General features: G+C 46.3%; 3 protein-coding genes and 1 long non-coding RNA gene across 4 annotated transcripts; 2 read left to right on the top strand and 2 right to left on the bottom strand.

The window, feature by feature from the left end:
- Window positions 1-9,683: 9,683 nt before the first annotated feature.
- Window positions 9,684-11,835, bottom strand: LOC137425209 (uncharacterized). The gene is made up of 3 exons (XM_068113440.2): window positions 10,788-11,835; window positions 10,411-10,634; window positions 9,684-10,247 (listed from the first exon to the last, which is right to left on the bottom strand). Exons 1-3 carry the CDS (start codon window positions 11,811-11,813, stop codon window positions 9,713-9,715), a joined length of 1,785 nt encoding a protein of 594 aa, XP_067969541.2. The 5' UTR covers window positions 11,814-11,835; the 3' UTR covers window positions 9,684-9,712.
- A 42,664-nt stretch (window positions 11,836-54,499) lies between these two features.
- LOC137426162 (rho GTPase-activating protein 6) lies at window positions 54,500-280,737 on the bottom strand. Its single transcript, XM_068114854.2, has 13 exons — window positions 280,709-280,737; window positions 237,397-237,466; window positions 153,440-153,593; window positions 146,483-146,545; window positions 141,394-141,617; window positions 112,714-112,927; window positions 107,977-108,032; window positions 104,622-104,772; window positions 102,483-102,619; window positions 81,160-81,324; window positions 77,542-77,630; window positions 72,464-72,705; window positions 54,500-59,071 (listed from the first exon to the last, which is right to left on the bottom strand). The coding sequence occupies exons 2-13, from the start codon at window positions 237,460-237,462 to the stop codon at window positions 58,899-58,901; spliced, it is 1,734 nt and encodes a 577-aa protein (XP_067970955.1). The 5' UTR covers window positions 237,463-237,466; window positions 280,709-280,737; the 3' UTR covers window positions 54,500-58,898.
- LOC144889736 (uncharacterized) lies at window positions 147,988-148,686 on the top strand. Its single transcript, XR_013622036.1, has 3 exons — window positions 147,988-148,121; window positions 148,220-148,474; window positions 148,649-148,686. It is a non-coding gene; the product is annotated as an uncharacterized LOC144889736 (long non-coding RNA).
- On the top strand, window positions 177,540-179,884 carry LOC144891342 (uncharacterized). Its single transcript, XM_078774306.1, has 2 exons — window positions 177,540-178,878; window positions 179,022-179,884. The coding sequence occupies exons 1-2, from the start codon at window positions 178,666-178,668 to the stop codon at window positions 179,760-179,762; spliced, it is 954 nt and encodes a 317-aa protein (XP_078630432.1). The 5' UTR covers window positions 177,540-178,665; the 3' UTR covers window positions 179,763-179,884.
- Window positions 280,738-288,358: the final 7,621 nt, after the last annotated feature.

Below are 288,358 nucleotides of genomic sequence, written 5' to 3'. Positions count from 1 at the left end.
CATGGAATAAATCATTATTAAGCATCCATAAATTATTCATTTTGATTTATTTCTATTGCTTGGGTATTGCTAACAACGTTTTAGCATGATTCATTGCCCTAAACCTTGGTTTGCGGGACAAAATGGCCATATTTTTCTTAAATTTAGCCAAAAATCGCTTTCAGTTTAAAAGTAGCCCAAAGTTTGATGGTTTCTCATTCACCCAATATTGTAAGTAAAGCTATCAAATTTGGCCAAAGGTTCCTCATTAAGTGCTCTGAGCAATCCAATTTTCATATTGATACATCAGGGTCCTGTATGATGCCCATGGGGCCCACTGTAACCCAATGTCAACCCTACCCCCTAAATAGCCGCTTCTAAGGCATTTTGTCAAATGACCATATCTCCAAAAGTAAATGCCATAGAAAGTTGATCTCTGTGTCTATGTATAGGTTTTCGACCTCGCGGTATTGATTGGCACCATTATTATAATTTTTGGAGTAGTCCTAATTAGCATAATTCCATGAAACCCATCAAAATGGCTGCACAAATAGAAAAATACAAGAACATTTAAGGTGACTCTGTAAAAGAGTCATGTAAACAAGCTCCCCCCCCCCCCCCCCCCCATGTTTAACTGCACTTATGAGATGGAGTAACAGTATGCTATTTCTTTTTCAGGGTTGTGAAGACTTTTGTGGGTGCGGAGCCATAGACTGATCTACTGCCTTAATACCAAAAATCGGTTTTCAATGATGGAGTCTGTAACACTCTTAAAGTCATCCCAAGACATTTCTTTTGATGTGACGAAATGTATCATCTGTCAGAAAGCAAGAGATGATAAAGTTGTAAGCACAAGCAATGGCTGTAAAAGGAGACGAGAAGCCAGTGACATACACAATGACAGTGTTTCCAAAAGACTGAAGCTCGTTGAAGGAGATCGCTTTTTTATCATGTCACGAATGAATGTTATAAAGCGTACACTATGAAATCTGTTCTAGAGAGAATAACTAAAAAGAATCTCGATCAAGTCCAAGACTCATCTTTTTCCCAGCAGAACAAAACACATGACAGAAGCACTCGTTCCCAGGCTGTCCGCCACCCGCCTAATGCAGATACAACAGCAACAGCATTGCGAGACGTGAACTGTATTATCTGTGATAACAAACCATGCAAACAACTGTACACCAAATATCGCATTTCTGAATCCAACGTATATGTATAAGTATATGTATATATATATATACGTATATATATATACATGTGGGGGTTCAGACCTCCCCCCCCCCCCCCCCCCCGTTGTGTTCTATTATTGCCTGACCAATTACCAAAAAATAACTAATTTGTATGTGTTGCTTTGCAAACTTTATCCATTACTAGACGACCCATGACCCGTTGGGTCAATGTCAGTTTGAATAGATATGAGAATAGAACTAAAGCGAACGCTGGACATCATCAGGGAGATTATTTGGGCCAGCAAGCCATAAGGCTCACCTCTCCAGCGTTCTAAATCACTTACCTGTGACACGTGATTTCGGCCCTTATCTCCGATCACGTTTTTTTTTAGTTTTTTTTTTTAGAAAAAACACGCGACCCGTGGACTACCACGATTTTGTTGTCAGAGGACACTTCTGATGACGATGTTCTTTGTCGACGATCCTCCATTTACATAAACTCGCACGTTCTCTTTCCTCTTCCCTCGACTGAGCGCCACATACAGCTGACCATGCTGGAAGACCGGTTTCTCCAGGTAGACCAGCACATTCTTCATAGTTTGCCCTTGCGCCTTATGGATCGTCATTGCGAAGCAGGATTGTATGGGGGAACTGGCAGCGCTGCAAAGGGATATCCTCAGCTTCCGACAGATTTAGTCGGATCCGAGGGAGCATTACAGTTTCGCCTTCAAACGTTGAACTTATGATCCTCGCAACTATAATATTTCGAAGCATGTCCTCAACATTCATGCGCGTCCCGTTGCAAAGTTTCGGAGGGTCCAAGTTCCGCATCAAAATGATAGGGGATCATTTTTTGAGCTCGAGGTTGTGCGGCGGCAATCCCGAGACTTCAACGGAATCTAGGAATTCCGTTGGGAAGTGCGTCGCATCAGTACCCTCAGTCACACTGTTGAACGCAGCATACTCCTTGCTAGCACCAGGGAACCTTGTGATGCATCTTGAATTGATGTTTCGCATCATATCGTTGAGGGGCACTAATATAGACCTTGCTGAAAAAACCTCCATCGGATTGGCGAATGATGGATATATGGTATCGATGCACTCATCGAGCCCACTCGCTGTCACCAGTATATCCTCTGGCAAACTATCTCATCATCCGCATTTTTCTCGATTCTATCCTCGCCGATGTCGAGCAAAAATCTTGAAAACTGCAAACTTCCGTCGGTCAGTCGCATATTAGTTCTCAAGTGAAACATTCCAAAGCTCTGCCATAAGTAGGACTTCTTTATGCACGCATTCTCAACGTCAGCATCACACCCTCTTTTCACCATGGGCAGAAGTTGACGGAAATCATCACAGCATATCGTCAAGATCCCTCCAGAAGGCTCGTCTTTGTCACATACATCACGCAACGTGCGATCCACAGCCTCGAAACTCTCTCTCCTGATCATAGGACACTCATCCCACACGATGCGTTTTGTACTTCGAAAGAGGTCTGCGATAGTGGAATTTTTATCGATGTTGCATACGCCATCTTCCCTCGGTGTCAGAGGGATTTGGAACCTTGAGTGCGCTGTTCTTCCACCAGGCATGAGGGTAGCAGCTATGCCAGATGAGGCCACCGCAAGGGGCAACTTCTCCACTCGCTCTCACTTTAGAGAGAATCAGGTTCATAAGAAACGTCTTCCCTGTGCCTCCAGGCACGTCAATGAAAATCATTGATGACTGATTCATGCGGATGTTGCTATTCGCGTCCATAGACGTGAGGTGTGATTCGTTGTCCGCGTCCGTAGCGCCGTCGGAGGGTTGATACGACATTCTTCCTGCAAATAGTATTGTGTTTGTGCTATCGTTTTGCCGATCATCAAATGACAAATAAATTACATTGTGAAAATTAAAGATTTCAAATAAACCTATTTAAAGTGTATGCGCATATAAATAATAAAAAAAATCGAAGAAATATCTCTCGGTAATTTCCTGAAATATATTTTACTTCCGGGTAATAATGTTGAATGAAATAACGAAGATATATACTGTATGCCTGTTATTTTAGGTGGTATATTTTCGTCTATCAACGTGGCGCGATTTTTAAAATATATCTCTGCAATTTCCCGTGTGTGCGTGAATGTTCTCAATTATTTCTTTTACCGAGTAAAACCATCGATAAAAATGAAATCAGATGGCGAGTTAGATTGAAGATAAAGGCGTGAGACAGACTCAATGGCCTTGAAGATACAAGCCTTTCAGAATTCATTTCGTTCTATAAACGGAAACTTTCATCGGATTTTCTTCCCGTTTTTTTTCAACCGAGTCTAAAACTATGTTAGTGACTGTGAAAAATGAAATGATATATCGAATTTGATTTGAAATAAAACTGAGAGAGAGAGCAAGACACCATGGGCCTACAAAACAGGCCTCAAAGCTATGTGAGTTAATAAAATGGTGGATATTACTTCTCTCTCAAAAGGGTAAGCCACGCCCCCGGACCGATCGAATGTTACACACAAACACGCAAGATTTAAATTTTATAATTATATAGATATTTCCTGTTAAAGAGTTAAGTTACTGTGATGGCATGTTCTCTTACTGTCGAAATATTCCTTTGGAAGCTTGTTATAAGAAGTTATATGTTTTGTAAATCCAGGCCCTGATGATATAATCCCTCACTCTGTGAAGACCAACCTATCTTTTCCAGTCCCCGTTGAAAACTGTGTTAGATCACTTTCATGCTTGACATTTTTACGACTTGCTGAACTTTCCCCCAAAAATCAGGTTTCTCGAAAGTAGTCAACATGTTGTTTGACCCTTGAATGACCTTGGAGACTACTCTGTCTTTCCTTTGTCTCGAGAGCTAAAACCACACCCCAATATTCCCTTTATAAAATGAAAGCTTGACCGAATTATTTCAGAGCATCTTGTTGGAACGTTGGTCATTGATGTGGGCTTCTGTCCGACGTGTTTTGCTCTCCACCAAGCTTGTGTGTTTGACGAATCAAATAAATATATCAGTTGTTCCTTTTCTCTGTCATGAGTCTTGAGTCCTAAGTCAACGGATCTGTCAAATGGCGAGCCAGGCAGGAGTCAGCACGGGCAGACTCGGGACGCGGCTCCAGGCGTGAGTGAGTGGGAAAAAACACCAGCTGGTTTGATCGGTCTGGGTGAGGTGAGCCTTGGGTTTATTTTGTTATAGACTGGGATTTTAGACTAAATTGGAACTCACTCTGTCGCTCGGTGCCGTTTGCCCGTTCCCTGCTCGAGCCTGATCCTCAAACAAAATTTAAGAACGAGCCGTTTTGGGGCTCCGGAGCAACTGGCTGTTTATGGATTTGTCAGGGTAACGTTACGGGACGGGAGTAAGGTGCCTCAAGAGGGCGCCAAGGATAAGGAATAGATTGGTTTTGTAAAGTAAGGTTAGAAGCGTCATCAGGACGCCGGACAGGTAAGATACGGTTAGCACACGGAAAGCTGTGAGGCGGGTGAACCTCTCAGGAGTTAGGCTAGAAAGCTAGGAGTTAGGCCAGAAGTTAGGCTAGAACACGGAGCACACGGAGAGTTAGCACATGGAGAGTGAGATTAGGCGGCCATAGCTCGAGCAGGCGGGTGATCCTCTCGGGACTAAGGCAACGTCGATAAACCAAATTCTCAGGAGTTAGGTTAGAATCTGTGAAGGCAGTGTGAGCCTCTCAGAAATATCCCAGCATTTTATGTTTAAAAGGCATGGCTATGCCGCTGTGAGACCAAGAGAAGGCCAGTGAGCCTCTCGGCTCTCGATGGCCTGAGGAAGCAGGCAAACTAATTGCAGGTGCAGAATAAGGCGGGAATGAGGAGTAAGGAATAAGATAGATACGCAAGCCAACGCGCGACTAATGCCGGTCGTTGAAGATCAAGACCCCATGGAAGGGTTAGGTAGATCGATCCCCTACCCTCCAAGCCCTAACCTCTGTCCCGGGGCTTCAGGCAACACCCCCCCTGCGCAGCGAGCCCCCCCCCTCCAACTCCCCCCTGCCTCACCCTTCTCACCCCAACTCACCCCGTCCCAAAATCCCCTTTCTCCCATTTTCCCCAAATCCCCTTTTCCTTTGAATGAAGTGAGACATATAAATGAATGTGGATTGTTGCACAAGATGCTCTGAATGTACGTAGTTAGTGTCAAGTTGGTCGGATATAAGGAAATGCATGAAATGCGAGCCGGTTTGTCAGTCACGTGGTATGATTCAAATACGTTGCATCGGGAGGCATGGGAGTTTTGCCTGGGAGTTTCAGTTGGGAGGTGCATGGTTGGAGTCGATCCGGTGTTCGCGCGACGTCTGGGAGACTCACACACTGGTATATGAATGATGAATGAGTAGATGTATTTGCGGATGTGTGTCCTTAACGTGTGTATTTGGCCAACTTATGTCTGAATGAAATATGCAAGGTAGATGGGTTTCGGTGTGATGTTTTGCAACTCGGTTGCTTGCGGTGCGGGAATCCAGACCGGGAATGCCGATTCTGGCATCCATCCGAGGATCCTGGTGATGTTCGTTTAATTAAAGTCTGGATTTATATTGGGAGTCTGGATTTTTATTTGTTTGGGACGAGAGGCGAACGGATGGTCTGGCGGTTCTATTGTCGGTTTGGTTGTGGTGTTCAGCGGCCGGTATTGGTTGCGGCCGGTGCCGGGTGAATAATAATAATAATAATGCATTTATTTTATATAGCGCTTCTCAGGAAGCCCAAAGACGCTTGTATGGTGTGCGAGCGGGCACATTGAAGTGTGTGAGGGGAGGTATTTTGGTAACTTACTTCCGTGATTTCCGTTTCATTGGATGGGAAATAAGAGCCCTGTCGGTTTGGAGTTTGTTGAATTGGGTTCGGAGCATGGGATTTGCTCAGAGAGCCGGCGATAACTTGCCTACTCTCAAAGGGGATGTGTCCCGCACAGGGGGAGAATCCTGCTATGAGGTTGCTCGGAGGATGTGTGCCCAAATGCATTATGGGCCATTTGCGACTTTGCTGGATGTCGGACGTTCGGGTCAGACGTTCGTGTGTGTTTCATGTGGTGTGCTGGACGCCATGTCAGAATGGTGGGCGCCTGCGACATGCCATGCATTGTCATAAGGAATACGTGGTTTAAGATGGATTTATATAAGGGGAATGCTGAATAAACAATGATAGTACGCGAAGTATATAAAATGAGGTGATTGTCGTGGTCGAATGAAGGATTTCAAGACAGAGTAATGAATTTCCGGTGCCAACAGAAAGTCTTGTTCATACAGTAAATGAGGTACAGTGTGAATGGTGAGATTCAGAGAGATCTCTGAATGAGGGAAATAAGGTTGTTTAGAGCGGATGAAATAGGGGGTGGCAGTTGCGGGATCGAGGTGCGGATGTGATGCGGAGTGGCGGCTGGAAGATGCATCGATGCATTTGTGTTGATCGATGCGCCGGATGAAGACCTTTTGGCTTTGCATTTGAGCGATGGTGGTAAGATTTAGTTATGAAAATGCATGTGGTTCTGAGGGCAGATTATGCGGGACAAGCTGCCTCACAGGCGGGTGGAGGAAACATTGGAGACGTGGTGGTTTGGAAAATATAATATGGTAGAACGCTCATCCATGGAAGGAGAACGGTCGGGGTTTGATGTGGTTCACGCCGGGCGAATGACGGGTGTTTCGTTTTGTGAAGGGGTGCGTAATGCATCTTGGGGATGTGTCGGGGCGAAGAGACAGGGAAGGAGGTGAGAGTGACACGGAGTACGAGTTGGTTGTCGGAGGTTGAGGTTTTTGGTCATGTGAAAGGTGGGGCTGAATTAAAGGAATGTGCTGAGCGAGCACACGTGCGAAAGGTGTGCACCAGGTAGGGAGGGTGCTGCATGGCAGAGCACGCCTCCCAAGAGAGGCTGTGGGATTTTCGCGGGAGTTCTTGCAGAGGCAAGATGCACCTTTCTTCGTTTGAAATTTGACCTTTTTGAAGTTCATTTGACCTTTGTTTGAGATACGCATGGGAATGATTTGGAATGGGATTGAGGTCAGAGTGAATTCGCTAACCTTGGGAGGACGACAGGCTGAGTTAATCTACTGGGTGTTAATTTAACGAATTGATATAGAAGTTAAATCGGAAAAAGGAACAATATATTGTTGGTTAAAACTGAAATTATGTACGTAATTAGTGAACAGAGAATATTGAGTTCTGAAATTTGTTGTTGTCGTTGTGGTTGATGACTTATTAGGTGTTGCGGGGGACTCAGGAAATAAACAGACTTCCGGTGCTGAGCGGAAGCGTCCGGTACAGTATGCCGGGAACTTAATTTAATCGTGCTGAGTGAGTACAGTGATGAGTTTGATCGAGCTCTGGGGATAGTCATGTTAAATGGAGGACATTTCGGAGGATGCAAGGAGATGCAAGTAGCATGGTCCAAGTCGTGGTATCAAAAGGGTTGGTACCTTCTTGAAGAGGGTGTGTGCCCAGGTGCATTGTGGGTTATCATAACTTGCCGATTATGGGGGCGCGCACCAAGTAGAGATCGGGCTGCATGGTGGAGCATGCAAGGTGGAGAGATTATGTCCTTTGCTGGGGCTTGTGATACGCCTGTGTTATCGGTCTGTCGGTCTGTCTGTCTGTCCATCTGTCTGGATGCGGAGCTCTTGGAGAGACAGGATGGGCTGGGGTTGACCAAGCAAGCGTTGGGTTTAAGGGATGGAGACGTCTGTTAGGCGGGCTAGAGGATTCTTTTGATGGGTGACCTGCCAAGAATGACATGTGGTGCTGGGGGTCATGATCTCACCACAGAGGAGGAATAGGGGGTTATGGGTTCACTCCTGTGACCATCTGGAGGTGTCTGTTATGGACCTGTGGTGTCTGCGGTGTTAGGACGTTGGGGGTACGTTTATCTGTCTGTCTGTCTGTCTGTGAGTTACAGTGTGTCTGGAGAGGAGGTCAGTCAGGTAGGATGGGGCCAGGTTATGGAGGGCTTTGTCGGTCAAGAGGAGGATTTTGTACTGGATTCTCTGGGGAATGGGGAGCCAGTGAAGATTATAATGACGGGGGTGATGTGGTCACGGGTCCGGGAATGGGTGAGTAGACAGGCAGCGGAGTTCTGACCGTATTGGATTATTGAGGTTTGGTGAGTATTGATGATTATTGAGGGTGAACAAGAGAGGCTGTTTAGTAAGGGCATTTTATGAGATATTTCACAAATCTGTTAACTAAATTGTTACCAAAATATTTCTTCACCAATATGTTTGTAAAGGTGTGTAATAACATGTGTTAAAATGTTGAAGTTCAACTCCCGTGGGAAACCCAGAAAAAAAGCTGTTGAATTCGGGTACCGAAAAATTATTTTCGAGAATTTTTATTTTTTTTAATCGGCCCTTAAGTAACTTATGAGGGGTCAAATAAGGGTTTTTCATGATTCTGAGTTGATTGTTAACATTTATATTTTCACTTTTACATTTACACACAAAGTAGCTTTTATTTCACATACATATATTAAACAAGAATGTATCAATTGAATGCAGGTTTATTAGCAACAACGATGAACAATCAATCTGCAAGACAAAGAAAGCGATGGTAAATATTAGAATAAGATAATAGACACAGAATATGCAAATAACAATGCACAGTATTACACAAGATGAGAACGCAATAGAGAACAGCACCATACAAGAGTTGTCTATCTCCCTTTCCCAAAAACGTTCAATTGTGACACAGAATAGAACGAAAACTGGAGACCGAGAAAAAGGATCACATGAGTTTATAATTGATATTCTTCTGAATTGAATCGGGCTGGTGGTTTGATAATTCGCTTCGGGCGGCCCGTCACCACCCGATCAATCGTCGGAGTCCTCTGAGGGCAGTTCGTAATTTCCTGGTCCATTGTGGGAGTCTCAGGTGGGTGGTATCGGACATGGTGTGATGAACGTTGTCAGGTGGCGGTCACATTCTCTGATTGGAACGCTGTGATAGCCATTCCAGGCGTCTGTTACCGTCTTTTTGGTGTTATGTGGCACCGCCATTGCTTGATGGAAGGGTGACTGGGTGTGGTGGGTCTCACGTGTGCAGTGCGCATTCAGTGGTTGCAGATCAACTGTCCTCCGTGGGGTCCCATCCTTCTTTGGACAGACGACCATTCTGCTGCACCATGTCACTGGTTCACCAATTGGCACCGGTTCCAGAACCCCTAACCTGATGTCGCGATCGATACCAGCCTTGACTTCTGCCTGCCAGTGTAAGGGGACAGGCACTGGGGTGTGCACCGCTTTTGGTGTTGCCTCGGGGTCAACCATCAGTGTGAGAGGCGGACCTTCCATGTGGGGTAGTGGTTGGTGTTCGCAGACATTGATTGTTCATAAACAAGAATGTATCAATTGAATGCAGGTTTATTAGCAACAACGATGAACAATCAATCTGCATGACAAAGAAAGCGATGGTAAATATTAGAATAAGATAATAGACACAGAATATGCAAATAACAATGCGCAGTATTACACAAGATGAGAACGCAATAGAGAACAGCACCATACAAGAGTTGTCTATATATAATACTCAAGAGTTATTTCTCATTCACAATGTCAGAAGTTTCAACAGTCATTGTCTATGTCTTCTTCAGACTCAACAACATCATGACTGCAGTTTCTGCATTTAATGCCATTACAGACTCCACAGGCCGAGATGCACGTGACCCCATTCTTCTTGCAGCTGCATCGCCGGTTGCTGCAATCTCCATGACAATTACAGCTCGTGAACTGCAATAGCTCCTCAGGAGCCGTGGGGTCCAGTGTTGGAACTGGCTCATACCCATGCACACCTATTGTCCATCCATAGTCACTGGGGTTCAGAGACATGCTCTGTAGAAGGATCCAGTCCCGGGTCTGCAGGTAGGCACGGAGTGAATGTTGTGCAGCTGCACCCTCTGTTGGAGGTAGAGTCTCTGGTTTGATCACTCCTACCGCTGCCTTCCTTGAGAACATGTTGTACCGAATTTCACCCAATGTAGTATCTCGTCCATGGTAAATGTACTTGAAAATCGCAGTACTAGCCTGAATCACTGTTTCCTTGGTGGCTTCTGTGTCAAGGAAGATGTCGATGTACTCAGCCGCGTCCTCTTCGCAAAACCTAAAAAAAAGCACCAGGTCTATGTCAAGTAAAGTATAATGTAAAACAGAAATAAAATAATTATTATTTTTAACATTTATACTATGATGACAATGATTATAATTATTATTATTATTAGTATTAGTATTATTTGCCGACGTAATAGTAGTATTATCATTATTACCTGGCAAATAGAGTTGTTTTCCCATGACCAGCGATTGCAGAAACCGTATCACACCCCGTGAAGGCATGACAGAAGAGCAGGTAGCTCTTCTGTGTTTCGGAGAGAGATTCTTTGATCTTTCGGACGTCATAAGAGCCGTTTGATGTGGTTAAGAAGAGTGGATGGTGGCTGTCTGAGCTATGGTGCACCAGCATTACCAGCACGTCTGCATCTTCTGCCCGCACCTGAAAATATAACAACATGTACAAAGCATAATGAACCGTTCAAGAACAGATTTAACTTTTCAACAGTGTGAATTCTCTTATTTTTAAATTACCCCATCTCCCCCCGGGCTCCATCCAATAGTTATACTAACTGAAGACACAAATGGTACTGACCTCAACAGAGCCATCTGAAGCAGCAGCCAATGCCTCTCTCACAATTGAAGTGTCAGCATCATTGTCACACTGCTCCACAGTGATGTGATGTTTTCGGAAGGTTGAAGAGAGAAGGTGGATGAGCTCACTCTTGTTATGAGTGTTGTCCAGAAACTTTGCTCTTAGGGTCCAGTTGGACATATCCGGTCGAATCTGGAGATTACAGCAGGAATTCTTGGTACGCCGGATGTGGTCGTGATCTTTTGGTGATCTGCTGTAGCCATCAAAGACCACAATGATCTTCTGGGAGCAGCGGCCCAGATACTGCACGTAGCTCAGGTAACTGTTGGCGATCTCCTGCCAGGTCTGACGTTGTTCCCACTTCACCATGTAGACAAGCCATCCGCCATCAATTACGAGGGTGCAGCAGGGTTGGTTAGTCAAGTCAAGTGGATCAGTTAACGCCTTCAGGCTTGTATTTGAAAAGTCTGCCTTGTTTGCCTTGTTCATCTTCTGATCTTTGTTGCTGAACAGGGACAATGGGAAGGGAGTCAGCTCATACTGTAAGCTTGTCTCAACTGTCATATCCCGCTGGGCGAAAATGATCAGTCGGTTGAACAACTTTAGTGAATCAAGGTGAATCTTTTTCTCGTTGACCAAGGGAAATTTTCTTAGTGATGACAGGGCTTTTATCTTTGACTTGACATCCATGGTCGACGTCACTGACTGTCCATCCAGCTTGATCTGCATCTCCATCCCAACTTCAGCTGCTCTCTCAGCATTGACTGCGTCATCTCCAGTGCTTGTGAATCCTGTTGAGAAAGACACGAGCAACTCCTTGTCTCTATCGTTGTCGAATGGCTTGATCTCCTCAAACCATTTTAGGACAAGTTCAACTGCCTCTTCATCTCGCTTCATCTGTGTCTTGGCAAGGTCTCTGTGGACTGGAACATGTTTACTGACGTCCTCCTCCATCCGCCGGTTGACATCAGACAGGTGACTGAGGGTGAGCACCCAGCATTTGTGGCCAGAAAAACTGTTTCTCATTCTTCCTCTGCTCAGTCCACCTTGTGACTTGGCTGCCTTCATTAATGTCTGCTCAATACAAATGTCACACCATGTGCCGGACCACTCATGACTTGAGTAACGGACAACGTGGTTCCCGTGGGCAGTGAGACGTTCTAAGGTGTCTTTGTAAGCAGGCAAAGTTTCTAGTTCCTTCATGAGTTGACAGTACAGCCATGCGCCCTTGGCATACTGATGATGGCCTGCAGCGGCAAAGATGTGAAGCATCTTGGTAACAATGCAGGACAGATGCCCATTGTGGTCTGCAAGTCGCTCGGTTCTGATAAAGACCTTGATCACATCTACCATGTGGTGGTACTCCACCCAGAGTGCAGGTGTTCTTCCTCCTTTTGCGAGTCGTTTGAAGGTTTCTTCAAACCTTTGCTTAAACACTGGCACTACTGGGTCTGAGTGTCTGGCTCCCATCTTCCCATCAGCCACCTTCTCCATGAAGGTCTTCATGTCACCACGCTCCTCCTCAGTGAAGGCAAGTTTCATGATGTGTTGATAGATGGCTGCATCGATGAGGAGGTGAACACGGATTGCCTTGTCAAAACATCCTCCATCCATGATGTGGTTGGCTGTCGTACTTCCAGGATAGATCAACTGGATCACATCTAGTAGTCCAGAATCTTCCATGATGTTACCCATTGATCCAAGATAAGACTTCAGCAGGTGAAAACCACCCAACCTTGGAATGACGGGTAGATTTGCCTGCTTTATTATATTCACAGCCTTCAGCCAAATCGGAAGATCAAAGGTCACTATAGCGACCCCAGCGCGCCGTATGCACTCTTTCAGAGTGGTGAAGATGGTGTTGAGGTCATTAGGGTCTCCTTCAATAACTGGGAGGAACTCGATCTGTGTGCTCTGCTTTGCATCATTAGCATGGATTCTCTTCATCCAGCCATTCCAGTTGGAGTGTGGGAACTCAGGATCGTTGGCTTTGATCACCCACCCCGCTGCCCAGAGTGTGTCACCTGGAGTGAGGAGTGGCTGATCATGAGCCAGGGAGGAGGAAAGCTCAGCGAGGGGGAGAAACATGATCGCGTTCGTTCCTATCTGTTTCCTGTTCGTAAATGGAATAATCTTTACTTCAGTTCCTCTCAGGATCTTAGCTTTGTCGAGTGCCTTCAACTTCACCCGGGGGAAAGCTGCTGTTGTCTGTGGATCTGGCAAAGGTGGTGCCGGAGAGGTGACTTCGATCCAACCCATTGAGTGAAAGGGAGTGTTTCCGTGAATAGAGACAATGTTTAAATCTATATTGTCTCCAACAAACTGAGTGACTGCATTGTTTGTTTCCCCAACCTCCATAAAGACCACCTGATCATTACTTGACAATTCACTTTCACTGGCTGGCACTTTGGCTGTCATCACTGATTGATCCTCAAGCGCAGCATCAACCGCAACCTCATCATTGATCTGTTCATCGGTTTCCTCCACAATGGTGTCAAGAGTGCCAGAAGTATCTGGAACATCATCTCCACTCCTACTATTAAGGAAGCAGTATTTGTAGTTTTGTGTCTCCGTGTAAGACTCAGTGTATCCCAGCCGGTGGAACTTGTTGAGCATCCATTTTGACCCAAATCTATGATCAAGTTGTATGGCAAGCCCCATTTGGTGTGGCAATACTCCAGACCGAGGTCGACAGGCCTTAATAAAATTCTGCCCCCAAACGGCAACTCTTTCGTCTGTCTTGACAATCGGTCTCAAGAACATCTGAAGGCTTGCAGGAACAAGTGTCAGCTGACTATCGATGTCAGTCATACTGTGTGTGGTGGGGTATGACTTTGGACCTAAATCAATCAAGGCAATATCATTGGATATGAACTTGAGTGCCGTCTTTATGATCTGAGTCTTCTCATCTCCATGGTCAAGATTAGCATGATGCGCTCGCAGAATATTGTCGGTGCCATCTTTGAGACAGAGTACATCTGCCCTTCTTTCCTGTGTTGTGAAATACAAGGTGTCTTCGTATTTCTCTAGAAGTTTTATCTTTAGCCAATGCTTTGAATAAGAAAGGCTCTTCTCAGGTGACTGATCAAACTCCTGCAGCTATTCATGGACTTGGTCCATGTTCATTACCCCATGCTCTAATTCTGAGTCTAACCATTCGCAGAATTCAATAAAAACTGCCTCTCGCTCCTCATCAATACTCCTCTGTCCTCTCTTCCTTTTTCCTTCCTCATCAGTCTTGGACAAACTGTCACCTCTCGCAAACATAAGTTTGCATCGCAAATGGTACAGTGTTTCTTCTGCTACCAAGTCGTTGATCCCTTCCAGGCGTCCAGTGACTTCAGTGCCCCAGTCATCCCCGTGACTCCGTGCTGTCTTCAGCAAGCTTGCCTTCAGTGTATCTGCAGTCAAATTATCTAGCACTCTGTATTTCTTTCTAGCTTGTGCTGGATTATTTTTGTAGAGCTGGGCTGGTTGGTTGCAAAGAATGCATACATCCTTATACAGGAGGTCAACTGACTGTGATCTTCTAGAACTGCAGCCAGTTGATGAACTGAACTCACAAGTAGTGCGTCTTCTCTTCAACTTTGATGACTCTTTCTCTGCCTTTGATGCTTGAGCTGACTTCTTGGTGGTTGCAACAAAGTTGTTGTACAGATCATTTTTACACTTCTGGTGGTACCTCAGTTTTCCTTCCTTTTGAGCCTCCTTCATACGTTCCACAACAGTAACATTTTCGACAGTTTCTGCTTGTTTCAATAAAGTTGAGTATCCCTTTGGAGTTGCCTGTATGAGCCTTTCAGCTGGTGTATCCGAGCGTGCACAGATGAAGCAATTGAGCACAGGTGGAGTAACGTCTTCATCCATATTGCTAGACTCCATGTCCTGCAAAGTAGAAAATGAGATATATATAGAAATTATTTTTCCACAAAGGAGTGTCTGTGGTGAAATATAAATGTTAACAATCAACTCAGAATCATGAAAAACCCTTATTTGACCCCTCATAAGTTACTTAAGGGCCGATTTAAAAAAATAAAAATTCTCGAAAATAATTTTTCGGTACCCGAATTCAACAGCTTTTTTTCTGGGTTTCCCACCGGAGTTGACCTTCAACATTTTAACACATGTTATTACACACCTTTACAAACATATTGGTGAAGAAATTTTTTGGTAACAATTTAGTTAACAGATTTTCATATGTTTCCCTTACTAGTTGCAGTAGTCCAGATGGGCGATGTTTTTCAGGTGAAAAGAAGGCTGTCTTTGTGATCTGTTTAGTGTATTTGTCAGGAGATGGATTTGGTGGATATGGATTTGGTGGAGATGAAAAGCTGGATGTCATCGGTGAAGCAGTGGAATTGGAGACCATGGTGCATTGGCCATGGTGCACGACGGATTAAGTGACCGAGGGGGGATAGGTACAGGAGGAAGAGGAGGGGGCCAAGAACTGAACCTTGGGGGACACCTTGAGGGGGAGCAACTTGTGGTGATTAGGTTGTTGTAGATGTTGTCAATTTTGCTTTGGAAGAATGAAAGGAAGGAGATGCAGTTTTCTACTGTGAATGACTGGGTGGTGGTATCCAGGGCGCTAAGGAGTTTGTTTATTGTAGAGAAGAGTGCTTTTGGGATTCCGGAGCCAGAGTGGATAATTTGAGAGTAGTAGGCGGAGTAGAGGGCATCTTTGTAGTGCTGTAGGTGGTCCTTGTAGGCTTGGGAGTGAACTGATTTGGGTTTTTTATAGGCGCAAGCTGGTCAAGGATGGTGTGATCGATGGTGTCAAAGGTGGCGCTGAGGTGAGGAGGATGAGAATGTTGAGGTTGCCAGCGTCAGAGGAGAGAGAAGGTCGTTGGTGATTTTGAGGAGAGCAGTTTCAGTACTGTGGTTGGAGCGGAATCCGGATTGGAATGTTTCATACAGGTTATTGGCAGAGAGGTGATGTTTGAGTTGAGTGGCCACAGTGCGTTCCAAAACTTTTGACAGAAAGGGTAGGTTGGAGATGGGTCTGAAGTTATTTAGGGTGTCAGGATTGAGTCCAGGGTTTTTTCCAGAATGGGGGTGAAGTTTCATGAGTTTTTTTGGGGGGGAAATCGGTATGTGAAGCTGGATTAAGTTTGAGTGGTTATTACATATGCTCTGGGTCCATGTGGTTAATGTGATGTGACTTAAAAAATGAATTGGACTTGCTGTAAACAGTGTAGATGAAAAAAAGAGATAGACAGGGACACAATGAGCTGCTTGGTGAGCCATGGAGATGGATTGGATGTTTTGTTGTTGGTTGTCTGGTAGTTCGGTTGTTGCATTGCCAAAGGTTTCTGTGTGGTGGACACACCTGTTGTCTTGTTGTCTGTTGTCTTGTGTGACGCGGGTGGAGATGTATGTGGCTGTGTGTGGCTGCCTGGAGTCGGGAAGGCGGCTTCAGTGGTTGATATTGGTTGTGGGTTGTTCGGGGTACTTTGATACAGGTTGTGTGTATCTTAGAGGTTTCTGAGGTTTATGGACAAATCATAGAGGTATCTTAGAGAGTTTTTGAGTGAGTCACAGTGGGTGAGAGAAAAAATTGACCAGACGGTAAGACATATGAGAACTATTGTATTATTTTTATTTTTTATTTTTCTATTTTTATTATTCTCTTTTTATTTTCAATATTTATTTCCACTATTTTTATAAATAGACCAGGTTATTTTTATTATTTGTTTATTTACGAAAATAAATAAATAATAGGGGGAGGTTAATGGTGGTGTGTTGGCGGAAAAAGTCGTTGTCGTTGAAAGTCAAGTTAAAACAATTTATATTGGGATATTGGGATTCATATTGGGATTTATATTGTAGATATTGGACAGCCATTGGGCCAGAGGCTGAAACAACCTTGTAGGGAATTCTTGTAGGGAATTTGGAAAATGCGAGGTGTCCTCACATCCGCAGGTTCGGTGATAAAAAAAATTTGAAGAATTTGGAGAGATAAATAGATAAATAGATAAAGAGATAAAGAATTTGGAGTCCACCAAAGGGCGTACACTGACGTTGCTCGGGGCAATGCAAGGGCGGACAGGAAGGGCCGCCAACCAAAGGATAGGACGCACAGATTGTCAACATATACCGCCAAATTTAGGGCAGGAATAGGGAGTTGGTTGAGAATGCCGGCGATAACTCACCGATGTGTGTCCCTGTGTCTGTCTGGTCGTCTAGCAGGCCATGGAGTTATATTTCTGAAACATGGATTTCAAAGAGGCAGGTGTGTGCCCTGAGAAAATTGTGGGTTGTGGAGTGGGCACTTTTGATGGGCACTGGGGGCTGCTGTTGTGTGGACTGGGGAATGAGGGTGGCGTAGGTGACGTGAGGGGAATGCCACGCACTGCGACCGTCTACCCCCAAGACCGAGGTTGTCGGGGACATGAGTGGGATGTTGATTACAGTGATGTGGGATGTCGATCACAACCTGATGATGTTGTTCGTGGTGGAGGTCTTGTGTTAAAGTTGGGACGCGTTGCTAGGGATCTGGGTGGCTGGCACCTCGTGTGGTTGAAGGTTACAGTTTCACAGAAGGAGGTTGGAATCCAGTATTATGTTAGGAGCACGCAAGGCTGAGCAGAATGGATTGCCATTGGGACGTGTTCTCAAATGATTTTTATCAAAATGATGGCTCCTGAGTAAGGGGAGGGAGCAGGGAAATATATTCACTGTAACAGGGGCCTGCACTGGAAAGAGTGTGACAACGAATGGAAAGTTGCGGCTTTTATTTAACAAAATGGTGCTAGGTTGCTACAACACAGGTTGGGGCTGGTGCAGATTGGATCACGGCTCTGCAGACCAGGTGAGCAGAACTCCACCAGGTACGCTGGAATCACATCAGTTGAATTATTGCTCAGAAAGGAAGGTATTTTCAGAAATTGGTGAAAGTAAAAATAACATTTGAATTTCCAGACATGACGCAGGAAATGCAGCTATGAATAGAGATGAGGTAACTAAATGCCAATTGGTGGGCAGGGGGGCTAGGAATACTAATCAAGGATTTAGTCCTTGCATGTGTGAGTAAATGTTCCACAGGATGGACCCAAATGAACCTCCGGCTGTCGACGTGACTGCGGACTGCGGACCCTGGAACGACGACCCGAACGAGTCACTGAGCAGCAATGATGAGATCTCCGCGTCTGAAGAATGTTCTTCCATTTTTAATGTTGCCAATAACGATTTTGAAAATGATTTTGATTATACTGAAAAATTGAATTTGGATCCGGATGTGGACTTGCTTTGGTCTTCACGGACCCAGTCTAGTAATTCTCTTGTCACTTATGTCTCACGAGCTCACAGCAGTTCAACCCTTGCTGTCCCAGCCCTGGATTTTGGCTCGGCTCCGGACCCAGATGCATTGCTGGGCCCGCCTGCCAGGAAACCGATCATCCTGGATCCCTACATGTCGCATGCAGACGCAAACGACTACCTAAAGGAAGTCTCTCTCTTTTTCCTGAAGTGTAAGGCTTTGACTGCTGACCGTCCAGGCCGCAAGTTTAAATCTCCCGACACTGATGTTGTTATGTATTCCCTGGCAGAACGACTGCACATTCAAGGTCTTATGAACATGGAGATCGTTTGAGCGCCGAAGATCTATAAGGACTACGCCTGGCAATGCTTGGACGAGCTCTCGCTAGAGGAGGGTCCCGGCTGCACCTCCGTGGCCAAAGGGTGGGTCGGGAGACCTTCTCGAGTGTGGACCCCGGCGGAACCAGACGCCTTCGTTGTGGATCCGACGCGCCATTGGATAGTCATGTCTCTATGGCCAGCACACACACACACACACACACACACACACACACACACACACACACACACACACACACACACACACACACACACGCGAATCGTCCTGCTGGGTGCGATGCGAGGTGCTATGGGTGCGGGGCATGCCCACTGAGGCCGCATTCGCGTGGTCTTTCGGTTCGGTTTCGGTTTTTCATTGACTGTCTTCCTAATAAAGGCCTTCGATTGGCTCATAGATAAACGTTGTATCTTAGATCCAAAAGGGTGGTATGTGGGGGTTCAGACCCCCCCCCCCATTGTGTTCTATTATTGCCTGACCAATTACCAAAAAATAACTAATTTGTATGTGTTGCTTTGCAAACTTTATCCATTATATTTCCTGTTAAAGAGTTAAGTTACTGTGATGGCATGTTCACTTACTGTCGAAATATTCCTTTGGAAGCTTGTTATAAGAAGTTATATGTTTTGTAAATCCAGGCCCTGATGATATAATCCCTCACTCTGTGAAGACCAACCTATCTTTTCCAGTCCCCATTGAAAACTGTGTTAGATCACTTTCATGTTTGATATTTTTACGACTTTCTGAACTTTCCCCCAAAAATCAGGTTTCTAGAAAGTAGTCAACATGTTGTTTGACCCTTGAATGACCTTTGAGACTACTCTGTCTTTCCTTTGTCTCGAGAGCTAAAACCACACCCCAATATTCTCTTTATAAAATGAAAGCTTGACCGAATTATTTCAGAGCATCTTGTTGGAACGTTGGTCATTGATGTGGGCTTCTGTCCGACGTGTTTTGCTCTCCACCAAGCTTGTGTGTTTGACGAATCAAATAAATATATCAGTTGTTCCTTTTCTCTGTCATGAGTCTTGAGTCCTAAGTCAACGGATCCGTCATACATATACTTATGTATATACAACATATGTATATACAATCCAATGTATTGCAATGTATATACAATCCAATGTATATGTATAAGTATGAGTCTTCATCTTTTCTTGCTGCAACTAACTTCTTTCAAGATGCGGTCTACAACCGAACTTGTGACCTTCAAGATCCACATTGTGTGTTTGGAGCAGATCTATATTACCACAATGAGTGCATGATTAAGTATATGTATAAGTATGAGTCTCGCTCCACGGACATGGTTCCGAAATTGTCTGCCGAACAGCTTGCATGGAGTCAGGTTGTGACAGAGTTGGAGCAAGGCCTGAAAAATGGCAAGGGCTATGAGCTTAGTGCTATCCGAAACTACTTGAATGGTATTGTTACGGTTTTCGCGCGACCCTCCTTCCCTTCCCAAGCGGAGATTAAGCCCCTTGTTCTTTTTGCGTCGTCGCAACCGCGAGATTTGAATCGCCACTCCCGGGCAGACGCAGGGCAGGGTTTCGGGACAATTCTCGCACGTACCTAAGTACCTACGCCGCCGCGGAAGCGGGGATCAAGTCTCGCACGAACCACGCGTAATTTGAGCACGTCCGAGCGGATGGCGTACCACATGGTCTGTGCAGTTACCTTATGATTGGAACCCGATTGGACCGATAATTCGTCCAATTATCGCTTCTGCAGTATGTGGTTAATTGCTTTGATCAGAACACAGGTCAATGGTGCTGCACGGCTCCACCTCCAAAATGGTCCTGGGGTGGGGGGAGAGACAAAGCATGACCAGCAAAGCGGTAAAGGGCGCAACGGTACACAGCAAAACTAGGTAATGCAATGCGAGGGGTGCGGAAGAGCGAGCCGTCCGTCCCAGCCGTCCGTACCCCCCACCGTCGGCTTTACACTACCCTAACCCCCCTTGTATTTACAATTCGTCTCTACGTCTTGTCTCCCATATCCCCCTCTAATCCAAATTCGTCTCCCAATCCCTCCCAGGAAGGAAGGAATGGAAGAAACGCAATGTCTCATTACGTCATGATGCGTCTTACAACTCAAACGGTTTCACAGGGCCCTGGTGTGGAGTTCCGTCCTCCATGGTGATTGGCTGTGGATGGTGCAAAGGGATTTCTCATCTCCTAACTACTCTACTGACATTTTAGTTTTAACCTACCCGGGGTCGTACCCTGCCAATCGGCCTCTTTAAACTATGTGGTTCTAAAAACCCGAATTCACATTGCCCACCTGGTGTCCTCCAAAAATCATACCTTATGATTGGAACCCGATTGGACCGATAATTCGTACCACGCTTAGTCAATAGGTGGAAATGACGGGAACGATCAAATGGAAGGAAGAACACAGGTTTATCTACAACTGTACAAGGCGAAGAGACACAGAGCAGGCACTTAAACAGTCTTAGCCAAAACCCAGACAACGGGCCCGTTCACACTCACTGGGGGAATGAAAGAAGGATGGTTCATGCGCTGAACGCACCGGCTCCGTTGTTCAGGAACAGCTCGCCCGGCGTGGCCCTCCGCAATCACAGCACGTCCCTCGACGAAGGCAGGCAGGCGGGAGGGATCCTTGCGGCATGTATCTCGAACAAAGGCAGGCAGGCGAATATGCGCGTCTCTTGCCCGGCTCGGCGGTTCCTCACAGGGCGATTAATCAACGGCGCGCTTTCACCCTCATAACTCAACAGAGGATCTGCCTCAAGCTCAACCGAGCATTTAACTTGTAACTCAATTCAACACCGCGCACTCTCAGAACTGTTCAACAGAGGACCCCGGCTCATAACTTGGTTCAGCGCTTTGAACTGATAACTCAAGCTCATCACTCAGCGCATGTCCTTCTTGCATGGGCTTGCCTCATAACTGAGGTGGGGGCTTTGCGCAAAAGGGTTATATTGCCACGCCCTTAGACCGCATCGAATGTTCCAAACCACGCCTTTTGACGCAGTGCTAAGCCACTCCCTTCGAGCCCTGATTGGTGGCTCATGCTTACCAGTCACTCCCACTTCTCATGTCCTGCCTTCCTTCGGCTTGCCTCGACTTGTCAGGCCAGCCTCGTGGTAGTTTGCGCCAAAAACCAAAGCATTGAGGCGGCATAAAGCTTTGGAAGGAGACCTAACTCTCATTATTCTACACAACGCAAAACTACACATAGGAAAGGTCTACACTTACATTTACTAAGAAATAACTGATCTTAAACGAGGCTACATGTTGTAGTGTGACTAACTATGAGGGGGAAATTAACCTTTTATTGCAAAAACACAAAACCGCAACACTACCCCTCTCCCTCGTCAGACTCGTCCCCGAGTCGAAACCAACAAATGAAACGACCGGTTTTGAGAATGACATGCAAAATTAACCTTACTTTTACATGTGACATACAGGTGTGGTTCCCCCTAACTCATATTTACTCTAACCCGTGTATGCGACAGTTTTAAAACACTAAATATGTCCCCCCTATTGCGTTGAGTAGCTATCTAACAGAATCATGCCCACAACTAACCGAAATCCGGAATTTGTCAAACTAAACACGTAGCCGGTGGGCAGCATTTTTACATTTACAAGCACAGAAAACTTAATTTATTTACAATTCTATGACCCAGGACCTGTCCTTTTTGAAGAGAAGATTGGAGGGGAGAGAAAGCAAAGCAAAAACACAAACACACTCAAAATCCATGACATTTGCTGCTTGCTTCTTGCATCTTGCATCTTGCTTCTTCTGTGTGCCTATCAAACCGGCTAGCCCCCGGACCAGCATACAGGCCATTTTTTGATCTTCAAGGCTATCTAACTTACAAATCTTCTCATCCCTAGCACACCATGATAAAAATGCACAACAAATGCTTTTATTTTTGTATACAGAGTCGAGGCTCGTGAAAGAGCTAACATTTATCAAACAAACAAATCAAACAAACAAGTAAACAAAGTATATAAAAATGGGAGCGGCCGACAAGATGGGGAGAGAAGGGGAGGAAGCACACAAACACAACATTTGAGGGCAGGGACATCAGGAGATGTGTGGGAGGCAGACGGCCTGGGGGGAGGCAGGATAGGTATAAACACCCCCACCAAAGACACCAAGGACTTCCAGGAAAGAAGACAAAAGTCACTTTAAAAAAGTGGATTTGGGGTGAAAATAGCGGGGGTAGAAAAGATCAAGGTTTTGGATTGGGGAAGATAAGAGATGGTGGTGAACAGCCGTTTTAAAGACCTGGAGGGAGGAGTGGGATTGAAGAGAGTGAGGGAGTTTGTTCCAGAGGCGGGAGAAAAGAGGAATGAAGGAGTGAAGGTGAGCAGAGAGTCTTGATTTTGGCAGTTTAACCAAAGAGGGTTGCAGGCAGATCTTGTGTGACCTGCAGGAATATTTGGGGGACAGAGCCCAGAGAGAGCTGGGGGAGCAAGGCCGGAGAGGAGTCGGTAGAAGACGGAAAGACCACCAACCTGCCTGCGGTGAATAAGTGAAAGGCCCTCGGAGATAGCGTCATCGCGGGAGATTCCAATGATTCTGAATGCTTTGGTTTCAACAGCGTGAAGACGAGCTAGGTGTGAGGCAGGAGCACCAGCCCAGAGGGGAGAGCAGTATTCCATTGAGCTGCGGATGAAAGCCTTGTATGTGGTGAGGAGCTCAGGTGTGCCAAGGAAGGACTTCGCACGACGGAGGATGCCCAGTCGGCGACTGGCTTTGGAGGCCAGCTTGGAAATGTGGTTTTCCCAGGAAAGATCGTGGCAGATAGTGAGACCCAAAAGCTTGAGTGACAGAACTTCTTGGAGAGGATTATTCAGAAAGTAGATGGGAGGGTTGTCCAGTCGGCCTTTTCGGAGAGACATCGTAAGAGTGTGAGATTTGTCAGGATTGAAAGACATGTTCCACTTGTTTGCCCAGTCTGAGATTTTGTCCAGGTCTGCAGAGAGTGAGGAGGCTGCACACTGCCGATCTGAGGGATGAGGAATGGAGCGGCAGAGAGTGGAGTCATCAGCAAAGAGACAGAGAGGATTTTCAAGAGAGTCAGAGAGATCATTGATGAAGACCAGAAAAAGCACAGGGCCCAGAACACTGCCTTGGGGAACTCCAGCCTGAACAGGAAGAGGAGATGAGAGAAACCCATTCAGGGCCACACATCGACTATGACGAGAGAGGAAGTCCACCAGCCATGTGTGGAGATTTCCATGGATACCAAAGGAGGAGGGTTTGGTGAGCAGAGCGGGGTGCCAGACCGTATCGAAGGCATGTGATATGTCAAGGGAGACAGCTCTAATTTCCTGTTTGGCATTGAGGACCTCCATCCATTGTTGAGACAGCAGAAGCAGCATGTCCAGAGTAGAGTGACCTGGTCTGAAACCAAATTGATGATCAGAGATCAAGCCATTGAAGAAGAGGAAAGATTTCAGCCTGTCCGAAGCAATGATGGATTCCATGACTTTGCTGATAATTGGGAGAAGGCTGATTGGTCTGTAGTTGCTAGGATCTGTTTTTGCACCTTTTTGTGCAAAGCGGTGATGTTGGCTGATTTCCAAGCAGATGGCAGTTGACCTTGAGCAAAAGAGAGGGTGAAGAGAACAGAGAGATGGAGTGAAAGAGCGGAAGAACAGGATTTTAGGACCCGTGGGCTGATGCCATCAGGTCCAGTTGCAGAATCAGAGTCGAGGGTTGACAGAAACTTTTCCACCTTGTCACAAGGAAAGGACACGGAGTCCAGGAGCAGCTGGGTACGACTGGGTACGGTGGGTACAGAGAGGGATGGGTTTGGGACACAAGATTTAGAGGCAAACACAGAGTTGAGGCATTCAGCTTTTTCACGTGCAGAGTCAGCTGTGTAGCCGTTTGAGGTAAGGGAGGGGATGGAGGGGGAACAAACACCAGAAACAGATTTGACCAGACGCCACCAGGATTTGGAAGAGGGAGAAAGATAAGAGAGTTCGGTCTTGAGAATGGAGAGATATTGTTTCCTGGCTCTCCTGAGGGTGGACACACACTTGTTTCGGGCTTTGTGAAAAGAAATGAGATTTCCTTCCATTGGATTTGCTTTCCAGGAGACGAAGGCAAGTTGTTTCTGGGCAACAGCCTCACCACAAGATTCCGTGTACCATGGATGGGAGGAAGGGTATGACAACTCAATTTCATTCCTTTGCCAATCAGGGCCAACCCTATGTAGTCCAACTGCGTGACATTCATGCCACTCAAAACAAGTGGTCCGAAGTGCAAGATGGTTTTGCAGCAAGGTGCTGCACAGCAGAGGTGCAAGGCCACAAGACTTGTGGTCCATAAATGTAATAATGTGCAGCAAAGTGTTTGTGGCAGCAAAGTGCTGCACAGGTGCAGCAAAGTTACAACAAAAGGATATGGCAGCAAAGTGCTGCGCAGTTTGGCTGCACAGATGTAGCAAAGTGCAGCAGGAATGCTGCACAGGTCAATGGTGCTGCACAGCTCCACCTCCAAAATGGTCCTGGGGTGGGGGGAGAGACAAAGCATGACCAGCAAAGCGGTAAAGGGCGCAACGGTACACAGCAAAACAAGGTAATGCAATGCGAGGGGTGCGGAAGAGCGAGCCGTCCGTCCCAGCCGTCCGTACCCCCCACCGTCGGCTTTACACTACCCTAACCCCCCTTGTATTTACAATTCGTCTCTACGTCTTGTCTCCCATATCCCCCTCTAATCCAAATTCGTCTCCCAATCCCTCCCAGGAAGGAAGGAATGGAAGAAACACAATGTCTCATTACATCATGATGCGTCTTACAACTCAAACGGTTTCACAGGGCCCTGGTGTGGAGTTCCGTCCTCCATGGTGATTGGCTGTGGATGGTGCAAAGGGATTTCTCATCTCCTAACTACTCTACTGACATTTTAGTTTTAACCTACCCGGGGTCGTACCCTGCCAATCGGCCTCTTTAAACTATGTGGTTCTAAAAACCCGAATTCACATTGCCCACCTGGTGTCCTCCAAAATTTGGGTCTCACTCCCACAAATTTTCAGTCTGTGCCCTTGCACAATTTCGGGGCTGGGTCGTGTGGCTCCACTAGCAGGTCTACCTACCTGCACACCTCCGCCACTGAAGTCGCCACCCGAGCTTACCTGCTCCTGCGACTACCTAAACTGGGGAAGGCCCCTCCTGGCACTTTACCCCCTGATGCCCACCTTGGCATTGGGCAACCCGGGTCCTCTCCTGGGATCCTCCGGCCCCACTCGACAACTCACAACTACCCTAACTGGGGAAGGCCCCTCCTGGCACTTTACCCCTTGATGCCCACCTTGGCATTGGGCAACCCTGGTCCTCTCCTTGGATCCTCGGGCCCCACTCAACAACTCACAACTACTCTAACTGGTTCCCAGAGCCTATCTGCGGCCTCACCTGGCCGACAAACTACCAGTGGCGGAGTGCCCCAATAACCATATGCACCAATTAAACCACACGCCCAGCCATTCCACAGTCTCATGCACCCAACCAAGCACTACTTGCTACTGCCCGCACCACAGGTGTCAATATCCATACAAATTTTGCCTATGCCCTCTACCTGGCTTTACACTACCCACCCCGGGCATCCATGAATGGGTTCCATCTCCCCCTATTCACTCCTTCGCACCATGCATTCCACACCTTTCATTCCACACCAAGCATTCCACACCACTTATTCGCACACCATTTATCTCTCACACCACTTGCCTCGCACAGCTTTTGTATTGCACACCTTTCCATACACCTCAACACAATTCCACTTATTTTCCACACACCACTCCGTTTATCTCAACACACAATTTCTCACACACACAGCATCATCGAGCTGACTACTTCCCCTACTCTCGTCCTTCCCCGTCGTCCCGTTACACTATGCACTCCCTTCGTCATTATCATCCAGCTAAGCTACCTATGTCCCCTCTACAGTACAAATGTCACTACTTAAATCTCTGTCTTCTACAGTCTGCTAATTCCCAAACATTATCCTAGCCCTCCCTCGGCTAGCTTCGGTGCCCCACGGAGGTAACCATTGCTGGCACCTCCATGTGCCTATCACTGCCATCCCCCTAAACTAATGCTCATGGGCCCTGACGAGGAATGGTGATACAACCATTCCCCCACTTGCGTACCATTCCCCAACACTACTCTCCCCAGTCCTCTGCACTATGAGCCCCCATCATTAGAGGTACTGGGTCCTGCCTCGGCCTCTAAGGCCAAGGCGATCCATGAGGGCGCCTGTTCGCCCGTGTAGGGTCTCACTCGGTCGGCATGGACGATCCGAGGGAGGGCTCGTGGTCGCATCTTGTTCTTAATGACCACGTCACAAATTTGCGCCAGGACGACCCCCGGGCCTTGCCAAGGCGAGGTGAGTTTGGGGCACCTGCCCTTCCACCTCCAGGGATTGAAGAACCAAATCTTCATCCCCGGAGAATACTGACTCCCCTCGCTCCGGTGATCGTACCTGTGCTTCATCTTGGCACGCGCCAGCTGAAGCTGGCGGCGTGCGAAGGCATGGACCCTCTCCATGCCTTCCTCCAGGTGACGTGCATAGCCCTCCCCCAGCGGTCTATCAGGGGTTTCTGGCACGGGACCGCATAGCAGATCGGTGGGAGCCTGCAACTCCCGCCCATACATAAGCAGGGCTGGACTACATGCGGTGGCCCCGTGCTGGCTGGTTCGGTAGGCCATTAACAAATACGGGAGATGTTCGTCCCAGTCGTCCTGACGGGTGGTGGTAAATAGTGCCAATTGTTGAACCAGGGTTTGATTGAACCTTTCCACCATCCCGTCAGATTGAGGTCTTAAGGGCGTTGTCCTTGTCTTCCTAATTGACAGGAGCTTGCACACATCTTTTAATAATTGGCTTTCAAATTTTCGACCCTGGTCGGTGTGCAGCTCCTCCGGAATCCCATGCCAACATACAAATCCTTCCACGAAGGCCTGTGCTACCACCCCGGCTTCTTGGTTGGGGAGGGCATAGGCCTCCGGCCACTTGGTGAAATAGTCCATAACTACTAGGATGTATTTATTTCCTTGGTGTGGGGTAGTGGTCCTAGTATGTCCATAGCCACCCGCTCAAGGGGGCCCCCACCAGGTGTAATTGAAGGGGGGCCCTCATCCTTCGTGCTGGTCCCTTTTTAGCAGTACAGGTATCGCATCTCCGACACCAGTCCTGTATATCGCGCCCCATATTCACCCAATAGAACCTCCGGCGGACCCGAGATGTGGTCTTTGTTCTGCCCAAATGGCCGCCGGAGCGGGTACCATGCACCTGCTGCAAAATGGTGGTCTTAAATTGCTCTGGGACTATCACCAACCAGGAAGTTTTCTCAGAGGGAATCTCTACCCACTTACGGTATAAGATGTTATTTTTCAATTCCAGGGTTTGCCATTGAGCCCAATATGCCTTTGTTGGCGCCCCGAGAGGAGTGACCTCTTCCCCACTAGGGCTTCTCCCTAATCGAACCCATTCGTGCACAGGTCCCAGTACGGGATCCTCCCGCTGGGCCGTGCTCCAAGCCAAAGTTCCAAATTCCTCATCGGCAGTTAGTGGCAAGATTGGCCCTCTCACCCGGGTTGCACAGACTACGAGGGTAGGGGTGGGGTCTGCCAATTGTTCCCTGTCCTCGTGCCTCGCACAAAATTTAAAATTTACCCCCAAACAGGGACGTCGAGAGAGTGCGTCGGCATTCCCATGGGCCCTTCTGGCCCTATGGGTCACACTGAAATCGTACTGCTGCAACTTTTCCAACCACCTTGCAATTTGGCCCTCCGGCTCCTTGAACCGGAGGAACTATTGCAGGGAGGAATGGTCAGTTCAAACCAAAAATTTCCGCCCGTACAAGTACGAGTGGAAATGGCTCATGGCAGCCAGCATAGCCAATAACTCTTTACGAGTGACGCAATAATTCCGCTCGGGCCTACTCATGGCCCGACTATAATACGCGATCACTCTCTCCACACCTCCCTGTGTCTGGGACAAAACCGTGCCCAATCCCTCCTGGCTTGCATCCGTGTCCAGGGTAAATGTCCCATCACTGGTGGGGTACGCTAGAATGGGTGCAGATGTCAAACACCCCTTCAATGCTAGGAAGGCCTCCTGGCACTCCCTTGTCCAATTAAACCTCGTCCCCTTCTCCGTAAGCCGGTGAAGGGGACGGGCCATCTCTGCAAATTTTGCCACAAAGCGCCTGTAGTAGGAGCAAAAACACAAAAACGCAACAGTATTGATGATCAATATCCTCCAGGAAAATGCATGTCATCATCTGTTAAATACTTCTCCATATCAGCAATCAATTCGCTCTTGTTAGGTTTGCAGGGGAGGTCACCTTCAAATATTGTCAAAATGGAGAGGATATCATGGCCATAGATCGAGTTTAGTGCCATTCCCCGCTCTTTCACAGGCTCATTAACCCCATGACTTGGACAGAATTTAATTATATTGCCATAATAATCTGTGAGAAATCTCTTAACATCTCAATTATAAACCTCCACACTGTCATTAAGGTTCATCATCATCTCTCTTATTTCTGTCATTGTAAATCCATACCCAGCCTGAATGAGTGGATCTAGACGAGATATGACCTTAATTAATACATCAGTCTTAAGGCTAGTTTTGGGTTCACATGTAGGTTCTGTCTGCATTGACTTTGACACATATTGTTTGAAACAAGACACATGACAACATAAATCTGCGGCATATACATCTTCAGGACTGCCTAAGTCTGCACATCTGACATACACATCATCTTTATGATAGTGTATTGCATCCAAAAACTTCTGTGAACTTTCGACCTTACAGAGTCTGAACTTTTCCCGCCCCTGTTTCCCCTTTTGTTTGACCCAGACCCTATCACATGCACATATGACACAGTCTATATAATTTGAGTCAACAGAAGTGCTGGGTCCAGGACGAGGTATGGTGGAGCTCCGTGTGGATGGCTTGTGAGCAGTCAAGTCAGATAGTACTTCAGGTACCCCATCTGCAGCAGGTTCTTCAGAAATGGTTGGAAGGTTTCGTACATCAGTGTATTTCTTATAGCAAGAATATGTATTGTGGTATTTGAATTCAAAATCAGGTCCAAGAGTTTTCAACCGTTTGCTAACATCATCATCTTTCACCTCCGCAACATCACGGACACGTTTTCTACCTGCCCCCCCCCCCCCCCCCCCACCATGGAGCGGTTCTGTTTTCTTGCCTTTCTTCTGGCAAATAATACATCTTTCAGGGTGAAGAGGAGCGGCAACAGGCGTTGAAATAAGGAGGTTAAGTCCTTCTGGTGTGGTACTGTCTGCCATGTTTCAAACCTTTCAGAATTGAATCACCTGAAAAAGAATGAGAGAAAATTAGGAGAGGATATCAATTAGAAACAAATTTGGTGTTTATTATGGGGTTTTCATCTAAAATGTTTATTGGCAGCACCATTGTGTCAGGCCCACCTGAAAATCTCATAATAGACACCAAAATCATTCATCTACTAGGTTTTTGTCAAAAGTTAGATGAGTTTTCATGATTGACGGACTTCGGGTGGTGACCATCTTGGATTTCGGTAACTACGCAACGTCTAAAATATTTTTGACACCACCACTGTGTTTGGCATACCTGAAAACCCCATAATATACACCAAAATCATCCATATACTACGTTCCTATCAAAACTTATAGGCATTTCTTGTTTGGCACTGGCCCCGTGGTGGCCATTTTCCAGCTTAAGTTACTATAATTCACCAAATCTCCGTCCGTCTGTTCGAAGGTACCGCAAAAACGGCTCAACTGATCGAAACGATATTTTGTGTGGGTAATCCTGGGATTTCCAGGAGTAAAATAGGCGATTTAGTTTTCCCAATTTCAGCTTTGGTCTCCAGTATTCTCAGGTTTGGACTTCCGCATAACATTCGTGTTCGCATGACGTCCATTGTGACGATGTTCTCATTGTGACGATGTATGTGTTCACGGTCGTGTTTGACGTGACGGTGTGAACGTAATTTCGTAATGTTTTTCGTTTCGTAATCCTTTAATGAACGTATAATTTGTTTAATGAATGAATAATGAATAATAATGAATAATGAATAATTTGTTTAATAATGTTTAATGAAATGAACGTTTAATGTTTAATGAACGTTTAATGCCCTTCGATGTCCGGGGCCGCACGCGCGCTACACTGGACGGGCCAGTGTGTGCCTTTCCCTTCGCCGTCAGGCTCGGGTAAACCACTGAGCCCCATCCGTGAGGGGACTGGGGCTTGAGACATTGTCCTTCATTAAAAGTATATTAAAGGCTGTCTCCATCGATCTTGCAAAGGCCGTAACAGCCGTAACGTTTAATCTCTACAAGAGAGAATTCCACATAGCTATTTGGGCGGTGAATGCGCGAACAGATCGCTGTCTCCATCGATCTTGCAAAGGCCGTAACAGCCGTAACGTTTAATCTCTACAAGAGAGAATTCCACATAGCTATTTGGGCGGTGAATACGCGAACAGATCGCTGTCTCAATCGATCTTGCCAAGGCCGTAACAGCCGTAACGTTTAATCTCTACAAGAGAGAATTCCACATAGCTATTTGGGCGGTGAATACGCGAACAGATCGCTGTCTCCATCGATCTTGCCAAGGCCGTAACAGCTATCGGCTCAAAATCCTTTTAACTGTTGATTTGGTACAGTTACACGTATTGGGAATTTGGTACACGTATCGGGAGTACATACGACATAGCGATTGTGAACACTATTATCAATCACTATCATCACGATCATAGTGTATCGATCACGATTTGAAACACGATGGAATAATATTTACCGATATGAACAGCGATGAGGCTTTTATTGAAATTCTAAAGATACTGTTTAGATTTTGATGATTTGCGTGTGATATGATTCAACGGATGTTTATATGAATCGTTTAAAATATAAAAACCTTCAATTTCTGATATTTTGCCTTTTCATTTGGGCCTCCCAATTGGAGCCCCGTCCATAGGGCGGGTACCGTTGCCAGTGCTACAAATTCAGGAATCCAACCGAGTAGATTCTTGAAGCTAGGGGTATCCCATACTCAAATCAACAGTCAAAGTCTCTGCCTTCTGAGATGTATACGGGTTTCTATGCCAGGGCCTGGACTAAAACAGACGGACTCAAATGCAATACCCTCTCCTCTGGCGAGGGTAAATATTCGAATCCTGACCATTCTTATCGGTTAACAGGGGATGTGAGTGTGTGCCAATCCGACAACAGATTTCTTCAGTCTCCACCACTGATTTCTATTGTTCGGACGGTGCCAGCATTACAGTGTTCAGTTGCCTGTATTACAGAGATCATGTGTCGGTATGACAGAGATCAGGTGCCTGTATTACAGAGATCATGTGCCGGTATGACAGAGATCAGGTGCCAGTATTACAGAGATCAGGTGCCAGTATGACAGAGCTCAGGTGCCAGTATTACAGAAATCAGGTGCCGGTATGAGACCCCTCAGATCCTCAAGACACAAAAGACCCTTAAAGACCCAGAGGATCCCAAGTCCCTGAGGACCCAAAATACTAAAATGACCCAAAAGTCCTCAAAGACCCAAAAGACCCAGATGACCCAAAAGCCCTTGAGGACCTGAAAGACTCAGATTATACAAAAGACCCTGAGAACCCAAAATATTCAGTAGACGCAAAATTTCCTGAAGACCCATAAATCCCCAGGGACCCAAATTACCCAAAAGTCCCTGAGGACCCAAAATACCGCAAGGATCAAAAAGATCCAGCAGACGCAAAAATCCCCAAGGACAAAAATACCCAAAAGTCCCCGAGGACCCAAAAGTCCCCGACGATCGAAAAGACCCAGAGAACTCAAAAGACCCCCACCCTCGTATGAAAACAAACAGTTCCACAAGGGTGGGAACCTTTCACCATAACAGACAAGGAGGTCGTGACCGGTGTAATAGAATTTCTTTATTCTATCACTGAAACCTCAAGAAACTCGTTTTAACAAAATAACATGTTTTATTGACTTTTGAGAGTTTTGCTGTATAAATAAACATACTAATTCTAGATCTTAATGACGTCGTTCTGCCGGTCTTTGTTGAAGCTCGTTCTGTAGGTCTTCAGAACTTCACTCCTCTCCAGTCGCTCTCCCAGTTCTCACTCTCCCCAATTGCAACTTTCTCTTGGTTATAAGGGAAAAACTCCTTTGATGTTACCAGCATGCTGGGTCAACCCAGGGGTTAATACCCCTGGGACATGAGAGCTTGCAAGCGTCTCTGCTTCTCATCCAAAAGCCTTATTTGGCTCTTTTGGTTAGCTTTCTATGTTGGGAGACTGAGAGCACTACATTCTTTCTGTTCAAGAGGTCAATTTCCTATGACCTGCTAAGGGGGAATTTGCCCAGCGCTTGGGGTTGTCAAAGATGACAAAAACTATACTATAGATAGCACACTTCTGTTCTGACTCCATAAATGGAACAGAGGCTATTCTGACAGGCACACATGCTGTTTTTAATTATATTGCTCTAGTCCCAGGGCTTTCGGCTCATTTGTAAAGTAAAACATATTCCATTTTACACAAGATCACATTAAGATATATTTTATCAATATTGTCAATAAGAATATTTATTCCACACCGGTCACTACCCAGATGAAGTGGTTGAATTGCACGCTTTATATGCCGGAAAGGCGGACCTCGTGGAGGACAGGCCCTTCTGATCCATCCCACAGTTTGTGCTTTCTTTGCAAATCTGTACCGTCGCCATCCCTCCGTTCAACGTCACATCGAGCTCACACGAGTTTCCCTCATTGCGGGTTTCTTTGAGCAATTCTCCAAAAGGAAATATTTGACTAACTTTCCTTGATTCATCTTCAAACAAGCTCAAAATCTGTAAAAATCACAACTTAAATAAGCAATTTAATATTTTGAAGGTATTCTGACCTCGTTCCTTCCCCTCGATCAAAGCACCACCGCTTACATATGATATTTGCGCCTTTTAAAGGACGACACAAATCACAGTGAAGCAATTAGACGATTATAAGTTACACCATTTCATCAATTTCGAATCATTAAAAACACAACTGAGTGAAGGGCGTGGCTTAAGAATTTCCACCCAGGCAACGCAATGTGAGGGGCATGGCTTAGCAGTTTCCAGGCAGTGTTTGCTGAGTGAGGGGCGTGGCTTAGTGGTTTCGAGGCAGTATATGCGCCCTTAACGACAACAAGGCTTTGCAACATAATGTATTTGCCATTAGCAATCAGCTTACTATCGCTTGCCAAACCTGACATTCCTTATCAAAGTTTATTTGGAGTGCTTGCTTGAGTGTTTAAAATCAGGCGAGCACTCTACAAGTTTATTAATAACGGAACACACCTGCATACCTGTGGGAGGGTCACTGAGCGTTTCCAAATTTTTAATCTATAAATTGTTATAGATTGCGGTTTTGGTCATTGATTGCAATGGTAACTGCTGCAAATCGAAACAAGAAAAAGAGCAGGGGATTGCAAACCCTCACCAGGATGTATTTTCAGTGGTTTTTAAGGCTTTTGTATTAAAACAAATATGGCGGCCAAAACACGTGACCGATGACGTCATGATTATTTTTTTTCTAAACCAATTTATTCCTAGATTATGCTCAATAAATTTCATCTTGATTGATGAAGTTTTGTACTTGTCGAATTATGACGTCATAATGGAGGCACCTATGACATCATCATTAACATATTCTATTCCCCATGGAGAGTTCTTTACATTGAGCCGTGTCTCAATTTCTCTCTATTCAGCACTTTCGGAGATATAAGCCGCTGTCACACCTTGACGTTTTAGCCAGCGTATGCCGACGTATGAAAAATTTGGCTACGTTAAGAGCACGCTGAAGCACGCTGGCATACGTCGTAGTACGCCGAGCTCGTCGACAAATTTTGTGCATGCACAAAATTTGTCGACGTATGCCAGCGTATGACTCACACCAGCACTCAATTTTGATACGTCGGCATACGCTGGCTAAATCGTCATGGTGTGACAGGGGCTATAGAGGTGCAAAGTTTTTTCGTTTTTTCCAAGATGGCGGCAGAAACACGTGACCGATGACCGCGTCATTATTTTTTTTTCTCCTCCAATTAATGCCGACATGGCGCTCAATAAATTTCATCTTGATCGGATGAAGTTTTGTACTTGTCGAATTATGACGTCATAATGGAGGCACCTATGACATCACCATTAACATATTTTATTCCCCATGGAGAGTTCTTTACAATGAACCATGTCTCAATTTTTTCTATTCAGTGTTTTCCGAGATAATTACAGAGGTGCAAAGTTTTTCGATATTTCCAAGATGGCGGCGAACCACGTCACATATGACGTCATAATTATCATTAAAAAAAATTATAAAGGTGGAGTTGCACCTGTGGTGAAAATTTCCTGTCAATCGGACCAACGGTTGCAGAGAAAATCATCTTTATTCTGTGCGGACAAACAAACAAACAGACAAACAGACGGACTCAAATGCAATACCCTCTCCTCTGGTGAGGGTAAATATTCGAATCCTGTCCATTCTTATCAGTTAACAGGGGGTGCGAGTGTGCGCCAATCCGACAACAGATTTCTTCAGTCTCCACCACTGATCTCTATTGTCCGGGCGGTGCCAGCATGACAGAGATCAGGTGCCGGTATTACAGAGATCAGGTGCCGGTATTACAGAGATCACGTGCCGGTATTACAGAGATCAGGTGCCGGTATTACAGAGATCAGGTGCCGGTATAAGTCCCCTAAGATCCTTAAAGACCCAGAGTATCCCAAGTCCCTGAGGACCCAAAATACCAAAATGACCCAAAAGTCCTCAAAGACCCAAAATGCCCAGATGCCCCAAAAGCCCTTGAAAGACCCAGATTACACAAAAATCCCCGAGAACCCAAAAGATCCAGTAGACGTAAAATTTCCTGAAGACCCATAAATCTCCAGGGACCCAAATTACCCAAAAGTCCCTGAGGACCCAAATGACCCCAAGGATCAAAAAGACCCAGCAGACTCAAAAATCCCCGAGGACCAAAAATACCCAAAAGTCCCCGAGGACCCAAAAGTCCCTGACGATCGAAAAGACCCAGAGAACTCAAAAGACCCCCTCCCTCACATGAAAACAAACAGTTCCACAAGGGTGGGAACGTTTCACCACAACAGACAACGAGGTCGTGACCAGTCACTGCCCAGATCAAGTGGTTGAATTGCGTGCTTTATATGCCGGAAAGGCGGACCTCGTGGAGGACAGGCCCTTGTGATCCATCCCACCGTTTGTGCTTTCTTTCCATCTCTGTACCCTCGCCATCCCTCCGTTCAACGTCACATCGAGCTCACACGAGATTCCCTCATTGCGGATTTCTTTGAGCAATTCTCCAAATGGAAATATTCGAATAACTTTCCTTAATTCATCTTCAAACAAGCTCAAAATCTGTAAAAAATCACGACTTAAATAAGCAATTTAATACTTTGAAGGTATTCTGACCTCGTTCCTTCCCCTCGATCAAAGCACCACCGCTTACATATGATATTTGCGCCTTTTAAAGGACGACACAAATCACAGTGAAGCAATTAGACGATTATAAGTTACACCATTTCATCAATTTCGAATCATTAAAAACACAACTGAGTGAAGGGCGTGGCTTAACGATTTCCACCCAGGCAACGCAGCATGAGGGGCGTGGCTTAGCAGTTTCCATGCAGTGTTTTCTCAGCGAGAGGCGTGGCTTAGCGGTTTCCAGGCAGTCTGTGCGCCCTTAACGACAAACAGGCTTTGCAACATCATGTATTTTCCATGAGAAATCAGCTTGCTATCGCTTGCCAAACCTGCCGTTCCTTATCAACAGTTTATTTGGAGTGCTTGCTTGAGTGTTCAAAATCAGGTGGGCACTCTTCAAGTTTATTAAAAATAGAACACACCTGCATACCTGTGGGAGGGTCGCAGAGCGTTTCCAAATTTTGAATCTATAAATTATTATACATTGCGGTTTTGGTCATTGATTGCGATGGTAACTGCTGCAATTCTACATGATTTAATATATTATCACATAGTTACAACTCTAATCACACATTTCATAGTATGATAATGCACTAAATCATGCACATCTTACCTTAAATATAACATGTCCAGCAACCAGCACGACCACCCCACTTACCTCTGAATCAAACTGACTTACACTTCCCTCATCGTCAATATTTAGTGTATCAGCTGTAAAGGATTGGAAAGCCTTCACGGCTTTTGTCAAAGACCTGTAGTAGTTCAAGGATTACACGGAAAACAATGGAAACAGGAAAACTCAAAGATCAAATGGCCCCCTGGTCTGATGCCATTATTAAACTGGTGGTAACTGGCATCAGCACATGTCAGTGCATTGTAATTACATTCACATTAATACATTACTACCTGCTACTTCTGCTGTCCCAACAATGGTTGGAGGCCCTCAATCTCAGACATGAGATCAGAGCCGTATTTCTGGACATATCTCGAGCATTTGATGTAGTCTGGCACTGCACCTTGCTCTCCACACAGCCTATGGCATCCAAGCCCCCCTCCACACGTGCTTATAGACCTTTGTCATAGGCAATGCTTGGCTCTCAACTGTATCCTCTTCATCTGTTTGCTGATGACTCCACCCTCTGCTATGGCATCTCTCATCCACTCGATAGGCAGGCAGCAGTCTCCTCCATCTCTGCAGACCTTGATATAATCAAGAGATAGTCCGATACTTGGAAGATGGCGTTCAATCCTGACAAATGTCACACTTTCACTCTCTGTCTCTGTAAAGACCATCTGACAAACTTCCTTAACAAAACTTCCTTCCCATGATCTACCTCCTTAATAAAACTCTTGAATAAGTGACTCAAACATTTGGGCCTCAATATCAGGCATGGTCTTTCTTGGGCAAACCACATGTCGAAGTTGGCCAGTCTATCTCTGGAAAGCCAGTTGCCCACTGGACATCAATATCCAAAGTAATGCACCTACTGGACATCCTCTGTCATGCGAAGTCTTTCCATTATGGCACACCTGAACCTTTTTCTACTTACAAGGACTTTCAAAATCATTGGCATAATCCAATGATGAAGTTGACACCTGTCTCTTTCATGTCGAAGACAGGTGGGAAGTCTCTCTTGTATTCTACTACCTCATTTATCATCTTGTATCCTCTGTCCCCACCCACCCCCACCCCCCCCCCCCTCACCCACCCAGGTCTCTACAGGACACACGGTCCACCTACAACCTACTTCTAATGAAACTACCTAAAACCTGGATCACTGCTCACCTCCACTCATTCGTTCCTCTTTCTCCCCCACATGTGGAACCAACTCCCTCAGTCTCTTCAATCTCATTCTTCCTTCCAGCTCTTCAAGACAACTGTTCACCACCATCTCAGATCATCCCCCATCCACAACCATGTTCTGAAAAATCCTCTTCATCTCTTTGCTGATGACTCCACCCGCTGCTACACCCTCTGATTTTTTCTACACCCATTAACCCTGCCCATGCCCATATCTTTCCGAGTTTCCAGTTGTTCCTTCCACTTCTGTGATTGAGAGGTTTAATTACACACCCAAGTCTCTCTCTATTTTGTCCCACAACTCCCCTATTGGTGTGTCCTTCTTCCTCTTCCTCCTGTTCTTTTCGTTCTGTTACATCCTGGTCCATTCTGTGTTCTTGGTCCTCCACGAGCCTCAACATGGAATACCAAAAAGCTTTAAAAAACGACGGTAAATCGTAAATTGTCTCTATCGGTAAATTGTATCATGCCTGAAATACCAAGAGGATATCTTGCCACCTCGCCATGCGATTTGGACTGCTGACTGTGTTGTCCAGAAATAAAATCGTATACTTTCTTCAAACGAGCTCAAGCAGCACCAGCTCTCAGCAGAATGAAAATATTTAAAATAATCTCATTTGCAGATTCCCCCTTCACAGAGTAATAAGCGCCATTAATCAAATTGCACTCACAGCAGCAACAGTCGTTTCTTGGCATCACTTCCAGAAATCGTTTTTGCCACTAATGTGGACATTTGTCAAAGGAGGCAGTTTTCCTCTAAAGCGTTGCCAGGAAGATCACAGACGATACCTCCAAACGGATCCCCAAGATGAAATTAAAAAGGTCGCAGGGTGCAAGTCAAATTCAGAAGGGGACACTTGGGAGCAGGACAGGGCATTAAACACGAGGTTTTTGGGGATTGAGTAGGAGTATGGGAGGGAGGGGAGCAAATTGTTCCAGATATGCATAAAGTATTTATTTCTCTATGATATGTGCCATGCTCTGCCTCTCCACAACTTGCAGTCCTCTGGCTCTAAACTTTCTAGCCTTGGTTCGAATCTCGGCCTCTTCTGGCTCTAAGCTTTCTAGTCTGGGTTCGAATCTCGGCCTCCTCTGGCTCTAAGCTTTCTAGTCTGGGTTCGAATCTCGGCCTCCTCTGGATCTAAGCTTTCTAGTCTGGGTTCGAATCTCGGCCTCTTCTGGCTCTAAGCTTTCTAGCCTTGGTTCGAATCTCGGCCTCCTCTGGCTCTAAACTTTTTAGCCTTGGTTCGAATCTCGGCCTCCTCTGGCTCTAAGCTTTCTAGCCTTGGTTCGAATCTCGGCCTCTTCTGGCTCTAAGCTTTCTAGTCTGGGTTCGAATCTCGGCCTCCTCTGGCTCTAAGCTTTCTAGCCTCGGTTCGAATCTCGGCCTCTTCTGGCTCTAAGCTTTCTAGCCTTGGTTCGAATCTCGGCCTCCTCTGGCTCTAAGCTTTCTAGCCTTGGTTCGAATCTCGGCCTCCTCTGGCTCTAAGCTTTCTAGCCTCGGTTCGAATCTCGGCCTCCTCTGGCTCTAAGCTTTCTAGCCTTGGTTCGAATCTCGGCCTCCTCTGGCTCTAAGCTTTTTAGCCTTGGTTCGAATCTCGGCCTCCTCTGGCTCTAAGCTTTTTAGCCTTGGTTCGAATCTCGGCCTCCTCTGGCTCTAAGCTTTCTAGCCTCGGTTCGAATCTCGGCCTCCTCTGGCTCTAAGCTTTCTAGCTTTGGTTCGAATCTCGGCCTCCTCTGGCTCTAAGCTTTCTAGCCTTGGTTCGAATCTCGGCCTCCTCTGGCTCTAAGCTTTCTAGCCTTGGTTCGAATCTCGGCCTCCTCTGGCTCCAAGCTTTCTAGCCTTGGTTCGAATCTCGGCCTCCTCTGGATCTAAGCTTTCTAGCCTTGGTTCGAATCTCGGCCTCCTCTGGATCTAAGCTTTCTAGCCTTGGTTCGAATCTCGGCCTCCTCTGGCTCTAAGCTTTCTAGCCTTGGTTCGAATCTCGGCCTCCTCTGGCTCTAAGCTTCCTAGCCTTGGTTCGAATCTCGGCCTCCTCTGGATCTAAGCTTTCTAGCCTTGGTTCGAATCTCGGCCTCCTCTGGCTCTAAGCTTTCTAGCCTTGGTTCGAATCTCGGCCTCCTCTGGCTCTAAGCTTCCTAGCCTTGGTTCGAATCTCGGCCTCCTTTGGCTCTAAGCTTCCTAGCCTTGGTTCGAATCTCGGCCTCCTTTGGCTCTAAGCTTTCTAGCCTTGGTTCGAATCTCGGCCTCCTCTGGCTCTAAGCTTTCTCGCCTTGGTTCGAATCTCGGCCTCCTCTGTCTCCAAGCTTTCTAGCCTTGGTTCGAATCTCGGCCTCCTCTGGCTCTAAGCTTTCTAGCCTTGGTTCGAATCTCGGCCTCCTTTGGCTCGAAGCTTTCTAGCCTTGGTTCGAATCTCGGCCGCCTCTGGCTCTAAGCTTTCTAGCCTTGGTTCGAATCTCGGCCTCCTCTGGCTCTAAGCTTTCTAGCCTCGGTTCGAATCTCGGCCTCTTCTGGCTCTAAGCTTTCTAGTCTGGGTTCGAATCTCGGCCTCTTCTGGCTCTAAGCTCTAAGCTTTCTAGCCTTGGTTCGAATCTCGGCCTCTTCTGGCTCCAAGCTTTCTAGCCTTGGTTTGAATCTCGGCCTCTTTTGGCTCTAAGCTTTCTAGCCTTGGTTCGAATCTCGGCCTCTTCTGGCTCTCAGCTTTCTAGCCTTGGTTCGAATCTCGGCCTCTTCTGGCTCTAAGCTTTCTAGCCTTGGTTCGAATCTCGGCCTCTTCTGGCTCTAAGCTTTCTAGCCTTGGTTCGAATCTCGGCCTCTTCTGGCTCGAAGCTTTCTAGCCTTGGTTCGAATCTCGACCTCCTTTGGCTCGAAGCTTCCTAGCCTTGGTTCGAATCTCGGCCTCCTTTGGCTCTAAGCTTTCTAGCCTTGGTTCGAATCTCGGCCTCCTCTGGCTCTAAGCTTTCTAGCCTTGGTTCGAATCTCGGCCTCCTCTGGCTCTAAGCTTTCTAGCCTTGGTTCGAATCTCGGCCTCCTCTGGCTCTAAGCTTTCTAGCCTTGGTTCGAATCTCGGCCTCTTCTGGCTCTCAGCTTTCTAGCCTTGGTTCGAATCTCGGCCTCCTCTGGCTCTAAGCTTTCTAGCCTTGGTTCGAATCTCGGCCTCTTCTGGCTCTAAGCTTTCTAGCCTTGGTTCGAATCTCGGCCTCCTCTGGCTCTAAGCTTTCTAGCCTTGGTTCGAATCTCGGCCTCCTTTGGCTCTAAGCTTTCTAGCCTTGGTTCGAATCTCGGCCTCCTCTGGATCTAAGCTTTCTAGCCTTGGTTCGAATCTCGGCCTCTTCTGGCTCTAAGCTTTCTAGCCTTGGTTTGATTCTCGGCCTCTTCTGGCTCTAAGCTTTCTAGCCTTGGTTTGATTCTCGGCCTCTTCTGGCTCTAAGCTTTCTAGCCTTGGTTCGAATCTCGGCCTCTTCTGGCTCTAAGCTTTCTAGCCTTGGTTCGAATCTCGGCCTCTTATGGCTCTAAGCTTTCTAGCCTTGGTTCGATTCTCGGCCTCTTCTGGCTCTAAGCTTTCTAGCCTTGGTTCGAATCTCGGCCTCCTTTGGCTCTAAGCTTTCTAGCCTTGGTTCGAATCTCGGCCTCTTCTGGCTCTAAGCTTTCTAGCCTTGGTTCGAATCTCGGCCTCCTTTGGCTCTAAGCTTTCTAGCCTTGGATCGAATCTCGGCCTCTTCTGGCTCTAAGCTTTCTAGCCTTGGTTCGAATCTCGGCCTCCTTTGGCTCTAAGCTTCCTAGCCTTGGTTCGAATCTCGGCCTCCTTTGGCTCTAAGCTTTCTAGCCTTGGTTCGAATCTCGGCCTCTTCTGGCTCTAAGCTTTCTAGCCTTGGTTCGAATCTCGGCCTCCTTTGGCTCTAAGCTTCCTAGCCTTGGTTCGAATCTCGGCCTCCTTTGGCTCTAAGCTTTCTAGCCGTGGTTCGAATCTCGGCCTCCTCTGGATCTAAGCTTTCTAGCCTTGGTTCGAATCTCGGCCTCCTTTGGCTCGAAGCTTTCTAGCCTTGGTTCGAATCTCGGCCTCTTCTGGCTCGAAGCTTTCTAGCCTTGGTTCGAATCTCGGCCTCATTTGACTCGAAGCTTTCTAGCCTTGGTTCGAATCTCGGCCTCTTCTGGCTCTAAGCTTTCTAGCCTTGGTTCGAATCTCGGCCTCCTCTGGCTCTAAGCTTTCTAGCCTTGGTTCGAATCTCGGCCTCCTCTGGCTCTAAGCTTTCTAGCCTTGGTTCGAATCTCGGCCTCCTTTGGCTCTAAGCTTTCTAGCCTTGGTTCGAATCTTGGCCTCCTCTGGCTCTAAGCTTTCTAGCCTTGGTTCGAATCTCGGCCTCCTTTGGCTCTAAGCTTTCTAGCCTTGGTTCGAATCTTGGCCTCCTCTGGCTCTAAGCTTTCTAGCCTTGGTTCGAATCTCGGCCTCCTTTGGCTCTAAGCTTTCTAGCCTTGGTTCGAATCTTGGCCTCCTCTGGCTCTAAGCTTTCTAGCCTTGGTTCGAATCTCGGCCTCCTTTGGCTCTAAGCTTTCTAGCCTTGGTTCGAATCTCGGCCTCCTCTGGCTCTAAGCTTTCTAGCCTTGGTTCGAATCTCGGCCTCCTCTGGCTCTAAGCTTTTTAGCCTTGGTTCGAATCTCGGCCTCTTCTGGCTCTAAGTTTTCTAGCCTTGGTTCGAATCTCGGCCTCCTTTGGCTCTAAGCTTTCTCGCCTTGGTTCGAATCTCGGCCTCTTCTGGCTCTAAGCTTTCTAGCCTTGGTTCGAATCTCGGCCTCCTTTGGCTCTAAGCTTTCTAGCCTTGGTTCGAATCTCGGCCTCCTCTGTCTCCAAGCTTTTTAGCCTGGGTTCGAATCTCGGCCTCCTTTGGCTCTAAGCTTTCTAGCCTTGGTTCGAATCTCGGCCTCTTCTGGCTCCAAGCTTTCTAGCCTTGGTTTGAATCTCGGCCTCTTTTGGCTCTAAGCTTTCTAGCCTTGGTTCGAATCTCGGCCTCTTCTGGCTCTCAGCTTTCTAGCCTTGGTTCGAATCTCGGCCTCTTCTGGCTCTAAGCTTTCTAGCCTTGGTTCGAATCTCGGCCTCTTCTGGCTCTAAGCTTTCTAGCCTTGGTTCGAATCTCGGTCTCTTCTGGCTCGAAGCTTTCTAGCCTTGGTTCGAATCTCGGCCTCTTCTGGCTCTAAGCTTTCTAGCCTTGGTTCGAATCTCGACCTCCTTTGGCTCTAAGCTTCCTAGCCTTGGTTCGAATCTCGGCCTCCTTTGGCTCTAAGCTTTCTAGCCTTGGTTCGAATCTCGGCCTCCTCTGGCTCTAAGCTTTCTAGCCTTGGTTCGAATCTCGGCCTCCTCTGGCTCTAAGCTTTCTAGCCTTGGTTCGAATCTCGGCCTCCTCTGGCTCTAAGCTTTCTAGCCTTGGTTCGAATCTCGGCCTCTTCTGGCTCTCAGCTTTCTAGCCTTGGTTCGAATCTCGGCCTCCTCTGGCTCTAAGCTTTCTAGCCTTGGTTCGAATCTCGGCCTCTTCTGGCTCTAAGCTTTCTAGCCTTGGTTCGAATCTCGGCCTCCTCTGGCTCTAAGCTTTCTAGCCTTGGTTCGAATCTCGGCCTCCTTTGGCTCTAAGCTTTCTAGCCTTGGTTCGAATCTCGGCCTCCTCTGGATCTAAGCTTTCTAGCCTTGGTTCGAATCTCGGCCTCTTCTGGCTCTAAGCTTTCTAGCCTTGGTTCGAATCTCGGCCTCCTTTGGCTCTAAGCTTTCTAGCCTTGGTTTGATTCTCGGCCTCTTCTGGCTCTAAGCTTTCTAGCCTTGGTTCGAATCTCGGCCTCTTCTGGCTCTAAGCTTTCTAGCCTTGGTTCGAATCTCGGCCTCTTATGGCTCTAAGCTTTCTAGCCTTGGTTCGATTCTCGGCCTCTTCTGGCTCTAAGCTTTCTAGCCTTGGTTCGAATCTCGGCCTCCTTTGGCTCTAAGCTTTCTAGCCTTGGTTCGAATCTCGGCCTCTTCTGGCTCTAAGCTTTCTAGCCTTGGTTCGAATCTCGGCCTCCTTTGACTCTAAGCTTTCTTGCCTTGGTTCGAATCTCGGCCTCTTCTGGCTCTAAGCTTTCTAGCCTTGGTTCGAATCTCGGCCTCCTTTGGCTCTAAGCTTCCTAGCCTTGGTTCGAATCTCGGCCTCCTTTGGCTCTAAGCTTTCTAGCCTTGGTTCGAATCTCGGCCTCTTCTGGCTCTAAGCTTTCTAGCCTTGGTTCGAATCTCGGCCTCCTTTGGCTCTAAGCTTCCTAGCCTTGGTTCGAATCTCGGCCTCCTTTGGCTCTAAGCTTTCTAGCCGTGGTTCGAATCTCGGCCTCCTCTGGATCTAAGCTTTCTAGCCTTGGTTCGAATCTCGGCCTCCTTTGGCTCGAAGCTTTCTAGCCTTGGTTCGAATCTCGGCCTCTTCTGGCTCGAAGCTTTCTCGCCTTGGTTCGAATCTCGGCCTCCTTTGACTCGAAGCTTTCTAGCCTTGGTTCGAATCTCGGCCTCTTCTGGCTCTAAGCTTTCTAGCCTTGGTTCGAATCTCGGCCTCCTCTGGCTCTAAGCTTTCTAGCCTTGGTTCGAATCTCGGCCTCCTCTGGCTCTAAGCTTTCTAGCCTTGGTTCGAATCTCGGCCTCCTTTGGCTCTAAGCTTTCTAGCCTTGGTTCGAATCTTGGCCTCCTCTGGCTCTAAGCTTTCTAGCCTTGGTTCGAATCTCGGCCTCCTTTGGCTCTAAGCTTTCTAGCCTTGGTTCGAATCTTGGCCTCCTCTGGCTCTAAGCTTTCTAGCCTTGGTTCGAATCTCGGCCTCCTTTGGCTCTAAGCTTTGTAGCCTTGGTTCGAATCTTGGCCTCCTCTGGCTCTAAGCTTTCTAGCCTTGGTTCGAATCTCGGCCTCCTTTGGCTCTAAGCTTTCTAGCCTTGGTTTGATTCTCGGCCTCTTCTGGCTCTAAGCTTTCTAGCCTTGGTTCGAATCTCGGCCTCTTCTGGCTCTAAGCTTTCTAGCCTTGGTTCGAATCTCGGCCTCTTATGGCTCTAAGCTTTCTAGCCTTCGTTCGATTCTCGGCCTCTTCTGGCTCTAAGCTTTCTAGCCTTGGTTCGAATCTCGGCCTCCTTTGGCTCTAAGCTTTCTAGCCTTGGTTCGAATCTCGGCCTCTTCTGGCTCTAAGCTTTCTAGCCTTGGTTCGAATCTCGGCCTCCTTTGGCTCTAAGCTTTCTAGCCTTGGTTCGAATCTCGGCCTCTTCTGGCTCTAAGCTTTCTAGCCTTGGTTCGAATCTCGGCCTCCTTTGGCTCTAAGCTTCCTAGCCTTGGTTCGAATCTCGGCCTCCTTTGGCTCTAAGCTTTCTAGCCTTGGTTCGAATCTCGGCCTCTTCTGGCTCTAAGCTTTCTAGCCTTGGTTCGAATCTCGGCCTCCTTTGGCTCTAAGCTTCCTAGCCTTGGTTCGAATCTCGGCCTCCTTTGGCTCTAAGCTTTCTAGCCGTGGTTCGAATCTCGGCCTCCTCTGGATCTAAGCTTTCTAGCCTTGGTTCGAATCTCGGCCTCCTTTGGCTCGAAGCTTTCTAGCCTTGGTTCGAATCTCGGCCTCTTCTGGCTCGAAGCTTTCTAGCCTTGGTTCGAATCTCGGCCTCCTTTGACTCGAAGCTTTCTAGCCTTGGTTCGAATCTCGGCCTCTTCTGGCTCTAAGCTTTCTAGCCTTGGTTCGAATCTCGGCCTCCTCTGGCTCTAAGCTTTCTAGCCTTGGTTCGAATCTCGGCCTCCTCTGGCTCTAAGCTTTCTCGCCTTGGTTCGAATCTCGGCCTCCTTTGGCTCTAAGCTTTCTAGCCTTTGTTCGAATCTTGGCCTCCTCTGGCTCTAAGCTTTCTAGCCTTGGTTCGAATCTCGGCCTCCTTTGGCTCTAAGCTTTCTAGCCTTGGTTCGAATCTTGGCCTCCTCTGGCTCTAAGCTTTCTAGCCTTGGTTCGAATCTCGGCCTCCTTTGGCTCTAAGCTTTCTAGCCTTGGTTCGAATCTTGGCCTCCTCTGGCTCTAAGCTTTCTAGCCTTGGTTCGAATCTCGGCCTCCTTTGGCTCTAAGCTTTCTAGCCTTGGTTCGAATCTCGGCCTCCTCTGGCTCTAAGCTTTCTAGCCTTGGTTCGAATCTCGGCCTCCTTTGGCTCTAAGCTTTCTCGCCTTGGTTCGAATCTCGGCCTCTTCTGGCTCTAAGCTTTCTAGCCTTGGTTCGAATCTCGGCCTCCTTTGGCTCTAAGCTTTCTAGCCTTGGTTCGAATCTCGGCCTCCTCTGTCTCCAAGCTTTTTAGCCTGGGTTCGAATCTCGGCCTCCTTTGGCTCTAAGCTTTCTAGCCTTGGTTCGAATCTCGGCCTCTTCTGGCTCCAAGCTTTCTAGCTTTGGTTTGAATCTCGGCCTCTTTTGGCTCTAAGCTTTCTAGCCTTGGTTCGAATCTCGGCCTCTTCTGGCTCTCAGCTTTCTAGCCTTGGTTCGAATCTCGGCCTCTTCTGGCTCTAAGCTTTCTAGCCTTGGTTCGAATCTCGGCCTCTTTTGGCTCTAAGCTTTCTAGCCTTGGTTCGAATCTCGGCCTCTTCTGGCTCTCAGCTTTCTCGCCTTGGTTCGAATCTCGGCCTCTTCTGGCTCTAAGCTTTCTAGCCTTGGTTCGAATCTCGGCCTCTTCTGGCTCTAAGCTTTCTAGCCTTGGTTCGAATCTCGGCCTCTTCTGGCTCGAAGCTTTCTAGCCTTGGTTCGAATCTCGGCCTCTTCTGGCTCTAAGCTTTCTAGCCTTGGTTCGAATCTCGACCTCCTTTGGCTCTAAGCTTCCTAGCCTTGGTTCGAATCTCGGCCTCCTTTGGCTCTAAGCTTTCTAGCCTTGGTTCGAATCTCGGCCTCCTCTGGCTCTAAGCTTTCTAGCCTTGGTTCGAATCTCGGCCACCTCTGGCTCTAAGCTTTCTAGCCTTGGTTCGAATCTCGGCCTCTTCTGGCTCTCAGCTTTCTAGCCTTGGTTCGAATCTCGGCCTCCTCTGGCTCTAAGCTTTCTAGCCTTGGTTCGAATCTCGGCCTCTTCTGGCTCTAAGCTTTCTAGCCTTGGTTCGAATCTCGGCCTCCTCTGGCTCTAAGCTTTCTAGCCTTGGTTCGAATCTCGGCCTCCTTTGGCTCTAAGCTTTCTAGCCTTGGTTCGAATCTCGGCCTCCTCTGGATCTAAGCTTTCTAGCCTTGGTTCGAATCTCGGCCTCTTCTGGCTCTAAGCTTTCTAGCCTTGGTTCGAATCTCGGCCTCCTTTGGCTATAAGCTTTCTAGCCTTGGTTTGATTCTCGGCCTCTTCTGGCTCTAAGCTTTCTAGCCTTGGTTCGAATCTCGGCCTCTTCTGGCTCGAAGCTTTCTAGCCTTGGTTCGAATCTCGGCCTCTTATGGCTCTAAGCTTTCTAGCCTTGGTTCGATTCTCGGCCTCTTCTGGCTCTAAGCTTTCTAGCCTTGGTTCGAATCTCGGCCTCCTTTGGCTCTAAGCTTTCTAGCCTTGGTTCGAATCTCGGCCTCTTCTGGCTCTAAGCTTTCTAGCCTTGGTTCGAATCTCGGCCTCCTTTGGCTCTAAGCTTCCTAGCCTTGGTTCGAATCTCGGCCTCCTTTGGCTCTAAGCTTTCTAGCCTTGGTTGGAATCTCGGCCTCTTCTGGCTCTAAGCTTTCTAGCCTTGGTTCGAATCTCGGCCTCCTTTGGCTCTAAGCTTTCTAGCCTTGGTTCGAATCTCGGCCTCCTTTGGCTCTAAGCTTTCTAGCCGTGGTTCGAATCTCGGCCTCCTCTGGCTCTAAGCTTTCTAGCCTTGGTTCGAATCTCGGCCTCCTCTGGATCTAAGCTTTCTAGCCTTGGTTCGAATCTCGGCCTCCTTTGGCTCGAAGCTTTCTAGCCTTGGTTCGATTCTCGGCCTCTTCTGGCTCGAAGCTTTCTAGCCTTGGTTCGAATCTCGGCCTCCTTTGACTCGAAGCTTTCTAGCCTTGGTTCGAATCTCGGCCTCTTCTGGCTCTAAGCTTTCTAGCCTTGGTTCGAATCTCGGCCTCCTCTGGCTCTAAGCTTTCTCGCCTTGGTTCGAATCTCGGCCTCCTCTGGCTCTAAGCTTTCTCGCCTTGGTTCGAATCTCGGCCTCTTCTGGCTCTAAGCTTTCTAGCCTTGGTTGGAATCTCGGCCTCCTTTGGCTCTAAGCTTTCTAGCCTTGGTTCGAATCTCGGCCTCCTCTGTCTCCAAGCTTTTTAGCCTGGGTTCGAATCTCGGCCTCCTTTGGCTCTAAGCTTTCTAGCCTTGGTTCGAATCTCGGCCTCCTCTGTCTCCAAGCTTTTTAGCCTGGGTTCGAATCTCGGCCTCTTCTGGCTCTAAGCTTTCTAGCCTTGGTTCGAATCTCGGCCTCCTTTGGCTCTAAGCTTTCTAGCCTTGGTTCGAATCTCGGCCTCCTCTGTCTCCAAGCTTTTTAGCCTGGGTTCGAATCTCGGCCTCTTCTGGGTCTAAGCTTTCTGGCCTTGGTTCGAATCTCGGCCTCCTCTGTCTCCAAGCTTTCTAGCCTTGGTTCGAATCTCGGCCTCCTCTGTCTCCAAGCTTTTTAGCCTGGGTTCGAATCTCGGCCTCCTTTGGCTCTAAGCTTTCTAGCCTTGGTTCGAATCTCGGCCTCCTCTGTCTCCAAGCTTTTTAGCCTTGGTTCGAATCTCGGCCTCCTCTGTCTCCAAGCTTTTTAGCCTGGGTTCGAATCTCGGCCTCCTCTGTCTCCAAGCTTTCTAGCCTTGGTTCGAATCTCGGCCTCCTCTGTCTCCAAGCTTTTTAGCCTGGGTTCGAATCTCGGCCTCTTCTGGGTCTAAGCTTTCTGGCCTTGGTTCGAATCTCGGCCTCCTCTGTCTCCAAGCTTTCTAGCCTTGGTTCGAATCTCGGCCAGCTCTAAACTGTCATCCTGGTGTTTCACTTGAACCGATGTGTGTGCTTGCCTCAAAAGGGCAATAAACTGGGTGACACTTCTGCCGCTGGTAGTCGATGGACATTGAAGATCTTTATTTTTTCTTTGTGAAGACGATACGGGATCCCTCGCCAAGAAACTGCTTCGGCAGCACCGACACTCTGTATGGTTCATCAGATTCAGAATTGGGACCGGTATAAAATCCACCCCAAAACTGGGGCCGGTGGCTATTTTTTTAAGAAAAGGCTGCCAGGTCAGAGATCACACACGGAAGTGCTGTAAGTGACAGCAACAGCAACAAAAACGAGTCCCGTTTCTATTTTAACATTACTGTCGTTCGTCATATTGACAGTAATCCAAACAGTGGCATGGATTTCTCGGACCCTGTTGGTGTTCTGGAATATGTCGACAACCCCCTTTCCTTTTTGAAGTCAATTTGACGTTTCCAGCATTTGGAAGTGTGCAGCACATGTAAAGCTCATGCAAACATATATGAAACATCTAAACGAGAAAGTCGTCAAGTAGATTCACAGTGCAAATTACTTTTTATTCCAAATGTAATGTTTACTAATTTAATGTTTCATTTTTGCTCGTGTATATGTTTCCATACACAAGGTGGTGCTCTCACACTATTATAAAATGTACATGTTCTTCCTCTGCGTGCAGCACATGGCTGGAGGTGGCACCATTGGGAGGTGGAAGCTGGGAGTTTTGGTAATAAACTTGGTGGAACTTTGACAAAATTCACCTGTTGGACAAAGACATTGGTCGGTGGATATGTGTCTTTTTACATGAATTACAAGAGCTTCAGTAAACAATGGACAAACATGTATGTGCCTTTGGTATAACATGGAATGTGAATCTGGGTTTCACAAATCAAGAGGCAAGGGTTGAGATAAGAACACAAATAGGAAAACCCAGTAACCGAAGGGTCATGCCATCTGTCATGAGTTAATTTACACATATAGAGGTGTTTTGCAAGTTCTGTGCAGAGATAATAATAATAATAATAATTCATTTATTTTGTATAGCGCTTTTCAAGAAGCCCAAAGGCGCTTTGACAGAGTGCAAAACATAATGCATAACAATACATGAAAACAACAATTGCAAAAAGACAAGAATCAATAGGGAAATATTTAAAGCAAAAGGAGGGAGAAGGAGAAGAGATAGTCAGGGGTTAAATGCTGTGGGTTGAATGTTGAATGCAGTGTTGAACAGGTGGGTCTTTAGTGATGTTTTGAATGTGGTGAGTGAGGAGGAGTCTCTGATGGTGTGAGGTAGTGAGTTCCAGAGGGTGGGAGCAGCGATGGAGAAGGCCCTGTCCCCCCAGGATCTGAATTTGGTCCGGATGGGGGGGGGGGTCAGGAGGTTGGTACCAGCAGAGCGGAAGTTGCGGGTGGGAGTGTGTCTGGAGAGGAGGTCAGCCAGGTAGGATGGGGCCAGGTTATGGAGGGCTTTGTAGGTCAAGAGGAGGATTTTGTACTGGATTCTCTGGGAGATAGGGAGCCAGTGAAACTTATAAAGGACGGGGGTGATGTGGTCACGGGTCCGGGAATGGGTGAGTAGACGGGCAGCGTAGTTCTGAATGTATTGGAGTTTATTGGTGATTGTTGAGGGTGAACCATAGAGGAGGCTATTGCAGTAGTCCAGATGGGAGGTGATGAAGGCGTGGATGAGGGTTTCTGCAGCCGTGGAGGAGAGGGATGAGCGGAGACGGGCGATGTTTTTCAGGTGAAAGAAGACTGACTTTGTGATCTGTTTAGTGTATTTGTCGAAGGAGAGGGTTTGGTCAAAGATGACACCAAGATTCCGGATGTGAGGGGAGGTGGATACTGGGATACCGTCGATGTTGAGGGCAAAGTTATGGGTGGATTTTGTGAGTGTTTTTGGGCCAATGATGATTATTTCAGATTTATCACAGTTAAGTTTGAGGAAGTTGATTTGAAGCCAGGATTTTATTTCAGTGATGCAGTTTGTCAGGATAGAGTGGGTGTCGGTGGAGACGGACTTGGTGGAGATGAAAAGCTGGATGTCATCGGCGAAGCAGTGGAATTGGAGACCATGACGGCGGATTAAGTGACCGAGGGGGGACAGGTAAAGGATGAAGAGGATGGGGCCAAGAACTGAACCTTGGGGGACACCTTGGGGGAGGGGAGCAGTGGGGGATTTGCAGTTATTGATGGAGATGAACTGGCGTCTGTCAGAGAGGTATGATTTAATCCAAGAGAGGGCAGTGCCGGTAACGTTAAAGGTGGATTCAAGTCGGGTGAGGAGGATGGTGTGATCGATGGTGTCAAAGGCAGCGCTGAGGTCGAGGAGGACGAGAATGTTGAGGTTGCCAGCGTCAGAGGAGAGGAGAAGGTCGTTGGTGATTTTGAGGAGAGCAGTTTCAGTACTGTGGTTGGAGCGGAATCCGGATTGGAATGTTTCATACAGGTTATTGGCAGAGAGGTGATGTTTGAGTTGAGTGGCTACAGCACGTTCCAAAACTTTTGACAGAAAGGGTAGGTTGGAGATGGGTCTGAAGTTGTTTAGGGTGTCAGGGTTGAGTCCAGGTTTTTTTAGAATGGGGGTAACAGCAGCAATTTTGAGGGAAGGTGGGACGATGCCTGTAGACAGGGAGGAGTTTATTGTTGCAATGATAAGTGGAGAGAGAGCAGGGAGGGAGGCCTTGACAAAGGATGGTGGATCTGACAAGATAGTGCAGACAGGCAGTGCACCTCTGCACTATTTCACATGGGTTTGACCTTTGGGAAGAGCATCAGAGTAGGAAAAGTTGCAGCCTAAGTCCTAACCTTCAATAACATGTGGCAGTGGCGATTTCAAGGAAAGAGAGGAGGAGTTCGGAGGTGAGAGACCACTGTGGGCTCGACATGGTGAGACAGCTTAGTGTTGCCACTCCACACTTGCTGTGTACCTGTTGGAACTCTTCATGACCGATCCCAATGATATAGCAGTAAAACAGTTTCACATTGCTGCCAAATTCCTGCCAACTTCGTTGCACACTTCGAAGCAACGCAAAAAGGTATGAATGGATTTGGACGAAATTTGGTGGAGAGGATGGGTGTGTGATGAGAACAAAATCATTCGATTTTGGTGAAGATCCGGATCCATATACGATAATTACCCCTCGCCAGAGGAAAGGGTATTGCATTTGTGTCCGTTTGTTTGTCTGTTTGTCTGTTTGTTCGTACAGAATAAATATGATTTTCTCTGCAACCGTTTGTCCGATTGACAGGAAATTTTCACCATAGGTGCAACTCCACCTGTATATATATTTAATGATAGTCATGACGTCATCGGTCACGTGGTTCGGCCGCCATATTGGAAAAATCGAAAATTTTTGCACCTCTATATCTCGGAAAGCGCTCAATAGAAAAAATTGAGACATGGCTCATTGTAAAGAACTCTCCATGTGGAATAAAATATGTTAATGATGATGTCATAGGTGCCTCCATTATGACATCATAATTCGACAAGTACAAAACTTAATCCTTAAAGATAAAATTTCTTGAGCGCCATGTCGGCATAAACTGGCGGAGAATTTTTTTATTATGACGTCATCGGTCACGTGGTTCAGCCGCCATCTTGGAAAAACCGAAAAACTTTGCACCTCTATATCTCCGAAAGCGCTGAATAGAGAAAATTGAGACATGGATCATTGTAAAGAACTCTCCATGGGAAATAAAATATGTTAATGATGATGTCATAGGTGCCTCCATTATGATGTCATAATTCGACAAGTACAAAACTTCATCCAATCAAGATGAAATTTCTTGAGCATAATCTAGGAATAAATTAGTTTAGAAAAGAATTATGATGACGTCATCGGTCACATGGTTCGGCCGCCTTATTTGTTTTAACACAAAAGCCTTAAAACCCACTGAAAATACATCCTGGCGAGGGTTTGCAATCTCTGATTGCTCTTTTTCTTGTTTATTATGTGATTCCTCAACATTGAGAGATAGGGCCAAAAAACGATATATCGATATATAGCACGATATCTCAAAAAGTTATGGATGGACTCAGATGAAACTTTGTGGACAGGCCGGGTGTATGACAAGGAAGAATTCATTGGATTTTGGTTAAGATCTAAATACAGATACGATTTCTTTTAAATTTCTTAAGTGATTCTTCATCATTGAGTGATAGGACCAAAAACGATATATTATAACGTGATATTTCAAAATGTTGTGGATGGATTTTGACAAAACTAGGTCGGGTGGGTGACAATAACAAACCGATAGGATTTTGGTTCAGGTCTGGTCCAGATCTAGCTGCCTATTAATGGTATTCTGGAGCATGTATTCTCTCTACCGAGTGGCGTTCTAATTAGTTATGTCTTTCTCCACTGAACTGTTTTTTTGTCTGCTTTTCGTCGACCCCATCAAAACCATACGAGAGCACAGGAGGCGGCCATTTAGGCCCATCAAGTCTGAATAATGGCTGTTTGTCTATTCTATTTAAATGCTAAACATCAAGCAAATAAGCAGCACTTACCTTTTAAGGTCTTTGGTTTGACTCCACCAGGAATCAAATCACCGACCTCCCAGACTCACAGCGGATGCCCACCTAACTATTCCGCCAACTAGTCTAGTTAAATGCACACGTCCTTCCAGTAAAATTTCCAAAATCCATGCTGACTGCACTCAACTCCTTTGATCCTTCCTTCTTCCATCTATTGAACCGCATTCAGGCCGCTCTTTCTCACTAGTTTCCTCCAGGATTTCAAGCAAGTAGTGCGCACCGCCACCTCGTGTCATCCCCCCATGTAGGGCTTCTTCTTCTTCCTGAACGTCATCATACTTGACTCAGAAACGCGATGAATGGCACATTCACCAGCATATATTCAACGAAAAGGTAAAATGATGATTTGACATTTGTGATGGATTCTGATTTGGATGTAATTGCTTTTCCATTATATTTGCCCTCATTTCAAATACTAGGGCATGCCCGTACTATATATATGCCCGTACTATATATCTATCTAAAATTATATCCCCCCCCCCCCCTCTATTTACATGAAATGGTTTGGTCCATTCGCAACGCCAAAGCGAACGGCGAACGGCTTGCGAGTACAGTGACAATCCCCCCCCTCTATTTACATGAAATGGTTTCGTCCATTCGCAACGACCACAGAACCCCCCCCCTCTATTTACATGGAATGGTTTGGTCCATTCGCAACGCCGGCACACGCGATCGTTCGCTGCTCTCTGATTGGTTGAATCGTTTTTTGGACATAGCTCGGTAAGTAATTGTCCGATTAATATGAAACCTTGAAAAGGCACATCCTCGGGTCCCCAGCAATATACCTGGCAAGTTAAAAGTATATCGGACCCGTGGTTGTCGAGAAACAGCGGTCACAGACAGACAAACGTACAAACGTACAAACGTACAGAGATTACTGGAATTATAGATAGATGTTAATGTTCATTTTTGCTTGAACAACGATGGGTACTCCAGCTATAAACACTTTTATACTTTACTCGGGGTACAAATACAAATATAACTTTGTCTGGGGGTAGCATATATTTGGCCGCGGCCTCGTTCGGAGGAGTGGGGGACCGGGAGAGAATAGGCGTAAATCCTCTATGTAAACGTGCACCGTGTAGTGCCACCTGGTGAAGGTGGCAGAGGGTATTTCAAACTCCTGCTTCCCCATCCTTGCCCCCCCCCCCCACCCCCGGCAACAGGTACTCCTGCTAGTGTTCAAATACACTGATGTCTTTGCTCTCTGCATGTAATTTATGAACAGGCCCCTCTGTGAGCCTCGTTTCCAAAATTGATAATTTTGGGAGAAACCCGAAACGGAAGTTGTTGCTGTTTGACATGTTTCTGGGACTGCATGCGGTGGGATCTGATTTGGAATTGTTCGGCAGAGGGATCTGTCGATTGTAGGCTTGGTATGATAGAATCACACGTAATCATGGTAGTCATGAACATTTCCTCTGTTTTATTTTCAAAAGGTTGTCATCTCAACATGAAGAGTGAACTACACATTTCATTCTTCTGTGGCTTCTTTTTTATTTGGTGTTGAGGGATCATTCATAAAAAAATCCATTCCTTTACACTCAGAAAATCCAAATATACTCATCCAATACTTACAGCAAATGCAACCCATACAGCCGCTCTTAACAATAAGACTTAACTTAACAATTTCACGCTCTTAACTTAACAATTTCACGAGCCTCGATCTTGTATACAAAAAAAGAAAAAACAAAAAAAAAGACGTCTCTGTCAAAAATAATTACAGCCCTAATATATTCAGTCAACATTTAAGTGCATGGAAACAAGAGATGGTAAAATTACTACATTGATCAGTATGTCTGTGGCCCAATGTGAAAAAGTCATGGACATTGACAGAGCTTTGTCATATTTTCAGATAATTCCATGTTTAACCATTCTTCTATGTGGAGAATTTCCATCGTAATATTAACTTTTTAAAGTGAAACTTTTGTTTTCCCACTTTTACAGTTGACTTCAAAAAGTATTCACACCCTTGGGTTTTTCGCATTTTGTTGTGTTCCAGTCTGAATTTAAAATGGGTTAAATTGAGATTTTTTGTCACAGATCTTCACATAATTTATACTATAAGAGAGACGTTTGTCTGTCTGTCTGTCTGTCCATGTGTGTGTGTATGTTTGTCGCCATTTTTCTCAGAGATGGCTGAACGGATCTCCGTCAAACTTTCAGAGGTTCATTAGTGAGTGCTGGGACTATTTTGGGCAAAAATAAATAAATTTGCTTTATCATGAAATAAATAAATAATCTTATTTTTTGGATTAAAAAAAACGCTTTATCATGCTTGAACCTTTGTAGCCATGCGAAAGGTAATCTTGTGTGTATGTGTAATATCATATTCAGTGTATAATTTTTCCTTGTTGGGTGTAGGTAGGGGAGTTTTTAGGCACAAATAAAAAATAGAAAAATTAAAAAAATTGATTTCTTCAAAATGCCATAAGGATTAGAACATCACCGGCAATGCCGAGTACTCCTGCTAATACACCATAATCTCAAAGTAGAAAAAAAAAATCGAAATTTTTATACAAGTCTGGTGCTTGCTGCTTGAATGTGCTTGGTGTGCTGCACATGTACACATACAAGGTACATGTCATCATTGACCGAACCGTCCACGCCAAAGACTGAAAATTATTTAGCATTTCTTTTAAACCCCATTTTAATTAAATGTTCATTCAACAATTATTTTCTGAGCATTATCAACTAGTCATTGTAAACTCAAGTCGCAGGTAAGTCCCAAGTCCCAAGTCCCCAGACACCAAGTCCGAGTCTTAAGTCAAATTTCGTTGTTGAAAAATCGAGTACGAGTCACCAACTCTGGTATAATCAGAGGTGAACATGCGAGTCAAAATTACGTGTGATAAATTGCAGTATTGTAATGAAAACAAACTTTATCATGGAAAACAACCAAAGTAGTATAAAGTTTTACCTTCAATAAACAATTGAAAAACAATATATTTACAATAAATACTCTACACATTAAGTATTTGAGCAATTTGTGAAGTAACAGGACAAATATTAAGTGAAAGGTGTGAAAGTGAATTATGATCGTAATTATGTCAGAGTTACCTGAAAATGTACAAGGAAATTTTAGGAAGATTAAAAAACTTGAATTGATATTTTCTCAAGACCATCATCATCCTCACTCTTTACAGAGCATTGGCAGGTGTGCTGGGTAATTTGCCATCGCCTTCCCAGAAATCATGGTGGGAATTTGTTCAGGGTGCCGGAGATAACTCGCCTACTCGTCGCAAAACACAAAACGCAACCCCACTCCTCCACCAAAATAAGAAGTGTTTACTTTTAAGGTGATGCTTTTGCAACAACTGGACCTAACAGGGGCAGAGTTCAAATTGGTCCGATTGGTCAATGCTAATTTAAATCCCAAATTACATTTGCCATGATTTCTCCTCCATGGGAAAGAAATATTTGCGGCTCAGAAAGGATCAAAAGATGTTTGGATCAAAATTCAACTCATATTTTCTGGCATGTTCGCCAGCACAGACCAACAGTGAAATATTCGTTCAATTACTGCTTGAATTATTGGTCCCTTGTTAAATAATAAAGGCAGGCACACTAATGCTGTGCTAAATTAAAGATGGCGAGGGAAACATTTTCATTTCATTTAAAACTTTAGTGCAGGAGAAACTACGTTTGCGTAAAATGACAACGGAATACACCGAAACGTGCCATAAGTGAGCACACATTTTAATGAAAAAAAATCACTGCATTAAGACATGTCATGGCCACCCATACCAGGTCAGCTGTAATGTTCATTTCATGAATATATATTACAACCTTTCATATTGTGTGGTCACTTTAGGCATAAGACAGGTTTTCCATCCTTTGGCAAAAAAATGGAAATTTGTACTTGCAATATATATTTGGGCTTTTGCATGCAAGGGATTTGTACTTGCAATATATTGTTATGAATTAGGGATAGAGGAATATCTAGATCCAGGTACATCTGCATAGGTAGGTACTCAACTGTCGTGATAGGGAATCTACCTGTAATAAGTTCTATGTTTAGCCGGATGTCAGAATAAGTTGTATCTGTGTTCCCGCCACGAGGGGGCTGGGCGTGGTAATTAGTACAGGGATTATGGGTAAAATTCCCTCGTATGTCGTTCCCTCTGTGAGAAACCCAGTGTCCCTTATGGCAATACATCCTATAGACACTTAGATAGATCCATTAGTGCACACATTAATTAATTCCCCTCCACCACAATGACTTTGGAAGAGCAACAGGCAGCAGCCACGTAGTACGCCACCATGGGCATCAAACATCGTGCCAGGCAGGCTGGAACCACGTCCTGGGAACGTGCAATTGGTTGGGGTGCGAAGCTGGCCACTGATTGGTGAAAGGAAGGTGGAAGGAAGTGGCACATTGATTGGCCACCGACCGTGGACACTTCGGCCAATCAGTGCGGAAGGCGCGAACACTAGGCCAATCAGTGCAGAAGGCGCAAAACCACGACTTAGAAGCAGGTCGCTGATTGGAGGGGAAGGGCTGGTGACGTGAGAAGGCGGGAAAAACCACGAAGAAGCGAGGGACTGATTGGTAACGCGAGAGAGCTGACGTCAGACCATGGGGGACAAAACGACTCGCTCGGGGCAATCTGGGTTCTTTTTCCCTGCGTTCTTCCCTGCGTTCTTCCCTGGTGGTCGTCGTCGTATTCCCTGCGCTTTTTTCCATCGTCTTCCCTGGGTTATTTGTGTGCCCTTGATCTTGGTGCTCTTGGTGCTTGGAGTGGTACTTGGTGCTTGGAGCAGTGCTTGGTGCTTGGAGCGATTCTTGGTGCTTGGAGCGAGGCTTGTGGCTACGAGCAAACGGGACCTCGCGTATGACTGATGAGCGGGCGGGTGAGGCGTGCCGCTGAGCGGGTGGCTCGTGGCCTTGCGGAGCGTGAACGAGGCGGACGGAGGCCTGCTTCGCACCAACATTGGAGCTGGACGATTCCTGACAACGCTACACTGCCAGACAGATAAGCTCGCACCCACCAACGCGCACACAATGGTTTCTTTATTTAATTCATTCCTCTGTGCTGTTGTTGAAGTGAGGTGTGCGGGATCCCAGTTTAGGAACCATAGTTATTTGGCGGCGCGTTTCATTGTTCTCTGGTTCCGCATAATAAATCGTTTATTTTTGTACATTTTACTCCTGTGTTCGTTTGAGTTCATTCCCTACAGGATCGAGGGCTGCTGTCGGAGCATCAGGTAAGAGCTCGCCGCTTATTCCTCCCATGCTAGCACAGCCAAATCCGTAATTGATCGTCGCCTCTATTTAAGTCCGTTTGGCCATCCGCGAGCCCACGGTATTAACCGGAGGGATTCGCGCGACAATATATTTGGGCTTTTGCATGCAAGGGATTTGTACTTGCTCTTTATACTTAATTTTGTTTAAGAAGGAGTGGCTTTAAACGATCAAAAATTTTATATCTTGCTCCATCGCTTAAGGCTTTCAGGGTTCATATACATATTACATTACACGTGGAAATATATTGGGGGGAGGATCAATAAATCTGCCATTTTGCATGCATAATGTGTAGATGGCCCCAATGTAGCTCTTCATGCACGACGAAGCTAAAACTGTCAATATAATGATATGCTTGTGTCCCTTATTTAATAAGTAGGTAACTAGCCACAATTACATTGCAGGTGAAGAGGTTATCTGCAGGCATTCTGATTCAACAACACCAGCAAAACACATATCAAGAATTAAAACATTTTCCATTTAATGAAAGATTTTAAACCACATGTGAATAAGACATGAACGTTAATTTGTTGAGTAAGACGTGATTGTTAATTTGTCGTTATACAAATGTTTCTAGCATGGTATCCTCATTGTCAGTGTTCGAAGATTCCGAGGCAGGACTGCTTTCTGGCCCTCTTTCTGTCAAGTGCTTCTCAGAAGCGGAAAGCAGCCACTCTGCCATGTGTCTGTGCCTCTGTGGTAAAACAACTCCCGTTTTACGTGAAGCAGACCCTGCAGGAAAATAACGTAAATTTTTTTTAAAACACATCCAGAACAATTGGTTCATCTGGAAATGCATTTGCATATACAGCTGTGGCCAAAATTAATGGCACCCTTGCACTTTTTTCAAATAATCAACCATTCCTTCCAGAAAATTGTTGAAATAAAAAATATATTTTGGTATCCACATAAGCATTTCTTTTGTTTGCAGTGGAACAAAACAAAAAAGCTGAAAAAAATTAATAAATCGTAGCTTATTCCACACAGAAATATTAAAATGGCACGGACAATATCATTGGCACCTTTTAGAAGTTGTTAGAAACAATTAGATTTCAAGCAGGTGTTTCTCCTTTACTTTGGATTTGAATTCACCTGTGGTGAGTTGCAGGTGCCTGCAATATAAAAATCACTCATTCAACCAGTTTGAATAAAGAAAAAAACTCATTCTGCTGATTTGTGTCACTGTGTGTACCATAATGAGCATGGAGAACATAAAGAAACCCAGAGAATTGTCTGAAGAGGTCAGACACAAGATTGTAGCCAAGCATGGCCAATCTCAAGGCTACAAGTCCATCTCCATTGACCTTGATGTTCCTGTGTCCACCGTATGCAATGTTATCAGGAAGTTTAAGGCCCATGGTACTGCAGCCAACCTCCCTGGATGTGGCCGCAAGAGAAAACTCGATTGAATATTGCAGCGACAGATTGTTCGAATGGTGGAGAAAGCACCTCGATCAACTGCCAAACAGATTCAAGCTGACCTTCAGACACAGGGTACGACAGTTTCAACCTGCACCATCCGTCGCCAACTCAATGAAAGGGGGGATCTATGGTAGGAGACCCAGGAGGACCCCACTGCTGAGAAAGCCCAACTGGAGTTTTCCAAAACACACCTGAACAAGCCAAATCCTTGTGGGAGAATGTATTGTGGACAGATGAGACCAAATTAGAGCTTTTTGGTAGAGCACATCTTCTCTATGTTTACAGAAAACAAAATGAAGCCTTCAAAGAAAGTAATACCTTCCCTACAGTCAAACATGGAGGAGGTTCAGTGATGTTTTGGGGTTGCTGTGTTGCCTCTGGCACTGGGCACTTTGAATGTGTGCATGACATCATTAAATCAGGAGATTACCAACGCATTTTGGAGTGCAATGTTGAACCCAGTGTCAGAAAGCTGGGTATCCGTCGAAGGGCATGGGTCTTGCAGCAGGACAATGACCCCCAAACACACTTCAAAAAGCACCCAGGAATGGTTCAAGAGAAAACACTGGACTGTTCTGAAGTGGCCAGCAACGAGTCCAGATCTAAATCCCATTGAACACCTGTGGGGAGATCTGAAAACAGCAGTTGGGAGAAGGCACCCTTAAAATCCTGGAGAACTGGAGCAGTTTGCACAAGAAGAGTGGGTCAAACTGCCAGTGGAGAGGTGTAGGAAGCTCATTCATGGCTATAGGAAGCGCTTGACTGCAGTTATTTTGTCCAAAGGCCGTTCTACGCAATATTAAGTCTCGGGTGTCAATAATTTTTTCAATGCCATTTCTTTTTATTTTCTGATTTAAAAGGATATGTTGAGTTTTAAATCAACAACAAAGGTTCTGTAATATTAACAGTGAAATAAAGAATTGTGGAGACCAAATACTTTCGTCAATTTCAACGTATTGTCACGCAACCGCGATTAACACCACAGTTGCGGAAGCCAATTGCGAGGCTTTTAACTCCCGAGGCGCAAACTCAATAGCGGATTCCAATCGGGCACAAACGCGCGGAATGGCGGACACAGCAAAGCTCCGCAGCCTTACGTATTCAAATCCAACAGGAAACTGCGTTCAGATATATTCAGAAAATAATATAAGGATTTATTAACGGTTCCGAGAACAAAGAAATATGATGCTCTAAACCCCCTATATGGAGTACTCCCACTCAACAGAGTTATTAAACAAACCACAGGGCAGACGACGAAATGAACAAAGAGGGTGTGTGTGTGTGGTGCGTTCTTAGCTTTGCTCGCTCGGGAGCGTGGCGTGGAGATAGTGCAGGCCTCGGATGGCTAGGCCCTGACACGTGGGCGGGAGTGGTCTCCCCGACGCGACTCGCTCGCCGGCCCCAGTCCTCTCGCCCCGCAACTCTCAAACGCTCGCCCCGTCCGAAGGACCACGGTTCCTGGGGCTGTCGTCCCTGCCCGGCGCTTTGGAGATCGTAAGTGGTTGGCGATGGTATGCAAGAGGCCACGAATATGGCCAACAATGGGGCGAACCTCGGCATGACAGCCGCCCACGCGATCCAATCACAGGGAAGATGGAGGGAACAAAGGCAGGAAAGAACGAGAGGGGAGAAATGTCCAGTGCACTCTTATCACGACTGAATCCTCTCAGCTCCCCCAAATGGCGTCTGCTCTGCCTCGTATCCAACTCCGAACTCCTCTTCTTCTCCTTCGTGTCGTCACTTCCCTCACGCCCCGTCACGCCCTCTCGTGACGTCCATTCGTCCGCCCTTCCCCATGACGTCAAAAGATCCACCCCCTTCTCATCGTGTCTCAGCAGGGTGCGTTTTGGTCGGTGTTGTTTCATTGATGTGAAAGGGAAGGGAATTAATTAATGTAGGTGCGCTAGGGGCATGAATTCCTACTGTCTAGGTGCGGTGCCAAAAGGGACATTGGATTGACCACAGGGGTGGGAAAACACACAAAGTTACCCTTATCGCCCTAACTACTTAGCACTTCCTGTCCCCGTACAGGAAATATATACGCAATTATCCCGGCATACGCCTACACATACTAACTTAAAGGTACATAATGGGTTCTAGCTATCGCGACATCCCGGAGCATTTTACCTACTCAGATCTACTCTGCTCTACATATTGCTCTAGAGCAATATAAGTAGATACCAAATTCATAACACAGCCCCCCCCCCCCCCCCCTGGAACCGTAGCTCCTGCAAGGTTCACCGCAGGCGCTACCATTCCAGCCTTAACACTTACTGTCACACACTTAATTAACCTATGAAATAAATCAGGAAGGGCTGTAGGAAGTGAGTCGGACTACCTACCTACACTTCCTTAACATGCTAAACCCCTTAACCATCATGCAAGTATGTACATTTTCTTCATTGTTCCTGTGGAGGGAGGAAACAAACAACACACCAAAACTCCTACCTTATCCACAAACTTAACCATCTTTCCAAAAACTCAAAACTCTAACCTTTGTACATACCCCGGTCTACAGACCGCGTCCCCCCGGTGGATGCCACAAGACACAACCTTACCTGTGGGGCCATCCTAATGCACCCCCCTAAATTTCCATGGGCCCTGTCCAGATGTTGCAGGTGAGTGGCATGGCTCGGTGGATTTCGCCCACATTCATGCAACACAGACCCCTTAACCACTCATCCTCATTCCAAAACTCATCATTACATTCCAAAAATCATCAAGGCATTTCGAAAGTCAACAAAGCACTTATTCCAATACACCCCCCTGCAGGACCATGGCATTGATGTCATTCGCGTGTGTGTGCATTCCTCAACTAGGCAGCGGGGAGGTACCGCACAAAAAGATGGTGGGGGCGCATCAGGCTGTGGTGCCCGCAATCCCAAAACCAAGTCAACCGACTTACAAGTTCATTGCCCCCCCCCCCCTTTACCTCTTGGCCCCGTGACAGCCCAACAGCCCCTTTCCGCCGTTACCTCGCCGGTGAGGGTCTCCACACACCAGGCTCCCTTGCCTCCTGCTTCCGCGCAGCAACATGGTTCACCGGGGGACTTCCTCACCCCGCGGCGCCCAACCAGACCCTCCACCGACGAGCTCCAATTTCCAGTTACCACCGGCTGCCAGGGGTAATTGCCGCAGAGGGGGGCCCGCAGGCATCGCTCCTCAGAGCTTGCTCTGTACCTGCGGACACACACACCTTCCCCACCCACAAGACCCCAAAACACACTTCCTCCCCCGCTGCCATTCAATTCTCCACACAACTCAGCACAATTCCATAGATGATGGTAGTACAAAAGGTGTTTCAAAGTTTGCCATGGCCTGCTACATGTGAAATCCCATTCACAGTTCAGATCATTGAATCATTACACATTTCCATTTCCAAAACACATTTCAAAACTCAATAATCACCACTCGCTCATATTTTTCCAACCTCACGACCACATCAAAACACATAACCACAACACAAAAACATACACCACCCACTAGACACTGTGTGGCCCCCATTCCATCCCCTCACCGGCCATGTCATCACTCTCACCCACCTCCCAACTCCAAATTACATGTCCCCAATTTCCAAAGCAAGTCCTGAAGCCTGGGACAGTACTCCTCAAAACACTCACCTCAAGTGCAGGTAGTTGCAGGTTGGTCGGGTCCAAGAGTGTCATCCACCCTCAAAATCCCAAAATTTCACACTGGGCCTACCAAATACTCCCAAATTTCTCTTTTGTCCCCACTACACTGGCAGGTATGTGGATCCGCATCCGACGGTGATCATCACTACACAACTACCTGTGGCCACGACAGCTCTGCACCTCTCTACCGTGCAAGGGTCATCGGGACAAGGTGAGCAGTCAAAACGCCAACATGGTCCATGAGTGTCCATAAGGGTGCGACCCACCATCCATCCTTTGGCCCCTCTGCGAGGAACACAGCTGCACCAGCCCCAGCTGGCCAATGTGGTGAGCACTTGCTGCCACAACACACACTACCGCACACACAACCTCGGCCCTGGGGGGCACGGTCGCAATGCGTGGCATCCCTACAGCCATGTCCCCTGCACCTCCCCATCATCCCCCAGTCCGACTACAGAACTGCAGCCCCCCCAGTGCTCACCCACACTTGACCATACCAAGGTCCAGTCAACAGCCATGCTCCACCAGGAGACCCACCCAGAAGACATGGTTCACACACCTCGGACACGCACAGCACCACGTTGACCCAAAGACCACACAACTGCATCCCCATCATCCCGCGTCCCAAATATCAGCACAGTTGCCCCCGCAACCAGTTGAAAGCTGTGTCTTGCTACCCTATTAATTTCATCACAGCCTCCAACACTTTGGTCTGCACACCTGGATCAATAATGGCATCACTGTACAGTGTCCACCATTTCTCTTCACAAAATTCACCCTTAAATTTACATCTAACCCACAGATTACCCATGCCAAACATTTTTCACATTTCACTAACCTCACCAATGAAAGATGCTTTGCCATACACATGCCAGCCAAGCATGGCCCATATGCTCGGCTCGTTCTAGTTTGCCGCACACTCTATTGCTATTGGCCCAGGCCGAGGTGGTGGTCCTCTGTCTGGCACCTGTGGACCTACTGGGGGCCCCCTCCTTTCTGGGCTGCGAAGCCTGTCAGGAGGTGGGGGCCCATATGGTTGCCGACAATTCCTCTGACTGTGCCCTCTTCTCCCACATCTAAAACAAATCCCCAAGAACGGACCCCACCAGTAGCCAGGCGGAGCGCCCCTTTCTCCCGGCCCAGCCAGTTAAAAATCAGGCCGTCCCGATGGCAAACCTGGACCAAACTGTCGTGACTCGCTCCCTGCAAATTTGCCCCCGGTCAAATTTGTCAGCTGGCGGCTGATTCCCCTTAACATTCGCCCTATGTCATCCTCTGGCTTTTCCTGATCCCGCACCTCGGCCTGCCGTACCGTCACAGGTGCCCTCTCCGAGGCGCGGTTCGACCTTCTCAAAAAGGTCAGTCTCGCCACGCATTCCACCGCCCAGTGCACCGTGGGTGGGTCCTGTAACTCCACCACCGTCCGGACCTCGGGATCAGGAAGAGCCGCCATAAATTTTTCTATCGCCAGCTTGTCCCACGCCTGTGCTGGTAGGTCCCTGTATGCTATCCTCACAGATTGGTATATATCCTGGGCCAGCTCATGCAACGTCTCGTTAGGCTTTTGCCTGCGATGCAGCAGCTGTGCCCTGACCAGGTCGCACCTTGCGCCTGTCCCGTACCTGTGATTCAAGGCCTCACAGATGGCCTTGCTGGTCAATATTCCCTCTGGGACTACGTTTAACACGTCTGCGGCTGACCCACGCAGTGTCGCCACCAGATTCCCCATGCGCTCCCGCTCTCCCCAACCATTGAGCTGAGACACGCACTCAAATTGTGTCAGGAAAGCCTCGAGGCTCCCTGATCCGTCAAAATGTATGAGGGGGATTGTTTTTCCAGAGACTCTATTCCCCGATTCCTCTCTGTCCAAATCCAGTCTGGGGCCAAAACACCCCCCCCCCCCCCAACTGGGTATTCCGTTTCGGAGCCTCTGGTGTCCAAATGTGGCTCGTGGTGAGGGTCTCCTGGGTCATCTTAATCTGATCCTGAAGATGTTTAACCGACCTACTCACCTCTTCCCTCAGGCTCTCTTGAACCCGACCAACCTCCTCCTTGATGGTATTGTCCCAGGTCTCCAGTCGCTCCTGCATAAAATCACTCACCCTTTCATTATCCATTTGCGGCCCCCACAGGCCTTTCTCAATTAACCCTTGCTCCTGCTCTTTTATGCAGGTTTCCAACCCTTTCACCTCCTCGGCCAATTTGCCCCCCTGTTGGTTGAGCAGTCCCCATTCCTCACTCTGCCGTAGCATTCTGGCATCCACCCGGCCCCGATAGCTTTCCAGGTCCCCATTTGCTTTATCAATTCGACCCTCCAACGCTTCCCCCTTTCGGACAGCCTGGGTCACGCCCTCCTCTATTTTTGACATTAATTCTGTCCGTATCGATTCACTTGCCACCCCTATGGCTTTTTCCATCGCCCCCCTTCTCGTTTCTACTTTATCCTCCAATTCCCCCAGTCTGCCCGTAATTTGGTTTTGCACACTCCCTTCGATGCCATCAATTCGTTTCCCCAGCTGTTGTGCCATTTCCCCAATTTTTCCTTCCAATTTTTCATTCCTTTCCTTCATTTGTTCATTCATTCGTTCATTCACTTTTCCCTCCAATCCCTCAATTTTGCTGTCCATCCCTTCGATCTGTTCTTTCAAACCCTCCTTTAATCTATCCATTTGCCCCTCCATGTTATTGGTTTGGGCATTAATTTTGTTCTCCAATTGCTCGTTCTGAGCATTCATTTCCCCTTTTAATCCATTAATTTGGTCGCTCATATCCTTCATTCCTTCCCTCCATTCATTCCCCTGGGACTCCATTTTGTTTTTCATTTCTCCCATCTCCTTACTCATTCCCTCCATTTTATTTTCCAACCCACTTTTCATTTCTCCCATCTCATTACTCATTTTATTTTCCAGCCCATCAATTTTGTCATTTATTCCCCAAATTTCTGCAAGGTTTCGCTCACTGTTCTTTTCCATCCCTTCCATTTTCCTAAGCAATTGACCCAACATCTGGTCGGTTGTCGGGGCCGCTCCTACTGCTCCCGACTCCCCGATAGGGGAGGGGAGTAGGTTGGTACTCGGGACGGGGGAGGTTCCAAGGCTCACCTCTACATCTAAATCCCCTATTTCCGGCTCACTCCCGACGCTGACGGAGGCCTCGCTGTGTACCTCCATTTCGTCAATCTCCGACATCCGCCTTCCGGAGGATCGTTTCCCGCGCGCGTATTTATTTTAATACTTCCAGTAACACAATTTAAATTTGACGAAGACGCGATATCGTGCTCCGTATGTCCAATTGACTATACAAATTTCTCCGCCTCGCTTATAAAAATTTTGCGTTCGAATATCGGGCGCAATGTACGCCCGACCGTGTCGATGTCTCGCCGTGGACAAAAAAAATTTATCCGACGGGTTCGAATCCTACACTCCTGACACCACTTGTCACGCAACCGCGATTAACACCACAGTTGCGGAGGCCAATTGCGAGGCTTTAACTCCCGAGGCGCAAACTCAATAGCGGATTCCAATCGGGCACAAACGCGCGGAATGGCGGACACAGCAAAGCTCCGCAGCCTTACCTATTCAAATCCAACAGGAAACTGCGTTCAAATATATTCAGAAAATAATATAAGGATTTATTAACGGTTCCGAGAACAAAGAAATATGATGCTCTAACCCCCCTATATGGAGGTCTCCCACTCAACAGAGTTATTAAGCAAACCACAGGGCAGACGACGAAATGAACAAAGAGGGTGTGTGTGTGTGGTGCGTTCTTAGCTTTGCTCGCTCGGGAGCATGGCGTGGAGATAGTGCAGGCCTCGGATGGCTAGGCCCTGACACGTGGGCGGGAGTGGTCTCCCCGACGCAACTCGCTCACCGGCCCCAGTCCTCTCGCCCCGCAACTCTCAAATGCTCGCCCCGTCCGAAGGACCACGGTTCCTGGGGCTGTCGTCCCTGCCCGGCGCTTTGGAGATCGTGAGTGGTTGGCGATGGTATGCAAGAGGCCACGAATACGGCCACCAACGGGGCGAACCTCGGCACGACAGCCGCCCACGCGATCCAATCGCAGGGAAGATGGAGGGAACAAAGGCAGGAAAGAACGAGAGGGGAAAAATGTCCAGTGCACTCTTATCACGACTGAATCCTCTCAGCTCCCCCAAATGGCGTCTGCTCTGCCTCGTGTCCAACTCCGAACTCCTCTTCTTCTCCTTCGTGTCGTCACTTCCCTCATGCCCCGTCACGCCCTCTCGTGACGTCCATTCGTCCGCCCTTCCCCATGGCGTCAAAAGATCCACCCCCTTCTCATCGTGTCTCAGCAGGGTGCGTTTTGGTCGGTGTTGTTTCATTGATGTGAAAGGGAAGGGAATTAATTAATGTAGGTGCGCTAGGGGCATGAATTCCTACTGTCTAGGTGCGGTGCCAAAAGGGACATTGGATTGACCACAGGGGTGGGAAAACACACAAAGTTACCCTTATCGCCCTAACTACTTAGCACTTACTGTCCCCGTACAGGAAATATATACGCAATTATCCCGGCATACGCCTACACATACTAACTTGAAGGTACATCGTGGGTTCTAGCTATCGCGACATCCCGGAGCATTTTACCTACTCAGATCTACTCTGCTCTACATATTGCTCTACCAAATTCATAACAGTATTGTTAGAGAAAATTGTGAGTTATTTGAAAAAAGTGCAAGGGTGCCAATATTTTTGGCCACGACTATGTATGCTATTAAATATTAAAATATCTGGTCCGATTACAATTATATCTCCATAAATAAAAATAACAACACAATATGACTTCCTAATTTACAAGCACTCATGTAATTTTTATTTTTATATGACCACTCATGTTCGATTAGGGAAGTTTATCATCATTAGTATTAAAGGTAAGTTTTATGATCTTAATAACTCTTGACAACAAATATTCTTTCAGGACGCACAAGATCTGCCAGCAACCCCCTTCTGGTGACAATTCCAAAATCAAGACTCTCTGTTCACCTTCACTCTTTCATTCCTCTTTTCTCACGCTTTTGGAACAAATTCCCACACTCTTTTCAATCCCTCTCCTCCCTCCAGGACTTCAAAACAGCTGTTCACCACCATCTCTTGTCTTCCCCCTTCCAAAACCATGATCTTTTCTACCTTCGTTAATACACCCCAAATCAACTTCCTTCAGATTCCTTCTTTCCCGAAATTCCTAGTGGTGTCCATCTTGTTTATCCCATGTACCCAACCCCAGCCTTCTCCCTTTCACAGATCTCCCGATGTCCCTGTTCCCTACTGTTGTTGTGCTTCCCTCTCTCTCCCCCTCTTGTCTCCCGCTCCCTTTATGACATGTTCCATGATGAGTCATTATACAAATGTTGTCGTTATACAAATGTTTCTAGCATGGTGTCCTCATTGTCAGTGTTCGAAGATTCCGAGGCAGGACTGCTTTCTGGCCCTCTTGTGAGCTATTACACGAGTCTCGACTTCCTGTACAAAAAAAAACTCAAAAAAATTAACGTTATTTTATGTTCTTCATACAGGAAAGTAAGCCTGGTGTTTGGCTTAATTGTTAAGATGGCTGGCTTAAAATCTTGAGTTCTTAGGGTCCCTGTCATGCCGTTAAATAAAACCAGGTGGGTCTACTCGGTCTGTCACCCTTTTGAGGTCGGCAAAATAAGTTCCAGCTCTGGGGAAAATGAGCCATTTGAGTTTCTTGCGTCAGTGGTGACCCATCCAGGGTTGTGCTCCCCCAGCTAATTAAACTGCCTCGGCAGCCATATGCACTTGATGGCACGAAAAACAACAACAGGCATTTTAAGGCCATTTTCCCTGCAAGAGCGGGGGTTAGCCTTGCGGTCCCCATGACAATCTTCTCCATTTTGCCCTATTTTCTGGATCTCCCCTTGTTAACCCCCTTGCCCACATTTCTTCTTCGACCATCTTTAGCCAAGTCTTTCTCGGTCGTCCCCGTCCTCTACTTCCTTCTACATTCATTTCCATCACTCTTCTCAACCAGTCACTTTCATCCTTCCTCAACACATGACGAAACCATCTCAAACTGTTTCTCTTCACAGCATCCATCACAGGCTCTATTCCCATCATCTTTCGCAATTCATCATTTGGCTTCCTCTCTCTCAACGATACTCCACACATCCACCGAACCATTCACATTTCCACCCTTTCCAGCCTTCGTTGCTGCTCTACGTTCATTACCCAAGTCTCGCTCCCATAAATCATAACACTTCTCACACATGCAGCATACACTTTTCCCTTCAGCTTCAACGACACTCCCCTCCTCGTCAGCACGCCACTCAGTTCCCGAAACTTCTTCCATGCACATCTCACTCCAGCAACCATTGCCGATTCTGATCCACCTTCTCCATTCAGCATGTCTCCAAGGTAACAAAATGTTTTCACACCTTCCAGCTTCACGCCGTCTCCAAGATCCAACTCAACATTTCCTCCATCTGCAGCTCCCTCTTTGCACACCTTACACTTGAATGTAGCTGCCACACTGGTTAATGACCCTCTCAGACCACTATATTTTTGATGAACCCACTCAGCGCACATTGTACATTGAATGGAGTTCACTCCGACACCCTTCCTGCACACAGCACACGGCCACTTCCCAGTTCTTTCCACCTCACCACATGCTTTACCACTTGCCATCACCTTCGTTTTTCCAACATTCACCTTCAGACCTTTTGTCTCCATACATTCCTAACACTTTTCCATATTCTCCTTCAGTCCATCCATACTTTCTGCAATCAACACCAGATCATCTGCATACACAACTCCCACGGTAAATCCTCCTTTACGTTCCGAGCCAGCACCTCCATCACAGCTACAAATAGTAGTGGACTTAGTACCGACCCCTGATGCACTCCCACCTTCACCTCAAACTCACCACTGTTCCCGTCCTTCGTCCTTACAGCTGTTCGTGCTCTTTTGTACATTGCCATCACTACTCTGTTCAACCATTCCTCCACTCCTAACTTCCTCAATGCCCATGTCACTACTTCACGTGGAACCCTATCGAATGCTTTCTCCAGATCAACAAACCCAAGAAACAACTTCTTCCTCTTCTCCATGTACTTCTCCTGCAACTGCCTCACAATAAAAAGCGCGTCTGTCGTTCCTCTTCCTGGCATAAATCCAAACTGCATTTCGTCGATCTTCACTTTCTTCCTTATCCTGCTCTCCAACACCCTTTCCAATACCTTCATTCCATGCTACAATTACTTTATCGCTCGATACGAGCCACAGTCCAGAGGGTCACCTTTCCCCTTGTATAGAGGGACGAGGGTACTCAGTTCCCAATCCACTGGAATGCGGCCTTCTTTCACCAGATTACAGATCTCTGTCATTCTCTTCACACCCCAACTTCCTGCTGCCTTCACCATATCTCCCACAACTCCCATCGGCCCTCCCGCTTTTCTACTCTTCATTGCTTTTATCGCTTCCTCAACTTCCTGCTCGGTTATCTTCTCTTGTCGGCACGAAAGGAATCGTTATTTTTGTAATCATGCTTCACTTCGAACGGAATCATGCACTGTGACTTTTAGAAGCAAAGTCGATGTCAGGTTTGAGCCACCCTTGTGATTTGTGTGGGTGGGGGGTGTAGGAGTGGTAGTAGTGAGTAGGAGGGGGTTTAGTGGAGGGTGGACAAGATTAATAAAGAACATAATCAGTTCCAGAGTAGACCCAGATACCATTCATCTCCTGAGGAAGATATTGCTGCTCGAGCAGATTATTCAGCATTGGATTACATTCGGGATTTGCCATTGCTTTTCCAGAAAGGGCAAGATTTGAACCAGCAATTGTCATTGACAATATAAAATCTCAGCCAGTTGATCCACCAGTTGGTCATCAAAGATAATCAAGTAATATAAACAACCATGCAACCAGCACGCTTAATAAACACAAATACACTCATTATATGCCCATTACATCGTCTGCCCACCCAGAGCTTGTCGGCCTATGTGGTGATAGCAGGATGAAGTGGCCATTTCCACATACATTGTACATATGTGACCCTTAGTCGCAATACATTGATGTATCTATATTACTAGTACTAATAAAATCAGTGATTCCACATGCCATCTTAGAGAGGAGAGGCACAGAGCTTGGATTGCGCAAATGCGTTTGCCTGAAATTTTCTCCTGCTCCACCCCATTTTCTTGAGTAAAAGGGTGGAGCTCACATCTATCAAGCAAGCAATCAAACTCGGTTTTATATATATTGCAATCAAACTCGTTTGGAACTAAGGTAGGAGACGTGCTTCTGGACATCAATAGGAGAGTAAGTGGTTGGGCCACAGTTTGTTGGAGGTGCCTTCCCTATATAACCCCACCTTTCCTCTCTATTAATTTCCTAGATCCAGCCATGACCAGCAAGACAACATTTTTTGCATTCGAACCATGGTCTTCAATAAATGGCATGCCAATTATTTAAATATTTTGACAGATATGCTAAGGAACCATTATGCCAAAACTAGCCTTCGGCAATACCTTTTAAACCTTTATACCATTCATCGTATGACAATTTTTTATTCCATAGTATCTAATGATAATGTAATACAGGATGGCCTAGAGGTATGCACACTCACCTCTAAGCTGTCTAGCCTGGGTTCGAATCCCGACCCACCTATAAACTGTGGTTCGGTGTTTCACAGGCAGGGCGATTCATCAATGTGTGTGCCGTACCTCAGATGGACGTTAAACCGTGGGTCCCGTCTGCCAGCATGGGTTGGTGGACGTTAAAGATCCCATGGTGTCCTTCGCAAAGAGTAGGCGAGTATCGCCAGCACCGTGGCCAAAATTCCAAATTCCTGCCCTGCCCAGGCGAATGTCAGTCCTGCCCAGGCCATATCGTGAAAAACTTGGGCCAAGCTTCTCTGGCCAACCCCACAAAGTGATATAATAGTGGCCAGTAAAGAGCAACAACTAATTATAATATAATGACATAGTATTATCTAATGATAATTCATATTACCCAATGGCAATCTTTCAGAGCATGACAATCAAACTAACACAAAAAAACAACAGGTATTAAAAAGATGAAATATTGATATGTCATACCTGGTTGGCTTTGTGCATGGCAAAGCCTACTGGAGGCCGCATTCCTCCTGTGTTCTCCCAAAATTGGTGAGTTATTGTCATACGGAGAGTTCTCTCCATCGCTCACTTGTTCACTTGTCCTCTCTCCCTCTTCTCCAGGTGGAGAGTCATCAGAAGGACAAACGGCACCATTTTTGCTCAAGAAACGAGGTGCATCAACTGAGTCTTCCCATTCTGTATCCAGCTCACCATCGGTTTGAGATCTAAAACAGGATGGCATTGGTGGATGCAGAAAAAGGAGGATAAAGTAAGACTACAGAAAAAAATTCTGCAACTTCAGCCTAAACAGCAGTTAGCAACAACAGGCAGCTCTAATGTGAGTTGTTATAGGCATAGGGTCTGTTAATATTGTCGCGTCGCCAGGGTTAAGATCCCTGGGTAACGGATGGCCAACCGAGCTTTAACTCCAAGGCGTATACCCCCAAAATATGGCAGTGTTATCTCTTTAGCATGCATGGGGGAGGGAAACCAAGGTCCTTACCTGCATGGACAAACGCGACAGGGGTTTATCCAAACCCACGGACAAATAAACGTACAAGACAGGCACGACAAAGAAATGCAATAAATAAGGGTTTAATGAAAATAATGCAGGCAACAAAGAAATGAACGCATGGAAAACTAAAATTCCTAAATGAAGGACCCTCCTTTCGGACCCATATACAGACACAGGGAGAAATCAATAAAATAAAATGTGGTGTGGTGCGTTGGCCGGTACTCAGCTCTGGTCTCCTCAAACAGCCCTCGAACCTTGATGGTCATCGACTGGGCCCCAGGCCCTGCGTGGGAAAATGCCTGATGGCGCAAAGTCACGCTGCAGCCAGCCAGTCCGCTTGAGGCAGCCGAAATCCCTCCTCCTCCGATGGCCCAGGGAGATAGAGAACAATGGCGTGACCGCTTGCACCAAAGGCCCAATGAGAGAGAGAACAATGGCGTGACCGCTTGCACCAAACCAGCACGATAGAGAGAAAGTATGTGTCCGCTTCCACCAACGCCAGAGCAGCGAGAGAGCAAAATGACGGACGCTCTGCCTTTTGTTTTCCCATTCAAGAAAATTCCCTCTGACGTCACACTCGCTCCAATAACCGAGCACCGTCGAATCGTCCCTGCCAATCGTCCTTCGGGGCGTGGCCTCACGGCCATTCTTGGCGCACATTGAGAAGATTCGGCTGGTCGAGGTTTTAGTGTCTGGGTACTGTCGGCGATTATGTTATTACCCTGCGCTCGCGAAGCGAAAGGCAGGTTTAAGCATTTGGGTCCGTCCGTACGTCGTACGTACGTGCGTGTCTGCATTTTAAAAATTCATTTTCTCGGCAACCATGGGTCCGATTGACATGAAATTTTCACCATAGGAGGGAATCCTCCTGTATAATATTACTGAATATTATGACATCACAGGTCACGTGGTACGGGTGCCATCTTGGAAAAAAACAAAAAAATTTGCACCTCTATATCTCAAAAACCGCTGCACAGAAATAATTGAGACAGGTCTCATTGCAAAGAACTCTCCATGAGGAATAATACATGTGAATGATGATGTCATAGGTGCCGCCGTTATGACGTCATAATTCGACAGGTAGAAAACGTTTTCCGATCAGGATGAAATTTCTTGAGCATCTTCTCGGTATAAATAGATGCAGAAATAAAATTATAATGACGTCGTATGTCACGTGGTTCGGACGCCATATTGTTTTGAATGAAAAACAACTAAAATCCAATTTTCTCGTAAACGACTGAACAGATCGAGGCCAATCTTTGCAAGCAGAATTGCATACCCATGTCGAACAAAAAGGTTAGTGAGCATGACGTCATGCATCACATGGTTTCGGAGTTATGACGTTTTTAAGCATAAACGTTTAAAACCTAGCTCCTCCCCCATTTTTGATCCTATCGAGGGGAATCTTCACACATGTGTTCAGCATATCAGTCTACTAAAATGTCCTTTTGGAATTTGCGATAGGTCACGTGGTTTGGCAGATATGAATAATTAAACGAATTTTTTTTCCATAACTCTTGAACCGCTTCATTGATCGACGTGAAACTTTATATTATAGTAGAGGTAATGAAGTGTAACACGTGTGCAAAATTTCAAGATGATTGGATGTACGGTATGGAAGCTAGAAGTTGCTATTGCATGAAGAAGAAGAGTCTTCTAGTGTGGGCATGGAAATAATTATCACACTGCACATCACGAGCAGACCAAGTACGGAGCGACCTCACGGGGTCATTTTGATCTCAAATACAATTCTGATTTCAGATTTGTCAATCGCTGAGGTATATAAATACATGACCAAAATAGATTTGGTGAAATTCCGACGTTTTTTAATGGAAATATAACATTTGTGTCTGCATTTCAGTAAAGTAAAGTGTGTGCCATGTCAGCATTTAAAAAATTTAAACGTGGCTCATTGTGAAGAACTCCATATGGGGAATAGGTGTTGTTAACGATGACGTCATTGGTGCCATAATTATGATGTCATCATTCGACAGGGACAACGCTTAGTCTGATTAGTTTGAAATTTATTGAGCATGATCTATGCAACAATTATTTAGAGAATATAAATTTATGATGTCATCGCTCACGTGGTCTGGCAGCCATATTGGATAAAAAAAAGAAACGTTCAAAAAGAGAAGAGTTGGCTCACGCCAAGTTGACTGCGCACGGTACGTATTCTATGAATACCATCTAGTTTTAATTATGTGCCGATTGCATGGCTGGCCGGGTAAATGTCATAAGAACAAAGGGAAAAATCACAATGGCATTTAAACACTAGGAATTCATCCTTATGCCTTATCTAATTAGTATAGCTCCACCTCTCGCATGAAGACACAAACGCTTACATGGACATTCGGCCCTGACTTGGATACATCGAGGTGGCTTCACGGCATACGGTGCACGCTAAACCTATACAATTCTATCTGGACTAAGGTATTTCATTACCTACCCCCACACACGTTGGGGGAATTTGTCATTGGAGATTCTGTTTACCAAAATGTAACCATAAGCACAATCTTGGTTTCTGGGCCGAGTCGAGTCTTCCTTCCTTCCTTAGGGCCTTTCTGGGCCGAGCACCATATGCAATCATGAATCTGAGTCATCCTATTGCACAGTAACTTTGAACATCAAATGTTGATCCTCAAATAAAGCAACAAAGATGTTACTTGAACTTCGCCGTTCTCTCCACTTGCTGACCGCATAGCTAGTCTTCTTATCCGTTGTTGATACAATCCTTAAGGATGACTCACTGATGACCACTCATTCCATTTGGGCAGATTGTTGAGATCATTATGCAATGTATGATGTGACATTGTTCCACGATGATTTCACAATAGATTTTTCATCGTGATCAAATAATATTTGGTTAATACTCATATTATAAGTGAATTTTTATCTTTATTTCAATTGTATGATGGCCCAAGAAGGGTATTTGTTTTGTACAAAGACTTGTAGTTCATCAGTTATAGTAGTGACTCTGGCCATGTTAATCCTGATATTCCAACTAAATGAGGAAATGTAAGAACCAGCTTGTACTAATATACCTACATTCTGTAAATACAGCGCATTGAATGAAGTAGCACGTTGTGCGTATTCCCAGAACTGTTCTCGTGGGTATCGTTATATTCCACTTCCATTGTAAACAAAAGCAATTGTGTAGTAACTTGTGAAGCTCTTTTTTGTACATTTTAGTAAATGTTATTCCAAAATTTGCTTCACATAAAAGTAAACGCAGAAGATGGTGAACTTGTATTTTGTAACGCACACTTTGAGCTTGTAATTCTTGCCATGCTTTGCAATGGTGTTCACACTTCACATATACAGTGTTTACAAATGAAGTCATAAAACTGCACATTATGATTGAACAAAACAAATACAGACTGTATATCCATTATGGGGTATACACTTTGCCAAATTTGAATTTAATATTGTTTCATTTAAGTGAGAGGCATCTTGGAGCGTTTTTGGGGTTTGTCTCTGACTGTTCAACCCCTTGCGAGTGGAATTTTGCCATAAACTTTTGAAAAAAAAGTGAATATTCAGAATTATTTAAATTCAAGCTTCGACGTGCTGGCTGGGGTCGTGTTAACTGTTAACAGGGGGGTCTATGGGGGGATTCTCAATATTGTATTCTCAATAATTCTCAATAATAATAAGAGGGGATTCTCAATAATTCTCAATAACAGTACATGGATTCTCAGCCAAAATCAAAATCCCTGCACTAATCTACAGGCCACTACATCAGTGACATAGCTGTGCCTCCAGAAAGCCAGCAGCCCGGTAGTGCATAGGCATAATGATGATGATGGAGTGAAAGCTTAACTGTACATTGCACATATGTGGACATCAAGTATACTACGTAACACGTCAAATCACACAGAATTGTTATCTTGTTCATTACTTTCGCATCGCAGACAGGTTGGTGGCCTCTCTGTATTCTACAGCCTCCTTTTTGGGATTGCACCCTCTGCCTTCTATTGGCTCTGTCTCTCCCTGGTTCTGTAGGGAGCACATAGTCTCCCAGTAACCCTCTCCGCCTTGTTAAACTCCAAAACCATGGCTCTGTGCTTACCTCCACTCATTTGTTCCTATTTTCGTTTGCTGGTGGAACTAACTCCACAGTCTGTTCAGTCCCATTGCTTCAAGACCGCTGTTCCCCATTCCCCATCCATACATTCATGATCTCTCGTACCGTAAGTTACCCCATTCTCAAGCACTTCCTTTTTCCAGGTTACTGTGATTTTTACCCCCTCTCCCTCACTTCTTTTCGTTTGTCAGTTGTCAGTTTTTGTTTCCTTTACTGTTTCATCCCCACTTTCCTCTTCCTCTTCTTCTTGTGTTTCATTCAACTCGTGTGCAGCTTGTTCACCCCCATGTGTTCTCTTCCCCCCTCCCCTTGATCTCACTGTCCCTTCTACTCTGCTGTTGGTGTTTTCCCCCCTTCCATTTTCGTCCATTCCATTCTTCTCTAGCTCTTCCATAATCCCCTCGACCTGATACAATTATGCCCTAAACAAAAAAGGTGATGAAGAACGAGAATTAGTACCTGAGTCTGCGTCTTAGCAGAAATTCCACGACGTCAGCATCAGTTTCCATGAGCCTGAGCAGAACACCATGTTGGAGTTCAGGTGATACCTGATTAAAAAAAAAAATCAACAAAATCAACCTCAACATCAGTGAAGTGAATTTAAAAAGAAAAAGAAAAGCTAACACCTCGAGATAAGCCATACAAAATCACGAACACATATGAAACTAGAATGGCACTCGGTAGAGCGCATACCTCCACCAGGCTGAACAGTTTATTTTTGCATCCCACTGATCGGCTGGATCTGTATTCGGACCTGAACAAAAATCGAATCTGCTTGTTCTGGTCACCTAACCAACTCGTCCACCAAGTTTAGTCATAACTCGTCCATAACGTTTTTAAATATCATGTTATTTATTGCTTTTTGCTGGATTTCTCAATGGTGAAGAATCACTTAATAAATTAAATGATTATCGTATTCAAATCCATATTCAGATCTTCACCAAAATCGAATCGATTCGTCCTCGTCTCACACACAACCTCTCCACCAAGTTTCGTCCAAATCCGTCCATAACCTTTTGAGATATCCTGCCATATATCGTTTTGGCCCATCTCTCAATGGTGAAGAATCACCTTAAAAATTCTCTGATCCACAACTTTTTGAGATATCTTGTTCATAGACAAACAAACAGACAAACAAGAAGACGTCATGCGGAGCATGATACTTGCAAAATCCGCCCCCCCCCCCAAAGTTTTCCATTGATACAGCAACTTGACCATTTCATGAAGATTAAAATTTACGATCTTGATCAAAGCTCGGGTCAACAGGATGAAAAGTGACGATTTTTCATCTGAAAAATGATGATTTTAGAAGTTTGACCTTGAGTTGACCTTTGACTTTTTGACCTCATAAATAGTTGCCGGTGGAACCAACTCCACAGTCTGTTCAGTCCCATTGCTTCAAGACCGCTGTTCCCCACTACTGCAGGCCATTCCCCATCCATACATTCCGACGTTTTTTGTTGGTTTCCCAATTCAGTGAGGCAATACACAAATGCTCTTCTATGTACAAGTCAATGGGATGAAAAGTGATGATTTTTATGATGAAAATTTATAATTTTGGAAGTTTGACCTGCAGTTGACCTTGGAACTTTTGACCTCAAAAATAGTTGGTTTCCCAATTCAGTGAGGCAATATACAAATGCTGTTCAATTTTCAAGTCAATCGGATGAGAATTGACGGTTTTTCAGATGAAAAGTGATGATTTTGGAAGTTTGACCTTGAGTTGACCTTTGACCTATTGACCTCAAAAAAATAGTATGTTTCCCAATTTAGTGACTCGATATGCAAATGCTGTTCAATTTTCACGTCAATCGGTTGAGAATTGATGGCTTTATAGATGAAAATTGATGACTTTTAAATTTGACCTTGAGTTGACCTTTGACCTTTTGATCTCAAAAATAGTTCATTTCGCAATTTATTGACTCAATATACAAATGTTATTCAATTTTCAAGTCAATCGGATTTAAAATGCCGATTTTAGAAATTGGACCTCCAGATTACCTTTGACCTTTGACCTCAAAATCAATAGGCTTCTCAATTGGGACGACCTAGACAACTTGGTGAGGTTTCGTGACGACGGGTTTAGAATTGTGACCTGTAGGCCGGTGACAAACAGACAAACAAACATGAAAAATCACCCATAGAGCGACACTTGGCAAAACAGAACAAAGTGGAATGGCACTCAGTAGAGCATCCTTTTAACCTCAAAAATAGTTGTAGGCTGATATGAAAATCCTATTCAAATTTCAAGTCAATCGGATGAAAATTGAAGCTTTTAGAAATTAGAAAAAAGCGGTTGACCTTGGGCCTATGTTGACATTTTGGCCTATGGTGATCTCAAAAAATAGTTGGTGCTTGAATTCAGTTTGCTGATATGTAAATCCCATTCAAATTTCAAGTGAATCGGATGAAAATTGAGGATTTTAGAAATTTGAAAAAAGGGGTTGACCTTTGGCTTATGTTGACCTTTTGGCCGAAGCTAATCTCAAAAATAGTTGGTGGTTGAATTCAGTAAGCCGATATGTAAATCCTATTGAAATTTCAAGTAAATCAGATGAAAATTGAGGATTTTAGAAATTTGAAAAAGGGGTTGACCTTTGGCCTATGTTGACCTTTTGGCCGAAGCTAATCTCAAAAATAGTTGGTGGTTGAATTCAGTTAGCCGATATGTAAATCCTCTTCAAATTTCAAGTCAATCGGATGAAAATTGAGGATTTTAGAAATTTGAAAAAAGGGGTTGACCTTTGGCCTATGTTGACCTTTTGGCCTAAGCTAATCTCAAAAATAGTTGGTAGTTGAATTCAGTAAGCCGATATGTAAATCCTATTAAAATTTCAAGTCAATCGGATGAAAATTGAGGATTTTAGAAATTTGAAATGGTTGTTGACCTTTGGCCTTTGTTGACCTTTTGGCCTATGCTGATCTCAAAAATAGTTGGTGGTTGAATTCAATTCGCCGACATGTATATCCTATTCAAATTTCAAGTCAATCGGATGAAAACTGAGGATTTTAGAAATTTGAAAAAAGTGGTTGACCTTTGGCCTATGTTTACCTTTTGGCTTATGCTGATCTCAAAAATAGTTGGTGGTTGAATTCAGTTGGCCGATATGTATATCCTATTCAAATTTCAAGTCAATCGGATGAAAATTGAGGATTTTAGAAATTTGATAAAAGTGGTTGACCTTTGGCCTATGTTGACCTTTTGGCCTACGCTGATCTCAAAAATAGTTGGTGGTTGAATTCAGTTAGCCGATATGTATATCCTATTCAAATTTCAAGTCAATCGGATGAAAATTGAGGATTTTAGAAATTTGATAAAAGTGGTTGACCTTTGGCCTATGTTGACCTTTTGGCCTACGCTGATCTCAAAAATAGTTGGTGGTTGAATTCAGTTTGCCGATATGTATATCCTATTCAAAGTTCTAGTCAATCGGATGAAATTGAGGATTTTAGAAATTTGAAAAAGGTGGTTGGCCTTTGGCCTATGTTGACCTTTTGACCTTTTGACCCCAAAATATATATAGTATTTTGTCGGACCACGAACTTTAACATTGGGTAAAGTTTCGTGAAGATCGGGTTAAAATTGTGACCTGTAGGCAAGTATAAGTAAGCGGACAGACTAGCAAACACACAAACACACAAACCGGAGTGATCAACATACTTGCAAATTTATTATTATTTTTGCCAAGTAACAAATAAACAGACAGACAGACAGAACCACAAACGCAACCGACCAATATACTTGAAAAATCTTCGATTTTGCAAGTAACAAACAGACAGACAGGGGTGAAAACAACCTCCATCCACCTTCAGTGGTGGAGGTAACAAGTTGATTATCTGTAGATACAAATGTAATCATGCTAATTACTGAGCAAAACACAAACAGTCATTTAAATACCATGTGATGCACATAGTAAGGTTTACTGCAATATGATATACATAGCGAAATAGTGACCAACATGGCCGTCATAGAAGGACACTCAGAGTAGTATTCCATAAAAAGACCGCAGGCTTCGCCACTAAATTAAGTTCAAATTAACGAGTTACTTGATTTGGTGCCAGATTTGTGTTAATCACCTGAAAAAGAAGATCCTGGGATTGGATTAAAGATCGTATGACGTTGATGGTGCTTGTGCTGTTCTGAGCGATGGACGGACCCTGCTGAGAACCTCTTCCGCTCCACACCAATGTTGGTCCCAAAACCGTAGCCAGGTTGAGCTCAGTCATGCGGTTACCATGGATCTGGAAACATTGGAAACATACGGCTTCAGTGATTTACTGAATTACCAAGAGGGATAATGTTGGGTTATCTAGCTATCTAGTTACGTCAATTCGTGGTTGACTTCTGGTAACATTCATGATCAGATTTCTCCAAACGTCACAATCCTACGCTGCTTCCTGAAGCTCTGGCGGAGACAGCTTGGTTGTAGTCTTTACTCCATCAATCCAGGATATACAAGGTTTGCCTTTTCCTCTTCTTCCCAAAAACATACCCAGCATGGTTGACTTTCGTTTTCTGCACCATGATGTGTCCAAAGTATAACAGTTTCTGTTTTAGTATCAGCGCTTCTAATGTACATATAATGACCTAATTTATTCAAGCACAGATTTGTTGTTCTTGAAGTTCATGGAATTTTTAACATTCTTCTTCAAAACTACATTTCAAACCTGTCGATCTTTTTCTTTCTTTTTCCCTGTCCATAACTCACATCCATACATTGCAACAGGAAGTACCAGAGCATTCACCAGCCTCCTCTTGGTTTGAATTATTACATCTTTGGCTTCCCAGATTGTTGTTGTTTCCCCCATGCTAAATGTCGATTAATTTCTCCTCCACATTTTCCACTCAATTCAATCTTAGAACCCAGGAAGATGAAACTTTCACGATGTCCACATGATCGTCTCCCAATCTGAACACATCGATTTTCTTAGTTGACAAGATTTTCGTCTTTTTAGGTTGAAATGAAGACCAGATTTTTCACTTTCCTTCTGCAATGTCTGCAGCAGTTTCATCAAGTCCTCTTTACCTTCTACCAACAGAGTGGTATCGTCAGCATACCTTAGGTTGTTCATACATCAATGCATCATCCTCAGTACCTGACTCCAGCCTCAATGTCATCAAAGTTTGACTTCGTCATGATGTTCTCCTTATACAGATTGAACAAGGGGAGAGAATACACCCCTGTCTGACCCTTTTCCAATGCCAAACCATTCTGTCTCTCCATATTCTGTTCTCACTGTAACTTGTTTCATGTACAGGCCTATCAGACATATCAGGTGCTCCGACATCTTCATTTCTCTCAACATAATCCACATCAATTCGTGATCAACTCAAGCTTTGCTATAATCGTTCAAACAGAGATAAACCTTCCTTTGATAATCCCTTGCTTTTTTCCATGATCCACCTCAGATTTGAGATTTCATCTCTCGTACCTCTTACTATTCTGAAACCTGCTTTCTCAACAGGCATTTCTCGTTTAATTAAATATTATATTCTGTGTTGAAGGATCTGTAGTTAGCATGTTGTTAGCATGTGAAATCAAGGCAATGGTTTGGTTATTTGAACATTCTCTTGCATCCCTTTTCTTTGGCAATGTTACGTAGGCTGACTGATTCCACCTGTTAGGTCGAACAATCCCGCTTCAGATCTGTGAACAGACAGATGTTAAAATTTAGATTTCCTCCTCCCCAACTACCTTAAAGAGTTATATTGGAATTGTATCAGCACTTGGTGCTTTTCCAATTCTAGCTCTTTCAAAGCTCTTCGTACCTCGCATTCGATCACTATTGGTTCTTGCTCATATTCTCTTTCTTCAAAAGTTGCCATCATATTGCTATAATGCTTGTATACAGTTTTGGTATTGTCCTTCCATCTTTCTTTCACTGCGCTCTTTCTTCTGTCAGATATTTTCCTGTTCTACTCTTGAGGACCGCATTCCGAGACCTAAACCTTCCTGTGATCCCTCTGATCTTTTAAAAAATATCTTATTTTTCCCACTCTGTTGTCGCTTTCCATCTATATGCAGGCCTCTTTGAAATAGTTATTTTTGTCTTTTCTAGGTTGTATAAGTAAAAGTCAAATCTGTGCTTGAAGTCGGTATAAGTGGCTTAATTAAGAACCAAAAAGGGGGAAATAATGCAACGAAAGGAAGTTGGTGAGTGGATTATAAAAGGTTTGGAGCAATCAAAAGAAATGTGCTAGCAGCTATCTTGGAGATCTCGCGAGATCTTGGAGACGGCGGCAGGGATTTTCGAAGCTCCACACGGTCTCCACGTTTTTCGAAGTTAAGTCTGTTCACAATTGTATTTTGTCGAAACTGTATTTATCTTTCGGTGTGTGAAGTTATTGTGTGCAACTTTGGTTGTTTCTCGGTGTTTATCTTTCATAAATTGATCGTCTGTTTGCCGTGTCGCGAGCAAGGCCTTGTACAGTGTGCACTGTACAACCTTGAGGCTTTGTTTTTCTCTCAGTGGTCCGTCGTTTGTGATCCAATAACTTTCGTTCTCTGTATTCCCAGTCTTTTCACCCATAGCCTACCTACTTCCTTGTGTAAATCTCAACTCAAAAAAAAACAACAAAAACTCAAATGTTGTGTTTGTGTCCTTCCCCCTCTCTCCCCATCTTGTCTACCGCTCCCTATGTTATATGTTTTATGTGTCGGTTTGTCTTTCTGTGTGATTAATGTTCGCTCTTTCACGAGCCTCGATCTTGTATACAAAAAAAAAAAAAAAAAAAAATAAAAAAAAAAATAAAAAAAAATAATAATAATAATGAATAACAAGGGGTAAAAAATCAGAAAAATCTTCAGAGACGACACAGTCGTGGGCCAAAACCACTGCAGAATGCAGGGAGAAATGGGTTGGACCAACTCCAGCCTGAAATTCTTCCTGTGAATATTCGTTCTTCCTTTTCACCCACTAATCAAAGTTTCTAGATTTGTAAACTTTGGCATAATATGAAGCTTCTCATGACACATCAAATGCATTGTGGTCTATGCCTATCCATGCTGCTCCATTTGCACCCAAACATTCTGCTGGCCGTTCAGGGTCCTTTGCCCAGCTTTGCTTTTCCCAGATTTTCTCGACCTGAGAGACAGCTTTACTTTCATTGGTTTAGTCACTGCCTTGACCACCAGCCCACTTGAATGCATTCCCACTATCATGCCCTTCATGGTGTTACGTAGATCTTTCGGCTTACACTTACGAGAATAGTTTCATCGCAGCAGGTCATCTTCACACACAGCTACCTTATAATGAGAAAACCACAGGGCCTATTGCAATTTACAGACACCATAACAGGATTGGATTCTGTATTTCTTTTTTCTCCGGTAATCACATTTTTAAATCGCAGAAATAGTCCAACAGTGATGTGTTTCTTTACCAATGATCGGTATAATCTATAAATAAATTTAAAAAACAACCACCTTTCGAGGCCATTTTTCCCCGCAGAGCAGGGGTTGGCCTTTTTTGGCCTTTTCCCCTTTTTGAAGCAATGTTTTATGGCTGGATGCCCTTCCTGCCACCAACCCTGTGAGTCGCCTCTTGCGACACACAGGGAATTACGAGTGAACTGGTACTCAATTTGCCGAACTCGGAGGTTGACAGGATGCGTCAACCCCCTGGCATTAATTCAGCGATCGACCGGGATTTCGAACCCAGGATCCCAAGCCGGCACCCTAACCGCTAAGCCAAACACCAGGCTTTTATTTTTATATATATATATATATATATATATATATATATATATATATATATATATATACAGACTTGGCATTTAATATGGAATATTTTTTTGTGGGGGTGAACTTACTTTTCAAAATGTCTTAGAACCAAAAGTTCATTGGAATTATGTTGAAATTATTCTAGATTTTGTTAATGTGACCTTTAAAAGAAACAAAAACCACATTTGACATTTCGAAACAAATAAACTGATCCTTGAAAGTGATGTAAACTGATATCGAACTCAATTCATGGACAGTACTGTGTTAAACTTCTGTACGTTTTCCAGAAGTATCTCTTTATTTTGCACATTAGCCAAATTTTTTTTAACAAAAACAAAAGTTAAATTACGACTGGGATTACGGACAGTAAAATTACAGTTCAGTACTTCGTGTAACCACCAGGAGCATTCAGGAGAGCACGTACACGTTGAGGCATGCTGTTCACGAGATTTGCCAAGGTTTGGACAGGAATCGCTTACCATGCAGTGACAAGAAAGTGTTGGATCATGCGAGCACGATGAGGCCGTGCATTGTCATCTTGGAAGACAAAGTTTCCTCGAAAGGCTGCATGAGCAAATGGAAGCAATGTTTCTTCCAGAATGGCCCTGTACTTGAACTGGTTCAGGTTTCCATTCAGAACAACCAGGTCAGTTTTGCCCCCTGCATGAAAAGCAGCCCAAACGGTCACCCCACCACCTCCAGCTTAGAATCTTGGCACGATACAATCTTTGTTGTAGGCTTCATGCACTTGTCTGTGCACTCGGACACGGTCATCTTGACGATAGACCAGAAATCTAGACTCGTCACTGAAGATTACGTGATTCCAGTGTCCTGGATGCCATTGACGGTGCTCTCTGGCCCACTGCAATCGGAGCTGGGGGTGTTGTCTGGTCAGGCGTGGCTTTCTCAGGGGACGCCTGGCACGATAGCCTGCTTGAACCAGTCGTTGGTTGACTAGCCTTCTGGATACAGGCACATTTGTCAGTTGCTGCCACTCAGCCCTAAGCCAATTAGCTGACTTGGTACGGCCATTGCGGACTAACCGGTGCAGCTGGCGATCATCCCTCCTTGTGGTTCTGTGGGGACGTCCTTGCCTCGGTATTGGTGTAGGGACACCCCTCTGGGCATTTCGTTTCAGGATCTTTGACACCTGACCTTGAGTGATGCCATACTGCCGAGCAATAGCATGCTGTTTCATGCCGTAATTTCGTAAAGCCACCACTCCATGACAAACAGCATTGTCGAGTTGACGGACCATCTCCAGAGGAAGCGGCAATAACTTTTGTAGACGTGCAGCAGTTGATTTCCACTAATACAGAACGCAACAACCCTTGTATACCCGACTGTGAAGCCAATCATCAAATGCACCTGTCCTTACATTTTGCCACGCCACCTGTGATATAATCCTGTTGTTGACCTCTTGCTGCGACAGACAATCAGTGACATGGTTCTTTAACAAATAAATCACCAACGTGTAAAAGAAACTCACCAGATTGATATCCTGAGTTAAGCAAGTAAACCCAAGTCAAGAAAAAAATTAATCCATATTAAATGCGAAGTCTGTATATATATATATATATATATATATATATATATATATATATATATATATATATATATATATATATATATATATATGTATGTATATATATATATATATATATATATATATATATATATATATATATATATATATATATATATATATATATATATAAATAAAGCGCGGTATTACGCGCGCTGCTTGTGAGCAAGGAGGAAGCGGACAACGCCGTAATTTGTAAGAGTCTTTATTCAAGAGCTCACTGTAATACTGAGCTGCTCAGGGCTGCGCGCCCAGTGTATATCGTGAGGCCACGCCTCTCTCCCGGGCGTGGCCCACCCCCACTTGGTGTGCGGGGTGATGTCACCACGTCAGTGCTTTCGTGTCTGCCACACGCGCCCCCCCAGAATCCCCACGCACCTGAAGGGTCAGTTTGCGGGGCAAACGGATGACCCGGCCGGATCGCCCCCTGGCGAACGGCGGAGTCTGGGATGCAGGGATGCCATCTGGGATGCCTCCGGCTGCCCCTGGGATGGGTGCAGGACCGGGGGGCGGCATGGCGGCGGGGCTGGGCGGTGCCGGGGGTCCGCCCGCAAGGGGGCGGCTCCGACGCGGGGGTCGGGCCACTGGCGGTGGATGGTCCACGTCGAGGTGGGCCGGCTTGAGGCGGTCCACAGAAACGCGGTCAGGAGTACCGTCGATGTCCAGGGTGAAGTGCTTCACCCTGGTCTCCAGCACGCGGAAAGGCCCGTCATACGGGGGCCGCAGTGGTGTCCGGTGGGCATCGTGGCGGACAAAGACGTACTCCGCCGTGCGAAGCTCCGGGGCGACGTGCGCCGGTGGGTGCCCGTGGCGTGCCGTTGGCACCGGGGGCGAACCTCTGGGCGGTCTCCTGCAGAGCAGAGCGCTGCTGTGCCGCGGACCATGGTGCCGTGGAGTCGGGGAGGAACTCGCCCGGCACCCACAGCGGTTGCCCGAAGACCAACTCCGACGCGGATGCACGCAGGTCCTCCTTGGGCGCCGTCCGGAGGCCCAGCAGGACCCAGGGGAGCCTGTCGACCCAGCCGCCGTCGCGGAGGGTGGCCCGGAGCGCGGCCTTCAATGAGCGGTGAAATCGCTCACACAGGCCGTTAGCCTGGGGGTGGTAGGCCATGGTTCGGTGCAGCTGGACCCCAAGCCCCTGCGCGACCGCCCCCCAGAGCTCCGAGGTGAACTGGGGGCCACGGTCGGACGAGATGTCTGAGGGGGCGCCGAACCGGGTGACCCAGGTGGCGATGAAAGCCTGCGCGACGTCCGCCGCCATCGTCGACGCCAAGGGCACGGCCTCCGGCCACCGGGTGGTGCGGTCCACCATGGTGAGGACGTGAGTGAAACCCCGCGAGGGGGGCAGAGGTCCCACCAGGTCCACGTGGACGTGGTCAAACCGGCGTTCCGGCACCGTAAACGGGGCCAATGGGGCCTGGGTGTGCCGGTGCACCTTGGCGCGCTGGCACACGAGGCACGTCCTGGCCCAGCCGCGGACGGCCTTCCGGAGGCCATGCCAGACGAATTTGTCGGCGATCAACCTTTGGGAGGCCCTCGAGCCCGGGTGGGACAGGCCGTGGATGGCGTCAAACACCTGGCGCTGCCAGCCCGCGGGCACGATGGGGCGAGGCCGCCCGAGGGAGACGTCGCACAAGAGGGCTGCGACCGCGCCGTCGAATGGCACCTCGGTGACGCGGAGGCCCATGATGGCGGTCCGCAAGGCCTGGACGTCGGGGTCAGCGGCCTGGTCCGCTGCCATCCGGGCATAGTCGATGCCGAGGTGGACTGCGTGGGCGACAGCCCGGGAAAGGCAATCCGCCACCGGGTTGTCCTTCCCCGCGACGTGCCGGATGTCCGTCATGTACTCAGACACGGCCGAGAGGTGACGCTGCTGCCGGCCGACCACGGCTCGGTGACCTTGCCCATCGCGAAGACCAGCAGCTTGTGGTCGACGAAGGCCGTGAATGCACGGCCCTCGAGCAGATGGCGGAAGTGCCTGACCGCCAAGTGAAGCCCGAGCAACTCGCGGTCGAACGTACTGTAACGGCGTTCGGGCGAGCGAAGCTGCCGGCTAAAGAACGCCAGCGGTTGCCAAGCTCCACGCACCCATTGCTCGTGCACCGCTCCCACCGCGTAGTCCGAGGCGTCGGTGGTGAGGGCGATCGGCGCATCGGGCGCCGGGTGCGCGAGCATGGTGGCGTTAGCCAAGGCGAGCTTCGCGCCCGTGAACGCCGCGTCCATCTGCTCAGTCCAGGTGACGTCGCCTTTGCCCGGCTTACCTCGGAGAGCTTCGTGCAGGGGGCGGAGGAGCTGGGCGATATGGGGCAGGAACAGATGGTAAAAGTTCACCATGCCCAGGAACTCCTGCAGCCCCCTGATCGTACGGGGGCGCGGAAACCCCTCACCGCCTCCACCTTGGCCGGAAGGGGGACGGCTCCGTGCCTGGTGATGCAGTGCCCCAGAAAATCGAGTTCGGCGATGCTGAACCGGCACTTTGCGGGGTTCACAATCAGGCCATGCTGGCCCAGGCGTTCGAAGAGCGTGCGGAGGTGGTGTAGGTGCTCTTCGCGGGACGCGCTGGCGACGAGGATATCGTCCAGGTAGACGTATACAAAATCCAAGTCGCGCAGGACGCTGTCCATCAGCCGCTGGAACGCCTGAGCCGCATTTTTCAGACCGAAGGGCATCCGCAGGAATTCGAAGAGTCCGAACGGCGTGATGACCGCCGTCTTCGGGACGTACTGCGGCCTGACGGGGACCTGATGGTAACCGCGTATGCGGTCCACCTTCGAGAAGAAGGACATGCCCGCCAAACGGGCGGAAAAGTCCTGAATGTGGGGGACGGGGTAGCGGTCGGGGGTGGTGGCGTCATTGAGATGGCGATAGTCCCCGCACGGTCGCCATCCCCCACCGGGCTTCGGCACGATGTGCAGCGGCGATGCCCAAGCACTCTCCGAGCGCCGAACGATGCTGAGTCGCTCCAGGGTAGCGAACGCCGCTTTTGCTACCGCCAGCTTCGTCGGCTCGAGGCGGCGTGCCCGGGCGTAGACCGGTGGCCCGACGGTGGGGATGTGATGGGCCACCCCGTGCTTTATGGCCCCCGCCGAGAAGGTGGGCCGCTTGAGGGCCGGGAAGCCGGCGAGGAGGCGGGTGAATTCGTCCGCTGCCGGAAGCGTACAGATCAACGTGGCGGGAACCGAACCGTTCAGCAAGCCGCTTGGCAAGCCACTCGGTGAGCTGCTCAGTGGGCTGCTCGACGAGCTGGGCAGTGCACAAGCGAGCGAGCTGAACGTCTCGGCCTGGACAAGACGTCTGTGCTTTATGTCGACCAGGAGCCCATTTGCGCACAGGAAGTCCGCGCCAAGCAGTGCCATGGGCACGTCGGCGGTGACGAATGACCATCGGAAAACCTGCCCTCCGAACCTCAGAGAGAGGCAGCGTTTTCCGGTACGCGTCCCGTTTGCGGCAAGCAGCGCGGGGCCCCCGCCCGCGGCGTGCTTGTCCGGCGTACCGGCAGGAACGACACTCACCTGCGCTCCTGCGTCGCACAGGTAACGGCGCCCGGATAAGGTGTCCGTGATGAACAGCAGGCTGTTCGAACGGCCGGCGCTCATTGCCACTATTGAGCGCCGGCCCGGGCGTTTCCCGACCTGTCGAAGGAGCATGGCGGATGACACTGTCGAGCCTCGTGGCCGAACCTGGCGTGGAACCGGCACCAGGTGGTGGAGCTGGAGGAGCGCGGCTGGCTCCGCCAGGCCGGTGGAGCCGGCGGTTTTCCCCATGGTGGCGGTTTCCACCGCGGCGGTGGGCGGGGCGTGGCGGCGGCCACGAGGTGCGTATCAGCATGCTGTGTATGCTGTGGAAGCTGATGCTGTGGATCAGCATCGGCCTCGGGATCCACGAGGTGGGCCGCACCGACTCTCGCCCGCGTGTCCGAAGCCGCGAAGTACCTGTCCGCCACGGCGGCCAATGCTCGGGGTTCCGTTAGCACGGTCCCGGCCAACGCGAGGCGTACCTGTGCTGGAAGTTGGCGACGGAAAAGCGCCCAGAATAGAGAAGCAGGGGCTTCGTCGCCCAACAGTGACAGCATATGGTCCATTCGGACCGACGGGCGCGTGTCGCCGAGCTCGGGGAGATCCAGGAGGCGGTCGGCCCGTGCGTCCTCCGTGAGGCCGAACGTGACTAGGAGCAGCCGCTTGAGTGCCTCGTACTTGTGGCCGTCCGGTGGGTGGCGAAGGACGGACACAACTCGAGCGGCCGTGCCGGGCCAGAGGGAGGCGACGACGTGGCAGTAGCGCGTGTCGTCGTCGGTGAGGCGCCGAAGCTGAAACTGGGCTTCGGCTTGGACGAACCAAACTTCGGCCTGGGCCTCCCAAAATTCGGGAAGTTTAACCGACATCGCGTTGTTGGCCATGGCAATGGCATCGTGTTTGGAAGGATCGCTACGGCAGATCCAACGTCGAGGGTCAACAGTAAAGCGCGGTATTACACGCGCTGCTTGTGAGCAAGGAGGAAGCGGACAACGCGGTAATTTGTAAGAGTCTTTATTCAAGAACTCACTGTAATACTGAGCTGCTCCGGGCTGCGCACCCAGTGTATATCGTGAGGCCACGCCTCTCTCCCGGGCGTGGCCCACCACCACTTGGTGTGCGGGGTGATGTCACCACGTCAGTGCTTTCGTGTCCGCGACATATATATATATATATATATTGTTACGGACGCGGTTAAAGATGTTATTTACCGAGCGGTTGGTATTACCGCGACCGAACAGTTATTCCCCGACTAATACCCGATTTGCCCCAAACTTTGGCCGGATCGCGCCACCGCTATTCAATCGGGAAAACTCTAAATCGACCGAATGCAAAGAGGAAAACGAAGGCAAAGAAAGGTTTGGAAATACTACTAAATTTATTTACTATTCACACACATAAGCAAAAAGACAGCAGTCACGTTTATTTACAAGCACATGAGACACAGGTGACACAGTGAAAATACTAGCTTATACAGACTTATTGTTACTACCCAGGGACAAGACAAAAGACAGACTACGAGCACACTTACACGGGGAATGATGATAGGGATGGCAGGTGGGTGGCTGGTGGATGGCTGGCGGGATAGGGAGGTCCAACTAGTTCTGCAGCTGATCGACTCGTGGGCAGCCGCCGCTCCTTCGCGGCCCTGCTCCAAACTGCCGTCCAGGCCTCACGCTGCTGTGGCTGCAGTTTTGGTGGCTCCAGCTGCAGCAAATGCAGTTTCAGTGGCTCGAGCTGCAGCAAGTGCAGTTTCGGTGGCTCGAGCTGCAGTGAGTGCAGTTTCGTTGGCTCGAGCTGCAGTTAAACCCTGGACTTCTTCTCGTCTCTCTGTCGTCAAAGCTCATCTCCCTTGTCTGCCACTTGGGAAACGCCCTGCCGTGGGTTATATAGGCCCCACCCCTCAACCTTCGCGAACCTCCTCGATGTTTCTTTCCACACCCTCTCAAAGTCCAACCCCTTGTTCGTGGTTGGTTGAGTGGGGCTGACTCACTCCTCCCCTCTATGACGAGGTGGGGACCCACCTTTCTTCCCCAACCCTGCCTCGTGGTCAATGGCGGCAATTGGAGCGGAGGTAGTTTCCAATCGACGAAAAGGGGGAATGGAGGCTTTGGGAATGGGAATGAAGGGAATCTATCTCTTTCACTTGGTGCAATGGAGTACTTCTATTAATGGGAGACACAGCCTTACCCTAAAACACAGAATAAGATATAACTATCGAACAGGGGTATTCTATGATTGGCTGACGTGTATGCTTGTGGACTAATTATGGGACGCCCTTTTGACCTTTACACAGCTCCGGAGGCAGGAGGCGCAGAATAACCAATAATAATAACAATAAAGCACACAATCAAAAAAAACAGTCCTCATATCCGCAACACTGCACCCTCCTCCTCTTAGGCACGTCCCGGGTCTACAACTTTTTATTTAGTGTGACACGTAGGTGTAGTTCCCTCTACTTTTAACCTGACCCTGAGTGCAACAGTTTTTATTACATAAATAAATGTGTCCCACTGCTCCATTGCACCCTGCCTAACAGACTTACGCCCACAGTTAACCGAATTGCGGAATGGTCTTCAAACTACACACTGACGGTGGGGAGCATTATTTACAATGACTCTGCTTTTATTTACAAAACTAACCCAGGACCTGTAATTGTTCTTTCTGGGGGGAGACAGTCTGCTCTGCATCAATGCACCATGAAAGCACACAAAAACGCACCAACACACCCTCAAGCACCAATCGGTGCAGTCACCATAGTTCATCAGTGTTCAATGCATGTTCAATAATAAAAATAAATCAACAACCCCTAACCCTGCAGGTGGTCTCTTGCTCTTCGGCTCCCTCTGCTGGCTATTATTATTTGTTCTTCCAGATGTTGTCTGTCTTTCATTTTCTTACTGGCGGCCTATTTGCAATAAAGTGTGCCCAATGTGTCCTTTTTATTTATTTTATTTATGGCCCACAGGGCCGACTACGTGTGGTTCACCTGTGGGGCATCGGTGCCCTGTGGCCAAGGTCCGCCAGCAAGATTTCGGGCCCTCATGGCCGGTTCCAGCAGAGGGGCCATGCCCCAACCCATGGGGTCCATAAGTGGTGCTCCGCCACAGACATGTGGTCCATAATGTGGTGCATCGATGCAGACAGCTGGTTCTGGGAATTCCGGGCGCACAATGGAGGACTCACGCACGCTCCCCTCGGCGCGCAATGGGTCATGTGGGAGACAAAAGGGGGAAGACAAATGAGCGAGGGGTAAGGTCACAAGGGTACACATCAATAAGGCAATGCAAGGCGAAATGCGTACGGAGGGCGAAATGAGGAAGCTCGTCCCTACCGTACGTCACCCCCCCCCCCCTGTCACCTACACTACCCTTGCCCTTACCCCATGTGTACAAAATCTACACATTACAAATTCGTCACTACTGTCACGTCTTCCCCATATTTCCCTTAGACCAAATTCGTCACCACCATCCCACTATTCAAAATTTGCCATCATCAATTCATCATCAATCCTCATAAGGAGGAAGAGATGGAACACAAAGCACAATGTCACACCCACATCATGATGCGTCTCACAATCCAAAACATTTGCACATAAAAATAATTACCAACCTGGCGTGGTGTGGAGGTACGTCATCTCAGGTGAGTGGATGTAGATGGTGCGAGGAGATTCTTCATCCTAACTATCCTCTAAATGACTTTAACACACTTTACACTACCCGGGGTCTTTCCCTGCCAATTCATTGGCCACTTACACTATGGGTTCTAATAACCAATTCCCATTGACCAAACTGTGGTGCTTCTCAATTTGGGGTCTCACTCCCCCGATTCATCTCCCGGTGCCCTTGCACAATTTCTGGGCTGTGACGTGTAGCTCTCCCAGCAGGTCTACCCACCTGCACACCTCCACCACTGCAGTTGCCACCCGAGCTTACCTAGCTCCTCACCCTAACCTAACTAACTGGGGAAGGCCCCTCCTGGCTCTGTCACCCCACTCGGTGCCCTCTGGCACTGGGCTACCCGGGTTCGTCCTCCGGATCCTCGGGCCCCATCCACAACAACTACTATCGGCTCCCAGAGCCCACCTGCGGCCTCACCTGGCCGACATCCTCACAGTGGTGGAGTGCCCAAACCAACTACACACACTAACAGGCTACACGCCCAGCCATTTCCACAACACTAATGCACCCATCCAAATACCATTCTCTCACCCGCACCACAGATGCCAATATCCAACCACAATTTACCTATACCCTCTACCTAACACTTACACTGCCCGCCCCGGGTATTCGTGATGGGGGTCCACTCTTCCCCCATTCACACCTTCGCACCATCCACTCCACTCCACAATTTTCCACCATACTCACTCCACGACCATCCATTCCAAGACTCCAGATATTCCACACTACCATTTATTCCACATAGCCACATACACCTGTTGTTGCACACCTGTGCAATCACCTGGTGCCACCTGCACCCTCCTTCCTTCCTGGACCATTTGGTCATCACAATACACATCACTTTCTCTCCCTCATACACTGCTCCACACACCTGTTCAGTTGCACACCTGTGCAATCACACCTGTTCAATCACACCTGTTCAATCCTCACACACATGGCATCATCTCAGCTAACTACTCCCCTCTGAAACTTGCGCTTCCCAGTCGCCCCTTTAAACTATTGCGCTCCCACGTCATTATCATCCACTCTACTCTACCTGCGTCCCCACTACAGGTGTCATTGTCACTAACTAATCTTAACGTTACCTAATGTCATCTTCTAGGGCCCTACACACAATATCCTAACCCACCCGGGCTAGTTTTCACTGCCATAAACCCCATAAATCTAGTGCTCCTTTGCCCCCCCTTTTGTGGGGGGATGGTGGACTGCCCATCCCACCACATCGGGGAGGTCCCACTATCAATTTTGCTCACCAAATTTCAACAAATCAAAAATTTGCCAATCATCTGCCAATCACCGTACCAATCATCAAATTTTGCCTTTTTCTAATTTTGGGTCCAAAACACTAACCTCATCACCCGTCTACTTATTAGATCCTCTCGGTGTGCCAATTCATGTCTACAGCCCGGCTTCGTACAGCCGAGCAATGAACGCGGGTTCTTTGGTGCCAGCGGCTGGATGCGTCCGGCACTCGGTGCAGGGACGGGGGCTTACCCGTGCCGAGATCCCACGCACCACCTCGGCGCGGAGCCATCCAATTGCCCGATCTCGACCTGCCGGAACGTCTCAATAAAAAGTGGTCGCCATGACGACCCTTCCTATCGGGCTGCCCGCTCCGCCTAGTGGAGCACGGATGCGGCCGTTCCAAGCGAGGCCCAGCGTGGATCGCGTACGGCGGTCCTTTCGAACCCGCCGTGGCTCGGATCCCCGCTGGTTCTCGCGGCACGCGAAACTGCCCGACGAGCACCGAGGGCCCGATTCGGCTAAGAGTCGCTCCAACCGCTAACCCGGTTACCGTCGATGCCTCACCTGCATGCTTACACGCATACGCTACCCCTTTCTTGCTCATACATCCAGCTATTCCCATGCTCCTTGTCATTGCACCTTCTCTTCCACACCCAGGTACACTCATTCCGCTCACAGACTTGGTCACACACCTGACCACCGAACACCTTTTCACACACTCATCACTCGCACACCTCACCAACACACCTCTTCGCGCCCCCTCCTCGGTCACCTCCTCTGTGACAATCACAGGTGTGCTCTCACTCGCACACCCAACCACGTGCCTCATGACCAACTCAAGTGTGCATTCCCACACACGCTCTACCATTCCAGGTGTGCATCCTTCCATTCCAGGTGTACATCCTCGCTCACCTGTCACAACCAACTCACGCCCCGTGTCACTCTCACTACTTTCACCACCACTCTTGACAGCGCACTCACCCTTACTCTCGACAGCGCACTCTTTCCTCATGCCCCTGTCCGTTACACACCTTTCTCGCGCACACTCTCCCGTTACACCCTCTGTAACACTCACCACAGGCATGCATTCTCCCTCACTCTTGACAGCGCACTCTTTCCTCATGCACCCGTCCGTTACACACCTTTCTCGCGCATCCTCTTGCGCACACTCTCCCGTTACTTCCTCTGTAACTCTCCTCACTACACGCTTCCATGTGCTCCCTCGCACACGCGCTACAACCAACTCACTCTCGACGGCACACTCACTCCTCGGCACGCACTTTTTCCTCACACACCCCATGGTCGGACATTCTCGCACACCTCTTTTTTCGCACACCAGACCTGTCGCACACTTCACCAACGGCCTCTCACGAACACCCGGGTCCACAACAACCCCCAAGCCGACTGAAGCTCCCCTCACATCATGTACATTTCCACGTATATCGCCACTCACCTTGGGACCTCTTCGTCGCACCTCTTCTGCCACCTGCAAACTCTTTATTTGGTTAGTGAGCAGCACATCATGAGTTGAGCACCGACCTTGTACCAATTCCATCACCTCCTCCTGGATTTCTCTTTTAGTTTCCCTTCGTCTCTTCTTAATTTCACTCACCCCTTCTTCCACCTCCTCTAATTTTTCCTTTACTTCCTTCATCTCCCGGTGCGCCCCCTCTATCTCTTCCTCTAACGCCACTTTGACCGTTTCTATGTGCGTCCTCACCTCTCGGTCCTTCGTCTTCATTACTTCTGTCACCTCTTCCAACTTCTTCGTCAACCCCTCATGTACCATCTGACATTCCTTCTGTGTCGCTATTAATTCGTTTTTAATGTCTTTTTGTGTCGCTTTTAACCCCCCGATTATTGCCGTGTTCTTTTCCACTTGGTCCACTAGTTCCTTTTGTCCCACTGTCAGCTGTTCTACTCCCTTCATCAGACCCTCTATTCCCCCTTGTAACCTCGCCGTATTATTTCTCACCTCTTTCTCTATATGCTTTTCGCCTCGCTTTACCTCCTCGCGTACCCCCGAGACCTCTTCACTTACACCTCGTCATATCTCCTCCTTCATCTCCTCCATCTGGTTCCCCATCTATTCGATTTCCCGGGCGGATTGCTCCCCTATTTCCCGCAATTTGGCTTCCATCCTATTTTCTAACCCCATTAACCCATTTTTCACCCCCTCTAACTGATTCTCCTGGGCAGCCATTCTATTTTCCACCCCCGTTAACCCATTCTTTACCTCTTTTATTCCGTTGTCTAACCCCTCAAATTTAGCTTCTAGCCGTTCCCCCATTTCTCCCATTTTGCCCCCCATTTCGCCCCCCATTACCCCCATACTGTGTTTCAAACCTCCAATTTGGTCTCCCATTCGGCCCTCCAATTGCTCACTCTGAGCCCTCATTTGGTTCCCCATTTGCTCACTATTCTTTTCCATAAGGGCCTTCATTTGTATCATGAAAAGATTCAAATCCACCGGTGGCGCTGCTACGGTCGCGGGCGCGGCAAAATTTTGTGCCGCTACACCAACGTGCGCGAGGACGCCATTTTGCGCGTCTGATACCCCCTCAACCACATCGCCAATGTTCTCCTCCTCCCTTTCCTCCACATACATTTCCCCGAGGTCCTGGGTCGATTCCACCCCGTTTATCTCTAGCTCACCCACCGGCATTCGATCGCCTTGACCAGCCATGGCGCGATTTCAAAATTCGGGTTTTTCTTTAAAACACAAATTTCCAGCAGCTTGTAATTTTGAGCGCATTAAGCGCGCTTCGGGTCCGTATCTCACTCCCCGACACCAATTGTTACGGTAATAACACAATTGGTGTCCAAAATTTGGGCTAAATAAATTTAGTCCCAGGTTCGAATCCCAACTCCTGACTACCAATTGTTACGGACGCGATTAAAGATGTTATTTACCGAGCGGTTGGTATTACCGCGACCGAACAGTTATTCCCCGACTAATACCTGATTTGCCCCAAACTTTGGCCGGATCGCGCCACCGCTATTCAATCGGGAAAACTCTAAAGCGACCGAATGCAAAGAGGAAAACGAAGGCAAAGAAAGGTTTGGAAATACTACTAAATTTATTTACTATTCACACACATAAGCAAAAAGACAGCAGTCACGTTTATTTATAAGCACATGAGACGCAGGTGACACAGTGAAAATACTAGCTTATACAGACTTATTGTTACTACCCAGGGACAAGACAAAAGACAGACTACGAGCACACTTACACGGGGAATGATGATAGGGATGGCAGGTGGGTGGCTGGTGGATGGCTGGCAGAATAGGGAGGTCCAACTAGTTCTGCAGCTGATCGACTCATGGGCAGCCGCCGCTCCTTCGCGGCCCTGCTCCAAACTGCCGTCCAGGCCTCACGCTGCTGTGGCTGCAGTTTCGGTGGCTCCAGCTGCAGCAAATGCAGTTTCAGTGGCTCGAGCTGTAGCAAGTGCAGTTTCGGTGGCTCGAGCTGCAGTGAGTGCAGTTTCGGTGGCTCGAGCTGCAGTTCAACCCTGGACTTCTTCTCGTCTCTGTCGTCAAAGCTCATCTCCCTTGTCTGCCACTTGGGAAACGCCCTGCCGTGGGTTACATAGGCCCCACCCCTCAACCTTCGCGAACCTCCTCGATGTTTCTTTCCACACCCTCTCCAAGTCCAACCCCTTGTTCGTGGTTGGTTGAGTGGGGCTGACTCACTCCTCCCCTCTATGACGAGGTGGGGACCCGCCTTTCTTCCCCAACCCTGCCTCGTGGTCAATGGCGGCAATTGGAGCGGAGGTAGTTTCCAATCGACGAAAAGGGGGAATGGAAGTTTTGGGAATGGGAATGAAGGGAATCTATCTCTTTCACTTGGTGCAATGGAGTACTTCTATTAATGGGAGACACAGCCTTACCCTAAAACACAGAATAAGAAATAAGATATAACTATCGAACAGGGGTATTCTATGATTGGCTGACGTGTATGCTTGTGGACTAATTATGGGACGCCCTTTTGACCTTTACACAGCTCCGGAGGCAGGAGGCGCAGAATAACCAATAATAATAATAATAATAAAGCACACAATCAAAAGAAACAGTCCTCATATCCGCAACAATATATATATATATATATATATATATATATATATATATATATATATATAAATATATATATATATATATATATATATATATATATATATTCTGGTCTATTCTGAGATCGGTATATTTATGAACGAACATATTAATAAAATTACTCCTTTGCAAGACATCCCCTTCACACTCAACCTTTTCGTTCATCCCCTGGTTGAATCCAGTCGTTGTTCGATCCACTGTCAGTTTGTTACCTTCTACTCTGTGACGCATTGCTTTTCCACGAACCTCAAATCATACGAGTTCCCTGATAATAAACTTCAATACAAGAGGAGGCCAATCGGCCCAGCACGCCTGCACAATGCTTTCCAACCTATGGTTGTTTGTCCGTGTTCTATCCATTTTAAATGCTTGGCGTTAAGCAAGAAAGTAGCACGTGCCATTTAAAAAGTTTTTGGTATGGCTCAGCCGGGGTTTGAACAGCCCACCTCCCAGACTCAGAGCCCCAGATTCAGAGTGAACGTTCTAGCCATTCATTACACCACAGAGACTAAAAATCCTAACTTTCCAGAGAAAACAAGACGTAAGTTTGAAGTTGAATGATATAATTACCCTCGCCAGAGGAGAGGGTATTGCATTTGAGTCAGTTTGTCTGTTTGTATGTCCGCACAGAATAAATATGATTTTCTCTGCAACTGTTGGACCGATTGACTGGAAATTTTCACCATAGGTGCAACTCCTCCTGTATAATTTTTTAATGATAATTATGACGTCATCTTGGTCACGTTGTACTGGCGCCATCTTGGAAAAACCGAAAACCTTTGCACCTCTACATCTTCAAAAGCACTGAATAGAAAAAATTCAGACACAGCTCATTGTAAAGAACTCTTCATGGGGAATAACATATGTTAATGATGATGTCATAGGTGCCTCCATTATGACGTCATAATTCGACAAGTACAAAACTTCATCCGATGAAGGTGAAATTTATTGAGTATTATCTATGGATAAATTGGTGGAGAAAAAATAACAATGATGACGTCCTCGGTCATGTGGTTCAGCCGCCATATTTGTTTCAACGCAAAAGCCTTAAAAAGCGCTAAAAACACATCCTGACAAGGGTCTACAATCTCTGATTGCTCTTTCTTATTTCAAATTGTCATAGAGTGTTGTGTGGAATTTTAATAAATGTAATGCAGGAGACTTGAGTCATCTCTTTCTTTCACACTCGCTGTTAAAACTAAATTGTGGGCCGTAAGGATTCATGGAAATAAGGCACCGTCTACTTGATTTAGTTTTAACATTGCAATTTGTAACTATTTCTGATGCCAGATACACTACATGGCCAAAAGTATGTGGACATCCGAAAATCACACTTGTATGTGATCATCGAACATCTCATTCCAAAATCATGGGCATTAATATAGAGTTGGTCCACCCTTTGCTGATATAACAGCCTCCTTTCTTCTGGGAAAGCTTTCCACTAGATGTTGGAACATTGCTGCGGGGATTTGCTTCAATTCATCCACAAGAGCATTACTGAGATCGGGCACTGATGTTGGGCGATTAGGCCTGCCTCGCAGTCGGCGTTCCCATTCCTCCCAAAGGTATTTGATGGGGTTGAGGTCAGGGCTCTGTGCAGGCCAGTCAAGTTCTTCTACAACGATCTCGACAAACCATATCTGTATGGACTTCGCTTCGTGCATGGGGGCATTGTCATGCTGAAACAGGAAAGGGCCTTCCCGAAACTGTTGCCACAAAGTTGGAAGCACACAATCGTCTAGAATGTCATTGTATGCTGTAGCGTTAAGATTTCCCTTCACTAGAACTAAGGGGCTGAGCCCGAACCATGAAAAACAGCCCCAGACCATTATTCCTCCTCCACAAAACTTTACAGTTGACACTATGCATTCGGGCAGGTAGCGTTCTCCTGGCATCCGCCAAACCCAGATTCATCCGTCGGACTGCCAGATGGTGAAGTGCGATTCATCACTCCGGATAACTCATTTCCACTGCTCCAGAGTCCAATGAAAACGAGCTTTACACCACTCCAGGCGATGCTTGGCATTGTGCATGGTGGTCTTAGGCTTGTGTGCGGCGGCTTGGCCATGGAAACTCATTTCATGAAGCTCCCGACGAACAGTTGTTGTGCTGACGTTGCTTCCAGAGGCAGTTTGGAACTCGGTAGTGAGTATTGCAACCGAGGACAGACGTTTTTACATGCTACGCACTTCAGCACTCGGCGGTCCCGTTCTGTGAGCTTGTGTGGCCTACCACTTCGCGGCTGAGCTGATGTTGCTCCTAGATGTTTGTACTTCACAATAGCAGCACTTACAGTTGATCAGGGCAGCTCTAGCAGGGCAGAAATTTGACGAACTGACTCTTTGGAAAGGTGGCATCCCATGACGGTGCCACGTTGAAAGTCACTGAGCTCTTCAGTATGGCCCATTCTACTGCCAATGTTTGTCTAAGGAGATTGCATGGCTGTGTGCTTGATTATATATACCTGTCAGCAATGAGTGTGGCTGAAACAGGCGAATCCACTAGAAGGGGTGTCCGCATACTTTTGGCCATGTAGTGTACCTTGTGCACATCTAATCTTTTGCTCATGCAGGGATTAATTTTTTTTTAGAAACTGGAGGGAAATGTTTTGCCTTTGGTTGGAAAACTGCCCGTTTTCTGCAGTACTGTGGGACCCCACTATTCGTGGGGGATACGTTCCTGGAAAATTCACAAATTGCGAAACCGTGAATAGCAGTGCATTGTTTCAATGCAAAAAGGGGAGATAGGTTCCTGAGTCACGAAAATCCACGAATAGAGGAAGAAACCGCGAAAGGCGAGGCAAAATTCGCGAATGGCGAGGCAAATTCTGAGAATGTCGACGATAATCCATGAAGGTCGATGAAAATCGCGGAAATGGCGAGGTAAATCCCACAAATGTCGATGAAAAACCATGAATGCATGCCGTGCCAGTTTCAATGGGGAAAAGGGAGACAGTTAATTGCACTAATAGATGCTGTGGAGTGTTTTCATTCTGTACAGTAACTCGCGGGGTTGACGTGTTATGCAGCTGGTGGAACATCCCGCGAAGCTCTCGATTATAGTGCGGCTAAAATTTGCGGCCACGAAAGCTATGAAAACGCAAAGCACACACCAGTGGATGCAGAAGCAGGTCATGCTCGTGGCTCGTAGATGTCTTTTTGCGTATGTCCAGCTGCTTTATGCATGGTTGGTGAAAGATGGGTTTTATACATGTATCAAACTAGCGGCTTGTGAATTATTTTTTTTGTGTGCCCCTGAAAAACCGCGAATTCGCAGAACACGGACTCGAATAGGGGGGGGGGAAACCGCAATTTCATGAAACATGGTCACGAATAGGAAAAAACCCCGCAAATTTGCGGGACACTTTTCCATGAGTAGAGAAACAGGATGCATTTTGTCACCCGCGAATATGCGGAACCTGCGAATAGCGGAACTGCGAATAGTGGTGTCCGACTGTATTTAGCAAATTGAAAACAAAAGAAATAGTGAGAGCAATTTTACCAACAAATAGGCACAGCATACTAAAAGTGTAAGTTCTTGTATGTACCTCTTTTCCGATTGTCTCAGCATGGTGGGCGACGCTAGTGAGTGTAGACAGTAACCGAAGCAGAGTACCCGCATGGCACGGGGGTAGGAGGCAGATGAGGAGACACAGAATATGCCTCCGCAATGCACTGTCCAATCCTAGAGGCAGAATTATCGCCCACCTAGCACAGAGTCCCAGTTTAAATGGCATTAACACTTCCTCAACAACATCAATGTCAGCTGGTCAATAACAGCAAAACAAGTTTCACGATAATTCTGACATCAATGTACAACAGTAAAGTGTACTTGTACCTTGATGACGAATTTCACAAATTATAATAACGTAAACCTTAAAGTTATAACAATGTAATCACTATTTCTAATTTAGTTTGGTTGACGTATATCTCCCTCTTGGTTCAACATTTCATTCATTCATTCATCTGATTGGATTGATATGTTGATGTCACTGATGACGTACTGTAGGGTTATGCAAGGAATAACAACAAGGAAGTTTGGCACAGGAGGATCAGGCCATTCAGCCCTTCATGCTTGCACTATATCAACACGAGGACCAGAAACTATAACCACTCACATGCAAGCTACCTACAGGTCCTGACAATATCCCCGTACTCCTCTATATCTATTGTTTCTAGGTACCTATCTATTTCCAAATTAAACTTATCTGCTTTTCCTGGTTACTGGAAGAACACTTGAATTCTGGGGAAATCTGGCAGGGAGGGGGACGGGTGAAGCAGAGAAAGGGTAAAGGATAATAAAGAAGTCACAAACTTGTCTGCAATGTGGAAGCAACAGGCCCAGAGATTTAGTTTTGTCATGGGAGATTCCCATGATTTTTAGAGCATTGTGGGATATGGATGAAATCAAGATGTGAAAGGTATGAGGCAGGGGTGTCAAAGGGGAGAGACAGAATGTGAGATTTGTCATACAAGATGTATTCCAAGTGTTAGACCACATTCTGATTCTGCCAAGGTCTAAAGAGTGGGATGAGGCTGCTACCTGCCTACCTGGAGGATGAGAGGCCAAAGATCAGAGATAAAGATGAGAAACAAAACTGGGCCTAAGATGCTGTCTTGGTGCACTCTGGCCCCTGCAATATTGAGAGGACATGAAAGGATTGCATTGATAGGCATTTGCTGATGAGGAGAGTGGAGCATGTCAGTAAGCTATGAGAGGAGGTGGCCTTGAATGCCATCGGCTGAGGGAATGGAGATCAAGGCAGGGTGCCAGGCTGTGTCAAATGCTCAATATTTGTTTAGAAAGATAGGTTCTCAGACAGGAGCTCAGGACCAACTGATGGTCCGAAGTCAAGCTGATAGAAAGAAAATAAAGATTTGATGTCAACTGCTATGATGGATGCCATGACTGTTTATAATTGGAAGCAATCTGATGGGCCTATAGTTTAAATAATCTGGTATTACACCTTTCTGTTTAAATGCAGTGATGTTTGCTGACATCCAGGTAGATGCAATGTGACCTCGAGCAAATGATAGGCTTAACGGAGCAGAAAGAGGGTATTGTTGGAGCAGAATAGCAGGTTTTCAGAATGTGGATGCAGATGCTGTCTGAACTTGTTGCAAAGTCTAGGGTTTCCAGAAACTTCCCTACGTTCCCAGGTGAAAAAGACTCATTTGGGTTTGTTGTATGACCAATGCATTTTGTCTTTGGGCCCAGCTGCTCGTACATGTGTTTGTTGTATGACCGCTCATCTTAACCCTATGGGCCAAAATGCATGTGCATTATTTTTGACAAGCTTTGGATAACCATGTACCATGGTCTTTGGACTTAATTGAATGTACTTTGTTGTAATGTTTGGATTTTTACACTTTTTATACCTAATAAAAAGTTTTTTCTCAACAGAAAAACACGTGTCCAAGACTGTTTCTTAAAATGCTTTTCCTTTATCTCTATACAATCCGTTCTATTTATTTTAACAAAATAATCACAATATCCTGATCAATCTGTCTATAAATAAAAGTTTATCACATATACTCATATTATTTCAAACTTATGCAGGATATAAAGGTCAAGAGATACTTCTGTCTGCATGAGAATGTCTCTCTGCATGTTTTTCTCTGTTTGATAAATCTGATTTTGAGTAAAGTGGAAGCTGAAATAATTCTTCAGATCTGTTATCTCTCACCTTGTGACGTAAGGAATGCTGGAGTGAGAGCTCGGGTAAGCAATGGATCAGGAAGAGAGCGCAAAAATTCCTTCAGCAGTGCAGCCACATCATGTACACTCGGAGAAGCAGCAAGTGGAGCCGGAAGCCCAGAATCGTATGCCTCTCTCAACTGTACACATTGTAAGAATTGGCACAACAATAATCATTATTCTATTGCTACTTCCTGTAATACGAGTATATGGCCATTGTTGGGGGTTTCAAAAAGTTGTAGGAACAAGAATGTAGCAATAGTCCAAGACGTAACTATACTAGTTCATCACTTGCCAACAATTTTTTTGTCAACATACAAATGCACGGGGCATTCATAAGGCTCTTGGAACAAGATACAATAGTCGAAGAAATGCCAAAATAATTCAAACGAAAAACTACAAATGATTATTTTCAAAAGTAAATTTATTGGAGGACTGTCTCTTGTTCTGAGAACTTTATGAACGCCACAGTAAGTTGCTGTTTTTTGTTTGTTTTGTTTTTACAGGTTCTTAGTGGACTTGCCACACACACATCTCACACACGTGGACATACAGACAATTACACGAGACACAACACAGGACTTTAGATGAGGCAAACAACCAGTGAGCTTGGGGGGAGTGCCATCACTTCCCAGGGGACTCTGGGTACCAGCGACAATGGCGACACTTTCTCACCACACTCAGTGGGGCATTTCCGAAGGAGGGATTTCCTCCTTCCCACGGATAACAACCTATGGGGATTGTTTAAGTCAGGTGAGTAAACTAAAAAGAAGAGCTCCCAAGAAAATGTGAAAAGTTTCTTGCAAGCAAACGCATAATCCTCATAGCACGTTCTTTATAAAAGCCATAAATAGTATAAATAGTTTATAAAAGCCATAAATACTATAAATAGTTTATAAAAGCCAGATGATAATTTGCGATAAAAGCAGCCCATATCGTTTTTTTAAATTTCATCGTCGTTACCATGAAAGTGATGCTATGATTCCTACGGGGGGGTGCTCAAATAAACTGAATAGCAAGTGTTTTAAAGGAACGCATTCTGGTGTAAACTAGGATTGTTTGCTTCAAATGATAACACATGACATGTTTGATGTTTTTAGTGTATATGCCATTGTTTTCAATGACGCAGAAAGACATTGCCAAATAAGGTTCAAGTGTTATGGGACAGTTAGACATTGTGTGAATTCTTGAAAATTGTTTGTGATGAGCAATCATTTTGTGGTGAGCTAATCAATCGGTACCAAATGTATTGGTGAAATTACTTGTGTGTATCATGGAATAACCATGGTATCACAAAGCACCAGCACAGAGAGTGTTTCATTGAATGCATGTTTGCCAATTTGGTATTGTCTTGTAATCCTTTTGTTTTAATAATAACCGATTTTTTAAATCTAATGCAATCAAATGTGATATGATCAACATATGAACCGTTTTGGCACTGTGAGGTGAAGAATTTATATTTAAATAATTTGCTACACATTCCTACTCTCCACCCTGTGCCATGAGGACATTTTCATCATATTCGCTCCACTGTAAACTACAGTGTCTGCAACTACCTTGTATCTCATTCAATTGCTCACACTAATCAAGCAAGCAGCCTGGAGGAACTGTCTGTAGGAGAAATTGGCGGTGAGATTGCATCTTCACTGAAATACAACTTTAGGTATACGCTTCAAGTGTCAACTCTAATACAAGGAACTTCAATGCAGGAGGAGGCCATTAGGCCTAATCAACCTTATGAAAATTCCGTACCTGGCCAGACTTCTGGCATCCCTGCTCCAAACCAGAGCTATGTTTTGATTCTCCACAAAAGGAGACTCAGTTTAATGTTCCATGAAAATTGAGGAACAATTGAATTTTTCCAAACTTCAGCATTGTCAGAGCTCACTAAGGTCCCCATGGCCATGGCTGGTTGGATCTAGGGATCTACAATATAATCCAGGATGATACATCTCTGTGTATGGAGTACACCAGAAGGTAGGAGGGATGTGTAACTGAGAAAAGAAGTAAAAATAATAAAAAGGGAACAGGAAGGATAGGGAATACACAAAAGAAAACCAAAGCATAGACAAAGACAAAAGAAAACCAAAACCAAAAGAGGCCGCTCAGCCCATCAAGCCCGTGTCATTTCCAAATTTCCAACAACTCAGGGACACAAAACTATGAAGATTATGTTAAAAGAATATTATTGTCCAAAAAGGAGAATGCACGTGACACACAAGGGTTAAATGTTGTCAAACGCGCCACCATTTTATCCTCTTTTTAGAGTGACTCAAGACTCACAGAAGAGCATGTACAACCATATATTACATGCAGGACAAGGACATTAAGACACAAGACAAGCAGAGCTGCATTCAATGTACATCACCCGATAACAAATAAATAAATAAATAACATATCTTCCAGAGTGCGACATTGCCAGAAGACATTGCCAGAGACATTGCCAAATAACAGGTGCTCTGATGATGCCACCGTGTAGCACATTGAGACTGAATTTGGAGGGAGCGATGTACAATAATTGATTGATTAATTGCATAATTAAAATAAATAAATAATAATCGTAAAATACTTAATTTCTTAATCAATTGTATAATAGCATACCTAAACCACGAGTGTTTCATTTGAATCTGTAACGTTTTGGAAATTAATTAACTTAGTAATTAATCAAACAAATAAATAAATAATCGACGAATTGATTAATCAATAAATCAAAAATATATTTTATAGCCAAATCACTTGGTCACTGTCATGTCCAAGCATCAGCTTCCGAGCTCAAAAGATGTCTGAAATATTGCACATATGAGAAAGGAAATAAATAAATAATTAATCAATTAATTGATGACTCAAAAAAAAAATTACGTTTTAGCCAAAGCACTTGTTCACTAGATGGTCGAATTTTAGCTTCCTCGGTCAAGGATGGCTGAGATACCGCACGGACAAACAAGACAAAAAAAAGGAAACAAACAAATAGAGTGAAAACTAAGTGCGCCCTTTCGGCCTTCGGCGCCCAGTGATGATGTGCAGCATCTGGAGATGTAATAGGGAGGGGCGGTGTACAATAACAGTGAACCCTCAACAAGAATTACAAGGACAAGAATAGCCAAGTGACAAATCAACACAGTTTCGAATACTAGATCCTGAGACTCCAGCATTATGAACGATGCTCAGATGGGAACGCCAAACAGGCAAACCCAAACGTTTTGTGGTGTGTGAGCCATCATTCCACTATCATTACAGGTCAGATCCCAGTCAAGTCAACAAGTGGCATGAAACTCAGGCTTTCAACAAAGAAACAACTTTACACATAAACACCATTTCAACTTTTCACACACGTTGAGCCTAACCTGCTTCACTCTCTTCCTTGAGCCACCCACTCGAAAGATGCCCTCCGTACATAGGCCTAGACAAAAAAATTATAGTTACTGTTTGTTAAACAATCTAGTGTGTTTGTTTTCTATAAAATGGACACTCATAACTTACACACAGCCACAAACATAAACACATTCTTTTGTTGCATAATATTTGCAAATCTGAAATATAATGATGAACTTGCATCAGCATTTTCGAGAATGAATAAATTAGCCACTTTCTGCATAATTCATTCACAACCATTTAAGCTTTTGTGCAGCATTTGTAGAAAGTTCATGATGAATATATAAAATATATAGAGTATACATTTATTTAATTTATTTTTATTACATCCAATGAGTCATCACCTCCGTCACAAAAGGTGGATGGAGGTTATGTTTTCACCCATGTCCGTTTGTTTGTTTGTCTGTTTTTGTGAATAGGATATCTCAAAAGGTTGGGGACAGATTCGGCTGAAATTTGCTGGAGAGTTTGGGTATGTGACAAGGACGAAATGCTTCGATTTTGGTGAAGATGCGGATCTGGATCTGAAATTTGGTGGAGAGGTTGGGTATGTGACAAGGACGAAATGATTAGATTTTGGTGAAGATCCGGATCTGGATCTGAAATTTGGTGGAGAGGTTGGGTATGTGACAAGGACGAAATGATTAGATTTTGGTGAAGATCCGGCTCTGGATCTGAAATTTGGTGGAGAGGTTGGGTATGTGACAAGGACGAAATGATTAGATTTTGGTGAAGATGCGGATCTGGATCTGAAATTTGGTGGAGAGGTTGGGTATGTGACAAGGACGAAATGATTAGATTTTGGTGAAGATCCGGCTCTGGATCTGAAATTTGGTGGAGAAGTTGGGTATGTGACAAGGACGAAATGATTAGATTTTGGTGAAGATGCGGATCTGGATCTGAAATTTGGTGGAGAGGTTGGGTATGTGACAAGGACGAAATTATTAGATTTTGGTGAAGATCCGGATCTGGATCTGAAATTTGGTGGAGAGGTTGGGTATGTGACAAGGACAAAATGATTAGATTTTGGTGAAGATGCGGATCTGGATCTGAAATTTGGTGGAGAGGTTGGGTATGTGACAAGGACGAAATGATTAGATTTTGGTGAAGATCCGGCTCTGGATCTGAAATTTGGTGGAGAGGTTGGGTATGTGACAAGGACGAAATGATTAGATTTTGGTGAAGATCCGGATCTGGATCTGAAATTTGGTGGAGAGGTTGGGTATGTGACAAGGACGAAATGATTAGATTTTGGTGAAGATCCGGATCTGGATCTGAAATTTGGTGGAGAGGTTGGGTATGTGACAAGGACGAAATGATTAGATTTTGGTGAAGATCCGGATCTGGATCTGAAATTTGGTGGAGAGGTTGGGTATGTGACAAGGACGAAATGATTAGATTTTGGTGAAGATCCGGATTTGGATCTGAAATTTGAAATTGATTCTTCACCATTGAGAGATAGGGCAAAAAACGATATATTCCACAACGATCTTGTACACAAAAAAAAAAAAAAAAAAAAAAAATCTTAAAAGATTTGGACGGATTCGGACGAACCTTAGTGGATAGGATGAGTGTGTGAATGAATGAATGATCGTTTTAAGGCCATTTTCCCCGCTGGAGCGGGGGTTAGCCTTGCGGGCCCCATGACAATCATGGTTCCCTGGTTGAGGCAATGTTTTTATGGCCGGATGCTCTTCCTGACGCCAACCCTTGGTCACGCTCTTACGAAGTGCAGGGATACAGTGTACCTATTCTAAATCGGGGTACACACCGTGATCATTCATCCCAGCAAGCTGGAGCTCAATTTGCCGACCTCAGAAGCATGACAGGCTGAGTCAGCCCCCCTGGCGTTAATTCAGCGATCGACCGGGATTCGAACCCAGGATCCTAGAATCCCAAGCCGGCACCCTAACCGCTAAGCCAACACCAGGCTCACCACCACAAACTGTGTGACAAGGAATAATTGATAAAAGTTTGGTGAAGATTAAAATCCGGATACGGATGAGATAAATTTTAAGTGATTCGTCACGATTGAGCGATAGGACTAAAACCGATATAGCATGATATCTCCAAAAGTTGTGGATGGATTCGGACGAAACTTAGTGGACAGGTTGTGTGTGTGACAATAACGAATCAATTAGACTTTGGTGAAGATCCGAATATGGATCCGGACCAGTAATTTATTAATTTTTTTAGGTGATTCTTCACCATTAAGATATGGGGCCAAAAACGATATATAGCAGGATATTTTAAAAAGTTATGGACGACTCATGACAAAACTTGGTGGATGAGTTGGTTAAGCAACAAGAACAAGCAGATAACATTTTGGTTTGACAGGTCTGATCAGGGAGATACAAAACGTAAACTGTTCAGTCTGGAGGAGGTATGCTCTCTACAGAGTGACGTTCTAGCTTTTTATGCTATAGATGAGTCCTTCAAGCCTAATGCATGTTAGAATCAGGAATGTACTGAAACGGTCTTTAGCAAGAACAAGATTGTAGTTTGAGCATATAATTTTTTATTTCCACTTCAAGCAAACAACGGGATTTTGTGGCGATTTGGCACAAAGACTTTGTTTGTTCTTCTTATTACCAAGAAAAGCCAATCGTAAGGCCTTTATAGTGGTGTTCAGATTGTGTCATGCCTCACAAAGACGTGTGGTAATGGCGAGACAAGCATGGACATGCACCTTGTGTCTGCTGTGCTAGGCAGGAGACACTGGTCATAACTGCAGCATACGGCTGTGGAGGCATTGCACAAAGTCATCTGGCATGTATATGATGGTGTACTTGATGGTGTCACCGACTCGCAAGGCTGTCATAGCAGTGGACCATAGACCAATTCTGACACCGTGCAGTTGAGGTCCTTTTTGAGCATGGAATGGAGTCCGAGAAGTAAAATCAGGGGTTTGTCTGCCCAATTGGGGCTGTCCAAATGGGCCCAGAGGGCCTCGGTAAGCTGCCCGTGAAAACATTTGACTGCAGGTGGTAAGTCATGGTCCTGTGTCGATCCGTACCAAGAAATTTGATCCGATACAAACTTTCAACACTCTGGAAATTGTTTTATACCCTTTCCCAGATCTATGCCTCCTCACAATTCTATCTGCGAGTTCTACGGACAGTTCCTTGGACTTCATGGAAGAGTTCCTGCTCTGACATGGACTGTCAACTGTGGGACCTTGTATAGAAAGGTGTGTCTCTTTCTAAATCATGTCCAATCAATTGAGTTGGCCACAGGTGGACTCCAATCAAGTTGTGGAGACATCTCAAGGAAGACCAAAGGAAATTGGGTGTACCTGGACTCAGTTTGGAGTGTCATAGCAAAGGGGTTGAACACTTACTGACTCAAGACATTTCAGATTTTAATTTCTAATTATTTTGTAAAAAAAATCCCCCCAAAAATTCCACTTTGACATTATGGGGTATTATGTGTAATTTCAATTAAATCCATTTTAAATTCAGGCTGTAACACAACAAAATGTGAAGAAGTCAAGGGGTGTGAATACTTTCTGAAGGCACTGTGTGTTCACAACCCAGACCATGACTCAAATGCATGTAATGTTACTGTTACAATGTTACTTTTGGGTCGTGATAGAGCTTTGCTAGGACCTTCTTGTTTGGTCATTTTGTGAAGGTGTGAAAATACTATGGATGTTTGATCTCCCCAAATTGATGACAGCACTGTGACATAATGTTTTGAATAAATGTTTTCTACAATTGTTCTTTGAAGCTCTTCATACTGTATGGGTGAGGGTACTATGACGTCAGCCTAACGTTGGGCAAATGTTGGATGGGAGCATTGGCCCAACGTTGGGTACACGCCCCCTACAACGTCTGATTAACGTTGGCCCAACGTTGGGCAAATGCCCCCTACCACGTCTGATTAACGTTGGCCCAACGGTGGGACAGCACTCCCTTCCAATGTCAACCCACTGTTGGCCCAACGGGGAAATATTAAGTCGGGCCAACCTTTTTTTGACGTTGGCCCAACGACGGGGATGACGGAGGCCCAACAACGGCTCAACATTGAAACAGTACTCCTTTCCAACGTCTGATTAACATTGGGCCAACACTTCATTCCAACATGTGACCAACGTCTGTCTAACGTTGGTCCAACGTTGTGCCACCCTCCCTTCAAAGGTCGGCCCCCATATAGTCGCCTGGGACTTAACTTCGTCGGGGCGATGTTGGCTCGGCTTTAGTTTTCGACGTTGGTCCAACGAAAATGCTGACGTTGCTCCAACGTTTGCCCAACGGTGTTGTGTTAGCTGGGTAGTTAGGCTGTTACCTTACCCGCTGCACTGTTGCATTTACTCTTCTGTATTGTTTCTGCTTTCCCTTAGTTGTTTATGCAATGACAACACACTCTCACTTGGCCTCGCAGTGTGATTTGCTGTCGATTTGTACGACATTAGGAATCATCATATGAAGACCACAGGAAGTGAATCAATGACAAATTGGGAAATCACTCCAAAACAAACGGTCAGCATAATCCATATAACCTAAACCATGACACAATTAAACATTTCCATTCCTTCCAATTTCATTTTCACTGTGGTTCTTAGGAATGGGAAGAGAGTTTTACAGACATTAAGTATTTCTTGTTTATATCATCAACCTCATATTATTTTGGTCAAATAAAGTATCACACGATGCAGTGAAGTAGTCTACAATGTAATACAAGGTGTTGTTGAGTAATGTTCTCTATACCGTGCCTCTCGATGTAGCTGCAGCACTCATCAACCAGTTGGGGCACTTGTCTGCACAGAGGGTTAAGTCCGAGGAGCAGTGTTTCTCCTCCACGTCGCCGCCATCCCCAAGGAGGTTGCCCAACTTTTGGAGCTGCTCCTCCAGAGTGCAAAGCTTCCAACACGTGAGCTCCAGCAGGTCCCAGCTCAGGTAGTGAGTATGCTGAAACTGCACCCTTCAGGAAAAGGGAGAGGGAGTTTGTGAAACCTAGAATGGATCCCAACTGATGATCACCTCAAAAACGTTTTGCTATCATTGGAGCACTCAATTCTTAATTTGTTCTTAGTTCTTCGATTCCCCACTTTCAAGTGGAATTGGAAGGCACTTCTTTGTGATTTGCAGGGGAGAGTAGCAGAATAATTTGATGTCAAAGTTTTTTGAGGAAAGACAGTCAATAATATTGAACATGTTCATTGGCATTATCTTAATCATCCCCAAACCCCAATACATAAAACATAAAAAGTGCTATTAATCTATAAGGGTAAAACATATATGCATAGAAATATGAAGACGTAAAAGCTGACCTTCTGTACTCTTGCCTCATATTTATCTTTTGATCTCAAATCCAGATTTCTTAAGTATATAGCAATAATAACAAATTTGAGATCACTGTTCCAATACTTATGGAGGGCACTGCATATACATAAACATACATGTATTGTATATATACACTCTGCATCACTGTATAGGTTTTTATAGCGATATATCAGCCCAAAACACACACACACACACACACACACACACACACACACACACATATATATACAGTTACGTGAAAAAGTAAGTATACCCCATGTAAAGTTTTGACTTTTTCAACATATTTCAACATACAGCTATTTGATCTTCATTTCAACAATATTGATAGATAAAGGTGATATAATACAACACATATCATGAAACATTTATATTTTGTAGTCTATTGTATAATTTAAATAAACATAAATGCAAATTTCGCATGAGGAAAAAGTAAGTACACCCTTGGCTCTAATAGGTGGTATTGCCCCCTTTGGCAGAAACAACCTCAAGTAGGCGTTTCTTATAACTGTCTATCAGTTTCTGACATCGACTGGGAGAAATTTTTGCCGACTCCTCCATGCAGAATTCTGTCAGCTGTGCGATGTTTGAGGGGTTTCTTGCATGCACAGCTCGTTTCAAATCCCCCAACAACATCTCGATGGGATTTAGATCCGGGCTTTGACTTGGCCATTCCAGAACACTCCATTTCTTTGTTTTCAGCCTTTCCTTGGTGGATTTACTGGTATGTTTAGGGTCATTGTCATGTTGCAAGGTCCACCTTCGGTTGAGCTTCAACTTTCCGACAGATGGCCTCACATTATCCTCAAGCACCCTCTGGTAAAATGAAGAATTCATAGTGGATTCTATGATGGTGAGCTGCCCAGGCCCTGATGCAGCAAAGCTGCCCCAAACCATAATATTTCCACCACCATGCATTACAGTTGGTATCAGGTTCTTGTGGCCAAATGCTGTCTTTGGTTTTCACCAAACATGTCTTCTGGTTCTGTGGCCAAATAGCTCTACCTTTGACTCATCTGTCCAGAGCACATTGTTTCCAGAAGTGCTGGTCTTTGCCTAGGTGTTCATTGGCAAACTTTTGTCTTGCCCTGATGTTCTTTCTGGACAACAAAGGTTTCCTCCTGGCACACCTCCCATGTAGATCAAATGTGTGCAGCCTCTTTCTAATGGTAGACTCGTGCACTTTGACATCAACAGTGGCATGAGCTACCTGTGGGTGCCGTGATGACATTCTGGGGTTCTTAGAGACTTCTTTCAGCATCTTGCGGTCTGCTCTCGGGCTGAACTTGCTGGGGCGGCCTGGCCTGAACAAGTTGGCAGTTGTTTGCAATATACTCCACTTGTAGATGATCTTCCGGACAGTCGAATGATTGATTTCAAATTGTTTGGAGATCTTTTTAAATCCCTTCCCAGACTCTTCGGCATCTATAACCTTCTTTCTGAAGGCCTCAGAGAGCTCTTTTGATCGAAGCATGGTGACGCCGCACACTTCAACAACAAAGAGCAAACCAAACTAAATGTCTGAGGTTTGAATAAGACAGGTTCCTCCAAGATCCTCTCGAACGATGTTCTCATCATTTGCACCTGAGCTGGTGCACCTGATTCTAATTTTATGTATTTGAATAAGTGATAAATGTAGGGGTGTACTTACTTTTTCCACATGCAAAATTTGCATTTATGTTTATTTAAATTATACAATGGACGACAAAATGTAAATGTTTCATGATATTTGTTATATTATATCACCTTTATCTCTCAATATTGTTGAAATGAATATCAAATAGCTGTATGTTGAAATATGTTGAAAAAGTCAAAACTTTACATGGGGTGTACTTACTTTTCCACGTGACTGTATATATATTGTTACAGACACGACTTTGATGTTAAAGTGGGCCGAGCGGAATGGCCGTCGTGTCCGCACAAATTACCCGACTATACTCGACGTTGACGAAGCCGCGCCACGCTGGCTCAATAAGAAAAAGAAGACACCCGGCTGGGTTATAAAATGACGACACCAGGGATACGGTTCTCAAGACCTCCGGAGGAGATTATATTCGTTACGGAAAAGGTTAGATTACAGGGGCTAGAGGTACAACATAGAAAGACAAGCACTTAGACACAATCTTATATTATTCCCCAACAGACGACAGGCAAACGGGACAACGGCTGACTCACACGGGGGTTGATGGAAAGGACAGGCGGGTAGCGATGGCTCCAGGTGCACCTGTGCTCAAAGGTTAGAATCGACCCGGTCCGGTCCAGAGATGCGGGGAGGTCTCGTCGCAGCGCTCAGAGGTGACGTTCTTTCTCAGGCGGGTTCTCTTCCTCTCAGCGGTCGTAGGCAAGGCAACGTTCTTTCTCCAGCTGGGGGCGAATCTCCCGTCACATCCGGCGCGTGGCCGCGTATATCCGGCGGGGAGTGACACGCCCTCGGCTCGTTAGCTCCGCCTCGTGGAATCAGCACGTTGCTTCTCATTGGGTGCGTGCGGGGGGGTTTACCAGGCTCCGCCCTTGACGAGGAGCTGACAAGGAGCCCCTTCGTGGTAACCCCGTGGAGCGCGTGGTCAATGGCGCTAATCGAGCCGGTGTGAGGACGCATCCTCCCCCGCTCCGCCGCCATCTCCTCTGTTGTTGTTGTAATTGTTGGGGAAGAAGATGGAAGGAGGTATGGGAAAGGTCCTAAACTCACTACTGATGCCATATAATCACATTCTGGTGCAACGAAGAGTCATAATTAATGGAAACGAGGCCTTAACTGACATAGACTAAGAATAACTAGGAAGATGTCCGAAAGTTGTCTACGTGTGGTGCGGTGGACCTGGGCACGACATTTAATGGGGGAATAAGGGGAAGGTCGGCTCTACTGATTGTTATTTACATGCAATGGGACTAGGGAATGGGGGATTGGGGAAAGTTGGGGAGTATTGGAGAAAATAGGGGAATATTTACAAGCGGATATGGAGGCCAAATTCCATATTCGCAACATTGCACCCTTCTCTACCCTCGGGGCGTCCCGACCCGATAAATTTTTACGTACTTTAGTGTGGCACGCAATGTAGTTCCCTCTACTATTAACTCTACCCTGAGTGCGACAGTTTTACAGATATTCACAAATGAGTAAATATGTCCCCCTGCGACGTTGCACCCTTCTCCTCACAGAAACACACCCACAGGATAACCGAATCCGGAAAGAATTCTCAAACTAAACATACAGCCTGTAGGGAGCATTATTTACAAGATTACGCTGATATCTACACTACGATCCAGGACCTGTTTTTGGAGGAACACATGCAGATGTTATGCATAGAGAGAGCGCGCTTGCCAGCATCGATACACCAACCCACGAGTGCTCTGTGGCCGACGGCCTTTAATAACGTGCAGAGCACCCTTTTCCAGCATCAAAAGCACCACCCCACCACCAATCGGTGCAGTCACCATTGTTCATTGGAATAAAAATAAATTCGACAACCCCTAACCCTGCAGGTGTCTCTTGCTCTTCTTGTGGTGCACTTGGTGTTAATTAACAGTGGTTCACCTTTATGGCATAGGTGCCACGTTGACCCATAGGTCCATCCCCGGGTGGTGCTTGGCCGCAAACGAACTGCGGTCCATTGTGGGTGGCCACAAACATTGCGGTCCATATGGTGTATCGATCCCGGCAGCAAACAGCGAAAGTGCAGGCCCACAACTGCGCAGCCAGCACCTCTCTCTCCTCTCTCTCTACCCCAAAGCCAGATCCTCGGAGGTGGGAGACAAAAGAAGCAGACAAGTGAGTAAGGTGGTAAGGGCGCAAAAGTGCACGCAATGTAAGGTGATGCACACTGGGGGCACATGGGAACCAGGTGAGACAGGTACGTTCCTATCATACGCCCCCCCCCCCACCAGGTAACCTACATGGCCCCTCCCTTACCCCTTACTGTATCCACAAAACACAACACTACCCATAAACATCTACTTTACAAATCAACAAACATCCCTACTGTCTTCCCCGTTCCTCCCATATACCAAATTCGTCTTCTCTCCCTCCTAACCAATCAAATTTGCCATTTTCAACTCTCATCAAAATTTGCCATCTCCAACTCAACATCGTAATTTGCCATTACCAATTCATCATCAGTCCCTCCTAGGGAGGGAGAGATGGAATCACCCCAATGTCTCATCCACGTCGTGATGCGTCTCACAAATCCACACAGCGATTCATCTCCTGCAACAAAACAAAGAAAACACAGGTGTGGAGTCATCATCATCACCACAGGTAAGTGGCTGCGTATGGTGCGACAGGTTCATCAATCCTAACTATTTCCTAAATGACTTTACAACTTTACACTACCCGGGGTCTTTCTCCGGCCAAACCATTGGCCCTCTTACACTATGGGTTCTAAAAACCAATTCCCATTGGCCAAACTGTGGTGCTCTTCAATTTGGGGTCTCACTCCCCCGATTCATCTCCCGGTGCCCTCGCACAATTTCTGGGCTGTGGCGTGTACCTCTCCCAGCGGGTCTACCCACCTGCACACCTCCACCACTGCAGTTGCCTCCGAGCTTACCTGCTCCTTGCCCTAACCTAACTACCTGGGGAAGGCCCTCTGGCACTCTCCCCACTCGGTGCCCTCTCTGGCACTGGGCTACCCGGGTCCGTCCTCCGGATCCTCGGGCCCCATCCACAACTCTACCGGCTCCCAGAGCCCACCTGCGGCCTCACCTGGCCGACATCCTCACAGTGGTGGAGTGCCCAACCAACTACACGCACTAACAGGCTACACGCCCAGCCATTTCCACAACACTAATGCACCCATTCACAACACCATTCTGCAACCGCACCACAAGTGCCAATATCCAACCACAATTTACCTGTACCCTCTACCTAACACTTACACTACCCGCCCCGGGTACTCGTGAAAGGGGTCCACTCTTCCCCCATCCACACCTTCGCACCATGCACACCACTCCGTACCACTTACTCCAACTCTCTCCACACACCTGTACTTGCACACCTGTGCTCTCACACCTGGTGCCACCTGCACCCTTCTCTCCCCAAGCGCATTCGCGCTGATCCACAACACTCACTACTCATACACTGCTCCACACACCTGTCCAGTTGCACACCTGTGCAATCACACCTGTTCAATTCTCACACACACGGCATCATCTCATCTAACTACTCCCCTCTGAAACTTGCGCTTCCCAGTCGTCCCTTTAAACTATTGCGCTCCCACGTCATTATCATCCACACTAATCTACCTGCGTCCCTACTACAGGTATCAGTCACTAACTAAACTTAACGTCACCTAATGTCAATCCTCGCTAGATCCCTACACACCATATCCTAACCCACCCGGGCTAGTTTTCACTGCCATACACCCCATAAGCTATTGCTCCTTTGCCCCCCACACATGGAAAGGGTGGCAGGGATGCCATCCCACCACGTCGGGGGTCTCTCACTACCAATTTTGCACTTCAAATTTCAACAAATTAAAAATTTGCCAATCACTGCCCATCATCTGCCAATCACTACTGCCAATCCCTTGCCAATCATCAAATTTTGTTTTTCTCTAATTTTGGGTCCAAAACACTAACCTCATCACCCAGTCTACTCACTAATACCTCTCGGTGCGCCAATCCCTGTCCAAAGCCCGGCTTCGTAAAGCCAAGCAATGGATGCTGGTTGTTTTGTGCCAGCGGCTGGATGCGTCCGGCACTCGGTGCAGGGACGGGGGCTTACCCGGGCCGAGATCCCACGCATCACCTCGGCGTGGAGCCATCCAATGTCCCGATCTCGACCTGCCGGAATGCCTCAACAAAAAGTGGTCGCCATGACGACCCTTTCTATCGGGCTGCCAGCTCCGCCTAGTGGAGCACGGACGCGGCCGTTCGAAGCGAGGCCCGGCACGCACCGAGGGCCCGATTCGGCCATAAGTCGTTCTACACTCTACCCCGTCTAACGTCGATGCTTCACCTGGACGCTTACACCCCGCCGCCCGTTCCTTGCTCACACATCCAGCCGTCTCCATGCTCCTCGTCGTACCTTTCCTTACACACCCAGGTACTCTCATTCCACTCACAGACTTGGTCACACACCTGACCACCGAACACTTTGGCACACATTCGTTGCTCGCACACCTCACCAATACACCGCTTCGCGCCCCCTCCTCGGTCACCTCCTCTGTGACAATCACAGGTGTGCCCTCATTCGCACACCCAACCACGTGCCTCACCACCAACTCCAGCGTGCATTCCCACTCACGCTCTACCATTCCAGGTGTGCATCCTTCCATCCCAGGTGTACATCCTCGCTCACCTGTCACAACTAACTCACGCTCCATGTCACTCTCACTACTTTCACCTCCATTCCTGACAGCGCACTCACCCTTACTCTTGACAGCGCACTCTTTCCTCATGCACTTGTCCGTCACACACCTTTCTCGCGCACACTCTCCCGTTACACCCTCTGTAACACTCACCACAGGTGGACACTCTTCCTTACTTCTGACAGCGCACTCTTTCCTCATGCGCCTGTCCGTCACACACCTTTCTCGCGCACACTCTCCCGTTACACCCTCTGTAACACTCACCACAGGTGGACACTCTTCCTTACTTCTGACAGCGCACTCTTTCCTCATGCACCTGTCCGTCACACACCTTTCTCGCGCACACTCTCCAGTTACACCCTCTGTAACACTCACCACACCGCGCTTCCCTGTGCCCCCTCGCACACGCGCTTCGACCAACTCACTCTTGACGGCACACTCACTCCTCGGCGTGCACTTTTTCCTCACACACCCCAGAGTCGGACTTTCTCGCACACCTCCTTTTTCGCACACCAGACCTGTCGCACACTTCACCAATGGCCTCTCACGAACACCCGGGTCTATCTCGACCCCCAAGCTTATTAAATCCCCTGGCGCATCATACGCACGACCATATTGGTCACCACTTACACCGGGTCCTCTTCCTCTTCGCTTCTCCTCCATCACCTGCGAATCCCTCATCCGGTTAATGAGCACATCATCACGATCCAAACACAGACTTTGGACCAATTCTTTTATCTCCTCTTTTATCTCTTTCTTATCCCCTCTCCGTCGCTTCTTAATTTCGCTCATCCCTTCTTCCACTTCTTCTAATTTGTGCTTCACCTCTTTTATTCCCCGGTACGTCTCCTCAAGCTCATCCTCTAAGGCTACCTTGACCGTTTCCAGGTGCGTCCTCACCTGCCGGTCCTTCGTCTCCATTACCTCTATCACCTCGTCCAGCCTCGTTGTCAGTCCCTCACGTACCATCTGACATTCCCTCTTTGTCGCTATTAAGTCGTTTTTTATGTCGTTTTGTGTCGCTTTTAAACCTCCTAATACCGCAGTGTTCCTTTGAACCTGCTCCACTAACTCCGTTTGTCCCACCGTCAGCTGCTCCACCTCCTGCGTCAGGTCCTCTATTCCACCTTGCAATTTTACAGTCCCCTTTCTCACCTCTTTCTCCATGTGCTCCTTACAGTGCCTCACCTCCTCGCGCACTCCTCCGACCTCCTCACTCACTCCTCTTCTGATCTCCTCTCCCATCACTTGCATCTCCTGCCCAGATGCCACCCTCATCTGCTCCATTTCCTCCCTGTGAGCATCCAGTTTGGTTTCTACCCCCATTCTGACCCCCTCTATCTGCTGCTCCATTTGTTTAACTTCCCTTTCCGCTTGGTCCCTCATGTCCCTCAATTTGCCTTCCATACTGTTTTCTAACCCCTCTAACCCATTTTTCACTCCCTCTATCTGATTCTCCTGGGCAGCCATTCTATTTTCTACCCCCATTAACCCATTTTTCACTTCTTTTATCCCGTTGTCTAACCCCTCAAAATTATTGTCTAACTTCCCAAATTTCTTGTCTAACCCCTCACTGGTACCCCTCGCTTCGTCCCTCATTACCCCCATTTGGTTTCCCATTACCCCCATTTGGCCCTCCAATCGCTCACCCTGAGCATCCATCCGGTTCCCCAACCGCTCAATTTGGCTCCCCATACTCATCTGTACAGCTGCCTGTAGCTGCGCAATGAGGGCCTGTATGTCAATCGGCTGCATGTTAAAGCCCGTTGATACAGCGGGCTCGGCTACCGCGCGCTCTTGCGAGGCGCCATTTTGCGTGCCTGCTACCCTCGCTGTTTCGCTCTCCTCATGTCCCTCATGTCCCTCAATTTGGTCCTGGACCGACCCTGCTTCACTCTCCCCTACCGGACCCCAGCCGTCTTGATCCGCCATGGCGCGACTTTCAAAATTCGAGTTTCGTAACACAAATTCGAAATTTCGCCGTTATAATTTCGTCGAGCGCAGTAACCGCGGGACCGCGCTCCGGATCGATTTGGTCGAGCGCCGTACGCGCTCCGGCTCGATTTTCCCTCCCAAAATTTGGGCCTAACTAATTTAGTCCCGGGTCCGAATCTCACTCCTCGACACCAATTGTTACTCTAATAGTACAATTGGTGTTCCAAAATTTGGGCTAAATAAATTTAGTCCCAGGTTCGAATCCAACTCCTGACAACCAATTGTTACAGACACGACTTTGATGTTAAAGTGGGCCGAGCGGAATGGCCGTCGTGTCCGCACAAATTACCCGACTATACTCGACGTTGACGAAGCCGCGCCACGCTGGCTCAATAAGAAAAAGAAGACACCCGGCTGGGTTATAAAATGACGACACCAGGGATACGGTTCTCAAGACCTCCGGAGGAGATTATATTCGTTACGGAAAAGGTTAGATTACAGGGGCTAGAGGTACAACATAGAAAGACAAGCACTTAGACACAATCTTATATTATTCCCCAACAGACGACAGGCAAACGGGACAACGGCTGACTCACACGGGGGTTGATGGAAAGGACAGGCGGGTAGCGATGGCTCCAGGTGCACCTGTGCTCAAAGGTTAGAATCGACCCGGTCCGGTCCAGAGATGCGGGGAGGTCTCGTCGCAGCGCTCAGAGGTGACGTTCTTTCTCAGGCGGGTTCTCTTCCTCTCAGCGGTCGTAGGCAAGGCAACGTTCTTTCTCCAGCTGGGGGCGCATCTCCCGTCACATCCGGCGCGTGGCCGCGTATATCCGGCGGGGAGTGACACGCCCTCGGCTCGTTAGCTCCGCCTCGTGGAATCGGCACGTTGCTTCTCATTGGGTGCGTGCGGGGGGGTTTACCAGGCTCCGCCCTTGACGAGGAGCTGACAAGGAGCCCCTTCGTGGTAACCCCGTGGAGCGCGTGGTCAATGGCGCTAATCGAGCCGGTGTGAGGACGCATCCTCCCCCGCTCCGCCGCCATCTCCTCTGTTGTTGTTGTAATTGTTGGGGAAGAAGATGGAAGGAGGTATGGGAAAGGTCCTAAACTCACTACTGATGCCATATAATCACATTCTGGTGCAACGAAGAGTCATAATTAATGGAAACGAGGCCTTAACTGACATAGACTAAGAATAACTAGGAAGATGTCCGAAAGTTGTCTACGTGTGGTGCGGTGGACCTGGGCACGACATTTAATGGGGGAATAAGGGGAAGGTCGGCTCTACTGATTGTTATTTACATGCAATGGGACTAGGGAATGGGGGATTGGGGAAAGTTGGGGAGTATTGGAGAAAATAGGGGAATATTTACAAGCGGATATGGAGGCCAAATTCCATATTCGCAACAATATATATATATATATATATATATATATATACACATACATACATATATATACAGGGTGAGCCAGAAATATGGTCATTTTTATCTGCGACGAGCAGTTCAATGAGAGGACTGCGTTGTTGTTCTTGTTGTTGGGGTGCCTTTTTGAATAGCACATGCGCATACACTCGGACTTCCCCTCCCGACCAAGCCCGTTTCAAATTATCTCTCTGCCACCCAGAATTAACATTAACTAGGGCATGCCCGTACTATATATATATCTAAAATTATATCCCCCCCCCCCCCCTCTATTTACATGAAATGGTTTGGTCCATTCGCAAAGCCAAAGCGAACGGCTTGCGAGTACGGTGACAATCCCCCCCCCCCCCCCTCTATGTACATGAAATGGTTTGGTCCATTCGCAAAGCCAAAGCGAACGGCTTGCGAGTACGGTGACAATCCCCCCCTCTATTTACATGAAATGGTTTGGTCCAAAGCGAACGGCTTGCGAGTACGGTGACAATCCCCCCCCCTCTATTTACATGAAATGGTTTGGTCCAAAGTGAACGGCTTGCGGAGTTTGGTAAAGAAATCGCCATAGCTCGGTAACTACTTCTCCGATTAATATGAAACCTTGAAAAGGCACATCCTCGGGTCCCCAGCAATATACCTGGCAAGTTTCAAGTATATCGGACCCGTGGTTGTCGAGAAACAGTGGTCACAGACACACAGACAAACACACAGACAAACACACACACACACAGAGATTACTGGAATTATAGATAGATAAATAACATTAATGAATTAACATTGACATTAACAGAAATAACATTCATGTCCATACATTATATGTAATCAGTTGATGAAGCATGTTGTGTCGCAAAACAAAAGACAAGACCAGAACTGAAAGACAAAAATATGCTAGTGCATGCATATAATTTAATGACTGGTCGAATTTGGTAGCGCATATTGCAATGGATATCCTCATGATTCTACACGTCGCAGCTGGTGACCACACTGTGGTCATTTTTCTCTTGTTGAAATTCGTGTGAATGAAATAAAAAATTGTATTTCAAAAAAAATTCATTCATGATATTGAGGTACATAACATACATTTTTATTATTATTATTATTTTTTACTGATTTAGTTTTAATTTTTGCAGGCAGAACACTTGAGTGACCATGTGGAACTGGTCGGGTGAAGAACGCGCTTTCGTTATTAAAGATTTTTAGAAGAATAATAATAGTGCAACTGCTGCACAACGATGAGGAGAAGAGAAGAGAAGAGTGATGGAAATGAATGTAGAAGGAAGTAGAGGACGGGGAAGACTGAGAAAGACTTGGCTAATGATGGTCGAAGAAGAAATGCGGGAAAGGGGGTTAACAAGGGGAAATGCAGAAAATAGGGCAAAATGGAAAAGATTGTCATGGGGACCACAAGGCTAACCCCTGCTCTAGCAGGGAAAATGGCCTTAAAATGCCTGTTGTTGTTGTTGTTGTTGCTCCACAACATCAATTCAAACTCCATTTCAATGTTCAACGTCATGGAAATGTGCCATCTGTTCGTGCTATCAAGTTATGCGTTCAGAAGTTTGAGAGTACCGGTTAAACTTTAAAAGAGAAACCGCCGATAGCACCCAAATCAGTAAGAACGGCACAAAATATTGAGTGTGTAAGGGAGTCGGTTTTGAGAAGTCCGCATCGCTCCAGCCTTAAGAATTTCTCACACGTCACTACGCCGCATATTGCATAAGGATTTAAACTTTTATCCCGATAAAATTCAAACCGTCCTGGAATTAAGCCAAGATGATGAGATTGCTAAGGTAATTAAGCCAAGGAAAACATCAGACCATGTTGCAGTGGTGGCCATGAAACGTGGCCATGTTGCAGAACATCATGAATAATTGGCGTCCAGGATTGGAGGAATGTGTCAGAGGAAATGGTGCGCATCTCCTAGATGTTCTTTTCCACAAATAATTGGCATGTTATGTACTTCACTTTCTTGTGAAAAAATTTTTTCACAAGACTTGTGAAAAGTTTTGAAATATAACTTTTATTACCCTCACACAAGTGTTAAAAATAACCATATTTCTGGCTCACCCCGTATATATAGATATTTTATATATATATATATATATATAAATATATATATATATATATATATATATATTGTCATCCCTCGCTATATCGCGCTTCACTTTTCGCGGCTTCGGTACATCGCGGGTTTTTCTCGCTAGTATATGTAAAATTATATATCGGATTTTTCATTATATCGTGGGATTCTGCGGCCTATAAGTATTTTTATTTTTTTAGATTTTAATTATTTTTGCGGTAAAATAAGCATTTTCTAGCCTAAAAAATTAATAATAATATAAATAAAAATATAACACATTAATTAAAACCTATATTAAAAGAATATTACAGTAAATCGAAATAAAATACGCATTATAAATGAGTAGACAAAGAATCGCGCATATGGAAAACCAAGTTTGGGTTGCTTGCGCTCGTTTGCCCAGATGATTTCGTACGCGGCACACTATTGGCAGATGGATGAGATGCGACCAATCAGAGCACGCTGTTCAGTATCCTGCGGTGTTGTGTTTTTGTGCATTTTGTGTAAAATTGTGAAGTTGTTTCAAGCCCTACGATGACGGGTAAACGTTCTGCGTCTTCTAAGGGTTCTGGCACTGAACCTAAGCGCCAGAGGAAGATGCTTAATATCGTAGAGAAGGTGAAACTCCTCGACATGTTAAAGGAAGGGAGAAGCTTTGCGGCTGTAGCCGCCATTACGGGCTCAATGAATCTACGGTCCGGTACATTAAGAAGGACGAAAAGAATATAAGGGCGACGGCAGCAGGGTCCTTTAACCAAACAGCGAAAAGGGTGGTAACTTCAAGCAATAAGGCCATTGTAAGGATGGAGTCTGCATTGGCCCTTTGGATCAGTGACTGCAGGAAGAAGAATATCCCACTGGATACCAACGTTATCCGTGAGAAGGCCAGGCAGCTTTACGCCAAGTTTGCTGAAGGCGCTGGCGACGACGACCCCGAATCCGAACCATCGACCGCATCTCCCACCAAACCAACCAAATTCAATGCCAGCAAGGGCTGGTTTGAAAAATTTCAAAAACGATTTAAGCTAAAGAGCGTGGTCCTGCATGGAGAAGCTGCTTCTGCTGATAAAGCCGCAGAAAAACTCACCCGATCACGTACCCCTCGGTCGTATAGACCGAGGGGTACGTGAACGAGACGTTCAGGACGATCATCGAGGAAGGGGGTTATAAGCCTGAACAAGTTTTTAATATGGATGAGACAGCCTTATTTTGGAAACGGATGCCGTCTCGCACTTTCATCATGATCGAGGAAGCCAGAGCCCCTGGATTTAAGGCCCACAAAGATCGGGTGACTTTAGTAATGTGTGGGAATGCTGCGGGCTTTATGATAAAGCCTGGTCTTATTTATAAGTAAAAAAACCCAAGGGTCCTCAAAAACAAAAATAAGAACCTGCTGCCAGTGTATTGAATGCACAACCAGAAGTCCTGGATTACGAAACTCCTCACATCGGATTAGTTCCACCAGTGCTTCATTCCCGAGGTCAAGCTTTATCTCGCAGAAAAAGGACGAGTTCAAAGTGCTGTTGCTCATGGATAATGCAGGAGGTCACGCGCTCGACCTGTCGTATGATGGCGTACAAATAGAGTTCTTACCGCCAAACACCACATCGCTGATACAGCCCATGGATCAAGGCGTCATTCGCGCATTTAAGGCACTTTATACGCGAAACACCCTGCAGCACCTGGTCGAGGCTATGGACTCGGACGAAAACTTCTCGCTGAAGGCGTACTGACGTGAGTACACCATTGCAACGTGTCTGCAAAATATTCAGATGGCCATAAAGGAGATGAAGACAGAAACTTTGAATGCCTGCTGGAAAAAATTGTGGCCAGAAGTAGTCCACGATTACGTGTACAAGGGTTTCTCTCCTGACGAAGTCCACCACTCTGCAGTAGATAAGGCAGTGAAGCTGGCCAAATTACTAGGAGGAGATGGCTTCAACGATATGACTCCCGATGACGTTGAGGAGCTGCTCGAGACCCACTCAGATCCGTTAACGGACGAAGACCTGGCGGAGATGACGAAGTCAGCAAGTGAGGAAGAAGAGGGTCCAGGGGATGAAGAAGAAGAAGGCCTATCACTGGAACGCCTCGCACTGTGACCTTCTCTCCTGACAAGGTGGAGGAGTTTTTGTCAAACCTCGAATCTGATTCTGCAACTGGACCAGATGGCATCAGCCCACGGGTCCTAAAATCCTGCTCTGCCGCTCTATCTCACCCTCACTCTATGCTTTTCACCCTATCTTTTGCTCAAGGTCATCTGCCAGCATCCTGGAAATCAGCAAACATTACCGCTTTACACAAAAAAGGTGCAAAAACAGATCCTTGCAACTACAGACCAATCAGCCTGCTCCCAATTATCAGCAAAGTCATGGAATCCATCATTGCTTCGGATATCAAATCTTTCCTCTTCTCCAATGGCTTGATCTCTGACCATCAATTTGGTTTCAGACCAGGTCACTCTACTCTGGACATGCTGCTTCTGCTGTCTCAACAATGGATGGAGGTCCTCAATGCCAAACAGGAAATCAGAGCTGTCTCCCTTGACATATCACGGGCCTTTGATACGGTCTGGCACCCAGCTCTGCTCACCAAACTCTCCTCCTAAGGTATCCATGGAAATCTCCATGCATGGCTTGCGGACTTCCTCTCTGGTCATAGTCAACGTGTGGCCCTGAATGGATTTCTCTCATCTCCCCTTCCTGTTCAGGCTGGAGTTCCCCAAGGAAGTGTGCTGGGCCCTGTGCTTTTTCTGGTCTTTATCAATGATCTCTCCGACTCTCTGGAAAATCCTCTCTATCTCTTTGCTGATGACTCCACTCTCTGCTGCTCCATTCCTCTTCCCTCAGATCGGCAGTCTGCAGCCTCCTCACTCTCTGAAGACCTGGACAAAATCACAGACTGGTCAAACAAGTGGAACATGTCTTTCAATCCTGACAAATCTCACTCTCTTACTATGTCTCTCCGAAAAGATCGACTGGACAACCCTCCCATCTACTTTCGCAACAATCCTCTCCAAGAAGTTCTGTCGCTCAAGCTTTTGGGTCTCACTATCTGCCATGATCTTTCTTGGGAAAACCACATTTCCAAGCTGGCCTCCAAAGCCAGTCGCCGACTGGGCATCCTCCGTCGTGCGAAGTCCTTCCTCGGCACACCTGAGCTCCTCACCACATACAAGGCTTTCATCCGCAGCTCAATGGAATACTGTTGTCCCCTCTGGGCTGGTGCTCCTGCCTCACACCTGGCTCGGCTTCACGCTGTTGAATCCAAAGCTTTCAAAATCATTGGAATCTCCCGCGATGAAGCTATGTCTGAGGGCCTTTCACTCACTCACCGCAGGCAGGTAGGGGGTCTTTCTGTCTTCTACCGACTCCTCTGCAGCCTTGCTCCCCCAGCTCTCTCTGTGCTCTGTCCCCCAAATATTCCTACAGGTCGCACAAGATGTGCCAGCAACCCTCTGATGGTTAAACTGCCGAAATCTCGGCTCTCTGCTCAGCTTCACTCTTTCATTCCTCTTTTCTCCCGCCTCTGGAACAAACTCCCACACTCCCTTCAATCCCTCTCTTCCCTCCAGGTCTTTAAAACAGCTGTTCACCACCATCTCTTATCTTCCCCCATCCAAAACCTTGATCTTTTCTACCCCCACTAATTCACCCCAGATCCACCTTGTTTGAAATTCCAACTTCTTTCCTGGAAATCCTGGCAGTGTCCATATGTTTATACCTCTCCCACCCCCCCCCCCCCCCTTCACATGCCTCCCCCCCAAAGCCCTCTCCCTCCCACTGATCTCTCGATGTCTCCATGTCTCTCGGTCCCTGCTCTCAAATGTTGTGTTTGTGTACTTCCCCCTCTCTCCCCATCTTGTCTACCGCTCCCGATGTTATTTGTTTTATGTGTCTGTTTGTCTTTCTGTGTGATTCATGTTCGCTCTTTCACGAGCCTCGATCTTGTATACAAAAAAAAAAAAAAAAAAAAAAAAAAAAAACCCTAGTGAGAATGGCAAAATAACTTAAGGAAAGGGCTGAAGTATGGGACCCCCAGATGATTCGTTCGTTGAAGTTCAGAAATGTAATCGACGGAGGCATTGAAGTCGAGAAAAACCTCCTCGCCCAGAAGAAAAGGCAGCGCCAGCAACTGCCCATCACTATGTTCCTCACCCGAAAAAAGAAAGAAGACACGCCTACGTCTTCAGCACGAAAAGAAGTTCCGGACGACGACGAAGATACTGCACCACCTGACGAGGCACCTGCTGAATCAGAAGAGCTGTAATGCTCTTCTTTGCTGTGCAGTACAGTAAAAACTATTATTGATATACTTACCCAGTATCTATTACAGTATTTTCAAATATACTGCACAGCTATATATATATATATACACAGCTATATATACACGTACAAATATTTTTCTAATACGTAAGGATGGGTCTCAAAAGTGTGTTTAAGAGTGTAGAAAGGGTTTATAAGAGCGTGGGAAAGGTTTATAAGAGTATGGGGAGGGTTTTTAAAGGCTTAAAATATATAAAAATAATAAAATTAATATATGGTTTCTACTTCGCGGATTTTCACCTATCACTGGGGGTTCTGGAACGTAACCCCCGCGATAAACGAGGGATGACTGTATATATATACACGTATATATATATATATATATATATATATATATATATATATATATATATATATATATATATATATATATATATACAGTATATATATATATTAGGGTGGTCCTCAAATGTACACCAAAAAATTAAATTGGACTTTTTTCAGGTGCTTGTTGCTAAAATTGTTCCTTATTGTGAAAAAATGAAATGTGCCAAAGATGGTTTCTATACGACTTTATTTGCTACTGTCACACATGGGTTGAAAATTACAATGTTTCAGTATCGACACACAAAATTGTTTTTAACTAGGGCATGCCCGTACTATATATATATCTAAAATTATATCCCCCCCCCCTCTATTTACATGAAATGGTTTGGTCCATTCGCAAACCCAAAGCGAACGGCTTGCGAGTACGGTGACAATCCCCCCCCCTCTATTTACATGAAATGGTTTGGTCCAAAGCGAACGGCTTGCGAGTACGGTGACAATCCCCCCCCCCCTCTATTTACATGAAATGGTTTGGTCCAAAGCGAACGGCTTGCGAGTACGGTGACAATCCCCCCCCTCTATTTACATGAAATGGTTTGGTCCAAAGCGAACGGCTTGCGGAGTTTGGTAAAGAAATCGCCATAGCGTGCACAAACGCGCAGGAAAGCGAAAGAATCGCAAATTAGTTTTAATTAGTTTTAAAACATAGTTTAACGCCAACATAGCGGCAACATAGTTTGCCAACGTGAAATAAATGAATACGCTCTCAAATGTGCCGTCCGAGGCAGAGTCTGTTCGCCACGTTCGGCACACGTGATAGCTCGCTGCTCTCTGATTGGTTGAATCGTTTTTTGGACATAGCTCGGTAACTACTTCTCCGATTAATATGAAACCTTGAAAAGGCACATCCTCGGGTCCCCAGCAATATACCTGGCAAGTTTAAAGTATATCGGACCCGTGGTTGTCGAGAAACAGCGGTCACAGACATACAGACATACAGAGATTACTGGAATTATAGATAGATAAACTAACACTCAGATGTAATCCCAAATCAGTAAGAATGTATGACAATCATCATAAACACACAGAGGAAGAGTCCTCCAGACCATTGATTCCTCATTAATAAGTTCTGTGGTAAATTATTTCCTCCTTATCTTCTTTGCGTCGGGGAACTGATGGTGATGCCACTCAACAACTTGCAACAGGTACTGGTGCTGCTGTTCATCCTTTGTCAAGACTTGGTTGTAGTCCTGTATTAATGCTACACCACGTTCTGCAAAGTCGTTGACAGTGGCAATACCGCGCAAGACTTGCTGTGATGACTGAAATGATGGGTCATCGGCCCACTCACCAGGGTCCTTTTCTAGGAAGTCAGTATTGACTTTGAATGCAGTAAAAATTCGCAGTGAGGCAGAAGTAACAAAATCTGCAACAGTCTTGGCAGCGATGGCTTCTTTTGCTGTAAGATCCACATGTACCCGTGGTTGAGGATTCTCTTGGCATTCTTCTTTAAGAGCAGCTACTATCATTCGCTTTACATCAAGCTCAACACTATCGTCAAACAGAGCAAGTCCTGCCAGTTCTTCGCTGAGGTACCACAAGTGATTGGAAAGCTTTTTGCTGGTGGCTTTGGCAATCACTGAATCAGGATAGAAAATGAGTGCTTTTAAGAGAGCTAGGTCTCCAGCGGGAGCACCAATGGCAGATGGAGCGCTGAACCAGGCTTTGGTATACACTGCTCCAACAAATGCTGTAAAACGCTTTATGCCAGTGAGTTCCTTTGGGGTCAGTCAAAACTGATCACGGAACAAGTAGATCTTGATTCCATAAATCACACGGGCCATCCATCTTGCCCGATGCATGGCTCCTGGCTGCATGAACCTGAATCCTCTCGGAGGACGCCCACCAAACAGAATAATAGTCAACTCAAGAAGTTCACGGTAGTCATCTCGTAGTTGGCCCGATTCCAGTTTCTGGATGCAGAATGAAACGACATCTTCTTTGCAACTTAAAAATACACGTGAAACTACAGAGTCCAGGTCATCAGGCATCATTGGCTTAAACTTGCTTTGGTCAATGGAAATTCCAGTTTGACTGGAAACGCTTGAAGACGGCTATCTCAGGTCCTTTTGATGGACCAAGAAATGGTTTGAATGCTGCCATTGCTGCCTCTACCACTAGTTCCAGAATGTGATGCCAGCATGCAAAATGTAATAGTGGTCGTCCAAGCTTTTGTTGCAAAATAGTGCATGCACCAAGTGCTGAACCATTGTTGCTGGCTGTCGTGTCAAAGCTCATACCTGCCACCATGTCTTGCAAATGCCATTCTTCGAGGCATTGCATAACAGCAGCAGCTGTTGCTAGTCCAGTTCCTGCTGGCAGCTTTGGCACACCCAGAAGCTTTCCAGTTCCTTGTGGGTCACTGACAATGACAGGAAGGCGATCAACTTTTTTAGTCCCATCGTCTGGAAGGAGCTTGCCATCCCAATGAACCACCAGACTTGTGTTTGGAGCATAGGATGCCTGGTTGTCACCTGCAATTGTCTTCCGTTGGATCCGCCTGGATTTCCTGATCGATGTGCGGTTGATGGCCAACTCTGAAGGGTCGTGTCCCAGAGCAGAGGCTGCTGCTGACAAGATGTGAACAGCTGATCGATCACTAACCTTGGTGCGGTCGAGAGCTGCTGTTAGGTCCGGTGTAACAATGCTACTTGCATGCTTTCGGCTCTGCCTCTTTGAAGCAGATAGAACAGCAGAGTCGTCATGATCACTGGCTTCAGCACTGCTGTCTGTTGATGATGCTAGCTCAAGAGTCTCCTCTCGGGCTGCTTGCTTCTCTTTTTCATGCTGCTCTCTTTGTCAACACCTTGTCGTGTTGATGTGTCCGCTCCTCTTTTCCTGCTAGCACCTTGTCAACACCAACCATAAAGCCCCGTCGACCTGGCTCCCGTTGTGCCTTAAGGAATTCACGGTCCTCTGGTATTTTGATCAGATCAAGGACATCAGCATGAGCAATGTCAAATAAGTCACGTAGACCGGTTTGAAACTGCTCTTCTTTCTTTATCTGAGGGACAGATCGCCGGCTCTTTCCTTTCAGGATGGATCTGTATTGTTCTACTTTTCTCTCTAGTTTTGCAATGATATTCCGCTCATCTGCAGTGGGGATCCGTGCTTTCTCCCAGATGCATAATGTCTCACAAACAACAGTTGTTGCCGCACTGCTTATGTCCAATTTCTCAGCATGATGTAGCTTAAAGTATCGCTGCAGAATCTCTTGCCAAGATGGGAGCCGAGTTTCTGGTAGTTTTTCAAGATGGCAGCCTATCAGCCACACATGGTTCTTTTTTCTGGTTGCTCTTCTTGAAGTACTTGCACTCGCCATCATAACTGAAACAAACCGAAATAATTTCTGTATAGTGCTGATTAGCAGAATAGCAGGGGCCATGTGACAGTGGTAAAAGTTTTCAAAATGAAATGAAATTTTACCCAATTTGTTCTCTCTACAGGTGTAATAAAAAAATGGAAAAGCACTTTAGAAAAGTTAATGTTTACATTTGAGGACCACCCTAATATATATATATATATATATATATATATATATATATATATATATATATATATATATATATATATATATATATATATACTAGCTTGGCTCGGCTTGCTGTGCTCGCCTCACCAAGCGTCGCTACTGAGGAACGGGCTTATTTTAGCTGAGGATAATGACTGTACCTGGTACCTGAGTTGCTCTGTTGTCATGATTTACACCAATCATAATACAAACAATTATTTTGCACAAATGTATTTGTTGTGTTTGTGATATTACATTTTTATAGGCAATTTAGGTAGAAGATTCAGGTTGAATGTTTTTTTTTTTCAAGAAAGAACCCCTCAGCACATACATAGGGGAGGGGTAGGTGCAGACTGGAAGTTTGGGAGGTTTACACCTCACCACCACGTAATTCAAAACACCTCACCACCACGTAATTCAAAACACCTCACCACCACGTAATTCAAAACACCTCACCACCACAAATTAAAAACACCTCACCACTACGAAATTGAAAACAGCTCACAGCCATAAAACACGTAATAAAACACCTCACCACAACGAAATTAAAAACACCTCACAGCCATAAAACACGGAATAAAAACACCTCACCACCAAGTAATTTAAAACACCTCACAGCCATAAAACACGTAATAAAAACACCTCACCACCACGAAATGAAAAACACCTCACAGCCATAAAACATGTAATAAAAACACCTCACCACCACGAAATTAAAAACACCTCACCACTACGAAATTGAAAACAGCTCACAGCCATAAAACACGTAATAAAAACACCTCACCACAACGAAATTAAAAACACCTCACAACCATAAAACACGTAATAAAAACACCTCACAGCCATAAAACACAGAATAAAAACACCTCACCACCACGAAATTAAAAACAACTCACCACCACGAAATTAAAAACAACTCACCACCACGAAATTAAAAACACCTCACCACCACGAAATTAAAAACACCTCACCACTACGAAATTAAAAACACCTCACCACCAAGTAATTTAAAACACCTCACAGCCATAAAACACGTAATAAAAACACCTCACCACCACGAAATTAAAAACAACTCACCACCACGAAATTAAAAACACCTCACCACCACGAAATTAAAAACACCTCACCACCACGAAATTAAAAACACCTCACCACTACGAAATTGAAAACAGCTCACAGCCATAAAACACGTAATAAAAACACCTCGCCACCACGAAATTAAAAACACCTCACCACCACGAAATTAAAAACACCTCACCACTACGAAATTAAAAACACCTCACCACTACGAAATTGAAAATAGCTCACAGCCATAAAACACGTAATAAAAACACCTCACCACAACGAAATTAAAAACACCTCACAACCATAAAACACGTAATAAAAACACCTCACAGCCATAAAACACAGAATAAAAACACCTCACCACCAAGTAATTTAAAACACCTCACAGCCATAAAACACATAATAAAAACACCTCACCACCACGAAATTAAAAACAACTCACCACCACGAAATTGAAAACACCTCACAGCCATAAAACACGTAATAAAAACACCTCACCACCACGAAATTAAAAACACCTCACCACCACGAAATTAAAAACACCTCACCACTACGAAATTAAAAACACCTCACCACTACGAAATTGAAAACAGCTCACAACCATAAAACACGTAATAAAAACACCTCACAGCCATAAAACACAGAATAAAAACACCTCACCACCACGAAATTAAAAACAACTCACCACCACGAAATTGAAAACACCTCACAGCCATAAAACACGTAATAAAAACACCTCACCACCACGAAATTAAAAACACCTCACAGCCATAAAACACGTAATAAAAACACCTCACAGCCAGAAAACACGTAGTAAAAACACCTCACAGCCATAAAACACAGAATAAAAACACCTCACCACCACGAAATTAAAAACACCTCACAGCCATAAAACACGTAATAAAAACACCTCACAGCCATAAAACACGTAATAAAAACACCTCACAGCCATAAAACACAGAATAAAAACACCTCACCACCACGAAATTAAAAACAACTCACCACCACGAAATGAAAAACACCTCACAGCCATAAAACACGTAATAAAAACACCTCACCACCACGAAATTAAAAACAACTCACCACCACGAAATTGAAAACACCTCACAGCCATAAAACACATAATAAAAACACCTCACCACCACGAAATTAAAAACACCTCACAGCCATAAAACACGTAATAAAAACACCTCACCACCACGAAATCGAGGCCATCCACCGAAAATCTTAGAGTTCTCACCGTCAAGCCGGTCATTATACATGGTTCCCACCCCCCCCCCTCCCCTCATCCCATACTGAGAAATCAAAGAGGTGGTCCCCAGACAGTGAGGAGCCTCGGGGGCGGGGGGGGGGACAAGGCCACAGGGAAGAACATAACACTTCATTTCTAGGGTGCAAGGATTCCAATATACCGACCTTGGCAGCGATAGACCTCCCAGGGAGGTTGTCTGGCGGGGAGGGGAGATGTCATGTATGGTCTTAGACTGCCCTCAAGAGGATTGGGAGGGTATCGCGGAGGGAAAATACTTATTATTCTGGTATACTTAAGATCACTGCCACGACATATATACTATAAGAGTGCTGTGTGTGTGTGTGTGTGTCACAATTTGTCTAAGAGATGGCTGAATGGCTTTTGTCACACTTTCAGAGGTTCACCAATGAGTGCCTGGAGTGTTTTCGGCAAAAGAATTTTTTTTATTTTTGAAAATTAAAAAAAATAAATATCTAAGCCTTTGTAGCTATGAGAAAAGTAATATTTATTACATTATCCCTGATTCGTGTGTCTGTGTGTGTGTTATTACTTATTATAATAAGAAATATACATTTTCCTTAGTAGATGTGGGGAAGTGTTTGTTAATATTATTATTATTATTATTATTATTATTATTATTATTATAATAATCATATATGTTCCCTTACTTTAACGTAGGAGGAGGCCATTAGGTCCATCAAAGCCTGTGCAATTATTGCCAACATTTGGCTGTTTGTCTGTGCTCTGTCCTTTTAAATGCTGAGCATCAAGCAAGAAGCAGCAGGTACCTTTTTGAAAGTCTTTGGGATGACTCAGCCGGGGTTTGAACCACCAACCCCCCACACACAGATGAAACCATTATACCACCGAGGCTCGTTATAATAAAATCTTAGCTCCGAATGAAGGGCAGTGCTCTGCAGACACCATGCTAACTGGACTCATTGATTCCATAATGTTTCCAAAATCTTAATCTCTCTCAACAATGTATCCACCTATAATAATTCTTACTTCTGGGGACCCTGGCACTATGCTTTCAGTATTTACATCTTGATTGGGTCAATAAATGACATTGTAGCGGTTACCGGAAACATGACACAATCACCTTGCACCGGCCGATGACGTAACCGGCGGGCGGTTACTTGCCCGGACTCGCCCGGACGTGTCCGGACTTGCCTTGCCCGGGTGGACTCTCGATTTGCATACCACGCCGCGTTGAGAGGCGTGGCTGACTTATTTGCATACCACGCCCCGCCTGAGAGGCGTGGCTTTTGTGTGGTGAACTTTTGATATAAATTGCCGCCCGTGTTAGCGGGCTATGGAGTGCTTTTGAGTTCTTTCGAGTTGAGCTAGAATAAATAGCTCAGTGAAACTTCGTTCCTGGTGTCGTCCATTTTGTCCGGCTTTATCGTGCAAGCATAGCTCCACAATTGGTGACCCCTTTTCAAGAACATGGCGATGGAGTCATCTGTAGCTTTGAAGCTCCCTGGCTTTTTGGGAATCGCACGCAGCCGTCTGGTTCGCCCAAGCGGATTCTCAATTCGCCCTGCGGAACATTACGGAGGACATGACGCGCTACGACCATGTGGTCTCAGCGCTCAACGCCTCCACTGCTGCCCGGGTCCTGAGCTTCCTACAGAACCCGCCGAACGCCGACAAATACGGCGCGCTCAAAGGCCTACTCCTTGGTGCGTTTGGACACACGGAGACCGAACGCGCGCGACAACTGCTAGACCTCCCGGAGCTGGGTGAGGCCCATCCATCCGAACGCATGGACCACATGCTTGCTCTACTCGGCGACCACAGCCCAGATTTCCTCTTCCGCGAGCTGTTCCTCCGGCAGCTACCCGGGCAGGTACGATTAGCTTTGGCTCATTCGCCCATCACGACCCTCGCGCCCTGGCCAAGGAGGCCGATAAATTTTTCTCGGCCAGGCGACATGTCGGAGAAGCCGCCTGGAACCCTGGGCCGACCAAGGCAATGCCCGCGCCACGACCGACGCCACCACCAGCCGAGTTAGCGCCACTAGCGGCAGCGGCCGCCGCGACGCCCCGTCGACCGAACCCGACGCGACCGCCGGAGCCTCCACCAGAGCGGACCATGTGCTACTACCATGCCAGGTTCAGGCAGAAGGCCAGAACATTCCGCCCACCGTGCACTTTCGGCAGGTCGGGAAACGACCAGGCCGGCGCTCGCTGCCTGCCATGAGCGTCGGCCATTCAGGCAGCCTTCTATTTATTACGGACACAGCGTCCGGGCGGCGTTTTTTGTGCGACACCGGCCCTCAGCTGAGCGTGATACCCGCCTCGGTGCAGGACAAACAGGCCGTGCTTTGCGGCCCCGCCTTGGTTGCCGCAAACGGCTCCTCCATCCGAACCTTCAGTTCGCGCAGCGTCGCATTCTGCTTCGGGGGCCAGCGCTTCAGGTGGGACTTCATCACGGCGAACGTGCCCATGGCCTTGCTGGGTGCAGATTTTCTGTGCACGCATGGGCTTTTGGTGGACATCAAACGGCGTCGGCTCATCAACGCGGAGACCTTCAGCTCGCTCGCTTGCTCATTGAGCGGCTCCGCACCAACCAAGCTAGCCTGCGTGCTCCCAGCCGTGGACGATTTCACCCGCCTGCTCGCCGAGTTTCCCGCCCTCACGCAGCCGACGTTTTCGGCTGTCACCGTCAAACACCACATCCCGACCACAGGTCCACCGGTCTACGCCAGGGCTCGTCGCCTCGACCCAACGAAACTCGCTGTGGCAAAGGCGGCTTTCGACACGCTGGAGCGATTGGGCATTGTGCGCCGCTCGAATAGCGCGTGGGCCTCACCCCTGCACATCGTGCCCAAACCGGGTCGCGGATGGCGACCATGCGGCGATTACCACCACCCCCGACCGGTACCCGATACCACACATACAGGACTTTTCCGCCGGTTTGGCGGGGCGGGTGATCTTTTCCAAGGTCGACCTCATTCGGGGCTACCCTACCAGGTACCCGTCCGGCCGGCCGACGTGCCGAAGACGGCGGTAATTACACCTTTTGGCCTCTTCGAGTTCCTTCGCATGCCGTTCAGCCTTAAGAACGTGGCCCAGGCCTTCCAGCGGCTGATGCACAGTGTGCTGCGCGACCTCACCTTCCTTTTAGTCTACTTGGATGACATTCTCGTCGCCAGCACTTCCCAGGCAGAGCAACTCATCCACTTGCGCATGCTTTTTGAGCACCTCGGCCAGCACGGCCTCATCATCAACCCGGCGAAATGCAAGTTTGGCGTAACGGCCGTCGACTTCCTGGGGCACTGCATCACGAAGCGCGGGGCCGTCCCGCTGCCTACCAAGGTGGAGGCAGTCACAAGTTTCCCACGCCCCGGCTCCATCAAGGCCCTACAGTAATTTTTGGGGATGGTAAATTTCTACCACCGGTTCGTGCCTCGTGCCGCCCAACTCATGTGCCCCCTGTACGAAGCCCTCCGTGGCAAGCCGGCCAAGCACGACGTCGCCTGGACCAAAGAGATGGACGAGGCGTTCACGGGCACTAAGCTGGCCCTCGCCAACGTGACCATGCTGGCGCACCCGGTGCTCGACGCACCCATTGCCCTCACCACGGACGCTTCCAACTACGCGGTGGGCGCCGTGCATGAACAGTGGGTGAACGGGGCTTGGCAACCGCTGGCCTTCTTCAGCCAGCAGCTTCGCCCGAACGAGCGCAAGTATAGCGCTTTCGACCGTGAGCTCCTCGGCCTTTACCTGGCCGTTCGCCACTTCCGCCATCTTTTAGAGGGCCGCCCGTTCACGGCGTTTGTGGACCACAAACCCCTGGTCTTCACCATGGCCAAGGTTACAGAGCCATGGTCGGCCCGCCAGCAGCGCCACCTCTCCGCCGTGTCTGAATTTACGACGGACATCCGGCACGTCGTGGGCAAGGACAACGCTGTGGCCGATTGCCTCTCCGGTCCGGCACGAATGCCGTCCACCTCGGTGTGGACTTCGCCCGCATGGCGGCCGACTAGACCGCCGACCCCATGGTGCAAGCCCTCCGGACAGCGGACACAGGCCTGCGGTTGGCCGACGTCCCCTTCGAGGACACAGGCACAGTTCTCCTGTGCGACGTTTCCCTGGGCCAACCTCGCCCCATCGTGCCCACTGGATGGCAGCAGCACATTTTTGACACCCTCCACGGCTTTTCCCACCCAGGCCGGAAAGCATCGCAGAAGCCCGTGGCAGCAAAGTTCGTCTGGCACAGGCTCCGTAAGGACGTCCGCGACTGGGCCAATGCCTGTGTCGCCTGCCAGCGCGCGAAGGTCCACCGGCACACCCAGGCCCCGTTGGCACCATTCGACGTGCCCGCGCGGCGCTTCGACCACGTCAATGTGGACCTGGTGGGACCCCTTCCCTCCTCACGGGGCTTCACCCACCTCCTCACGATGGTGGACAGGACCACCAGGTGGCCGGAGGCCGTCCCACTGGCATCAACAACATCCGCCGACGTGGCGCAGGCCTTCATTGGCACCTGGATTGCCCGTTTCAGCGCCCCTTCAGACATCTCCTCCGACAGAGGCCCACAATTCACCTCCGAGCTTTGGGGCGCGGTCGCCCAAGCTTTGGGGGTCAAGCTACACCGCAACACGGCCTACCACCCCGAAACCAACGGCTTGTGCGAGCGGTTCCACCGCTCGATGAAGGCCGCTCTCAAGGCCAGCCTCCAGGACGATGGTTGGGCCGACAGGCTCCCGTGGGTCCTATTGGGCCTCCGAACGGCCCCTAAAGAGGACCTCCAGGCTTCCACCGCCGAGATGGTCAATGGCCAGCCTCTGCGCGTGCTGGGCGAGTTCACCCCTGACACCACCGGCCCCTGGTCCGCGGCTCGCCAACGCTCGGTCCTCCAGGAGGCCGCCAGGAGATTTGCCCCTGTGCCCACGTCCCACCACGGCTGCCCCCAAACCCCACATACCCCCAGCACTTCGTACTGCGGAGTACATTTTAATCCGGAACGACGCACACCGGGGACCGCTCCGGCCGCCGTATGATGGACCTTTCCGGGTCCTGAAGAGGGACGACAAGTCGTTCATCATTGACATCAGCAGCAAACCGGACCGCATCTCCGTGGACCGCCTCAAGCCGGCCCATTTGGACCTCAACCAACCTCCACGGTTGGCCCTTCCTCCACGACGCGGCCGTCCCCCGTCAACCAAGCCCCCCGCCCAACCATCCACCGCCACGCCACCTACCACCCCCACACGAATCGCCAGGGGTCGTTTCAGCCGGGTCATCAAGACCCCCCACAAACTGACTCTCCCGGTGCAAGTTAATTCTGGGGGGGGCGCATGTAGCGGTTACCGGAAGCATGACACAATCACCTTGCACCCGCCGATGACGTATCCGGCGGGCGGTTACTTGCCCGGACTCGCCCGGACGTGTCCGGACTTGCCTTGCCCGGGCGGACTCTCGATTTGCAAACCACGCTCCGTTGAGAGGCGTGGCTTTTGTGTGGTGAACTTTTGATATAAAATGCCGCCCGTGTTAACGGGCTATGGAGTGCTTTTGAGTTCTTTCGAGTTGAGCTCGAATAAATAGCTCAGTGAAACTTCGTTCCTGGTGTCGTCCATTTTGTCCGGCTTTATCGTGCGAGCATAGCTCCACAACATCACACTTTATGATAAATTTCAATAAATGCCTTGAAGAAATATCTAACGCTTTTTTTTTTTTTTTTTTTTTTTTTTTTTTTTTTTTTTGTATACAAGATCGATGTCAGGGAAGGTTTTAAATCCAGATTCTATTTTGAGTTGGTAAAATGTGGCTCAATAACCTTGTTGGAAATGGCATTTGCACAAGCTCTGCAATGAGCCTAATATACCATAGAAAATATGCATTCATCTGTTAGCAATACTTGGAGAAAAGGTCATACCCGACGCTGAGAATGCGGCTGAGTCTCGCCTCCTGTAGATTCACTTCGTGGTCCTGTGACCCCCCTCAAACCACACACATCAGCCCCTGGGCCAAGTGCATCACCTTGATGATTTCCCAATGTACGGTGACCTTCCTCTTCCAGAATATCTGGTCCACGTCTGCGCCTCACATCATTTGCAATGACATCGGCAAGAGGTATTCCAAATGCCTGAGGGGTGAAGTCTGTAAGGCAGGACATGCATGTCAGAGGAATGTTTAAACGTATTTTTTTAGGAATTCTTTACACCACTCACATAGACCAGAATGTGAAATTAATATTGCACCGTTTATTTGCAAAAGTTTTCATACAATCCCTAAAGCCCGACAATTTACTGCAGTAATTCAACTCTGCAATTCCCTGAGCGACCGTCACCCTTGGCAGCAAAACAAAATTACTCTGTACATTGATGCAATAAATTCCACGCAAGTCTCAAGCACATTGACATCATTTCCTGTGTTAAAATTCTGGTGTTTCAAATTAACTTTTAACATAGACCAAATTTCACGTATTTGTTTGATGGTCCAGTCGTCGTCAACTCCTACTGAACTGTCTGACTCATCTGGACTCAAGGGGCCATCCATTGTGTGGAAAGGCCTTGTCAATATACTGTGAAAAACATGGAAGTGCAAACGTCAATGGATTCTGGGAAATTGAGGGTCATTCTTTGAAGTTGCAGGATAAGGTGCAGTCAGTCCCAGATCAGAGAACTTTTTGTGCTAAACAAGGTGAATCTCATCTGACATACACTTAAGTGTGAAGGAAACTTGTGGCAAGTTTCGGGCTGAGGCAACTCCCAATGACACTGAAGCAATCCAACAAGTATTTTCTGAACAAAGCACCTTGGTATATGGCTCGCTAATGCTGCACACCCACCCAGCACTGCAACTAACTAGTGTAGCTACAGCAATTATTACAGTGCATTCAGAAAGTATTCAGACCCCTTCACTTTTTCCACATTTTGTTATTTTGCAGCCTTATGCTGAAATCGTTTAAATTCATTTTTTCCCTCATCAATCTACACTCAATACCCCATAATGTCAAAGAGAAAACAGGATTTTAGAAAGTTTTGCAAATTTATTAAAATTAAAAAACAATATCACATTGACATAAGTATTCATACCCTTTGCAATGACACTTGAAATTTAGCTCAGGTGCCTCCCATTTCTCTTGATCATCTTTGAGATGTTTCTACACGTTGATTGGAGTCCACCTGTGGTAAATTCAATTGATTGGACGTGATTTGGAAAGGCACACCCCTGTCTATATAAGGTCTCACAGCTGACAATGCATATCAGAGCAAAAACCAAGCCATGATGTCGAAGGAACTGCCTGCAGAGCTCAGACAGGATTGTGTCGAGGCACAGATCTGGGGAAGCCTACGAAAAAAATTCTGCTGCATTGAAGGTTCCCAAGAGCACAGTGGCCTCCATAATTCTTAAATAGAAGAAGTTTGGAACAACCAGGACTCTTCCTAGAGCTGGGGCCGCCCGGCCAAACTGAGCAATCCGGGGAGAAGGGCCTTGGTAAGAGAGGTGACCAAGAACCCGATGGTCACTCTGGCTGAGCTCCAGAGATCCTGTGTGGAGATGGGAGAAACTTCCAGAAGGACAACCATCACTGCAACACTCCACCGATCTGGGCTTTACGGCAGAGTGGCCAGACGGAAGCCTCTCCTCAGTGAAAGACACATGAAAGCCCGCTTGGAGTTTCCAAAAAAAGGACTCTCAGACTGTGAGAAACAAGATTCTGTGGGTGTGCCGTGTGCCGTACGTGTGTCGTGTCTGCATTTTAAAAATTCATTTTCTCGGCACCGTTTGTCCAATTGACATGAAAGTTTACCATTGGAGCATCTCTGCCTGTATATTTTTTTGCTGATAATTATGATGTCATAGGTTACATGGTACGGACGCCATCTTGGAAAAACGTTACACCTCGATATATCCCAAACCGCTTAATGGAAAAAATTGAAACATGGCTCATTGTCAAGTACACCCCATGGGGAATAAGATATGTTAATGATGATGCCATAGGTGCCTCCATTATGACGTCATCATTTGACAAGTACAATGCTTGATCTGATCAGTATGAAAAAAAAAATTCTTCTGCAACTGTTAGTCCGATGAACACGAAAATTTCATAATATGAGCGGCTCCTCCTGTAGAATTGTTCTAATGATAATTATGACGCCATTGGTCACGTGGTACAAGCGCCATCTTAGAAAAATCGAAAAACGTTGCACATCTATATCTCCGAAAACCACTCCATGGAAAAAATTGAAATATGGCTCAATGTCAAACACTCCCCTTGGGGAATAAGATGATGATGTCATCAGTACCGTAATAATGACGTCATAATTCGGCAAGTACACCGCTTGATTCGATCAGTATGAATCTTTCTTTGCAATTCTTTGACCGATTGACACGAAATTTTCACCATCGGAGCGCCTCCTCCTGTAGAATATTTTACTGATAATTATGACGTCATAGTTCAGCGGTAAAGGCACCATCTTGCAAAAACCAAAAAACTTTGCCCCTCTCTATCTCCGACCCCACTCCATGGAAAAAATAGAAACATGGCTCATTGTCAAGTACTCCCCATGGGGAATAAGATATGCTAATGATGATGTCATCGGTGCCTTCATTATGACGTCATAATTCGACAAGTACAACGCTTGATTAGATAATAATAATAATAATAATGCATTTATTTTATATAGCGCTTTTCAGGAAGCCCAAAGACGCTTTGACAGAGTGCAAAACATAATGCATAAAAAAAAACCACCTTTAGAGGCCATTTTTCCCCGCAAGCGGGGGTTGGCCTTTTTCGGGAACTGTGGTTGTTGTTGTTTTTCGGTCCCCTTTTTGAAGCAATGTTTTACGGCCGGATGCCCTTCCTGACGCCAACCCTTTTTGCCGTCTTTAACGACAAGCAGGGAATTACCAGTGAACTGGTACTCAATTTGCCGACCTCGGAAGGTATGACAGGCTGAGTCAACCCCCCTGGCGTTAATTCAGCGATTGACCGGGATTCGAACCCAGGATCCTAGGTTTTTAATCCTAAACCGGCACCCTAGCCGCTAGCCCAACACCAGGGACTTTGGCAAAACATAATGCATAGCAAAACATAAAAACAATTGCAAAAAAAGAAGAATCAATAGGGAAATATTCAAAGCACAAAGGAGGGAGAAGGAGAGGAGATAGTCAGGGGTTAGATGCTGTGGGTTAAATGTTGAATGCAGTGTTGAACAGGTGGGTCTTGAGTGATGTTTTGAATGTGGTGAGTGAGGAGGAGTCTCTGATGGTGTGAGGTAGCGAGTTCCAGAGGGTGGGAGCAGCGATGGAGAAGGCCCTGTCCCCCCAGGATCTAAATTTGGTCCGGATGGGGGGGGGGTCAGGAGGTTGGTACCAGCAGAGCGGAGGTTGCGGGTGGGAGTGTGTCTGGAGAGGAGGTCAGCCAGGTAGGATGGGGCCAGGTTATGGAGGGCTTTGTAGGTCAAGAGGAGGATTTTGTACTGGATTCTCTGGGAGATGGGGAGCCAGTGAAGCTTGTAAAGGACAGGGGTGATGTGGTCACGGGTCCGGGAATGGGTGAGTAGACGGGCAGCGGAGTTCTGAATGTATTGGAGTTTATTGGTGATTGTTGAGGGTGAACCATAAAGGAGGCTATTGCAGTAGTCCAGACGGGAAGTGATGAAGGCGTGGATGAGGGTTTCTGCAGCCACGGAGGAGAGGGATGGACGGAGACGGGCGATGTTTTTCAGGTGAAAGAAGGATAAGTTAATTTTTTTAGATAAGTAATGAATTTTTTTTTCTTAGCAACTGCTGGTCCGATGGACACTAAATCTTCACCATAGGAGCACCTCCTCCCGTATAATTTTTAAAAATGAATTATGACATCATAGGTCACGTAGTACAGGCGCCATCTTGGAAAAAACGAAAAACTTTGCACCTCTATATCACCGAAACCTCTACATGGAAAACAAGAAAGAGCAATCAGAGATCGCAGACCCTTGCTAGGATGTGTTTTAGTGTTTTTTAAGGCTTTTGTGTCAAAACAAATATGGCGGCCAAAACACGTGACCGATGACATCATTATTTTTTTCCTCCACCAATTTATCCCCAGATGACGCTCAATAAATTTCATCTTGATCGGATGAAGTTCTGTACTTGTTACCCTGCGCTCGTGAAGCAAAAAGCGTGGTTAAGCAATTACTTGCGTACTCGTGCCGTATGCCGTACGTGTGTCGTGTGCCATATTGGATTTTAAAAACCCTTAAAAAACAGAAGAGTTGGCTTGCACCAAGTCCTTCTCACGACTGCGCAGGGTAAGTATTCAATGAATACCATCTAGTTATCTCTGGGGTCACTTGAAGGCGTTGGTCTACACGGAAAAAAAATCAGAGTGCTGCACATTTGCAGGAGCGCATCAGCGACACGTGTAACAACATCACTCCTGACACCATTAACTATGTGACTGCTGACTGGATACATCGTCTGCATTTTTGTATCAATCATAATGGTGGGCACATTGAATACATTTTGTGAATAAAGGCCATTTTCATATACGTATATATATATATATATATATATATATATATATATATATATATATATATATATATATATATATACACATATATATATATATTGCAGGGTCGCGTGCAGTCAGTCCCAAATTTATGAAACTTTTGAGAAACAGGGGATAGTTAGTTCACAATTATATACAGTGTGTATACATATCCTGTGTATATATATATATATATATATATATATATATATATATACAGTATATATATATATATATATATATATATATATATATATATATATATATATATATATATATATATATATATATATATTGTATATGTGTTTGATTCCTGGTCTGGGCTCTTAATTTTCCCAAATATACAAACTTGCAAAATTAAACGATGATTAATGACCAGAATTCATGGAGTGAGACAAACATAAATCATGAAACTTTTTCCCCAATAAGGCATGGTTGACTTGTACTGTGCATTATTCGTATCTGCTCTGTATAAACTCACCTTTATCCTTTGTCTTCTCCTTGCCAAGTTTCCGACGTATTGATTTCCTCCACTTGTCTGCTGCTGATAAAATCATTGAAACACAAAGTTAGCTTTATATTCAAAATAAAGGCATTCATATATTGCTAACATTAATAATTAATATACCAAAGGATATGATGGAACTATTTAAGCAATCAAGAAGTGGATTTCAATCAATTTATTTTACATACAATTAAATTTACAGTGGTACAAATAAATGGACACAAAGATAACCGAACCTGGACATTGAATTCCCAATCAAGGGACTTCCATATTCAAAGAAATATTTATTATGGATGGGGGATCCTGAGGAGGTACTGAACTTCAATCTTGAAGCCCCAGAGAACTTACAGGTGGCATCAGTGACACAGCTGTGCCTCCTCAGCAAATGCAGCCATGTGCATGATACTAAAAATAAATAAAAGCATGATACTAAAAATAAACTGCCACTATATTGCAACAACTGCAACAACAGTGGACGCCCCGAGCAGTTTGGTGTGTTTTTGGATCAGTGCCAAAGATACATCAATAGTGCTGTTGAAACTGCAGTTGATGACCGAAGGCATGACAATGTAACTGGTGAAGATACCATCACACATTTGGCCACTGCATTGAGTGTTCCGGACTTACACCGAGAAGTGTCCAATAGATGTCCTGAGGGAACCCCAATCCCAAGCATTCAGTGGCTAAGGATACAGTTTTGGCCGAGGAGGCCCTGCGCAAAGACTGCTAGTCGATACACTGGGAAGCTTAAAATAAAGTATATGATTCAAGCACGACAGTTTCGCTCCAATCACGTTGATGCCCACTATGCCTCCGCACTTTTTCGTTATGAAAAGGAATTCTCAATCAAATTCAGAGACTATGCTTGTTTTGTGAGTATGGATGACAAGCATACTGTCAAAGTTGGGGAGCCAAACTGCCCAGTTTCTGCTGTTGAACGTGGGAAAGAAGTTCTTGTCTCTATGGGGAAAACGCTGGCTGTGAGTGACCATGACTTTACTCGGTTGAGTCTCTCTCCTAGTGTCTCACTCTTGATCGATATACCAGAGACTATTGAGGAAACATTCCATAGGGGAAGGGTTTTTGTCATTCTCAAGGAGAATGCATTTCAGCCTTCCTCGGCCATACGCCACATGACTGAATTGCGGGCACTTTTGAAAACACTTGGCCAAGTGAAGCCTGTTCTACCGATGGAGGCCCCGACCATCGCCTCACATAAGGCCTCACAACATCTGTTCAGCTGTCACTCCTTGCTCTCTACATTGATATGGACTTTGATTTCATATGTGCGATACGGACACCACCACAGCACAGCTGGAAGAATCCAGTGGAGCGCATTATGAGTATACTGAACATTGGATTTCAAGGCGTTGGCTGCATGCGCGAAGAAGTTCCTCATGAGGCTGAACTGAAAAAGTGCAGCTCGCTGAAATCTATCAGAGAATAGGCTAAGAAGACCCCAGAGCTTAAAGATGAAGTCATCCAGTGTGTTCAGCCACTCAAAGATCTTCTTGCATCTGTGATACGCAGACTGAGGTTGAAAGAGCATCCATTCGAGACACACGAGGCAGCTACTGAGGAAGAGACAACTCAACTCTGGGAAAATGTTCTTAAGGTATAAAATGTTTCAAATGCCATATTTCTAAAAGGGCTTTTAATTGAATATCATGTGCAACAGTATTAAAAATGTGCATCTCATTTTATATTTTGCAGGCAGATGAATCCCTTACTCAGGATGTATGCACCAAACAACACTTGAAGCAACACCCCCAGCTCAGTCAGTTCCTGGAGACTCACTGTTGTGTTCGGCAGTATATGTTCTCGATACTGAAGTGTACAGCACCAGACTGTCATGTGTGTGGTCCTCCAAGGAGCCCTCTAGAGATCTTCAATCAGTTTCACCACTTGCCAGACCCTGTCCCTGGTGATGGCAGTAGTTACAAGGCATTTGAAGACTTGTATGGAAAGGTGTGTACGTCATTTGGATACCAAGGGCAATTTATTTACCCAGAAGTAGGCCTCTGAAAGGATCCCCCACACAAGGACAATATATTGATATCTAGATATAAAATGTTCTCTCTTCCAGAGCTTTCGTAGAGCTTGGCATATGCTGTAATTTAAAACGAAGTAATTCTCTTCCAGGTTGCTACTACTGAACAGTATCTTCCATCCAAGAATGCAACTCCAGAAAAAGGCCACGGATGTCCATTCAACCCCAGTGCACAACAGGCAAAGAACTCCGGGATCACTCTACAATGCAATGACTGTGGCAAGTGGAGACTCGTCTATGCAGCACGGAAGGTCAAGCTACAGAAACGGAATGAAGCTGAAGCTGCTATGGACACCATTCTCTACAGCTGTGGAAGTGTGTTCACGGAGATCAACAACAATGGTGATGACGATCCTGAACAGGATACCAGACTCGCTGATCTTTATGTTCGTGCCAATCTGAACTGTGCTTCCCCTATATAACTAGCGTACGACTCTGCTGGCTATGAAATGCTCTGCATCCACTGTGGTACTGAGGAGAATTTGGTCGAAAAGGCAGGGCAATACCCTCAATGTAACATTTGTACTGCAAAGCCAGTACCAAAGCGTGGCAGAAATCTTGTTCAACATGCTCAATAGTTTCAAGGTGCCAAGGGCATGGTGTTTATCTGTTTTTCCGATGTCATGGTGGATGTACATGTACAGGTGTCTTGCCCTTTCACTACCAAGCTCAGCTAGGACATTCAACATCATCCAAAATCACACAAACACTGTGTTTCATAGAGATTTGGGCAATGTCTGTAAATCTGTGAGATGAATGAAGAAATTAAATCATTTTGAGGAGAAAGGAGTCTTTATTTCATATTTTTCCATGTCAACAAAACTCAATGGAAAGTAGGAAAAATAAAAAAATAAAAAAAATAAAAATCTCCCTCCCTACCCGAACTTTTGAGAAAAAAGGACGATCATCAACTCATTTTTTTTATCTGGCCTAAAGTCGTCTTTTTATGAAAATTAATCAAAGTACAATGCAACAATTGAAAATGATAAATAAAAAAAACTAACCAAGAGCTTCAAGGTTCCTCTTATAACACAAAATATAAAAACAGGAACAGGAAATTTCCATAATCATTATTTAGCTATTTGAAAAATCACAACGTTCTCTTCAAACATTAAAATGGTATTGTATTTTAAAGATTCATTATTGAGGAATGAGTATCTTCAAGGATAAAGTACATGAGAGTGATTAATGAAACATTCTTCAACTATTTCAGCCAGCAGCTGACATCAAGGCACCTGCTGCCCCATCCTTCAGGGTGGATAAATTAAGAACTTGCACACAGTACTTGTTTCATCCACAGTAAACACCACCAAACTATACTTGTTGAAATACTCTGATGTGCCTTAAAGTCTTATTTCAATACCAAAAAATAATAATGAAATAAAACAGCTTAATTATACCAAATACATTTCATCTTTTTGAGCTTTTCACACTTTGATAAGTAAATGATTGCCCACAAACCCTGAAATTTTGCTCTGTCTTTAATCAGGCCAGAATATATGTTCACAATGAGTCATCAACAGAAATGTAAATATTTTCAAATTGAATATATATATATTGTATTGTATATATGTATATGGGAGGGAGTGCATAAATGTGTCACCTGAAATGAGCAATTTCCTTTGGAGTGTGTATTGATAAAAATGGGAATTCAGTGTAAATAGTCAGTAAACGGATGTCGCAATGGGTGTAGCTGGTAACCTCGACAACCTCATTCCATTCTATCAGCTAAGATTTCAAATCCATGCTTGTTGTACCTCCGGAGTACCGCTCAGGAGTGAGGGTGATATTATGAAAGCTCAGCTGGGAAATTGGTTTAGGCATGTTTTGGGCCTACAGCCTGATGAAAGATCACCAAAGTTCTTTCCATACCAACCGACCACCTTCAGGCACATATTCCTGTCCACATTGTTTCTTCAGCTCCGACCTTCCCCCTCTCTCTATATTCCCCATAGCTTTGCTTTCAGAAATTTCCCACAGCATTTTATTCTGGTTTCCCATTGATTAATCCATAGATCAGTAGTTTCAGTTTCATGTTTCAACATCAGTTTCACTTTTAGATATCAGTTTAGATTCATCATCGCAACTTGTGATGCGATGTGAATAGTGCATGAAAAAGGTCGGCAAAACCGATTTTGGGAGGAAATGTTTTCCAATTATCTGAGGGGTGTGAAGTTTTTTAGGGTCATAAAGGGGTCTAAAATGTTCAAAGAATCAAGGATCTTAAAAGGGCCAAATGGGGTCTAAAGGTGTCTAAGGACAAAAGAGCAAAAGGGTTCAAAGTGTCCAAATGGTCTTAAATTGGCCAAAGTGTCTTAAAAAGTCAATAGGTCTGAAAAGTGTCAAAAGGTGTATATGTCTCAAAAGGGTTGAAATGGGTATGAAATAGGCCAAAGGATATAAATGTCTAAGGGGGTTAAAGGGGTCTAAGGGGTGTAAAGGTTCGAAAGTGGTCCAAGGGGTGTAAAGGATCTAAGGAGTGTATGGGGTCTAAAGGGGTATAAATGGTCAAAGAGGTCTAAAGAGTGTAAATGGTCAAAGGGGTGTAAATTGTCAAAGGGGTCTAAGGGGTGTAAAGGATCTAAGGGGTGTAAAGGGTCAAACGGAGTCTAAGGGGTTCAAAGGGACTAAGGGGTGTAAAGGGTCTAAAGAGGTCAAAGGGTTTTAAAGCCTCTAAGGGGTGTAAAGGGTCCAATGAGGTCTAAGTGGTGTAAAGGGTTAAAAGATGTCTAAGGGGTCTAAAGATGTTCTAAGGGGTGTAAAGGGGTCAAAGTGGTGTAAAGGGTCAAAGGTTTCTAAGCAGCTGTAAAGTGTCAAAGGGGTCTAAGAGGTGCAAAGGGCCAAAGGGGTTTAAGGGGTGTAAAGGGTCGAAAGGAGTCTGAGGGGTTTAAAGGGTCTAAGCCCTAAGGTGTGTAGTATAAGTGGTTTAAATGGGTATAAGGGGTGTAAAGGGTCTAGAGGGGTCTAAGAGGTGTAAATAGTCTAAGGGTTGGAAAGGGTCTAAGGGGCGGAAAGGGTCTAAGGGGCAGAAAGGGTCTAAGGGGCGGAAAGGGTCTAAGGGGCGGAAAGGGTCTAAGGGGTGGAAAGGGTTTAAAGGGTGTAAAAGGGAGTGCAGCTGTTGGAAAGAAAATACCTCAGGTTGGTAAAAAATTAACTCGGGAGTGCAACACGACAATAACGGGCCAAATGAGGAGAGGAGGGAGGGGAGGAGGAGGAGAGGAGGGAGGGGAGGAGGAGAGGAGGGAGGGGAGGCGGAGGAGAGGAGGGAGGGGAAGGGGGGAGAGGAGGGAGGGGAAGGGGGAGAGGAGGGAGGGGAGAGGAGGGAGGGGAAGGGGAGAGGAGGGAGGGAAAGGGGGAGAGGGGGGAGGAGAAGGGGGGTGGAGGGAGGGGAATAGGAAGAAGGGGAAGGGAAAGTGAGGCGTCTTTCACTGAGGATAAGCTTCCGTCTGGCCACTCTGCCATAAATCCCAGATCGGTGGAGTGTTGCAGTGATGGTTGTCCTTCTGGAAGTTTCTCCCATCTCCACACAGGATCTCTGGAGCTCAGCCAGAGTGACCATCGGGTTCTTGGTCACCTGTCTGACCAAGGCCCTTCTCCCCCGATTGCTCAGTTTGGCCGGGCGGCCCCAGCTCTAGGAAGAGTCCTGGTTGTTCCAAACTTCTTCCATTTAAGAATTATGGAGGCCACTGTGCTCTTGGGAACCTTCAATGCAGCAGAAATTTTTTTGTAGGCTTCCCCAGATCTGTGCCTCGACACAATCCTGTCTCTGAACTCTGCGGGCAGTTCCTTCGACCTCATGGCTTGGTTTTTGCTCTGATATGCATTGTCAGCTGTGAGACCTTATATAGACAGGTGTGTGCCTTTCCAAATCATGTCCAATCAATTGAATTTACCACAGGTGGACTCCGATTAAGGTGTTGAAACATCTCAAAGATGATCAAGAGAAATGGGGGGGACCTGAGCTAAATTTCAAGTGTCATATCAAAGGGTCTGAATACTTATGTCAATGTGATATTTCCGTTTTTTCTTTTTAATAAATTTGCAAAACTTTCTAAAATCCTGTTTTCTCTTTGTCATTATGGGGTATTGAGTGTAGATTGATGAGCGAAAAAATGAATTTAAACGATTTCAGCATAAGGCTGCAACGTAACAAAATGTGAAAAAAGTGAAGGGGTCTGAATACTTTCTGAATGCACTGTATATTCCAAGCCAATTGAAGGACTTAGAATTTAGATGATAAAAAACTATCTGAGGGCCAACTCACCTCCAGGCCTTCACGTCTGCGGTGAACCACTCTTTCCCATTCAATGGTCTAGTCTTCTCTCCTCATTAACTCCTCCCCCTCTCCCCTCGTCATCCACCCCAACCTCTCTGCATCTAATAGCCAGTTTGCCTCCCTCTTAATCTATCTGCTCTTCCTGTTCATCCCCTTGTTGGATCTGACTGTGCCACTGTCAGTTTGTTGTATCTTAAATTCTGGCACCTTTTTCTTCCACGAGCCTGAACTTATTTATTTTGAAACAAAACAACGATAAATTACACGTAAAGGGGGGGGGGGGGGGGGACAAGGGGAAAATAGAAAAAATATTGTAAGTAAAGGAAAGAGGTGGAGAGAGAACAAGGGAGGTAAAAGTGATGGTGGTGGAGGGAGGCAGAAAAAGAAAAGATGCCAGAAGGAGAAAGGAGAAAGTAGAGGGGAGATTAATGTATGAAATTTATGGGAAAGGGGGGGGGGGGTCCAAAATCCACCATTTTCTGTATGTTTTATGTATATGGCCCCATAGTAGTTACTTTAATAATAGTTTGTTTAATTACAGACGATGATCACCAGTAAAAAAAAACCAAGGCCTCTAGATTATCAAATAAAGTGTTAAAGGAGATACCTGTGAGAGATGTAGCAGTGAGTGGTGAGATCTCTTGCATTCTTGTTTTTACGACATCACGAAGAAGATCTCGTTCCAGTTCGGAGAGTTGATCCAATGGCATGGCAGTCAGTGTCACTGACACACCACGGCCCATTACCCACGTGAGATCACCCTGCCATAGACAAAAAATAAAGCTTCATGGAATCTAATAACTGTTTTTTTTTTTCTCTCTCTCTCTCTCTCTCTCTCTCTCTCTCTCTCTCTCTCTCTCTCTCTCTCTCTCTCTCTCTCTCGATTGGTAGATTTGGTTTGATTGAGGCTTTTTCCCATCTGATTAACCTTTATAATAATTAGTCAATGTAATATTAAATGACTGACAGCATGGTGAATAATGCAAGTAAAGCATTTCTCCCCCTCCCCCCCCCCTCCCCTCCCCAAAGGTACTTTGTTATGTATGCAGGTATAACAGCAAGTTCCGGGAGTGAAATATTGTGCCAATACAACTCTGTCAGGCAGGGAATCAGTTGTCAGTCCACTTGCACTATTCCACATTTACAGGGAAAAAATTGCATGTCGTCTCCACACTCTCACGGGAAGGGGCAGGAGCTGGTGTTGTGTGTCCATCACATGACCCTGGGTACCCCGATCCGGTATGCAAAATTTGATAAAGATCGACCAAGCTGTTTTCGATTCTATAAGGTTCAGACATACATACATACATACATGCATACATACATACATACTGTAGTACTGTACATACATACATTTGATACATACATTTGATACATACATACATCAATTACATTACATACATACACACATTACATACATACATCGCTGACATCCATTACATACATACATTACATACATACATTACATACATTGCATACATGCATACATAGTCGTGGCCAAAAATATTGCCACCCTTGCACCTTTTTCAAATAACTCTCAATTTTCTCGAAAAATATGTTGAAGTTGACAAACGTATTTGTTCTCCCCAATTCTTTATTTTACTGTTAATATTACAGAACCTTTGTTTTTGATTCAAAACTTAATGTATCCTTTTAAATCAGAAAATAAAAAGAAATAGCATTGACAAAATTATTGACACCTTAGTCTTAATATTTGGGAGCACAGCGTTTGGACAAAATAACTGCAGTCAAGCGTTTCCTATAACCATGAATGAGCTTTCCTACATCTCTCCACTGGCACTTTGGCCCACTCTTCTTGTGAAAACTGCTCCAGTTCTCCCAGATTTGAAAGGGTCCTTCTCCCAACTGCCGTTTTCAGATCTCCCCACAGGTGTTCAATGGGAATTAGATCTGGACTCATTGCTGGCTCCTTCCGAACAGTCCAATGTTTTGTGTTGATCCATTCCTGAGTGCTTTTTGATGTGTGATTGGAGTCATTGTCCTGCTGCAAGCCCCATGACCTACGACAGAGACCCAGCTTTCTGACACTGGGTTGAACATTGCGCTCCAAATTGCCTTGGTAATCTCCTGATTTAATGATGCCATGCACACATTCAAGGTGCCCAGTGCCAGAGGCAGCACAGCAACCCCAAAACATCACTGAACCTCCTGTGTTTGACTGTAGGGAAGGTGTTCTTTTCTTTGAAGGCTTCTTTTTGTTTTATGTAAACATAGAGATTATGTGCTTTAACAAAAAGCTCTAATTTGGTCTCATCTGTCCACAGGTCATTCTCCCAGAAGGATTTTGGCTTGTTCAGGTGTGTTTTGGCAGACTCTTGTCGGGTTTTCTTAGCAGTGGGGTCCTCCTGGGTCTCCTACCATAGAACCCACTTTAATTGAGTTGGTGACGGATGGTGCGAGTTGATACTGTCGCACCCTGTGTCTGAAGGTCAGCTTGAATCTGTTTGGCAGTTGTCCGAGGTTCTTTCTCTACCATTCGAACAATCCTTCGCTGCAATCTTCGATGAAGTTTTCTCTTGCGGCCACGTCCAGGGAGGTTGGCTACAGTGCCATGGGCCGTAAACTTCCTGATAACATTGCGTAGGGTGGACACAGGAACATCAAGGTCTCTGGAGATGGACTTGTAGCCATGCGATTGTCCATGCTTGGCTACAATCTTGTGTCTGACTTCCTCAGACAATTCTCTGGTTTTCTTTATTTTCTCCATGCTCATTGTGTTAAACACAGTGACACAAAACAGCAGAATGACTCCTTTTCTCCATTCAAACTGGTTGAATGAGTGATTTGTATATTGCAGGCACCTGCAACTCACCACAGACGAGTTCAATTCCAAAGTAAAGGAGAATCACCTGCTTGAAATCTAATTATTTCTAACAACTTTTAAAAGGTGTCAATATTGTCTGGGCCATTTTAGGATTTCTGTGTGGAATAAGCCAAGATTTGGTAATTTTTTTCAGCGTTTTTTTGTTTTGGTCCACTGCAAACCTAAGAAATACATATGTGGATACAAAAAGATTTTTATATCAACAATTTTCTAGAAGAAATGGTGCATTATTTGAAAAAAGTGCAAGGGTGCCAATATTTTTGGCCACAACTGTACATACATACATTACATACTATATTTCACACATTACATACATACGTACATGCATGCATGTATTACATACAGTACATGAAGGGAAAAAGGTGAAAAAAGGATATTTTATTCCACATAATTAAGCCTCCCCTATAGGACATGGGGAAGGCTTATATACCTGTTGTAGGGTTTATTTCTACAATTACTATATTTTTTCTTTCCATCTTGCACTCCCAATTTCTGAGCTGTATCAATTTCAGAGTTGAATCTCGGAGCTGGCTGGGAATGTCATAATGAAAATTTGCATCAATAATGTGAATAGAAACAAGGTGGGATTGACTTGAGTTATTTCGACCTTGACCTAACTTTAAGGTCATGACCTAATTATAGACATTTTAACATTTTCGCCATAATTCGACGAAGGTTTGTCCGATTTGAACAAAATTAACAAAGATAGCTTAGAGGAAGTCGCATTGACTCTTAATTTACAATTTACATCATGCATCAATTTACACAAAGTTAAAGGTGCAGGTTTTAGGTTTTTCCCCATTTTGGCCTGCCAATGTCCAAGCTATATCTCGGATCCCGCTGGGACTTTCAGAATGACTTTTTCTTTTTCTTTTTTTTAATATATATATGTATGATTATAATGTGATGATGATCTATTTCATACAGCGATACATACAAATATTGTGGGATGAAGTTACACAGTGTAAAAGGGACAAAGTGAGTCATGCATGTTTTGCCCAAATAATCATAATGTTGCTGTATAAACTTCTGCACTGGGATGGAAAAACAGAACAAGTGCAATTTAATGGACTCAATGATGCTGCTCAAAATCCTTTTAAAAAGACAGTACAGCCAAGTAAATACATTAGATGGCCGATTTTTCCATTGAATGGAATGAAGCCTTATGTTGAAAACTCAGGCCATGGGTTTTTATGGACTCCCAATATAACTGGCTATTTCGGTATCCCTCGTTGAAAACATTAAATTACACTCGTTCTGTATTTCCATCCCAGTGGAGAAGTTTTTAGCTGGATTGCATTCCCTCAGCAGTCAAATGAATACAATGCTACTCAGAAGCAAGCAGACCATGACAGAGCTATTTTCTCAGTCCCTATCACAAAGGAGAGTAGTGGAGGGCGATATGTGGGGAGAGGCAGAAATGCAGTTAACACAACACTTTATGGGTAGGTAAAATGCAAAGCGTTGTTAACACTGCCAAATGCTTTTTTATTCTCGTCATTGAATAAAAGAAACAAAAAAAAAACTATTATCCACATAAAAGCCTCTGACTTTGATCCCTGTTGCCAGGAAATGAATGCATTGTTCATTATTTTGACTGTGCAATGAAGTCATTTCTCTGTTGGCGCTAGTGACGTTTTAGACCTTATGGAGCCCATATCTGCCAGTCTGTCATACATGAGAGGTATGAAACCACCAAATCTAAAATACATACTAGCAGGTTACCCACCCTGTGGGTTCGCTGAATCGAAATATGTGATCATTCCACAAAGTTTGCTTCTTGAGATTGGCCCAGTGACCTAGTTAGGAGTAGTTAGATAAAGAACATACATCCAAACACTGATTTTCTGCTTTATTCATATAGGTAGCCCATCCTTCATTTGGGTACTGGTGAAACCTAAGGTAATCATTTTGCTTATAATAGTCATTGGAGCCTCTCAAATTCTGGTGAGCAAAAATGGAGTTATAAGCGACATATAACTGTGTCCAGCAGTCAGAAAGTAACTGTGTTTGAGGTCCCAAAATGTGCCGTGGCTTTGTGATGCATGTTTCTGGCACACTGGAAAAAGGTGTGGCTCATGGAGGTGAGGGGGGAGGCATGGCCTGTAGAATGCGCGACGCGCTTGTGACCCACAGGCAGGACTGATATATATGTATATACCAAAAATATTGGCACCTTTGCATTTTTTTCAAATAATGCACCATTTCTTCCAGAAAATTGTTGAAATTAAAAAATATTTTGGCATCCACATATGTATGTCTTTGGTTTGCAGTGGAACAAAACAAAAAAAGCTGAAAAAATTACTAAATCTTGGCTTATTCCACACAGAAATCCTAAAATTGGCTGGACAATATTATTGGCACCTTGTAGAAATTCTTAGAAATAGTTAGATTTCAAGCAGGTGATTCTCCTTTACCTTGGAATTGAACTCACCTGTGGTGAGTTACAGGTGCCCGCAATATAAAAATCACACATTCAACCAGTTTGAACAGAGAAAAGGAGTCATTCTGCTGTTTTGTGTCACTGTGTGTACCGCAATAAACATGGACAAAATAAAGAAAACCAGAGAATTGTCTGAGGAGGTCAGAGACAAGATTGTAGCCAGGCATGGACAATCTCAATGCTAAAAGTCCATCTCCATAGACCTTGATGTTCCTGTGTCCACCAAACACAATGTTATCAGGAAGTTTAAGGCAAATGGTACTGTAGCCAACCTCCATGGACGTGGCCACAAGACAAAAATTGATCGAAGATTGCAGCGAAGGATTGTTCAAATGGTGAAGAAAGCACCTCAATCAACTGCCAAACAGATTCAAGCTGACCTTCAGACACAAGGTACGACAGTTTCAACTCGCACCATCCATCACCAGCTCAATAAAAGGGGGTTCTATGGTAGGAGATCTAGGAGGACCCCAATGCTGAGAAAGCCCGACTGGAGTTTGCCAAAACACACCTGAACAAGCCAAAATCCTTCTGCGAGAATGTCCTGTGGACAGATGAGACCAAATTAGAGCTTTTTGGTAAGGCACATCATCTCTATGTTCACAGAAAACAAAATGAAGCTTTCAAAGAAAAGAACACCTTCCCTACAGGCAAACATGGAGAAGGTTCAGTGATGTTTTGGGGTTGCTGTGCTGCCTCTGGCACTGGGTGCCTTGAATGTGTGCATGGCATCATGAAATCAGGAGATTACAAAGGCATTTTGGAGCGCAATGTTCAACCCAGTGTCAGAAAGCTGAGTCTCCGTCGAAGGTCATGGGTCTTGCAGCAGGAGAATGACCCCAAACACACTTCAAAAAGCACCCAGGAATGGTTCAATACAACATGCTGGACTGTTCTGAAGGGGCCAGCAATGAGTCCAGATCTAAATCCCATTGAACACCTGTGGGGAGATCTGAAAACAGCATTTGGGAGAAAGCACCCTTCAAATCTGGGAGAACTGGAGCCGTTTGCACAAGAAGAGTGGTCCAAACTGCAAGTAGAAAGGTGTAGGAAGCGCATTCATGGCTATAGGAAGCGCTTGACTGCAGTTATTTTGTCCAAAGGCCGTGCTACCAAATAATCTATGGTGTCAATAATATTGTCAATGCCATTTCTTTTTATTTTCTGATTTAAAAGGATATATTAAGATCTGAATCAAAAACAAAGGGTCTGTAATATCAACAGTGAAATTAAGAATTGTGGAGACAAAATACTTTTGTCAATTTCAACTTGTTTGTTAGAAAAAATTGTGAGTTATTTGAAAAAAGTACAAGGGTGCCAATATTTTTGGCCATGATTGTGACGATATATGACGATACCGATGCCAATTATAACGTGCTAAATAATGAGGTCATTGTGCACACATGAAGTGGCTACCGTGCCAATCAGTGCCGTACCTGCATTTGACACATTTTATTAAATGATCTGTTAAACCCCTAATTATTTTGTAACATTATTTATTTCAACATTACGTATTTCCCGACTATTATTTCTGAATATGACAAGATTGAAAAATCACTTCAATATTGACAAGTTCAACAGAAGTCATGGATCACAGAAAAGCCAGAGAAATGATGGCACATAACGTTTTCAATCGACTCTCTACATCAATGCCACATAAATGTATCAATCGACCCTCCAGTATGTCAAAAGGTCTTTTCGATTTTGATCTTCATTCTTGTGCAGCAAAGTCGCTGCAGCAAATTATTTAGCATTGCTGGTTTTTTTCTGCTTCAAACATTCACAGGAGGAATGAAGATGCTTTGATCAATCAATCAGCGAGTCAAATGTAAGACGCTAAGGCTTTGGATGTGTGATGCTGGAGACCAATGTTGTGATAGTGATGGTCTGTAAGAACGCTAATGGGTACTAAGTGGGCACCACAATAGGCCTTGTATTTAAAAATTTGTCTGGTGCACTGAACCCTTTTATTTGGCAATTGTCAGAAGAAATAGTTCGTCATGCATGGAATACAAAAGAATGTTTGAGATCGCAAACTACGAGATATGTTGCAAATGACAACTCTGCAATACTCGTTCATGTAGGCCTTCGACATTGTCGGCAGCTGCACAATGAAGCTCTTTTAATGGAGCTGTCTGATATCGGCAGGAATGATGCTCGATTTCCACCTGCACTGCACCCCCACCCCTTTGTATCCAAAAAATTAAGAGAAGTCGTGCAGTGAAATGACCTTTTAAAGATGCAACGCAGATTTGAACTAGAAAGCATCTCAAAATGCAAAGCCCGTCGACATTCGCTTTGTACTCAAACTAATCTTGACGAAAACGACAGTTATAGGAATTGTAAATTTTAGCCGCACAATAATCGAGAGCTTCACGGGATGTTCCGCCACCTATGAAAACAAGTCAACCCCACGAATTATCGAATGAAAACGCTTCATTAAATCTATTATTGAAATTAGCTGCTCGGCTCAATATGGCATCATCCACTACAATCCCCCACAAACAATGTGCAGAGTACTCACCCCTCCCGCACCTACCCACAATGCCCGCATTCCTAGCATTCCTACTTATACTGACTGTGTCTTGGGTCTCAATAATTCTATTCACCGATTCATTATTCTCAATATATTCAAATAAATTAATATTCTCAATATTCAAAATTCTCAATAAATATTCAAATATTCTCAATAATTCAATATTTATCGTTGCTTGTCAACGAATCCACCGTTCGCTACATACGGAAGAAGGAGAAGGCGATTCGTGAGAGTGTTTCAGCGAGCGCTGCATTGAGTATGAAGGTGGTCACCCATGTCCGGAATGTCCACATGGAAAGGATGGAGAAGACTCTCAGCATATGGATCGAGGACAACACGCAGATGAGTATGGCTTTGAGTGGAGCTCTCATTCACACAAACGCAAAAGGGGACTTCATGCTGAAACCCATGATGCTGAACCGTTCCCTAAACCGACTCACTAGTTGGAGGCCATTACACAGGCTGCCGAGGAGGAGGAGGCCATTACAAAGGTTTCTGAGGAGGATGTGGGCAGTGATGAGGAAGATTCATTCCTCTTTTCTCCCGCCTCTGGAACAAACTCCCTCACTCTCTTCAATCCCACTGCACCCTCCAGGTCTTTAAAACAGCTGTTCACCACCATCTCTTATCCTCTCCCATCCAAAACCTTGATCTTTTCTACCCCCGCTAATTTCGGTCCCCTTGTGTTTTATACCTCTCCCCCCCCCCCCCCCTCCCCTTCCCACGCCTCCTGCCCCCAAGCCCTCTCCCTCCCGCACTTCTCCCTGCTCTCAAATGTTGTGGTTGTGTGCTTCCCCTTCTCTCCCCATCTTGTCTTCCGCTCCCTCTTTTTGTATGTTTTGTTTGTCTGGTTGATTTGTTTGTGAAATAAATGTTAGCTCTTTCACGAGCCTCGATTCAGTATACAAAAAAAAAAGAGGTGCCGAGGTCCAACTTCACAGTCCAGTTCCTGGGCCAGTTGTTGCAGGACATGTGGGCGCTTGTCGACAGGTTGGAAGATGCTGACCCAGTCATGGAGAGGTACCTCAAGTTCAAGAAGGGATTGGATGATTCGCTTCTCCCTTACAAGGAGCTGCATCAAAACCTGTGGCAATCTGCCAGGCAGCTCCCCATTACCCATTTCTTCCACCCTACTCCCTCCACCTCAAAACCATCAGCATCCTCTCCTGCCACCCTCTCAGCGTCCTCACCAGCATCCTCACCAGCGTCCTCACCAGCACCCTCCACTGCTCCCTCTCCTGCCTCTACTGCCTCTCCATCAGCGCACGACGTTGCAGCACCATAATTTGGGTCATCCTCAGAGTTTGAGGAATTCATGGGATTTTAATTAATCGCCATCATCATCATCATCATTTGAAAAGTTGCATGTGTTTGTAAAATAAAATTTTTAAATGGTACATGATGGCGTTGTGTTTTTTGTTTTTTTTATAGTTTCACGGTGCGGTATGGTGAAGTTGGTTAAGCACTTTAAATAAACTGTAAGCGCATTCCTTCAATAAATTAGAAATGGTACCTGGTGTTGTTAATTTTTTTTTAAGCATTTTTTATGAAACTGTAGTCATGTGCATTTGTGGTCGAAAACATTTTAAACTTCAAGAAATTCCGATGTAGGGGCTGTCGTGGCTTGTCAAGTATTCCGTGGTCTCGCTAATGGCGGAGGTTCACAAGCAGCAAGTTCTTGGGAGCAGAAAACAAAGTAATATCTGTAGAAAAGAGAAAGAGAGGCAACTTTGCTGCGTAATTTGAGCGGGTCGAGTTTTGACGTCACATTGGGAGAACTGATAAGTCGGATTACTTTGGATTCAATTCTGTTTGCCATTGCCTTCCCAGAACAACTCACTCCGTCCCAATATATTAATTCAAGACCTCCGGGTTACAAGATAGTAGCTGAACCACGACCATATTTTACAACACACAAACTGCTGGATTATACGTTCAAAATAAAACACTATCAGAAGTACCCGGCATTTCAGGGGAGGGGGAGGGGAGGGGAACGGGGGGGGGGGGGGGGAGCGAGCCCCTTGGCAAAGCGAGCGATTTTTTTTTTCATAGCGTCATAGCGTCATAGCGTTCATAGCGGTCATAGCGCATAGCGGTCATAGCGTCATAGCGTCATAGCGGTCATAGCGTCATAGCGTTTCATAGCGTCATAGCGATTTTGTTTTTCATAGCGTCATATCGTTCATAGCGTCATAGCGTCATAGCGTTCATAGCGTCATAGCGTCATCACGTGATCGCTCTGAGCGAATCAGCGCCCACCTGCTCTGATTCCGTTGATTCCGTGCGCTGAAATGCGCTCAGGTAAATATCAATAAAAAATATGGATCGTCAAATATTTTGAGTTCGGCCATGTTCGTCCCAGGCTCAATGGCCATGTCTATGTCAAATATCAAGCACGTGAGCCTCTCCGTTTAGGAGTCTATCGGTAACATTACACACACACACACACACACACACACACACACACACACACACACACACACACACACACACACACACACACACACACACACACACACACACACAAACTGTGTTTTATATATATAGATTACCTTATTTTGTTAAAGCATTTGTAATGAAGTAACCTCAAGTTTATGTTTGAAAAAGTATAGGATGAAACTATTTGACTGTAATGTATCACCAGCAATTTTTAATTCGGCTAATCAGAGGGACTACAAACCAATAATACATTCATGGACCAATGAACTCCCATCTTCTTCTAGAGTCAGTCAGGGAAGGATTTTGGCCCGTCTTTCATGAACCAGCTGGAAAAGGCCAATGTTCGACTGAAGTGAATTTCGGCAGGAAATTTTAATTTGTTGAGGGTGATGTGTTCTCTCTTCTTTTCCACATATTTATGGCTCACCATTGATGGTGAGTCCTACTACGAAGGATTAATTGAGCAAAAGCTCACCGACTACGATATTTGTGAAAGACACAGTGGGATATTTAATGTCCACCAATGACTTGGTTGCAGACATGACACCCAGCGTAATATCCATATGAGGCACGGCGCTTTTTGTGATGCAACGCCCTGTCTGCAAATCACTAACCTAACAGTCTGTTTTTTTGTATATAGAGGCAAGGCTCCAGGAAGAGCTTGACCACAGAATGGATCAGGAGGCAACAGTACAAAAGGAACAGCAGAAAGAGCCAGTCCTGGCCTCCAAAGCCAGTCGCCGACTGGGCATCCTCCGTCGTGCGAAGTCCTTCCGTGGCACACCTGAGCTCCTCACCACATACAAGGCTTTCATCCGCAGCTCAATGGAGTACTGCTCTCCCCTCTGGGCTGGTGCTCCTGCCTTACACCTTGCTCGGCTTCACGCTGTTGAAACCAAAGCTTTCAGAATCATTGGAATCTCCCGCGATGAAGCTAACTCCGAGGGCCTCTCACTCACTCACCGCAGGCAGGTTGGTGGTCTTTCTGTCTTCTACCGACTTCTATCCGGCCTTGCTCCTCCAGCTCTATCTGTGCCCTGTCCACCAAATATTCCTACAGGTCGCACAAGATCTGCCAACAACCATCTTCTGGAGAAATTGACAAAATCAAGACTCTCTGCTCACCTTCACTCCTTCATTCCTCTTTACTCCCGCCTCTGGAACAAACTCCCTCACTCTCTTCAATCCCACTCCTCCCTCCAGATCTTTAAAACAGCTGTTCACCACCATCTCTTATCTTCCCCCATAAAAAACCTTGATCTCTTCTTCCCCCGTTAATTCTCCCCAAATCCACTTTTTTGGGGGGAAATACCGACTTTTTTCTTTCCTGGAAGTTCCAACAGTATCAATGTGTTTTATACTTTTCCACCCCCTCCTCCCCCCCCCCCCCCGCCTTCCCATGCCTCCTCCCCCCAAGCCCTCTCCCTCCCACGGATCTTCAGTTGTCCCTGTTCTCTGCTATTGTACTTGTGTGCTTCCCTCTCTCTCCCCATCTTGTCTCCTGCTCCATTTTTTGTATGTTTTGTGTGTCCGTTCGTTGTTGTTTTTTGTGATTGATGTTAGTTCTTACACGAGCCTCGACCTTGTATACAAAAAAAGAGAGGAGGGAAACGCCAACAGCATGGCCAAGGGACAAAATAGACGGAGACGGACAGTCGGCTCAGAAATCAAACCAGGCCAGACAACAGCTCAGAGATAAGTTTGCTATCTCTATGCCATCCTGTTAAGCTAATGGACACAATAAACTAGAGTAAAATACTTCTCTGATTGATGAAAAACAATTCTACCAGCTTATTGGTGCCAATGAAACGCAAAGATAAGTTTCACATTTGGAGATATGGTCCAAATGGAACTTCAATATCCACAAATAAGTGCAAGACGGCAAGACCTTTGTGACTGTATACTACCTGAGTAGATGCAGGCAAAAGTGTGTGAAACTTGAGTTGGCCTGAATAAAAACGGGGAACTAAAGCAACAATGAAACATGCCATAACTGGCTGCTCTGTTTCTCATTTTACCAGAATTTGAATGAGGAAGTTATGTTTACATTCTTTGAGAGAAAAAACATGTTTCAACATCGTTTTGCCAAATGTAATATAAAATGTGTAAAACAAGGAGTTAAAAGTGTTTGTTTGCCATCTTTTACCCACAAGGCTCCTTTCTACCTTCATCAGATCGAGATGTACTTATTACAACTCCATCTAATGTTTGAAGCTGCACAAAGGGGCTACCTTTTTATGACAGCTCTCTGGGGATTTTGATGCCACAAAGGAAGTGCATTTGTGTAATCCATCCATCTATCTCTCTCTCTTTGAATGAAAAATTTGTTTTTTGTTTGTTTTTGTTTGTGTGTGTTTGTGTGTGTGTTTTTTTTTGTTTGTTTGTTTTTTTTGTTTTTTTGTTTTTTGTTTTTTTGAATTGTGTGTTTGTCTTTGTTTGTCTTTGTGTGTGTGTGTTTGTGTTTGTGTGTTTGTGTGTGTGTGTGTGTGTTTGTGTGTGTGTGTGTGTTTGTCTTTGAATGAAAAATTTGTTTTTTGTTTGTTTTTGTTTGTGTGTGTGTGTGTGTGTGTGTGTGTGTGTGTGTGTTTGTGTTTGTGTTTGAATTTGGAAATGAAGCTTTGAAAAAGGGGACCGAAAAACAACAACAACCACAGTTCCCGAAAAAGGCCAACCCCCGCTTGCGGGGAAAAATGGCCTCTAAAGGTGGTTTTTTTTATTTTTTATCTCTCTCTCTTTCCCCTTTCATTGACCAAGTAGTTGTTGATATAAACTGTTAAAATGGCAGATCAGCCACACACAAGCAACAGCTAAGGATTCAGACTGAACACCTTCACTTCATCTTTTTAAAGCTGTGAAGGACATAATTTTTTTTATTAACAAAAGGCTTTAAAAAAAAGACAAAGCCAGGAAGAGACTAGGAAGGAACTGAGACAGGAGGCATTGCACAGTGCCAGCCTCGTTTCCGTGGTAACTAAGGTTCTGCATGAACTGCAAAAATAGTGAAACGACAATATGTACAGATGAGATGAATATCTTAGACCCCCATTTAAAATAGAGGGCATGATTTTTTTGTCATTGCATTTCAAAAGGGTTGGCCTCTCCATGTTCCAACCTGAACCCCTTAGTCCAGGTTTAAATTCATTTCCCTTATGGATTTGTCCATTGTCTAATGATTTCCTTGGAATTCATGCAAAAAGTACACTGATGTCTACTAATGTTTTTGTCCTACCTGTAATACCCTTACAAACCCTTCAACGACAAAAAATAAGAAACAAGTACAGATACATTCAAAGTACACCGCCCCCATGCCAAATAAATAAATAACATCCTCCAGTGCGGCATTGCCGGGGCGCCTTCGGCGCCTGGTGATACTGCCATGCAGCACATCGAGACAGTATTGGGAGGGAGAGGTGAACAATAATTGATTGATTAATTGCATAATTAAAATCAATAAACAGTTATCGTAAAATAATTTCTTAATCAATTGGCTAATAGCATACCTCAACCACAAGTGCTTCATTTGAAGCTGTAACTTTTTGAAAATTTATTAAATAAGTCATTAATCGAAAAAAAAAATGAATTGATCAATCAATAAATCAAAAATATTCTTTACAGCCACATCACCTTGTCACTGTCGTGTCCGAATATCAGCTCCCTAGCTCAAAAGGTGCCTGAGATATTGCCCAGATAAGAAACAAAATAAATAAGCGATTAATAATAAAATAAATAAATAATAATGGTAAAATAATTAAATTATTAATCAATTGGCTAATGGAATACCAAAACCACCACAGTTTCATCCGAATCTGTAACTTTAAAAAAATTAATTCATGGTCATCATTCGAATAATTAAAGAATTAATCAATTAATTGATTCATCAAAAAACAAAAAAATACTGTTTTTGCCAAAGCACTTCCTCACTATTGTGCTCAAATTTCAGCTTCCCAGCTCAAAGGATGGCTGAGATATCACCCAAACAAACAAACAAACAAACAAACAAGAAAACTAGAAATCAGTCAGATACCGAGGACTTGCCGGAATGTACTTTTTTATTGACCTTGAGTTTGACCTTTCAAGGTCACTCAAGGTCAAAGGTCAAGGTGCCAAATGAAATGTCATATGTGACTTCCTATATGTCAGTAACAATAAGTGTATGCATATCTCTTGTACTTTTAGAGTTATAGTGGTTTGAAATATATTTTAAATGAAAACTCGACCCCCCTGATTTCACGTTTTGGGTGACCTTGAGCTTGACCTTGGGCCTAGAGAGTTAAAAATTAGGCACAGTCTATTCCAGGGCAAGGCAAATATGTGTGTAAAGTATGGCGATGTTATGTGCAATGATGTAGATGTAGTACTGGACACAAACAGACAGACACACAGACAGACAGACAAACCAACCAACCAACAAACTTGCCGGAAGTAACAAATAACCGGAGTGAAAACTGAGTACTCCCTTTCAGCACGCGACATTGCCGGGCTCCGTTCAGTGCCCGGCAATTACGTCATGCAGTGCCTGGAGATGGCATAGGAAAGGAGTGTAACATCGGTGTACAATACAACAGGGATTTTAAGGCCATTTTCCCTGCTAGAGTGGAGGTTAGCCTTGCGGGCCCCATGACAATCTTCTCCATTTTGCCCTATTTTCTACATCGCATTTGAAACATTGCTTCAAGATGGCGAGCGTTAACCCCCTTGCCCGCATTTTTTCTTCCACCACCTTTAGCCAAGTCTTTCTTGGTCTTCCCCATCCTCTACTTCCTTCTACATTCATTTACATCACTCTTCTCAACCAGTCACTTTCATCTTTTCTCAACACATGACCAAACGATCTCAACCTGTTTCTCTTCACAGCATCCATCACAGGCTCTATTCCCATCATCTTTCGCAATTCATCATTTGTCTTCCTCTCTCTCAACGATACTCCGCACATCCCTCGAAACCATTCGCATTTCCGCCCTTTCCAGCCTTCGTTGCTGCTCTACGTTCATTACCCATGTCTCGCTCCCAAAAATCATAACACTTCTCACACATGCACCATACACCTTTCCCTTCAGCTTCAACGACACTCCCCTCCCCGTCAGCATGCCACTCAGTTCCCGAAACTTATTCCAGGCACATCTCACTCGAGCAACCGTTACCGAGTCTGATCCACCTTCTCCATTCAGCATGTCTCCGAGGTAGCAAAATATTTTCACACCTTCCAGCTTCAAGCCGTCTCCAAGATCCAACTCAACATTTCCTCCATCTGCAGCTCCCTCTGTGCACTCCTTATACATTAATGTAACTGCCACACTGGTCATGTTCAATGACCCTCTCAGACCACTACATTTTTGATAAACCCACCCAGCACACATTGTACATTGAATAGAGTTCACTCTGACACCCTTCCTGCACACAGCACACGGCCACTTCCCAGTTCTTTCCACCTCACCACATGCTTTACCACTTGCCATCACCTTTGTCTTTCCGATATTCTCCTTCAGACCTTTTGTCTCCATACATTCCTTCCACTTGGTCATCTTCTCCTTCAGTCCATCCATACTCTCCCCGATCAACACCAGATCATCTGCATACAACAACTCCCACGGTAAACCCTCCTTTACATTCCGAGCCAGCACCTCCATCACAGCTACAAATAGTAGTGGACTTAGTACCAAACCCAGATCCACTCCCACCTTCACCTCAAACTCACTACTGTTCCCATCCTTCATCCTTACAGCTGTGCGCGCTCTTTTGTACATTGCCATCACTACTCTGATCAACCATTCCTCCACTCCTAACTTCCTCAATGCCCATGTCACTACTTCACGTGGAACCCTATCGAATGCTTTCTCCAGATCAACAAACCCAAGAAACAACTTCTTCCTCTTCTCCATGTACTTCTCTTGCAACTGCCTCACAATAAAAAGTGTGTCTGTGATTCCTCTTCCTGGCATAAATCCAAATTGCATTTCGTCGATCTTCACTTTCTTCCTTATCCTCTTCTCAAACACCCTTTCCAATACCTTCATTCCATGCTCCAATAACTTTATCGCTCAATACGAGCCACAGTGCAGAGGGTCACCTTTCCCCTTGTATAGAGGGACGAGGATACTCAGTTCCTAATCCACTGGAATTCGGCCTTCTTTCACCACCAGATTACAGATCTCTGTCATTCTCTTCACACCCCCAACTTCCCGCTGCCTTCAACATATCTCCCACAACTCCCGTCGGCCCTCCTGCCTTTCTACTCTTCATTGCTTTTATCGCTTTCTCAACTTCCTTCTCAGTTATCTTCTCTACCGGTCCAAAAACTGGGTTACTCGCTATGTTGCCATCCCATTCGTTCTCTGCATTCAACAGCATTTCCATATATCTCTTCCATCTTCCTTTAATTCCATCTGGGTCCACAACGATTTGGCCCACTTCATCCTTCAAGCAACTCACCCCATCACAACGCACCTCTCTTTCGTTATCTGATTTGCTATCCTGAATACCGCTCTCTGACCCTCTTCTGAATCCAAGCGTTCTCCGAACGTTTTCCTAGATGTCTCCAGCGCCTTTGCTACTTAGTTCTTTGCAGCCTTCTTGCCTGCCTTATAACTTTCATGCTCTGCCTCTTTTGCCCCCGTACCCTTCACCTTCTACCACTCCTTGAACTTCTTCCTCTTCTCATCAATCCTCTTTCCAACTTCATCATCCCACCACCATGTTTCCGAGTGCCTCAGTGGTCCTTTTGTCCATCCACATACCTCACTAACGGCTCCCAACAGACTATCTTTTGTTGACATCCAACCACTTTCAAGCTCAACCACATCATCCTCTATCATACCCAGCCTCTCTTTTAATGCCTCCCTCACTGTCACCTCTGTCAACCTCTACACCTTGATTCTCGGTTGGTACTTCACCTGCCGAGCTCTTCTCGCACTTTTCACCCTTATGTCGCAGACAACCAAGTGGTACTGTGAAACAGCCTCCTCCCCCGGGATTACCTTTGTGTCTCGGAGGTTCCCCCTATCTCGCCTACGCACTATCAGGTAGTCAACGGTTGTCGTCAACCCACCTGACGTGTATGTAACAAGCTTATTGTCCGCTTTTTGTAACTGAGTGTTACAAATCAACAAACCAGGTCCATCAGCAAACTCCAAAATCCTTTCACCTTCTCCATTCCTCACACCATATCCGTAACCCCCATGAATTCCCTCAAAACCGTCTGTACTCCTTCCCACATGTCCATTTAGGTCTCCTCCTACCACAATAACTTCCTCATCTTTCACGTTTTCCATCAGCTTCTCTATCGCACACCAGAACTTGTCCTTCTCTTCATCGCTCCGACCGATCTGCGGAGCATATCCTGAGATGACGTTCACCAAGAGCTTTCCAATCATAATTTTCACCATCATCAACCTGTCACTCACTCTAGTCACACTCACCACACTGTCTACAAACTCCTCAAGTAACAGGACACTAACACCACGCATGCCTTCCAGGCACCATTGCCACACAAACATGTATTTCTGTCCCTGAAATGGGTTTGCTCGCCCCCATGTTTGTTCTTGAAACAAACAATAGCAATTACAATTTGACATTTTACGCCTGATAGTCTTGGCAACGCAACAAAGTGCGAATGAAGAGGTATTCAATGTTACTTGTAATCCATGGGTAGAGCTTTGATGTTTCTCATGATTCCAACATACCAAAAGAGCGTCACCATGGAGATTCCAACATTACGTGGCGATTAAACAGAAATAGGACTTTCAATGTTGAATGAATTTATTATTGTTGTTTGTGTGGACAGCTTTTTTGCGTCTCTTAAACGTGACCGTTTTCTCACATCTTTGTCAAATGATATCTGATGATATTCTCCTCAGATTTCTATCAGATCTTATGATAAATCAACAAGAGAGTTTTGTACAGGCTGTGAAACAATCCACCACGAGAATGGCAAAGAGGCTCTCGAGAACAAAAATAAATAAATAAATAAAAACTAACGTTGACATATTTCAACTTCATCTTTAAAGGACATCTACATCTGGACATAAATCAAATGATTCCTCATTCAAATATTGACGTTTCTCAAAGTCCTCTCTCACAACAGTATGGTTTGATGTCACCAGCGCACATATACATTCGTCGCGTATTGCAGAAGGTTTGCCAAGCCTAATTTAAATCTCATCACACAATAAATCTACGAAACCACAGCAATGTCACTGCACTTTTGCCTTACAAGGATTGTTGTTGCGAAGCAGAATTTACAAAACACCAATGGCTCATCGCAAGTAAAATACGGATGGTGGAGTGTGGGAGTCAGGAAGAGGGATGAGGACGCAGGGAAATATGAGTGTTAAATGAGATGGCAAGAAACAAAAAAATGAAGGGAATGATAAAGTAAAAATAAAACAAACAAACGAGGAAGAATGTGAGAAAGCAAAAGGATATAAATGCTCAGTTGGACTGTTGGCATTCCCATCTGAACCTTAGTTGTAGTTCTATGTTGCACTATTTTCTTGCATCGTTTTGAAAACCTCAGTGAGGCTCTGCTTCATCACTCCAGTTCTGACAATTACCGGCACAATGTGAGCACTTCCAGGTTCTCATCATTTCATTTTACAGGCGCTACTACTGAGTACATTTTCTAATTTCTGCATTATTTCCTCTAAAGTCGCTGGCACCTCACTACTGACACCTCGATTAACCTCGTTTTCAATATGCACGCAAGATGGGATGGTCAGGTCATACAGTCACGTGAAAAAGTAAGTACACCCCATGTAAAGTTTTGACTTTTTCAACATATTTCAACATAGAGACATTTGATCTTCATTTCAACAATATGGATAGATAAAAGTGATATAATATAACAAATATCATGAAACATTTACATTTTGTAGTCCATTGTATAATTTAAATAAACATGAATGCAAATTTCGCATGTGGAAAAAGTAAGTACACCCCTACATTTATCACTTCTTCAAATACCTAAAATTAGAATCAGGTGCACCAGCTCAGGTGCAAATAATTAGAACATCGTTAGAGAGGATCTTGGAGGAACCTGTCTTCTTTAAACCTCAGACATTTAGTTTGGTTTGCTCTTTATTGTTGAAGTGTGTGGCGTCACCATGCCTAGATCCAAAGAGCTCTCTGAGGCCTTCAGAAAGAAGGTTATAGATGCCTACGAGTCTGTGAAGGGATTTAAAAAGATCTCCAAACAATTTGAAATCAATCATTCGACTGTCCGGAAGATCATCTGCAAGTGGAGAAGATTCCAAACAACTGGCAACTTGTTCAGGCCAGGCCGCCCCAGCAAGTTCAGCCCGAGAGCAGACCTCAAGATCCTGAAAGAAGTCTCTAAGAACCCCAGAATGTCGTCACGGGACCTACAGGTAGCTCTTGCCACTGTTGATGTCAAAGTGCACGAGTCTACCATTAGAAAGAGGCTGCACAAATTTGATCTACATGGGAGGTGTGCCAGAAGGAAACCTTTGCTGTCCAGAAAGAACATCAGGGCAAGACTAAAGTTTGCCAATGAACACCTAGGCAAAGACCAGCACTTCTGGAACAATGTGCTCTGGACAGATGAGTCGAAGGTAGAGATATTTGGCCACAGTACCAGAATACATGTTTGACGAAAACCAAATACAGCATTTGACCACAAGAACCTGATACCAGCTGTAAAGCATGGTGGTGGAAATATTATAGTTTGGGGCAGCTTTGCTGCATCAGGGCCTGGGCAGCTCACCATCATAGAATCCACTATGAATTCTTCATTGCACCAGAGGGTGCTTGAGGATAATGTGAAGCCATCTGTCGGAAAGTTGAAGCTCAACCAAAGGTGGACCTTGCAACATGACAATGACCCTAAACATACCAGTAAATCGACCAAGGAATGGCTGAAAAGAAAGAAATGGAGGGTTCTGGAATGGCCAAGTCAAAGCCCGGATCTAAATCCCATCGAGATGTTGTGGGGGGATTTGAAACGAGCTGTGCATGCAAGAAACCCCTCAAACATCGCACAGCTGAAAGAATGCTGCATGGAGGAGTGGGCAAAAATTTCTCCCAGTCGATTTCAGAGACTGGTAGACAGTTATAAGAAACGCCTACTTGAGGTTGTTTCTGCCAAAGGGGGCAATACCACCTATTAGAGCCAAGGGTGTACTTACTTTTTCCACATGCGAAATTTGCATTTATGTTTATTTAAATTATACAATGGACTACAAAATGTAAATGCTTCATGATATTTGTTATATTATATCACCTTTATCTATCAATATTGTTGAAATGAAGATCAAATAGCTTTATGTTGAAATATGTTGAAAAAGTCAAAACTTTACATGGGGTCTACTTACTTTTTCACGTGACTGTACATGAACACGGTGACCTCGTTTTCAAGAACTTCCCTTGGTTTGTGTTTCCATTACTTTTCTGGGACTGGGAAATTTAAGTTTTTGCAGATGTGCCACAGTGATTATTCTGAGCACACTGTTATGCCTTTGTGTGAGCAATTGTTCTGAAGTTCATATTTTGCATCCCGAGAGAAGGTGACGGTGCTCTCCGTATCAACCTTGCAGAACCTGCACTTTTCCTATTGACTCAATCCTGCCATTTTACAAATAGCCGTTAGCATGGTGTCCTTGATTTTGGGAGTTTATTTTTACTTGTTTTCCATCACAGTTAAGCTGCCCTCTTTTCTATTAATAATTATGTCCAGATATTTCTTTAATTTTCCTGCTCCTCTGTTATTTTCCATAGTATCTTTGTTGATATTTTATTTTATGACATTCCTTTGTCTTCTTTGCAATTGTTGCCTCTGCTACAAGTGGTAGACGGAGGTTATGTTTTCACTCCTGTCTCTTTGTCTTTGAGCAAGATATCTCAAGAGGTTCAGGACGGATTCGGACGAAATTTTGGTTGGGTCCGTGCCAAGGACAAATTGATGAGATTTTGGTGAAGATCCGGATCCGGATACTAGAATTTTAAAAGTGATTCTTCATCACTGAGAAATGGATGTACAGTGCATTTGGAAAGTCTACACCCCCTTTCAAAAATTTCACCTTTTGTTGCCTTATAGGCTGGAATTAAAATTCATTAAATCAGACTTTTCCGCCTTTATTTACACATCGTAACCCACAACTTCCAGGTGAAAAACAAATTCGATGAATTTCAAAAAAGATGATTAAAAATACAAAGGTAAAATACCTTCGTTGAATATGTCGCCCCCTTCAATTGTAATTTAGCTCAGGTGTAACTAATCACCTTCAAAATCACAAACCACATTAATTGTCCTCCACCTGTGTTAAATTGTAGTGATTCTGATTATTTCAGAATAAAATCAGCTGTTCCTGTAGGTTTCCTCAGCTGGGTAGTGCATTTCACAGCAAAGACTCAACTATGTGCACCAAGGAGCTTTCAAAAGACCTCCAGGATAAAGTTGTGGAAAGGCACAGATCAGGGGATGGGTATAAAAATATTTTAAAGGCCCTGAATCACCTTTGGAGCATAGTCAAGACAATCATTAAGAAGTGGAAGGCATATGGTACCACCAAAACCATGCCTAGATCAGGCCGTCCTTCCAAACTGGATGACCAAGCAAGGAGAAGATTCATCAGAGAGGCCACCAAGATGCCAATTTCAATTTTGAAAGAGCTACAGGTCTTTATGGCAAAGACTGGTCACTGTGTGCATGTGACAACAATATCCCAAGCACGCCACAAGTCTGGCCTGTACAAGAAGGAAGCCATTGCTCAAAAAAGCCCACCTTGAGTTCTGTTTGAGGTATGCACAAAACCATTCCGGAGATTCTGAAGCCACGTGGCAAAGATTTTTGCGGTCTGTCGAAACCAAGAGGAGACTTTTTGGTGTTATGTTTGGTCAAACCCAACACAGCACATCACCCAAAGAACACCATCCCGACTGTGAAGCATGGTGGTGACAGCATCATGTTATGGGGATGTTTCTCATCAGCAGGGCTTGGGTCTCTTGGCAGAGAAAAGGGGAAATGAATGGAGCAAAATACAGAAAAATCCTCGAGGAAAACCTGCTGCCCTCTCTGCAAGAAAGCTGAAATTGGGACAGAAGTTCACCTTTCAGCATGACAACGACCGAAGCACACAGCCAAAGCTACACTAGAGTGGCTAAGGAAGAATAAGATAAATGTTTCCCGAGTGGTCCAGTCAGAGCCCCGACCTAAATCCAATCGAAAATCTGTGGCATGACTTGAAGATTGCTGTCCATCAACGCTCCCCACGCAACGTGATTGAGCTTGAACAGTTTTGTGCAGAAGAATGGGCAAATATTGCCCAATCAAGGTGTGCGAAGTTGGTAGAGACCTATCCTAACAGACTCACAGCTGTAATTGCTGTCAAAGGTGATTCCACCAAGTATTAACTCAGGGGGGTAGGACACTTATCCAACCTAGATATTCTAGTTTTGCATTTCTAATTAATTTTCTGACATTTGTAGAATTTGTTTTTCACTTGGAAGTTGCGGGTTACGATGTTTAAATAAAGGTGGGAAAAGTGTGATTTAATGCAATTTAATTCCAGCCATAAGGCAACAAAAGGTGAAAATTGAAAGTTGAATTGAAAGGAGATGTAGACTTTCTATAGACACTGTAGGTACAAGTACAGGGTAGGGAATTCCAGCATTTTAACCCAGTTATGATAAAATAATGGAATGTTCATCCAGGTGAGGATGTTGTGTGACTTGAAGTGAAAGGTAAAGGTGGTGTAGTTTTCAGGATAATGCCACTCTTGTGGTTTCTGATGGTAGTTCATGAGGCTAGGAGTTGATGGAGCAAGGAGGGTAAGGTATGTACTATTTACAGGATGTGCTGCAGCACATATTGTCGATAGTCCACACTGCAACAACAAATCGATAAATGTGACAAGATAGGGGTGTTGATTTGACATGGTGATGAGTAGCAAGCAGCTCTATCATGGATAAAGGCAAGCTTCAAAAGGATTGTCACAGATACTTCTATCTCCTAGATGGTGGAAGACAGGTCTCAAGTAGTGAGAGACAAGTGTAGCTAAGTGTATAAATGAGTTGTAAGGGATAAGCGTACAAGTAAGTTGTATTCAGGAAATGATGTAGCTAGCCAAGTGTGGATCCAGGAGGATGAGAGAACCTGAAAATGCCCCTACATGCTAAGATAGGGGTTTTTTGTGAGCAAGCTCAAAGATGGAGTGAGGGATGCAGGACGGTAATGAAGGAGAAGGCATGGAAATGAAAAATGTGTTAGAGGGAGTCAATGAACATTGTGGCCAAGTTAATCTGTGGCCGGCAGAATCCACTGGGCTGCAAGTCGTGTGAGATCTTGGAAGCAAGGCATAGGGGGTGGGAAGGTATTTTTAAAATTGAAATAATTTCGATATGTTTATTTTATTTAATAGTTGTACAATAAAGAATAAAAGAGTGGAACGTGAGTAGAGGGCAGGTGAAGATGCATAAGGACAGAGACCAGGTTTACCTGCTCAGCAAAATGGATGCTCACTCGCCCATGCCTCCACACCAGACATGCTTTCAGATGGGAGCTGCAGCTTAGAGATCAGTCGGATATTAAATGACACTCTCTCATCAATCAAGATGCCTTCAATTGAGTGTAATAAGAGAGAGAAAAAAGTATTTACAAAAATCTGCTGCAACATGTCTTAGTTTGAGTGATTTCTTCAGGTAGGTGTGCCGGAATCGATCTTGGACATTCTCCTCTGGTCGTCTTCTTTACATTCTTTGTCTTTATTTGGCTTGGATCTATTTGCCAGCTTTTCCAGATGGGCCAGTGCGCTGTGTGAAAGTTTGTATTTTCATTCAGCATCCACCTTAAAAAAAAATCAGTCGAAACGTGTAAGATTTGAATAACAACGGAAGTTAAATTATTTTGTGAAAATATATTTTGTTAAATCTAAACTTTCTCCTTTAGATAAATTTCTCTTTCGAATTATTTCTTTTTCAAAAATGTTTCCTTTTTCAAAAAAAAATTCTAATTTCTTTTTCAAAAAACCTTTTTGAAATTTCGTTTTATTTCCTGAAAGTCCGAGTAGTGTCCATTTGTTTTATACCCTGTACCCTGCCCCAGCCCTCTCCCTTCCACAAATTTCCCAATGTCCCTGTTCCCTACTGTTGATGTGCTTCCCTCTCTCTTCCCCTCTTGTGTCCCGCTCCGTTTATTATATGTTTCATGTGTGTTTCTGTTTCTGTTTTTATGTGTTTTACGTGTTAGCTCTTACACGAGCCTCGACTTTGTATACAAAAAAAGTGTTATATGAATTTCTCTAAAGTCAAATATAACACTGGGCTGCATTTGAAATATTTTTTTCAGAGGTCTAGGTTATCTCAACGTTTCCTATATGTTTTTTGCATGCTGAATTCAGAAATGTATCTAATTTCGTTCAATCAGGTCAAGTTTTTATGCTATCTCAATTTTAAGGAAAAAAATAATCAAAAATTTTGTTTTTTAAATTAGCATTTTAAAAAATTCAAAATCAGTCTTACATTGACAGAAAATGTACAAACTATACATATAATGACACACAAGTACACTTAATGTGGAAGAAAGTGCTTTCTCAATTACTTTCATTTCAATTTCAGAAAAATATAGATAAATCGTTGTTTCTGGCAACACCCAACTTCAGTCGCTCCAGCAGCTGCGTGGCTCAGTCTGGTGTCTCCTGTCCACTTAGGTGCACGTGAGCGGCAGTACGTCCTGCGTAGTGTCCTCCTTACTATAACATTCCTGTGATTCACGATGAATTGAAAGTGCAAGAATGACCCAAACAAGTTCTGCTATATCTGTGGTAAAGTGACCATGCCAGACCGGCAGTCTAACATCACACGTTTTGTAAGGAAAAGCTATCACGCATACTTTGGAATGAAACTTGGTGACCAGGACAAAGCCTTTGCCCCTCACATATGCTGCAAAACGTGCGTTGAGAGTCTGCGGCGCTGGAGCCACAAGAAGATTGAGTGTCTGCCTTTTGGTATCCCAATGGTGTGGAGGGAGGGAAGAGATCATACTAATGACTGTTATTTCTGTATGACAAACCTACAAGGTGAGTTTATCAATTTTGTTTGAGTTTAACTTTATGTTTAATAAATTCCCAAACATTCTAAATTGTTTAACTTTATATATCATGTCACCCCCTTGACGGTATGTCTATCTCTTTCATTTTAGGCATAAATCGAAAAAACAAGCAACACTTAAAGTATCCAGACGTTCCATCTGCCATTAAACCAGTGCCTCATGGACCAGGAATTCCAATTCCAGCACCGCCCGAAAATTGCAGACATTCGGCGTCCGATTCCGATGAATAAATGGAAGATGGTGACATATCTGGTACATATCAACCTACGGGCGAGACAAGTCAACCCAAACTCTTTAGCCAAGCGGAGTTGAACGATTTGACACGAGATTTGTGTTTGTCCAAAGAATCTGCTCAGTTGCTAGGGTCATGACTTTGTGAAAATCGTTTGTTAGCTCCTGAAACTACATTCTCCTGGTACCGCAGCGGTGAAGAAGAGTTTCGAGAATATTTTAGTTCGGACGATGAAGTTTCTCTGGTTTACTGTAGCAACATCACCGGCCTCATTGCAGCTATGGGTTTAGCGTATGATCCTACAGAATGGCTCGTCTTCATCGACTCCTCAAGTAGAAGCTTGAAAGCAGTACTACTCTTCAATGGCAACAAGATCGCGTCTGTTCCGGTGGGTCACTCGGTACAGATGACTGAGAACTATAGTAACATGGAGCATTTGCTAACTGCTTTGAAATACAAAGATCACAATTGGATGATTTGCAGAGACCTAAAGGTATGTTGGTGTCAACCTAGTTACATATATTTTTCTACTTTATTTATTGAAATATTCTTAACATGGATTAAAATATATATTTTTAATAAACTGGAATAACAAATTTTAAAACAAATATGTGTGTTCTTTATTTTTATTTATAGGTTGTGTCCATGGTGCTGGGTCTACAAGGCGGCTACACCAAATACCCCTGCTTTCTCTGTCTGTGGGACAGCCGAGCAGACAAGCAGCACTATGTACAACGCAACTGGCCAGAAAGATCTGGCCTGGAACCAGGTTCCCACAACGTTGTGTCACACGCTCTTGTGAATCCTCAGAAGATTCTACTTCCGCCACTGCACATCAAGCTCGGACTTATGAAGAATTTTGTCAAAGCACTGAACAAAGAAGGTCGAGCTTTCGCTTTCCTGAACAAGAAATGTCCTCGCGTAAGTGAGGCCAAACTGAAAGCAGGCATTTTTGATGGCCCTCAGATCAGGGAGCTTATGAAAGATCCTAAATTCAACGAAAGTATGGAGAGCAATGAGAGGAATGCCTGGCTCTCATTCAAATCCATTGTGACGAACTTTCTGGGCAATCACCGAAGTCCAGAGTATGAATGTGTTGTGGAAGGGCTCCTGCAGAGCTTCCAGGCTCTTGGTGCACGCATGTCCATAAAGATGCATTTTCTCAGCTCGCATTTAGACTACTTTCCGGAAAACTGTGGTGATGTCAGCGAGGAGCAAGGAGAACGGTTTCACCAGGATATTCGAGTGATGGAAGAGAGGTACCAGGGCCGATGGGATGTCAACATGCTTGCAGACAACTGTTGGTGCCTCAAGAGAGATGTTACAGATGCGACACACAGACGAAAATCTTTGCGAAAGCCATTTATTCCGCATTAATTGTTTTCCTTCGTCTTTTTAATGTTGAATTTCACATTAACGGTACTTGTGCATCATTTTATATATAGTTTGTACATTTTCTGTCAATGTAAGTCTGATTTTGAATTTTAAAAAGGCTAATTAAAAAAACAAAAATTTTGATTATTTTTTTTCCTTAAAATTGAGATAGCATAAAAACTTGACCTGATAGAGCGAAATGAGATGCATTTCTAAATTCAGCATGCAAAAAGCATATAAGAACCGTTGAGAAAACCTAGACCTCTGAAATGACGCAGACCAGTGATCAATTCTTATTTCATTATTTTCAAGCCACAAATAACCCCGTCAAAATACCAGCAGAGGCAGATTTTTTTTGGATCCAAAGTCAAGGCTCATGGAAGAACTAGAACACTAAACAGGCGAGGAGGAAAATTAATCGGAAAGTGATTGAAATTGTCCTGGTAGCAAGAGTAATAAAGGCAGTAGAAATGAAGACCAACCAAGTCTGTCTATGCAAGAAACAGCATGTCAAAACAGACATCATGGGTGAACCACATGTTTTGCAGGTTACGATGTTGATGACGCGATGGAAAGGTTTCTCTACCATCGATCACTCGCAATGATAGAAAAATTCCATCAATCTTCATGTTAAGACTATGGTGATTTCAACTCTGCATACGTAGAGAGAAAACAAGCCAGCCATACGAGTTGGTATTTTAAGTGCTGGCTAAGGATTAGAAATGGATGATTTGTTGCCCAGCAGTCGGGGGTTTGTCTCTGTAAATGTTGGGTTTGTTCCCTCTAAAGATGACAGAGTGGAAACTGGTGTTCTGGTTTTTGTGCCATTCCCAAACTTAAGTAAAGCAACTGAAAAAGACAGCATTTTGGAAAGACATGCTTCACAGCAGTTTCACGAGGATGACGTGAGAGCTGGGTCAAACCTAAGGCCAAGTTTTAATGAACCCAAAAACTTTACCTTACCAGATATCGAAGGTCAATCATGCCAAGCGTAACAAAAACATACACATCTTGAAATGCATCACTATGTTGATTACCTTTATTGGAAACTACATTGTTGTGTCATAATGACGACGGTATGGTTCGAGCCTCAAATTAGATGGGCACTCGGGAGAGCGCATACCTCTGCCAGGCTGAACAGTTTACCTTTTGTATCCCACTGCGAAGCCGGATCTGAATCCGGACCTTAACCAAAATCTAATCGGCCTGTTGTTGTCACCTACACAACTCATCCACAAACAACACAACAACAACATGCATTTTAAGGCCATGTTCCCTGCTAGAGCGGGGGTTAGCCTTGCGGTCCCCATGACAATCTTCTCCATTTTGCCCTATTTTCTGCATCTCTCCTTGTTAACCCCCTTGCCCGCATTTCTTCTTCCACCATCTTTAGCCAAGTCTTTCTCGGTCTTCCCCGTCCTCTACTTCCTTCTACATTAACTTCCATCACTCTTCTCAACCAGTCACTTTCATCCTTCCTCAATACATGACCAAACCATCTCAACCTGTTCCTCTTCACAGCATCAATCACAGGCAATATTCCAATCATCTTTCGCAATTCATCATTTGTCTTCCTCTCTCTCAACGATACTCCGCACATCCATCGAACCATTCGCATTTCCACCCTTTCCAGTCTTCGTTGCTGCTCTACGTTCATTACCCATGTCTCGCTCCCATAAATCATAACACTTCTCACACATGCAGCATACACCTTTCCCTTCAGCTTCAGCGACACTCTCCTCCTCATCAGCACGCCACTCAGTTCCCGAAACTTCTTCCATGCACATCTCACTCGAGCAACCGTTGCCGAGTCTGATCCACCTTCTCCATTCAGCATGTCTCCGAGGTAGCAAAATGTTTTCACACCTTCCAGCTTCACGCCGTCTCCAAGATCCAACTCAACATTTCCTCCATCTGCAGCTCCCTCTGTGCACACCTTACATTTGAATGTAGCTGCCACACTGGTTAATGACCCTCTCAGACCACTACATTTTTGATGAACCCACTCAGCACACATTGTACATTGAATGGAGTTCCCTCCGACACCCTTCCTGCACACAGCACAGGGCCACTTCCCAGTTCTTTCCACCTCACCACATGCTTTACCACTTGCCATCACCTTTGTCTTTCCGATATTCACCTTCAGACCTTTTGTCTCCATACATTCCTTCCACTTGTTCATCTTTTCCTTCAGTCCATCCATACTTTCCGCAATCAACACCAGATCATCTGCATACAACAACTCCCACGGTAAACCCTCCTTTACGGTCTGAGCCAGCACCTCCATCACAGCTACAAATAGTAGTGGACTTAGTACCGACCCCTGATGCACTCCCACCTTCACCTCAAACTCACCACTGTTCCCGTCCTTCGTCCTTACAGCTGTGCGTGCTCTTTTGTACATTGCCATCACTACTCTGATCAACCATTCCTCCACTCATAACTTCCTCAATGCCCATGTCAATACTTTGCGTGGAACCCTATCGAATGCTTTCTCCAGATCAACAAACCCAAAAAACAACTTCTTCCTCTTATCCATGTACTTCTCCTGCAACTGCCTCACAATGGAAAGCGCATCTGTCGTTCCTCTTCCTGGCATAAATCCAAACTGCATTTCGTCGATCTTCACTTTCTTCCTTATCCTCCTCTCCAACACCCTTTCCAATACCTTCATTCCATGCTCCAATAACTTTATCGCTCGGTACGAGCCACACTCCAGAGGGTCACCTTTCCCCTTGTATAGAGGGACGAGGGTACTCAGTTCCCAATTCACTGGAATGCGGCCTTCTTTCACCACCAGATTACAGATCTCTGTCATTCTCTTCACACCCCAACTTCCTGCTGCCTTCAACATATCTCCCACAACTCCCGTCGGCCCTCCCGCTTTTCCACTCTTCATTGCTTTTATCGCTTCCTCAACTTCCTTCTCAGTTATCTTCTCTGCCGGTCCTAAAACTGGGTTACTCTCTATGTTGCCATCCCATTCATTCTCTGTATTCAACAGCATTTCCATATATCTTTTCCATCTTCCTTTAATTCCATCTGGGTCGACAACGATTTGTCCCACTTCATCCTTCAAGCAACTCACCCCCATCACATCACACCTCTCTTTCGCTATCTGCTTTGCAATCCTGAATACTGCTTTCTGACCCTCTTCCGAATCCAAGCGTTCTCCGAACATTTTCCTACATGCCTCCTGCGCCTTTGCTACCTCTTTCTTTGCAGCCTTCCTGGCTGCCTTATAACTTTCATGCTCTGCTGTTTCTGCTCCCATACCCTTCGCCTTCTGCCACTCTTTGAACTTCTTCCTCTTCTCGTCAATCCTCTTTCCAACCTCAACATCCCACCACCATGTTTCCGAGTGCCTCGGTGGTCCTTTTGTCCATCCACATACCTCACCAACGGCTCCCAACAGACTAGCTTTCATTGACATCCAACCACTTTCAAGCTCAACCACATCATCCTCTACCCTACTCAGCCTCTCTTTTAATGCCTCCCTTACTGTCACCTCTTTCAACCTCCACACCTTCATTCTCGGTTGGTACTTCACCCGCCGAGCTCTCCTCGCAACTTTCACCCTTATGTCGCAGACAACCAAGTGGTGCTGTGAAACAGGCTCCTCCCCCGGGATCACCTTTGTGTCCCGGAGGTGCCCCCTATCTCGCCGACGCACCATCAGGTAGTCAACGGTTGTCGTCGACCCACCTGACGTGTATGTAACAAGCTTATTGTCCTCTTTCTGGAACTGAGTATTACAAATCAACAAATCAGCTCCATCAGCAAACTCCAAAATCCTTTCACCTTCTCCATTTCTCACACCATATCCGTAACCCCTATGAACTCCCTCAAAACCATCCATACTCCTTCCTACATGTCCATTCAGGTCTCCTCCCACCACAACAACTTCCTCATCTTTCACGTTTTCCATCAGCTTCTCTATCGCACACCAGAACTTGTCCTTCTCTTCATCGCTTCGACCAACCTGCGGAGCATATCCCGAGATGACGTTCACCAAGAGCTTTCCAATCATCATTTTCACCATCATCAACCTATCACTCACTCTAGTCACACTCGCCACACTGTCTACAAACTCCTCAGAAAATAGGACACCAACACCATTCACGCCCTCCGGGCACCCTTGCCACACAAACTTGTATTTCTGTCCCTGCCTACCCTTCACCATTCTCACACCACTTCCCTTCCATCTCGTCTCTTGCACACAACATATGTCCACTCTTCTTCTGACCAATACTTCCACCACTTCTCCTGATCTCCCTGTCATTGTCCCCACATTCCATGTCCCAAACCTCAGAAACCGATCTCCACTTCGGGCTGCACCCTGCCCATATGTACTTGTGATTGTCATGGTTCTCTTTTTGAGGCAATGTTTTTATGGCCGGATGCCCTTCCTGACGCCAACCCTCTTAGTCGTCTCTTACGACACGCAGGGATACGGTGTACCTATTCTGACCAGGGTACACACTGGGAAACGTTTAAAACATGTAAATTCTGGTGGGGGGGGGGGGGGGGGATCACGTCTGTGGTTTAAACATATTCCAACAATATCCAAACAGAACGATGAAAAAACAATCTGGGAAAAGTCTCCAAGCGAGAACGTGGATTTGAGAAAGAAGGAGCAGAGGCGGAAGAAAACGAGATACAGGGGGCGGGGCACAAGCCGAGACGAGGAGGAGAGCGAACAAGCACGTGTCCGGGAGGAGAGAAAGAATCAATATAGAATTATTTGTCTAGGGAGGTGAGGTGAGGGGGAGAAAACAAAATAAAAGAAACAAGCAATACAGCGAAGGAAATAACCCAAACCGACAAAACACCGACGGGGGGAGGGAAGCCCCAAGTCACCAGGCCGCGCACGAGGTACGACTCAGAAAACGACTAACTACACACAAGTTTGCACGAACCACAAACCAACACCAACTAGAAACACACAATAACACGTACACAGCAAAATAACCAGTGGAAATTTGACAAAGACAAGAATGGGAAAACACTCAAACTTCGATGCCGTGGAGAGCTCGAAGCACGCCTCACTCGCCCGAGGAACCGGAAGTCTCAACCCCCTTGTGAACGTCAAATGAACGTCAAATATCGAAAGCATCGGCGTTACGGATCATCCTCTCTGGATGGTCGGCGTCGTCCTCAGGGTGGTCCGAGACGAGGGTTTCACTTTCCAAGCCTCACGAAGCTCAGGGCTACTCCTCCGAGGTTCCTCCGAGTATCCTCTCGTCGTCGTAGCTCCTCCCCCGAGGTTCGTCCGGATATCCATCCACAAAGTTGTGTCATAATCCATCCACAACTTTTCCAAATATCATGCTATATGAAGTTTTTGGCCCCATCTCTCAATGGTGAAGAATCACTTAAGAATCACTTAAGAATCACTTAATAATTAAGAAACATTCGCATACCTTGTACCAGATCTGCACCAAAATATAATGAATTTGTCCTTTTCCAGAAGACTCAAACTGCCCACCAAATTTCTTCCAAATCCTTCCACAACTTTTTGAGACAAACAAACAGACAAACAGACATGGGTGAAAACATAACCTCCATCCACCTGTGGCGGTGAAGGTTTTAATGAAAAAAAAACTCTCGTATCCGGATCTGGATCCTCAACAAAATTGAAACAATTCGTTCTTGGTAAACACCCAACCTGTCCACTAGTATCATCCGAATCCATCAATAACATTTTGAGATATCGTGCTATACAGTAAGCCCTTAAATATCGCAGATTTGAATATCGTGTGTTTTGACGAGTCGTATCATCTTTATGCCCTCATTTCATTATTGCTGGGTCTAATTTCGAACTATCGCGGTTTTTTAGCTGAGCAGTGATGGATAACTTGCATATATTGTGTTATGTATCTTGCATATACCACGCTATGTTGTATATCTTTTTTGGCCCTATCACTCAATGAGTCAATGGTGAAAAATCACTTTAAAATTCTAAAATCCGGATCCGGCTCTTCACCAAAGTCTATTCAATCTGTCCTTGTCACAAACCCAACCTGTCCACCAAATTCACTATTTGCTTATCTGGAATTTATTAAATTATGCTTTAACAAGTGGAATATATCTTTCGCTTTTGGCAAATTTTACTCTCAATTGTTTCTCCAATTGTCAAATGATTGTCAAATGAACCCCCATATTTCCACGGTCAGCCACTGCAAGAGTTTGAGTATCATGAAGTTTTGGTATCTCATTATAAAAGCAGAGAGTATGTCTATGCACATCTATATATAAAAAGAGCCGTGTGTGCGTCCGTGTGTTCGAGTTCCACCCAATGGTTGGACAATACACCTGACTCTGCCCACAATTTCAATATACGGCTGCCAACTTAGAAACCCTTTAGAATCTTTTAGAACTTTAAAATTTATCCTTTATAACTCTTTAGAATTACCCTTTAGCATCCTCTAGAACTTTAGAATTTACCCTTTTGAATCATTCAGAAGTTTAGAATGTAATCTTTAGCACCCTTTAGAAGCTTAGAATATACCCTTTATAACCCTTTAGAATTACCCTATAGAATGCTTTAAAATTTTTAGAATTTACCCTTTAGAACTACCCTTTAGAACCCTTTAGCATTTACCCATTTTCTCAAGCAGCGCTTTTACTGCAGAGGTTGCACAGGTTTGCTATTATTTCTGACTTTTTTCTCCTAAAATTGTGAGTTGACCAGGCGACTGAGACGGGTTTCTGTGAAGTCGGCGTTAGCATGATAGGGGAGCAGAAAGCATTAAATATTTCGCTGCTTCCACGTGAGAATGCCCACTTACTTTTATGAGTGGGAGGAGGGTGAGAGTAAAGATGGGACAGCTTTGGAAGGGAGAAGTTGAGACTTTGGAGGGAGGAGTTGAGGACTTTTGGTGGGAGACTGGGCGGGGGGGGGGGTTGGGGGGGGGGTCGTGTGTTGGAGTTGGAGTTGGAGTTGAGCATGGGAGGAAGCATGGAAGCATGGAAGAGCATGGAGTTGAGCATGGAAGATTGAGCATGGAAGCATCGAAGAGCATGGAGTTGACCATGGAAGTTGGAGGCTTGAGCATGGGAGGGGATTGATGCCTTAGGGTTGGGAAGGGAAGGGTGAAGACTTGGGGATGGGGGTGGAGGGAGAGTAAATGGGACAGAGTTGGGAGTGGGAAGCTGGGGTCTGAATGTGTATGAGTGTATGTCTGAAGGGGGTCGGGGGGGGGCACAACCCCCCTATGGACAATGTGATAGTTTACTATAAAAAGAGGCCGATCGGTTTTAAAATTTTTAGAACTTTCTAACTGATATATGTGAGTTCTTAGACTGGGTTTGCAAACGTCCGTGGAAATGATTTAGGTCTCCGTCAACGTTAGTCTTCTGTTGGAGTGATAGTGTTTTTCCAAGCATTTTGATCTGCCTTCGTGAAACCTTTAACGTGAGTTTTTTTCCATGCAGGAAGTCAACGATTAGGCAAGTCGTTTCATCAAACCGTCTTTGCTTCTCATTCTTTTTAACTCGCTGCTTAGTTTGTGGATATCATTCATCACCTCTTTAAAAACCCTAGGCACAGGAAATGTAATATAACGTCTTAAACCTAAAAAGACACCCACCACCAGCTGTAGTAATTCTTCGGTCTGATCTAAGGATTAGATCTGATCTGATCCAAGGATCAGGTCTGATGTTTGGTATCATGAAAGGATCTTTATTTTTTACAACTAAATAATAAACTGTAAGATACTGACAAAAGAGTAGCTGAGGAGGTAGACACATTTGGAATGAGAGGAATTTTAAGAATCTATATAAGAATAGTGTAAGGACTCGACTTTGTTATCCCTTTTACGCCGCACCCAGTGACCCGATGCCCACGGCACTAATGGATTTATGATCTACGAACCGCGCTCTTTGTTTATCACGTACAGCCATACTCGAAAAATCTGAATTAGCCGACGTTGGGGCCCAAAAGCATCCGATTAACTGCCGATACGACGCCATCCTCCCTTCCGTGGATTTTCCACGGGTTTCGGCTAGTATATATTAAATGAATAAAATGCGAGTAAATTAAATTGTGAATTATAGATTCATTTACTCTTCAATATTCCCTACTGGAGCATTTTGGTAGTTGCACACCAGGAAGTTCAAATATTGTACGACATTCATTTAAGCCTGGTGTTGGCTTAGCGGTTATGGTGCCAGCTTGGGGTTCCTAAGATCCTGGGTTCGAATCCCGATCGATCACTGAATTAACATACCAGGGGGGTTGACTCAGCCTGTTCATTCCTTCCGAGGTCGAGCAAATTGAATACCAGTTCACTGGTAATTCACTGTGTGTCGCAGGAGTGCAACCAACAAGGTTGGTGGCAGGAAGGGCATCCAGACCATAAAACATTGCTTCGAAAAGGGGACCATGGTGCCCGAAAAAAGGGCCAACCCCTGCTCCGCGGGGGAAAATGACCTCTAAAGGTGGTTCTTTCTTTTTTTTTATTCATTATGTGAAATATAACTGAAGCATACAAAGGGCGTTGAAAATGTTCTCAGAATGATTTATTCACAATATTCCAAGAATTGAAAACTTTTACAATTTCCAAATATATCAGCACACGTAATTAGTCAGAATATATTTTTCTTGCTAATTATATATACAGTACTTGTATATTGAAGTTTTTTTTTAATGCTGACGTTTGTCGCACTATTATATGTTATTCAGAGACAGTTTTGAGAACCGTACATACAGTCGGTGGACAAAATGACTCATGAAGATTTTTATATGACAATAGTGCAATTCAAAAATCATCGACATAAACGATCAACTTATTAAAACCATAAAACATCGCAGAACAAAATACTATGCTTCGACAGACAGAAAGGCAGCTCCACTTCCAAAATCACAGTTATTCTTTCTCCAAACATTGCTCAGCACACCTGGCATGAGACTTTGACAAACAACATTCTCAGGTTTGGGGCATATAGACAAGAATAAGCCAAGGAGTTGACAACATCAAACAAAAATCCCACCCACCTCTCCCCCCCCAAAAAGAAATTCTGTCAGACTTTGTAAAGGAAGACAATGGCACAATTCCATGAACAACTAGAACGGCACTCGGTAGAGTACATACCTCCGCCAGGTTACAGTTTACATTTTGTATATCAATGATAGGCCGGATCTGGATCCGGACCTGAACCAAAATCGAATCTCGCCTTGTTCTTGTCACCTGACCAACTAATCCACCTAGTTCTGTCAAAACTCGTCCATAACTTTTTGAAATATCATGCTATACCGATATATTGGTTTTGGACCAATCTCTCAATGGTGAAGAACCATTTCAAAAAATAAAAGAAACATTCTTGTATCTGGATTCAGAAGTTCACTAAAATCTAATCATTTCCGCCCTCGTCACACACACAACCTCTGTACACCAAGTTTCGTCTAAATCCTTCCACAACATTTTGAGATATCCTGTTCACAAACAGACAGACAGGGTTGAAAACATAACCTCCGTCCCCCTTCGGTGGTGAAGGTAATAACATCTACAATGCTATTTTGACAATGGCATTACCCACTCTGCATATGCAAAGCTTTGGATATTGAAGAATGGTTGTATGAGGGGTCATAAATTTATTACATACACGAATACAGTGGAATTGTCTCAATATCCATCCACCCATGGCCATACTAGGTTTTCATTGTACATTCTGCCGATGCAGCTTTGGCGCCTGAAAGCCAGCCCTGGACAGGACACACCAGTGAATCCTAGCAGATGGGAAACCCAGCTCAATGCCTCTCCCAGAAAATTATGCACTAACTGATTCAACATCTTTCCTGCAAAGCACCAGGACGAGAGCTAATAGACCAGTTGGGAATCAATTCAAGAATAGACAGGTCAAAGGTTATCGTAAACTTATGTACATTTCACCTAATGGGGAAAAAATCTTTATAAAGACTAGAGTCAGTCTAGCTTGGCGAAAAATTTAAGAAAATGAATTTTGTCAACCAAATGTTGAGAGAACTATGCCAACCCCCGTGGGAAAGAGGGTGAAGTGACATTTTGGATGTAAGGCCTTTTTCAAAGCAAGAGAGAGCTAAAATAAATTTACCTCTAACGCATTCTGAGAGCTCTTATATATTCTATGAATATATATTTCTAACTTTTCTCAATTATAATTTCTCAGTTTAGAGCACCTCGTCCCCAAACGCACCTCCGTTTATACCTTCATGTACGTAATAAATGCATGCATAGAATGCATATGGCCACATCCATTATTGTAACATTTTACTTAATGCAAATCTGCAACAAAGAACAAATGCCTCCATCTACCGAGATCTTTTCAACCATCATCACAAGCATCAAATTCCTAGCACGACACACAGCTCAGTCTTCTAGAATGGCCTGACTTCGGCAGAATGAAGACTGAATCTACTGAAATTGCAGAGCAAAGAAAACAGGTTTGTAGGTAGGTAGGTAGAGCAAAGCAGGTAGGTGGTGTCAACAACGTAATATATCTAGAATTCTTGCTTCATGTGTGAGTCCTCTACATCTCTCCTGAGTCCTGCTCAAGCACTGTACTTTCAAACCAACCACAAATCTTGTTACCATTGGTTCACCAGGAATGTACGAGCGTATTTTAGTGACCTCCTCCATTGTGCTACTTTGCCAACAAAGTCTGCTTTCCAAATGTCAGCTGACAATGCGCCAACATACGAAGCAATTGCACTCCTGTGGTTTGCGGGAAGGCTGATTGATTGCCGAGTGTTCTGTTGATGTGAATGTTTGATGATGTAAAGTTACCCATGTAATTTAGTTACATTTCTGGGAGGGACCAGAGTCTGTAGTTCTTGCGGTTTAAGAAGAAAGTTCACTTTAGAAATAAGCGCTCACAGTACAAACCGACATTTTGGAACAAATAGACCACATTGGAAGTCTGCTGCCTCACAGGAAAAATGATTGGAATCACATCACAAGCTGAAAACAGGGAGTTAAACGAGAACGACACTCAGTAGAGAGCATATTTCCGCCAGGTGAACAGTTTACGTTTTGTGTCCTCGAGTAGACCAGAAAATCACAATACAGAATCACATTAAATCAAAATCATCCGTCCACAACTTTTTGAGATATCCTGCTATGTATCGTTTTTGGCCCTATCTCCCAATGGTGAAGAATCACTTAACAAATTCTACTAGCTGAATCCTGATCCGGATATTCACCAAAATTGAATCGATTCTTCCTTGTTACACACACAACCTGTCCACCAAGTTTCGTCCAAATCCGTCCTTAACATTTTGAGATATCCTGCTATATGTTGGTTTTAGCCCGATCACTCAATGGTGAAGAATCACTTAACAATTAAATAATTCTCCTATCCGAATCAATATTCAGATCTTCACCAAAATCGAATCGATTCTTCCTTGTCACACACACAACATGTCCACAAAGGTTCGTCCAAATCCGTCCATAACTTTTTGGGATATCCTGCTATGTATCGTTTTTGGCCCCATCTCCCAATGGTGAAGAATCACTTTTAAAACTCTAGTAGCCGGAACCAAATCCGGATCTTCACCAAAACCTAATCATTTCGTCCTTGTCACATACGCTGCCTCTCTGCCTAATTTCGTCCAAATCCGTCCATAACTTTTTGGGATATCCTGCTATGTATCGTTTTTGGCCCTATCTCCCAATGGTGAAGAATCACTTTAAAAACTCTAGTAGCCGGAACCAAATCCGGATCTTCACCAAAACCTAATCATTTCGTCCTTGTCACATACGCTGCCTCTCTGCCTAATTTCGTCCAAATCCGTCCATAACTTTTTGGGATATCCTGCGATGTATCGTTTTTGGCCCTATCTCCCAATGGTGAAGAATCACTTTAAAAACTCCAGTAGCCGGATCCGGATCTTCACCAAAATCTAATCATTTCGTCGTTGTCACATACGCTACCTCTCTGCCTAATTTCGTCCAAATCCGTCCAAAACTTTTTGGGATATCCTGCGATGTATCGTTTTTGGCCCTATCTCCCAATGGTGAAGAATCACTTTAAAAACTCCAGTAGCCGAATCGGGATCTTCACCAAAGTTTAATCATTTCGTCCGAATCCGTCCACAACTTTTTGGGATATCCTGCGATGTATCGTTTTTGGCCCTATCTCCCAATGGTGAAGAATCACTTTAAAAACTCTAGTAGCCGGATCCGGATCTTCACCAAAATCTAATCATTTCGTCCTTGTCACATACGCTACCTCTCTGCCTAATTTCGTCCAAATCCGTCCAAAACTTTTTGGGATATCCTGCGATGTATCGTTTTTGGCCCGATTTCCCAATGGTGAAGAATCACTTTAAAAACTCCAGTAGCCGAATCGGGATCTTCACCAAAATCTAATCATTTCGTCCTCGTCACATACGCTACCTCTCTGCCTAATTTCGTCCGAATCCGTCCACAACTTTTTGATATATCTTGTTCACAAACAAACAGACAAACAGACAGGGGTAAAAACATAACCTCTATCCACTTTTTGTGGCGGAGATAAAAAATAAACAGGAAAAAAAGGAATTATAGATTAGCTCGGGACTATTAAATAAACCCACGATAAGCACGCGGATAACAGACAGCCGATTAGTGCATCATGTGTTAACCTCAGTGTAAAGGTGTTAATACAAACAAAGAGCAGTTTAGGCCTTCAATCAACATACAAGCAGTGACTGCAAGGTAAGCCAGCTCATGGTGAATGATAAAACCATAGGCCCTGCTTTTCCACTCATCATAGCTTCCCTGGACTGATAAATAGCTCAGCCACAGTTTACTTGCCCTTAACCTTTCACGTCTGGGTTTGATTCCTGATCAGACCCTGAACTGTCACCCTGCCGCTGTGCATGCTGGGTGTTGCAACATGGAGCATGCTGTCCTTTTGGAAAGAATAATAAACTGGCTTTCCATGATGCACGCAATTGCTCTGGGCACAGAAGATCTCATGGTGTCTTTCGAAAAGAGTAGACTACGGTGTGCCACACCATTGACAAAGTCCAACTTGCAGCCCTCTTTGGAAGGGGTACTGCTTTCCAAATCCGTTCCTTGATTAAGGGTTGTATGGTTTGGCAGCACCCTGCAGTTGAGTAGCAACCTGTTTAGAATGCATCCTCAGCTATGAAAACATTCACAACCTACAGTTGTGACCTATCTGTATAACTTCTGGCATTTTCTTTCTTCAATGGCCAAATTACTCCCACGTTCTTGTAGGGTTGGTTTGTAGGAAGTTGTTGGCCCAAGTCTTTCACGAAGTGGCTGGGCAGGCCTGACCTTCAACTTAGCAGTTAGGGCAGGAATTTAGAATTTGGCCACCGATAGCCACCTACATTTTGAGAAGGACAACGTAGGATTTTTAATGTCCATTAACTAAGGCCAGCAGATGGGAGGGCACACGCATTTATGAATCACCCTACCTGTGAAACATGACAATTTATAGCCGGATCAGGAGTTAAACACCCAGGTACACAGCTTAGAGGCAATATATATATATATATATATATATATATATATATATATATTGTTACAGACACGACTTTGATGTTAAGGTGGGCCGAGCGGAATGGCCGTCGTGTCCGCACAAATTACCCGATTGTACTCGAACGTCGACGAAGCCGCGCTACGCTGGCTCAATAGGAAAGAGAAGACACCCGGCTGGGTTATAATGACACAATACGACACCAGGGGTTCAGTTCTCAAGACCTCCGGAGGAGGTTATATTAAGGCGGAAGGTTAGATTACAACTACAAGAGGTACATCATAGGAAGACAGGCACTTAGACACAACCTTATATTATTCCCGACAGACCACAGAGAAACAGGACAAAAACTGACTCACACGGGGCTTGATGGCAAGGAAAGCGGGTATTCGATGGCCAGCACAAGGTGCACCTTGTGCTCAGGGACAGGATGGCGCGGCCCAAAAGATGCAGGAGGTCTCTCAGCGCTCGAGGTGGCGTCCTGTCGTCTCAAGCTGGGGGCGCATCTGACGTCACATCCGGCGCGTGGCCGCGTATATCCGGCGGGGAGTGACACGCCCTCGGCTCGTTAGCTCCGCCTCGTGGAATCGGCACGTTGCTTCTCATTGGGTGCGTGCGGGGGGGGTTACTGGCTCCGCCCCCGACGAGGAGCTGACAGCCAGCCCCTTCGGGGTAACCCCGTGGAGCGCATGGTCTGGAGCTAATCGAGCCGGTGTGAGGACGCATCCTCCCCCGCTCCGCCGCCATCCCCTCTGTTGTTGTTGTAATTGTTGTTGTAGTTGTTGTTATTGTTGTTGTTTGGGGAAGAAGATGGGAGGAGGTATGGGAAAGGTCCTAAACTCACTACTGATGCCATATAATCACATTCTGGTGCAACGAAGAGTCATAATTAATGGAAACGAGGCCTTAACTGACATAGATTAAGAATAACTAGGAAGATGTCCGAAAGTTGGCTACGTGTGGTGCGGTGGACCTGGGCACGACATTTAATGGGGGAATAAGGGGAAGGTCGGCTCTACTGATTGTTGTTTACATGCAATGGGACTAGGGAATGGGGGATCGGGGAAAGTTGGGGAGTATTGGAGAAAATAGGGGAATATTTACAAGCGGATATGGAGGCCAAATTCCATATTCGCAACATTGCACCCTTCTCTACCCTCGGGGCGTCCCGACCCGATAAATTTTTACCTACTTTAGTGTGGCACGCAATGTAGTTCCCTCTACTATTAACTCTACCCTGAGTGCGACAGTTTTACAGATATTCACAAATGAGTAAATATGTCCCCCTGCGACGTTGCACCCTTCTCCTCACAGAAACACACCCACAGGATAACCGAATCCGGGAAGAATTCGCAAACTACACATACAGCCGGTAGGGAGCATTATTTACAAGATTACGCTGATATCTACACTACGATCCAGGACCTGTCTTTGGAGGAACACATGCAGATGTTATGCATAGAGAGAGCGCGCTTGCCAACATCGATACACCAACCCACGAGTGCTCTGTGGCCGACGGCCTTTAATAACGTGCAGAGCACCCTTCCCGAGCATCAACAGCACCACCCCACCACCAATCGGTGCAGTCACCATTGTTCATTGGAATAAAAATAAATTCGACAACCCCTAACCCTGCAGGTGTCTCTTGCTCTTCTTGTGGTGCACTTGGTGTTAGTTAACAGTGGTTCACCTTTATGGCATAGGTGCCACGTTGACCCATAGGTCCATCCCCGGGTGGTGCTTGGCCGCAAACGAACTGCGGTCCATTGTGGGTGGCCACAAACATTGCGGTCCATATGGTGTATCGATCCCGGCAGCAAACAGCGAAAGTGCAGGCCCACAACTGCGCAGCCAGCACCTCTCTTTCCTCTCTCTCTACCCCAAAGCCAGATCCTCGGAGGTGGGAGACAAAAGAAGCAACAAGTGAGTAAGGTGGTAAGGGCGCAAAAGTGCACGCAATGTAAGGTGATGCACACTGGGGGGCACATGGGAACCAGGTGAGACAGGTACGTTCCTATCGTACGCCCCCCCCCCCCCCCACCAGGTAACCTACATGGCCCCTCCCTTACCCCTTACTGTATCCACACAACACAACACTACCCATAAACATCTACTTTACAAATCAACAAACATCCCTACTGTCTTCCCCGTTCCTCCCATATACCAAATTCGTCTTCTCTCCCTCCTAACCAATCAAATTTGCCATTTTCAACTCTCATCAGAATTTGCCATCTCCAACTCAACATCATAATTTGCCATCACCAATTCATCATCAGTCCCTCCTAGGGAGGGAGAGATGGAATCACTCCAATGTCTCATCCACGTCGTGATGCGTCTCACAAATCCACACAGCGATTCATCTCCTGCAACAAAACAAAGAAAACACAGGTGTGGAGTCATCATCATCACCACAGGTAAGTGGCTGCGTATGGTGCGACAGGTTCATCAATCCTAACTATCTCCTAAATGACTTTAACAACTTTACACTACCCGGGGTCTTTCTCCGGCCAAACCATTGGCCCTCTTACACTATGGGTTCTAAAAACCAATTCCCATTGGCCAAACTGTGGTGCTCTTCAATTTGGGGTCTCACTCCCCCGATTCATCTCCCGGTGCCCTCGCACAATTTCTGGGCTGCGGCGTGTACCTCTCCCAGTGGGTCTACCCACCTGCACACCTCCACCACTGCAGTTGCCTCCGAGCTTACCTGCTCCTTGCCCTAACCTAACTACCTGGGGAAGGCCCTCTGGCTCTCTCCCCACTCCGTGCCCTCTCTGGCACTGGGCTGCCCGATCCACACCCGGGATCCTCAGGCACCCACTCACAACTACCGGCTCCCAGAGCCCACCTGCGGCCTCACCTGGCCGACATCCTCACAGTGGTGGAGTGCCCAACCAACTACACACACTAACAGGCTACACGCCCAGCCATTTCCACAACACTAATGCACCCATCCACAACACCATTCTGCAACCGCACCACAAGTGCCAATATCCAACCACAATTTACCTGTACCCTCTACCTAGCACTTACACTACCCGCCCCGGGTACTCGTGAAAGGGGTCCACTCTTCCCCCATCCACACCTTCGCACCATGCACACCACTCCGTACCACTTACTCCAACTTTCTCCACACACCTGTACTTGCACACCTGTGCTCTCACACCTGGTGCCACCGGCACCCTTCTCTCCCCAAGCGCATTCGCGCTGATCCACAACACTCACTACTCATACACTGCTCCACACACCTGTCCAGTTGCACACCTGTGCAATCACACCTGTTCAACCTTCACACACACGGCATCATCTCAGCTAACTACTCCCTTCTGAAACTTGCGCTTCCCAGTCGTCCCTTTAAACTATTGCGCTCCCACGTCATTATCATCCATACTAATCTACCTGCGTCCCCACTACAGGTATCAGTCACTAACTAATCTTAACGTTACCTAAGGTCATCTTCTCTAGATCCCTACACACAATATCCTAACCCACCCGGGCTAGTTTTCACTGCCATACACCCCATAAGCTATTGCTCCTTTGCCCCCACCTGTGAGGGATGGTGGATTTGCCATCCCACCACATCGGGGGTCTCTCACTATCAATTTTGCACGTCAAATTTCAACAAATTAAAAATTTGCCAATCACTGCCCATCATCTGCCCATCACTACTGCCAATCCCTTGCCAATCATCAAATTTTGTTTTTCTCTAATTTTGGGTCCAAAACACTAACCTCATCACCCAGTCTACTCACTAATACCTCTCGGTGTGCCAATCCCTGTCCAAAGCCCGGCTTCGTAAAGCCAAGCAATGGATGCTGGTTGTTTTGTGCCGGCGGCTGGATGCGTCCGGCATTCGGGGCAGGGACGGGGGCTTACCCGTGCCGAGATCCCACGCACCATCTCGGCACGGAGCCATCCAATGTCCCGCTCTCGACCTGCCGGCACGTCTCACCAAAAAGTGGTCGCCATGACGACCCTTTCTATCGGGCTGCCAGCTCCGCCTAGTGGAGCCTGGACGCGGCCGTTCAAAGCGAGGCCCGGCACGCACCGAGGGCCCGATTCGGCTAAAAGTCGACCTAACCTTTGACCCGGTTATCGTCGACGCCTCGCCTGCAGGCTTACATGCATACGCTACCCCTTTCGTGCTCATACATGCAGCCGTTCCCGTTCTCCTCGTACCTTTCCTTACACACCCAGGTACACCCATTCCACTCACAGCCTTGGTCACACACCTGACCACCGAACATTTTGGCACACATTCGTTCGTAGCACACCTCACCAAAACACCTCTTCGCGCCCCCTCCTCTGTCACCTCCTCTGTGACAATCACAGGTGTGCTCTCATTCGCACACCCAACCACGTGCCTCACTACCAATTCCAGCGTGCATTCCCACTCACGCTCTACCATTCCAGGTGTGCATCCTTCCATCCCAGGTGTACATCCTCGCTCACCTGTCACAACTAACTCACGCTCCATGTCACTCTCACTACTTTCACCTCCATTCCTGACAGCGCACTCACCCTTACTCTTGACAGCGCACTCTTTCCTCGTGCACCTGCCCGTCACACACCTTTCTCGCGCACACTCTCCCGTTACACCCTCTGTAACCCTCACCACAGGTGGACACTCTTCCTTACTTCTGACAGCGCACTCTTTCCTCATGCACCTGTCCGTCACACACCTTTCTCGCGCACACTCTCCCGTTACACCCTCTGTAACACTCACCACAGGTGGACACTCTTCCTTACTTCTGACAGCGCACTCTTTCCTCATGCACCTGTCCGTCACACACCTTTCTCGCGCACACTCTTGCGCACACTCTCCCGTCACACCCTCTGTAACACTCACCACCCCGCGCTTCCATGTGCTCCCTCGCACACACGCTACGACCGACTCACTCTCGCCAGCACCCTCACTCCTTGGCACGCACTTTTTCCTCACACACCCCAGAGTCGGACTTTCTCGCACACCTCCTCTTTCGCACACCAGACCTGTCGCACACTTCACCAACGGCCTCTCACGAACACCCGGGTCCATCTCGACCCCCAAGCTCCTTAAATCCCCTGGCGCATCATACGCACGACCATATTGGTCACCACTTACACCGGGTCCTCTTCCTCTTCGCTTCTCCTCCATCACCTGCGAATCCCTCATCCGGTTAACGAGCACATCACGATCCAAACACAGACTTTGGACCAATTCTTTTATCTCCTCTTTTATCTCTTTGTTATCCCCTCTCCGTCGCTTCTTAATTTCGCTCACCCCTTCTTCCACTTCTTCTAATTTGTGCCTCACCTCTTTTATTCCCCGGTACGTCTCCTCAAGCTCGTCCTCCAAGGCTACCTTGACCGTTTCCAGGTGCGTCCTCACCTGCCGGTCCTTCGTCTCCATTACCTCTATCACCTCGTCCAACCTCGTTGTCAGTCCCTCACGTACCATCTGACATTCCCTCTTCGTCGCTACCAAGTCATTTTTTAGGTCATTTTGTGTCGCTTTTAAACCTCCTAATACCGCAGTGTTCCTTTGAACCTGCTCCACTAACTCCGTTTGTCCCACCGTCAGCTGCTCCACCTCCTGCGTCAGGTCCTCTATGCCCCCTTGTAACTTTACAGTCCCCTTTCTCACCTCCTTCTCCATGTGCTCCTCACAGTGCCTCACCTCCTCGCGCACTCCTCCGACCTCCTCACTCACTCCTCTTCTGATCTCCTCTCCCTCTACCCCATTTTTCACTCCCTCTATCTGATTCTCCTGGGCAGCCATTCTATTTTCTACCCCCATTAACCCATTTTTCACCTCCTTTATCCCGTTGTCTAACCCCTCTCCGGTACCCCTCGCTTCGTCCCTCATTACCCCCAGTTGGCCCTCCAATCGCTCACTCCGAGCCCTCATTCGGTTCGTTATTTCTTCAATTTGGTTTCCCAATCGCTCACCCTGAGCATCCATCCGGTTCCCCAACCGCTCACCCAATCGCTCATTATCAGCCCTCGATTCCTCCCTCATTTTCTCGCTATTCTGGGCCATAAGGGCCTTCATTTGTATGAAAAAAAGGCCCCAATCCATCGGGGGCGCTGCCACGGTCGCTGGCGCGGTGATCAGCGAGGCGCCATTTTGCGCGCCCGCTTCTTCGTGCGTGACGGCGCTATTTTGCGAACCTGCCGCCCTCACTGCTTCGCTCTCCTCCTGTCCCTCATTTTGGTCCTGGATCGACCCTACCTCACTCTCCCCTACCGGACCCCAGCCGTCTTGATCCGCCATAGCGCGACTTGCAAAATTCGAGTTTCGTAAAACAAATCCAATTTTTTTTTTTCGTTATAATTTCGTCGAGCGCAGTACGCGCTCCGAATCGATTTTCCCTCCCAAAATTTGGGCCTAATAAATTTAGTCCCGGGTTCGAATTCCACTCCTCGACACCAATTGTTACAGACACGACTTTGATGTTAAGGTGGGCCGAGCGGAATGGCCGTCGTGTCCGCACAAATTACCCGATTGTACTCGAACGTCGACGAAGCCGCGCTACGCTGGCTCAATAGGAAAGAGAAGACACCCGGCTGGGTTATAATGACACAATACGACACCAGGGGTTCAGTTCTCAAGACCTCCGGAGGAGGTTATATTAAGGCGGAAGGTTAGATTACAACTACAAGAGGTACATCATAGGAAGACAGGCACTTAGACACAACCTTATATTATTCCCGACAGACCACAGAGAAACAGGACAAAAACTGACTCACACGGGGCTTGATGGCAAGGAAAGCGGGTATTCGATGGCCAGCACAAGGTGCACCTTGTGCTCAGGGACAGGATGGCGCGGCCCAAAAGATGCAGGAGGTCTCTCAGCGCTCGAGGTGGCGTCCTGTCGTCTCAAGCTGGGGGCGCATCTGACGTCACATCCGGCGCGTGGCCGCGTATATCCGGCGGGGAGTGACACGCCCTCGGCTCGTTAGCTCCGCCTCGTGGAATCGGCACGTTGCTTCTCATTGGGTGCGTGCGGGGGGGGGTTACTGGCTCCGCCCCCGACGAGGAGCTGACAGCCAGCCCCTTCGGGGTAACCCCGTGGAGCGCATGGTCTGGAGCTAATCGAGCCGGTGTGAGGACGCATCCTCCCCCGCTCCGCCGCCATCCCCTCTGTTGTTGTTGTAATTGTTGTTGTAGTTGTTGTTATTGTTGTTGTTTGGGGAAGAAGATGGGAGGAGGTATGGGAAAGGTCCTAAACTCACTACTGATGCCATATAATCACATTCTGGTGCAACGAAGAGTCATAATTAATGGAAACGAGGCCTTAACTGACATAGATTAAGAATAACTAGGAAGATGTCCGAAAGTTGGCTACGTGTGGTGCGGTGGACCTGGGCACGACATTTAATGGGGGAATAAGGGGAAGGTCGGCTCTACTGATTGTTGTTTACATGCAATGGGACTAGGGAATGGGGGATCGGGGAAAGTTGGGGAGTATTGGAGAAAATAGGGGAATATTTACAAGCGGATATGGAGGCCAAATTCCATATTCGCAACAATATGTATATATATATATATATATATATATATATATATATATATATATATATATATATATATAATATATATATATATATATGTATATATATGTATATGTATATATATGTATATGTATATATATATATATATATATATATATATATATATATATATATATATATATATATATACACTATACCATGGGAATCCCACGGGCATGGACGTGTGTGACATTTGGACATATTGAGTTAGATGCTGCACCTGCACATTCAGTTTTACAAAATGGTGACTTGCAATTTATCAGATCCACAAATGATGTAATCTACACAATATATTTACTTCTGATAACATGTGAATGCATGTGCGTACACATGGGAAATACAGTTTGAAATGTATAATGAAATCTCATGTAAAATGTGACTTCAAGAGCTCAAATCCTCTCCCTCCCTGCCCCCATCACACACACTGCACAGGGGAGTGGGTCACACATGAGGGAGAGTGGGTCAAACACACACAGGGGAGTGGGTCGCACATACACAGGGGAGTGGGTCGCACATACACAGGGGAGTGGGTCACACACACATGGGGGAATGGGTCACATACACACGGGGGGAGTGGGTCACACACAGGGGAGAGTGGGGGTCGCTTTACTCCTCCCCCTCATTCCTTTCCAACTCCTCCTCACTCCCCTCCCCCCCCCCCCCCAGTCTCCACACCCCCTCCCTCAGTCTCCACACCCCCTCCCTCAGTCTCCTCACCCCCCTCATTCCAGCAGTTGTTCCAATCGAGCAGGTACGGCAAATATTAGAGGTAATTGAACTTTTCTCTTGGAGCAACACAGTGAAAATCACCCCCTTATCCTGTTCATTCATTAGTGAAATGTTTCGCAGAACAGTACACACATGGTGACGTCATCAGACTCGCACCGCAATGATGATCTTCAACAATATTATCCAATACTTCATCCGGATTCATTACAGCTGCTCTTGTATATGTTTGCTGAGCACACATTACCTTCCAATGTCTTTGTTGCTCAGCATGCCGTGCGAGTCTGTGTTGACATTTGTCAAAGTTCTCGTCTTCACACCTCATTGTTGTTGCAGCAGCATCCTGTGCGAGTCTGTGTTGACGTTCCTCGACGGTCTCATTCTCCCGGCTCATTGTTGTTGCAGCAGCATCCTGTGCGAGTCTGCGTTGACGTCCGTCGACTGTCTCGTTCTCCCGTCTCGTTATTGATCTTGCTGCATCCTGTTCAAGTCTGCGTTGACGTTCATCAAGCCGTTCATCGACCGTCTCGTTCATTTCGGAAAAGGAGGTTTCCACACAACGCATGAATTTTCACGATCTCCAAGAGGAAGAGGAAGTGTCGCCATGTAATCAAATGGCAAGTGAATGACAGTTTTTAAATTAAAGATTACAAATAAACTTATTTGTAGTGTACGTGCACAATTAAAGATTACAAATAAACTTATTTAAAGTGTACGTGCACATAACATAAAATAAGAACGAAAAAATATCTCTCAGCAATCTCCAGTCTGTGTTTATTTATTTATTTTACACATGTGTTCATGCACACGTGAAATGGAGTTTGTTTATTAATCCTGGATGTGAACACGATTCAGCCTTGAAAACTCATGTGAAAAAAACAAACAAACATCGATGGAATGAATGGAGTGTTCAAACAGGATTACCGTTAGATGAATGAAATTGGAATGAAGAAATATCTGTCGGCAATTTCGAACGAAGCTCTGCCCCTCTCCCCACATTGTTGACTTTTTGTGATGGCTGTCATCAAACAAAAAAGTAATATTAACAGAAAAGAAAAAGCGTCTTTTTAATATATGTCGGCATTTTTCCGTCTGTGTTATTTGGGCAGTGTATGATATATCATGCCGCGATTTTTTAATATATCTCGGCATATTCCCATGTGTGCGTAAATTTTCTCAATTATTGCTGAGCAGTTGTTCCACATGGGTTATGCGATACCGAGTTTAAAACCATCCATAAAAATGAAATCAGATGGTGAGTTAGAGTGGAGATAAAGGCGTGAGAGAGTGTCAATGGCCTTTATGGTACAGGCCTTTGAAAATGCATTTCATTCTATAAACAGAAACTTTCATCGAATTTTATACCCGTTATTTTTTTCAACCGAGTCTAAAACCATGTTAGTCACTGTGAAAAATGAAATGAGATATCGAATTAGAGTTGAAATAAAACTGTGAAAGAGAGCAAGACACCACGGGCCTAACAAAAGAGGCCTCAAAACTTTGCAAGTAAACAAAATGGTGGATATTTGTTTTTGAAGCCCCTCCCAGACCGGGTGTAGCCACTCCCCCAGATAGACAGACAGAAACACAGACAGAATCACCTACAGAGATTATTATATATACACATATATATATATATGTATATATATACAGTCATACCCCGTTTTACGCCATTTCGACCTACGTCAAATCCGACTTTACGCCACTCTTCTAGAGTAAATTTCAGTTCAGCAAACGTCATTATGTGCGACTTTACGTCACTCCTACAGACGTGAAAAAAAGTAAATTTTTCCTTAAAAATATATTTAAAATAAATAAAATAGTACATAAATTAACAATAAAAGAAGCTAAAAAAACAATTTAAAATACAATAAAAAGCACATAAAAAATATTTTTAAAATGTACGTACAGTATACTGTACATATGCGTAGCTGCTGGTTCTCATTTCAAAACAAAGGCGACACCATATGCATTTTGTCCTTTGCTGCGGTCGCGTGCTTGCTTTGCCTTTCGCTGGTATTTTTGTGATTATTCCTTTACTGTGTAAAGGTTCCTTTACTGTGTAAAACAACCAACGTAACGTGGCAACGGCGAAACATGACGATGCCGGCTCGGACAACCGTCCATGGCAGACGTCACGTCACGTCACCGTGCAGAGTGTGCAATGTCCGCGACGAGGTCAGGCCCCATGGCCCATGGCCCATGTGAAATGAACGACCGTGTCATGCCTCGAGCCGGGGTGCCTCGTCGGGCACCTCGCCGGCATCCGGCGTCGACGAACCGATCGACGTGTGCATGTGCACATGTGCATGGATTTGCAAATGCCTGCCTGTACGTCGTCGTTTCTGCGTATATCGCATCGTCCAAAAATAAAGAAGCATGCAACTTCGGCCGCTCGAGGAAAGATGGGGCATGCCTATGACTCGGAGGCGAGCATCGATCCCCGGGGCGGCCTGGTTCACGGAACCCTGAGCTCGTTCGTTCGTCACAGACGACACGACACGACCACCGGTGAAACTGCTCGGACACATAGGGTAAAGCACGCCGTGGTGAAGCGGGCCGCGGAGCCACTCGGCACACAAGCCAGCTCACGGTCGACGCGTAGCTGCTGGTTCTCATTCAAAACAAAGGTGACGCCATATGCATTTTGTCCTGTGCTGTGGTCGCGTGCTTGCTTTGCCTTTCGCTGGTATTTTTGTGATTATTCCTTTACTGTGTAAAACAACCAACGTAACGTAACGTGGCAACGGCGAAACATGACGATGCCGGCTCAGACGACCGTCCGTGGCAGACGTCACGTCACGTCACCGTGCAGAGTGTGCAATGTCCGCGACGAGGTCAGGCTCCATGGCCCATGGCCCATGTGAAACGAACGACCGTGTCATGCCTCGAGCCGAGGTGCCTCGTCGGGCACCTCGCCGGCATCCGGCGTCGACGAATCGATCAACGTGTGCATGTGCACATGTGCATGGATTTGCAATTTGCAATTTTCTGCGAAGCCACAGCCTCCTCCAGTTATTTACTCTAGTTTTACGGTGTTTGTCTTCATTTGAAGGCATTTTTAAGACATTACGCCCAGATTACGTCAAAAACCGAGTTACGTCACGGCTTATGGAACCAATTAATGATGTAGGCCGGGGTATTACTGTATATATATATATATATATGTAGATATACACAGACTCTCCTCGAGTTACAACCTAGGCGACTTATGACGACTTGCACTTACGACAGTTGCAAAAATCTCAGATGCTCCTTGTGCCTCTCGCTGACAACATCCCTTACGCTCCATCGCCTATAAGTGTGTGTGTATCATACTGTCATCATCATGTCCAGCAAGAGGAAGAGTGCACCCACTGATGGATCGGAGAAAAAGAAGAGGGAGGCGATAGACCTGGAGTTATAGATGAAAATAATGGTGCAGCTCAAGAATGGTAAAAGCGTGGCCGCCATCTCACATGACTTAGGCCTCTCACGTTCGACGGTGTCCACCATCTTGAAGGATAAACACCTTATCCGAGAAGCTGTGAAGGGATTGGCGCCCATGGGAGCTACCAGCATCACCAAGAAGCGACAATGGCCTATCCATGAAATGGAGAAGATGTTGATGACGTGGATGGAGGACCAGCTGCAGGAACGTGTGCCGCGAAGTTTGCTGACGATCCAGGCAAAGGCTAGGAGCATCTTTGAGACCCTCAGGGAGCGTGGGGGAGAGGATTACTCCGAAACGATCACCGCCAGCCACGGCTGGTTCCAACGTTTCAAAAGAAGATTCAATCTTCACAACGTGAGAGTGACTGGAGAGGCTGTAGACGTGTTTATATGTGTTTATGTTATCAGGTACTTTATCACTTCTTATTACAGTGCCACATTATTTGTGTACCTCACTATGTACCTGTATTTTTGTAAGCTTTTTTTGTACAGTAAAACGCATTGTAATGTCATAAAGTCTTTTATTTCAACCCTTTTATTTATTTTACATATTATACGGTGTATGGATTGGTTTGGATTATGGGATTTTGGCTGTATGACTTTTAACAAATGATGCTATGGTGGAATACGGACTTTGAAATATGTAATAAGTAACGTATAATAAGTCCATGAGAGGTGATTCGACTTAAGACTACTTCAACTTACGACCTGCTTGCCGGAGTGTAACCCCGTCGTAACTCGAGGAGAGTCTGTAAAAACCTGCTGGCATGACATATAGGAATAATGAAAAATAATAACAACCATAATGGGTTCTCTCAACGTGCAATCGCTTCATATGGTCGATACGAGCCAAGTTCTACAAATACAACTAAACCAGGGTATTTGACTTAGCAAAAGGAGATATATAGCAATTTAACCACACAAGGTGACACTTCACTGAGACATTAAGTAAATTCACCACATTTTGTAGGTGTTAGGATGAGGATCTGATTGGAAAACATTTTTCCGATTGGAGCCTTATAGTGAGTAAGGTAACAAACATGAAGTGTTGTTGGCTTGCCATACGAACATTGTGTCTGATACAATAGGACTGTGGAGTGCAATGCCAGCCTGCAATATATCACTCATCCCAAGCCGGATGCCCCAGTCTTAACCCTCCTTCCCTTATGTAAACTTTCTTCAGGTCTGCTTGCAATTATAGATTGGTTTAAGTTCAAACCGTTGCCAAGATGGTAGGGAGGGTCCTTTGGTTGCACGGAATTATAACAACAAATAACTCAATTGTGCTTCTTTTGTACAACAGTTGTGTTCATTTTGATAGGTCATTTGCGTAACAGTTCATTTTTCAAACTGCACACATAATGTCGAAGTGTTTGAATTTCTCTCTACAGATTTAGCCTCTCTCCAAAGAGGACGTTCAAAATAGTTATGCGATACCAATTCTTCATGTAAGTTTTTACAACTCCACATTTTTAGATCTCTATCGCTTTCTCTCCCTCTCTCTCCCTCTCTAAACCACCTCGCCTGTTCACTCCCTCTCCCTCCTTCTCCCTCTCTGGCGCCTCTCTCCTCTCTTTTGAATATTTCCTTTTATCGTTGATATATTTGGCAATTCACGATTTCTCTTCAGTGGAAATAAATTAATTGCAATAACTGAATGCAATGGAACATTTTACATATAATTTTATATAGGAATTACAATTGAACATTGATTGAACAAAACTGCATGATATATGGGAGGAATAAGTGTTTTTTTTTTTTTTGTTTTTTTTTTTGTTTGTTTGTTTTTTTTTTTGTTTTTTTTTTTTTTTTTATATGGGAGGAATAAGTGTGCATTGAAAAGTTTAAAATTTAGATAAGAGTTTGATGACATTAAAAATCAGGGTGCACAATCAACAGTGACTGCCACAATTCCACAATTCTTATAACTTACAAGGTGTCAGCAACTTATACTCTATAGGCTACAAAAGTCAATTTAAGTTGTATATGTCTCTTTCTGCCTCAAATCCATATACATATATATATATATATATATATATATATATATATATATATATATATATATATATATATATATATATATATTGTTGTGAATATGAGAATGTGTTTTTTTTTATTTTGTGGTGGTGGTAAAATGTTGTAAAAGGTTGTTGTAAAAGGTTGTTGTAAAATATCACCCCTCCTCCCTCCGTTGTGGTTGTATAAAGGTCAAAGGGCGTTCCCGTAGTTAGTCCATAGAAAAACATACATGTAGGTCACGATATATCTTTTCTTTTGATAGTTATCTCTTATTCTGTGTTTTAGGATAAGGCTGTGTCTCCCATTAATTAAAAGTACTCCATTGCACCAGTGAAAGAGAATAGACCCCCTTTCCTTCCCATCCCCAAAAGCCTCGATTGCCCATATTACCTCCCCTCCGATCCAATTGCCGCCATTGGCCACGAGGCAGGGTCGGGGAAGAAAGGCGTGTCTCCACCTCGTCATAGAGGGGGAGGAGTGAACCAGCCCCGCTCGACCAACCATGAGCCAGGGGTTTGGCTACAGAGGGCGGAGGAAGAGCGGTGGGGGAGGTTCGCAAAGGTTGAGGGGCGGGGGCCTATATAACCCAAGGCAGGGGTGTGGCAACGAGAGATGAGTTGGTCTGAGTCGGTTGCCAGAGGAGGGTCAGTGGTTGCGGTGGTGAGGAGTGAGAGAAAAGAAGAAAGAGTGAGGGTTTGGACCAGACAGGCAGACGGGAGATGAGCCTTTACCGAGAGACGAGGGGGAGTCCAAGGAGTTGAGTCCAACCAAGAAGTCCAGAGTTGAACTGCAGCTCGAGCCACCGCAACTGCATTTGCTGCAGCTGGAGCCACCGAAACAGCAGCCACAGCAGCGTGAGGCCTGGACGGCAGTTTGGAGCACGGCCGCGGAGGAGCGGCGGCTGCCCAACGAGTCAATCGTGCTGAAGGACCAGTGGACCTCCCTATCCCGCCAGCCATCCATCTCCCGCCAGTCCTATCATCAATTCCCCGCGTGAGTCAGTGTTCTGTTTGTGCTGTCCTGGGTTAGTTAAGTCTGTAGATAAGCTAAATTTGCACTGTGTCATCTGCGTCTTGTACTTGTAAATAAACTGAATTGCTTTTTGTTGCTTGTGTGTAAATAGTAAATAAATTCAGTAGTAATATTTCAAACCTTTTGTCTTTCGTCTTGGCCTTCTTTTTCCCCTTTGCATTCGTCGCCTTTGTCTTTTCCCCATTGGGCAGCTACGGTGCGATACGGCCAAAGTTCGGGTGGAATCGGGTGAGTTTGTTAGGTCGCGGTCTTACACCACCGCTCGGTCTATAACATCTAACCGCGATCTATAACAATTGGTGTCGAGGAGTGAGATCGGACCCGGAGCGCGTTTACGCGCTCGAAATTATAAAGCCGAAATTTGTTTGTTGTATAAAAATCCGAATTTTGAAATCGCGCCATGGCTGTTCAAGGCGACGGGATGCCGGTGGGAGAGATAGACGGGGTAGAATCGACCCAGGACCTCGGGGAAATGTATGTGGAAGAAAGGGAGGAGGAAAATGGCAATGTGGTTGCGGGAATATCAGGCGCGCAAAATGGCGCGCTCGCTCACGTGGTTGAAGGGTCCCAAAATAGCGGCGCCGCGGAGGGCGAGCCTGCGGTGGCGGCTGGGGACGCTGGGCAAACCGGGTTTGACCTCAGATTATTCTTGACCCAACTGAATGCAAAAATGGATAGGATGGAGGGCCAAATGGGGGTAATGGGAAACCAAATGGGGGTAATGAGGGACGAAGCAAGGGGTACCGTTGAGGGGTTAGACAATAATTTTAAGGGGTTAGACAATAATTTTAAGGAGTTAGACAAGAAATTTGAGGGGTTAGACAATGGGATAGAAGGGGTGAAACATGGGTTAACGGGGGTGGAAAATAGAATGGCTGCCCAGGAGAATCAGTTAGAGGGGGTGAAAAATGGGTTAATGGGGTTAGAAAATAGGATGGAGGACAAATTGTGGGAAATAGGGGAACAATCCGCCCGGGAAATCGAACAGATGGGGAACCAGATGGAGGAAATACGACGAGGGGTGAGTGAGGAGGTCTCGGGGCTGCGCGAGGAGGTAAAGCGAGGCGAAAAGCGTATAGAGAAAGAGGTGAGAAATAATACGGCAAAGTTACAGGGGGGAATAGAAGATCTGACGGAGGAGGTGGAGCAGCTGACAGAGGGACAAACTAAGTTAGTGGAGCAGGTTCAAAAGAACACTGCGGTACTAGGAGGGTTAAAGGCGACACAAAAAGAAATTAAAAACGAATTAATAGCGACGCAGAGGCAATGTCAGATGGTACGGGAGGAACTGACAATGAGGGTGGAAGAGGTGACAGAAGCAATGGAGACGAAGGACCGGGAGGTAAGGACGCACGTAGAAACGGTCACGGTAGCCTTAGAGGACGAACTTGAGGAGACGCACCGGGAAATAAAAGAGGTTAAACAAAAATTAGAGGAAGTGGGAGAAGAGGTGAGTGAAATTAAAAAGAGACGGAGGGAAACTAAGAGGGAGATAAAGGAGGAAGTCATGGAATGTGTACAAGGTCTGTGTTCAAATCATGATGCGGTGCTCACTAACCAAATAAAAAGTTTGCAGGTGGCAGAGAAGGTGCGACGAGGTACGGAGGTGAGTGGCAATGTACATGATGTGAGGGGAGATTCAGTCGGCTTGGGGATTGGTTTGGATCCGGGTGTTCGTGAAAGGCCGTTGGTGAGGTGTGTGACAGGACAGGTGTGCGAAAAAAGGGGTGTGCGAGAATGTCCGACCATGGGGTGTGTGAGGAAAAAGTGCACGCCGAGGAGTGAGTGTGCCGTCAAGAGTGAATTGGTCGAAGCGCGTGTGCGAGGGAGCACAGGGAAGCGCGGTGTGGTGAGTGTTACGGAGGAAGTAACGAAAAAGTGTGCGCGGGAGGACGCGCGAGAAAGGTGTGTAACGGACGGGTGCATGGGGAAAGCGCATGCTGTCAAGAGTAAGGGAGAATGCATGCCTGTGGTGAGTGTTACGGAGGAAGTAACGAAGAAGTGTGCGCGGGAGGATGCGCGAGAAAGGTGTGTAACGGACGGGTGCATGGGGAAAGCGCATGCTGTCAAGAGTAAGGGTGAGTGCGCGACTGAGAGTGGAGGTGAGAGTAGTGAGAGTGAAACGGAGCGTGAGCTGGTTGTGACAGGTGGGCGAGGATGTACACCTGGGATGGAAGGATGCACACCTGGAATGGTAGAGCGTGTGTGGGAAGGCACATTTGAGTTGGTAGTGAGGCACGTGGTTGGGTGTGCGGGTGAGAGCACACCTGTGATCGTCACAAAGGAGGTGACCGAGAAAGGGGCGCGAAGCGGTGTATTGGTGAGGTGTGCGAGCAACGAATGTGTGCCAAAGTGTTCGGTGGTCAGGTGTGTGACCAAGTCGGTGAGCGGAGTGAGTGTACCGAGGTGTGAAAGAAAAGGTACGAGGAGAATGGGAACGGCTGCATGTATGAGCAAGAAAGAGGTAGCGTATGCATGTAAGCCTGCAGGTGAAGCGTCGACGGTAACCGGGTTAAAGGTTAGGTCGACTTTTAGCCGGATCGGGCCCTCGGTGCGTGCCGGGCTTCGCGTGCCGCGAGAACCAGCGGAGATCCGAGCCACGGCGGGTTCGAAAGGACCGCCGTGCGCGATCCACGCTGGGCCTCGCGTGGAGCGGCCGCGTCCGGGCTCCACAAGGCGGAGCGGGCAGCTCGATAGGAAGGGTCGTCATGGCGACCACTTTCTATTGAGACGTGCCGGCAGGTCGAGATCGGGACATTGGATGGCTCCACGCCGAAGTGGTGCATGGGATCTCGGCCCGGGTAAGCCTCCGTCCCTGCCCCGAATGCGGGACGTATCCAGCCGCTGGCACAAAACGACCCGCGTTCATTGCTCGGCTGTACGAAGCCGGGCTGTAGATGTGAATTGGCGCACCGAGAGGATGTAATAAGTAGACGGGTGATGGTGATAGTGATAGTGATTTAAAACGAAATTTAGAAAAGTGAATGGAATTGGCAGTAAATGGAAAATTTTTGAATTGTTGGATTTGGACGAACAAAATTGATAGTGAGAGATGCCCCGCTGTGGTGGGATGGCAACTCTGTCATCCCTCACAAGGTGGGGGCAAAGGAGCACTAGCTTAGGGGGTGTATGGCAGTGGAAAACTAGCCCGGGTGGGTTAGGATATGGTGTGTAGGGATCTAGCGAAGATTGACATTAGGTGACGTTAAGTTTAGTTAGTGACTGATACCTGTAGTGGGGACGCAGGTAGATTAGTATGGATGATAATGACGTGGGAGCGCAATAGTTTAAAGGGACGACTGGGAAGCGCAAGTTTCAGAGGGGAGAAGTTAGCTGAGATGATGCCGTGTGTGTGAGGATTGAACAGGTGAGAATTGAACAGGTGTGATTGCACAGGTGTGCAACTGAACAGGTGAATGGAGCAGTGTATGAGGGAGTAGTGGTGATTGCGTGTTGTGTTGACCAAATGGTCCAGGAAGAGGAGGAGGGTGCAGGTGGCACCAGGTAGGATTGCACAGGTGTGCAACGACAGGTGAATGAAAGACAGGTGTATGGAATAAATGGTCTGGAGGATTGGAATGGATGGTCGTGGAGTGAGTATGGTGGAAATTGTGGAGTGGAGTGGATGGTGCGAAGGTGTGAATGGGGGAAGAGTGGACCCCCATCACGGATACCCGGGGCGGGTAGTGTAAGTGTTAGGTAGAGGGTACAGGTAAATTGTGGTTTGGATATTGGCATCTGTGGTGCGGGTGACAGAATGGTATGTGGATGGGTGCGTTGGTGTTGTGGAAATGGCTGGGCGTGTAGCCTGTTAGTGTGTGTAGTTGTTTGAGCACTCCACCACTGTGAGGATGTCGGCCAGGTGAGGCCGCCGGTGGGCTCTGGGAGCCGGTAGTAGTTGTTGTGGATGGGGCCCGAGGATCCGGAGGACGGACCCGGGTAGCCCAGTGCCAGAGGGCACCATGGGGTGACAGAGCCAGGAGAGGGGCTGTCCCCAGTTAGTTAGGTTAGGGTGAGGAGCTAGGTAAGCTCGGGTGGCAACTACAGTGGTGGAGGTGTGCAGGTGGGTAGACCTGTTGGGAGAGGTACACGTCGCAGCCCAGAAATTGTGCTAGAGCACCGGGAGATGAATCGGGGGAGTGAGACCCCAAATTGAGAAGCACCACAGTTTGGCCAATGGGAATTGGTTATTAGAACCCCTAGTGTAAGAGGGCCAATGGTTTGGCCAGAGAAAGACCCCGGGTAGTGTAAAGTGTGTTAAAATCATTTAGAGGATAGTTAGGATGAAGGATCTCCTCGCACCATCTGCATCCACTCACCTGAGGTGACAGGTACTCCGCACCATGCCATGTTTAATTATTTTTGATGCAAATGTTTTGGATTGTGAGACGCATCATGACGTGGGTGTGACATTGTGCTTTGATGTTCCATCTCTGCCTCCTTATGAGGATTGATGATGAATTGATGATGGCAAATTTTTGAAGTAGAGGGATTGTGGTGACGAATTTGATATAGGGGAAATATGGGGAAGACGTGACAGTAGTGACGAATTGGTAATGTGTAGGTTTTGTACATATGGGGTAAGGGCAAGGGTGGGCTAGGTAACAGGGGGGTGACGTACGGTAGGGACGAGCTTTCTCACTGCGCCCTCCGTACGCATTTCGCCTTGCATTGCCTTTTTGATGTGTACCCTTGAGACCTTACCCCTCGCTCATCTGTCTTGTCCCCCCTTTTTGTCTCCCACATGAGGACCTGAGCGCCGTTGGGCGCCGAGGGGAGCGTGTGTGGGTCGGCCATTGTGCGCCCGAAATTCCCAGAACCAGCTGTCTGCATCGATGCACCACATTATGGACCACATGTCAGTGGCCGAGCACCACTTATGGACCCCATGGGTTGGGGCAAGGCCCCTCTGCTGGAACCGGCCATGAGGGCCCGAAATCTTGCTGGCGGACCTTGGCCACAGGGCACCGATGCCCCACAGGTGAACCACACTAGTCGGCCCTGTGGGCCATAAATAAACGAAAATAAAAAGGACACCTTGGGCACACTTTATTACAAATAGGCCGCCAGTAAGCAAAGCAAAATGGAAATGACAACAACTGGAAGAAATAATAATAACCAGCAGAGGGAGCCGAAGAGCAAGAGACACCTGCAGGGTTGGGTTTGTTGGTTTTATTTTATTCATTGAACAATGGTGACTGCACCGATTGGTGCTTGGGTGTGTATTGGTGCGTTTTTGGGTGCTTTAATGGTGCATTGATGCAGAGCAGACTGTCCTCCCCCAGAAAGAACAATTACAGGTCCTGGGTTAGTTTTGTAAATAAAAATAGCGTCAATTGTAAATAATGCTTCCCACCGTCAGTGTGTAGTTTGAAGACCATTCCGCAATTCGGTTAACTGTGGGCGTAAGTCTGTTAGGCAGGGTGCAATGGAGCAGCGGGACACATTTATTTATGTTTTAAAACTGTCGCACTCAGGGTCAGGCTAAAAGTAGAGGGAACTACACCTACATGCCACACTAAGGTAAAAGTAATAGGCCCGGGACGTGCCTAAGGGGAGGAGGGTGCAGTGTTGTGAATATGAGAATGTGTTTTTTTTTATTTTGTGGTGGTGGTAAAATGTTGTAAAAGGTTGTTGTAAAAGGTTGTTGTAAAATATCACCCCTCCTCCCTCCGTTGTGGTTGTATAAAGGTCAAAGGGCGTTCCCGTAGTTAGTCCATAGAAAAACATACATGTAGGTCACGATATATCTTTTCTTTTGATAGTTATCTCTTATTCTGTGTTTTAGGATAAGGCTGTGTCTCCCATTAATTAAAAGTACTCCATTGCACCAGTGAAAGAGAATAGACCCCCTTTCCTTCCCATCCCCAAAAGCCTCGATTGCCCATATTACCTCCCCTCCGATCCAATTGCCGCCATTGGCCACGAGGCAGGGTCGGGGAAGAAAGGCGTGTCTCCACCTCGTCATAGAGGGGGAGGAGTGAACCAGCCCCGCTCGACCAACCATGAGCCAGGGGTTTGGCTACAGAGGGCGGAGGAAGAGCGGTGGGGGAGGTTCGCAAAGGTTGAGGGGCGGGGGCCTATATAACCCAAGGCAGGGGTGTGGCAACGAGAGATGAGTTGGTCTGAGTCGGTTGCCAGAGGAGGGTCAGTGGTTGCGGTGGTGAGGAGTGAGAGAAAAGAAGAAAGAGTGAGGGTTTGGACCAGACAGGCAGACGGGAGATGAGCCTTTACCGAGAGACGAGGGGGAGTCCAAGGAGTTGAGTCCAACCAAGAAGTCCAGAGTTGAACTGCAGCTCGAGCCACCGCAACTGCATTTGCTGCAGCTGGAGCCACCGAAACAGCAGCCACAGCAGCGTGAGGCCTGGACGGCAGTTTGGAGCACGGCCGCGGAGGAGCGGCGGCTGCCCAACGAGTCAATCGTGCTGAAGGACCAGTGGACCTCCCTATCCCGCCAGCCATCCATCTCCCGCCAGTCCTATCATCAATTCCCCGCGTGAGTCAGTGTTCTGTTTGTGCTGTCCTGGGTTAGTTAAGTCTGTAGATAAGCTAAATTTGCACTGTGTCATCTGCGTCTTGTACTTGTAAATAAACTGAATTGCTTTTTGTTGCTTGTGTGTAAATAGTAAATAAATTCAGTAGTAATATTTCAAACCTTTTGTCTTTCGTCTTGGCCTTCTTTTTCCTCTTTGCATTCGTCGCCTTTGTCTTTTCCCCATTGGGCAGCTACGGTGCGATACGGCCAAAGTCTGGGTGAATCGGGTGAGTTTGTTAGGTCGCGGTCTTACACCACCGCTCGGTCTATAACATCTAACCGCGATCTATAACAATATATATATATATATATATATATATATATATATATATATATATACTGTATATATATATATATATATATATATATATATATATATATATATATATATATATATATATATATATATATATATATATATATATATATATATATATATATATATATATATATATATAGATTATAGATATATAGATTATAGATATATATATACAGACTTTTTTCTTTCTTTTTTTTCTTTTTGTATACAAGATCGAGGCTCGTGAAAGAGCTAACATTAATCACAAAAAAAGTCAAACCGACACAAACCGACACATAAAACACAAAATAAGGGGAGCGGTACACAAGATGGGGAGAGAGGGGAAAGGACACAAACACAACATTTGAGAGCAGGGACATCGAGAGAAATGTGGGAGGGAGAGGGCTTGGGGGGATGTGGGAGAGGTGTAAAACATATGAACACTGCAAGGACTTCCAGGAAAGAAGTTGGAATTTCGAAAAAGTGTATATGGGGTGAATTAGCGGGGGTAGAAATGATCAAGGTTTTGGATGGGGGTGGTGAACAGCTGTTTTGGTGAACGATAAGAGATGGTGGTGAACAGCTGTTTTAAAGACCTGGAGGGTGGAGTGGGATTGAAGAGAGTGAGGGAGTTTGTTCCAGAGGCAGGAGAAAAGGGGAATGAAAGAGTGAAGGTGTGCAGAGAGCCGAGATTTTGGAAGTTTAACCATAGGAGGGTTGCTGGCAGATCTTGTGTGACCTGCAGGAATATTTGGGGGACAGAGCACAGAGAGACCTGGGGGAGCAATGGCATTTAATATGGAATTTTTTTTTGTGGGGGTGAACTTACTTTTCAAGATGACTTAGAACCAGAAGTTCATTGGAATTATGTTGAAATTATTCTAGATTTTGTTAATGTGACCTTTAAAAGAAACAAAAACCACATTTGACATTTCAAAACAAATAAATTGATCCTTGAAAGTGATGTAAACTGATATCGAACTCAATTCATGGACAGTACTGTGTTAAACTTCTGTACGTTTTCCAGAAGTATCTCTTTATTTTGCACATTAGCCAAAAAATTTTTTAACAAAATTTAAATTACGACTGGGATTACGGACAGTAAAATTACAGTTCAGTACTTCGTGTAACCCCCACGAGCATTCAGGAGAGCACGTACACGTTGAGGCATGCTGTTCACGAGATTTGCCAAGGTTTGGACAGGAATCGCTTGCCATGCAGTGACAATAGTCTGCTGCAATTCACGCACAGAGGTCGGCTGCTGGTCCAAGTTGTCGATTTGACGCGTTAATTCTGCCCACAAGTTCTCTATCGGATTCATATCCGGGGACATGGCAGGCCACTCCATATGCTCTACACCACGGTCAGCAAGAAAGTGTTGGATCATGCGAGCACGACGAGGCCGTGCATTGTCATCTTGGAAGACAAAGTTTCCTCGAAAGGCTGCACGAGCAAATGGAAGCAATGTTACTTCCAGAATGACCCTGTACTTGAACTGGTTCAGGTTTCCATTCAGAACAACCAGGTCAGTTTTGCCCCCTGCATGAAAAGCAGCCCAAACGGTCACCCCACCCCCTCCAGCTTGGACTCTTGGCACTATACAATCTTTGTTGTAGGCTTCATGCACTTGTCTGCACACTCGGACGCAGCCATCTTGACGATAGGCCAGAAATCTAGACTCGTCACTGAAGATCACGTGATTCCAGTGTCCTGGCTGCCATTTGACGGTGCTCTCTGACCCACTGCAATCGGCGCTGGCGGTGTTGTCTGATCAGGCGTGGCTTTCTCAAGGGACGCTTGGCACAATAGCCTGCTTGAACCAGTCGTTGGTTGAATAGCCTTCTGGATACAGGCACATTTGCCAGTTGCTGCAAACTCAGCCCTAAGCCGATTAGCTGACTTGGTACGGCCATTGCAGACTAACCGGTGCAGCTGGCGATCATCTCTCCTTGTGGTTCTGCGTGGACGTCCTGGCCTCGGTATTGGAGTAGGGACACCCCTCTGAGCATTTCGTTTCAGGATCTTTGACACCTGACCTTGAGTGATGCCATACTGCCGAGCAATAGCACGCTGTTTCATGCCAGAATTTCGTAAAGCCACCACCCCATGACAAACAGCATTGTCAAGTTGACGGACCATCTCCAGAGGAAGCGGCAATAACTTTTGTAGACGTGCAGCAGTTGTTTTCCACTAATACAGAACGCAACAACCCTTATATACCCGATTGTGAAGCCAATCGTCAAATGTACCTGTCCTTACATTTTGTCACGCCACCTGTGATATAATCCTGTCATTGACTTCTTGCTGCGAAAGGCAATCAGTGACATGGTTCTTTCAACAAAGACATCACCGAAGGGTAAAAGAAACTCACCAGATTGATATACTGAGTTGAGAAAGTAAACCCAAGTCAAGAAAAAAAAAAAATTCCATATTAAATGCCAAGTCTGTATATATATATATATAAATATATATATATATATAGTTGCGGTTTTGCCATGAAGGCAAACCCCCTTTAGTTAATTGCACGACAACATGCAGCCTGCAGTAGTTAGTTATTTCTTATTGAATGTAAAGAATAGCCCCTTTCCATTGTGTAATAATCCACACCAATATGCGTTGAGAGTAGGCAGGATTTCAAACCTTCGTGTGGTTGAAAGACGACATTTTTAATGTGCAGAAAGGCGTGGCCAAAATAACAGGCCCACATGACCAATGAGGGTTCAGGGGAACGTCACCAGTAAGCGACCATTGGGTTGTGAAACCCCGAATGAAAGAGGGAAGGAGGACTGAAACCTTCCGAGGAGGAGGAAGGATTGAAAGCCAGCACAGCACGTGACCAACCTCAGCCAATGGGAGGCTGTGGAACATTCTGGAAGCTTTTGGGGTCTGATAAAAACCCCCACCCATCGCATTTCCTCCTCTTTGATTTTGCTTCGCCGACGACAAGCCTCTTGCATTTTGCGACGACACTCCTCTTGCTTTGTGCTTCGTCGACGCTCTTGCATTTTGCCTCGCCGATGCACTTGCATTTTGCCTCGCCGACGACATGCTCTTGCTTTGTGCTTCGCCGACCCTCTTGCGTTTTGCCTCGCCGACAACACCCTCTTGCATTTTGCTTCGCCGACCACACCCCTCTTGCTTTTTTGCATCGACGCCTGACACCCATCGCTCTTCGCCGAGCTCTCGCTCTGATCCGGTGGACCTGCAAGCGTTGGCCCCTCCCACGACTCATCTTGAAGCTGGTCGTCCAACTTGCGCTGAAGCTCATCTACCTGTGTTGAAGTTCGTCATCCAGGCTGCACATCCGGATCCAGGATCGAACTGCGCACTGCGCACAGCCGCGGCCATCATCAAGGCAATCCCAGCACATACATCGGTGCGAGAATAACCAGTGTGTCATTCCCCTGTGTGTGTGAGAGTGTGAAGGCGCCTGTGGGGTTTATTATAGGTAAGGAATTGATAAGATTGCATCTTTGTCTCTGTTTCTCTGTGCCTTCTAAATAAAAGGCTGCACATTTTGTGTTACTTTCAAACCTGTTCGGATACGTCTTTTCTCCATTGGCCTCGCATCATCCGAGACCGAATTTGGCTTGAATCAGGTCCGTAAATCACGTCAGGTAACGCCGCTTTCCACACCGTGCAAATCCGCTCGGCACACAATAAGGTGTGTGGCAGCGAGGGTTCAATCCCCGAGCTCTTCGGCCACGTGTCTTGAAGGTATTTGGGATTAATTGACCAGCAAACTTTTTGGCGCGTGGCTGGGAGGTTGGCGATCGGAGTTGCTTAGCAACCCATCGATCACGAGTTTAGTCGCTTGGGTCAACGGCCTGTGGAACCGGAGTTCGAGGGGGAACGGGGTCATAAATCCCCCTTTGTACGTCGACGAACCCGGCATCCGCAACAATATATATATACATATATATTCTAATAAACAGGAATTAAATTCCTGCATGGGGCTTGTGTGGAAAATTCTGACTCAACCCGGGACTCAAACCAGGAACCTCCATCACTTACGCGATGACAGCCCACTGCACTATTGAGCCAACCAAAATCTTCTCAGAAATTTTCCACACTTAACACTGCGAGCTTTATAATGGCTGATGTCTTACGTGCCTGCTAGGCAGACCCCGGATGTGAGCGCATGTATATATGCGTATGTACGTGTATGCAAGTAAACAACACTAATACATATATTGTGCCGATTAGAAAATTTCACTATAACCGATAACCGATGAGAAAAAAGAAAATCTGCCGATTATATTGTTATGAATTTTGGGGTAGGCATATATAGATTTAGGTAGACCTGTATAGGTATCATGCTTTGTCTGTAGTGGGTAGCTAGAACCACCTCAATGTAAATAAGTAGAGGACCTGTAGGTGGTTTGTCAGATTAAGGTGTGTCTTCATTTCCATTACAAGGAATGGGGCTTGATAAATAGTTCGAGGGACTAAGAGAATTCCCCTGGGTGTCAGACCTGGTGATCATTCCTTTGTCCCTTATGGCAACGCACTCTTATAGACACTTAGATAGGTGCTTAGTGCACCACATTAATTAAATCCCCCCCTTACAATGACTGACGAAAGAACTGACCGGAAAGACAAGCAGGCAGCGGCCGCGCAGTGGTACACCATGGAAGACGAACATCGTGCCAGGCAGGCTGGGAGCCATGCCCAGGGGCTCTTGATTGACAGGGGGGAAGGGCAAGTTGGAGGCAGGTCGCTGATTTGAGGGTAGGGAGGATGAAGGACGTGCCACATGATGACGTGATACCAAAGATGCTCGGCTAATCAGTGCGGAGGGCACTAACGAACTACCAACAAGCTATGCACTGATTGAAGCAGAAGGCCCGGTGATGTGAAAAGGCGCGAAAGGTCACAAAGAAGGGAGGCACTGATTGGCAGAGGAAGAGAACTGACGTCAGATCACAAGCAACAAAACAATTGGCTCGCCGGCATTTTGCCCTTCTCGCTTTGGCTTCGTTCGTGCCCGGACCCCCCTTCTGCTTTGCCTTTCGTTCCCAGTTGGACCTTCCTTTTGCGAACCGCGAATTACCTGTTGGAGCAACATTGGAGCACCATCGATTCTCCTCCCTGGCGTTCATGAAGCGAGCAAGGCTTGCCACTGGAGCGGGCGAGACCAGGACGAGCGAGTGGATCGGTGGCCTAGCAGTGTGCAAACGGGGGCACGTCTCGGCCTTACTTCCCGCCGACTGGAGTTGTGTCGGACGACGCAATCGAGCCAGACGATCCCCAACACTTCCAGACTGAGATAAATAAAACGTGCATTCACAAATGCAACGACACATTAATTTTATTATTCATTCCGTTGTTTTGTATCCGAAGTCTGTGAGTGGGGACGTCCCAACCTAGGTTCTAGTTTTGATCATCGCGTTTCCCTGTCCCGACAGTTGTTTTAAATAAACCCTTTCATTATTTTATTTTCTATTCAAAATCCTGTGTTCGTGTAAGTTTAATCACCTTGCAGGTTGAAGACGCAGGCGCGTGCGGGCAGTGAGGTAAAAGCCCTCACCGCTTCTTCTTCCTCTCGATATGGGGATATTTATGGTGCCATTCAAATCACGAATGGAGTTGATGAGAGAAATAATGAGTGGCGAAATGCAAGTGATGGGCACTAGAATGGACGTGATGAGCTGGGAAATGAAACGTGAGATGGTCAAAGAGATGGGCAACGAAATGCAAGCTGTTCGGGAAGAGTTGAAGGAGAGTGACAGGAGAGATGGGGAAGGTGAAGGAGGTGAAAGGACTCATACAGGGGGTAGAAGGACCGACGATACGGCAAAATGAATGAAACACAAAGATTAAGGAAAATACCGACACAATAAAATAACTAAAAAATACCCAGAGGGAAAGCAAGGGGCAACTTGGAGGCATAAAGAGGGAGTGAAGAGGAACAACAGGAAATAACGAGGGTAACAGAGGAGGAAGAAGCGATTTAAAATGAAGTAATCAAAATTAAGAAGGAATAAAAAGAGCTCCATAAAAATAACTCGATATATTGTATATATATTAGTGGGGCATGCTTGCAAACTCCAAGCAAAAGCTGGCATGCATCCAATGTGTAGACATAACAAATAAAAGCTTTATATATTTGATGAACTGGATTGTGCTTGTATTGTGCAAACAGCTAAATAAATCATGCAAATCAAGAATGAGTGATCAGAATAAGCTCATTAACAGTTTACAGCGAGTAATATTTAATGTACCCATATACGTCAAAAGTTACAAAATAAAACTATTCTTTACATTCTATTTGGGTTGCTAGGCAATGTTAAGAGGTAGAGTTTGTGATTCAAAGTCAAAGCCAAACTTTTAAGGGGTGGATGTGGAACTTATAACCTGAAGTGGGAAACAAGCAGTAATTGTCATAGTCTTATAACTGCTCCCACATTGCACATCGTTAATAACAAAGCCAATTCGAGTTATCAATTATGGGAAGTTAGCATCTTTCCATTTTGATACATTGTTTCAATTTAGATTAGTAACGATTTATGTCATAGACGGCAAGAAATACAGTGATTCTATGTCTGATCTCAAATCCAAATAATCAAAAATGGTTAATTAAAATCATGTCTGGCAGCCAATGGCTGAATTACACATGCATACATATTCATAATTTACATCAAGGATTGCTTACAAGATATATATATATATATACATAGATAAAGATATAAATCCATAAAATAATTCAGAGTGAAATACATCCAAAAAAAAAAGGAATGAAACAAGCAGACATGGAATGTTTCAAACAAAAGATAAATACAGTATTAAAAAACAAAGAAATTTGTAGCCATGTATTACAAACTACCTCACACCTCACCCCTCCCCTCCAAATCTCCCCCATCTCCCATCCCTTTCAAATCCCTCCCCTTGTCCCTTCCCTCCCAAACTCCCCCCAAACCCCTCCCCTCATAAACTCCCCCTCACCCCTCCCCTTCAAATCTCCCCACCCTCATTTATTCTCCATTTCCCCCCTCTCACCCCTCCTCCTCAAAGCGTCCTCACTGCTTCTTCCCCCTTCCAACTCTCACCTACATCTCCCCCAACCTTCTGCCTCGCTCTTCCCCCTCCTCAAATAACACCTCACTGTGCCTCACCCAATCACCATCAAACCTTTTGTCCGCCCCATCCTTCCCTTTCTCCGAGCTATTCTGAAATCTCTGACACACCTCCAACAGCTCTCCCTACCTCTTCCTCCTCTTCCACATCTTACCATACCCCTCCCCCCCCCCCCCCTGTTCTGTATCCGATGCGCCCCCTTCCTCTTCATTAACGGTATGGACCTCAAGCATCCAGGGCCTTCGCTCAAACCTGACTGATCTCTCCATACAGGTTGCTTCTGACAAACCAGACGTGATCTGCTTAACAGAAACTTTCCTCCTTCATGATGTCTCTGATTCCTTGGTATCTCTCCCAGGTTACTCCCTCCTCCGGTATGATAGACCTGAGCCTCGTCCTGGAGGTGGGGCTGCTATCTTTATCAAAAACTCTCTTTCTCACTCGCCCTGCACTGCCCTCTCTCCACCTCACCCCCAGGAATACCTCTGGCTACGGCTTCCCCTTCGCTCCCACCTCTTGTTCATATGTGTGTTGTACCGTCCACCAAACAGTGATGACTCCATCTACATCTCGCTGTCTGATAATATGGACCAACTTCTATCTACTCATCCCAACTCTCTCTTCCTCATATGTGGTGATTTCAATTGTCACCATGCCAGTTGGCTGGGTGTGGGTACCGCTCTCACCAGCCATGGCTCCTCAGCAAAGGACTTCTGCGACTCACTGGGACTGACACAATCTGTCAATTTCCCGACCCGGATCTCAGTCAACGGAGCATCTTCTCTTCTGGACTTGGTTATGACTAACATCCCTGAAAATGTCCGCTGCTCTTCTTCTGCTCCAATCGGCTCATCTGATCATGTGTTTGTTAAAGTGGACATCTCTCTGACCATTCTCAGGGAGCCCCCTCAGCATCGACGAGTCTGGCATTTCACTCAGGCCAACTGGCTCGGTCTTCAAGCAGCCATCAATCATCTGGACTGGTCTCCCATCTCTACCACCTCTGACATCAACTCATCCTGGGAATTCTTCCAAAGTAAATTGCTCTCTCTCATGCACAGATTTATCCCATCTCGTCTTCAGTTGTCATACGCCTCCTCCCGTCCATGGTACACGGAATCTTGTGGTGAGGCTGTTGCCTAGAAACAACGTGCCTTTGTCTCCTGGAAAGCAAATCCAACGGAAGGAAATCTCATTTCCTTTCACAAAGAAAGAAACAAGTGTGTGTCCACCCTCAGGAGAGCCAGGAAACAATATCTCTCCGTTCTCAAGACCGAACTCTCTTATCTGTCTCCCTCTTCCAAATCCTGGTGGCATCTGGTCAAATCTGTTTCTGGTGTTTGTTCCCCCTCCATCCCCTCCCTTACCTCAAATGGCTACACAGCTGACTCCGCACGTGAAAAAGCTGAATGCCTCAACTCTGTGTTTGCCTCTATATCTTGTGTCCCAAACCCATCCCTCTCTGTACCCACCATACCCAGTCGTACCCAGCTGCTCCTGGACTCTGTGTCCTTTCCTCCTGACAAGGTGGAAAAGTTTCTGTCAACCCACTACTCTGATTCTGCAACTGGACCTGACGGCATCAGCCCACGGGTCCTAAAATCCTGTTCTTCCGCTCTTTCACTCCCTCTCTCTGTTCTCTTCACCCTCTCTTTTGCTCAATGTCAACTGCCATCTGCTTGGAAATCAGCCAACATCACCGCTTCACACAAAAAAGGTCCAAAAACAGATCCTAGTAACTGCAGACCAATCAGCCTTCTCCCAATTATCAGCAAAGTCACGGAATCCATCATTGCTTCGGATATGAAATCTTTCCTCTTCTCCAATGGCTTGATCTCTGATCATCAATTTGGTTTCAGACCTGGTCACTCTACTCTGGACATGCTGCTTCTGCTGTCTCAACAATGGATTGAAGTCCTCAATGCCAAACAGGAAATTAGAGCTGTCTCCCTTGATATATCACGTGCTTTCGATATGGGCTGGCACCCCACTCTGCTCACCAAACCCTCCTCCTTTGGTATCTATGGAAATCTCCACGCATGGCTGGCGGACTTCCTCTCTAGTCGTAGTCAACGTGTGGCCCTGAATGGGTTTCTCTCATCTCCTCTTCCTGTTCAGGCTGGAGGTCCCCAAGGCAGTGTTCTGGGCCCTGTGCTTTTTCTGGTCTTCATCAATGATCTCTCCGACTCTCTTGAAAATCCTCTCTATCTCTTTGCTGATGACTCCACTCTCTGCCGCTCCATTCCTCATCCCTCAGATCGGCAGTCTGCAGCCTCCTCTCTCTCTACAGACCTGGACAAAATCACTGACTGGGCAAACAAGTGGAACATGTCTTTCAATTCTGACAAATCTCACGCTCTTACGATGTCTCTCCGAAAAGACCGACTGGACAACCCTCCCATCCACTTTCTGAAAAATCCTCTCCAAGAAGTTCTGTCACTCAAGCTTTTGGGTCTCACTATCTGCCATGATCTATCCTGGGAAAACCACATTTCAAATCTGGCCTCCAAAGCCAGTCACCGACTGGGCATCCTCCGTCGTGCGAAGTCCTTCCTTGGCACACCTGAGCTCCTCACCACATACAAGGCTTTCATCCGCAGCTCAATGGAATACTGCTCTCCCCTCTGGGCTGGTGCTCATGCCTCACACCTAGCTTGTATTCGCGCTGTTGAAACCAAAGCGTTCAGAATCATTGGAATCTCCTGTGATGAAGCTACCTCCGAGGGCCTTTCACTTACTCACCGCAGGCAGGTTGGTGGTCTTTCTGTCTTCTACCGACTCCTCTCCGGCCTTGCTCCTCCAGCTCTCTCTGGGCTCTGTCCCCCAAATATTCCTAAAGGTCGCACAAGATCTGCCTGCAACCCTCTTATGGTTAAACTGCCAAAATCAAGACTCTCTGCTCACCTTCACTCTTTCAATTCCTCTTTTCTCCCGCCTCTGGAACAAACTCCCCCACTCCCTTCAATCCCACTCCTCCCTCCAGGTCTTTAAAACAGCTGTTCATCACCATCTCTTATCTTCCCCCATCCAAAACCTTGATCTGTTCTACCCCCGCTAATTTCACCCCAAATCCTCTTTTTTGAAATGCCAACTTCTTTCCTGGAAGTCCTTGGTGTCCTTGTGTTTTATATTTCTCCCACCCCCCCCCCCCCCTTCCCACGCCGCCTCCCCCCAAGCCCTCTCCCTCCCACACATTCCCGATGTCGCTCACAAATATTGTGTTTATGTGCTTCCCTTTCTCTTCTCCTTCTTCCCCTCTTCCCCTTCTTCTTCTTCACCTTCTTTATGTGCTTCCCCTTCTCTCCCCATCTTGTCTACCGCTCCCCTTTTTATACACTTTGTTTGTTTGTCTGTTTGTTTTGTTTGTGTGATAAATGTTACCTCTTTCACGAGCCTCGATTATGTATACAAAAAATATATATATATATATTAAGAATACCAATTAAAAAGGGCAATACACCTGTTTGAAATCTTTTTGTTTGACATTTGTACTGTGAGTACTTTCGTGCTTTCCTGAGATTAAAAGGTATATCTCTCATGGCTAGTAAACACATTCTACGCAAATGATGAGTTTCAACAGCAAGTGCAAATTCTTTACACAACCTATATTGGCGTTCCTCCAGGGTTTGTAACTTACGTGTTTCCAAAGCAAGATGGTAAGATATATATCTTTGTCCTAACATAATTTTGCAGTCTCTGTTTTGTATCTGTTCTAAATTGTTCACCTGTGCTTTAGTTAAGGCTGCATTGAAAATAGGTACACAATACACTGGTCTGATGTAGCCAATATAAATTGTCACAGGGTCACAAAGGTGTAAGTTATACAATTTAAGATTACCCAAAATGTACAACTTTATATTGCATTTTTAAGCATTTCTCCTATATGAGCGTCACATTTCAAGTTTTCCTGTATTGTCACACCAAGCACTTTCTGTATTGTATGTCACACCAAGCACTACATTTTCTGTATTGCACACTGGGTAACTGAGTATTACTAATAAAGAGTATTTGATGTTGTTCTGGCTGCTTTATGAAGAAACGGTCATAGTATAACATGTTAACGCATTCCGCATCATGCTATAATATCAGAAGTCCAATTCTGAAGATAAAGTAAGGATTGCTGCATTTTGTGAATGTTGTGCCCCTTTTCGACTTTCAACAAGGGTAACATCGTCCACTTATTTAAAATAGGGGATGGGACTTTCCTCACATGCATCATTGATCATTACCAAAAACAAAATTGGACCTAATTTTGTGCCCTGTGGTACTCCAGCACGACTATTTTTCATGTCAGATATGGTTCCCTTATATTTCATGCGCTGCTGATGAAATTACAAAAAGTTAATGATCCAGGAAATAATATATGGGTGAACTCCAAGGTGAATCAATTTACAAACCAGAACATTTTAATCAATTTGATTAAAGGCTTTTGAAAAATCTGTAAGAACTTCAGTGGATATTGAATTTTGATTATCATATCATTGTGTTTTCATATAGCTGAAAAAGCATTCCTATTAAATAATGACAAGTTGATAGCTTTCAATGATCGCCATACTGATTAATATCAATTTTTGTCGCAATGTCTTTGAAGAGACGTTTTGCAATAAATGATTCCGCAACTTTTGCGAAATAGCTTACCAGTGCTGTTGGTCTAAATTCCCACAAAGTTGGTGGTTGTAACTTTGGAATGGGTGACACTTATGTGTACTTCCAACAATCTGGAAGCTTCACCTGTTCAAATGATGCATTTAAAACATCAGTCGAGGGAAAACTTAATTCATAAACAAATTCACGGATTACTCGCACAGGTAAGTCTCCAGAAATGCTTGCTTTTTGATATTTAAGTTTATTGGTTATATAACTGTTGAGGTTGGATGCGAGGAGATCTTAACAGGAAGGGTAGGTATGCTGGTAATTTTGTTCTATCAATTCTGGGCAAATGGTCTGCTATAGTAATAAAATGTTCATTGATTTTGTTAGCTGCTTTTTTTGTATTGTTGTGGATCATCAGAATCAATACCTGGTATGTGAGTTAAATTCCTGTCCCGACAAGAAATGCAGTACAATACAGTGCAGTATAACTAATTTTGCATGCTTTTAATAGATGATGAAGAAGTCACGCCTGACGAGGTAGACAAAACGTTGGTGCAAAGCATAAATTCGGTTTCCAAAAAACCTAAATTCTGTCTCTCTGAGCTTCTACCCCAGAATGTTCGGAGGTGGAGGATCAATGCAAGCCTCGCCTCCATTGAATGTCTCCACCCATTGGACTTCACCGCCAAGGCGACACAAAAACACAGAGAATAACATAATGATTGTTTATTTTGATGTTTTGGATTTTGATTTCGATTTTGGCAATCTCATCGGTACATATTCATCATTTTTGAATGTTAGGGCTTGTCTCTGCATTCAAGATCAACTTGCCAGAACAAAGCAATTTTTCTAAGTTGTGGATATCTGTATTACGGTTGTACGATGTTGGCATGCCCAGTTTGTGCTGGTTTTCAATCAGGCTCCTCTTTCTGCTTTTCACATGCAGCTTCAAGCCATTGTATATTGCAAGAGGTGTTTCTCTGTCAGCATTGTAGCGCACAGTGTTTGCATGGGACGACCTATGTTTTACACTGTTGTAGATTAGTAGCTGACATATCGCATATGCTGCATTGTTTCTCCCACCTTTTATGTTTGCATGATCAATATTTGGCCCTTCCAGGATCATTTTGACCAGTGTTAGTATGTTCTTTGGCACCGATTCCTTCTGGCAACCAAATAAATTCTCCGGTTTCTGCATCATGTTCTTTCAGACTATGTTTGCTGCTTTGGCCAGGACCATGGCATCTGAGTCACCCCTATTGTCACAAACATACTTCAAAGCTTCCCCGATATTTCTGCATAAGCAAACAGCACTTCCCTTCCCTGTGGTACTTCTCTCAAATGAGGGACCAATTCTAACAGTTTTCATTTGAGTCTGGTTGAGTTCGCTTTTCATGATGATTCTGAATTCGAACTCATCTGTTGGAGTCTAGCATCATACATACAGTACGTTTTGGCTAAATCAGACAGTTTAAACATGGAGGCTTGTATTTCGTCTGACTGCCCATTGATATAAACTACCAACTCTGCTGAGGCCACAGCCTCAGCAGATACTTCACTGGAAGAAGAAGAACCACTCTTCACCTTGCTGTCAGCATTACGTGCTCAGTTGTAGACATCAAATAGGCAATTTTATGATACTGTGCATCTAGTGCATGCATATCTGACAATGCCAACTTTGCCATGAGCTTGGAATCACGGAGTTTTGCTGCACATTCTTTAACAAGGACATCAATATTGTCTGATCTTGCTTTATGCATGAGACCACCTGGATGACCACAAAATAAGCCCTTTGGTTGCTGATAATTTACTTTGGTAGAAGTATCAAGGCTGCGCCCTGTTTTCTTTGGTTGGGTTCATTTAATGTGTGTTTCGAGAGATGATTTTTTGACTTTCGAAGTTTGCCTTCAGAAATTTTTAGGTAACAATATTTTATTGCAGACAGCTTTGTGAGCCTTGAGGGTATTAGCAATGCCATCACTATCACCTAACATGCCAAGGCTGATCCCATAGGGACTGGGCCACACTTCTCAAATTTCATTCAAGTTATTTGCAATTAACACGTAGCCAGATGTCTGAGTCCTCGCTTTCTCTGGACATCGCAGGGGTTTGTCTTTTTGGTCTTCCTGGCACAAAAAACACAGTGCCTCATTCTGTTTGTTGCACAGAAGTAGCTGACTAGTTATGTCCTTTGGGTTTTACAAGTTGGCATAAATTTGACATGATGGACACTATAACAATGACCTCTACCACCAATACCACCACCAGGAATAAGCACTAATAGTATGGCAGATAGGTGCAGGAATTGTGCCTTTGATGATACAAGCATAGCATTTGGCACACAGTCAGAGTATGTCCTAAGAAAGATATTTGGCTATAGGGCCATTGCAGATTTGTCCTTTTTTGAAAAATGGCCGCCATTGTTGTCACAGCACAAATCTGCGATGGCTCTATAGCCAAATATCTTCCTTAGGGCATACTCTAATGTGTGCCAACTCTCGTGTTTGTATCATCAAAGGCACAATTCTCCCAAATATTTCACCTATCTGCCGTACTATATGGCCTACATCCTTTGCTCCCTTTCCTTCCTTGGTAATTACTTGCATATCTGAAAACAAATTCCAAATCAGTTTAGTAATGGATAGGTTAATAATATAATAGTATTCGTTTCAACAATAGGATTAAAGGTCAATTCTGACCCCAAATTTAACGCCATATTCCTAAAATGTAAAAAAAAAAAATTACATGCATGGCAGAGGCCTTCATACTTGATTCACAAGCAAGTATATTCACACATTAATTCAATGAAAACGTCACAATCTTTTTTTTGATGATAAAATATTTATGACTTTAAAATATAACTCTAAAATGAAAAGGTATGACCTAAGCTACAACTCCACCAAATTTGGTGCGTTTATCACAAAGTCAACGATTTTTACGTTACGTGCTCTACTATATTGCCTTCAGAAAATATTCACACCCTTTGACTTTTTCACATTTTGTTGTGTTACAGTCTGAATTTTAAATGGATGAAATTGAGATTTTTTTGTCACCGATCTCCACAAAATACCCCACAATGACAAAGTGAAAACATGTTTTGAGAAATATATATATGTATATACTGTGAAATATATAAATATATATACTGTGTATATATATATGGCTAATTCCATATTTGTGGGGTCCAACATGTGATATTAGGTCCGACATTTCAAATCAATTAAATATGCATAAACATGTGATTTCGTTATAGTAAAATACTTATATTTTCAGAAATTTGAAAAACTATTCCACACACAACGCTCTCTATTGAGGAGAAAATCATTTGAATGGTCATGGGTCAGGCTTAATAATATATTAACTATATATTAACTTATCATAATAACCATATTAACCATTGCCCTTCGTCTTTCAAGAATCAATTTCAATTTGTAACCTAGCCGTGAAGGCCGGCTTCTGGATTATCAAGACACTCACAGCGTAAACACGGGACACGACAATCTTCGCTTCCCTCTGGTTTTTGTTGTGCAGTGTACACGTTGAGAATTTATCAATATCAATGAAAATTCGGCAAATAATTAATCAAATCGAGAACTTACGCTCAAATTTCAGTCAGCCATGTCATCACGAACACAGGTTTGCTCGGCTTAAAAAAACCTGGGCTGAGTAGCGTGCGATGGTTACAGCCACAGTGCCCACCACAGCGTTAATTGGTATTCCCACTCGCACTACGCATAAGGGAGACTACACGAAGGAAAATTTCGCTATCCACGAGCGCCTCCAGTTTTGCCCCGTCTGCACCGTTCGAAAACAACAACATCTGGGAATTCTACAAGGGGTAGTTTCATGAAACTCGGAGCTTATCTGATGTGATAGTTTTATATGGGAAAATACACAACGTAAAAAATGTTGGGGGACGCGATTTCCAACCTCTTCACGAGTGATCGCAATTTCTTCTTCAACATGCCACTAAGTTATCCAAATGCTTAATCATCATTTTGTGGAATGATTAATCTCATGAATATATTTATAATTTCCCCCTCATGGCTACTTATTTTGAATTTACACTTCATATAAATGACAGTTTCATACGTAAAACTGGGGGAAACAAAGATTTACGTTGCGAGTCATAATTGTTAAACCAACGGCACACAAAATGATAAACACATGATACCATACAACTACACAAAAATTGTTGTTAATTATTAATGTTTTTATTCGCAATAAAAATACATGAATTCAAGAACAGCAGTGAAGTTGCATTTCAAAATAATATATATTGTTGCGAATATGGAATTTGGCCTCCATATCCGCTTGTAAATATTCCCCTATTTTCTCCAATACTCCCCAACTTTCCCCAATCCCCCATTCCCTAGTCCCATTGCATGTAAACAACAATCAGTAGAGCCGACCTTCCCCTTATTCCCCCATTAAATGTCGTGCCCAGGTCCACCGCACCACACGTAGACAACTTTCGGACATCTTCCTAGTTATTCTTAATCTATGTCAGTTAAGGCCTCGTTTCCATTAATTATGACTCTTCGTTGCACCAGAATGTGATAATATGGCATCAGTAGTGAGTTTAGGACCTTTCCCATACCTCCTCCCATCTTCTTCCCCAAACAACAACAATAACAACAACTACAACAACAATTACAACTACAACTACGACTACAACAACAGAGGGGCGGGGAGTGTGCGTCCTCACACCGGCTCGGTTACCCGCCATGACCATGCGCTCCACGGCGTTACCCCGAAGGGGCTGGCTGTCAGCTCCTCGTCAGGGGCGGAGCCAGTAACTCCCCCACGCACCCAATGAGAAGCAACGTGCCGATTCCATCTGGGGCGGAGCTAACGAGCCGAGGGCGTGTCACTCCCCGCCGGATATACGCGGCCCCGCGCCGGATGTGACGTGAGATGCGCCTCAGCTTGGAGAGAGAAGCCACCGCCACCCCCAGCGCGACGATACCTCCCCGCATCTTTGGACCGGACCGGACCGTACTGTACCCTGCCCCGAGCCCAGGAGGACCTGGAGCCATCGATACCCGCTTTCCTGTCATCAACCCCCGTGTGAGTCAGCCGTTGTCCCGTTTGTCTGTCGTCTGTCCGGGGTTAATATAAGAGTGTGTCTAAGTGCCTGTCTTTCTGTGATTAGAACTCTAGCCCCTGTAATCTGACCTTTCCGTACGAATATAATCTCCTCCGGAGGTCTTGAGAATCGAAACATTGGTGTCGTATTGTGTTATTGTAATCCAGCCGGGTGTCTTCTTTTTCTTATTGAGCCAGCATCGCGCGACTAGTCAACGTTCGGGCACAATCGGGTAACTTGTGCAGACGTGGTCATACCATAAAACCGCTCGGTAAATAACATCCAAGCCACGTCTGTAACAATATATATGCCGTAAGTCACAAAGAAAATGAAAAAAAAATACGGAGACACGAACACTTCTTTTAAGTTTATGGTAAAATCTTAGTATTAATAATGCTTTTCCATTTACACATTAAAACACCCAATTGCTGCTTTACCAGAATAATGATATGAAACTCATGTGAGATTAGGAAAATTATGCAAATTTCAGTCACTTCATAATTCACTGTTGGACTACACAAATATGGAATTAGCCATATATCTATCTATATATATATATATATATATATATATATATATATATATACATATATATATATATATATACAGATATATATATATATATACAGATATGAACCACCTTTAGAGGCCATTTTTCCCCACAGAGCAGGGGTTGGCCTTTTTCGGGCACCGTGGTCCCATTTTTTGAAGCAATGTTTTATGGCCGGATGCCCTTCCTGCCACCAACCCTGTTAGTCGCCTCTTGCAACACAGGGAATTACCAGTGAACTGGTACTGAATTTGCCGACCTCGGAAGGTGACAGGCTGAGTCAACCCCCCCTGGCATTAATTCAGCGATCGACCAGGATTCAAACCCAGGATCCTAGGATCCCAAGCCGGCCCCCTAACCGCTAAGGCAACACCAGGCTGTGTATGTATATATATACAGTATATATATATATATATATATATATATATATATATATATATATATATATATATATATATATATATATATTCGTATGTACACACAGGTATATATATATATATATATTCGTATGTACACACAAGTGTATATATATATATATATATATATATATATATATATATATATATATATATATATATATATACATACACACACACACACACACGGCAGTGTAACTTAGCACAGTATCATGGCAGTGGACAGGGGGTCATATGTCCACTACCATTATAGTGTGCTGATGGGACCACTTTTTTTCATGGAGCCAGGTGATGCATTGCGCTAATTCGGTGGCATGAGCCTGATCTCTGATTAACAAGGAGGGGGACACAGTCGCAATGACTTTAATGAGGCATACAACACAGTCTTGTATAAGACGCTGGTCAACCATCTTACCCACTACAATTACCATACCCACAAAACCAACATGTGATCAGAATATTCCTTAATTCTCTATCTTAAAGGCCTTCAATCATTCCACCAGGGATCGACCAAAGAGGCGGACAAGACAGGATTTAACTAAGCTGTGTTGGTGTCACACAGCGGCAACTGATGCAGGGTGGCAGCCCAGGTGCTCCTTGCAGCTGTCCGGGAAATGTGGGGAGGAGGGAGAGAAGGGGTGTGGCTAACTAGGTGGGGCGTTGCTCTAGGGGGGTGGCTAATGTTACGTGTTCCTCCCCGACCCCCTGGTCGCGATGTACCTCCGAGTCCCGAGAGGAGCCACGGCAGAAAAATATGTTATTCTGTGTCAGAAATCAATAGTGAAACCAAACCAATGATTATCAACAAACAAATATTGTATTAAAAATCACACAAGAATAATGGTACAACAAATAGCAATCAAAAGTACACTCAATACATCTTATGATGGTACCATCAACTAGCATAGGATAACTCACGGTGTTCCAAGTGAGTGGAAAAACCTTCCCCAATGTCTCTATATTCCCATCCTCAAGACGAGGTTGACTCGCTCCAGCGATCGCTAGAACAATGTCCAATCGAGACCAGAATCCCGTGCAGATGGCAAGGGCAGTCGCACCGCGGAAGCAGCTCTCAGGCGTAGGCAGTCAAAGCGACGCAAAAAGTCACGTGGTCCAAAACCAAAAGCAAACTCGCGGCGGAACGGGAAATCCCAAAGGCCCCCTCCAGATAGGAACGTTCCCGGTTCAGTCGGCGAACCGCCACTTAAACTTCAAACTCAGCGTTGCGCCCACACATCCCCGACAGACGACAGGATGGTGAAAAAGCTGACGTGTAGCCAAGACCTTTTACTGAACAAAGCGCGAGTGTCAAAATGGCCGATGGCTCTTACTTGAGTCAATACGACCCGGCGATGATTCTTAAGAATCGCAACGCCCAAACCTGACGACACAGGTTTTTCAATCCCCCAGCGATAACACCTATCGCATGAACTCCTTTCAAGGAAACTCAAAGTTCCCTCGCGACTTTCGTTCGACAACGCTCGCTACGGAGCTGGAAGCTACTCGCTTCTTGTCCGACTTCACTCGCCACACCCTTGCCTTCTTCTTCCTCTTCCTCTTCCGGTTCCCGATCCGGTTTCCTGTTTCATTTAAAGTTAACCCTTTTACATTTTGATAATACTAATGGCCATTTCACTTAAACAATGATAATAATAATACATAGAATCAGAAGTGTTTCCAGTGGATGAAAACCACAACAGCGGAAGTGACGAATCCGTAACACTAACTTGATGGGGCAGTCCGCAGACATGACCCAGCCTTTCAGAGGGTGTTTCCCGGGTATCTCCCCTTTTGCCCCGGTTACCCATGCATTCATAGTTTCTGGCCTCCACCTCAGGCCATGATGTACTGTGCCCCTCCCCTCTCACTCACCATTGGCCCAAAGTCCAATCTGGGGTTGGGGCAAACCCTTCTCTGACCTGCACCCTGATGGTACTGGTGCTGCAGGACCGGTCAGTATGGTTGGTGGCTTTTCCTGTCTAAACTGCGGGCTGATGGCCTACTTAGACACTAAAAAGAATGCAAACGACAGATTCCAGAGGGCAGATCATTAAATAAAGGTTCAAAGGGATAGCATTTTTAGACACACACATTAGGAAGGGTGGATGACATCTGTCTATACATTAAGGGGCGCATATCTAATATCATGATTAAATTACCTCACACTCACTCCAAGATATCTAAACCATGCTAAGCAATGTTATCGCCCGATAAGTAATTTCCACAACCATATTATAGCAACCCATATATATATATATATATATATATATATATATATATATATATATATATATATATATATATATATATATATATATATATATATATATATAAATATATATATATATATATATATATATATATATATATATATATATATATATATATATATATATATATAGATATATATATATATATATATATATATATATATATATATATATATATATATATATATATATATATATATATATATATAGATATATATATATATAGATATATATATATAGTTACATTAGAGGGGGGGAGGTACGAATGAGGAAGCATGTTAAGTTAGTGTGGTCCATGCGTTCGCATAGCCTAGATCATTGTCTGTAACCATGGGCATATTAGAGTGAAGGAAATTAACCACACACAACCATCGGTTCATTGGTTGGCATCCATGGGGAGGAGGAAATGCCCACTGAGTGCGTTGATAAAAGCGGCGCCATTGTTTTGATGTTGCTGGCACCCAGAGCATCCCGGGAAGTGACGGCAGTGACAGCAATTCCCCCAAGCTCAGTGACTGTGTTAAGTATTTGTCTCGTCATTATGTCCGTGGTGTGTGTGTGTGTGGGTGTCAGCTCTATTATGAGCCTTAGACCATACATGTATTTTAAAAAGCTGTCCTGTTCTTATATAATGCTGTGAGAAGCGGTATTGTTTACATTGGCATTCGACAGGTGTGCTTTGCGAACGTGCTCTCTATGAAGCAGACATGGCACCCAGGCAATGTGAGGATTGGGTGGGACTAAAAGGGATTTTGGCTGTGTTGTGTCCAATGTGTGGCCTTTAGAAACCTCCCCACAGCCCACAATGGTTCAACAGACGTCGTGAATCCACTAGCGCAGCAGGATGCCACCACAGTGGTAAACGCGGGGTGCATGATTGGCGGAGCTCATCTGGAGCGAGAGAATGCTCAGGTGCTGTCAGCATGACCATGGCGGAGGTGGTAAAAGGGTGACTGAGTGTGTGCTTGTGGTGCCTTAGTTTCCTATTATTCTGTACTAAACATATTTATTTCTATGTATTCATTGTTTCAGTCAATCTTTCCTTCGGGATTCTCTGTTCGTGTCATCCTGCATCTCCTTCCAATAAGCCTGTTATTACCTCCGCCACCAAAGGTGGATGGAGGTTATGTTTTCACCCCTGTTGACCGACTGTCTGTCTGTCTGTCTGTCTGTGAGGAGGATATCTCAAAATGTTATGGACCGATTTAAATTAAACCTGGTGGGCAGGTTGCGTGTGTGATAAAGACAAATTGATTCGATGTTGGTCAATATCCAGGTCCAGATACTAGAATTTTAAAGTGATTATTCACCATTGAGAGGTCAAAAACGATATAGAGCACGATGCTTCAAAACATTGTGGATGGGTTCGGACGAAACTTGGTGGACAGGCTGGGTGTGCAACAAGAACGAATTCATTCAATTTTGGTGAAAATCCGGATCTGGATCCGGCCCATCGATGGGATACAAAATGTAAACCGTTCAGCCTGGTGGAGCTATGTGCTCTAGCGAGTGTAGTTCTAGTTCCTCGTGTGCACGTGTCATCTGATTTTATCTCTTTATATCACTTTATATATATCTCTCTCTCTCTCTCTCTCTCTCTCTCTCTCTCTCTCTCTCTCTCTCTCTCTCTCTCTCTCTCTCTCTCTCGCTCTCTCTCTCTCTCTCTCTCTCTCTCTCTCTCTCTCTCTCTCTCTCTCTCGTTTCATCTCGGTGTCTGGGAAATCCCTGTGGGAGGGAGATTTACACTGGTAAAGTGAATTTAAGGGTGTAATTAAAATTTTAAGAAAATGAAGTTTCAAGAGATTAATGGGATTTAGATATCGACAGAGGGTTGGGGGGAGGGGGCGGGGGAGGAAAGCTATACGTTATCCACTTGAATGTGGTTTCCTTCATGTCCCCTTTCCTTCTCATTAAGGCAAAAACAGTACTGATTACTGTTGATGAAAACTGCTTTTTTAATGCACGTTAGCATTGCACAAATCCCTGTTTTTGTGGTCTTTGGTAATGCGCTGCGGAGATGTAACTTTCTGGCTCTGATTCGTCAATCTAGTATGACATCACTGATGGCATACTGCATTCTGCAAATCTATTCTCAAAGTATCCCAATATTATATGGTGCCAAACAGTAGACATCTGGGGGCAAGCTCTTCTGATCTTAAGGGCTAAATAAATATACGTGTCCAAGACTGAAACTTACAATTCAACCTGTTTGCAGTTTGTTTGTTTTTTTTAATGATCTGAGGCTCATGGAGGAGCTTGTACATATATCACAATCAGGAAAAAAGACATTAGTAGACATTCGTATATCTGGTTACGTGTACTATAAGCATATTAGAAGACAATGGACACATATGGTATGGGAATTCAAACATGGGTTCTCGGTATCATGAACCAAGAGTTTACAGATGAGGACACATCTGATGAGGACACAAAGATAGATGAGGACACAAACACGCCAACGCAGGATCGTTATCTTTGGTAGATCTCAGGAATTATCTACAATCTCTCATTCTCATTCATAAAAAGATTTTTGTCCCTTGTAGTCCATGTTACTGCCCTGTGACGATCACTCACTCAGTCTCACTCTTCCTTACCGTGTAGGCGACCGTACTCTCCAGAATACGCCGTGAGCTGCTCGAGCTCAAACGGGGTAGAGCCATTGGGCTGTTGGGGGGGGAGGGGGGGGAAAGGAAATAGGTAAATGAAAAGTATGATGGGATTTCATTGTTGGGGGAGGGGAATTAGTAAAAAGGTAAGATTGTTTCGAGGGAGTGCAAGATTGGGGTAGAGGGTGATTGGGAGAACACAACAACTTGCTTAGAGGGAACGGTCTAGACGTGTAAATATAAAAACACATATACAAGTACAACGCTACAATAATTTCTCAAACAGTTCGTAATGAGCAGCATTTTCTCCTCGCATTAGGATTAATTAACGAGCATGAACTCTACTTTATGATTCAGATAATTATGATGATGGATAAAGTCCTGGTGCTTGTCCTGATTGATTATTCCAAGTTCTCTCAGCATGCAAACCTCCTGCCATATAATCTAAAGGTTTCGAGTTCAAAGCTGTCTCCGGTGGGAGGAACTTGGCCATATTTATGCAACATCTGCTTGCAGGGAGCCCTGGCAGGTGGTGCAGCCGAATGATTAATGAATAATGACTCCGTGCATATGCCAACAGGACAAACCGCAACTTTAACCTTTCCCTAAAGCACGAAGCAGATGATCCTGGATGGTTGTCCAACGAATTCCACTCTTGCAATGACTAATTCTTGTTTTTTATTTAACTTTTCAAATATCATTTGTTCCTTCTTGTCATGCTTTCCCAAAAGTCTGTTCTTCTCATCTTGTGATTTTACAAATGTTGTTTTCCCTTTGTCAGTCTTCCTTTTGCCGACGAGTCTAGATTACTGCAAAGAAGTCATAACAAAAATAGTCTTAAGGGGGGATGCAACAGGGAGGGTGTGGTGGTTTGAATAACCTTTACCTGAGTTTGGATTTCATTGTTTGCATTTCATTTGCATTTGCATTGCATTTGCATTTGCAGGCAGAAATTGCATTTCCTTCCAAAAAGACGACACAAATGAAATGTTTCGCAATAATATATTATCTTGAACTTCAGGGTTAGTGAAAAGTAACGTGTAAACAAGTGAAAGCTTTCTTTTGTGTCCAGTAAAATTGAAAGGAAGTTCCAGTGGGTGCATCAAAAGTGAGAGTACCAGGAAAAGGAGAAAAAGAACATAAAAGTCAAAATATTAGAGTGAAATTATTTTTTATTCAAAAGTTCACTCGCTACTTTTTCTGTCACCAAGTATGTGGGAGTAATAAGTTCGCTTTTCATGTTTACTCTTGGATTTATCTCTTTATATTATTTATTATATATTACATTGACTTAGGAGGGCTGGCAGGATAGCCTAGACTAGAGGTATGCGCACTCGCTGTTGAGCTGTCTAGCCTGGGTTTGAATCTCGGCCCAGCTATAAACAGTCTCCCTGGTGTTTTGCATGCAAGATGGTGCTTCAATGTGTGGGACACTAATTTGAAGGACTTGCATCGGTGGCCCCATATGCCAACAATGATTGTTGTTGGAAATAAATATACCACGGTGCCTTTTGTGAAGAGTGAGCAAGTTATTACCAGCACCCTGGACAAAATAAAATTTTCTGCCAGGTTCAGTCTAACGTAATGCTTCGCCAGCCATTTTGTGGAAGACTTCATCAAAAATGTCAAGAAAGTACCTAGTAGTCGTAGATATTGCAACCAGAATTTGTGGGATTGGGGGTGGGGGGAGGGGGGGGTGAGGGGGTAGGACAATCTTTCCCCAAAAATAGTATGCTAATAAAATCTCTACTTGATCACACTAATCACAACTACCATGGTGGAGTGAACATTTTCAACTCTTAGAAGATTGAGAAACCACTTCAGGAATTCCACAACTAAGCATTCGCAGAACAACCTGATGATCATATCATACCATCCAAAAGGAAAGAACAGAGGTCTTGGGCCCAATCGAGGTGGTTCGGGAATTTACCATAGCCAATGAAGTGGGTGCTGTATGTTAACCAACAAAAACTGAGAAAGTGAGTAAATGAGGAGCTGTTGATGAGTGTTGTCTTAGGCTTCAATGATGGAAAAGCAAGGAGAGGAAGAAAGACAACGCCATGTATCGTGAATGTCATGGAAGAGGCAAATGTGGCGACAATGGAGGAAGTGAAACAAATGACAATGTTGGATCGTATCTGATGGCTAAATGTGTCAGAAACCGTCGAAAAATAAGGACATGCTTCAATCTATCGATCAATATAGACACAGAAATCATTTTGGCTTTTTAAAATTGGAACAAGTCTCATCAAGGATATATATATATATATATATATATATATATATATATATATATATATATATATATATATATATACAGACTTGGCATTTAATATGGCATATTTTCTTTTGTGGGGGTGAACTTACTTTTCAAGATGTCCTAGAACCAAAAGTTCATTGGAATTATGTTGAAATTATTCTAGATTTTGTTAATGAGACCTTTAAAAGAAACAAAAACCACATTTGACATTTCGAAACAAATAAATTGATCCTTGAAAGTGATGTAAACTGATATCGAACTCAATTCATGGACAGTACTGTGTTAAACGTCTGTACGATTTCCAGAAGTATCTCTTTATTTTGCACATTAGCCAAAAAAAATTTAAACAAAAACAAAAGTTAAATTACGACTGGGATTACGCACAGTAAAATTACAGTTCAGTACTTCGTGTAACCCACACGAGCATTCAGGAGAGCACGTACATGTTGAGGCATGCTGTTCACGAGATTTGCCAAGGTTTGGACAGGAATCGCTTGCCATGCAGTGACAATAACCTGCTGCAATTCACGCACAGATGTCGGCTGCTGGTCCAAGTGGTAGATTTGACGCGTTATTTCTGCCCACAAGTTCTCTATCGGATTCATATCCGGGGACATGGCAGGCCACTCCATATGCTCTACACCATGGTCAGCAAGAAAGTGTTGGATCATGCGAGCACGATGAGGCCGTGCATTGTCATCTTGGAAGACAAAGTTTCCTCGAAAGGCTGCACGAGCAAATGGAAGCAATGTTTCTTCCAGAATGGCCCTGTACTTGAACTGGTTCAGGTTTCCATTCAGAACAACCAGGTCAGTTTTGCCCCCTGCATGAAAAGCAGCCCAAACGGTCACCCCACCACCTCCAGGACTCTTGGCACTATACAATCTTTGTTGTAGGCTTCATGCACTTGTCTGCGCACTCGGACGCGGCCATCTTGACGATAGACCAGAAATCTAGACTCGTCACTGAAGATCATGTGATTCCAGTGTCCTGGCTGCCAATGACGGTGCTCTCTGGCCCACTGCAATCGGCGCTGGCGGTGTTTTCTGGTCAGGCATGGCTTTCTCAGGGGACGCCTGGCACGATAGCCTGCTTGAACCAGTCGTTGGTTGACTAGCCTTCTGGATACAGGCACATTTGTCAGTTGCTGCCACTCAGCCCTAAGCCGATTAGCTGACTTGGTACGGCCATTGCGGACTAACCGGTGCAGCTGGCGATCATCCCTCCTTGTGGTTCTGCGGGGACGTCCTGGCCTCGCTATTGGAGTAGGGACACCCCTCTGAGCATTTCGTTTCAGGATCTTTGACACCTGACCTTGAGTGATGCCATACTGCCGAGCAATAGCACGCTGTTTCATGCCGTAATTTCGTAAAGCCACCACTCCATGACAAACAGCATTGTCGAGTTGACGGACCATCTCCAGAGGAAGCAGCAATAACTTTTGGAGACGTGCAGCAGTTGTTTTCCACGAATACAGAACGCAACAACCCTTGTATACCCGACTGTGAAGCCAATCATCAAATGCATCTGTCCGTACATTTTGCCACGCCACCTGTGATATAATCCTGTTGTTGACTTCTTGCTGCGACAGACAATCAGTGACATGGTTCTTTTAACAAACAAATCACCAAAGTGTAAAAGAACTCACCAGATTGATATACTGAGTTAAGAAAGTAAACCCAAGTTAAGAAAAAAAAAATATTCCATATTAAATGCCAAGTCTGTATATATATACAAGGTATACATATATATATGTATATATCATTATATATATATATATATATATATATATATATATATTATATCTAGATATAGATATATATATAGATATATATATATATAGATAGATATATATATATATATATATATATATATATATATATATATATATAGATATATATATAGATATATATATATATATATATATATATATATATATATATATATATATATATATATATATATATATATATATATATATATATATATATATATATATATATATATATATATATATATGTATATATATATATATATATATGTATATATATAGATATAGATAGATAGATATATATATATATATATATATATATATATATATATATATATATATATATATATATATATATATATATATATATACATACACAGACTCTCCTCGAGTTACGATCTAGGCGACTTATGACGACTCGCACTTACGACCATCGCAAAAACTCAGTTGCTCCTTGTGCCTCGCACTGACAACATCCCTTAAGCTCCATCACCTATAAGTGTGTGTGTACCGTACTGCCATCATCATGTCTAGCAAGAGGAAGAGTGCATCCACTGATGGATCGGAGAAAAAGAAGAGGAGGGCGATCGACCTGGAGTTAAAGATGAAAATAATCGTGCAGCTCGAGAACGGTAAAATCATGGCCGCCATCTCACGTGGCTTAGGCAGTTGGACAGAGAACCATCAGCGTATGCTTTTCTACGCCAGGGCCAGAGCACTCGGGTCGAAAGTGTAGATGATGCGAAGAATTTTCATGTCACGCAGGTAGGCCTGTGATTTATTTTCAAATGTGACTCACATCGTATTTTACTGTAAGCACACATCTCTATCAAGCTCAAATAGTGAAGGTAGGGTTAACTGGATTACTGATAGTACTTTGGTGACGACATTGAGGGTAACGTTTCTCCAACATCAACCAATGGTTTAACCTCCATCGAGCAAGCATCTCCATCGTGAAACTCCTAAAGAAGTTGCTTTTTTCCCTCATAATTGTTCTTCAACCTATTAACCTGGATGCTGACGGTTTATACAATATCTCGGCTTATTGACAAGTAAAGAGGAAGACGATCCTGGTACGCACCTTCTCTGTCCCCTGCCTCACCACTGATGGATGACCAGCCATCTTGTTCAAAGGAATGATTTGTGTGTTTATATGTGTTTATGTTATCAGGTACTTTATCACTTCTTATGGCAGTGCCACATTATTTGTGTACCTCACTATGTACCTGTATTTTTGTAAGCTTTTTTTGTACAGTAAAACGCATTGTAATGTCATAAAATCTTTTATTTCAACCCTTTTATTTATTTTACATATTGTACAGTGTATGGATTGGATTGGATTATGGGATTTCGGCTGTATGACTTTTAACAAATGATGCCATGGTGGAATACGGACTTGGAAATATGTAATAAGTAACATATAATAAGTCCATGAGAGGTGATTGGACTTACGACTACTTTGACTTATGACCTGCTTGCCGGAGCGTAACCCCGTCATAACTCGAGGAGAGTCTGTATATATATATATATATATATTGTTACAGACGCGGTTTTAGATGTTATTTTACCGAGCGGTTGGTATTACCGCGTCCGAACAGTTACTCCCCGATTAGAACCCGATTCCACCCGACGTTGACCAGATCGCACCGCAGATATTCAATCGGGAAACCTCTAAAGCGACCGAAAGAGAAGGAAAAGAGAAGAAGACAGAGTACGGAGGAAGAACAGATTTATTATACACACACAAGCAATGGATGGAAGAAGCAGTCACACAGCGAATCGTTAACTTACACTATTCATTTTACTTAACCCCAAGACAATGAGTAGGACAGACGACGTTCACACTTACACGGGGGATATTGCAGGCAGGTAGGGCTTGAGGTGGATTGCTGGAGAGGGAGGAGGGTCGGAGGCAGCAGCTCTCAATTCCTCGCGGTTTTTGGCGGGAAAACCCTCCGTCGCGTATCCGCTGCTGTAGACGTCACGCGCTGGCTCGGCACACCTGCTCCTCTTCTTCTGGTGGAGCCGTCTCCCTCCTTTCAGCGCATCTCTCCAAAGCTGGTTTCCTTTCCGAGTACCTCTCCTCTTTGGCTTGCAGCGTTTCGCATCTCACCGCTCCTCTTGGTGTCGCCTCTTCGCTCATCTCCCAGGTCATCTTGTGAAGCAGTCCCTTACAGTCGCTTTTATCACTCGGGGCGGAATCAAGCCGCCGGCTCCGAGGGCACGCCTACCGGGTCGCTCACCGCGGTGCTGATTGGCTGTTAGGGCTGGCTCACTCCTCCCCTCTATGACGAGGTGGAGACACGCCTTTCTTCTCCGAGGTTAGCACATGGGCAATGGCGGCTTGCGGGATTGAACACCACTCGCCCCCCCTTTTGAAAGGAACTTTGGAGAGCGGAGATGTTTGGGGAAATTGCAAGGGCCTACGCTTATTTTGTTTGATACAATGCAAAGTCAATCTAGTGGGAAACACATATTTAGCCTACATAGAATAAGGAAATACACTATTTAAAAAGATATATCATGGCCTACGTGTAAGTTTCATGGAATTAACTAGGAGGACGGCTGCGACCATTATTTACATTACGAGGGTGTTACACATACCAAAACCATACTTTTTACATTCGTTACACTTCCTCCAAAATTGTTACACTCCTCAAAAACCGTTACACTTCTCAAATTCGTTACCCACTTCTCAAAACCGTTACAATATATATATATATATATATACATACATATATATATATACATACATATATATATATACATACATATATATATATACACATACATACACTCAAAGCCATTCACTTCAAGGCAAAGGCTTGCTGCCATGAAACCACAACATGCATGGTGACTTAATGATATGGCACGGGTTAATGAGCATGGCTGAGGTATGCCACAGGTGAATTGGAGCCAAACATTTTTGTCCATACATTTTTGAAATATCATGCTATTTATCTGTTTTGCCCTGTCACTCAATGGTGAAGAATCATTTGAGATATTAGAAAAATTCTCGTATCTACATCAGTTTTCGGATCTTCCCCAAAATTGAATCCATTATAACTCGTCACACACACAATGTGGCCTTCAGGTTTCGTCCGAATCTGTCCATAACCTTTAGAGATTTTTTTTTTTGTATACAAGATCGAGGCTCATGTAAGAGCTAACATTGATCGCAAAAAGACAAACTGACACATAAAATATAAACCATATGATAAAGGGAGCAGGAGACAAGATCGAGAGCAGGGACATCGGGACATCTGTGGGAGGGAGCGGGCTTGGGGCGTTGGGAAAGAGGGGGGGGGGGGGGTGGGAGAGGTTAAAAAAAAACACATGGACACTGCGTGGATTTCCAGAAAAGAAGTCAGTATTTCAAAAAAGTGGATTTGGGGTGAATTCACGGGGGTGGAAAAGATCAAGGTTTTGTATGGGGGAAGATAAGAGATGGTGGTGAACAGCTGTTTTAAAGACCTGGAGGGAGGAGTGGGATTGAAGAGAGTGAGGGAGTTTGTTCTAGAGGTGGGAGAGAAGAGGAATGAAAGAGTAAAGGTGAGCAGAGAGTCTTGATCTTGGCAGTTTCACCAGAAGAGGGTTGCTGGCCGATCTTGTGTGACCTGTAGGAATATTTGGGGGACAGAGCACAGACAGAGCTGGGGGAGCAAGGCCGGAGAGTCGGTAGAACACGGAAAAACCACCAATCTGCCTGCAGTGAGTGAGTGAAAGGCCCTCGGAGTTAGCTTCATCGCGGGAGATTCCAATGATTCTGAAAGCTTTGGTTTCAACAGCGTGAAGACGAGCTAGGTGTGAGGCAGGAGCACCAGCCCAGAGGGGAGTGCAGTATTCCATTGAGCTGCGGAAGAAAGCCTTGTATGTGGTGAGGAGCTCAGGTGTGCCAAGAAAGGACTCACACGACGGAGGACATGACGCCCAGTCGGAGACTGGCTTTGGAGGCCAGATTGGAAATGTGGTTTTCCCAGGAAAGATCATGGCAGATAGTGAGACCCAAAAGCTTGAGTGACAGAACTTCTTGGAGAGGATTGTTGAGAAAGCAGATAGTCCAGTCAGTCTTCACTCCAAAGGGTTGTCCAGTCAGTCTTTTTGGAGAGACATAGTGAGAGTGTGAGATTTGTCAGGATTGAAAGACGTGTTCCACTTGTTTGACCAGTCTGTGATTTTGTCCAAGTCTGCAGAGAGTGAGGAGGCTGCAGACTGACGATCTGAGGGATGAGGAATGAGCGGCTGAGGGATGAGCGGCTGAGGAATGAGCGGCTGAGGGATGAGCGGCAGAGAGTGGAGTCATCAGCAAAGAAAATGTGCTTTATATCGGTTTTAGCCGTATCACTCAATGGTGAAGAATCACTTAAGAAATTCTCTGATCCAGACCTAGATATTCACCAAAATCTAATCATTTCGTCCTGGTCATATACCCAACATCTCCACAAAATTTCGTCCGAATCCGTGCACAACTTTCTGAGATATCCTGTTCACAGACAGACAGACAGACAGATAGACAGACAGGGGTGAAAACACCACCTCTGCCCATCTTAGGTGGTGGAGGTAAAAATTCACATCTGCAGATGTTCACATGTCAGATGTGAACAGTCATCTTCGTTTATGAAGGATAACATAATCAAGTACTATTTCACTCAACTAGCTACGTCATCCATATTTTCACTTATACCTACGGGGGCCCCACCAAGTCCTTGCCTTGGACCGTCCTTTGCTCACCTGCTTATTGTTACATTCTCTTTTCCTTGTCACTCATGGGCTCGTAAGTATAATTATCACGGGTGTCCTTGTTTCTGTCCCAAAATAAGTTGCTAGAGAGGTTCACACTCCTTGCCAGATGTTTTAAATCCCAATATTATCGAATTGTTAATTTTGTCTTTCGGAACCATCATAGATTTGGTTATCCTTAAACTTGGTCATTAAAGACGCGTACCTTTTCCGTCGTGACAAAGATAAGCGCGCACCACCATTGGACGTTCAGACCCTGGCTCGGTTGTGACAGAGGCCGAAGGAGAAATGACTAATGTGGTGGACGAGGAATTTGAGTAGCTGTAAACCTCCGCGGAGAAGCAACGGACACGTTCCCAAGCCGCTGGTTCTGCGAGTCTCGCGCGCCGACACTTTCACACGCCTCGAGTGACGTCACCGCGCGAGAACTTATGACGTAGGAGGAGCTACTTTGGAGGAGGGGGTGCTCAGGACTTGGAGGTGCGCGCCCCATGTGGAGTTTCTGACGTCCGGTACGACCGATCATGCTTGTAGACAAAGTCACTCAGTATATAAAAGTTGCCGGTGGTGCCGAGATTGCAGGAATTCGTTGCAAAGCAGGATTTTTTCGGGGCTTGTTAAACGTGGAGCAAGACGAGAGCAAAATGCGTCCTTGTTTCGGAACAAAAATGTCCACCCTGTAGCGACCCTCGTCGGGGAAAACACATAATCATGCACTCATCTATATTTCTTGCAATTCGCATCATTTCATCGTGACTGTTTTTACTCCGGGTTATTGGTAAAGAGTAGGCGAACTATCGCCGGCATCCTGGACAAAAAATTCCGAATTCCTATCTTAACCTCGCGTTCCCCCTGTCCCAGGGGAACGATGTGCAAAAGGGTCGACCCCTCAAAGGGGTCGCTATGTACGCCCCTTTATAGCTCGGCATGCATATTAATAGTAGTCGGTGTGCGGAGATTATATTTTCACCTCTCTGGTCTCTCTTTATCTGAGAAAGTCATTTTTTATCCGATTGACTTGAAAATTAAACAGCAATTGCAGAGTGAATCAATTAATTGGGAAACCAACAATTTTTGAGGTCAAAGGTCAACCTAAGGTCAAACTTCTAAAATCATCAATTTTCATCTGAAAAATGGTCAATGTTCATCCGATTAACCTGATGATGAAAGAGCAATTGCATAGTCCATAGCTGAATTGGGAAAGCAGCTATTTTTGAGGTCACAATGTCAAAGGTCAACCTTGTGTCAAACTTCTAAAATCATCAATTTTCATCTGAAAAATGGTGAATGTTCATCCGATTAACCTGATGATAAAAGAGCAATTGCATAGTTCATAGCTGAATTGGGAAAGCAGCTATTTTTGAGGTCAAAAGATCAAAGGTCAACCTAATGCCAAACTTCTAAAATCATCAATTTTCATCTGAAAAATGGTGAATGTTCGTCCGATTAACCTGATGATAAAAGAGCAATTGCATAGTTCATAGCTGAATTGGGAAAGCAGCTATTTTTGAGGACAAAAGTTCAAAGGTCAACCTAATGTCAAACTTCTATGATACATAGCAGGATATCTCAAAAAGTTGTGGACGGATTTGGACGAAATTTGGCAGAGATGTAGCATATGTGACACCGACGAAATGATTCGATTTTGGTGAAGATCCGGATTCAGATCCGGCTATTGGATTTTTTAAAAGTGATTCTTCACCATTGGGAGATAGGGCCAAAAACGATAAATAGCAGGATATCTCAAAAAGTTGTGGACGGATTTGTACGAAACTTGGTGGACCGGTTAGGAGTCTGATAAGGACGATTCTATTCGATTTTGGTTAAGATCTGAATATGGTTTCGGATATGAGAATTGTTGAATTTTTTAAGTGAATCCTCATCATTGAGGGCCAAAACAATACATAGCAGGATATCTCAAAAAGTTGTGGACGGATTTGTACGAAACTTGGTGGACCGGTTAGGAGTCTGATAAGGACGATTCTATTCGATTTTGGTTAAGATCTGAATATGGTTTCGGATATGAGAATTGTTGAATTTTTTAAGTGAATCCTCATCATTGAGGGCCAAAACAATACATAGCAGGATATCTCAAAAAGTTGTGGACGGATTTGTACGAAACTTGGTGGACCGGTTAGGAGTCTGATAAGGACGATTCTATTCGATTTTGGTTAAGATCTGAATATGGATTCGGATATGAGAATTGTTTAATTTTTTAAGTCATTCTTCACCATTGGGAGATCGGTCCAAAAACGACACATAGCAGGATATCTCAAAAAGTTGTGGATGGATTTGGACGATACTTGGTGGAGAGGTTGGGAGTCTGACAAAGACGATTCGATTCGATTTTGGTTAAGATCTGAATATGGATTCGGATATGAGAATTATTAATTTTTTTAAGTGATTCTTCACCATTGGGAGATCGGTCAAAAAACGATACATAGCAGGATATCTCAAAAAGTTGTGGACGGATGATTTTGTTTAAATGTGATTCTGTATTGTGATTTTCTGGTCTACAGGATACAAAACGTAAACTGTTCACCTGGCGGAGGTATGCTCTCTAATGAGTGCCGTTCTAGTTATTCACGATTTCTGCAGACAAACTCTTGTAGAGTATCTTCGTGTTGTAATGGTTGTGTAACAATTCATAATTCTTCTTTTTATTGTATTTTCTGCACTAAATCACACTCCATCTGTGACATGTTGAGTATTTCTGTGATTATCATAAACATGGTAGGCGGTTCATGCTTGAAGGACATTTGACAATTTCTCGTGTTGGAATATGGGATTGTCTTTGCTTATACCTATCCCACCGGATATGGAGTCCGCAGGATGACCGAGCAGTTGGGGAGGCCTTCATGGGATTGATCAAATGCCAAAAGGAAATTAACAAAACAACGTTAAAAGGACTGTTATTAATTTGGTGCTACGTTGGCTGCCCGGACGCTCTCATTCAAAGCGCGTGCTTATTTAGTAAGAAATGTGGAAAGACCAACTTGAGACTCAAATCAACATCTATCAATTATAAAAACAAACAGGTTAAATGAATAATAAATAAGGATGGGGAAATGAACAACAGGAAGTGAGGGAATGCACGCTTAGCTCCAAAACACAGATGGTCTCGCCCACTTAAACCTAATCCAACTGCGTGGCCCGTCTGCTGGCATTAGTTGGTGGACATTTAAGTTCCCTTGGTGTCCTATATGGCACCCAGGCCAAATTACAAATTCCTGCCATAATAAACCTGCAGAGGGCATAGCCTCAGCGCCACAGCCACACCCTCAGCCAAAGGTGCTACCCCACAGTTCAAGCAATGATGCTTCTTGCAGCCGTGCTGCATTCGAAAGAAGAAGAAGAAGAGGAAGAGGAAGAAGAAGAAGAGGAACAATGGATGTTGGAGCCGACAGTGTGATCTCCATTATGAATGCCCAGAATGCATATATCAAACTGAAGGAGCTGTGCTCCTAGGCGAGTCGAAAGGATTGATGCGACAAAAGACGGGAATTCGTCCGAGTTTCTTTATTGAACAAAACCAAAACTCGGGTACTCTGAAAAGCCCGTTTATCGGGCGGCAATATATATATGCACTCAAACACGTCATGCCGGAGCGTTTGCCCGGGAAAGGCGAGATTGGGCGTGCCCGGGCGGCCTGGGCGAGCCCGGGAAAGGCGAGTCTGGGCATGCCCGGGAAAGGCGAGACTGGGCGTCTCCGGGCGGCCTGGGCGAGCCCGGGAAAGGTGAGTCTGGACATGCCCGGGAAAGGCGAGACCGGGCGTGCCCGGGCGGCCTGGGCGAGCCCGGGAAAGGCGAGTCCGGGCATGCCCGGGAAAGGCGCGTCTGGGCATGTCCGGGCGGCCTGGGCGAGCCCGGTACAGTGATCGCTCCCTGGTTGCGTCTTCGGCAGGTGTAAGGCGATTGTGTATGTTCAGCGGCAACCGCTACACGCGCCCCCCCCCCAGAATCGACTTGCACCGGCAGGGTAAATTTAAGAGGGGTCCTGATGACCCGGCCGAAGCGACCCCTGGAGAGTCGTGGGGGGGGGGGGTCCAGTGTGGTGGTGGGTGGTCGAGCGGGGGGCACCATGGACGGGGGGCGGCCTCGCCGCGGAGGAAGGGCCAACCGTGGTGGTTGGTCGACGTCCACGTGCACCGGCTTGAGGCGGTCCACCGAAATCCGGTCCGACCTGCCGCCGACGTCGATGACGAAAGACTTGTCGTCCCGTCGCAGGACCCGGAAAGGCCCGTCGTACGGCGGCTGGAGTGGCCCCCGGTGTGCGTCATGACGCACAAAAACGTACTCCGCCGTGCGAAGAGCTGGGGGGACGTAGGACTGGGGGCCACCGTGGCGGGACGTTGGCACGGGGGCAAACCGTCGGGCAGCCTCCTGGAGGTCCGAGTGCTGGCGAGCTGCGGACCAGGGACTGGTAGCGTCGGGCACGAACTCGCCCGGGACGCGTAGCGGCTGGCCGTAGACGAGCTCGGCGGTGGACGCCTGGAGGTCCTCCTTGGGGGCCGTGCGGAGGCCCAAAAGGACCCACGGCAGCCGGTCGGCCCAACCGCCGTCCTGAAGGCCGGCCATGAGCACGGCCTTCATGGAGCGGTGAAAATGCTCGCACAACCCATTGGCTTGCGAGTGGTAGGCCGTGGTACGGTGGAGCTTGACCCCCAGGTTGCGGGCGACCGCGCCCCACAGCTCGGAGGTGAACTGCGGACCGCGGTCCGAAGAGATGTCCGCCGGTGCGCCGAAACGGGCGACCCAGGTGGCGATGAAAGCCTGCGCCACGTCGGCGGTGGTGGTGGAAATGAGGGGAACGGCCTCCGGCCACCTGGTGGTCCTGTCCACAATGGTGAGCTGGTATGTGAAACCTCGTGATGGGGGAAGGGGGCCCACCAGGTCCACGTTGACGTGGTCGAAACGCTGTTCGGGCACGGTGAAAGGTGCCAGCGGGGCCTGGGTGTGGCGGTGGACCTTGGCCCGCTGGCAGGCCGTGCAGGAGTTGGCCCAATCGCGGACGTCCCATCGAAGTCCGTGCCAGACGAAACGCACCGACAGCAGCTTCTGGGAAGCTTTCCAGCCCGGGTGGGAAAGGCCGTGGAGGGAGGCGAAAACGCGGTGCTGCCAGGTAACGGGCACGACGGGGCGAGGCGGGCCTTGGGAGACGTCGAAGAGCAGGACAGTGTCTGCGAAGGGGACGTCGGCCAGGCGGAGGCCTGTGTCCGCCGCCCGGAGGGCCTGCACCGTGGTGTCGGTGGTCTGTTCGGCCGCCATAAGCGCGAAGTCCATGCCGAGGTGGACCGCGTTCGCGCTGGCCCGAGAAAGACAGTCGGCCACAGCGTTGTCTTTTCCGGTGACGTGCCGGATGTCCGTGGTAAACTCCGACACAGCGGAGAGGTGGCGCTGCTGGTGGGCTGACCACGGCTCTGTGACTTTGGCCATCGGGTAAACCAACGGCTTGTGGTCGACGAAAGCCGTGAACGGGCGGCCCTCCAGGAGGTGTCGGAAATGGCGAACGGCCAGGAATAGCCCGAGCAGCTCGCGGTCGAACGTGCTGTAGTTTAACTCGTTCGGCCGGAGTTGCCGGCTGAAAAAAGCAAGTGGCTGCCAAACCCCGTCCACCCATTGCTCATGGACGGCGCCCACCGCGTAGTTGGAGGCGTCCGTAGTGAGGGCAATGGGCGCGTTGAGCACCGGGTGAGCCAGCAGCGTTGCGTCGGCGAGGGCCCGTTTGGCGCTGGCGAAGGCCGCATCCATGGCCGCGGACCAAACAATGTCATGCTTGGCCGGCTTGCCCCGGAGGGCCTCGTAAAGGGGCCGCATGAGCTGAGCAGCGCGGGGCACGAATCGGTGATAAAAATTCACCATGCCGAGGAACTCTTGGAGGGCCTTGATGGAACGGGGATGCGGGAACGTGGTGATGGCCTCGACCTTGGTCGGCAGCGGAACGGCCCCGGTCTTGGTGATGCGGTGGCCCAAAAAGTCACTGGTCGTCGCGCCGAAGTGGCATTTGACCGGGTTGACAATTAAGCCGTGCTCGCTGAGGCGACCGAATAGTGTTCGGAGGTGGAGGAGGTGCTCGGCGCGGGACGTGCTGGCGACGAGGATATCGTCCAGATAGACGAAAAGAAACGGCAGGTCACGCAGCACGCCGTCCATCAAGCGCTGGAACGCCTGGGCCGCGTTCTTGAGGCCAAACGGCATCCGCAAAAATTCGAACAGGCCGAACGGCGTGATGACGGCCGTTTTCGGGACGTCGGCCGCCCGGACAGGTACCTGGTGGTAGCCCCGTATCAGGTCAATTTTCGAAAAGATGACCCGTCCCGCCAAACGGGCGGAAAAGTCCTGAATATGCGGGATCGGGTACCTGTCGGGGGTGGTAGCGTCGTTGAGACGGCGGTAGTCGCCACACGGGCGCCATCCACCCCCCCGCTTTGGCACGATGTGCAGTGGCGAGGCCCACGCGCTATCGGAGCGCCGCACGATGCCGAGGTGCTCCAACGCGTCGAACTCGGCCTTTGCCACGGCGAGCTTGGCCGGGTCGAGGCGGCGGGCCCTGGCGTAGACCGGCGGGCCCGTAGTGGGTATGTGGTGTTCGATCCCGTGCCGCACCGCGACGGCCGAAAACGTCGGCCGCGTGAGGGCCGGGAATTCCGCGAGCAGGCGAGCGAACTCGTTCGCTGCCGGGAGGGTGCACGCCAGTTCGGTCGGTGCGGAGCTGCTCATCGTGCACACCAGGGAGCTGAAGGTCTCGGCGTTGACAAGGCGACGACGTTTGACGTCGACCAGCAGCCCGTGCGCGCAGAGGAAGTCGGCGCCCAGCAAAGCCATAGGGACACAGGCGGTCACAAAAGTCCATTGAAAACGCTGGCTGCCGAAACAGAGGGTGACGACGCGTGGGCCGAAAGTGCGTATGGCCGAGCCATTAGCAGCGACCAAAGAGGGGCCGCAAACGGTGTCCCGCCTGTCCTGCTCGGAGGCGGGTATGACGCTCAGTTGGGCGCCGGTGTCACACAGGAAACGCTGCCCAGACGCTTTGTCCCGAATAAACAGCAAGTTGCCCGAGTGGCCGGCGCTCATGGCTGGGAATGAACGCCGGCCCGGCCGTTTCCCGACCTGCCGAAAGTGCACGGGGGCCGGCACGTCCGAGCCTTGTGTCCGAACCTGGTATGGTAATAACACCACGCCCGGTCAGGTGGAGGCCCCGGCCGTCGTGTCGGAAGTGGGCGGTGCGGCGTGGCGGCCGCCAGTTGCACCGGCAGTTCGGCCTCCAACCGCGCAGGGCGCTCGGGCGTCGTGCGCGTCGCCTCGGACGGCGGCGGGCTACAGGTAACCGCGCCGATGTGCTGGCCCGCTGAGGAGATCTTATCGGCTTCCCTGGCGAGGGCGCGGGAATCCGTGATCAACGTGCCAGCCAGGGCGAGGCGTACCGGGTGAGGCAGCTGGTGAAGGAACAGCTCGCGGAACAGAAAATCCGGAGAGTGCTCACCGAGCAACGAGAGCATATAGTCCATGCGCTCGGACGGGCGCGTGTCGCCGAGCTCGGGCAGAGCGAGCAGGTACCGTGCGTGTGCTGCCGGTGAGAGGGCGAAAGCGTCGAGGAGGAGTGTCTTCAGCACGTCGTATTTGTCAGCAGCCGGCGGGTGCTCGAGGAGGCTCAAGGCGCGGGCCGCGGTGGCGGAACCGAGCGCCGCCACAACATGGTGGAAGCGGGTGTCGTCCGCGGTGATGCCTCGCAGGGCGAACTGAGAGTCCGCCTGAGCGAACCAAACAGCCGCGTGAGCCTCCCAGAAGGTAGGCAGTTTAAGCGTCACTGCCGTATCCATGTCGGTAGGTCACCAATGAAGGAACTGCGCTCCAACGCGAGTCGAAAGAATTGACGCGACCAAAGACGGAATTCGTCCGAGTTGCTTGATTGAAACAAAACAGCTCAGGTATTCTGACAAGCCCGTTTATCGGGCAGCAATATATATACACATTTATGTCGGGAAGTTTGCCCGGCAAAAGCTATACCGGGCATGCCCGGGTGTCAAGGGCGAGCCTTGGAAAGGCGAGTCTGGACCTGCCCGGGCGTGTTTGGCTGCAGCCTGGCAAGTCGAGGCTGGGCGTGCCCGGGCGCTCTGGACGAGCACTGGAAAGGTGAGAGCGGGCATGCCCGGACGCTCTGGGTGAGCCCTGGAAAGGCGATAGCGGGCATGCCCGGACGCTCTGGGCGAGCCCTGGAAAGGCGATAGCGGGCATGCCCGGACGCTCTGGGCGAGCCCTGAAAAGGCGATAGCGGGCATGCCCGGACGCTCTGGGCGAGCCCTGGAAAGGCGAGAGCGGGCATGCCCGGGAAAGACGAGACCGGGCGTGCCCGGGAGGTTCGGGCGTGCCCGGGAACAGTGAGTCCGGGCATGCCCGGGAGAGGCGCGTCTGGCCGTGTTCTGGTCGGTGCAAGGCGATTGTGTGCATCCAGCGGTAACCGCTACATCCTCAAACATTTCTCGACATGCACGGACCGATTTTGTTCAAACTTGGCACAAATACAACGCATAAGAGTATATATACATATTATGCAGAAGATTTTGTTTTGTAATCTGACCAAAGATGGCAGACTGGTGGCCTTGAACTCCGAACAGCAAATTTACAAAAACCACGGGTGCTATGACATTTGATGTCTCTTTCTTCTTGTCTTCTCTCTTTTCTGTCTCTCCAGCCTTCCAGGTGGGTCTGTTTTTTAATGTCCATCCGAGGGAAGGCCCTCACCATTGTGTGTGGCCTTTGTTTCCAGCCTCCGTAGCATAATGGTTATGGATGCATCCGCTCTTAGTCTGAGAGGTTGGCAGTTCGAACCACCTTCTGAGTCATACGGTTCCAAAGACTTTAAAATGGTATGTGCTACTTCCTTGACGCTCAGTATTTTTGTAAATGTGATAGAGCATGGCCAAACAACCATAAGTTGTAAGTAAGGCCAAATGGCCTCCTCATTCATCAAAGTTCTTTGCAAGGAAACTCGTGTTATTAATCCTGTACCGGTTTTAGCGGAGGGGACTTTAGGTTTGCTCTCCGTGTGTCTGTCCATCCATCAATCCGTCTGTCTCAACTGCTGTTTTTCAAACTTTTTTTTTACCATACCCTTTAACTTTTAACACATTCAAATGAATTTTGATACATGGCTTTATTATAAGTTACAGAACAAGTTCGAGTTTCGGGGCGTTTTGTGAATTTTTCACGGAGTTATGCCCTTTTTGGACTTAGAAAATATCACATCGGAAGGGGACTTGTATTACAAATGAATTCTCGCTCTTGTTATTATTATTATTGATTGCCTGCAAGACACCAGGATGGGAGCTTATAGTTAGTCCGAGATTTGAACCCTGGCTGGACAGCTCACGAGGTGAGGGTGCATACCTCGCTATGTCATCCTGCCAGCCCACAACATTAATCACTTGCGAAGAAACTTCGTTTGGAAGAAGAAAATAAAGTTTTTCATCGAACACTCGTATAGAAAAAAACTTTTGAGCATTTTACGCCAGAATGTGAATGCCCCAGTCAGGTGTATATGTAATACAGCATTCCTCAACTAATTGCATGTGGTACAACTTTCAAGTGTGTGGTTTATGTGAACATTATACAACTTCATTCTTCCACCACAATGTGTTACCTACTGTGAAGATGTTTTTGAATCAATGTCGATTTTTCTTTTTAAATATGGAAAGAGTAATCCGAAGGTTCATACCATGGGTTGGCCTGTTTATTTTCCCATCTGAACCCCCTGGATATAATGCTGCGGGCAATGCAGGTTCAAATCCCATATACAGTGCATTCAGAAAGTATTCAGACCCCTTCACTTTTTTCACATTTTGTTATGTTGCAGCCTTATGCTAAAATCGTTTAAATTCATTTTTTTCCCCTCATCAATCTACACTCAATACCCCATAATGCCAAAGAGAAAACAGGATTTTAGAAAGTTTTGCAAATTTTTTTTTTTTTAAACAACTGAAATATCACATTTACATAAGTATTCAGACCCTTTGCTATGACACTTGAAATTTAGCTCAGGTGCCTCCCATTTCTCTTGATCATCTTTGAGATGTTTCTACACCTTCATTGGAGTCCACCTGTGGTAAACTCAGTTGATTGGACATGATTTGGACAGGCACACACCTGTCTATATAAGGTCTCACAGCTGACAATGCATATCAGAGCAAAAACCAAGCCATGAGGTCGAAGGAACTGCCTGCAGAGCTCAGAGACAGGATTGTGTCGAGGCACAGATCTGGGGAAGCCTACAAAAAAATTCTGCTGCATTGAAGGTTCCCAAGAGCACAGTGGCCTCCATAATTTTTAAATGGAAGAAGTTTGGAACAACCAGGACTCTTCCTAGAGCTGGCCGCCCAGCCAAACTGAGCAATCGGGGGGAGAAGGGCTTTGGTAAGAGAGTGTGAGTTGTCAGATGTGAGACCTTATATAGACAGGTGTGTGCCTTTCCAAATCATGTCCAATCAATGGAATTTACCACAAGTGGACTCCAATGAAGGTGTTGAAACATCTCAAAGATGATCAAGAGAAATGGGGAGGCACCTGAGCTAAATTTCAAGTGTCATAGCAAAAGGTATGAATACTTATGTAAATGTGATATTTCAGTTTTTTCTTTTTAATAAATTTGCAAAACTTTCTAAAATCCTGTTTTCTCTTTGTCATTACGGGGTATTGAGTGTAGATTGATGAGGGAAAAAATGAATTTAACCGATTTCAGCATAAGGCTGCAACATAACAAAATGTGAAAAAAGTGAAGGGGTCTGAATACTTTCTGAATGCACACTGTAGGAGCACCACATCTGGTTGCCCATTGCAGACGAATGTCCTTGAAATTCATGCAAAAGTATAAACTGATGTCGATTAAAGTTTTATCTGGCACATGTAAATAATTGACATTATGTGCCTCAGATCAATTTATAGATATATTTATATATATATATATATTTATTTGGTGAAAAACAAAATGGAATGTGCAACTTCAATAGAAACACAGGAGAGAGCAATTTCCAAATAATTTGTACCAACAGCAAAATTATGCTGACAAACATGGTATTACTTGAAGGCGTACAAAGTAAACAGTTGTAACACGTGTTGGTCCGAGTTCGACATTTTCAGACAATCATCTGTTTTGGCTCAGAGATCGGATGTCAGTTCATTCCTGCAAATACATTCTTGGAATATTCCTGAAATAACCGACGTATTTCATCTTTATCTGAGTCTTTGCAATGAAAATACAGTCCTTGATTCTGTCGAATGTAACTTTGGCTTATTTTCTTCTTGTTGAAATGTTTTATAACATTATGATAACTGCATTGAATAAAAGCAATTGTGAGGAATTTCATCCAAATCCAAGGAATCTATCTTTATCGCTTGGATGTCCATTGCAAATTATCGACCACTCTCGTGAGGCCATTTTCTTTAATTCTCCAGACAGGTTGATATTTCGGGAGAATGTGAAAATTAATAACTCAAACTGAATTAGCTCAAACCCTTGGGCCAACATCTAGAGGCTGCAGCTCGGGCAAGGGGATATCTATACCTCATACGAGGACCGAAAATGGGCCAACCATGGCCAAAATGGGCCAAAATGGGCCGAAAATGGGCCAATGGGAAATGGGTATGGGGACCGAAAAACAACAACAACCACGGTTCCCGAAAAAGGCCAACCCCCGCTTGCGGGGAAAAATGGCCTCTAAAGGTGGTTTATATGAGGAGCATTCTTTTGAATAAACATCTCCTAAAGGATATCCAAGCTTTTCTCCACTCGCTTGCCCACCCGCTCGCCCGCAGACCACCCGCCATTCCACGCTTCTTTCTGCAAAGCAGAAATCCAAGCCGAACTTTCTCCATATTCTCCAAATCCTCTCCATGTTTCTCTGTATCTCTCAAAACACAACACCTTCACAAATGCCAGATGATGACTTTGACTCAGACTTAAAATCCTCGGTAGTCCTCTCCATGCCTTTTCTGCCCCCATGGATTCATAGTCATTGTGTTTTGGGAGAAGAATGTGCTTTGTCCAAAGTTTATAAACTATTCCACTGTGAATTTGTTCTCTTTTAAAAGGCAGGCTAGGGTAACTCGGAGGTTGATGAAGCTCTTCGCCACTTGCTGGCCAATGGCAGTCATGTTTTTCCTGTGACAGCTTTGCACGTGCCCTGCCAAGATATCCGTTTATGGAATTCTCTGCTTTCCTGCCTTTATCCCAACTCCTCACCCATTCGCTCTCTTATCGAGCGAGCCCCGACTCTCCGCATCGAGCTCCAATAACAGCTGCGATTGCTTTTATTTGTACTTGTGTGTTCTAGTTTTCGAAACTTTATTGAAAAAACTGTCGGCGCATTGATTAGTGATAAACTCAGATTCTAAACTTACACTCCACACAATATGGGGAATATGCTGTTATTTTGTAGACAGTAACTTGGAAAAATGGCTGCACAAGTCATTGCAGATAAAACACAAGATCACTGGCACACAGCAAAAGGAAGGAAAAAGATATTGAGTGTTTCAACAGGAGTATGATGCCACATGGAAGTAGCGTTGACCATAAGACTAGTCTTTTATCTAGTATAAACTCCATCACTGTTGTGGGACCAGAAACCATAGGCAAGACCATGGCTCCTGCTGTGTAGATATTTGCTGACCAACAGGTGTGCCTACCACATACCACCCTGTCAGTGGTTCGTTCAATCAGGTCTTGGAGAATCGCACATTAAACTAAAGAGTTCATAGAACACCTTACCCCATACAGTCTTGATTACAACGTCATGGGAATTGGGTCTTTTGAACTCTTGGTTTGTATTTCTGAGTACTTCCTGCAAGCTGCCATTTTGTCTGAATCTTGATATTGCCCAATGCTGAAAGCTGCTGATGCGGGACATTTGATTGGTCGAGATGGCGTAAAAATGACGTAATATTTTGTCCACGTACTGCAAAATTGGATGTTTTGCAAGTGACAAGAAGGTGATTTGTGTTCTACAGTGTTCAAAATATAACATTCAATTGAAATTAAGTAGTTCCTCGATCACAGACTGACGTCTGCCGACAAACCGACAGACAGAGTAAAACCAATTTTTTAACCTTGCTTTTCACATCGTACGTGTGGTAATGACATAACTAACCAGAAACACGTGCCAGAGATTATTCTCTCCCGAGTACATCCACCCATTAGGTCAAGAATGGATTGTTTTCTTACCTATAATTCTGCAGTATAACATATCCTATAGGCCATAGGGGACTGTAATGAGGAGCTGGATCTGCTCTGTTGGCCTGCACATAGACAAAATAACTTTTGCTTTTCAATATGATTAGCTTGGATGTCGCCATTAAATATGCATTCTGTTTAGTTGCCTTGCTACAGAAAAGGTGAAGCTACATTTATGAAGGTACAGGGTAGAGACAACTCCAATGCCTGCTTGTGAAAAATGAAAAAACTGTTTATATCAGACAAATGAAGAATACGTTGTGGAGTTGCGGTATACGTAGTGTTGAACTTAAAAGTAAAAGTAGATACAAGTGTTACATATTTATGTGAATGTATGTGAATTACCATTCAGGTCTTTGCTTATCCGTGTGTAGTATATTAAGTTGTGGTGTAGTTGTTGTGGTTGGAGGGTCAGGAGCCCTTCGGAACCAGTGGCCGGAAACGGAAGTGGCCGGAAACGGAAGAAGAAAAGACACGAGGAGAAAAAGGACGGAAAATCTTCTTCCTCGCCCCGCGACGACAGAAGGTGGAATCGACCTTGCGCTGCGCGGAAAACAGAGGCGTTCCGAAACCCGTTTGGCGAGAGGAGTTACCTGGCCGCGTAATTACCTTTGGACACGTGAAGTCCCCGTGAGTTCGTGCACGGAACCAAGCGGTCGCACGTTGGGCCGCGCGCGCGTGACAAACCGCGCTCGGTTTTGCCCCGTCTACAAGGACGCGTACGGGTCGCACTTTGGAGCCTCGCACGCGTTACAAACCGCGCTCGGTTTTGCCCCGTCTACAAGGACGCGTACGGGTCGCACTTTGGAGCCTCGCACGCGTTACAAACCGCGCTCGGTTTTGCCCCGTCTACAAGGACGCGTACGGGTCGCACTTCGGGGCCTCGCGCGCGTTGGAAGACGCGCTGGGTTTTTGCCCCGTTGCTTGGCAAGGAGGTGCGCTGCAGCAGCTGTCCCCGGTACGAGACGGCACGTTTGGAGCACGTCCGCCCGGGGTTCGTTCAACCGCCCGTGTGCGGAGACGAGAGACATTGTGAGAGACATTGACCACGGAGGGAGTCAGGAGTGGGGCTCACGTGAGGAATATATAAGATGGCCATCTTAGAGTTTGTGTAGAGGAGTTTATACCTTTGTAATATTGACTGTGCATTGTTGATGGTTGTGGATTGCTCAGAGAATATATTATTGATTATTCCGGATCCTTGGTGTGGGGTTTCTTCTTGACCGGAATTCATATTGATTGCGTTACGAAAGCGTATAAACCATATATCTTTCTGGCGGGGTCCCTCCCACGGTCCGGGGGTCACCAAGACCAGGTAGTTACCGGGAGGACCACGTAACAGAATTGGGGGCTCGTCCGGGATTTAAAATTGTATAAAATAATAAAATAATAATATTTTTTATTAATTAAAATTTATTAATTAATTATTAATTGGTAAAAAAAAAATTTGAGAAATTGGGGTAAAGTCTTGGGTGAAGGTTAACAGGTGTTAACGATAGGCACCATGGCGTTTGTGGCACAGAACTTTGGGGTAACACCGAGTGAGGCACAGTTCCGAGCGTTGCTAAAGTCGGACCTCTTGAAATTGGCCAAACATTTTAACTTGGAGGTCCGAACTAATTTGAGGAAGGCAGAGTTGCAGGCCACGGTGATACAATCTATGGTGGGATTAGGAAAATGGGACGAGTTAGCCTGGGAGTGGCTACCCGAAGAACCAGAAGACGTTGAGCTCCGGAAACTGGAGTTGCAATTACGGAGCCAGGAACGGATTAAAGAAGAAGAAAGGAAAGCAGAAGAGAGGAGGGAAGAGAAACAAGCGGAGGAAAGGAGAGTGGAACGAGAACTCCAGGAAAGGTTAAAAGAAGAAGAAAGGAAAGCAGAAGCGAGGAGAGAAGAGAAACAAGCAGAGGAAAGGAGAGTGGAACGAGAACTCCAGGAAAGGTTAGAAGACAAAAAAGCAGAGGAAAGGAGAGTGGAACGAGAACTCCAGGAAAGGTTGGAAGAGAAAACAGCACAAGAAAGAACCGAGGAAAGGAGAGTGGAAAGAGAACTCCAGGAAAGAAGAGAAAAGGAACAAGCAGAGGAAAGGAGAGCTGCAAGGGACCTCGAAGCAGAGGAGAGAAAAGCGGAAAGGGAATTAAAGGAACGTGACATGGAGCTTCAGCAAGAAATCAAATTCAAGGAGCTGGAGTTAATGAGAGAACGGGGAGAGGCACCACCCTTGCTGACGGGGTCGACACCTAACCAGAAAACCTGGGATGTGGGCAGACATGTGAGGCTGGTTCCACCGTTCAGTGAAAAAGAAGTCGCGAAATTTTTTCCACACTTTGAGAAAGTGGCTCGACAATTAAACTGGCCGGAGGAGGCCTGGACCATACTCGTGCAAAGTGTGCTGGTGGGGAAAGCTCAGGAAATTTATTCGGCGCTACCAATGGACCAATGTGCAGATTATGAGGTACTGAAGAAGCACATCCTCAAGGCCTATGAGTTGGTTCCGGAAGCTTACAGGCAAAAATTCAGGAATGCCAGGAAGAGGGAGAGTGAGACCCATGTGGAGTTTGCCAGAGTGAAAGAAAACATGTTTGATCGGTGGTGTGAGTCAAAAGGAGTCGGGAAAGACTTCGAAACATTGCGGGACTTGATCCTGGTGGAGGAATTCCAGCAGTGTGTCCACGAGGACATCAAAGTGTACCTGCAGGAAAAGAAAGTACCGAAGTTGTGGGACGCAGCCACCATGGCAGATGATTATGCCTTAACCCACCGAATAGGGGTCCACGAACCTAACTCCTCGCCTAGATCTCCGCAGGGGAGGTGGGGAACAGCAGGTGCGGAGAACGACCATACATGGCGGCGGCCTCGAGATGATTATGGGGACAACTATGATACCCCACCGGTTCGAAATCGGAGGGATGAGGGCCCAAGACAAACTTATAGTTCGGGGGGCCCGAGGCAGACCACGAGTTTTTCCTCCGGGCCTACTTGCGCTTTTTGCAAGAAACCTGGACACTTGATGTCCAGTTGTTACCGCATGAAAAGCGAAGACCCAGAGCGGAGTCCGACTACTACGACTCCAAACGCAATGGCCATTGTGAGAAATCGCCATCAAAAGGGTTACCAACCATTTATTTCAGAGGGGTTTGTGTCACGGGATGGAGCCTCGACTAACCGGAAACCGGTTAGGATATTGAGGGACACAGGGGCACATCAATCTTTAATGCTTGAAGGCATTTTGCCATGGTCCGAGGAGACGGCAACGGGGGATAGTGTTCGTTTACAGGGGATCGGGGGCGGTGTTAGTGCTCCCCTTCATGTCATCCATTTGGAGTCCGATTTGGTGTCAGGACCGGTCACCGTCGGTTTACAAGCCACGCTTCCTGTAGAGGGTGTATCTGTGGTTATCGGGAATGATTTGGCCGGGGGTCAAGTTTATGGTAACCTGAGGGTTGGTAAAGAGCCCAGCAGGGAAAATAACGCCACACCAGCTCGGGATGGCGACAAAAGTGCCAAGCTATTTGTAGGGGGACTGAACTTCAAAACAGAGGAAGAGGTTCTGACCTCTGTCTTCAACAGATATGGGCCGCTGGTGGAAGTGCGGTTGGTAAGAGACTGGGAAACGCAACAGTCAAGAGGGTTCGGCTTTGTCACGTTTGCCAGCACAAAAGACGCCAGAGAGGCAGAGAAGAATTGGAATGGCAAGGATTTGGAGGGTCGGACCATAACAGTAGGGAAGGCATTTCGTAGGCGTCGAGAGGTCTACAGGAGAGGACAACTGGGCGGTAGTTTTGGTGGTGGCCGAGAAGGAGACCGCTATTCATGGGACTACAGGGACCAGTGGTCCCACCCTAATTATTAGGGAAGTTCTGAGAAGTTGAAGCACTGAAGGCGGCGGAGCCGCCGAGCCAAGATTCCTACACGAATTAACCGTGAACGCCGTTCCTAAAGGCGTCCAGGTAGTGAACTTTCATGCACGGACTAACCGTGAACTCCACGTTCCTCAAGGCGCCCATGTAGAGAACTTTCCTGCACAGACTAACCGTGAACTCCGCGTTCCTAAAGGCATCCATGTAGTGAATACTCGGCTTGGCCTCCCGGAAAAAGTGCTATCGAGTTGCTTAACTTTGGATCTTTGATCAACCCTTAACCTTCATTCCCAAGATATGGACGGTCAAAGTCAGAGGGTCATGAGATGGAGTTTGATTTGGCAGGGACAATGTCGTTGTGGTACTTAGTCCAGAGGGAGTAATCTGGGGGGGTTGAGTTATCTGGTTTGTTTCTCCCAAATTGGCCGGCAAAGAAAGTTTTCGCTGGGTTCAAACTTTCTTTCTTGAAGGGGGGGAGTGTTACATATTTATGTGAATGTATGTGAATTACCATTCAGGTCTTTGCTTATCCGTGTGTAGTATATTAAGTTGTGGTGTAGTTGTTGTGGTTGGAGGGTCAGGAGCCCTTCGGAACCAGTGGCCGGAAACGGAAGTGGCCGGAAACGGAAGAAGAAAAGACACGAGGAGAAAAAGGACGGAAAATCTTCTTCCTCGCCCCGCGACGACAGAAGGTGGAATCGACCTTGCGCTGCGCGGAAAACAGAGGCGTTCCGAAACCCGTTTGGCGAGAGGAGTTACCTGGCCGCGTAATTACCTTTGGACACGTGAAGTCCCCGTGAGTTCGTGCACGGAACCAAGCGGTCGCACGTTGGGCCGCGCACGCGTGACAAACCGCGCTCGGTTTTGCCCCGTCTACAAGGACGCGTACGGGTCGCACTTTGGAGCCTCGCACGCGTTACAAACCGCGCTCGGTTTTGCCCCGTCTACAAGGACGCGTACGGGTCGCACTTTGGAGCCTCGCACGCGTTACAAACCGCGCTCGGTTTTGCCCCGTCTACAAGGATGCGTACGGGTCGCACTTCGGGGCCTCGCGCGCGTTGGAAGATGCGCTGGGTTTTTGCCCCGTTGCTTGGCAAGGAGGTGCGCTGCAGCAGCTGTCCCCGGTACGAGACGGCACGTTTGGAGCACGTCCGCCCGGGGTTCGTTCAACCGCCCGTGTGCGGGGACGAGAGACATTGTGAGAGACATTGACCACGGAGGGAGTCAGGAGTGGGGCTCACGTGAGGAATATATAAGATGGCCATCTTAGAGTTTGTGTAGAGGAGTTTATACCTTTGTAATATTGACTGTGCATTGTTGATGGTTGTGGATTGCTCAGAGAATATATTATTGATTATTCCGGATCCTTGGTGTGGGGTTTCTTCTTGACCAGAATTCATATTGATTGCGTTACGAAAGCGTATAAACCATATATCTTTCTGGCGGGGTCCCTCCCACGGTCCGGGGGTCACCAAGACCAGGTAGTTACCGGGAGGACCACGTAACACAAGTAATTTGGCCGATGCAAAGCAAAGCTGGGTGAAGGCCGTTTATTCCTGATACGTGAAACACCTTGCAACCCATACCTGCAGAAAACAAACTTTTTGAAATGCCGGACGCTTTTTCCAACCAATCATCATGTAACTTTATTTTTGTTAAGTTCTCCATGGGTAGATGCTCCTATATTGAAAGTTTTTTTTATCAATCACTCAAGCGTTTGGAGAGAAAACGATATTAAACACGAATAAAGGTGAAAAATGACTCCACTCTCTGCCGCTCCATTCCTCTTCCCTCAGATCGGCAGTCTGCTGCCTCCTCACTCTCTGAAGACCTGGACAAAATCACAGACTGGTCAAACAAGTGGAACATGTCTTTCAATCCTGACAAATCTCACACTCTTACTATGTCTCTCCGAAAAGATCGACTGGACAACCCTCCCATCTACTTTCTCAACAATCCTCTCCAAGAAGTTCTGTCGCTCAAGATTTTGGGTCTCACTATCTGCCATGATCTTTCTTGGGAAAACCACATTTCCAAGCTGGCCTCCAAAGCCAGTCGCCGACTGGGCATCCTCCGTCGTGCGAAGTCCTTCCTCGGCACACCTGAGCTCCTCACCACATACAAGGCTTTCATCCGCAGCTCAATGGAATACTGTTCTCCCCTATGGGCCGGTGCTCCTTCCTCACACCTAGCTCGGCTTCACGCTGTTGAAACCAAAGCTTTCAGAATTATTGGAATCTCCCGCGATGAAGCTATCTCTGAGGGCCTTTCACTCACTCACCGCAGGCAGGTAGGTGGTCTTTCTGTCTTCTACCGACTCCTCTCCGGCCTTGCACCCCCAGCTCTCTCTGTGCTCTGTCCCCCAAATATTCCTACAGGTCGCACAAGATCTGCCAGCAACCCTCTGATGGTTAAACTGCCGAAATCTCGGCTCTCTGCTCACCTTCACTCTTTCATTCCTCTTTTCTCCCGCCTCTGGAACAAACTCCCTCACTCCCTTCAATCCCACTCCTCCCTCCAGGTCTTTAAAACAGCTGTTCACCACCATCTCTTATCTTCCCCCATCCAAAACCTTGATCTTTTCTACCCCCGCTAATTCACCCCAGATCCACCTTGTTTGAAATTCCAACTTCTTTCCTGGAAGTCCTGGCAGTGTCCATATGTTTTATACCTCTCCCACCGCCCCCTTCCCATGCCCCCCCCCCCTAAAGCCCTCGCCCTCTCTCAGATCTCTCGATGTCTCCATGTCTCTCGGTCCCTGCTCTCAAATGTTGTGTTTGTGTCCTTCCCCCTCTCTCCCCATCTTGTCTACCGCTCCCGATGTTATATGTTTTATGTGTCGATTTGTCTTTCTGTGTGATTAATGTTCGCTCTTTCACGAGCCTCGATCTTGTATACAAAAAAAAAAAAAAAAAAAAAAAAAAAAAAAGTCAGGACGGAAGGAAAACAAAGAAGCCTCGGCCGGCATTCCACAACATGGTCAAGGATGGTTGTCAATGCCTGTTACCAGTTTTGACTACGAGATATTTATAATGGTGGTTAATGTGAGGCAAGGGAACACAGATCAAGAAGATAATGAAAATGACAAGTAGAACAGAAATAACTACTTAATATATAGATTTTACTCTACAAAGGGTTGGTATGTCGAACATTTTTTACGATACATAACGAAGAACCACCTTTAGAGGCAATTTTCCCCCACAGAGCTGGGGTTGGAACTTTTTCTGGCACCTTGGTCCCCTTTTTGAAGGGATGTTTTATGGCCGGATGCCCTTCCTGCCGCCAACCCTGTTAGTCGCCTTTTGCAACACGCAGGGAACTACCAGTGAGCTGGTACTCAATTTGCCGACCTTGGAAGAATGACAGGCTGAGTCAACCCCCCTGGTGTTAATTCAGCGATCAACCGGGATTCGAACCCAGGATCCCAAGCCGGCACCCTAACCGCTAAGCCAACACCAGGTTTTTACGATACATAACAGAAGCCATGATATCAGTACTCTTTGTGAAAAACACCGTGGGATGTTTAACGTTCACCAACTAATGCTAGCAGACGGGACACCCAGCTTAACGTCCTACCGATGGACGAAGCATTGATGCCTCACCCTGCATGGAAAACACCAGGGTAACAATTTATAGATGGGTCGATATTTCAACCCTGGCTGGACAGGTCATAGATGAGTGCACATACCTCTAAAGAGTCTTTAAGCTATCCTGAATTCCATAATAACGAGGCGTGCCTACCTTTTGTATGCTCCTTCCGAGTCCTTGTAAAGGGTTCCTGTTGTAGAATAATAAATGTTACCATAGGAACCGCTACATTAAATATCAGGGTCTCATTCAGCCACTTATTAGTCCTCAGTCCCGGAAACAAGGGCTTTTAAAAGAGGTAAGTTTGTTATGAAAGGAACAAATTTTTGTTCCAAGTAAATGAGGTACTGTGTTACCTTTCTAACCAAGCATATCGATCATACCAAGCACTTGGCTTCCAATTATTCTCGACCACTTGAAAAACAATTTCGTCTTTAGTTCTGCAGCCAATTTACACTTTTGTTATGTCATTGTAAAGAAGAAAAGCAAAGGAAAATCGAACTAATGTATATGGTATAACAGTACGGACTCAGAAAAGACACTGAATTGCGGACTGAGCACGGCACTGGATTCTGTCACTGTGAGGTTCGACAGGAGGTGGAAGTGGGCGCGTGAGTGGCGATGTTCAAACACGTCCATTACACCATGACGGAGTAGTGCAGTCTTGTACCAAGCTGTCCTGGGCCAAACATTACAGAACTGCATTTTATCACCATATTAAAGCGCGGCGTTACGCGCGCTGCTTGCGAGCAAGGAGGAAGCGGACAAGCGGTAACTTATAAGCGTCTTTATTTCAGGAGCTCACTGTAACACTGGCGCGCTCCGGGCTGCGCGCCCGGTGTATATCATGAGGCCACACCTACCCCTCGGGCGTGGCCACCGCCCACTTGGTGCGCGGAATGATGTCACCACGCCAGTGGGCTTTTGTGTCCGCCACACGCGCCCCCCCAGAATTCCCGCGCACCTGGAGGGCCAGTTTGCGGGGCAGACGAATGACCCGGCCGAAGCGCCCCCTGGCGATCGGCGGCGTCCGAGGTGCAGGGATGCCAGGTGGGATGCCCCTGGCTGCCCCTGGGATGGGTGCAGGACCGGGGGGTGGCGTGGCGGCGGGGCTGGGCGGTGCCGGGGGTCCGCCCGCAGGGGGGCGGCCCCGACGTGGGGGTCGGGCCACTGGCGGTGGATGGTCCACGTCGAGGTGGGCCGGCTTGAGGCGGTCTACCGAAACGCGGTCAGGAGTACCGCCGATGTCCAGGGTGAAGTGCTTCGCCCCGGTCTCCAGCACGTGGAAAGGCCTGTCGTACGGGGGCCGCAGTGGTGTCCGGTGGGCATCGTGGCGGATGAAGACGTACTCCGCCGTGCGAAGCTCCGGGGCGACGTGAGTCGGTGGGTGCCCGTGGCATGCCGTTGGCACCGGGGCGAACCTCTGGGCGGTCTCTTGCAGAGCGGAGCGCTGCTGTGCCGCGGACCATGGTGCCGTGGAGTCGGGGAGGAACTCGCCCGGCACCCGCAGCGGTTGCCCGAAGACCAACTCCGCCGCGGATGCGCGCAGGTCCTCCTTGGGCGCCGTCCAGAGGCCCAGCAGGACCCAGGGGAGCCTGTCGACCCAGCTGCCGTCGCGGAGGGTGGCCCGGAGCGCGGCCTTCAATGAGCGGTGAAATCGCTCACACAGGCCGTTAGCCTGGGGGTGGTAGGCCGTGGTTCGGTGCAGCCGGACCCCGAGCCCCTGCGCGACCGCCCCCCAGAGCTCCGAGGTGAACTGGGGGCCGCGGTCGGACGAGATGTCTGAGGGGGCGCCGAACCGGGTGACCCAGGTGGCGATGAAAGCCTGCGCGACATCGGCCGCCATTGTCGACGCCAAGGGCACGGCCTCCGGCCACCGGGTGGTGCGGTCCACCATGGTGAGGACGTAGGTGAAACCCCGCGAGGGGGGCAGAGGTCCCACCAGGTCCACGTGGACGTGGTCAAACCGGCGTTCCGGCACCGTGAACGGGGCCAACGGGGCCTGGGTGTGCCGGTGCACCTTGGCGCGCTGGCACGCGAGGCACGTCCTGGCCCAGCCGCGGACGGCCTTCCGGAGGCCATGCCAGACGAACTTGTCGGCGATCAGCCTTTGGGAGGCCCTCGCGCCCGGGTGGGACAGGCCGTGGATGGCGTCAAACACCTGGCTACCAGCCCGCGGGCACCCGCGACGAGGATGGGGCGAGGACGCCCGAGGGAGACGTCGCACAAGAGGGCCGCGCCCGCGCCGTCGAACGGCACCTCGGTGACGCGGAGGCCCATGACGGCGGTCCGCAAGGCCTGGACGTCGGGGTCAGCGGCCTGGTCCGCTGCCATCCGGGCATAGTCGATGCCGAGGTGGACTGCGTGGGCGACGGCCCAGGAAAGGCAATCCGCCACCGGGTTGTCCTTCCCCGCAACGTGCTGGATGTCCGTCGTGTACTCGGACACGGCCGAGAGGTGACGCTGCTGCCGGGCCGACCACGGCTCGGTGACCTTGCCCATCGCGAAGATCAGCGGCTTGTGGTCGACGAAGGCAGTGAACGCACGGCCCTCGAGCAGATGGCGGAAGTGCCTGACCGCCAAGTGAAGCCCGAGCAACTCGCGGTCAAAGGTACTGTAACGGCGTTCGGGCGGGCGAAGCTGCCGGCTAAAGAACGCCAGCGGTTGCCAAGCTCCACGCACCCATTGCTCGTGCACCGCGCCCACCGCGTAGTCCGAGGCATCGGTGGTGAGGGCGATCGGTGCATCGGGCGCCGGGTGCGCGAGCATGGTGGCGTTAGCCAAGGCGAGCTTCGCGCCCGTGAACGCCATGTCCATCTGCTCGGTCCAGGTAACGTCGCCTTTGCCCGGCTTACCTCAGAGAGCTTCGTGCAGGGGGCGCAGGAGCTGGGCGATACGGGGCAGGAACCGATGGTAAAAGTTCACCATGCCCAGGAACTCCTGCAGCCCTCTGATCGTGCGGGGGCGCGGAAACCCCTTCACCGCCTCCACCTTGGCCGGCAGGGGGACGGCTCCGTGCCTGGTGACACGGTGCCCCAGAAAATCGATTATGGCGGCGCCGACCCGGCACTTTGCGGGGTTCACAATTAGGCCATGCTGGCCCAGGCGTTCGAAGAGCGTGCGGAGGTGGCGTAGGTGCTCTTCGCGGGACGCGCTGGCGACGAGGATATCGTCCAGGTAGACGTAGACAAAATCCAAGTCGCGCAGGACGCTGTCCATCAGTCGCTGGAACGACTGAGCCGCATTCTTCAGACCTAAGGGCATGCGCAGGAACTCGAAGAGTCCGAATGGCGTGATGACCGCCGTCTTCGGGATGTCCTCCGGCCTGACGGGGACCTGATGGTAGCCGCGTATGAGGTCCACCTTCGAGAAGAAGGACATGCCCGCCAAACGGGCGGAAAAGACCTGAATGTGGGGGACGGGGTAGCGGTCGGGAGTCATGGCGTCATTGAGACGGCGATAGTCCCCGCACGGTCGCCATCCCCCGCCGGGCTTCGGCACGATGTGCAGCCGCGACGCCCAAGCGCTCTCTGAGCGCCGAACGATGCCGAGTCGCTCCAGGGTAGCGAACTCAGCTTTTGCCACCGCCAGCTTCGTCGGCTCGAGGCGGCGTGCCCGGGCGTAGACCGGTGGCCCGACGGTGTGGATGTGATGGGCCACCCCGTGCTTGACGGCCCCCGCCGAGAAGGTGGGCCGCGTGAGGGCCGGGAAGCCGGCGAGGAGGCGGGTGAATGCGTCCGCTGCCGGAAGCGTAAAGACCAACGTGGCCGGAACCGAACCGTTCGGCAAGCCACTTGGCAAGCCGCTTTTTGAGCTGCTCGACGAGCTGGGCAACGCACAAGTGAGCGAGCTGAACGTCTCGGCCTGGACAAGACGTCTGCGCTTGACGTCGACCAGGAGCCCATTAGCGCACAGGAAGTCCGCGCCAAGCAGTGCCATGGGCACGTCGGCGGTGACGAACGTCCATCGGAAAACCTGCCCTCCGAACCGCAGAGAGAGGCAGCGTTTTCCGTACGTACGGATGAGCGTCCCGTTCGCGGCAAGCAGTGCGGGGCCCCCACCCGCGGCGTGCTTGTCTGACGTGCCGGCGGGAACGACACTCACCTGCGCTCCCATGTCGCACAGGTAACGGCGCCCGGCGAAGGTGTCCGTTATGAACAGCAGGCTGCTCGAACGGCCGGCGCTCATCGCCACTATTGAGCGCCGGCCCGGGCATTTCCCGACCTGTTGAAGGAGCATGGCGGATGACACTGCCGAGCTTCGTGGCCGAACTTGGCGTGGAACCAGCACCAGGTGGTGGAGCTGGAGGAGCGCGGCTGGCTCCGCCAGGCCGGTGGAGTTGGCGGGTTTCCCCGCGGTGGCAGTTTTCGCCGCGGCGGTGGGCGGGGCGTGGCGGCGGTCACGAGGTGCATATCAGCATGCTGCGTATGCTGTATAAGCTGATGCTGTGGACCAGCAGCATCAGCAGCATCAGCAGCATCAGCAGCATCAGCCACGAGGGCCGTGACGGCCACGCCGACTCTCGCCCGCGTGTCCGAAGCGGCGAAGTACTTGTCCGCCTCGGCTGCCAATGCTCGGGGTTCCGTTAGCCCGGTCCCGGCCAACGCGAGGCGAACCTGCGCTGGAAGTTGGCGATGGAAAAGCACCCGGAATAGAGAACCGGGGGCTTCGTCGCCCAACAGTGACAGCATATGGCCCATTCGGACCGACAGGCGCGTGTCACCGAGCTCGGGGAGATCCAGGAGGCGGTCGGCCCGTGCGTCGTCCGTGAGGCCGAACGTGGCTAGGAGTAGCCGCTTGAGTGTCTCGTACTTGTGGCCGTCCGGTGGGTGGCGAAGGACGGACACAACTCGAGCGGCCGTGCCGGGCCCGAGGGAGGCGACGACGTGGCAATAGCGCGTGTCATCGCCGGTGAGGCGCCGAAGCTGAAATTGGGCTTCGGCCTGGACGAACCAGACTTCGGCCTGAGCCTCCCAAAATTCGGGAAGTTTGATGAAGTTGGCCATGGCAATGGCGTCGCGTGTGGAAGGATCGCTCTGGCAGATCCAACGTCGAGGGGGTCACCAGTAAAGCGCGGCGTTACGCGCGCTGCTTGCGAGCAAGGAGGAAGCGGACAAGCGGTAACTTATAAGCGTCTTTATTTCAGGAGCTCACTGTAACACTGGCGCGCTCCGGGCTGCGCGCCCGGTGTATATCATGAGGCCACGCCTACCCCTCGGGCGTGGCCACCGCCCACTTGCTGCGCGGAATGATGTCACCACGCCAGTGGGCTTTTGTGTCCGCCACAATATGAAGATGTACAAAAATGGTTTATCCTTTTAAAGAAGGTAAAAAAAATGGTATCCCAAATCTTAAATGGCAAAATCCTGGACATTTCTAGATATAAAAAAAAATCCGGCTGGAAGGAGACTTAAGGACCGAAAAGGAGGACATGTCCGGGAAAAACCGGACGTATGGCAAGGTACTGGCACACAATGGCCAACTTTCGTTAAAAAAAGTACATTCTGGAATCTTTAGCCTTTCCAGAAAATGTTAACAGATGGGACAACAAAGTTAATGCCATATAACCTTGGTGGTAAGAGCATCTGATGATGTATTTGGGCAAACGTCGTTGCTAAGACCATGACACATTTAGAGTACTCCGTGGAGACGTGTTTTTGTAGTTTGGAGTCCTTGTCTTACACCTCAAAGAAGAAAAGCAAAACGCACAGTTCCCTTATTCATGTTGGAACACTAATGAAAACATTGAGTGCACCATGACCTCATGGCACAGCAAGCTAGGAGAAATGAGGCATTAAATTCTTCCATGCCACAACTGAATAAGGCTTACTCTTTCCCAAGGGAAATGTAATCCAGCCATTTCTCGATTATAGCGTCAAAAACAATGACGACGACCAGAACAACATCATTTTGCACTTCGCAGTTATCAATTTCAGAAACAACCACCAATTCATGCAGTTAGAACGCTCAGAAAGCCCTTCGTTTAAATATCCAGGTTTTCAACCTGCGCATGAAAAGTGAAGGGGAACAGTTGGTATTCTGCACCAGCCACGTGACATTAACAACCTTCAAGATTTCATGTCATGACCAATGAGGTACCTGAAGTGCATATAGCTACAACAGAAATGATATAACATCCTAACAATGAATTTTTGGTATATAATATATAATGTGCCTATAAAGACATCGGCCTGCGAGATTCCCCTTCGAACCCCCCAACCATTGGAATGTGGGAAGCGTCTGTTTCCCATCTCACTGACCACTCCCTTGCAACATCCTCTCTCTCCCACTCTACCTCCTCTGTCCCCTCTCTCTCTCTCTCTCTCTCTGCAGTAAACATTCCATCACGAACTTTACCTCTGTCCTTCTCCTACTCTTCACTAACTAATATTATCCTTTGAACTTCACTCTCCTTATCTGTCCTCAATTTCTCTCCCTCTCTCCTCCTGACAATGTTAATGCACTTATCCTCTTCATTCCTGTTCCAATTGAACTTTTTACTATATTTGAGCATTAAAACTTTTACAAACTTACTCTTTGCGCTTCTTTTCAAAGATATCATCTTTTGAGATATCATCCGCAGGTTCAACTTGAAACTCCAACTTCTCCTCTTTTGTTTCTTTGCCTTTTGGTAAATCAACATTCGAAATATTATTTGTTGCCTAACTTAAATAACTTTCACATACTAAAGATCCCATGACATCTGCAAGTTTTCAATTCAGGATCTCTGAGATGGTTTGAGTATTTCCTACCTTTTTGTGACTGTTTTAAATGTAATTGCCACACATCAGAGGATGAAAAATGCAAATTGCGTTACAATTATCATTTTAAATGATGCGTTATTAAATTCTCAAATGAATCAACATAACTTCGATTATTGGAAATTTTGAGTTGCTGTGCGTGACGTTTTCTTCTGTAATATTTTATGATGTTCTTCCCTTTTTCTTGTTACTGCTGGAATGCTTGTTGTTACAGTGGGAGTGAGAGCTCTATCTTGGGAAAACTTTTGTGTTGGCAGATCGGCCACTTCTGAAACCAATGTGAAAAGTTCACTTTTGCTTTTAATTTTGATGACATTGCTGGGTTTTGTTGCAAGCGCCTTTCTGGCACCATCGGAGCGAGGTGAGGCAATATGAGGCCTTTCAGAAGAAATCTGACTTCAAACGAATGGACGTTTCGACGAATCAGAGAGACCAACGAAGATTAACGTGTTTCCTCCCGAGCATAATTATTACCTCCGCCACCAAAGGTGGATGGAGGTTATGTTTTCATGTCTGTCTGTTTGTTTGTTTGTGAACAAAATATCTCAAAAAGTTGTGGATGGATTCGGACGAAATTTGGCAGAGATGTATTGTATGTGACAACGACGAAATGATTAGATTTTAGTGAAGATCCTGATTCGGATCCGGCTATTAGAATTTTTAAAACTGATTCTTCACCATTGGGAGATAGGACCAAAAACTATACATAGCAGGATATCTCAAAAAGTTATGGACGGATTCGGACGGAATTTGGCAGAGATGTAACGTATGTAACAAGGACGAAATGATTACATTTTGGTGAAGATGCGGATTTGGATCCGTCTACTAGAATTTTTGAAGTGATTCTTCACCATTGGGAGATCGGGCCAAAAACGATACATAGCAGGATATCTCAAAATGTTGTCGACGGATTTTGACGAATTTTGGTGGACCAGTTGGGTGTCTGACAACGAAGATTCTATTCTATTTTGGTGAAGATCTTAATATGGATTCGGATATGAGAATTATTTAATTTTTAAGTGATTCTTCACCATTGAGAGATCGGACCAAAAACGATACATAGCAGGATATCTCAAAAAGTTGTGGACGGATTTTGACGAAACTTGGTGGAACGGTTGGGTGTCTGACAAGGACAAACAGATTAGATTTTGGTGAAGATCTGAATATGGATTCGGATATGAGAATTATTTAATTTTTGAAGTGATTCTTGATCACCATTGAGAGATCGGGCTAAAACCAACATATGGCAGGATCTCTCAAAAAGTTCTGGATGGATTTGGACGAAACTTGTTGGACAGGTTGTGTGTGTGACAAGAATTTTGGTGAAGATCCGGATCCGGATCCAGCTAGTATAATTTTTTTAAGTGATTCTTCACCATTGAGTGATATGGCCAACCAGGTGGAGGTATGCTCTCTACTGAGTGACGTTCTAGTTATATTCTGATTGTGATGCACCATACTCTGTTCCAGAGCGCCGGTGCTGTCGAAGCAATATTTATTGGCAAGGGTTTTACTGGGTGGTTTGCCATTGCCTTCCCAGCAGTAGTTCGGGCAGGAATTTGGAATTTGTTCAGGGTGCCGGCGATGGCTCGCCTTCTCTCCGCGAAGGACACCAAGTAATGCCAGAAATTGGGACGCAAGTTTACCATCCATCCGAGGGACCCGGTACACACGCTGATGAATCGCACTGTTTCTAAAACACCCGGATGGCAGTTTATAGCCGGGTAAAGACTTGATCCCAGGCTAGACAGCTTAGAGGTGAGTGTGCTTACTTCTCGGCCATCTTGCACAACTATATGCATGATCATTGTTTTCATTTCAATCCATTTCAGGAAAATGTTGGCATCCTTTTCACTTCCTATTGTTTTGCACTTTCGTGATCAATGCACATTCTCCCCTTTTGGGTAATGGACCATGGTAGTTCCACGTGGAGACTCCCTCTTTCTTCCTCCTGCTCCCCCCCCCCCCCCCCCCAATCTAAACCCATGACTATATATTGAATTTTGCACCATTTTACAGGCTCCAGTAAAGTGCTGTGAGTTCTCGACTGGGTGTGGTCCCTTTCCTTGACCTTCTGCCTCATTACACGTCTGTGCTTCCGGAAACCATTTCCATGTTTAGCCTTTTTGCTCTCCTATTATCCCCTCCTCCGCACGCTAGTGTCAGTATACCAAGTCAATCTTTGTGTTAAGGTTAACTTAGGAACGCATCTTCTTCCTGGAAATAGGAGTAAAACCATCCATACATAAACATGGCAGTGTGATGTGGCGAAGTCATAATAGCATATTGTGGCGGACACGAAAGCACTGACGTGGTGACATCACCCCGCACACCAAGTGGGGATGGGCCACGCCAGGGAGAGAGGCGTGGCCTCACGATATACACGGGGCGCGCAGCCCTGAGCAGCTTAGTGCTGCAGTTTGAGTACTTTCAATAAAGACTCTTTTATGAACCGCGTTGTCCGCTTGCTCCTTGCGTAAGCATTAGCGCGCGCAGCATCGCGCTTTATATGGTGACCTCGACGTTGGATCTGCCGTAGCGATCCTTCCGAACACGACGCCATTGCAATGGCAAACGACAAGGCAATGGCGATTAAACTTCCCGAATTTGGGAGGCCCAGGCCGAAGTCTGGTTCGTTCAAGCCGAAGCCCAATTTCAGCTTCGGCGCCTCACCGGCGACGACACGCGCTACTGCCACGTCGTCGCCTCCCTCGGGCCCGGCACGGCCGCTCGAGTTGTGTCCGTCCTTCGCCACCCACCGGACGGCCACAAGTACGAGGCACTCAAGCGGCTACTCCTAGCCACGTTCGGCCTCACGGACGACGCACGGGCCGACCGCCTCCTGGATCTCCCTGAGCTCGGCGACACGCGCCCGTCGGTCCGAATGGACCATATGCTGTCACTGTTGGGCGACGAAGCCCCCGGGCGCTTTTCCGTCGCCAACTTCCAGCGCAGGTTCGCCTCGCGTTGGCCGGGACCGGGCTAACGGAACCCCGAGCATTGGCAGCCGAGGCGGACAGGTACTTTGCGGCCGTCACGGACCTCGAGGCTGATGCTGCTGATGATGCTGCTGATCATGCTGATCCACAGCATCAGCTTACACAGCATACGCAGCATGCTGATACGCCCCTCGTGACCGCCGCCACGCCCCGCCCACCGCCACGGCGAAAACCGCCACCGCGGGGAAAACCGCCAACTCCACCGGCCTGGCGGAGCCAGCCACACTCCTCCAGCTCCACCACCTGGTGCTGGTTCCACGCCAAGTTTGGCCACGAGGCTCGGCAATGTCATCCGCCATGCTCCTTTAACAGGTCGGGAAACGCCCGGGCCGGCGCTCAATAGTGGCGATGAGCGCCAGCCGTTCGAGCAGCCTGCTGTTCATAACGGACACCTTATCCGGGCGCCGTTACCTTTGCGACACGGGAGCGCAGGTGAGTGTCGTTCCCGCCGGTACGTGAGACAAGCACGCCGCGGGCGGGGGCCCCACGCTGCTTGCCGCGAACGGGACGCCAATCCGTACGTACGGAAAACGCTGCCTCTCTCTGCGATTCGGAGGGCAGGTTTTCCGATGGACGTTCGTCACCGCCGACGTGCCCATGGCACTGCTTGGCGCGGACTTCCTGTGCGCTAATGGGCTCCTGGTCGACGTAAAGCGCAGACGTCTTGTCCAGGCCGAGACGTTCAGCTCGCTCGCTTGTGCGCTGCCCAGCTCGTCGAGCAGCTCAACGAGCGGCTTGCCAAGCGGCTTGCCGAACGGTTCGGTTCCGGCCACGTTGATCTGTACGCTTCCGGCAGCGGACGCATTCACCCGCCTCCTCGCCGGCTTCCCGGCCCTCACGCGGCCCACCTTCTCGGCGGGGGCCGTCAAGCACGGGGTGGCCCATCACATCCCCACCGTCGGGCCACCGGTCTACGCCCGGGCACGCCGCCTCGAGCCGACGAAGCTGGCGGTGGCAAAAGCGGGGTTCGCTACCCTGGAGCGACTCGGCATCGTTCGGCGCTCAGAGAGCGCTTGGGCGTCGCCGCTGCACATCGTGCCGAAGCCCGGTGGGGGATGGCGACCGTGCGGGGACTATCACCGTCTCAATGACGCCACCACTCCCGACCGCTACCCCGTCCCCCACATTCAGGACTTTTCTGCCCGTTTGGCGGGCATGTCCTTCTTCTCGAAGGTGGACCTCATACGCGGCTACCATCAGGTCCCCGTCAGGCCGGAGGACGTCCCGAAGACGGCGGTCATCACGCCATTCGGACTCTTCGAGTTCCTGCGGATGCCCTTCGGTCTGAAGAATGCGGCTCAGGCGTTCCAGCGACTGATGGACAGCGTCCTGCGCGACTTGGATTTTGTCTACGTCTACCTGGACGATATCCTCGTCGCCAGCGCGTCCCGCGAAGAGCACCTACGCCACCTCCTCACGCTCTTCGAACACCTGGGCCAGCATGGCCTGATTGTGAACCCCGCAAAGTGCTGGTTCGGCGCCGCCGTAATCGATTTTCTGGGGCACCATGTCACCAGGCACGGAGCCGTCCCCCTGCCGGCCAAGGTGGAGGCGGTGAAGGGGTTTCCGCGCCCCCGCACGATCAGAGGGCTGCAGGAGTTCCTGGGCATGGTGAACTTTTACCATCGGTTCCTGCCCCGTATCGCCCAGCTCCTGCGCCCCCTGCACGAAGCTCTCCGAGGTAAGCCGGGCAAAGGCGACGTTACCTGGACCGAGCAGATGGACACGGCGTTCACGGGCGCGAAGCTCGCCTTGGCTAACGCCACCATGCTCGCGCACCCGGCGCCCGATGCACCGATCGCCCTCACCAACGACGCCTCGGACTACGCGGTGGGCGTGGTGCACGAGCAATGGGTGCGTGGAGCTTGGCAACCGCTGGCGTTCTTTAGCCGGCAGCTTCGCCCGCCCGAACGCCGTTACAGTACCTTCGACCGCGAGTTGCTCGGGCTTCACTTGGCGGTCAGGCACTTCCGCCATCTGCTCGAGGGCCGTGCGTTCACGGCCTTCGTCGACCACAAGCCACTGGTCTTCGCGATCGGCAAGGTCACCGAGCCGTGGTTGGCCCGGCAGCAGCGTCACCTCTCGGCCGTTTCCGAGTACACGACGGACATCCGGCACGTCGCGGGGAAGGACAACCCGGTGGCGGATTGCCTTTCCCGGGCCATCGTCCACGCAGTCCACCTCGGCATCGACTATGCCCGGATGGCAGCGGACCAGGCCGCTGACCCCGACGTCCAGGCCTTGCGGACCACCGTCACGGGCCTCCGCGTCACCAAGGTGCCGTTCGACGGCGCGGGCGCGGCCCTCTTGTGCGACGTCTCCCTCGGGCGTCCTCGCCCCATCGTGCCCGCGGGCTGGCAGCGCCAGGTGTTTGACGCCATCCACGGCCTGTCCCACCCGGGCGCGAGGGCCTCCCAAAGGTTGATCGCCGACAAGTTCGTCTGGCATGGCCTCCGGAAGGCCGTCCGCGGCTGGGCTAGGACGTGCCTCGCGTGCCAGCGCGCCAAGGTGCACCGGCACACCCAGGCCCCGTTGGCCCCGTTCACGGTGCCGGAACGCCGGTTTGACCACGTCCACATGGACCTGGTGGGACCTCTGCCCCCCTCACGGGGTTTCACCCACGTCCTCACCATGGTGGACCGCACCACCCGGTGGCCGGAGGCCGTGCCCTTGGCGTCGACGACGGCGGCGGATGTCGCGCAGGCTTTCATCGCCACCTGGGTCACCCGGTTCGGCGCCCCCTCAGACATCTCGTCCGACCACGGCCCCCAGTTCACCTCGGAGCTCTGGGGGCCGGTCGCGCAGGGGCTCGGGGTCCGGCTGCACCGAACCATGGCCTACCACTCCCAGGCTAACGGCCTGTGTGAGCGATTTCACCGCTCATTGAAGGCTGCGCTCCGGGCCACCCTCCGCGACGGCGGCTGGGTCGACAGGCTCCCCTGGGTCCTGCTGGGCCTCCGGACGGCGCCCAAGGAGGACCTGCGCGCATCCGCGGCGGAGTTGGTCTTCGGGCAACCGCTGCGGGTGCCGGGTGAGTTCCTCCCCGACTCCACGGCACCATGGTCCACGGCACAGCAGCGCTCCGCTCTGCAAGAGACCGCCCAGAGGTTCGCCCCGGTGCCAACGGCATGCCACGGGCACCCACCGACGCACGTCGCCCCGGAGCTTTGCACGGCGGAGTACGTCTTCGTCCGCCACGATGCCCACCGGACACCACTGCGGCCCCCGTACGACGGGCCTTTCCGCGTGCTGGAGACCGGGGCGAAGCACTTCACCCTGGACATCGGCGGTACTCCTGACCGCGTTTCTGTAGACCGCCTCAAGCCGGCCCACCTCGACGTTTACCATCCATCGCCAGTGGCCCGACCCCCGCATAGGGGCCGCCCCCCTGCGGGCGGACCCCCAGCACCGCCCAGCCCCGCCGCCACGCCGCCCCCCGGTCCTGCAGCCGGAGGCATCCCAGATGGCATCCCTGCATCCCAGACGCCGCCAGTCGCCAGGGGGCGCTTCGGCCGGGTCATCCATTTGCCCCGCAAACTGACCCTTCAGGTGCGCGGGGATTCTGGGGGGGCGCGTGTGGCGGACACGAAAGCACTGACGTGGTGACATCACCCCGCACACCAAGTGGGGATGGGCCACGCCAGGGAGAGAGGCGTGTCCTCACGATATACACGGGGCGTGCAGCCCTGAGCAGCTTAGTGCTGCAGATTGAGTACTTTCAATAAAGACTCTTTTATGAACCGCGTTGTCCGCTTGCTCCTTGCCTAAGCATTAGCGCGCGCAGCATCGCGCTTTAATATAAGCTTATCATCCCTTGACCGAACCTTTTCTCCACAACATAACCTTTTATAGCCGATCGTTGTTAGGGAGTAACTCATTTACATCATTTACATTGAGCGCCTTCTCCTGCAGACCTTCAATAGGACATCATCCTCAGCTACCGAAGGACTGACTTACATGTCATGTCGTCATAATTACCCCGCGCACGCGAAACGATAAGTGGGGTTACGCAATTGGTTCATATCTGTCCATCTGTTCACAAATGTCAGTTTATGATCGAGGAACAACTTAGTTTAATTTGAATGTTCCAAAAACAAACCTGTAATTTAGCAGGACTTGGGATCTCAATTTGTCCAGATCGCGCACGTTCAGAGAGTGGCATGAAATTTGTACTTTGTCTGCCTGGCAGGGACAGAGGGGGGATAGGAGGGAGAGGGGAGATGAGGGTTGGGGGAGATATAGGAGGGGGAGGGGGAGAGAGAGGAGGGGTGGGCGACTGAGATAAAGAGAGCAAGGAAGGGGGCAGAGCGACACCTCACCACACCGCTATACACTCCGGGAGGGAGGTTGTGCGATGAATGGGTTGGGAGCGAAAGAAAGAGAGGGGAGGAGGGAGTGAGGGGAGGGGAGAGTGAGTGAGGAGGAGAGAGTGGAGTGAGGGATGGAGGAATGATGAGAGAGAGGGGGATGGAGAGGGGAGAGTGGGGAGGGAGGAGAGGGGTGGGGGAGGGAGGAGAGGGGGGGACAGCGAGGAGAAGGTGGAGGAAGAGAGAGGAAGGAGGGGAGCGTGGAGAGGTGGGGGAGCGAGGAGGGGCGAGGAAAGGGGAGCGAGAAAGGGGGTGGGGAGGAGGAAGGAGTGGAGAGCGATGCCTCACCACACTTCACTATACAGTGTGAGAGGACACCACCCTGCAATTCGCTTTTGGATACATGATTACTTTGGGATATATGATTACTTTGGGATATATATTTACTTTGGGATATGTGATTACTTTGGGAGACATGATCAGCTATCAATTGATGATGACGTTGTACTCTATGGTCAGCGCATTGTCATACCTTGTGCAGCACATACGGAGCTATTGAAGTGACTACACGGCTCACATCAGGACATGGAATGTATGAAACGCCGAGCTCGACAGACTTTATCGGCCGAATATCAACAACAATATTACCAACGTGACTCGCTCGTGTCCTATGTATCAGGAGCGAATGGTCAGCCTTCAGAAGGAACCGCCAATGGGCGATACACCACTACAGGGTATTTGAGGAGGTATCTGCTGATTTATTTTCCCCATGCAGGAAAATCGTATCTGGTCTACGTCGCCCGACTCTGGGTGGCTATGCATCCATCTCTTCACTCTGGGTGACCCCACACACATGATCTCATCCGAGCTCTATGGTCATTCTTTGTGGATTTGGGGGTCCCAGTTCGTTTTTGAACTGATGACGGCACACAATTTGCATCATATGAATTCCAGAAATTCATGGACTGTTGGGAAGTCAACCGTGGCTTTTCCACACCACACTTTCCACGCTTGAATGGACATGCAGAAGCAGCAGTCAAAGCCATTAAGACATTGGTCACTCAGACTACATACGACGGCAAACTCGACAACGATGCACTTTGCTTGCTTGAGTAGCGTAACATGCTACGCACATGTGGGCGTTCACCGGATCAGATTCTCTTCGGGCATCCAACACGTTTTTTTTCTCGTTTTTTTCTTTTTTGTATAAAAAGTCGAGACTCGTGAAAGAGCCAACACATTAAACACCAAAAAAACATAAACGGACACATAAAACATATAACAAGAAGACATCATGCAGAGCACAATACTTGCAACATTCGCCCGCCCCCCCCCCCCCCTCCCACCAAAGGTTTCCATTAATACAGCAAATTTGATGATTTTTAAAATTTGACCTTGAGTTGACCTTTGACCTTTTGACCTCAAAAATAGTATGTTTCCCAATTTAGTGACTCGATATGCAAACGTTGTTCAATTTTCAAATCGGTTGAGAATTGACGGCTTTTTAAAATCTGACCTTGAGTTGACTTTTGACCATTTGACCTCAAAAATAGTATGTTTCCCAATTTAGTGACTCGATATGCAAATGCTCTTCAATTTTCAAGTCAATCGGTTGAAAATTGATGATTTTCAAAATTTGCCCTTGAGTTGACCTTTGACCTTTTAACCTCAAAAATGGTATGTCTCCCAATTTAGTGAGTAGATATGCAAATGCTGTTAAATTTTCAAGTCAATCGGTTGAAAATTGATGGCTTTTCAGATGAAAATTGATGATTTTGAAAATTTTACCTTGAGTTGACCTTTTGATGCATTTTGCTTGCTGGAATTGACCTTTTGACCTCAAAAATAGTTCATTTCCCAATTTAGTGACTCAATATACAAATGCCATTCAATTTTCAAGTCAATCGGATTTAAAATGGCGATTTTAGAAATTTGACCTCCAGATGACCTTTGACCTTTGACCCCAACAACAATAGGCTTCTCAATTGGGACGATCGATACAACTTGGTGAAGTTTCGTGACGATCGGTTTAGAATTGTGACCTGTAGGCCGGTGACAAACAAACAAACAAACAAACAAACAAACAGACAGACAGACAGACAGACAGAACCACAAACGCAACCGACCAATATACTTGAAAAATCTTCGATTTTGCAAGTAACAAACAAACAAACAGACAAACAGAGAAACTGACAAATAGACAAACAGACAAACATAAAAAGATACAAACAAACAAACTAGAAATCGGTCAGAGACCGAGGACTTGCCGGAATGTACTTTTTTTTCAGGGGTGTTGGTTAGAAGGGAATCGGATAATGTTTGAAAGAGTTATTAGAAATAAAACAATTTTTGACCTTGAGTTTGACCTTTCAAGGTCACTCAAGGTCAAAGGTCATGGTGCCAAATGAAATGTCATATGTGACTTCCTATATGTCAGTAACAGTAAGTGTATGCATATCTCTTGTACTTTTAGAGTTATAGTGGTTTGAAATATATTATTTTTAAATGAAAACTCAACCCCCCTGATTTCACGTTTTGGGTGACCTTGAGCTTGACCTTGGGCATAGACTCCCATAGAGAGTTAAAAATTGGGCACAATCTATTCCAGGGCAAGACAAATATGTGTGTTAAGTATGGCGATGCTATGTGCAACGATGTAGACGTAGTACTGTGCACAAACAAACAGACAAACAGACAGACAAACCAACCAACCAACAAACTTGCCAGAATCTTTTCCGGCAAGTAACAAACAGAAAAACAGACAAACAAACAGACAAACAAGCAAACAAACAAGAAGACGTCATGCAGAGCATGATACTTGCAAAATCCACTCCCCCACCCCTCCCCACCCCCCCACCCCCAAGGAAAAAAATTGCATTGATACAGCAAATTGCCCATTTCATCAAGATTAAAATTGACAATCTTGATCAAAGCTCAGGTCAATAAGAAGAAAAGTGACGATTTTTCAGATGAAAATGATGATTTTGGAAGGTTGACCTTGAGTTGACCTCAAAAATAGTTCGTTTCCCTATTTAGTGACTCAATGTGCAAATTCTGTTCAATTTTCAATTAAATCGGATGAAAATTGAGGATTTTTGAAACTTGGCCTGTTGACCTTTTGGCCTAAGTTGACCTCAAAAATACACTTTGTGGTTGAATTCAGTGACCCTATATGCAAGTCCTCTTAAAATTTTAAGTCAATTGGATGAAAATTAAGGATTTTAGAAATTTGGCCTATGTTGACCTTTTGGCCGATGTTGACCTCAAAAATACTTGGTGGTTGAATTCAGTGACCAGATATGCAAGTCCTCTTCAAATTTCAAGTCAATTGGATGAAAATTGAGGATTTTAGAATTTTGGCCTATGTTGACCTTTTGGTCTATGTTGACCTCAAAAATACTTGGTCGTTGAATTAAGTGACCAGATATGCAAGTCCTCTTCAAATTTCAAGTCAATTGGATGAAAATTGAGGATTTTAGAAATTTGGCCTTTATTGACCTTTTGGCCGATGTTGACCTCGAAAATACTTGGTGGTTGAATTCAGTGACTAGATATGCAAACCCTCTTCAAATTTCAGGTCAATCGGATGAAAATTGAGGATTTTAGAAATTTAGCAAAGTTGGTGACCTTTGGCCGATATTGACCTTTGGACCTTTTGACCCCAAAAACAATAGGCTTCTTGCATTTGACCAACTCTACCATTTGGTGAAGTTTCGTGAAGCTCGGTTGAAAATTGTGACCTGTAGGCCGGTGACAAACAAACAAACAGACAGACAGACAAACAGACAGACAGACAGACAGACAGACAGAACCACAAACGCAACCGACCAATATACTTGAAAAATCTTCGATTTTGCAAGTAACAAATGAAAAATCAGTCAGAGACAGAGGACTTGCCGGAATGTACTTTTTTTTTTTTGATTTGCCAACCACTCCCCGCCATCACGGTCGTCTCTCCAATGCACACTCCCATGAGATATGCGGAAAGGACGACCCAAAACCAATTATCTTGTTTTTGATTCGTATGTAAACATCATTAAATGTAAATAATGACCTCTGCCAAAGTTCAAACGACGTGGGTTTAATCTCGACATGAGAGAATTCCACATAGCTATTTGGGCGGTGTATAAGCAAACAGATTGCTGTCTCCATCGATCCACGCTTGAATTGGGCAAGGCCGTAACACCTATCGGCCCAAAATACTTTTAACTGTTGACTTGGTAGTTTTTACAATGAAGGAAACAGGGAATCGGGAGTACATACGACACAGCGATTGTGAATGTGACAGCTCTGAGGCGTGTTTCGCTTCGCATCGCAGTGACGGCGATGTGTAACTGCAATGTGTAACCGCGTGAGCATCCTTTGCCTCGTAACCAATGACAGTTTCCACGAATTTCACGTTTTGGGTGACCTTGAGCTTGACCTTGGGCCTGAAGAGTTAAAAATTGGGCACAGTCTATTCCAGGGCAAGGCAAATATGTTTGTAAAGTATGGCAATGCTATGTGCAACAATGTAGATGTAGTACTGCGCACATACAGACAGACAGACGGACAGACAAACCAACCAACCAACACACTTGCCGGAATTTTTTCCGGCAAGTAACAAACAAACAAACAACAAACAAACAGACAAACAAACAGACAAACAAACAACAAACAAACAGACAAACAAACAACAAACAAACAGACAAACCAACAAATGAAAAATCGGTCATAGACCGAGGACTTGCCGGAATGCACTTTTTTTTTTTTGATTTGCCAACCACTCCCCACCATCACGGTCGTCTCTCCAACGCACAATCCCACGAAATATGCGGAAAGGAGGCCCCAAAACCAATTATCTTCTTTTTGATTCATATATAAACATCATTAAAAGTAAATAATGACCTCTGCCAAACTTCAAACGACGTGGGTTTAATCTCGACATGAGAGAATTCCACATAGCGATTTGGGCGGTGTATAAGCTAACAGATCGCTGTCTCCATCGATCTTGCCAAGGCCGTAACACCTATCGGCTCAAAATCCTTTTAACTGTTGACTTGGTGGTTTTTACAATGAAGGAAACATGTATCGGGAGTACATACGACATCGCGATTGTGAATGTCACAGCTCTGAGGCATCTTTTGCTTCGCATCGCAGTGATGGCGATGTGTAACTGCAATGTGTCACCGTGTGAGCATTCGTTGCCTAGTAACCAATGACAGTTTCCACGATTTTCACGTTTTGGGTGACCTTGAGCTTGACCTTTGGCCGAGAGAGTTAAAAATTGGGCACAGTCTATTTCAAGGCAAGGCAAATATGTGTGTAAAGTATGGTGATGCCGGAATGTGACATCAGACAGCGATGTCTGTGCAGCGATGTGCAGCGATCAGTGCAGCGATGCAGACATAGTGCTGCGCACAAACAGACAGACAGACGGACAGACAAACCAACCATCCAACATACTTGCCGGAATCTATTCCGGCAAGTAACAAACAGACAGAATAACAAACGCAACCGAACAATATACTTGAAAAATCTTTGATTTTTCAAGTAGTAAAGGGAGCGGGAGACAAGATGGGGAGAGATAGGGGAAAGCACGTTCCAGAAACGCAATGTCAACATGGTTGGTGTGGATATGGGCTCAACTCTTCAACCTCTCTCTCTCACCGTTTGTCGATTTCCACTCTTGGTTGGTTCTCCAGATATTTTCATGGCAAATGTTCTGTTGGACTTTCTAACTCGGTTCCTCCCATCCGAGTGTTTGGACGCCAGACTCGGTTTGCCATCTACGCTCACCCAAACACTATAGCTGATCCCCAGTGCAGAACGAAAGGATATGCTGATACTTTTATCCCTTGTGATGTCTCGCTCTGGAATTCACGACCTGTAACATGCTTCCCATTATCCTATGATTTACTCTGCTTTAAGAGGAATCTCAATTCATACCTCCTACATCTTTGAGGTTTAATCGCATTTTACCCGACCTCTGCGACTTCCTGTGTCTTGGATGTTTTCTTGTTATTATTTATTTATTTATTTTTATTTTGTTTTGCTTTATCCTTATATATCATATAAAACACAATGTGTGTGTGTGTGTGTGTATGTGTGTGTGTGTGTGTGTGTGTGTGTGTGTGTGTGTGTGTGTGTGTGTGTGTGTGTGTGTGTGTGTGTGTGTGTGTGTGTGTGTGTGTGTCTGTCCTCCTTCATAAGGATAGGTTTTAAAATTTAAAGGCTTTGAGTATTACTTTAGGAGGGATTTGAGTGGGGGGGGGGGGGGGGGGGGCGGTTAAGGGGCAATCTTTGAACACGACTGTGTGTCAACCGGTTAAAAGACCCTAAAAGACCCCAAGGACCCAGAAGACCCCGAAGATCCAATGGACCCCAAACACCCAAAATACCCTGTAGACTGTTAAAGACCCAAAAGACCATGAAGACCCAGAAGACCCCAATGACCCAGAAGACCTAAAAATACCCTAAAGACCCAAAATACCCCAAAGACCCAAAATACTAAAAAGTCGCAGAAGACCCAATGGACCCCAAATACCCAAAAGTCCCAAACAACCCCAAGGACCCAAATTACAGAGGACCCAAAAGACCCCAAGGACTCAGAAGACCCCCAAGGACTCTGAAGATCCAAAATACCCCAAAGGCCCAAAATACTGAAAAGACCCTGAAGACCCCAATGGACCCCAAACACCCAAAATACCCCAAAGACCCCAAAAACCCAAAACACCCTGAAGACTGTTAAAGACCCAAAAGACCATGAAGACCCAAAAGACCCAAAATACCCTGAGGATCCCAAAGACCCAAAAGACTGAAAACACCCTGAAGACCCAATGGACCCCAAACAACCAAAATACCCAGATGACCCAAAGACTCTGAAGACCCAAAAGACCCCAAGGACCCAAATGACCCAGAGGACCCAAAATACCCCAAGGACCCAGAAAACCCCAAGGACTCCGAAGACCCAAAATACCCCAAAGACACAAAAGACCCTGAAGACCCAATGGACCCCAAACAACCAAAATACCCAGATGACCCAAAGACTCTGAAGACCCAAAAGACCCCAAGGACCCAAATGACCCAGAGGACCCAAAATACCCCAAGGACCCAGAAAACCCCAAGGACTCCGAAGACCCAAAATACCCCAAACACACAAAATACCCTGAAGACCCCGAAGACACTGAAGACTGTTAAAGACCCAAAATACTCCAAAGACCCCAAAATCCCAAAAGGCCCCAAGATCCTTAAAGACCCAAAAGACCCAAAAGACCATGAAGACTCCAAAGACCTCAAAGACCCTTAAAGACCCTGAAAACCCATAAACACCCCAAAGGCCCAAAATACCCCAAAGACCCTAAAATACTCTGAAGACCCCAAAATACCCTGAAGACTGTTAAACACCTAAAATACCCCAAAGACCCAAAATACCCCAAAGACCCAAAATACACCAAATACCC

Source organism: Myxine glutinosa, chromosome 1, assembly GCF_964187855.1.
Source record: "Myxine glutinosa chromosome 1, kmMyxGlut1.1, whole genome shotgun sequence".
Classification (NCBI taxonomy): Eukaryota; Metazoa; Chordata; class Myxini; order Myxiniformes; family Myxinidae; genus Myxine; species Myxine glutinosa.
This window is presented reverse-complemented; position numbering and strand designations above follow the sequence as displayed.

What these genes read in the sequence shown, in the direction of transcription:
- LOC137426162 (XM_068114854.2), bottom strand. Translation starts at nt 237,462, where the DNA reads ATGGCTCTACCCCGTTTGAGCTCGAGCAGCTCACGGCGTATTCTGGAG. An exon ending in AGAGTACGGTCGCCTACACG is followed by an intron (nt 153,594 to 237,396) that starts GTAAGGAAGAGT and finishes TGTCTATGGCAG; the next exon opens with GGTGATCTCACGTGGGTAAT. An exon ending in AGCCGCATTCTCAGCGTCGG is followed by an intron (nt 112,928 to 141,393) that starts GTATGACCTTTT and finishes CTTTTCCTGAAG; the next exon opens with GGTGCAGTTTCAGCATACTC.
- LOC144891342 (XM_078774306.1), top strand. Translation starts at nt 178,666, where the DNA reads ATGGGTTTAGCGTATGATCCTACAGAATGGCTCGTCTTCATCGACTCC. An exon ending in TGATTTGCAGAGACCTAAAG is followed by an intron (nt 178,879 to 179,021) that starts GTATGTTGGTGT and finishes TTTTATTTATAG; the next exon opens with GTTGTGTCCATGGTGCTGGG.
- LOC137425209 (XM_068113440.2), bottom strand. Translation starts at nt 11,813, where the DNA reads ATGAGAAACAGTTTTTCTGGCCACAAATGCTGGGTGCTCACCCTCAGT. An exon ending in CTTCAGATGGCTCTGTTGAG is followed by an intron (nt 10,635 to 10,787) that starts GTCAGTACCATT and finishes TTATATTTTCAG; the next exon opens with GTGCGGGCAGAAGATGCAGA. An exon ending in AAAACAACTCTATTTGCCAG is followed by an intron (nt 10,248 to 10,410) that starts GTAATAATGATA and finishes GCTTTTTTTTAG; the next exon opens with GTTTTGCGAAGAGGACGCGG.